The sequence below is a fragment of the Apteryx mantelli genome, chromosome 2, assembly GCF_036417845.1.
Source record: "Apteryx mantelli isolate bAptMan1 chromosome 2, bAptMan1.hap1, whole genome shotgun sequence".
NCBI classification, from domain to species: domain Eukaryota; kingdom Metazoa; phylum Chordata; class Aves; order Apterygiformes; family Apterygidae; genus Apteryx; species Apteryx mantelli.
Window position 1 is genome coordinate 78,806,783 of NC_089979.1, and position 243,793 is coordinate 79,050,575.

The 243,793-nt window shown below is 40.2% G+C and overlaps 3 protein-coding genes across 3 annotated transcripts; all 3 read left to right on the forward strand.

The window, feature by feature from the left end:
- Positions 1–80,415: 80,415 nt before the first annotated feature.
- On the forward strand, positions 80,416–100,031 carry VPS4B (vacuolar protein sorting 4 homolog B). Its single transcript, XM_067290951.1, has 11 exons — positions 80,416–80,549; positions 83,241–83,352; positions 84,727–84,877; positions 86,165–86,232; positions 89,302–89,421; positions 89,676–89,832; positions 91,321–91,469; positions 91,628–91,709; positions 93,205–93,424; positions 96,495–96,632; positions 98,508–100,031. Exons 1-11 carry the CDS (start codon positions 80,523–80,525, stop codon positions 98,607–98,609), a joined length of 1,326 nt encoding a protein of 441 aa, XP_067147052.1. The 5' UTR covers positions 80,416–80,522; the 3' UTR covers positions 98,610–100,031.
- Positions 100,032–111,370: 11,339 nt separating this feature from the next.
- KDSR (3-ketodihydrosphingosine reductase) lies at positions 111,371–135,928 on the forward strand. Its single transcript, XM_067290952.1, has 10 exons — positions 111,371–111,662; positions 118,692–118,781; positions 119,925–119,981; positions 123,887–123,952; positions 124,112–124,207; positions 125,254–125,445; positions 127,194–127,277; positions 130,147–130,230; positions 132,057–132,158; positions 132,505–135,928. The coding sequence occupies exons 1-10, from the start codon at positions 111,555–111,557 to the stop codon at positions 132,622–132,624; spliced, it is 999 nt and encodes a 332-aa protein (XP_067147053.1). The 5' UTR covers positions 111,371–111,554; the 3' UTR covers positions 132,625–135,928.
- Positions 135,929–143,361: 7,433 nt separating this feature from the next.
- On the forward strand, positions 143,362–240,487 carry BCL2 (BCL2 apoptosis regulator). Its single transcript, XM_013940814.2, is given in 4 exon segments — positions 143,362–144,702; positions 144,704–144,781; positions 144,784–145,104; positions 235,649–240,487. Coding segments are annotated over 4 exon segments (714 nt in total). The 5' UTR covers positions 143,362–144,522; the 3' UTR covers positions 235,784–240,487.
- Positions 240,488–243,793: the final 3,306 nt, after the last annotated feature.

The window sequence follows — 243,793 nt, forward strand, 5'->3', positions numbered from 1 at the left end:
CTGTTGAATGCATTCCACTCTACAGAATATAATTTAAGATTATTGGGAAGAAAGAGGAAGAACGAAAAAAACTAAGACCAATGAGCAGCATCCATTTAGAGACAGAGAGAGACTTAGGTTCTTACCTTTCTTTTGGCCTGTATATGCATTTTACATGAAACATTCACAGGTAAATGCATCAAGAACTATCAGAGTGAGGTTCACAAACTGCTCTTCCATTCAGCCAAAGAGAGCTATCTCAGGCAATAGTATCATACTACTTTTTGCTTTCATTTACTGATCTGGTGAATCTCAGATAAATTTCAGCAATAGTCTATGACCTAATAGCTGTATAGCAGTATAATAGCTGTATAGCATAATACATTTAGGCAACTTTTCTGGGAGAGGAAAGCTATTTGTTTGAATTCCAGGAAGAGAAGAAGGAATCAAAATCTGGCTTCCCCTGCCACAGAGGATGCTTTAAACTCTAAAAGTGGTTCCTACCATCATCCTTCCTCCTGCTGTGGTGAGAAGGAGGCAAATGCCCTTGTTGCTTTTAAAAGAATAGGGGTAGGTACATACCTTCAGGGGTGGATTCTGGTAAGTGAAAAAAAGTTAGACCTAAGCCCCAGGAAGAGTAGGCTGTAACAGATAAATTTTCTCAATCCTTCCTACTAGCATACCTCTCCTCTGAGTATGCTGGGTTTCTTGGACTGCCTTTCTGTGGTGTCTGAATCTTACCATGTGTCTCTAGGCACAGGCACTGGCAAAGAGTGAAACCACTTGAACCCTTCAAAACACTGAAGCAGCTTCCACTTCCCCCTGCTCCCCAAAATGACAGTGCTATTACTTTCTGCAGCAAGTGGTCTGTGAGGTGCTATGAAGCTGCAGATTCAAGCGAGTAACTACTCTCTTGACCCTTTTTTTGAAATCTGCAGCTTCATAGCAAGTTGCGCCTCAGCTAGTGAGCTGGGGTCCAAACCAAGGAGAGAGCTAGAGTACTAGCAAAGTTTCTTACTCCTCCCCCTGAGCCCACCAAAATTTCCAGCCTAATGCACTATGGCCCCCAAGTTGAGCTCCCTCCAGGGCAGCACAGTTGCTCTGCTTCAGCATTGTACAGGCGGAAGAGGGAGGACCACCACCTGGTGGGACAGCGAAGGATCTCCTCACTGCTGGAATGGAGATGCCACCCAGGTTGTGTTATCCCCACTTTCAGGAGGTTGAATGATGAATGTGCAGAGGCAGAAGCACAGGAGGGCCACTCAGAGAGGGCCAAGCCACACACAGCAGTGTGGATTGAAGCATGAGATTAGTTTTACCACAATAATACAATTGTATTGGTACCAAATAATTCAGGATTCATTTCTTATAGTGAACACTTAGAATTGCAATACTGTCATGGTACTGGTATATCAGTCATCTTTAGTGGGCACCTTAAAGTTAGGAAGATTATTCTTTTTAATGCTCAGTGTTCCAGTTTAAAAAAAGCCTTTGTTTCCAGTCCCACAGACTATAAATCTATATTTAAATTTCTTGTTGGAAGGTTATTTGGTGGCAGCTTTCTTTGAAAGCATGTCACACTTACAAGAGCTATGAGTTGCTCCTTCGTTAATGCAGCCTACTTTCAATTTATTTTTCATCGACTGATACATCCCTAAATATTTTCTTTTAATATAATGTCTCAGAATTTACACAGTGAGCTTTTGCATGCTGCATGGCTGTGAGGAAGTGCATACTGTGATGACTGCAGCTCATCCATGATGAAAAATATCTGTCATTATATGCTGCCTCCCCAGTTCTTGTGTACAATTATATAGCTACACTTCTGTGCAATCAAAATGCTTTTTATAAAGAACTTCCATATAATCAAGCAAAAAAGATATCTGCACTAAGCACTCTGCACCTAGAAGAATGGGACAATAGACAAGTACATTGCTGAGACTCCTGGGAAGTTTAGTAGGTTAAATTGTATGTGTTTATTTGGAATGCATGCTCTGTTAAAGGCCAAAGTTACAAGTGCAGAAGGGTAAAATATGCACATTTAAGCAAATGTAAAGGCAAAAAAAAAACAGAAATGAACTGAATTTTAAAACATCTGCAGAAGTCTCTACTTAATTATACTACAGACAAAAGCATTACTGAGAAAATAAAATATATATACAGCAGAAAGAGGTAACTCTGAAACCCATCACACTGAGTGGAGAAAAGGGGACCCTCTGTGTGCCTGAGCCAAGTCCCATTGAATCTGCTTGATTCTTTCTTTTGACCTCAAATTGGCTGTGGATCAACCCCCACATGCAGATTCTACTCTCCTAATGCATCCTTTTTTAAAACCATGGCTAGGACTACGTGGTATTGCAAAAAAAGTTGCAGGAGTCACAATGTTTTCTCTTGCCTCACTGAACTGCCATTTTAAATATAAATACATTCTATTGACAAATATTTAAAAAATTCTCCTTTTTTTGATTTTTTATTTAATCTGAAAATTTTCAACATGAATTTGCAAACTGAGCAACAAGAACCTGCTTTTTTTGGATGAAAAATTTTGCCAAAAGAATTCCATGCAGTTCTAATGTATATCTTGCAATTAAAACAGAAAAATAAAGGTTTTGAAACTGTACTAGAAAGAAATTTTGCGTACACACTTCTTTCTCTCTCTTTCCTCGCCCCCAGCATTCAAAGGCAGCAGGGGCACTGTGACAACGCAGACAGCTAATTGCAAGGAAATGGATGTCTGATGCCATTAACACTACCCGCTTTCCTTGGACATTTAAAATAAAAATAAAACACGCCACTGGGCACACAGTTCTCTCCCTGGGGTGGAGATGAGAGAGAGCCTGAACTACACGTGATAGATGTTAAATCAGATTGCTTAATGCACGACTGGAGGGAGCTCAGATACACCTAATGAGGATAGCGTTTGAACCTATATAGGACAGAATATTTTTATCCTGCAGATTATAAATTAAGTCTTAATTTTAAGAAACACCAATAAAGCTCCACCAGTTGAACCAATTTAAGTTTTCATTTAAGTATTTCAATTAATCATAAATAATACCATCTCTGAAGAAAAATGACAAGTAGCCTATATATCTGGCTGTACACAGGAAACTCTCAATATGAACTTGTGCACACACAGAGAAATAGAAATAAGCATTTGGGGCAAAAAAAGGTGTCAAAAATTATTTGGTCTAGACCCGAAACTAGGAAAATAAATGCCCAGATGATCACATGCTTACCATGAGTAGTAAGGGAAATGATACAAAGATTTTCCTCATTTCATTGGAGACTAAAATGCAGACTCAAGTGAAGACTAGGAAGAGAAGAAAAAAATAAAAATGATTGTAAAAATTGCTTGAAATCTCAAAAACACTTTATTCTATCTACTCATAAATGACAGGTTTAAACTATCTTATGAATTCAATGAATATTTCTGTTTTGAAAATACTCCTGCAAAATTTCATCCTGGTCCAGTTTTGAACAATCATATTCTAAACCTTCAAGAAAAGGTTGGAAATATCAACAGATTATTAATTATAGTGCCACTGTTATAATTACCTGACTAAAATCTGCAGCAATACTAGCTTTTCACTTCAAATAATACCTTTATTGTAACTTACCTTCTTGTTTAAATATAACATGCATTGTTTGTAACAGTTCTTATTTTCACACAGTGAAATACGAACTTGACGAGATTAGATCACATCACTTTTAGTGATTCATTTCCTCTTCTATTTTAGTTAAGAAAAATAGCCAGACCGTATTATTGCTAGAAGTCAGAACTTGAGTATGTAATATGTACACACAGCAGATCATATTGTTATTGAATGAATTTTCTTCCATGATAAATTATTGTACAATTCACTACATTGACTTACCTAGAGGAAAATTGAGTAGCTACTATTTACAACTTGGGCTAAAACATGAATTCACTGAAATCAGTGGGAGATTTTTCTATTAATTTTAGTAGCAGCAGGATTTGACCATTAATGTAATAAAACAGGTAGTGTAAAAAAATCCCAGCTCACATCACTACTGGATTAGCAGCCTGCAATTAATTTGTAGCACCTCAAGCTGCTGAATAAAATTAAACACCCACAAATCTAGTTATGAAACATATATAAAGTTAAAACAGATAACAGTTAAAAGTCTGACCTACCAATGTACTAAATTACTATTTGATGTATAAACAAATCTTAATAAGTAGCCATTAATTTAACAGAGTGATTATCCAGAAAAGGTAGTTAATATTTTTATAGCCAAAGTATTTTTTCAGTTTAGCTCCATACTTATGCTGTGCCTTTTGTAGCATATCTCTGAAATGATCACAGCAGTAAATTGCTTGTGCTTGTCTGTTGACTGTGATGTGAAGAGGCTGGTTGGGCGAGCAGCTGAAGGATTCTATTTATATATCTGGCTGGTTAGATTGAATGGACCTGCAGTAAGAACTAGCCCCATCAGAGCATCTTCAATGACTTCCATCTTGACCTTGAATCTGACCTTTGTTATGGTCCACTTCCATCTCCATAAAAATGAGCTAAAGGCTAGATTGTCATCTATTTGCTCTTTTATGTCTTCCTGGGCTTGATGATATATTCTAGTGCTAGAGCTGACTAAAACAGATTAATTATCACACTTTGCTGTGAATGATAGCAAAAGAGTTTGCAGTCCACAAGTGAATGGTCATATGCAGTTCCTCACAATGCTGAATTGACATTGTTATTCAAATCAGAAAATGCTGATTACTAGGGTAACAGAGGGAAAGAGGTTCCCACCACAGTATAAAATGAAAGGTCAAACAGCTTAAGGGATCAAACAAATAAAATATGCAAGATAAGCAATTTCAGTACTTGCATTGCTCTAATCTTGAATCGAGGCTCTTCCATCTGCATCCACTCTCATTGTGAAGGTAGCACATACAAAGAATGACCAATTCACTGGTTCAGTCACAGCGTATTATCCTACCGGAAGTGATAATGAGAATTTCACTACTTGTGGATGCCAGCATTTTCCAAATTTATCAAGGCAGGAGTTTGATTCACCAATAAGTGTTCCCTTTTTACTTGTCTTTGCAGCTTATTCAAGAAAATGTGCATAGAGCCTCATATCTATGTTTAAGGTAATTGTATTTTGTGTATAGGAGGAGGGAGGGTGTTTGCATTAATGAAACTTTTTACTGCCAGAAGGAGGTAAAACAAACATGATATACATGTAAAGTAAAATCAATAAAGGAAAGGTAACACATCTGCTTCATGCCTGAGCAGATTGTTTCTTGCTTACCAATGGAATTATATCAAACATTATTTTTAGAATTGTGATGCTTCCAAGTAGACACACTATACAGACACTATACACTATACAGTAGAGACAGAACTATACAGCTCACCTGCAAAACACTAGCAGGTCATCAAAAGGGCAAGGGGCCCCACACTGCTCTGCCTGGCTACCAACAAAGCCAAAACTCTCAAACTGTGTTGTCTCTTTGTAGAGGCATGGATCTACTTCTCCTTAGGGAGGAGAAGACCAAAAAGTGCAATTGGCTTCTCTATGTTTTGTATTCAGCACTTATTACTAAATTGCTATAACTTTCCTATTTCCTCAACCCACTTCTCTTTTATTGTTTGTTTCCCTTGCTCATGCATTTACACATATAATTTAGGCAAAAGCTTTTTAGCCTGGTCTTTCATGACAGCTATGAAGCACCTTCAGGCTCTAAATATAGTCTTAATATATATTATGCAAACACCTAGGGGCCTCAGCTGAGATTCAGTCCCACGTAGCCAGCCCCTTTAACTTTATGTTCTCGTGTTCTCTCTCTTGCTGGCATGAAAGTGAGTTTCAGCAAAGATCTTTGCCAAATCTGAGTTAGTAGAAACCCACCAGCTTTTTTCATGAAATCACTCCAGCTTTGAGGAAAGAAGTCTAATCTACAGGGTCTGCCTCATTTTCTATCATTCTTTGTGTTAATCGCATGAGGAAATGAGTGTCCTATATGATAGCAGTCAGTGCCTATGGTATATGGAAGGCTATCAAATTATTTGAATGTTGTATGCAGAGTTGTATGACTTCCATTTACCGTATTTAAGGGGAGGATGTAATAGCAACAACTATGTTTAAGACAGCTCAGTTGGTGCAAACAGGCTGCATCGGTACCAGACCTTTGATTCCGAACCGTATCATGCTTTTAAGGTAAAACTCCCAATCAGTCCTATTTACCATTCATTAATTTAGTTTGCAGAGCAGATCTGGTGTGTAAAAACTACTTTCCTTTTGCCTGTACATTAAAAGCAGGGCAGCTGCTTAATGAGGAGAATGCCTTTCCATGAGCTTTAAGTGTTCTATTTTGAACCATGGAGAGACCAGCACTTGAAATATTTCTGTTCTCAGTAAATGTTGTGGTCATCCTATGTCAGCTACGTTCAGTAGCTGTAAAAGTCAGTCTGGTAATTTTGGATTAGGCTTGGAAATATCAGTCTGAACTTTCTTACTATCTCCTGATCTGAATGCCAGGGAGAGCCACCTGAAGCTTTTTGATATCTCTTCCCAGGATTCAAGAAATGTGAGATTGACTGATTACCTTGAGTTTGCTAATTACTCGCAGTGGTAACAAATCACTATCATACACAACCTCAGGTTCCAAAAAAAGCTGCTAACCGGGATATATCAAATGTTCCTACTCGCTAAGATTTGGCCTAGAAACAACGTGATAACAGGATGTGTCTAAAAGAATGCACCAAAAGAATGGAGGGTAACTGAGAAAAGCTTTAACATTCTGATCACACATCACTGTGGATGACCTGGTCTTCTCAAGCATAAAAAACAGAAGAAAAGAGGATAAAGAAAAACAAAAGCAAAAACAAACAACCCCAACAAATGGCTGGCAATAAACTGGACACAAGAACAGCAGCAATGACATGGGCCATTAGCATTAGGCTACAACTGATGGCAAAGGCAATTTTAGCAACAAGTACCAAATACTGTATAATGTTTTTCAGAACGTGTCCAGGCCATTACTATGTTTAAGCTTAAATCTTACCACTAGATAGTTTAAGCTGATGCTCATGGTAATGCTCTTACAAATAGAATAGGGGGCTAGAGATAGCATTTGACTGCAATTAACATTTAGAGATTATTTATTTACTTTGCAGATCTTTCTTGCTGTTCAAGATCTCTGACTAACATAAATTTGATCTCTTGTTTCAAAAGGCAAATCTCCCTGAGTTTATTCAGTTATTTTCAGTTATTTACTGAAGTGAACATGTATGAAATGTGAATTTCACAGTCATCTGAATGAATAATTGTTGTAAACAGATGAAAATATTGATAGAGGAAGTGCTCTCATAGTCATCCAGTCAAGTACAAGAAAAAAGACTATAGTCAAGAAAAAGGACTATAGACTATATTCATAGTCAGTATTCCAACAAGTAACATGGCTTGATTTTTACATATTCTTTGCATTTGTGTGGCAACCAAATAAAAACTCATAGATTTTTGGCATTCTCATACAATTCTTGACAAGGATTAATGAGTAAGGAGAGGAAAAGGAACAAAGCAAAGGATGACAATTAAAACACCCAGTCTGTTTGGACCTAGCAGCATATTTTTAATTACCAAAACTATTCAATTACTCATTAGGACTTCAAAAAAAAAAAAAGCATTTAATTAGAGCTTCCTGGGTCAAATTAGGGTTGACTCTGCAGAAAGTATATTATTCCACTCTTTTGTTCTGCCTTCTCCTATAAATCACCTGTAGAAGGAGTTAAACAATGGTAGCACTGTGGTACAATGGCCTACTTGTCACTTGTTGTCAGGGAAAAGGTGCTCATTCCTGACTTCTGTACTGTTTGCCATTAGATAAATAGACATACAAACTTCTGGCTATTCGGACCTTGCAATCTTTTATGCCCAAGAGAAAACCATTGATCTTTTTCATCGGAACATACGTCAAAAACTAGCAGCGAAATACCCATGATTCCTGGTATTCTATTCCCTTGGGCTCTCTGTGTGAAGAGAGAGATTGATTTTTACTTTTTAGGGTGGATTTGCTCTTAAATTAGCCTTTTTTGCAGCATTTCATTCTATAAAGTTGCAGTAATGGGGGAAAAGCAAAACAAGCAATGTTAACTAGATGGAACAAATGGATTTTTTTTCCCCCCGTTGGTATTTTGAGAGGAATTTCAAACATGTGAGACTTTTTCTGGGTCTGAAAGCTACATGGCACTGGCTTTAATATCATCCTAACACTACCAAATGCCCTATACCTCTGATACTTATGCGACTTACTCCACCCACTCAAAATGCTGAATGAAATTTTGCTTTGCAGGAGGAAAAGCTGTTAAATGTATGGATGCCCTGAGAAAAAGGTGTGCAGCCATCAGATGTGGCCCAGGGGTTAGCTGAGGGCAGCCAGCACACAGACATGCCCGCATCGTGCATTCCCATTAGTCACTGGCCCATCTCCAAGAAAAGCAATCCTTGCTCAGCACAAGGCACAAGAGAACTACTATTCATATGTGTTTACAGAAACAGCTGTAAAAGGAAGACATGAGTTTACTGCAGTGTCAAATACACGTGTTGGCTGTCATACCCTAATACTACTGTTCTGTTAGTGAAAGAAAGGGAAGATGAAGAATCAGTCCTTATGCAGTTATTTTACATAGATCAGACTGAAAAAAAATGAACCTGTTAGGCAAACTTGCAAAACTATTTGGCTGATTAAAGAAGCCCTCTCTTCCAGTAACCTAAGGTGGATAAGTAAAAAAATTGTTTTCAGTTAATATCTGAACAAGTTAATATATCTATTACCATCATCTCATTCAAAGAACCTACAAAGCTTTGTGATTTTTCATTGTTCCCTGTTATAAGGAACCCTAATTTTCATTTCCATGATCTGCTCTAGGAAAAAAAAAAAAAGGTAAAATAAATAACTTGATATGGTTTCAACCTGATAATTTTTTCAACATTCTTTCAGATGTTGGAAAACTGCATTTTTGTGGACTAAAATAGCAACATTTGACACTAATCTAAAACAAAAGCTCTCTTCTTTCTAGCTAAATTAAGTTCTTAACAAAACAAAAAAAAAAACTTGAGGTACTGAGAAAACTTTTACCTTCCATTTTGTAAAATTTTTAGTCAATTCTGGAAACAAGATACTTCCAGGGTGGAAAGCAGTGTGATCTTCGACATATATCCTACCTCCCAGCTTCTTAACCAGCTTTCAGCAAAAGAAAGCCAACAAACAAGAAATAAAATATTACAAACCAAACTGCTATAGGATTGGAGGACAGAGTATGTTCACAGATTACTTTCTTTCTGTTTGAATATGTTTATTTTTGCATGTGTTTCCCAGATGTTTTATTGTAAATGTGACATAGATGATTGTGTTAGCCAAGAATTATAACTGAACTGTGAAGATATATTTTTATGGGTTTTGCAATAAATCTGGATTTTCTTTTCCTTTTTTTAAGATAGTTTTAATTTGGGGGCAGGATTTCTTTAGTATCTGTGATTTCACTATGCTTTATTGCCTGGATACGTAGTAATGCCTGCTATTACTAAAGCACAAAATGTTTTTTCAGAAGAATCAAAGAATTCAAGGTGATTTAGCAGTGACATTTAAAAAGGTATGAAATTCTAATTTGAAAGAGAAAATCAGATGTGGTAGTCTGACTGTTGCTAAGTGAAAGGTCTGATTAGCCAGGATCATTTTTTGCATCAGGGATGCATTCCCATACCCCGTATTGCTGAAACTCTCCAAAATTCATAAACAAGTCCTTTAAGTAACGGGATAACTCTAGCAGACCAATGCCAATTAGAAGTAAGAGAGGTAGAAACAACTAAAAACTGTTGCTCAAAAATAGTAATGGCTTTCCCTGCTTAAAAGTTGCTGCTACTGAACACGAACAAGCTGGAGAATAGCCCACAGAGTCCTGGCATCTCCCTCAGCTCCAGAAGAAGGCAGTGACACAGCAATGACCACAATACAGCAGCTGGCCACCACTGCTGCTGCTGCTGAGGGGGAAAACAACCCAGAAGGGGAGTCAGAGGTTCAACGAGCTGAGAAGCCAGTTGGTCAGAGAGGTGGAGAGTGCAATGGGCTTGAACTGGCACATCTCAGTATTAGGACGCTAAGGCTCAGAAAAATTTGGAGAAATGGAAGTTTTTCTTTGCCTTGCTCCAGAAAGTATTGAATTATTGGCACTAAAAGAATGGAGGGTAACTGAGAAAAGTTTTAAAATTCTGATCACACATCACTGTGGATGACCTGATCTTCTCAAGCATAAAAATCAGAAAAAAGAAGAGAAGAGAGCAGAGATAAGAGAAGCCAGAGCATACGTAACACTGAAAACAATTTGGAGGGGGATTTAAGTGCTGAACCCAAAAGTTATATTTTGGCTACCTATGTAATAAATCACTGCAGTACATTTCTGAGTTTATGTGCACATACATTGTAGATTGGTCTGAATGTTTTCAAATTCAGAATCTGACATATCCTGGTATTCAACACTTGAATATCTTGATCTGCAATATACTGAATGCTTTCTGAAAGGACAGTGACGAGGCATGCCCAAATAAGCATTACATAGATATGAATAAACTGAGGACAAGCAGCAGTGTCATTGTTACATCCTGCACAAGACCCAAGGTTTGCCTGTGAAGTCTTCCCCGGCATGGTCTTTCTAGTGTTTGTTCTAGAGCTGCAGTATCAGCGGTTTAATACTCATGAGTGTCAGTAAGAATAATATTCACATTCTTATTGAGTAAACTACAGGGCTGAGGCTCTTGGCTGTTACAGTTAATATCCTGTACTTGTCTACACTTGAGATTTGAAAGAACTCAGAATCTCAATGTGAAATTTCCATGAAAATGAATTCCATATTAAAACCATGAGAAAACTGTGGCTTGCTAATGAATTGAGGGCACTCAGTGTCAACAATTCAGTCTAAAGTTTAATTTATAATAAGAAATAGCATTTGGCATCCTATAAATACAGTTGTTGTTAAGGCAGCTGGAAAATGCTTGAAGCATATTCAAACTGTCATCTAATGTATTGTTTATGATTACCAGGATCATTTATTCTACTATAAAATTATTGGATTTGTTTTTAATCTCTAACAGCTCTGTCATTTGATTTTGTTTTACATTCCTCATATTATATGTATATTTGCTTTTTGGCATCCAGTGGTAACAACTTCCTAATAGATTGGGTTATATGGCACTGTTTCAGAGACATGCTTTAAACAATACGTTTAAGCAGTTCTGGAATTCAGCAGTATTAGAGACACAGGCAAATGCTGTCTCTAATTCCATACTATAATTTCTGTATTGAAATGCTAAACAGGCCTTCAGTCACACCATACACACTGGTAAACTCAGCTCTGAATCATTACAATTAAAATCTCACAATTTGTTATGTTAATATATACATCGTAACTAAGAGTATCGCTATATATTTCCTTATTCACAATTTGGCTGCCTGTATTAGTTCAGACTTCACAAAGAACTCTGAAAATTGAGGGAATAATTTGTTCATATATAGTTAACTTGGAGAATTGTCTGGTCATTACAGATGAATATGCACATTAAATTTATGTACATCTATGCATAGCAACACATGATCTACTTTTAGGCTACAAAGAAGGGAGATTTCTCTGTCAAAATAAACAAGAACTTTCATAGCGTGGCTTGAAGTTCACTGTGAAGTTTAACATTAACTTTTAAAAATTCCACTTGTGCCACACTAGATGCCATTATGGAAATGTGCATACTGAATTGCAGAATTTGTACTTGATACACTTTGTCTTAAAACCCATTTAGTCTAATAGAAAAATTTATTTTCCTCTTTCTCACTGCAGCCAATAGTGCATAATATTCCCTATATATAGAAACTAGGGAGTCCCCTGAAGCTGTGTGCCAGTACCTACAACATTTTACATCTTACAGGCTACAAGGTAAAGAATTCCTTAGGGTTCTCTAACTATGGCACTGATCCTTGCAGAAATACGGAGGTTAGTGCCAAAGATATGTTTCTTCTTCTCACGCTGCCTTTAAAGTGCTGGAGGAGTTTGCTTTGGTCACCTCTCCTGGTGCCCAAGCTTGGAGATGGCCCAGAGAGTACCTCTCGCCCAGCCTCTGCAGCCAAATTTCCTTTCAGATTTCCTACAGGAGTCAAAGCAGGAGGGGAGAGAGGAAGACAAGGGGGCGGGTGTTGGGACGTTCATTTTCATCAGAATCAGGGCACATCGGGGTGCATGGGGAGCAACCCAGTTACTTCCAATTCAGACACAGCCTTAGTGTCCAATAGCAGGACTCTGGCCTTTTGCCCAGTCTGGTAAACACTTTGGAAACTTCACCACAGATGAGTAAAGGTGATTCAGTAAAAATATATAATATAGCAACTGGTACACATATGTCAATTTTTTTTGCCGTTACTTTTATGCAGTTTAAACAAACCCCCAAAATAAAGCCAATACAAGGAAACTCTGCCTACACAACATGCAAAACACATGGAAATCACTGCTCCGATGCACTATTGAGACAAATAAACTTCCCTAGTTCAAAATAGGCATGACTCTGATGTGGCTAATGTTTAATATTTACACGGCTAAGCCTAAGTGGCTTTGGCTGTGACTCCACGTGGTGCAGCGAGCTAATTAAAGTGCTCATGACTGCTGAAAGGAGAGAGCCCCTCTTACCCGTACCCTTATGCACATCTGGCAAGCCTCTGTGCTCAGTGCAGCAGCGGCTCAGTTGCTCAGGTACGGCTGAACCGCGGCACCTCGCAGCCCAGCACACACAGCTGCAAACCGCGGCTGCTCTCGCGCTGTCCGGGAAACAGCTCTGCGCCAGGAGCAGGAGCCTGCGAGGGGATCGGGGCTGACAGCCCGAGGCTGGGACTGCAACGGCCACACTCACAGGCACCAGGTCCTGCGTTCAAAAGCTCCTGGAAATTCTTCAGAACCGGGGAGGGCAGATTAAGCTGGGATGTGAATTCCCAGTGCTCTAAACACTCCTCGGTTAACACCCTCCACGTGCACACTTAGCCCCCACCAGAAATGTCCTTGCGCACTGGAGCTTACTGCAGGTAGCACTGCCTAGGACGGCCGAATACAACACAATGAACCACCCAGCGTGGAGGCACTCATTAATTCTGCACACCAACATGCTGGTTTCACTATAGATCCACAACCCGCCTTGCTTCTCGTAGTTCCCCCCGCCCCATGGTGACGAGCTGTAAGATACTGAGGTGGTAAGTACTCCTGAAAGTCAACGCCATGGAAAGGCAAAGTGACTTAGGTGCTGCTGGAAATTTTTACCCAGCAAACATATCCAGTTACCCATCTGTGGTCTCATCTCTTTTCAGTTAATATTTAGCAGTGGACAATTCAAGCGAGACTCTGTTCTACTGCACAAAGGTGCATTTTGAAGAATATCGTAATATTTGACAGTATACTTGAAAGTGGCACGTATCTCTCAAAGTATATCCCTCTGTCACATCAACTATCTTGTGATCCATTTTGCCCATGTACCAAAACTTCTTATTAGTAGAAATTAGTTTTAAAGTCCTGTTAGTATGCACGAATATAAAAATTTGAATTTCAAAATGCATTTTTATCTTAAAATAGGACTCATACTGAAAATGAATAAAGCAACCCCTAAGAAATACCAATTTTTACAGAAAATCCATTAAATTTCACAGTGTTGGCTTGACATTGACTGCTTTGTGAAATGTGACTGACTTACATCCAAACATTTTGACATTTTGAGGACTTACAACTCCAGTAAAGTCTTCAGCCTAAATCACAATTATTATTACCTTTTTCATAGTATTTAATGATGTTATCACCTAAGCCGTCACAATGTCAACATCCATTCATTCAACACTATAACAAAATACTGAGTACATAGATTAATCTTTCCCATTGGATAAAAAAACTGCCATTTTTCAAAGCTGCGTAACTGTTTTAATGTTAATCTACTCTTAGGTAAGCACTGAATATTAAAATTCACAGAGCTATATTAAAAAAAAAAAAAGCTCAGAAATATCTTTTCAAGCGCCCAGCACTAACACCACGAAGTTATTGTAAAAGACGGTAGCTCTCATGCAGACATCCAACTAATGACTGTAGTCACATATCCTCAGCACCTTGCATCAGCTGTGTTGAAAAGCTAGCCACGTAGCCAAAATCTGGCAAGGCTGATAAAATAGAATTCAAGTACAGGTAAAGCACATACAAAAGAAGCAGTACCCCAAAATGACATGTGCACACTAGTGTGAATAATATGTTCTAGAAGAGTACAAGCTACCAGCTGCACAGGGTTGGTAGTACGCATACACACATCTACACACACACACATGCAGGCAACAGTTAGTGCACGGCAATCGAGAAAACAAAAAGTTTAGGGAGCAGAACTGCCATCCTGAGGGAGGCTTTTTGTACGTTCAGCCCTGGATCTCATCTCCAACAGAGGATACTTACAGGAATCATAGGGTGATCCCTCCCCCAGTTTGCCCTTGCAGTAATGACAGGTTCAGAGAGACTAGCTAGTTACCTGGTCTGTTATCGGCTTGTATTTTTGAACAGTTTCATGACAGTTATCAAAACTATTAGAGGAAATGAGTTATGTTTGCACATGCAAAAACAGTACTTCAATACTTTTGACTACTGACACTCTTAATTAAAATACTGATAACTAAAGATTTGTTATAATATTTGCAATTTCCTTAGCTTAAGGAAAGCAAAATTAACAGAAAACATGGAAAAAAACTACTTATGGAGATAGTTCTTTTCCCAACTGAACCCAAGGAATGTTGCTTTTACCACAAAATTACCCTCAGATATGCTTTTGTATACTATACCACACAATATTTATAAACTTTACACTTAATATAATGTTTTTTATCATTCAAATGGTTAGTATTATACTTAGAACATTGTCAGTCATTAACTTTGCAGGTATCTGGCAAAATGCAACCAGATATCAGTACGGAAAACTGATGATAAAACATCCTTATTGCCTAGTGTATTAATATTTTAAAACAAAAATCATACATGTGCTACAGATGTTACTTCATTAATGTGATCCTGGGGTTCTTTTTATAGAAAACTAGGCTACTATACACATAACATCCAAGAGTGAAATACTCTTCTGTTACAGAAATAGCTTGATTTTACATGGATTGTTTTGTGTTTAAGATGTGATGCACATATCATCCATTAGATTGTTTAATCTCATTTATATTTTGACCTCCAGAACATGATAATGAATTAATGCTACAATCAAATTTTGTTTTGTACAAAGTACTTTTTTTTTTTGAAATTCACCTGCTTGACCATTTATTTTAGTACTACTATTTTTTGAGAAGTACTAAAAAACTATTCATATAGACCTTTAATGTCTTCCTTCTTCCGAAAAGTCTTTACCAAGCTGAAGAGTTCCAGCCTGTTTAGTCCTCCTCACACATTAGCCTTTCTGTATCTTTTATCATCTCTGTTGTCTTTCCAGGTCTCTACTATATCCTTTTTGAATGGGTGATGTTAATGAATGCAGGAACATAATGACATTTTTGTTTTACTTCCACTCCCTTCCCAACAAATCCTAATAATTCTCTTTGCCTTTATGACTTAGGATGAGAATCAAGTTGATTTTTTCCAAGAGCTATCCACAGTGACTCTCATATCACTTCCCTTAGTGCTAAACTAGAATCCAGCGCCACATATATAACTAGCTTTATGCTTCCAAGAGCAAGTCAGGCAGGAAGCTTATTATTGGGGCATATTTTCCTTTGCACCTCAGGAACTTCCACTCTTCAGCTGATCCCTGAGAGACTAAACTAGGAAAGAAAGAAACTCTGTCAGTTCCTGGATTTCTCCTCTTCATCTAAGTATTGTACCTCAGTACCAAGTTTCCACATCTAAAGTATAGGTGATCTTATGCTCTTGTTTTTGAGGAAAATCTTACTCTATTGGTATCTGTGTTTTTGGGATGCCCATAAGCAGAGGGAAGGGATCAGGTCTGTGGAGGGCAACCTGGGAGGCAGGACTGGGATGTCAGGTTTGGAGACAGTCCATTCTGCAAGGAAGGGATCCAGCTTGTCGTTGCAAGGCCCTGGCCTTTCTGCTGTTGGAGAGTGGAGGAACCATTATTCTAATCTTTTCTTCTCTTACTGAAAAGTAGGTGGTAAAGTAGTAGGAATCATTCACATTATATAAGCAATGTATTATCCACAAACCACCTGCTCTACTGAGATTTGCAGACTAGAATATATGGGTACAGCTCTTCCATCTCAAAGGTCCTCCAGATCTGGGTGGTATAGCTGGGCACTAGACATACTTCATAACGCACTACAAAATGTAGTTACAAAGCATGGGCATTGAATGAAATGCACAGTTTTAGATTTTGTTGCAAAGAAGGGGAGTTTTATCAGGACTGTAAGGTCAGGCTGGCAAAGGAAAGAACTTTCTATGGAAGGTTTTTGTTAATAAACTTTGCATGCTTTTTTTTTTCCCCCCTCCTGAGCAGGAGGCAGGAGGGGAAAAAAAAGAGACCATTTGTATTACAGTTATTTGCAATCTAATTTGCCAGGCCAAAGGATAGTCTGAATGATCTAATTCTCAATATACTACAGGACTGAGGTGAAGTACAAATCATCTTAGAGGATCCAATAATTCTGTTTCAATTGATCAGCTTCTTAGGCAGTATCCTTCGGTTGAGACTTTTCAGATAAGTAAAGTAAATTAGGTTGAAACCAAAATGCTACTTTCTAAAATAGGGATTTCACAACGTATTTTTGGTCTGATAGGAGTGTGGTAGCTTTTCTTCTATCCGCTTGAGGCCTACTGAGGTGCATATACTGTACTCTATCAAAGCCCAGTTCTTTGCAGCTCAGTGAATAAAATACTGCAGTTTCTCCCATTGACTGACTGAAATAAAATAATCTATGATGCATGAACAAGTCTAAATGAAATAATAATATCCTTAGCAGTGAAAAACGGATTGGTAATACAGTAATTGAGCAGATTTATTGCCATCTCCTTGAGCTAGCCTGCTGAAACAGCCTGCTATTTTATTTAATCTCATATCAGAGGAATTACTGGCTGGTAATCCATTGTTAAACATCATTTAGAATGATGGATGAAAATGTCAGCTTTTCCAACATAATCAATTCATATCTCATTAGCACATATTATTTATGATCCTCATAATGGGACCTGCAGGGGTCTCCAGGGGGAAATGGAGACCTCAGCTGTTGTTGAAATGAGATGAGATATACTGTAGCTTATGAGTTAATAACTGCATATAAAAAATACTTCCCCACAGTATTGATTGTCCTTACCATTTTACAAATGAATTGAGTGCCTTGGCTTCCCCTCTTACTGTGTATGGCAGCTCTTCCTTCTACTCATTTTGTTGCTAATAATTCAGGGCAAAAAAATATTAAAAAACATATTAGAAAGACTATTTTACAAATAACTTTTGAGACACTGGGGGGAAAAAAGAGCCTTTGAACGTAAAGTAATAAGAAACACTTTACTGCTCTGTTGCTGTTTGCTAAGGACTTTGGGCACTTTTTTCCCCCTCAGTCCCTATGAAGACAAATCGACATATTTCTCCAGCTACAGCACAGTTGCATTTTAAGGATACTTTCTACCATATGCTGCCTCAAAGCCCAATGAAAAGCAAACCTTGATTCATGGACTTAATGCAGCTGATGGTGCAGCAGTAATCATGGTCACAGTGTCAACTGCTGCCTCAATTAAACTACATTTGAGAATCATTTTATGCTCCAGCTCATAAACATCAATAAAGGAAAATGAGTAATAAATGACTGTCTAGAGTACAAAGGACCAGCTCATATTTCAGATGAAAATGAAGACAAAATGTAGCTTTTATTTGCCTGTGGAATTCCCATTAACTGCATCACTGACAGGAGGGAGTTGGATCAATAGTTGGCTGGCCGCAGAAAACAGTTTCTGGCTGTTCAGCAGCCAATGCAAAAGGAAAACTGTCATATTGTGATCTTTATCAGGTAATCTTCATTACACCAGACCAATGATATATGTATATGCTGGTCAGCTAGGGGCACTTCTAATTCCTGGTTCTATTTGTGGTCTGAGCGCAGTGTGCTCACAAATTATTTGTTTACAGCCATGAAAAACCTTCAATGTTCATCTCTTTTATTCTTTTTATAGGTAATCCATAACCGGGGAACTTTCTCTCAAGACTACTTTATTCACTCAGAATTTTTAAGAAAGCACTGTATCAAAACTTATCGTTCTTCCTGCTTAAGAAGAATCTGTTAGTACCTTTTGTTGTTGCTGTTGAAGCTTGACTGAAAGATTTACTGAGTATCCTTCAGTAAGTTCTTGGAGGGTATTTGTGCCTTATTTCAAGCCTTTCTCAGCTTATTTGAACAAAGACAACTGCTAGCTGTGAAAGAAAAACAACAGTCCTCGCAGGCTGTTGGCTTTCCAGGCGGCAGCTTGTACGTACGGCAAACTATACATAAAACAAAATGATATTTTCCCCCCACCCCAAACCTGCAGAGCAGTCCTTTGCAGTGTTTTGTAATTCATATAGTTTCACCTTCGTGCATGCAAGGTAAGGATCTAAGCATACAGCAATTCTGGCTCAGTTGGTACATGGTTCTTGGAAGAACAGTTTTTGAAAGCACAGCATAGATTTTTAAAGTGTCAGTACTTACAAGTCTAAAGTAGGAGGAAAAAAAAATCACTTCCCTCTTTATGCAATGATAACATGAATTACATTATCAAAACCTCTAGCCTAACCTTAAAGTAACCGTGTTATTTTTACAATTATTCACGACCCCATTCTTATGAACTACTGTTTCTCTGTTCACTTTCCAGTTTACTCTGACCCTGTGAAATTAAAACTTTTCAGCATGAAATTTCTAATGCCAAGCATTAAAAAAAAACATAGCTCATGACTAAGATTTCCCTTAAAAACATTTAAGTTCTTACAAATAATAGATACTTTAACTATAACGTGTTCAACGATGTTTGACCTGCAAAGTATGCATCAGCATTTCAGGGTGAGAATTAAAACTGAAATGTATATGCATATAATGAAGCACATGGCTGCCTTCTAGAAGAGCCATCCCCTTCCGTTTGTTTCTCAGGTCTTGGTTTCTAGCCTTTTGCATCATTCTCCTTAGTCTGTCATATTATCCTCAATTTCATTTCCCCAGCTTTTTCCCTAGTTTCCATTCCTTTTGTTGCTCCACTCCTTCCTAGTCTCTAGTTCCTATCCTACTTCCCACCTTCCCTGCTACACATCTCCCCTCCCTTTCACTTAATAATGACAAAAATGTAGATGAGAAGATGATAATAAAAATATACATACGGTACGTAATGATGGTAACTACCTAAATAACACATTTTCCTTCAACCTCATCCTATTCCTTTTCAGTGTCCTCAGCTATCTTTTGCTCCTCTTCATCCCAAGTTCTAGCTGCATACTCCAATAAATCTCTGGTCTCATATACCATGTTTACTCCTCCCAACATGCTCATTTGCACTTTCAGTCTCTTCCTACAGAACCTTAATGTCTCCTGTCTCTTCAGACTCTTTACTCCACCTTTCCAGTTCTCTCTCCAATAGCTCTGTCCCTTCATGTTTCTATTCACTGCTTTAGCACTCTTCTGCTTTGCACATCTCCATGCACATCACAAATGCATCCTCCAGACCTTGTCACATTCTGCTCATTCCTTCATTCCCCCTTGCTTTTCACATTGCCTCCTGCTTCCTCTTCTCCCTTTTTAACTAGTTTCCCTCTGGTTCATTTAGTTTGTCCTGGATTGAGGTGGTTGAAAATGATGAAAGGTACTGCCATCTTTACAAGAGACAGGTTATTTCCAGATGGAAAGCTAGCAGTGAATGGTGGCCACCTCATTGGAGAGCAGTCTGGAGGTAGCAGCTGTTCTGAATAAATGGAAGTTTGAGTTTTGGAGCCAGAATCAGAGGTGATGCCGCATCAACCTCAGAAGACACAGTGAAATTCAAAGTTGTCAGCACTCTGATGAACCACACAAACTGGTTTTGCAGAATGAGTCTCTTTAGAAATGACAGTGTTCATTTGTTGTTCTTAACATTAAATAAAAAAAAAAAAGAGTACCTTACACAGCACCTGAAATAGTCAGATAAAAATGTGGAGATCTCTAACCATAACCTATTTAAAATTTAAAAATTGCAGAAAAAGCAGATTATTTTAATATTACCATTGTCTAAAAGGCTGGCAATTATATAAATATTTTATATATACTAGTCTTGCAGTACATTTCAAACTACTGAAGACTCAATTTTCCATAATAGACAGCAAAGATTTTTTTGAAAAATGTCTGCACATCCTAAGTTATCTGTAATAACTCTACCACAGAGAATTATATAATCTAAAGTATAGCAAAAGGACTGCTTTTCACATAGACTTACACTGGCAAAGAGATGATATTTTTAGCTCACCTCCAGATTGGAAAAAGTTCATAGATTTAATTACGCATTTGTCTGTAGTTAAAAATAACCCCAACTAAATGAATTTTTTAATATAGTTTCACTTTTAGTCCAAATCTCTGTGAACTCAGAACAGAAATGGACATTAATATTACCAAAAACAGCTGAGGTCAGGAAACAACATAGGTTTCTCTGACCACCCACCTCTACAATGTGCACATACTTCAGAAAAGGCCTGAAAACAACGTTTGGAGAATCTGACCCTCTCATTCATCCTTCTCAGGGGAGGGGAAACAGAATAAATAAAGGGATATATTTTATATTGTTGTCTCCCATGCATCTGCAATTTTCTGAATTTGTCATTCTCCTCCCTGAAAAAATCCTTTAAGATTCCCAGGATTTGCTCCAATACTTACAGCAGCAATAGGACAGCTATCGCTCTTTGCAGCCCATATAAGATGGTTGTAAAAATATCACTAGATGAGGCCCTCTTGTTTACCCAACCTTTTTTAGTATGGCTACCACTGGAGCCTATTGGCTGTTCATCTCAGTAAGAAAAATAAGGAAGAGGAGCTACAGTCTAGCTTTCCTAGCAATCAGAATATTTTTCTTCAAATACTCAGTTGTTGGGTTTTTTTTAAGAATGGTTTTCATTTCCAAGAATTTAATTTCAGTAATGCTCTAAGGACCTCTGAAGAACTTGACTCAATAAAGTTGTTGCTGGCTCTTTAGCAGAAGCGTGCTTTGCCATTAAACAAGTGACTTATAAGAAATATGCAAGTCAACTTCAAAAAATATGGAATAATTCTAGTCTGATCCTTTCAATCAGATTTCCTTTTATTAGTCTAAGCCCAGGACAAGTCAAATGGACCAACAGGGAATGGGTTCTGGAAGGTAAAAATCCGGTCAGCACTGATCACAGCAAGACAATCAAAAAAACTGAATTTCATTCTGTGACAGCAAATGACTGCAAGATCTTAAATGGCCACAAATGTAAAACATATGGCAGTCAAAAACAGTGTCTGAAAGCAGATAAATAAATTGTTAACTATCAGCCAAGATCAGTGGTCTGTTTTTATATGTTAATATTTTGCTTTTAATGAAAGTAAGTTGTAATCTGTATAGGCAACAGGAATGCACTCTTGGGGGAAGGCATCTTCTCACTGTTATGAAAGTAGGTGTAACCTCCAGACTGGGCCACCAGATTGTTTCTAGTTCTAAAAACAGTCACACGCAGAAAAAGGACCGCTCAAAATAAATAAGTAACAGCCAGAGGAGAGGTGAAGCAGGACAGAGGAACCACAATGCAAAGGTAGCAACACGTGTGTCATGAGGGTGGGGGGTCTGCCAGATGAAATAGAATAATATATTATTCCTTTGTGGGATGTTGTGTTATTGTTTGATAAAGACTTCAGGGCATTGCTATTTTTCATAATTTGCTATATGGCTTATAATTAATGCTAGGTTACTACTTTATCATTAGGCTATAGAAATAAAGGCATGTCTTTTTTCTTTTATAGTAACAGCTGATGCTTTAATTAATTTTTGAAAAAGTGAGAGGGTAAAAAAAAGAACTTGACAGTGAGCTCCGAGAATACTAAACCATTGCCCTGTATGTGTTCAGCACACAGCTAAGACACAGATGAATAGCATTTTAGGCATGGTTAATGTATACAGCTTTTTAAATATTTTCCAGTTGGAGGGAGAATTTAGTAGAATTCCACTAAGCATTTGTGTTGAAATTTTACTTTCTGTCCTAAGTTAAACAAAAAATATGGCAACAACCCTGATAATTATATTTATTAAATGCATTATCTGTATGAGCCCATGATATTTTAAGTACAATGTAGGACAAGTGTCTCTTTTCTCACTGACTTTATAAATAAATATTCTAAGTAAAAAATATTGAAATATAAATATTTACTACCCTTTACTCTCTATATAAATTAGCTTGTGACTTCCCCACTCCTTTTTGCATTTAGTGGATATGTAGTTTGTTATATTGAATGAAAGCACAGGTATGCACTGTTTTATACTAGGAGCTATCAATAGTATGTGCCTAATATTTTATATTGAATGAAAGACTTCATAAATCAGTCATACAAGGGATCATACAATGCTTTTAGCGAATTTCCAAAGAGTCATAAAAACTATAAATCAATGTATTTTTGATTAATCAACCCTCAGTGTCAGCTTTTGGGGGAGTTCTGTTGTGTCCTTCTTACTGGATGTAAACTAGGGAGAGATCATCTGTCAGAGGGAGATTTAAGCAAGAATATAGAAAAAAAATACTATTACACTATTGTCCACATCCATATGACTCCCCAAATCTGCCAAAATGAGACAGATCTTAGGGTATACAACAATTTGACCTACCATCTAGGATTTACAATGGAGATAATGGAAGTTTTGAATAGTGAAGTAAAAGAGTAAGCAAGCTCAAGGCCCTAATTCTGCAAAAGCCAAGAGTGCTAAACAGGCACTAATTATACACAGGTTAAAGTATTTATCATTTCATCATGTTCTTTAGACAAACTGAGCACTGAAGTCAACAGAATAGATCCCTTCCCTGGATCCAGCACTACTTGGAGGTAACGGGGTGGAATCTCACATTTGCCTGTGTCTCCAACCCTACGTGCCTGCCTGCAGTGAGGAAACACCACAGATTCATTTTTCCAACGAAAATGCTGTTGAAGAGTGAAATCCCATGCACATCGTAAAAGACATTTGACATCAATATTTAATTTTATTAGTTATACTACAGGTACTCTGGGGAAACTGATGGAGAGCCTTCTTGGTATTGATTGGAATCCAGCAAGCCCACTGCACACTGTTCAAGAAATTATTCAATTACAGTTAATTTTTCAATTCACAATAATTTAAAATTTATCATAAAAGTTAATAAAAGAGCATGTGATCAGAATACACTAGGATTTATAATTGAGATAAAAATGCTAACGATAAATTACTATGATTTTAATTTGCATAATCAATGTTTTTAGTTCATCCTGTTCCCCTGTACAAGACGATAGTATCGGTGGCTTTCTAACGTTCTGCGAAAACTTCAGAATTCTCTTTCATGTGCATAGTAGTGAGAGATGACTATTAGTGACACTGTGCTTTCATTTTCACACAAGAGACTTAAAAGCAACTGTAATGAGCAAATTGCTAATCAAAATGCAATGAATACATATGAGTCAATATATCCAACTTTTTTTTTGGGGGGGGGGGGGGGAGTGGTCATTCTATCAGCTTTGTCATGTTTCTTCAATTTTTGGGAGTGCCGAGTCGCAACCCGCAGGATATTAAAGCAAGAGGGTCAAAGCTCAGCGGTTTAGGATGGTAGTTAGCTGTGGACAGCAGGTTAAAAAGCAGCACATAAATGAAGAATTTAATTTTAATAAAATTTGCAGTAGGTCACAAGGAACCATTGGTTCATTTGTATATTTTATGAGTGTATTTTGAGGTTTTCAGCTGACAATTTTTTTTCTCCTTCTTGTGAGCTCTAAGAACTCATAACTAAGTGTCACTTTTACATAAAGTAACTTTTATTTCAAAATACAAAATTTTGTTGACAATATCTTAGGGGGAGAAAATGCATGTTTCAAATACTGTAAGCTCTTTTGCTTAAAATCTAATCCAAGTTAAATAAAATTACCACCAGATAATGTCAAGGATTCTATTGTTGTTTCAAGAAGGATATTCTCTAAAGTCTCATAATTAATTGGCAGCTGAAAAGTAAATGAGCAAAGGTAGGTGGGAAACATTCTTTTTTTTTAAGTCAGGGCTGGCAATTTATGTTAAAAATTGGGGAGGAGGGTTGGTTCGGGTGATATTTGAGAGCTTCAGATTTTATTTTTCTAATTCACTTAAATTGAACATTTGTGGAAATTTTTTCAAAGTAATGTTTTGGATGAAGAACTTTCATAATTTTACTAGGCAAGTAAAACCCTAGCATGTAAGTATAAATGTGGCAGAATGTTTGGAAAAGGTACTCTTGCATATCTGGATATAATACAGCATAGACAAAAGCACATATCAAATAATGCAGTGGGGCAAGGATTTCTTAGTGCTATTCTTGCTGTGCATTGGGCAGGGAGTTTTCATTTCACACATCATCATTCACAGTTTGCTGCAGTGACTCCACACAGTCAGAGCATGTCAACAACACACAAAGTGAAATATTTCATTGTGGTTTTCCTTTAGAAAATTAGGGACATGGGATTTTGATTTCAATTACCTTATGTTACAGTGTGAACAAAATAGGAAAAGGGAGAATTGCGTTTCCTGGTTTGGCAACAACCAACCATATCAGAAGCATGTTCCAAAACTGTCAGCCAGTACAAAAATAGATATTTTAAAGGCAGAAATATCTTAAACAATTAGCTATGGAGATGAGAGTTGTTGGTCAGCCTTACTCCTTTTTTGACATCCACTGATAACCTGGGTTAAAAAAAAAAAAAATCAATTTCTGACTTGACATTAATAAGCAAGCTACAGCTTGCTATTTTCTCCATGGCCAATATGTGTGTCATTTAGAGGAATGAAAAGGACGATCGTGTAACAAAGGGATAAAAATAACTTCCAGTCAGATACAATACAGTCAGCTTGAATATTCTAAGTCTCAGTTCCCTCCCTTCTCATCCCTGACCCATCTTGATGCTTAGTATTCCCAGGCGTAACAGTAGTCATTGCAATACATACAAGAAAAACATGAAATTCTGCAGGGTAAATAGCTGGCACAAGACAAAGACATTATATAAGATTGTGGCCATGAAATACAGGTGAGAGCACAGGCTTCGAATACAAAAGCTTCTGGCAGAACTCATTCTGGTGTTTCCTTTTTAACATAATTTTTAGTGAACCATTCATAGAACTTGTGGCTACAGCTGACTCCAATAACTTTGTGGCTCTTTCTAAAATCTTAAGTTAGGTTTTAGGAAGTAGATAGGAAAGTGATATCAAAAGCAACCTAGCAAGCACCATATTCACAACACCACACGTGAACCACTGCCAGATAGAAGATTACAGAAACTCAAAAAAAGCCCCAAAACAAACCCAGAACAAAAGTCTAGTTTGTTGGTTTTGATGTACATTACATAAATTCAAGAAATATTAAAGGATCTACAAGAAACCACAATGTACCAATCTCTAACTTGATTTAAACCTGGAGTCTCCGGAACCCCATATCAAGAGTAAGGAAAGGCACCAGAGAACATTAAATGATGATTTCTAAAGAGTAGCTCATGGTGGGCAGACCTTTCAAATCAGTATCCATGAAAAATCAAGGAATATTTTTCTTAACTGTGATGTGAATCTCCTTGGAAACTAACATCTATCACCCAAGCTTTTCAATCACAACATCAACAGTAATTAATATTGTAATCACTATTAAAAAGGGCTTTTAGCATTTTGATGTACAATTCCTTTTATACTATGTTTTAAAGTTAACAGTGTTTTGGTGGAAAATGTTGAGTTCCGATTAGTAGTCATACACCGGATTTTTTTCATATGGCAATGAGGTCATTCAAAGCACTTGAAATATTATTAATCTTCACCCCTGTAGGCAAATACTAAAAGCTTAAACACGATGAGGTCGTTCCTATCTAGACACACAGAAGTGGGCATAACAAACCAGAATTCAGGCTCTTCTAGTTTTCATTGATATGTTCTAGCCAATACTCTAATTTTCCATCTTTAAAATGGGAATACCAGTGTAACTGCTAACTTATTTAGGACTAGAATGGTTATTGGACATCTCCCATGATGAGTCCAAATGGAAATCCAACAAATAATCTCTTTCACCTTAAAATCCCTAATATCTATTGCTTTTTTTTTTTTAATACAGTCACTGATTATCTACAAATCTGGTATTTGTTTATGAACATTTGAAAATGAAAAGCAATACTGTGAAAGGATTACCAACAAGGAACCTCCAGCCAAACGGAGATGCTCTAATTCACACTGCCTCTGAGGAAACAACTCACCAACCAGAATATCTCAAGTGAAGGAATCCATTTATTAGTGGCTTTGGACAAAGTTTCAGTTCAGTACAACTGACAGTATTTATTAATCTCATTGAAGACAGGAAACACTATGCAATCAGTAACCAATGTTTCTTTCTCAGAGAGGTATAAGTTGATATAACTCAAGAAAGAATTGCTACAGTATTATCTTCTCCTGTCTTAACCTGTTCTTTTCTTCTCGATAAGATCCAAGATATAGCGCAATGGGGCAGATTACAATGCCATTTAAATGTGAAATAATACTTCCTTCAATATTATTACATTGCTGTGGGAAAAATTACAGAATATTTCTGTTCATTACTAATTTGGCAGGACTATTAAGGTTAACACTTGGTTTATGGTGTTGATGACAAATTTAAATGCAGTATGGCCTACCGGTTTCAAGGAAGACATTTCAAAATATATGACATGAAAATATTTTCTTTAGGCTTCACTGAAGAGGAGCTATTCTTTATATATCAATTGTCTATGAGCTTCCCAGAATATAACAATATTTGCCAATAAGCATGATATTTCCCTACAGCTGCCTCCAAGCCAAACTCTACTCTTAACTGAAAAACCAAAGAAATACTCCTAATGCAAGGATTGTAGGATTTGCTCCTTCACAGACAAACCTCAGAATTTCATGGAAAGTACATCTTTCTGCAATTCCAATAGATTTTAATTTGCATATCATTCCATGGGATAAATACAAATACTGAAAGAATTCACTTTAAAAGTGTTGTGTATTTTTAGATCATTTTCTACAGAGCTAAGGTTTTGTGTGTGTTTAAAACCATATGCATGTGATGGCACATGCTCCTGGGCTGACACCAAGGAGTCCTCTCTCTGATAACAACTTCAGATTTGGAGCTCCTTCCTCTCACCCACCAGTCAGTAAGTTTGTATTGCGTGTCCTTTTTGCTAATATCTAGGAGCAGTGGGATAAATTCATTGTTTCATTCCTTCCTTTTCCAGCAAGCTCCGGGCTGATTTTCCATTGCCCTCCCTACAAAATTATTTACAACAGTGCAGTGCAGGTATAAACATTACTGTTTTGATTTGATAGCACTTTTATAATCTCTTCAGAGAATCAAGAGCAAAACTTAGTTTGGAAAGAGAGAAGATTTTAAATCATTTACCATTTATTTTAAGCATAGCCTAAACATATAAAATGAAAAATACAGAGAGTACTTCCAGTTTATATTACTATTTACAAGAAAGCATCAAAGCTTGAATATTTAAGAAACTATTGCTTCCCAAAGGCATGTACCAAAAGTTAACAATATTGTCTGCTCATTAAAACACCTTGGAGATGTCAGAAAAGCAGAAGTCCTTAGAGATTTGAGATGCTTCTACTTGAAACACTATCCAAATAATGATTAATTACTGGTTATTTCAATAGTGAAAAAACCTACCTGTAACTTAATAAATGCCTGTTAATGAAATACATGTTCTAAAACTGATATTCTGAGTTAGTAATTCACATATACCACATGCATTTTATCTTTATTAATTTGAATCATTAGGAAAAATATTTTTTCATGAAAAAAGTAAAGCTTTGCCTTAATAGTAAGGCCAGACTCTACTCATTACATCTCAAATATTTTATTTTTCTGTATTATTTTGCACTGGATAAAATATTCAGTGTTAAATCTATTTGTGCTGTGTTTCCAGCTTCTAGGAGCTCACTTTTGACTTTTTTGGAAAAGAAAAACAGAGAATTCCATTTTTACAGTCACAAACCCTAACCACCAAGCTCTGCTCTTCTAGGTTGATACAATGCTGCCACCAAATGGTACACAGCTGGTACAACATCTGGGAAAGAGGCATTTTCCCATCCAACAGAGCTGCACACTGGCCAGATACTCTAGTCTGCAGAGACTTACTAAATACTTAATAGCTAGGTAATAATTGTATCTATAATAAATGTAATAAGATTTAGTGTTTTCTTATGGATTTCTCTGGATACATGGAACTACATGAGAACCTCAGCTTCCAGAGTTTTGAAATTTAGAACAACTCCTGTCTGTCACAATCGGCAAGAAAAGCCTGATACAGTGGAAAAAAGCACACACCCCAACTGCAGAAACCAAAAAACGGGCAAAATAATTACAAGCTTGGGGGAGGGGGGGTGGTGGCAGAGGTCATAACTTGAGGATAATTCATGACATTTTATATGCCAACTTATATTCATTTATTTGATGTTGGCAATAATGAAGGGTTAGTGAAGTCAGAGGGTTACAGACATGGTAACAGGCATGTCCCCTCAATACCAGCCACCTGTAGGGCCACACCTAAACTAGGTAAGATACATTTGATAAGATTCCCTTTAACAGACCATTTCTTGTTAATTTTTTCCTCAGCATGACCACCCATGCTTTATTTTAAGTAGTACATCATATGTTCTTTATTCATCACACAAACCAAACGAATCAAATCTTTGCAAAACAACACCAAGAACTTTAGGTGTTACTAATCCTAAATTCACAGGGCAAATTCAACTTTAAGAAAAATAAGGGTGTCCCTATTTGAAACAATCATCCCAAAATCCCTCTAAAAATCATTGGAAAGACTGCAGGCAACTACATTAGGATGAGAGAAATCATGCAGTAGAACATTCCTCCAGAAGGAAAAAGGAAGTCTAAAGAGAGTCTAGAGAATCAGCTCAGATATCATAAATAAATATTTGAAATATGAATCCCATCCCTCATCTTTGCAAATTACAAAGCTGATAAGGGAAGTGTTCTCATTTTATGGCTTTGTGTCAGATACTTGCTTGTTAAGGATGCAATCACCACAAAGGACTGCTTCTGCACTTGAAACACAAGTAAGGAAATAGTCATGCAAGGAAGAAAACTTTTGAAATGAAAGGCAAAGTTTGTTTACTGAGTTGAGACTGAAAATTCTGTATTCATTTTATTCAGAATTACCAACTGCCCGATACATTCAAATTTTGATATATGCAAATTATTTGAGCACAAATATTTTTTGTCATGTATATACTGCCCACCTACATACTGGCTACAGTCACAGCAGTCGCAAAGCAGACAGAATGGTGCAAGACTCACTCTTCAGTATTAATAATGTAAATTTATTTGTATGAGTTACATTTCTAGATGGATCATGACTATCATAGTAACTACATTGCAACAGTCCACCTGTCTAATCAAGCTAGTAAAAAGAAAGCACTAACTTTCTGGGATGAATGGAGAAATTATTTTGTATGGATAGTAAAAATAGCAACAATTAACACAAGATTAAGTGTACTTTATACAGTATGAATTTTTTTTAAACTCAGTGAAAATTGTCTGATATAAGACAGCATGTAAATACAACAGGTAATAAAATATTTCTATTATAGCTTCTATAAGCAAAATTCTTGAAATATTCTTATTTCTTGTGTGTAATTGCCACAAGAAAGTGGCAGCTACAGAAGCAGCTGTAGTATTGTCACCATATTATCGTAATTATTCAACCATTACAGCAAGTTATATGACTGTTTTCAACATCCACCAGCAATCAAAGTGTTTTTATCTTTCCAGGACATGCAGCCCTCTTTCAGTTGAAAGAACAGTTAAAGACTTGATTGAAGGAGATATTTTTCCCCCTGACCATTGTTTGCTGCAAACCATGGAAGTGCCAAGATGTTTCAAACAACTGTTAGTTATTATGAAGTCAAAAGAAAAATAATCCATTGGCTACTTGGTTATTTGCAAGGCAACAGTTAAGCTGCATTGGGAATATTGGGAAACAAGGGAATCTGAACTAAAAATCAAATGGTTTGTACTTTAACAATGCACCATCATTTGCTTGTGGTATCAATAACGTTAACTTTCAGACACATCACTCTGTCTACAAGTTAATGGAAAGCGAGAATTGCCTAGCATGTCTATTGGAAACTGCAGCAAAGTGCATTATAATTGAAGACCAAATCACGATTCTAACAAAAGATTTTACTCTTTCTCACCTATCAAAGGAATTTCAGTCTCAGAAACATGAGAATGTTGAAGCATATTCCTGATCTACAACCAGCAGCAGAAAGAATAAGATATCTGCAGATATTAGGAGTTGCTTTGTACATTAGGTGAAAGCACCCAGGTGCACTAAGTTTTTCACAAGCTGTTGTGAGGATGGAGGAGAAACACTTTCAGTGATTGACTACTGCTTCTATTTTCTTCATAAAATGCTTTAAGTTTTCATGGATACAGTCTTAACTTTTGTATAGTTTGTGCCTGCATGGGCTGCAATTTACACTATAATGCATTCATAAAGCATAAGTTGAAAAAAGGAAGGATAACATTTTCTACTGTAAATGTAACTTTCTATAAAAAGATATGATAAAGCAGAACAAATCAGCATGAATTTCATTGTTATATACATAAACTCAGAAGTTACTGTAACACTGTCTTTGCAGAAAAGAAGTTATGGAAGAGCTGAAATGAGACAGGAGTTTGGGTAGTTTTATGAGGAACGCAGTGCACTGCAAGATTCAGTAGAGAATGTGTGCGCGCATGCGCTTCAGGATTTTTGAATATGGAAGTGGCATGGTGTTCCTATTTTGTTCCCTCTATTTTTTTTTTTTAAAGCTGGATAACTTATTATGTCTATTCCTACCTGAAATGGAGCAGTGAATATAACATTTTCTCAAGTAAATAGACTGGACAGATTACAGGAATCTTGCTAAATATTGATTCTGTGAAGGCTGAAGTTCAAGTCAGAGTTGTCTGAATTGTATAAAGTAGTGACTTATACATTAATTACAGAAAGTGAAGGTGTACTGAAATATATTAAGATAATAAGCATCATATTAAATATGGATTAGAAGCATAAGATGCTGGACTGTGTTTCTGATGGTAGGAAAAACATACCTTTGAGAGGAAAAATGGATGATATGCTAGGCCAAATAGTGTTTCCCTAAAACACCTCTTACACAAGTCTTACCCTGTTAGGTAACATTAAAAAAAACACACACACACACACACACACACACAAACACACACACACACACACACACACACACAAACACACACACACACACACAAACACACACAAACACACACACACACACACAAACACACACAAACACACACAAACACACACACACACACACAAACACACACACACACACACAAACACACACACACACACACAAACACACACACACACACACAAACACACACACACACACACAAACACACACAAACACACACAAACACACACAAACACACACAAACACACACAAACACACACAAACACACACAAACACACACAAACACACACACACACACACGTATCAGCAAAGTCAAAGAGTATCATTTAAAGCAAGAACACTTCAGGCCAAGGCCTCTAGCCTCACCTATCCCTGTGATTGCATTATGTGGCCCCAGGAATCCAGCCACATTCACACTGTCCCTTACCTCAGGGCTACAGCTTGAGGTAGTATGGACCTGTATACCAAAAAGCCTATACTAGGTCCCTGCCCTGGCATGGGGAAAAAGGGGGTAAATAATTTGCTTGTCTTTCACTGACTGTTCTTCTTTTTTATCAGATAAGCCTGGCCAGCAGGTGATTGATAAGTGGCCCGGGCCCAGCTCCACTCCTTTCTTCTTACTGCAAAGAGAGATAATAGATCCATTTTATCATATTTACCCAGCCTACCCTTTAATTGCTCAGAAGTATACGGCATCTCATTCTCTCTCTCTCTCCTTCTTTCTCTCACACAGTTTGATCCAAGCCCCACCTTTTTCTTAAAACATTCACGTAAGTTGGCAGCTTCCTACAATAATGTACATTGTCATAAATGCAGTATTTTAATCCACGAAACTTTTGTTCATGATCACTGCGATTTTAGTACATTTTGAGCTATGTAATTTTGCCATGTGAGATTGTACCTTAATTTTTCTCTGCCTCTAAATGAATACTGGAAAACTCTGCTTAAATATAATGCACTCTTTTTGGAAAGAGATGTGAAAGACATCTTTACGGTTTTTTTCATTGCTATGATGGAAAGCAGATTACACAGATAAATGATTCATGATAATCTGCAGAACTATTTTAACTAGTTGTCTTTATACATGTTACCACTCATACAGTTCTGATGGAAGCCGCTCTACCTGGGTACCACAGCATTACTTACAAGAGCTGCTGTTTTCTTAAGTTTATTCTCATCTTTATTCTGTGTCTCTTTTTTCCCCCACCCCCTCCTTTTTGTAGGTTTCAGTCAAGCCATGATGTTAAGAACTGTTAAGCAAGGGGGAAGGTGGTTCTTGTATTCAATACTTGTTCCCATCACGTAAAGGCACTTCTCATGATTAAATCCAATGGTTTAGAATGACTTTCTTATGCACAAACCAAAATATTTTCTAATAGAAAGTCTCCAGTCTTTAATGACAGCATTATCCCTGCTGAACATGTCTCCCACTTCCATTTTCCCTCAAAGAGCTATTTTAGAAGAGTCAGGATATTTGTACTTGAAGTCTAAGGAAGCACCAGTATTCAAATTCTTTAACTGAGGTTATTGCTGCTAAGCAGTAGTGGTTCCTGGTGGTAGGGAAAGGCAGCCCCATTTTCACTTTGGTACACCATGACACATCCATCCTCAGAGGACTGCTTTAAATAAATCTCCTAGAAAAGCCCATCAGTTTTGTCCTTCACTAAACCAGCTTGTAAGTGCTCGTGCACCATCTCCTGTGCAACACAATGCACTAAGGGAGCACATAGACACCCCCCTCCCCTCCCCCCCCCCCCCCACAATTTGACAATTTTTCGGCAGCCTTTGTAACAACAGATTATGGAAACCAGAAAAGCCATGAGTTATACAGATGAATAGGAAGCTATGCATACTGCTGAGGAGCTCTGCAGAAAACCAGTTGCCTGCACAGAACTAAGGCAGAATGACATACGTAGCTTCTGTTCCTGAAAATATTCGGAGCTTTAGCCATGCAATAAAATTGATAATTCTTAACAGAAGCCTTGCCTTATTGGCATAAACCTAGACAAGATTTCAATCCAGGAGGTCTTCCTTACATCTAGGCATGCGCAGGAGCATAATGATATCGGCTGAATGTTGTGTTACTCTCTCTCACAATAAAGTGAAGCAAATACTTTTGTTCCAAGTCATAATCTTTAAATGTAAGAAAGTATCACAGGAATGTTATGCACTTCCAGTCCTCCACACCTTCAAAACAAGTTTTAAGTATTGCTTTCCTGTTCTTGCATTTCAGAAACCATTCTGTAATTACCAGATATTAATACACTGGTAACATAGTCTAGCTAAGTTTCACAAAATATTTAGAAAAATATTTGTATTGGTTTAAAAGCTTTGGCTGTTACTATAAGCAGCTCTCTAAGACCAAATTTGGTAACACTTTCAAAATAAATATTTCTAGCAGGCCCTGCTGTGGAGTGCATCCTCCCAATTAAATTATGCAACAATGAGACAGCCTTTTTAATTGATAGTGATTACTGAACTTTCTAAATCTGTAAAACTTCAGCAGGCTTAAGCTTCCAATAAATGCCAGCATCTATTTCTACACCATAGCTTCCATTTAACAGAAGTAAATACATCAGCCTGCAGCTGCTGATGCTGCAAACATCAAAAAAAGACTTTTGTTCTACTATCAGTGCTGTAGGAATGTCTCCCTACATTGTTTAACGATTAAGGTTCATACTTTTCCATCTGGGCTGCTCAAATTAGAAAGAAAGTTTTTTGTTTTTTTTTAAATCAGAGCACTATCTGAAGATCAACATTTCATCTCTCACTGAAATCTTGACACAACTTAGCCAAAGATAACAACCTAACCAGACAAAAAGTGAGGAAGAAAGGGAATGGATAATATACTAAACAACCATAGTAGTTCAACATTATCCTTTATGCAATTATGATCACTGCTTGTTTTCTTTTTAAGTTTCATTAAGAGCTACTTGTGTAAGGAGCAGCAACATTACCTGTTCCCTAGCACAGTTCTGGAAGTTTGAAAGCTAAATACATACAACTGATGTGATACCATTATGATCTCAACCAAAGCAGCTATTTGCTAGGCTAAATGCACAGCAATACACAGTAAAACTATAAATGGACAGCAGCAGGGCATCACCCACTACAATCACTCACTGCTTCCTCGAGGTGCTCCTGTGTGGCACAGGGTCCCTCAGCCCAGTTGCTTCACTTGAAGCCATGCCCAGCTCCTCCTCAGCTTGGAGGGCACTGAACTTCTTCATTAGCTGCAAGCCTTCAGGAGGAACAGGAGCCTTTCTGCTCATACAAGAAGTGACCAGTTTCCAGCCTTCACCCTCACTGGAGTTATGACTTACTGTTCCACATGGCACAGAGTCCACCAGCATCTCCACTGCTGTGGGGGGTTGGGACTCTTGAAGCCATAGGGTCTCTCAGAATATCCTACCTACCTCTCACTCATCTTCTTGGATGCTACACAGCCTGCTGACTTCCTCCCATAGCTCCGTTACCTCATGACACAACTCATCAACAACCGCACACCTTCTGCAGAGAAGTTGACTGTCAGCCCTCACTTCACAGAGAGGCCCCAGGCACTTCCTGCAATCTGGGGCCTGCACAGCCGCCTCCTCCATCAGCAGGTCTGCCTGGCTGGAAGCCTCCAACATGGCACACACAGTGACTCCAACACCTACTGGGGAATGCACCCTGTGGCATGCCACAACCATAGCTGAGGAAGCATACACTACTATGAATGGAGACAAGGACCCCTTCTTTGCATCCTGCTGCACAAACTGCTGCCTCTAAGAACTGCACTCTAGGCCTGGCTCCTACATATGCCTCTCCCTAGTACTGCCTAAAAGGGTGCTTGAGCCTCCCTAATGAGGGTCAGCTGGAACAGAGGCCCCAGGTGTCTCTGATCAGGGGCAAGCAACAGAGCTCGTTAGCAGCAGCTGCACCTTGCCAGAGCTTCCCAGGAGAAGCTAAGACCTCCTGTAGCTGTCCTTACCTAGCTCTCCTTGCCTGTCAGCAGCAACCCTCAGAGGGTCCCCAAAAATCCCCCACAACCTCCAACAAGGTTCTCAGAAGTTCTTAGCAGAGCCCAGACACTGCTGTGCAAACTGCTGCATCTGTTCGCTGCCTCTGTTAGCTGCGCTCAATTTTGTTTTTTTGTTGTTGGTTTTTTTGTTGTTGGTTTTTTTCCCCTACATACGTAGAGCTGATGATCAGAAGAGTTTCTATACCCAGATAATAATGCCTCCAGCTAAACTGATGGATGCCTATGCATTTCATATCTAATATGCATATTAAATTCAAATGACTTTCCCATCCTACTTGGGATTCCCAAGTGTTCCTCCAGAAATAACAGCAATGAATAACAATAAAAGCACCACACCGCAGTACCGTTTTACATGTAGTGACCACTGAGTGGATGAGTCCCTTATTGCCTGACTGAGACCCATCTTTCAAATCTTGAAGAGTTAATATCTTTAGAATAGCACCTACCCATAAGAGAAACAGCTGACTCCTCAAGAAAGTTGCAAGATTTAAAAAAAAGTATACACAAGTGTTTAAAATCTAACAAATTTCTGAGGCAATCTTTTCTTACAAAGCAGCAGAACTGAGCAGGAAGCCTTAAAATTGGCAGAGGAATATTCTGGAAATACCACATTTTCACATTAGAAATGGAAGACTGTTTGGCTGCATTCAGGCAGCATGAATAAACTATGTATATTCACAGAGCTGGATCACAGGAGATTGTCTACAAAAGGGGAAAAACTAAAAAAATGAAACTGTAGGGAAAAAAGGGGGGAAAAAAAGGTTAGGGAAGCTTAGAGAAGGAATAGGTGAGTGTCCCAGTTTAAGCCCACTAAGACTGTTGAAAGACACTTTTCTTAGACTAAAATTAGAATCAAAGAGTATGTTAAAAGTCAGAGCTAGCCTAGGCTTGAGAAGTTGTCAGGAGCTGCTACCGAGAGTGACAAGCTTAGGAGGGGGCAGTGAATGATACAGAGCAAGTGCTGTGGGATCCTTTGCTTCCCCAAGCTCTAACGGAAGCTTGCAAGGAAAGACTGAGCATTAAGAAAGGAAAATGTGTGTGCAAACGTTTATTGCTTTTACTTTTTCCTTCGCATACTATGTACCTTTGGGTGAATGAATAAGTAATGCTTTGTTTTGAAGAAGCTGGTTTTGACTGACTTTAATCAGCCACTGTCACAAGTCCCCAGAGCAAAAGGGCTTATAGGTGCCAAACAAGGCTGAGCCCATCCCGTTCACACGGTTCGGAAGCGGGAGAGCTGCTGGCCCCAAATCCAACCCAGAAGAGCTGGCCAGATGCTTCTGCTCGGGAGGGTGGACATCAGGAGGGCGGCTCACAGTGACGGGTGCTCAAACGGGAATAAAAGGAGCCCAAAGCGCAGTTCAGTCCAGGGTTCCCAAGGCGCCTCACACCAGCCAGCGCTGCTGGATTCCAGGGAGCTGTACCCAGGCTTAGCAAGCACTTGCCCTCAGGAAGGATACTGCTTGCCCTCATGCATTGCCTTCATGAAGAAATTTCTAGATGCAGGTTCAGTAATCTATGAAGAAACAGCCTTTTTCCAACTGCTAAAGGCATGCTGCACATAAGTTTTGCATTTAGAAATAAAGATAGATGTACAGCGTGTGAAATTTCCACTTGTTATTCTGAGACACAGCATTATCTGTTGAAGTCATCTAAGGAGCAAGGGAGAATTGCGATGACCCAATATCCCATCTCGCCAGGAAAATTCTACTAGCCAGTGGCATCAGCATATCACTGTTATAAAAAATGCAATATTCAAGTGAAAAAGTAACCTGAGTTTACACTGTGGGGAATATGATTCACGTTCCATAAGCTCCATATATAAAATCATTTGCTTACCTAGTACTACATGAAGAACAGCCACAGGAAGCTGTTTTTGGAAAAAGATCCAGTTGTTGGGTTAAAAATAATCTCAATAAAAGATAAAGAAAGAGTAGCAGGTTCCAAAGGAAGAAATCTGATAAAATTAAAGTGTAATAGACACTTCAAACTGTGTGATCTGACCTAATAAGTTATTAATAGGGAACCATTACTCCTCATACATTTTTTATTAGGAAGGCATTGCCTTTTTGTCAAGATTAGTGGATTATAAAATATTTGTGCTACACAATATAAATGACCCCACCTATTAATAAGTCTCTAGAAAGATATGCTTAAATTGAATTACATTAAGAAGAAAAGTGCCAACAGAAAATTAGGCATAATTAATGGGAACACATAAATAAACCAGAGAGAGAGGAAAAAGGACATTCTCTCCATTGATCATTTTGAGGATTAATTGGTGATATGCTCTAATGACATACCAACTATTACTGTTTTTATAAGGACCATTTCACAGAGGATGAAATCTGTGTAACTATGAATATGTATTGCAATTTATTGCCAGAAGATAATTACACTGATCACATACCTCTAATTAGTCAGTATAATTTTGAAGGCTAAAAGATACAGCTTAAAACGTAATATACAACAAAGGCTCATTAAACTCTTTCAGTAAAGAAAATTTTTTTTTTAATCTGATATTTAAAATACTCAACTTTCCCTGTGAGTTTGCAATACAATGTCCCAGGGAAAGCCACACTGAAAGTAAGGATGTGGGCAATATCACTTTATTGTTTTCCATGGGTTAGAGCCAGAGATCCACTCAGAACAGTGATACCTTGGAGATAGAGGAAATTATTTTTCACATCTCATTCACATAATGGACAATGTGAATTGAGTTACACAGTGAACAAGCACCCTGGTCTTCTCCGTTAGCCAGCATATATAAGGTTTCCTCAGATATCACAGCACTACATCCAATGTGTGCAGTTGCATTGTGTGTTTCACAGACTTACAGAAACTTTCAAAGACATTCAGTAATAACTGGCAATGTAACTATGAAGCTTTATTGCTGAATCTTTTAAACTGTATATCCAAAATAGCACATAAAAATGATTTTCTTCACAAAGTAAATAAATTCCTATAAGTAAAAACAAAAATAAGTAAAATAAGCCCTTGTACCCCCTTTGCTATACAGAAGAAAAGAAAGAGGACCCATTCATTAGAAATAATCCACCTGAAACAAAACACCTTACACTAATCCCCTAAAAACCTTATCTACTCTTTGACACTGTTGTAACAAACACTTCCCAAGTACTGTGCCAACATTGCTCATGTGTTCAGTGGATTTTAATTAGAGCTCTGAAAGCTTGGGAAAACTGGCTGAGCGAGCAAGCTTGCTCTTTTCAAACAGCACCACAACTGTCCTTTTACCCACCTCCCAGTCATAGGATATGTTTAATTAAAAGCAGTGCAAATGATGGAGACAGAAGAGAAAAATCTCCTTCCCACAAATTAGTGAGAAAAACGTGATTAAGGAGGTATACAGCAAGATGAAGAAAGCAATACGTGTTGTATCTTAGTCGCGCTCTGAGCTTGCCAGTGGATAGGTCTTTGGGAACCTTTCCACTTGAATTCCATAATACCATTGTATTAGCTGCCTTAAATGCTTTAGAGAGAAGAGAGATATTTAAGGAAGATTAACATAACAATAGCTACAGCAGATTATAGGGGCACAGGAAGAGACAGGGAGAAACAGTTTTCTGATTCGTTCTGCTGTTGGATTAGCAATTGCCCAAAATATTTGTCAGATAGCTTTGTTTTTTCTAATTCACTGTCACAGAGAGGGATGTGGCACTACTGGAGCAAGTCCAGCGAAGGGCTACAAAGATGATGAGGGGACTGGAGCATCTCTCTTATGAGGAAAGGCTGAGAGAGCTGGGCCTGTTCAGCTTGGAGAAGAGAAGGCTGAGAGGAGATCTTATCAACATGTACAAGTATCTGAAGGGAGGGTGTCGAGAGGATGGGACCAGACTCTTTTCAGTGGTGCCCAGCGACAGGACGCGAGGCAACGGGCACAAACTGAAACACAGACACTTCCATCTGAACATGAGGAAAAACTTCTTCACTGTGAGGGTGACAGAGCACTGGAACAGGTTGCCCAGAGAGGTTGTGGAGTCTCCTTCTCTGGAGATATTCAAAACGCACCTGGATGCAATCCTGTGCAACGTGCTCTAGGTGATCCTGCTTGAGCAGGGGGATTGGACTAGATGATCTCCAGAGGTCCCTTCCAACCTCAGCGATTCTGTGATTCTGTAAGTGTCCACCCACCAACCGCCTTTACTAAAGCAAAGCAGTTCTCCAATCCACCTCACCAAGTGGGCGAGGACTACAGCTCAGGAGCCAAGCAGACAAATGCTCCAGGGAAACAGAAGTGTTTTGCTGCCTTGTGACACCACCTACTTCTGCCACGGTATCAGCCTCCCCATCTAGCAAAAGCTCCATCTTTGCTCTGCTCTTGGGTCTACCCGATGTGTGAGAGCAAAACCCACCACAATTAGGGGAGGCAAGAGAGGGTCCATCCGTAAGAAAATGTTATAAGAGCCAAGGAAGAAAAATCTTGGGCCTGCAATGATGGCTTCAGCCAGCAAATTCAAGATCAATATTCAAAAGGAAGAAGAAAAGAAGATTAACTGGAGCATGGCCCAGAAGACACACCAGTGAGTGGAAAGAACATGAGAGAAGAATGAAGATCAAAAGCAAAGGAAAAAAAGGTGCACATATGAAAGAAAGAATTATGAAATACAAAAGGGGATGAAGAGGAGGATAACCGCCACTAGCATAATCACAAATCAGCCACATCCTATAGTTCATTCTGATGCCTAGTTGTCAAAGTAATTTTGAAGATGGAAAATATCAGTTAAAAAAATATGACCTCTTGCCATAGAATTCCTTCTGCAACTGAAAAATTAAGGACAAGTTGATGTTTCAGGGATATGGCCCATGTTCATTTTTGATAGGTGTAATGATTTATATAATTACAAAATAAGTGTTATAGAGAAAAAGGATAAATATCAAAATAAATTTTAAAAGTCCTAGATAGTACATGAAATATTTCTAGGGGATCTTTAACTCATATTCCCAGATGGTTACTCTTACTAACTCAGACTACAAACAATATGTACCTGTAAACAGCTAGGGGTCAGGAGGGTCATTGAACTTTGTGAATGGTGAAAGAGCTCAACAGATGCTGAAAAGCAGTGCTAAATATTAAATAACTGTGACAAATTACTGTTCAAATGAAGAGAAAATTCAACAGTGATCATAATTTCTTTTTCTGCCTGCTGAAAAGGGGTGGTGAGGTCTCTCACTGAGTTGGAAAAGGGGTGGTGAGGTCTCTCACTGAGTTGCAGAATAAAATAATAAGGCTAGAGGTCCAGGAGTTCGTACAATGCTATTTTTAAACTGATTGCAAGGTACATCTGGACTTGTCTATTTATATAGTTGTGGTTCTTTGCTCTCTGAATTATGTTTAGCAGACAGAAAAGAGAGCAAAATAGAATTTGAGAGATGATGTTGATACACAGTAGCAATTATTAAAATGCACAGTTTTGTGGGAAAAAAAATGTCTGGAGTCCCCTCTCCTGACCTTAGGAAGCAGTGTATTGTAATGCAGATTTTCTGCAGAATCTCAAGATTTCTCTTTTCCACAGGCTCCACTGTAATTATAAAAAACAAAGGGGAGTGCTTTAAAGCTTGAGAGGAAAGCTGTCACCTGCAGTTTGCATGCCTACAAGAGAATAAAGTAGCCACCTGGGTAGCGAGCAAAGGTTTCGTCATCAGGTCATTGGTTATATTAGCTGGTGAAAGATTCTTTTAGAGTGTTTGAAGTGTTCAAAGTCGTATTTTCCAGTGCTGTATTTGGTGAGCTGCAGAATCCTTACATGTAATCACTGGGTAAGCAGAACTCAAAAACTATTTGCTAATCAATTGCTGAACATCAGTTGCAATTTTTGCACTTATTTTGCAGGCTTCTCATGGAAGCAGGGCTGTCACATGGAGCCAGTAGCCAGTACACACCTCACAATCCAAGTAAAGCTTCTGAAAACCTATTCATGTCCCTAAGAGCGATTACTCTTGAGTTGGGGACAACTTCACTTTCAAAGTCAAACTCGGTCACCTTTAAATGTAGTTCAGTGTGTATCCAAAATGTATTACCTCCTTTTCAGTTTGTGAGAAGATAACAAACTTGTGTTCCATACAGGACATCTGAAGTTCATCAAGAAAAAAAACTTTATAGATATTACTCCAGCTCTGCCTTACTGCTTTAGCTTGCAATAAGCATAACAGAAAACCATACAAAAGGGTTGCATTTTTTCCTGAAGAATACCATGCCCAAACTGATATTTCTAATGTCCTTTGCCCTCTAGTGGCTAGGATAAGAAAAAAAACATGAAGCTGTGTGATGCTTCACAAAATGATTGCTTATATTCGAAGCATTACTGCACCTGAGATACCTGTTTGAAGAAACTATCTAGCCGAATCGTGATCTGCACATGAATGTGGCTACAATCAGTGCAGAAGCTATTAATTAATAAAAGAAAGAGAAAGAAAGAGAAAGAGAAAAATAAACAGGCAGGCATAGTAATCAAATAAGGATAATGCTTCCATTTAACTTCGCTTAGTACAAAAGATATGATGTGACAGCAAAACTCAAATTCAAATTCCAATTTTGTACATTGCACAAGCCAGAGTAGTTTGTCTCTCACAGGTTAACTGCCTTAGTCAGTTTCACATGGATCTGGACTTTGGATCAGGGGATAGTAAAAGAGTTTCCAAAAGTCAGTAGTTCCAAGTTTGAATCATGAGTTGTCCCTGGTTTCATGAGGGATTGACTGTTGACTATCTTTCAGATCCATTTCTGTTTAAAGCTGTGCACTTCAAGCACAAATGAGAAGTTCAATTTTAGAAATTCCTACAAAAACTAGCAATTGCAGAAAAAAACACATTTTAAAAGAAACATTGTAAGATACCCAATTTGGTTATCTTATAACTCCGTTTACTCTCTGCTTCTGCTTCTCTGATTTGTAAAAGCCACTCTCCCCTACAACTCCTGCTCCAAACTATTAACAAGCCTTGATATACACATATCCACTCTAAATAATTTTCCCTCCTTTTTCTACCTATTCAGAAATAATTACCAATGTTAAGAGACTGGATTGTTTATCATACAGGCTTTATAAACCCATCTCATTATCATCCCATATTGTTCTACATCTCTCAAGTCCTAAATTGCACTAGTACTCAGTGATTATAAATCCTAGTGTCTGTCACAAGCAGCTCTGTTGAAGAAGAGGAGACACAAAAAGATTCAGAAAGACTTAGAAGGGAAATACAGATAGACAACCTAATGTGGTTAATAATGACTAGAAAATTATTACCTGATTTATATCTGGCACCAAGCACATGCCTAGCAGGAAAGTGGAATATCATGAAACTCGTCATTTCCATTATCACTAATGAACAATGCTATCGACACATTTAAACACAGTAAGCACCCGCTGGATATTAATTCCAGCTACTCTCCAAACCACAGATCCTTTGCCTGGGTTAAACCTGAGCTACTACTCCATGCCACAAAATCTGCTATGCTGACTCCTAACTTTTCACAAGTGTCAGTTTGGTTACTTACAAAAGTAGACAATTTATGCAGCTGGGAGGGCTTGGGTGTTTTTTGTTTTTTTTTTTAAGTGTTTGTTTATATATACCAACATCTACAGCATCTGTGCTTTGTATGGCAGTTTTGCAGAAACATTAATTTGGATTTCTGATGTAATATTAATATGCCTACATACTTTCTACATGTAAGTCCACATTATTTGTGCACTTTGACATAAGCCAGTTTTGTTTTTTCATATTATTACTAGTTTAAAGCACCTGCCCAGCATTCTACAATTTCTGTACTTCTTACTGCTGTCAAGGGCTCTTGTCCTTATAATGCTATTGGTTTCCAGCTTCTATAACCTCAGACTCAACAGCATTCAGAACAAATAAAACCCCAGAGCTTTAAGTGCTGTCTTCTAGAAGAAATGAAATAAAGGAGGAGGATCGCTCTAGAATATGTTGTCCTCCTAAACCACATGATGCATTCAGAGAATTAAATTTTCAACAAGTCATTTACTGATAGCCACTCTGTGAGTGCTACTCCACCAGCTTAAGTTTCTTGTGGTTCCACAGACATTTATAGGACAGGGCTTTGTTATGGAAAGATGCCACATGGAAGCAATTCTGTTTGTCTTTCTCTGCCAACATTTGTTCTTACCGAACAAGGTCAGAGTTAACAAAAAAAGAAAGAAAAACAGTTTAATAACTGTGCCCCCTCCCTTTTTTTTTAACTGTGGCAATTATGGAATAGCAACAGCCCTCATCAAAGGAGATGATTAGCTGAAGTGCATTCACTATTGATGGGCAGCCAGTGTAAATGAAACTGCAGCAGCTCAGGGCTGCAGGATTTCAGAACACTTTTGTCCCTCACCAGGTTTGTTGAGATCGTTATCATTTCTCCAAAGTGAATACTCTTCGGTGGAACATTTCTCAGAATGGAATATGTTTACCAGGCAAGTATAACAAGGTAGTATAAGTTCCACCAGGAGGTAATATCATTATCATTTTCCTTTCCGGACATATCAAGTTTTCCTTTCCCCTTCCTTTCTTTTTTTTTTCTGGGGGGGGGGGGGAAGGGGGGAGGGAGAAGGGAGGAGAGAGTAGTAAATAGTCACAGAAAGATCCCAGTTAAATGAAGGTTTTAGATCACTGCAATTTTAGCTCCATGTGCACACCCAGATATAGCTAAAATATTTCTTTCAGTGTAATTCCCTGTATCTAGTATTTGATACAACTAAATTTTCCTCTGTCTTTATTCTAGCAGGTATTTTCACCTGTCCCCTCTTTTCTACTGTAACCATTCATTTAATATATAAGATATAATTAATATATATATGCATGTACACAGTTTTTGTTCTTAACCTTCCCAATTCGTCAAGCTTTTTCTTGAAGTGGATTAATTACTACTTTGTGAAACTTGGTACTGAGTCTCAGAGTTCTAGTAATATGAACCAAGGTAATCATCTTTCTTGTTTACAACTAATCATTCTAAATTTTCTTTCCATTCCTGAGACCCCAGGCAAAAGCAGCATAAATCCAATAGTACTGGCTCTGTGACAGGAGGCCATTTACCTAAGTCTTGATGAAGAATTTGGGGGAGGTTTTGTCTGCCTCATTAAACATATTAAAGATCATCTTCTCACTCTTGATTTTTTTTTTACTCTTTCCGTGTGTTTTTCCTACTTCATTCTGCAGCTGTAGATTAACACAGGACCTGTGTGTCTGGTGTAGAAAAGCCCTTGATGTTATATCCAAAACTGTCGGGGGAGTTTAAGTAGCTTCTTTTGCAGAAGCCTGCTCCAGACAACATCAGACAACATCTTTTTCTTTTATTTGTTTGGGAACCTCAATAACTGGATGAATCAGATAGATAAGTTAGCAGGGGTTTAGACAAATCTGTGGAAATTACCAGGCAGACTGGGATTGACATGTTGTATAAGGAGACTTTGGGGAAGGGAAGAAAAAAAAGAAAGCAAAAGAAGACTTCATTTGTAATACAGGATGCAATTAAAAGCAAGAAGATTAAATCACTGCATAACACCTGCTGAGTATAAGAATCTCCTAAGTATTATTAAAAAAAAAAGTTACTTAGCACAGAGATCTATGGAATAAACTTGTGAAGTTCATGAAATAAACCACAAGAAAGGTTGACCAAGTGCTACAAAGAATTGCTGTACAGAATCACCCTGAAGTAGGACAGCAATTTGCACTGCTAATTTCCATAATTCCAAAATGAAATGGAGGTGGAATTTTGTTTTCTTTTCAACGGGGAGGGGTAATTGAAAATATGGTCTTTACTTCTTGTCATATAAATATCCACTGCTTCATACAGTGCAAGCTGTGACAGCACCCTTCACATCAGTGGAATTTATATCAAATAAAAGTTTGGCTGACTGAACTATTCTCATCCTGTCTCATCTTGTGAGTAAATGGATGAACTGGGTGATATTAGTCGCATTACTTCAGACATCATCAGAATGTGCTCAGATGACAATACAAGAAACTGAATAGAGTAGAAAAGAATAGAGTAACTCTCTCTGTGCTGGAAGGAGAAGGCGAGTAGCATACAAATTACAGGACAGTAATACTTGGAAAAAGTACACTAACAAGATATACAAGACTTGGTGTCATTGAGTTTCTTCAACCCTTTCCTGTTATCTCAAATGGTTCTTCTTTATGGCTGAATACCATGCCAAGTGACAATTACATCCTGAATTGCTCCCTTCTGAAGTGAAAACCGAACAGGCTTTATGCTGTCTATAAAATATCCTATGCAGTACACTTTATGAAATGGCTCCTGCTTACGCAAGGTCAGGTGCAAGAGGTGCTGTTTGATTGAACTGGTCCTGCTGTGTAAGATATCTGCCAAGGGATGGAGAAAATACAGGATTGTGATTTTACCAATTATTAAGCATTAATAGAAAATCCACTTGATTAGAAGTAAAACTCTTCCATTATACATGACCATTACAGTTTATGGAGGGTCTTTTAGTTCCTTCAACTCGATTTTTCTGACAATATAATACAAATGAGTACTCGGACTGCTCCATGACAGTTACCTTCTTCCCCAATCATCTCCCTGGCCTGACCTTGACCTATAGATAGACTTTGGCATCTAGTGATAATGTGGTTTGTGGTAGCAGTAACCGCAAAACAGGATCTTCCCAGTGGCTTCAAGCCAGAGTGTTACTCACTAGCTAATGGTTAGAATGGAATGATAATAGATATGACTTGAAAAATCTGAGATTTTGCACTTGTGTTAGGTTTTTTATACCAGAAGTATCTTTGATTTTGCAAAGTGTCTTTGATTCTGCAAAGCATGCCTTAGCAAAATAATAGTGAAAATGTATTCAATTGTTTTTGTCTACATATCTAACATCCATTACTTTCTTAGTTGTGTAAAAATGGAAAACATTCTATCTAGAAAGAAAAAAAATCAAAGTTTTTGCTTTCTTTTTCCCAACATCACTTTGCTAAAACAAACTCTTCATGTAAAATGGGGAGTCTAGTTTTGCCATAGGTACAACCTATTGAAGTAAATAGAGTTGTAAAAGAAAAATCAAGGACAGACTTTGAGCTGTCTGTATGACAGCTTTTTTTCTAGCAAGCCAGTAAAGCAAAATATATTGTCAGTTGTGGCCAAAAACACCTTTCACTCTGCATGATACCTTGCATAATTTCCCAGGTAGGAAAATTCACAGGGCTCTGCTACACTTGATCATTTTGACCATGAAAGTTTCCACTGATTGTTGATATGCTGGTGCAATCTGATACCTTTGGTAAGCTTGTGGTGCATGAATGTACTAATCTCACTTTCCACACTGAAATTTATGATCTGCTCATCATTACCCAATAAAAATATTCTCATCAACACATAGATACAGATTATTCCAGACCTAGGTCTCAATCAGTCAAACTACATTCATCACTTTTTCAATACACGAAAATCATTGACAACAAAACTGCCATGATACAACATGAGTCTGCCTGGATGAGTTGGAGAAGATCATTTGCCTGTTCTCAGTCATTACATTACTACTGCATGGCTATCCTAGAGAATCAAATCCAGTGATCAGTCTCTATGATTAACATTTGAGAATCTGACATTGAAATAAAACTTAGAAATCAGAAGCTTGCAGTTATTTAAGAAATGACTTTACTTACCCATCAGAATGTCATGCTTTCCACTCAGACATTCACATGAAATGTAAAGTACATTGTGGATCCCCACTTCATCAATATCATTTTGATTTATTATCTTTTATGCTTGCAAATCACTATCTGCTGGATCTTCCCTTTGTTAAAAGAATTTAAAATGCTGGTAGTTCTGCACTCACTTTTCAGAAATACAGCTTAGTTACTGTATGTCTCTGTTTACCTTCGTCTTTTCCTGCTCTTTACAAGAGGCAGACGCAACAACCTTCAAATTTATAGAACTCATTTAGGCAATTTCGTTCACTAAATACAATATTAGACTATTGCTTATCATAATCCTCTCTATTCTTATAGACCTGCAAAGTCTACTATTCTTAAACTACTGTTGTCCTTTGTAATAAAAACCAAAATGCTCAGTCCAGCATGAGATGGTATCTTTCTTTCACAGATGATGTGCCCAGTCTGAAGCTGCCAACTTTATGACTGGAATACTAGCTCAAAACAAGATTAATTCCCCATAGTGATATATACCTACATTAATTTTTAACTGTAAAATATTTTGAATTGATTCTCTAAGTATTGACATAATGATAAAAAGTTAAATTACCTCCAGGACAGGAAAAAGACTTTGATTAAATATTTTTGAAGGATTTTCATATGCTATAAAAGTTGTTCTTAGGCATTTTCTTTACCCATTATGCAAATATGTCAACTCATTAATAATTCAAAATAGGCAATACATTAATAATTAGGATCCCCCATTACAAATCTGACCTTTAATTGAATTCTATAGAAGGAGACTGTGAAAAATGAGCCTCTTGATTTATGCTAAGAATAAAGGTTAAAAAGCGTTTTCCTAGTAATCTAATTTTTATCATTATTGTCTGAGCAGAAACATTGAGATAAGAAACTTTTTTCCCCAGTTCTAACTGTGTTTTGGAAAGGCTGTTTCTAGGGAAAAAAAAAGTTCACTTACGCGTAGTTTAGTTGTACAACAAATGAAATATGTCACTGATCAAATGATATAGCAACAGTAGATATTTCAGAGGTTTCAAAAAAGTCAACTTCTTGTCTTCATTTCTATTTGCCAAATGACCCATGGGCTTCATGTTTACATAATTCTTCACACTTACCTAATTCTTCTTCCTAATTCTTCTTAACTTCATCATAATGTTTAAGGTAAAAACATTACCTGATTATATAAAAGAATGATTGCTTTATTTCCAGTGGTAGAAAAACCTGGCAATTAAACTGCTGGAGAATGTACCAATGCTGGCAGTATACTACTGCAGTGATTATTTGGCCTTATGTTCTTAGCCCTTCCTGCATTTGTGATGCATTTTTAACTTAGCAGACAGATTTGTTTCTTGTAAATCTCAAGTAAAAAGATAAAGAGCTAGATAGATTAGAACACTCCTAAAGAAATGGAAGAGGAGGGAGGAGAATGCCTAGGAACAGAGTGGAGAATGAGTGCATTTGTTTTCCCCAGAAGGGTTAGAATAATGTTTTCTGGATTTAAAACAGTACTGCTAAGTTTGGAAAAAAATCTGTTTTATGTCCTTGTTGGAGATACAGTATATCAAACCTAAATGCACGCAGAGGGCTCTTACCTGAAAGACAGCATACCATAATAAAAGTTTGGGGTTTTTTTCATTTCATTTCGTACTGATCTGAATCCAACAAACCCTTGGTGTCCAAGCAGCAAAGGTTACACTTTGGCTGGTGAATCAAAAGAGCTATTTGGCACCGTAGTGCACAGCAGAATCAATTATTGCTATACATGCTAACAAATCAGTGCAATGCCCTTTAAAAAGTGCAAACACTGAGAAACTATAAATGCATAAAGTGAATAGATACTATCCATTCGAACAATTAAAGCAACTTTGTCCCAGACATACATTTTGAATATGATTAAAAGATCACATGCCCTATATTCCTGAAAAGGACAAGAATAACCCCATTTCACTCAACTCCCACTTAGAGTACGCACATCCAGAATTTGAAACCTCACAAACCACAATCAGCTTTTAGCTAACTATGAACACCTGTGAATACTGATATTCTTAATAACTTTTCCAAGTCATCATTCTGGCTATGCTTCAAACTACCCCAGCCCTGATCATGTGAACAACCCTTTTGTCATTCCACCCTTCCACTCGCACACAAATATCTAAGGGTTTTCATAATACACACTCAAAATCAACTTCAGCAACAGTCATCGACTTAACTCAGAAGTATTTACATGCCACAATGACATTAATACTGCTCTAATTTATCAGCTCCCAGAAAGCACATAAAAAAAAAGAAGCTTTGTGTCAAAATGGGTTGGCACTTCTGAGGTCTGTTGGAGCAAAACGCTGTTGCGAGGGCTAATGTTCTGCTTGCCCAAAGGTCCCCTAATTTTATTCGTGCAGTAAAATACACATTATACAGACTTAAATTGTCCACTGTCTGAAAGCCACTACAGCCAGAAGAGTTTCAATTATGGTGAAGCTGAACAACAACTAATGTTATGAAAGGGACCGACAGCTCCCTCATTAATGGGCACAGCATGAAACTTCCTACGGAGAATTTAACAGTAGCGAGCCCCAACTGTACCAAAGGAACTGATAAGCGACTTGGGAACACAATGGTCCAGCTGCTCACAGGCCTAGCACATACTGTCCCTTGGTCCTGTTTTTGGTGTATCGCAGTCTTTGTATGATTGTGGAATGATAATGACTAACCGCTCTTAAAATCAATTGCACTTGTGCAACCTTCTTAATAATGAAAAAAAAAAAGTTTTATTTCCAGCTAAAGGCAACACAGCAAAATAATGTCAATTATAGGGTGTTTTCCACCTTCACCTTCTTCCTTTTATTAACAAAAACTATCTGCATTAGCCTAGGATAAAGTTTAGAGAGTAGGCTGGTCCATAATTCAGCCTGAAGCTTTCCAGTGAAAATGAAAGCTAGAACTCCTGAATGCCAACATTTGCAGTCCTCTTCCCTCCTAAAGCAAAGTTCTTCCACAACTGACTCAAATCATTGGCAAAGAAGAGCACCTCAGCACACACTGGGGCATTTTCTTAGTGCTATGTGTTATTTTTCACCATCACTAACATTAAAAACATGATTTTACATATTTTTTCAAATAACTTGCAATCAGATTTTGTTCCATCCATGAAACTGATCTGTGAGTGTCCTAAAGTATACTGCCACTTAGCAGAAGGGCAGTGTTACTAAAGCTTTATCTCTGTTACCTGGGGCACACACAGTTACATGCACATAATATTTTGGAGTATAACCTCTTGAAATTATAACCTAACTTGGAACATAACTTTGCATTCTGAGACAACTGCCCAAAATCTTCTATCCTGTAACAAAAAATACCCTAACTCACATTTCTGTCACCTGTTAACTTACAGCAAAACTACAATGAAGACTGCTCCCTATAAATGCCACAAATTCTTCATGTTCTTTATGATTTCAAAGGAAAGACAGCATTAGAGTAATTGATTTTTTTCATGGTTTGGAAGAGTTTTTTCAATATATTTTGATTTTTCTCAAGCAATTCCACCTTTCCATTTGATTGTACCTGTACTAGATACAAGTGGCAGACATCACTTAAAAGGAAAACAAATAGGGGGAACCCTATAATTGTCATTATTCTGTTGTGTTGCCATCTGTTCCACTTACGGAAGAAAAGAGAAAATTTCATTCTGAAAAAGGCTGCAGAAGTGCAATTGATTTTGCTAAGAAGCAAAGATTCATTATCATTCCTAAGACTGGAGTTGTGCTCATTCCCTTGGACTTCCTAAGTAACAAAGAAATAAAATTTAACCCAACAATTCCTCCACCAGCAAAATTACTTGTAACTAAAGAACTCCATCCTTTAGAAAGACTTTAAACTGCATTAAAGTCCTTAACCAATGAAGAATTTACTACAACCCCTGGAAACTTGCTCCATTATTGTTTAAAATGATCGTTTTATTACTGGATTCAGAAGTATTTGCACATGCAGTTCTTCACAGAGATAAGTAAGACATAAGTATTACATACCTCAAGTATTTATCCTTATTTTTCAAATAAGAACTGGAAAGTGAAATATACCATCAAAATTACATTAACAATGTGGAAAAATGAAGTAACAAAGCAAGACCTCAGACTAAATTAATCTGTACTGAATACTGCCATAAAAACCATGAGCATAGTAGGATTATCTATTCAGTTATTCACACATTAATACCCCCTTAAGGAAAAGTGATTCTGTGCAAATACTTGCACTTCAAGGACAGGAATATTTAAATATTTTGTATTAAAATGATGACGGGTTGATAAAAGGTCTAAAATAGTTTCTCTGGGCCCTCAGCTCCCCCAGGATATTTGGGCAAGTAAGACAGTAAGTCTTTGGCCCACAGGGAAGATGAAAATCAAGTCTACAAAGAAACACTAATAATATAGCTACCACAAGAGATGAATATATTTTCTTCCATTTCTTATCTTTCACAAGCTACAAGGCAGAAGCAAGAGCGTATAATAAGATGGACAAGATTTTCCTGAAGTCGTTACATAAAGTTGCCCTCCTTTGTCCATGTCCAAGGAACTGCAGAACTGACCAAGGTCCATTAATGAGTAAAGGAAAACAATACTGCATCCTTTAAAATGAGGTGGTGTATTTACATGTCTAAAAGCCAAGGTGATATTTTTCTGGCAAATACAGCTTTGCCTTTTATATTAATTTTAGAATAGAATGGTTCAATGCCAAAATTTGTTTCTCTGCCTTGAACTGAATAGCACTTGCTAACAAAAGTAGTTCAAAGTCATTTAGTGATGCTGAGTAAGTGACTGAACTTCACAAAAAGTGTTTCTTATTCTCCTGTTAAAAAGTACAAATCCCAAGCATGCACAGAGTTTTGCAAAACAGAAGACACATCAAAGAATTTATGCCTGTGAGTAAAGTAGTTCACCGTAGTTCTGAAGCCACTTATATGCTTACGAAAATTTCCAGATAGTGAGAAGATGATTCTAAACTATTTAATATGTGAATAATTCAGTAACAGTCTACTCGGGCATGCTGCTTTTACTTTGCACAAACAAGATCTGATAGAACAGATATATGAGCAGCATCATAGCCTGCTCTTAGCATCTTTTTCAACTTGTATACATAGCAAATACGAAGTGCATCCACTCCAGAAAGCTGATGAAAGAACTGAAGTAAAGATCTTACACCCGCATAGCCTGTCTGTATGGCTCCCACATCACATGCTTTGGAAGGGGTATTATCCCTCAAAAGGGGAGTTTTGATCCTGAAACGAGCAAACCAAACCCCTCATGCTTATTCGACAACGAAGCGTTTACCCGGAAGAGCTACACCAGCACCCTTGTTCCAGCACTGACAATTTGCTACAGCTTTGTTGGTCTCTTTCCCATATAGGGAAGCTTTAGGTCACTTCTGATGGACTGGTACCTATCTCACATCCTTTACTATGAGAAATATTTCTTCTGATTTCAGAGGTAATTCTCCCCTGAATAAAGTCATGAAGATTAGGCCAATAAAGTCTAGGAGATACAAAACAACACTGAGAGGCCCTTATGAGGTCACAGGATAGCACAGTATCTAGCATTAATTAGTAAACCTGTGTAAAGTCTAGCCTAACCAAAAATCAAAACAAAGTGGGGGAGTTAATTTCAATCAGTTCTCGGGGGGGGGGGTTCCCTTTGGAGCAAGGAAAGTAGGTCAGCTAATATATGTTATTCAGCTCAATATGAAAAGTTTTGTTTGGTTTTGGCTTATTCACTTTGTCTATTTTAGTAACAAAGATATACAGTGTACTGCAAAAAAGCTACAGTTAGAAGTCAAAATATTTGGACATTGTTTTCTATTTCAGCCTAAAATATTTCCAGTTTAGGAGAAATTTGTCAACAGTTTTCCATTTCCTCAAAAGTCTTTTCTTCCAGTAAATAAGTTGTTTGTCCACAAACTTCTACCAAATCTAACTTGTACTATCAACCCAAGTAACAAAGATGCAGGTAATTGTATTCTTAGAATATTAATGAATCAAAATTGTAAGAAACATGATCAGAAAATAAAAGTGCTATTTGAAACAAAAAATTACACTCAATGCAGTGTTTTATTTTAAGGATTTTAAAGCCAGAATATTGTGCAGATTTTCCAAAATTTACCTTGACTTTGTAAATGCACTGTCATATCTCAATAGGATAATCTAGTGAAAGAATTCATGCAAAACATAAGAGCAATTTTTGTGACACATTTTGCAGTGCTACTATCTGTTGCTTATTTTCAGCAAATTGGCTGTTCAGAACTATTACACTGCAGACTTGACATTTTGTAAAACTGTTTCATGATTTTGTTAAATAGGAACAAGCAGAAGCCAAGAAAATTAACTGGCCAATTTACAACTGGTGGCTGAGATGACAAAAATGGAGCAAAAATGAAAATGAAATGTACCTAAAGCAATTTTCAGTACTTCACCAACACAGAGAGAGAAAAAACTTTTGTTACCACATGGCAAATAAATTACAGAAATAACTTTATCTTAAGCCAGCAAGTGTAATTGACCTCAAAAACACATATTAATGGAATTTTGTCTAGGCATAAAAGAGTCTGCTTCAAGAACCAAGCCCAGAAAACTAGTATGTGATGCAATAGAAAAGGGTCTTTCAGAAAATAATTTAAAATATTCTCAGCTTTCTGAATCTGTGATGCTGCAGTTCTGGAAGGAGGAAAACACAACACAGTCATTAGCTGCAGTTGTGACATGTTCAGAGGTGGCTTGGACCCACAATCCCCCGCGCCAAAAGATTCCCGACAAATACCCTTCAACCTCTCCAAAGCCTTTCAGAAAAGGAGCCAGATGTCACTGAAGGAACAAGGCAATTGTCACCAATTTTTCCCTGGACCTTCTGAGAGACATACTGTTGGTATAAAAATTATAGAGTAGGATGAAGCTGACAGAATTATTCCATCTCCAACATAAAGTTATGGGCAGCTAACTGAAAATATATTTATACCACTCTAATTATTGTAAATGTTCTCCCATAAAAATAGTTTGAGCCTATGTACTAACCTGACTAAGGTTAGTACATAATACAAACAAAACATTTAATTCTTCACAACCATGTCAAAATAGTGTGTCATTCTCACTACTTCTCCTCCCTAGCCAGGGTTTTATGGTCACTTTGAAACATCTGAAACATCCATGAAAGATTTTGGTACTAGAAACAATTTCATTTTGATAATACAAACTTTGTTCTAAAATGTAAAGAACAGGCAGAAGTTGTTATTAAGAAACATCAAAGAACCTGGAGGATATGAGGAAAAAACAAAGATACTAGAGACCACACTAAGGTCATGGCTGGTGTGTGATTAATTACTAGCAGAGGCTGAAAAGACAGCAGTGGATGAAGACTGCAACAGAGACAGAAGAAGCTAAAATACTCAGACCTGGCAGATAACCTAATAACCCAATTCTGTATGAAGTTTACTCATGTCTCATTGTTCTCAGTGCTTAATTCCAGCACTTCTGGGTCTTTTTTTAATGTTGTTGTTTTTTCCTCATTCTAATTATAACAAATAAGGTAATAATTAATGTTTCAAAGCAATGATTGAGTTTCAGTGTTAACAGAACATCAGCATGTGAATCTAAATTTGTAAATGAAGCACATGGTGAGATACAAGTGATTGAACAGACTGAAATAACAAGAATATATTAAAATGTGATTCAAAACTAAAATCTGTGATTCTACACAGATTTATCATACTGTGCTTGTGAATATTACCTTCTCATGGCTCATCACTATTCCACAGTAGGTTCCAGGATCTACATTTCATAGCGAGGATTTCATAGGATGTTAGTAAGTAACAGTTCAGGAACTATTACTCTGTTTGGGGTAACACCACCCATATGTTTATAAAGTTTATTTAAGGTCAGACTTTTTAGACCAGCTTTGGTGCCTGTGCCCCAAAGGATGAATGCCCCACCACCAAAATTCTTATTTATTTTACTAAAACCTTTGTGATTCTTCAAAATAATTTTATCTTTCATCCCAAAATTTACACAGACTTCTTCCCATTTCTTCCAGGATCAATTCCTATTGCTCACCCACCTGGCCATTCTACTGCTTTTTCTTTTCAGGATTATTGTGAGGCATTTTCCTGGATGCTAATGAGCCTCTCCATTCTCTTTTGTTCTTAACTCAGTAGAGCTGATCCTTGAATAAAAACTACTTTCAGGATGTGTAATTCTATTCCAATTTTATACTCACTCAACACTGGTTGCTGCTTTTTCCTGAAATTCCTGAATCACAGGGCTGTTTTTATCTTGTTTCATTCAGATCTAGACTCAAAGCTGTTTAATCTGTTTAGCAGAAGTCTCACCCTAAGATAACCTTGATATTGTCTAAGTACCTGTTGCAGATAGTTATGGACCGTAAAGGTGTATGTTAGGAAAGTTAATGAAACTATACATAATGGTATGAAAGTCCAATTCCAGCAAATCCCTGTAAAATCTTGCATTTTTGTTGGAATCTCAGCAAAATTCAACAGCTCACTGAAATCTTAAAAAGACCCCCCACAGCTAGATAACTATATAGCTCTTCACTACCTTAAAAAAAAATCCCTGTACCATGCCTATTGAAAAAAACTGAAGTCCTTCCTTTGTCTCTAAGTGTCACTAGACCGGACACAAACTGAAAAAATCATATAGCTCAGTATTACACATCTTTTCATCCTTCCTCATGAGAAAGGTTCGTTAGAGGGCTCTCGTTACAACACTACTGTTTATCTCAGTTTACCCACAAAAGGCTTTTCACAGAAGACGATCACTTCTTAAGGCTAACATGCCAATGAATTGTCAGAAAAAACAATAACTAGGGTATAAGCTCAACTATGAATTCGGGTCAAAGTATTTCAGAAGGGGCTTTGCAAATATATCATATGCTGAAAGAACTCCCTCAGACACAAGAGAGAAACAAGTGGTGACTCCTTCTCAAAGATCAGTGAGCATTCTGGAAATGTTTCTTCAGCGCAGTCACTTTGTTCTTTTAGTCACCTATCCCATTTATTTTAGTGCCTTTAATCATGCTGTGAAATGCAGTCTCTCTCATGTCATATTAGCTCTCAGAAAATCTAATAGCACTAAACATAACACTAAAAAGGCCTGCAGTCTATTTTAAACTGTAACTCTTCCTTCCATCCTGGCTTTCCTTACTCTTCAAATTAGGCTCTTTGAACATCCTGTAGGGTCCCAGGGTAGGGTCCCAGCCCTTACTAACAGCATTGCAGAAAAAACCTGTTTTAAAATACTGTTCTGCCTCTGGTTCCATGGTAAACTTCAATTTCTCAAGTTATACCTTCCAAGTACTAGTACACATCATAGCTGTAACTCTGGTATTCTTAACATCATCAACATTTAAAAGTGCACTTTCAGTAATAAAGCAATGTGCAAGGAGCAGGCATCATTTCAGTGACTTCTGACCAGAGAGTCAGGAACTGTTTTCAGCCCTAGGAAAAACAAAATGAATATTTATCCTCCCTTCCACCCCACTGGCTTCCATCACACGTCCCTCCCTTTCCCATCCTGCACCCTACCCCTTCCAGTTACCCTTTCCAGAAGCGACTCCCGCAACGAGATACCTGCTCCAAGCAGACTCCCTGAGTCACCGACTTTTGCTGAGCTCCAGGAAAATTGTCCCAGCTGCTGTGCCTGGAGCAGGCCCTACAGATAACCAGCTTTAGCTGACTATGAATATTTATCCATTTCTAGTGGCTGGGATAGCTGTATTCATACAGGACATTCTGGCAAATTTTAATTAACCAAAAGGCAAGTTAACACAGCACCAAACACGAGCTAATAGTGCCTACATTTCCTCAGCAAGAACAAACAGAAGGAAAAGTGGCCATGTAACACCCAAGTAAGGAATTATCGTGGGAGTTCATGTATCTGTGTACAGGGAGAGCCATATAACCACTGCACAGATATAACCAAAATGTTGCTTACAAAATGATCAGTCTGATATCTATGCAGTCTGGATTTTTACAAGTCTCCCAGAAGGGGATAGCTTCACAGAGCCCTGCTTCTGCAGCACTTACTGTAACAGAAAATTCCTCTGCAGTCCTTAAAGGCCTAATAAGTGCATAATTAAACATGTTTCATAATTGCAGAGTTCTGACCTACCTCGTGGCTGCTTTTCAGGAGCAGGTTGTTTGTGATTACATGAATTTGCACTGGCGATCTTTTAGTGCTATACATGATTCTAGGTCTTCTTCAAGAAAATATTATCAGTTTGTTAACTGAGAACAAGAAGAAATTTTGTGGGAGGAGGACATCTAGTGATCTGATATATATTTACATGCCTTAGTTGTCTGTTCTTGTACAGCTGAGCTAGACAGCTAGTAAGTTAAAGAATTTTTTGAAGAGGAGCAAAGAAGGGGACAGGTATGCAGCTCACTTTGCTGTAAAGTACTCAGGGTTTTGATAAGACAACATCCAAAACAACAGCATCGATTTAACCACTTAGTTCTCAAAGCAACCTTTTTGCAGTTAAATGTTGCAAAGACTTAGTGACTACTGAGACCCTTTTCATCTACAGTTATGGTATCTCCAAATTTGTATTATACTGGCACTAATCACCACCTATAAAATTCATGCACAATAGTCACTAAAATCATGATAAGCTAAGCATCAAAAGCTTCCCATTGAACTACACAGTTGTTCAGCATAGCAGCAACTCTGAAATAAAGTGATAGCTCTTTTTTTAAATTCTCCTGAAAGCAAGATTTATTACGTTTCAGACTGATGAAAATTAGAGTAGTTACTCTGCATTGTAACTTCCCAGAACAAAGGTTTATCAGTGAAATATTGGAAACTTGCAACTCTAAAAACTCAGATAAATACAGTAACAATCACGGACGCACAATAGTCATTGTTAGTATGTGCTCTTGAACTGCATATTATCTGGCAAAAAAATGCCAGGTATCACTAAGATAAAATAAATATCAGTAACAGAAAGTCATGTGAAAGCATTAACATCTCCATTTATACCATTTTCAAATTAATATCAAAATATTCTTTTCATATTTTTAAAAGTAAAACAAAGTTATATAAAACAGATGGTAAAATATTAAAATAATTAAGGAAAACAAGAAAAAGAAAGATGAAAAAAAATATTATCAAAAATGTTAGTTAAATACATTCATAGCCATAAAGAAAATCTACAAAAGCACACATTTGCTTCCATACACTTGTTTGTTGTTTTGTAATTTAGGGGCTAAAATCAGCTGAACTGGTAAATCTATAGCTGCATATTAAACACACTTTTTTTTTTAATCTACTGTACTAGCCGTGTGAATAGCACATCCCATAAAATCTCCTTGCTTCACTGGTACAGAGAGATTAACTGGGTGCTAGTTTAGATCTTTGTGGACTATTTCTTCAGCCAAAGTCTGCTGCTGATGTAAAACAGAGGGACTATTGAAAAGCATCTGCCATGGTTTAGTGCTATTTAAGTAGTTGTGTTGTCTACTATTAAACAAGTTGCACTCTCAGTCTTCAATTTCAAACCTCTAATCAACTTTTCATAGTTGTATATACTTACAACCAATTAAAATTCCACATCTGAATTTAACCAAACTTGAGGAAAGTTTGAATTCATACCAAAAATTTCCCTGTTGAAATTCATCTTCAGATCCAATGAAGAGCTCAAAAAGTACTTGTGCGAATAACTGTATTTAGCAGCTTAGAGTTTACACAAGCAACCTAAAACAGCAACAGCAAAAGCAAATGCCGTAACAGTTCTGCATTTGGGGGTTTGGCTTTTAAGTATATTGCCTATTTGACTAATGATAAATGGCACAGTGATTAAGTGGGTGACTAGACATAAAGGAAAAAAAGAAAAGGAACAGGGAAGGCAGTAGGGGAAGAAGAAATCAGAAGTCAGAGAAAAGAGAAGGTGGCAGTAGAAAGCTATTCAGGCACCCAGAGATCCAGCTGGTCCCAGAACAAGTAGTTTTAACTATCAGTGACAGTTAAAGCTGTAATAAAGGAAAGTTTACTTGCCATTTTGAGACCTAGTCCTGAAATGAACTCTTGCAACATTGCTGCAAGTCCTCTGATCCTATGTTATGCCTGATTTTGGCATAACTGGTAACTTCATGCCTAAATCTACAACAGACAAAGTCAGCTATAACGATATATAATTCACACATGTCCTATTACAAGATCTGCAACATCATAAAATCCAAGCTTCTCATAAAGGGGGATTCTGTTGCTTGCTGCTTGTATCTTACCAGTACAATATCACCAAAAATGTACTTGCAGCGTGGAGGAAATAAAAGCTGAACAATGAGGCAGTTCTCTTCAGTAAGTATAACAGAGCACACCCACAGAACAGGTAGCTTTTGATTTTAGTGTTTCTATGCAGTGTGCATGGGAGAAAACCTCCATAGGTCATTTTATTAGTATTACAAAAAATCACAAGAAAAAAATAATCAAAATAACACAGTATTTAGGAAGCAACTTCTGGAAGTGCCAGAGCATAGCAGAAATACCAGAACATCAGATGAGCTGTGCTGCACTGCATGGTGTTACTAGCAAACATCTCTGCTAGCCTGAGGTTTGCTGTCTCATACTTCGTTTTGTAGTTATATTCTCAGGGTCTTGCCCAAATTCACTCAGGAAGCTCATGACTGAGTGGGAAATAATATCTGGTAACCAGTGAGAATGGCCAGCCCCTTTACAATACACTTTACAATATACAACTCCAGTTTGAAAAAATCCTGCTAACAATGTAGTTTTTCATGAATGTGTTTGCACTGAACTGAGAACTGACTGTTTGGGTTGAAGTTATGTATGTATTTTACAGGCAAATAACCAATGTAAGCAACTCTCAAAGTGACAAGGCACATCCAGGGATTGACAAATCCAATACAATATGGAAATTATAAATCTAGATATTCCTGGATGTATCAGAAGTAATATAACTCATATCAAGCCAAGAAATGAACTGTTGTAATTTGTTTCAATGGTTAACTAATGATAGCTATAGCTACAAACTCACACTTGGGCAGACAGTTCTCAACGCTTCAATGCCAACATAACACTTCTGGGATGCAGGACATACCAGTTTGTATAGTATCATTTACCAGGACAATAAGGTAAAATAGTTTTTCAATGAGAAGATACGGAAAAGTGAAAAATCTTTGGAGGTTCAGGTAGTGAAGCGAATAAATACAAATTAGCTTGCTTTTCAAAATGTTATTTATCCAAAGCTTTTGCTCCTTTTAATGACTCTCTTCATATTCAGACTTTTTCCACTAACAGCAAAAATTTAACTGGAACAGAAATATTTGGTTTTATTTTTTTCAAGTTACACACTTATAAAGAATTAGGGAAAGGCCATCTTTGAAGGTAATGTTATATCTTCAGTGGAAATAAAGTAAGATAAAAAGGAAACCCTTATTTTATCTCATTGCAGAGCCCAAAACAAATGATTTTTTTAATTTGTGCTGCTGGAATTCATTAGCCTTGAGCCTGTCTGAAGACATTCTTAAGAAAATCAATTGAAGTCTGTATTATTGCCTATTGTAGCACTTCCTCAATAATTAATACTAGTGTACAAAGCATATGACCATCTTATATAGAGAGAAAATTACTTAATCTTCTTTCATTTTAGCCAATATAGTCCACTGAGGTTGACAGCAACAAGAATACTGAATAATTTTTTAAGGAAAAGTAATACTGAGTGCCTTTCAGCCTTATTACCATAAGTTACCCTTAAAGTCCATTGATTATTGAAATAAAAATTCCATTTCCCTTACACTAACAATTTCTTTGAGGGAGAGGGAAAGTTTCTTTGTCATGCAGAAAATTTTCATTCCAAAGTTTGCTAAACAAAATTGGCGTGGACATTGCTGTGATTATTACAGTCAAGCTTCTGATTTTTAATATTTTCAACCTGACAGATTTATTTCTTCTCAAATCAAAAAAATTCCTTCTTAGAATAAAAATATATAGCTTCCTTGTATTTCCCGATTCTGAAAATTACCAGGTGCCAAGCTGTGAACATAAGGAAATTGAAGACCCTTGAGGGTGACCTTAAGAACCACAAAGGTGGGGAATTGTGATATAGTGGTTTAGGCAATTTCATTGCAGCTGCTTGGCGCTAGAAAAATGAGAAATGGGTTTTCTATTACTAAATATAATGAATTCCCTTTCTGTCCTGTCACAAATTGTCAAACTTCATTAATAAGAAGAACAATGTGGTGCGTCCATATATAAAGGGTATTGTGAATATACATATTTAAAGTGGAGAAATGCTGCATATTGCTACAGAAGACTTCTTTCTCTGCATTAGATATTATATGATTCTTTCTAAATAGGATATTCCAAAATTAGCACACATGCTGATGTAACACAACTTCTATAACTTCAAAGCAATTTGATTTTATTTGCAAAAATGGCTACATGCTTTTCAGGTGCACAGACACAGCTCAGTGGCTTCATTTCAGAATATTTAAACCCCATTTAACTTTAAATCTGTGAGCATCCAATGGAAATAGACAACTACTTTTAGTTAGGATTAGTTTTAAATGCCTTGCTGAATCAGGGCATAAAATACTGCATCATTAAGTAATAACATGACTTATACTTTAACTGTCTTGGTAATTATATTAAATTCAGTGTGGCTCAGTTTGATTTTGAGGACAGTAATGTCTTCCATTTACTGAATTATGCAATATATGAGTACTATCAGGAAGAAATGCATAAATTTCTTTTTATAATCATTTATAAAGTACTCAAATATAATTTATTTTGGAGTTATGCCAATAACAAAACTGAAAGAAACCACTACATACAAAATTAGATTTATCCCCAGCTTTTAGCCTAGAGTTTTGCTAGCTAGACTAATCTGGGGATAAAGTAGAGATTACTGGAGTCATCCAGAAGCCTAAATGTGGATATTCCATAGAGCTCTTTTACTCAGCATATATTCTGAGGGGCAAGATGAGCTTATGTATGTCTAACTCTTGAGATGAGTCCCCCTGAGGCCCAAAAGCCTTCCTGGCACAAGACCCAATTTATATTTCCCAATCTATTGAGAAGAAATTATACCTGAGCTTTGCAGAATGTAGAAGTAGTATTTAGACATTTAGTGACAGAAAGACTTCTGCAACTGTAAAAATTAAGCATATGTCAAACTTTCCAACAGTTCTTTTTGGCAACTATAACCTGATGGATGTACAAAACTGAAGCGATGCTGGAAGTCATTTTGAGTAACTTGAATACATCTATTATCACAGTAGAAAAAAGTGCTTTGCAACCAAAGATGCTAATTCAAAATACCTTACTAATGCTAAGTCAAAATACCTTACTCATATGAAACCTGAAACTGCAAGCTCTGAAACAGAGGTAGCAGAGAAGTTTAGCCATTTGGAAAAGTTTTCCTTTATTCTTCACTGGGGTAGAGCAATGCAGCTCATTTACAGTATGTGCTCAGAAACCCTTCAGCCCCAGGTCTTGTATCACTATATTCCAGTCACGTTCTCCCCTCCCATAGACCTTCTCACAAAGCACCTGCTCTTGAGGTTCACTGAAAGTACTTGTTTCTTTTCAAGCTGCTCCATAATCACAGACTCCACAGGAGGTTGTGTCCCTGTACCTAACCTCTTTACTCACTACCCAAATCCTCTATATTATTAATCAGAGTGATGCTGTACTAGAAAGGATTTTCTTTTTCTTCTCTTCTCTGCCGTTGGCCTTGGGCCTCTGAAGTGTCAAAAGCTACATCAAACCTGATCACTGAATGTGCTCCATGATATCCCTTAGGGCTCCCAGGTCCCTCCTTCTCAGCCTGCACACCCAGCCTTTCTTCCAGCAGAAACCTAGGCAGCAGAGCAATGGTAGCAGGTAGTTCATAGGCGCCCAGGTCCTAGCCACATGTTAAATGAGCACAGCAGTCTTCTGGCTTAGACATAGCCAAACGGTTTTTGCAAATGACTTATTCCTCAGAAAATTTGCTTTGGTGCTTTTTCCTCTGCAACATGTTTAGAGCATTTCGCTGTCCCACCTACGCAGGACATGCTCGTCTCTGTTGCTCATTTGGCAAGGCTGGATTTGAGAGACAGGCTAGAGCAATTGGCAAAGTGCCATCTCTGACAGTGTGCTCCTTCCCCCCTCCCCTGATGTGCTCTTCCCCCACACACACCTGACCTCTCCATAAACAGCACATAGACAGGGGCTAATTGAGCATGCACCAACTAAAATCTATCTAGTATGCAAATATGACTATGAGTCAATCATCTTCCCCCCCATAAACAGGGGGCAGCCCAGAGCCCCTTGAGCTCTCCTGCACGGCAGTGGGCTGCACTGCAGAACCTCCTCTTGAGCAGGGACGCCTCTCAAGCTTACTCCTCGAGGCTGAGAGATTCCTTACCCACGACAGATCCTCGGTAAGCGACTAATAGCTTGCTGAAACGTTGCAAAACTTCGTGAAACTTTGCTAAATTGCATCTCTGATTGATTGTGCACATAATCCTTTAGACATAAACCATTGACCAAGTCTGGGACTAAGATTGGATCCAACTGCCCCCAGACTCCTCTGAGAAGGAGTTTGGAAAGCAAGGGGGTCCATTCTGAACCTTGTGACTCAACGGGAGGGTCTTCTTTGCAAACTTTGCTAAGTTACATCTCTGATTGTGCACATAACCCTTTAGACACAAACCGTTGACCAAGTCTGGGACTATGACTGGATCCAGCCGCTCCCAGACTCCTCTGAGGAGGAGTCTGGAAAGCCAGGGAGCCCATTCTGAACCCATGACTCAATGGGAGGGTCTCCTTGACACTTTCATTTTACCCTGTCCTCCACATAGTAAATAACTGAGTGAATCTTGCCATCAACCCTCGTTAAATCACTGTCTCATTTATGATTGAACTCTGTTAAATCACTATCTTACCTCAATAAAACATATTGTTGCTTCTCTCTTATGAGTGAAGTGCATCACTCCTCACTCATCCACCACACCATCTAAGTTCTGGAACTTAAAATGGGAACAGAATATTTGCATACAATAATAAATTGGAAATCTAAATTTTAGTTCTGCATAGAAAGATCATTCTATCTTCCTGAGGTATGCAGGTACACAATGCTGCTCAGGCCCACATTCCATGTTATAAAAATGCTCTTTTAAGCAGAGCAGGCTTAGGTGTATAAATAAATGTGTATGAAGTCAGAGAGTGTATGTCAGGTATTTGTCATACACAGCTAGCCATTTTGGAGACGTCATGCAAACAAATGCAGTTGTACAAGTCCAACAAAGGGAGGACCCCCAGTAAGTCCAATTCAGCTCACCAGTAACTCCACAACTATTAACAGAATTAAAAAGTAGTGAAATCAGGATCTCACTTGGGTCTTAGAGTGACATGTTTTTTGGAAAACAAAGATATCTCACTTCTAATTTTTTAGGACTGGCTGTTGTTTGCTCCTTCCAGCTTTCCTATAGCCTTATTTATGGAATTGGAATTAGTCCCTTTACCTGAAGATATCAGGTGAGATTCTCACCTGGTGCAATATCACAAAAGCAATCACTCAAACGTTAATGTGTTCATCTGGAGTGCAAACATTCTTGCTTAAAAATACTATGGAAATTGGATCTACTTGTAATACAACTATAAAGTGGTAGCACAGCCACTGTTTTGGACACAGTTGTGCACATACAAACAGAACAGCAACACCGACCGTCTCCGGGAAAGTTGGTTTCTGAGGTTTCTGTGCTATCTGGAGAGACCTCTAGTGGAGAAGGAGCGGTAAAATTTGAATTTCTTAGGTAACCATGAAATTGGATACACATAATTTTTTTAACTGATCTGGTAATCCATAGGAGCTTTGAACAGATCATGTCTTTTTAGCATATTGTGTTCAAAAGAGTAATGTAGGAAAAACAATAGGTAGTCTAGTGGAAGTTAGTAGTTTGCACTGAGGAGTAAAAAGCAAAACACTTGCAAGGCCACATTAAGCACAGAACAAAGTTGCTGTTTCCTGGAGAACTGATAGTTTGCCATGTGCTTTCATTCTGCACATGAATATTTTGAAACCAGTTGTTATTTCAGGGCCTGATTATACATTTGCATTTTCATTCTATTCATAGCATAATGTCTCATTAAAGTTTTTTTAAAACTATCAAAATAGATAATGTCAGAATTGTCTTCACACTTTTTCAGAAAGTATGTCAAAAATTTCTGTACTAAAGTTAAATAAAAGGTTGTGTTGAATTTGTTAAAAATAAAAACGAACTTGAGTTAAAACATACTGCATTTTCTATACAGACTATTCTGCTTGCTTCAAAATACCTCATTCTAAAACTCATCTGATATGCAAGTCAGGAAAAAAAAATTAAATCCATTTTCTCCACCATTTTGTTTTTTTCTTTCAAGAAAGTAAACCAATAGTAGGAATTGTTTCCAGAACACTGTCTGCAATATTTAGTGGGAGAAAACCTTGCAACACTCCCTGAAGCTCATTCTTCAGGGAATGTTGCAGGGTCTTCCCACTAAATTGATTATAATGCAGCTCACCCAGGGCTACATGATATGCATTCCACCCCACGTTCCACAAGAGCAGCTCAGGCTCCATCAGCCCAACTATCCCTGCTGAGTACAGCTGCTTCTGTGCAGCAAAGAAAGAGAGGAGCTGAGCACTAGCAGACGACTGAAGGGTGTGATTCCTGACGATTTGCTGCTTCTGGGCTACTTCTATCTGAGGGCAAATACAGTAAGTTTTTACATGAATTGGCATTCCAGTTCCAGTATCTTTTACCAATTATACAAAACTGAATACAAGAAAGACCATACACATCTCTGCACTATCCTTATATCAAAACGTGTATCTCAGTATTTTTAGAGAGCTTTCTAGGAATAGGTACATTTTTACACATACTTGTCTTACACATTGTACTCCTAGGAACAGCTCAATGGTCATATGTAAATGATCTTATAGACTGTACTTCTTCCACTTAGAAGCAAAAACACACTGAGAAATAACCTTACTTTACTATAATGAAGAGAGAAGATGTCAAGAGAGCCTGAATCAATAAACTCCTCTCCTCCCATAAATAGCAACAATGCCAATGTAAATAATAACTGTTGAAAACATTAATATTAGAATGTATAGAACAGTTTTGCATAAGATATAGAGGTAACAAATCAATAAATAATTCACTCTGCTATACTTATTTAAAGTATATTTCATGTTTCCTAGGGACACAAAATAACTTGGGTAACACTTACTGATAGATGAGAGAGTGTCTCCATAAAGTTATGGAAAATATGTTCTGCAAAATACTACTGACTATTAGCAAAATTAGTGCCTGATGTAAAAAACTGAAGGACAATTTTTTTTAATCAAGGTTCTCATGTTAAACCAACCCTGTCCGCCATAGTTAAAAATGCAGCAAGTAGTATAGATGCAGTATGATAAATATTAAACAAAATTTCAATTGATTAGTATGTCCAAAAGACAAGCACAAAGTATATATTTTGTTTTCTGTAGATTATCATGGTAATAAATAAATTTATGCTCTTTCAGCAAGTATGACATAACCTTGGGATATCACAGAAACCTTACTTAACACTACCAGGTTGTAGCTCATTTTGATTGTTATGATTAAGTGAAGAAACATACTAGGATTTTGAACAGAATGGGATCTAATTAGCAGTTAAATGTTGCACAGATCCCGACCCAGATTTTTTTATTGCTATTACATGGTGGTGTATTTCACTGGTCAATTATCATAAACTCACCCCCAGATAATTATAAGAACCTGTGACAGCTTTCCTCTGCTGTCTCACCAAGTGTGGGGGACTTCTTAAGGACATGGGGTTGTTATTGCTGACCCAACAGGTAGGTGCTCTTGGCTGTGCCAAGAATATAAAATTATCTTTTATGACTCAGAGACAATGAGTGCACAGAAGTAGAATAGTTTCTTATAGAAATAGCCAACCTCAGGAGGAACAAGATTGGTAGCTGGTATTAGCAGTAAAGATAAACCCAAGGTAGGGTGCCAAGTATTATACAGCTTGCTTGACATACATTTGGTGGCCCTGTCCCAAAGGCCACCTAAGATCTCATATATCTTGCTGTGCTGTGGGTAGACAGCTGCAATTTTTTTCCTGCCACAAATACCCAGTGGGTAGAGTTTGCGAATAGATAATATTTTGTTGTCGTTTGCCTTCATTGTCCTGTAAAAAGCCCAGGAGGCAATCATAATTTCTGGTTGGGAGAGAGCCAACCTGAAAAGGACAAAGAATGGGGGGAAACCAGTAAAACAAGTGAAAACATCCCAAGTTTATCTATGCCACAGGCGAATATTTAAGAGAGTAGGCAGAAGTATTGCATACCTTCAAAACCATGCACCAATATCAACAACTTAATCCAGTAGATGCCCTAGGGAGTGCGAAGGAGTCACACTGTCTATTTTTAAAAGGAGTGATACACTACTCAGGAAAAATTAAGAATCCTAACTGTATTTATTTTCTACATCCCTAAAGCGCAACCTACCCCTGGGAAGCTTGGTGCTCTACAATTTCTTTTACTTGTCTCCTGATAATGAATTATGCTCATTTGATGAGACAGCAAACAATTCTTTGCTGTCAGCCATAACAAAACTGGCCATAGCTTATATACTGAGTATTGAACTCACATGGCAAACCTTTCTGTTCACAAGTAATCTACAGGATAAACAAGCACACAGAACAAACTGTAAATTAAAAAAAAAGAGTCAAATTCTCACTGCTTGAAGTCATTCCCAAAGCAGAAAAAGTATGAAATATGCAATAAAGTCACTGCAAAATGGATCACATGCTCATATATTTACTTATGTTTTGCTGCATTTATGAAATGATATATTAATCTAGTTTTTAGAAGTCAAATAGGTAAATGGTGAGGAACTGCAATATGGTACATACAATAAATCATTAGAAAATGAGCCAGCCCTCAACAATTTCTGCTTACTCTGTATCTCAAAACCTAAACTTCTTCTGCCATTGCAAATAAATGTACTTCATAAACGTAACATAGACATGTCATTGTTTCATGTCCCAGAAGATGGCAGCATTCCCACAGTATCTCATGGCTTTGGAGAAGCTGTTTCCTCTTAAGAAAGGTTTTTTTGTTTCGATTTTTTTAAAGCTAACTTTCTATATTTTACCATTAAAGAAAATTTCATTACCATTACTTTGCTCTAACATACAGTTTGTACCTGGAAATTATTAATGCCTACTTACACTTTTTTATTATTTTAAATGAAATTAAAATGAAATGAAAAAAATTGTTATTAAAATTCCTTATTAATGGCCTTCTAAAAGGACATGTTTGTTGCTATAGATTTACTACCTGACACTAGTGAGATATTAAAATCTGTTCTGTCTCAGACTGGAGACCAGAAATTTGTGCTGCCAGTTCAAGCTTAAGCTAAGACAGTTTTAAGACAATGATAGTTAAAGCTAGTTTAATTGCAGCCCAGAGCAATGAAGCTACTAAACCCTTTGAGCAAATGCATTTGTGTCTTCAGCCATGTAATATGGAGGAAAACTTTTCTATTTTCTTGTTTGTGTTGCTAATTCTCCATTTTATTAGAAATTTTATATTCGACATTTTCTTAGTTCTCAGAAAATAAAATCATAACACAGTAAAGACTTTAGTTTCTCTTTTTGAAAAAAAATCATACCACAGTTGCAGAGAAAATTGAAGATATGAATCTTTAGGACTCAAAAACTGGGTGACAACTGAAAGATCATATCTGTAGGCAGCAGCATGATATTTTGGAGTGAGCCGATTTGGCTAGAGGTTTAGCATGATCATAAGTCCTGCACAAGAGAGAACACCAACACGGATGAACTCTTTCCAGCAGACCCTGCCTGCTATACTTACATTTTTTAGTTTACTTTAGAAGTTTCTCATTTGCATATATATTACTAAGTTCAAAATATCATATCTGATCTGTCAAAACCTCAACTACAGCTCTCTGGATGTGTTTTACTCAGAACATGCTCTGTCTTTTTGTGTGCATCTTCTCAGTACTTTACTCAAGAAGGGCCTGAGTTTGATTGGGACTTTTGACTTCCACTTGATTAAAAGTAATACATTATTTTAATAACATCCTAACTATTTCTGAAGGTCAGATTCTCCCTGAGTGTCCTTCAGAGTCTATGGGTCCTCCTTTTTTAATCTATGAGCCAGCAATTCATTGCATTGTAATTAACCTATTTTTTCCCCTACTAGCTATGTGAATTGTATAGTACATTAGACATATTTTGAGGACAAGAGATGAACTGTAAAGCAGCATTTGTGAAATTGCCATGTTGAAATCCTAACAAATTCTTCCTTGACTGCTTCTCCTCCTCCTTCTCTATTCTCTGAACTCAGTCTATCTTCTGTCATGATGACTTAAGACTACTTTAAGGATAAGTAAAGAACAATTTAAAAAACAATAATTTCTCTTGACCTTATTTCAGACAGGTGAAAGAAAAATATATTCTGAATAATTCCAAATCCTTCTTCTGCACTTCAGCTTCCAGGAGTTGAATACATTTTCATTACCTTTGGAAAAATGACTGAAAGGCCCAGTTTCCCCCCCAGATCCCCTTGAATGTCTACAACAACACTGAACCACAGTGAGGAGGGTACAGAGCATTAGGGACTTGTGCAAAATCATTAGAGGCCTCGTATGCACCCCTTTCGAGAACCCAGTTTCATTGATTTAAAAGCTTCATGCCCATTAACAATGGGGAGAGAATGGCCTGGTAGAAGAGGAGTTTGTGCCCTGCGCCTATAACAATCTGCAAGTAGCTTCACTGTTCACCAGTTTTAAAGTAAGCCCAAGCTTAAGCAGCTCAGGGTCTGAAGATGACTGATTTAACTGGGAGTTGAAACCACCTAAAATGTAACTGAATTTGGCCCTGTATCTCTAGCATGAAAGCAGCTGCTGCATGTATAAGATGGCAGGTTAGATCGCAGTAAGATCAGTTCCTCCTATTACAAAACTGCTTAAGAAATGAAGAAGCATAGCATGATTGCAGCATGGGAAAAGAAATTAAGTGTTCAACAACATATAGAGAAGGATTAACAAGGGCTCCATAGTAACACAACACGAATGATATACTCATTTTCTTATAGTGCTGTCCTACAGCAGAAGAGAGCGCTGAAGTTCAGATTCACACCTATGAGGCCATTTTAAGGCAGAGCAAAGTTAAGTTCCAACAGAGCTGAAAGCAGGTAGGAACAAATGGAGTCAACTGCAATATCCACAAATGCAGAGTTAGAGCGTTAAGCCCTCGTTCCCAGAGGGGAACACACATACACAGCCATACTTTGGTCACAGTCTGGAAGCAAATAAGTGAACACTAACACTTTTATACAAAGACCCACTGGCAGCCAGTTACTAGTGGCATCCCTCAGGGGTTAATACCACCACCAGTACTGCAAACACCTTTATTAAGAACCTGAACAACAGGATGGAGTGCACTCTCAGCACAGTTACGGACACCAAATTACAGGCAGCAGTTGATATGCAGGAGAGCAAGACTGCCATATACAGGGACCTAGGCAGGCTGGAGAACTGGGTTAACAGAAGCCTCATGAGAAACCTCAAAAACTAACACAATATCCTGCACCTGGGATGGAATAATCCCATGCAGCATTACAGGCTGGGGGCAGCTAGCTGGAAAGCAATTTCACAGAAAAGGTCCTGGCTGACAGCAAGTTGAATATGAGCCAGCAGCGTGCCCTTGCAGCAAAGACCAACTGCTCCCTGGGCTGCATTGGCAAGAGTGCAGCCAGCATTTTGAGCAAAGTGATTCTTTCCCTCTGTTTGGCATTTGAGACCACATCTGGGGCCCTGCATCCAGTTCAGGCTCCTCTGGCCAAGACAGACGTTGACATACTGGAATGAGTCCAGTAGGTAGGTGCATCTAATTTAAGACTTTAAAAGACTTCAGAAGACTTTAAGACTTTAGAAAGACTTCAGTTTTATCTGTGTAGCAGATAAACGAAGCAAGTGTAAATGAAGCAAGGAAGTGTAGCAGAGCTCACTCAAATCCTGTGGGATTTAACAGTCAATACCTACCTTTGAATCAAGTTCTCTAACAAGGGAAGAATTCTGTTACAGCTATTTTTAACCATCCTGTAACACTGTAACACAAGCAGCTGCTTGCAACCCATAGTCAAAGCCTGTATCACTGTTTGAAGAGTAATTCAATGGCACAATCATAACTAAAAGTGTTTGCAGTACACACTTGGGAAGAAATTACAGATATTTACAGTGATGGATATTTTAAAATACTTCAGTACATATCAAATCAAATTTCCCAAGTTTGCCTACAACAAGCCAGTGTTGTGTTTTGTAAATGTGGCAGTTTTGTTAAATGATTCCGCCTGTACTGCCTTGATACATGAAGCTGATGGAGTGCCATAGACTTTCTGAAACTCCCATGGGTGAAATAATCTTTTCAGTCATATCTTAATGCTGTTTGGTCTCTTAAGCAATACGCTTAAGTATTCCTTTTCTCCAGCTCTTCCATGGAGGTTAACAAAAGCCTAAGAGAACCATGAATATCTAGTAAAGAAAACATTTTCTCAGATTTGGAGTGAAAGATCATGCACCTTGTTTAAACCAATTTTTTCTTCTTGAAAGAGGAATAGTTCAGATTAATACTCAATATATAGAGAAGAAATTACGCTTTTTTTTATCATGAAAACAAGAAGAGAATTTTCATACTATATGCAACCTGTAACTAATTATGACAACCAGAGCCCTAATATTTCATCAGTGCTTTCGTCAAGGAAAGTACAAGCTCTGCCTATAAAATCTGGTATGTCATGAAATGCCTAGGTAATACACATAACTCACAGCATTCTGATATTCAGTCCAGACTGACAACAGAAACTGATGAAGCCCAAGACGGTATATGAATTTAGTGTTAGACTGGAGCTACAACTCCTAATTTTATATTCTTACATTAATTCTAGGATCACATCTAGGATCTCTTCTAAAAATCTGTTCCTTCATTTCATTAGGAGCTTTGAACACATCTTGAAATGCTCTGGATACAAACTCTAGACTGAGGACTCCCAGTGCATTGCAAAAATTACCTGTAAGAAGCGGAAAAAAACTAAAAAAGTGAAGACAAAGGTGGAAATAGACAACATACGTACTCAAAAATTCAGTCCTTACTGACAACAAGCTATGGAGAAGGCAGATAGCAATGGTTGCCATTCTTAGCGTGTAAAAACTCATTCTCACAGTGTTGTATTCTTGTAAGCCAAATATTTTGGAGGAATGGACTTAGAATTTGACTTGTTAAGGATTTTTTGTTTATTTAAGGAAGGTTTTGGTCAAGATAAGTGCAAAGAAAGGTTTGAAAAATGTGTGCCAAATAAAGGTTAAAAAAACACACACACACACGGCGCAACCTCTGCCATCTTCTGACACCTCAGAATTTTTAGGCAACTTGTTATATTGGGGGTCTGATTAGCAATTCTGAAAGCTTGAACTTAACAACACTGAATGAAGCAATCTGAATTCATGTCTTGGACTGAAACCAGGACTTTGGATTTCAATCTGATGACATTTATTTTAGTTTTATTTGAACCTGTTTCATTTACAGAACTTGAAATGAGTTAGAACAACTGATCAAAATCTAACAAGTTTTAATGTACTTGTTTTCAGCTTCTTCCTTCATTTCACAACTTGCCAAAATACCCCCTATTGATCCTTTCAGAGCATGACTCTTATAATCTATACTAGATATGAGGCATGCTAAAAATCAGTGTTACTTCCTCCCTAGCACTCTATTCTTTCCCTTAAAAAACTGGTATCAGTGATAAATGACAAAATTTATTGCCCTTAAAATACATTTATACATACAATAATGCTACAGACAAAAAGTTGCCTTTCCCCTTTCACTTTTAACAATCTGTATTTAATTTAGAGGTGAAAAAGCCCAATTATAAAAAGAATCCCATCTTGCCTTGAATGCTCTCTTTGACCTTGCACAGTAGCCTTCATAAAGCAGTTAATTATCATAACGTGCTAATAAGAGTTGAACTCACACTTATTTTCAGGTATAAGCATGTGTAGCTTTTTTTTTTTTTTTTTTTACAATTCATATATACTGGAGTTAACAAATAGAATATGTGTTTTTCATAAACAAGAAATTGTCAAGGGAATGATTCTTTCATACTTCACCTCACATCCCATATGAAATACATATTTACAGCAATGAAAGAAAAATTACGTTGGAAACTATGTCAGATGTAGAAATCAGATTGAATTAAGTGACAAATCTAAACTGATTGAAGGTTTGTGCTTGACAGCTACACTAAACCACACATTTGCCCACTTGATGCCTAGGTGTTTGTACTGGAAGAAATTTTTTATTATGGAAAATATATGGAAGTGGATCTGAAACTCATTGACACGTCCTTCAAAACCATTCCCATTTTCCTTTTCTGAAATCAGTTTTCACAGTACATGCTAAATTGCTGCAAATAGATATTTCTCTCAGCCACTTCACTTTTGGCTTTGCTTTTATTCTGTTCAAGAAAATAAGGCAAGGCTGACTCATATCATCTATACTCTCCCAAGCAAAGAATTTGTTCTCCATATTTGGCTACCTAATTAAAGCAACAAAACAGGTTTAAAGGCGAGGAAAAAGGACAGTTATCTGGGGCTTCAGAGGAGGAGAGTTATCAAATAGCAGCTAGGTCACAGGAAAGGATATTTAATAACTTTGATTCAGCCTTTCTTCTTTTGCCAGCTTAATACCACCTGTGGCTTTAGATTTTCTTAGTACTGCGGATGTGATGCAAGGCAAGCACAGTATAGGACTGGATCTGATAATCATAACCTTGCAAGTTAATTATTTTGTGACACTGATATCAAGGAAGATTGATGTCTTCACAAATTCAAGAGGTTATACTAGCTGTATAATATATGCCCAAAGCAAAAGATGCAAGTATTAAGAGTCAGCTCATAGTTGGAATTTGTCAAAGCAAGAAACAAAATCCTCCTAAATAATACATTATATGCTCCTAAATAGTACATCATAAAGTGCCCCAAAATGCAAATCTTTTGCCATAAGGTGTAGTTGTGAAAGTAATGCAAGCAAGTTCACTGCACAGGATCTCAGACTTGAATTGTCATCTCATTCTAATTCTAATCTGACAGTATGACTTTTCATAAACCATTTCACAGTGTTTGACTCATCATAAATTACTTCATTTCTGTATCTCCCACTTTGTCTACATTATCCACATAGGTTGTAATTTTCTTTTTTCCTTTTTTTTTAAGTGAAAGAACCAATTAGAAAGATGTGCTTTTTCTGTAAATATTTATAGAGAGACAGGTAGCTGATGAAGCGTTCACCACTGACAGGAATTAACTACTTGATGATGATGGACAACAGGTAGGATGGAATGAGAGCAGATCCTAGAGAAGACCTGAAAGGGATGATAAGCAGCTTATTTGATGTGATGCCTTTGATTTGATGAGACTGCTTACAAGCTTCTAAATCACCATACACTTGTGTGAATTATGGAAATGACACTCCACTCATGTGAAATCAGTTATTGAGCAGTGTTGATCAATAGGTAAGTGATGGTAGCTAGATTCTCTAGGAGTCTTGCATCCATTAAGGCTAACAGCAGTCCTTTTTGCTCATCATCAGCTCCACTCCTTCTGAGTATTTTTTTAGCTTGTAAATTATGCAAATGAGAATTCTCAGCATGTAACTTGAATTCTTAGAAATATTCATTTTTATTACCTCTCTCATTTTCATTAATTTTTTTCATTATTTTCTATTAAGCAATAAATCCTCTCATTTTACCTGCATTTACAACTATGGAAACAGATTTTTCAGTAATTTCTCTGGATTTGGGGTTTTCAACTGTAGAATGCTAATATTCTCCCATGAACTGACCCAAATTAAGTCTTTAAAGAGACTGCTTTTAAAGTATAAAATACTGCAAGCTCTTGGTGCAACAGATTTAAAACAAGTCTGACAAATAAACAGTTTTTTGTTTAAATGAATGTACCCCTATGAACATAGGTTTGTTGATGAAGCTGGGACAAAGAAGGACCTTCTAATGCCTTATTCCACAGCCCACAAACTTTGGCAGAAGTAAACCAAGGCAATCCCACAGTCCAGAGTGCTGGTCAGCAGGCTGACTAAACCTGTATGGGATATTTCCTTGCTGCTGATGCCATAGGTGCACGCTAAAGTAACTGAAACCTGACTCCTTTCAAGTAAGATTGAAATACTATAGAATATGATGGGTACACTAATGGTTATAGGCACATTCTCCCAAGGGAATGCAAAGATGTGTTAAAGAGGGGACCCCAGATTTCCGTCCTGTGTCTTGTATTCTTCAGCATCTTCACCGATGACTTGGATAACAAAACAGAGGTCACTTATACAGTTGGAAAGCAATACCAACCTCAAAAAAAAAAAAAAAAAAAAAAAGAGAATTGGAATTGAAAGCAATCCTGACTAACTTGAGCTGAAATAAAATTAAATGCAGTCAACAAAATTACAAAGAACTATCCTTAGATAGGATAAATAAATTAAAATGTGTGTAAACTGTGTTGTATGTAAAAAAAAACATACTAAGGTTGCAACCTTAAGTTACAAGCCTAAAGTATGAAGAATTACCATTAAGTCTGATGATTTTGTATTTCCATCTATTTCATTTCTATCTGTCTAGTCACTTGCATTCTTTCATACACTGCAACAGCAATAAGGTGGTAATACTTTATTAAGGATCCGGACATATTAACTTAGCTTTCAGGATGTAAAGCTAATCACTGTCTTCCGAGACATTTAGGGTGCAGGTTCTTAAGGCAGCTCTGCCTGGGGCCTGACTTGGTTGTCTCCTCAGTACAACAGTGCCAGCTTTTTGAGGAACAGCATTTACAGGCACATCCAGGTGCATGACAGATGCAGGTATCTACATGTAAACATACATAGTACACTACCATTGTTTATTTAAAGTAGCTTTTAGTCAAAAGTAAATAGGACGTATTCCAAATAAGTGAAAAAGACATCAAGTGATTATAATTGCTATGACAACTGAGCAACCCTTTGTATGTTAGCTACTGTTGCAGGAATATTCTAAAGCTTCAAAAACAATCTGTTAAACCCTACTTTTAGTCCTATTGACTTTGAAGCTTGAGAATTCCTGGAGCTGTACCTGGAAGTGTACTCAGTTGTCATATCGAGTGTTACTCAGTTGTCACTGTCTGGATATCCACAGATGTCTTTCCTTAGACATACATCTTGCAATCGATACTCAGGGAGGCATCTCAATATTGGGAACAGTGAACTTTGATAGTCGTCGGTGCATACCAAGAGCCAAATTGGTGTGAGAACAAAAGCTCTAGATGCCAGTCAAGATTGAGAGTTATCAAGGGCTATCAGTAGGGATTTGTGTAGAGAGTTACCCATCACTGTCAATACTCATTTATATCAATCCCTATGAATAGGTATGGAAATGGATAGGAATCACTGCTTGTTGAGATCAAGAGGTATCAGTCTTTATCGACAGGGCTGGATATCTATCAATGTCATTCCCTATACAGAGGTCTGGAATATGACCCTCATCAAGGCCTCTCGATAGTAAGAATGGTCAATGTTGACAGCTGTTGGTGCCTACAGAGGGCAAAACTTGTCCAAGAGGAAAAGCTATAGATGCCAGTCGAGATCAAGAGCTATCAATCACTATGGACAGGTAAGAAAATAGAGAGGCATCGATCGGGATTGATGTCAATAGTGGTCAATGCCTACTGAGAGCAAACTCGGCCCGCAAGCAAAAGCTGAGGTGCTTGTGGAGATCAAGATTGATGCCTATCGATAGGGCTGGATATCTATTGATGTTGTTGCTAGCAATACAGCTGGTAATTGATTCTCAGCCAGGCCTCTCCACATTGTGACTGGTCAACTTTGATAGGTGTCAGTGCGTACTGAGAGCAGAATCAGGGTGAGAATGAATGCTTTTAGATGCCAATAGAGATCAAGAGTTCTTGATGGTCTGAGAGGAAAAGCTATAGCTTTCTGTGCAGATCGAGAGGTATAGATGCCTATCAATAGGTATAGAAGCCTATCAATAGGTATAGAAATGGAGAGGCATCGACAGAGATGCCAAGGTGGCAATAAGGACATTCAAGCAAGGAAAGAGTAGGGTGTGACATAAGGAGAACTGATAAACCACGATGTTATAGCCACATCAGGTATAATAAAGCCGGAGGTTCAACCCCGACGTCCTTTTTCGGTTCTCATGTTTCTGGCAAAAGGAGAGTACTTATGTAACGAGGAAATTTTTCCAAAACTGAGCAGGATTCTTAGCATATGTTTCAAGACTTGCAAGGACTATAGAAGAATGACCCAGATGTACACCCTCTATCCTGTAACTACAGCAGTTATAACCATAACTACTATTGTTTCTATCAATAGAAATGGTAACACAGCCTCATGTTTGGGATGGAAGTATATATTCCAAGACTCTTATTTTGATTCTGTTTCTGATTTTAAGCTTTAAGAGATCGCAGCTGAATACCTAAATCATACAAAACAACAAACTGGCATTAGAGAAGTGCATACCAGGGGCCCAACTTTTGCATGAAGCTTTCCTGCTCTGGGTCAGTGATATCTTTTCAGGTGCAAAATAGATGTGTAAATGAAAGGCAAATGACACATATAACTACAGAGTCCCATTTGGATGCACTGTGCATGACTGCCCTCAGCAAGTTTAGGTTCCTCTGAAAAGATGGTCACTAAATATTGCTTATAGCACTGCCTCAAAGCCACGTCTCCCTCCTCAGCAAGTGGACTATGTCCGTAGGCTCTCCCTAAAGTGCTGGGTGTGTCCTAGAAAATCTCTGCCTCTGCCACCCACTGCTCTTACTGCCACAGCCAGACAGGATGGCAACAAATTCAAAGGTGGAAGGCTCTTGCTTTCAAAACAGGGTCCTCTTTTCTTCTGGTTGCTGCTACTGCTGCTGCTGCAGAAAGGGGTCAACAACCAAGGACATGGAGAGAATGATCCCCACTCCATACTGGACCGACGTTAACACCCTAGGCCGTAGCATGAGATGCAGCAGACTTTGGGTACGCCTTCTGGATACAGAGTCTGATGACCGCCTGCTCCTCAAAACACAGTGCTTCAACTCTTGTCCTGAAGCTCATTGGTGCCTCTAGGGTTATAGAAGCAATGTGGCTTTTTTTTTTTTTCCATTTGAGTCTTTCTGGAACTGAATATAGCCTTGGCCTTTTCTTCTTCCTCAACTCCATAGCTGTACATCACCCTGTCTCTCTTCAGCCAGAGTCCTGACTGCATTAGAAAGAAGGGACCCTAGCACACAGCCCTTCTCCATGATGGTGGACTGATTTCAGTGCTATTGCAAGTGGCTACAGACAGAGGCTATGCATCTGAGAACACCATATCAGCTGCACTCACAAAAGCACTACGTTGCAGGCAGACATATCCATGAGGACAACTGGTGGCTTGGGTCTCTTGGCAGAGCAGTGCTAGTGCTTTTTGGCTCATCAGAACACATCCTGCTTCCCAGGGCAAAGCAGAAGGCTCATGGGCTGCATGGCCAGACTGACAATACATTCAGCACAGATGAACTGCACATGCATTGGAGGTCCAGCGCAAGCATGGGCTCATCGTGAGTGAGCTGAACAGGATCAAGGTACTCTACAATGGCATTTGGATAACAAGCATTGTAACTGCTAGTTTTGTTACTGACAGCTTCCTTTACCCAGGTCAGATTCAGCTTTCTGCATCATTTTGTCAGCTAGAAAAACAAAGGCTATGTTTTCCTACCTTTCTTCTCTGCCCTGTCTGTCTGCACTGCAAGTTCTCCTTGGCAGTAATCTTCCTTGAGAGCCATGCAGTTATGTCATCTCATACCAAAGTCTCACTCTGACACTACCATTAGTCACCTGCAGCCACTTTTCAACTACCAGTCGAGGAGAATCACTGATATGAGGCCTGGCTGTGCTGGAGACAAGCATTATTAGTATTTAGGTAGTCAAACTTGCATTGTAGTTAGTTGTAGGTTGCTGGAAGAATGTGGCTTATGAAGCTAGTGAAGTTTCTAAAACGTTCCTTGTGACCCTAAAGCAATTGCAGTAACACTAGGGGGAAGGAGAAAAATGGGGCACTAATTGAGCAGAAGTTCATAAATCTAAGACCTGTATAGCAAGTTAACTTTACAAGACTGGTTTATAATTTGCCATATGTTAGGAGTCACTTTCTCCTTCATAGGCTGTAGAGAAGGCACATTACTGGGTTGTGTTACTGAAACACCGTGAGCAACACCTGACTGCTCCTGACTGGCAGAGTTCATTAAGAGCTGGTCCTGTGAATGAAAGTATTCAGCAATCACATCAGATTATGCACACAAAAAGGGCTACTGAAAGCAAGTCAATCTTGGCAGAGGGCAGAACAGAAGGGAAAGAACATTTCTTCAAGTCTATAGTGCAATACATGCAGAAAATATGAATTGCATCCCAAAGCCTAGCAATGACCACAGAACCTTTTACAGAAGCGCTATAAAAATCCAGTCACAGTCCTGGCCTTTTATTGAGTTGTGGCAAAGGTGCACATTCTGCCAACACCAATGAGCTTTGCCAGAGCAAAATTCAGCAAAACTGTGGAAGCGCAGACCTCAAGCCTGCACAGCTGCAAACCCTTTCCATCCTCCTACCCCTGTGTTGTTGCAATGATCCCATGCATTAGCCAAACCACTGTGCGCATTCCCCAATTTCCAGGAAAAGCATGGTGGAGCCCACTGCATCCTTGCCCAGGCCACATTGCCATATCACCACCACGACTCCAGAGGGGATGCACTGGTTTGGGCAGGCTGAGGCGTTTTATCGTCAGGCCCCGCAAAGCTCCACGGTCCAGCACGGCGATCCCCCGCCCCCAGAGCCGTCATTCCCGGCCGAGCTCCTCGCGGCGGAGCGACAGAGCGACGGCTCCCCCCACCACCGCCCCTCGCGCCCGCGAGAGAGGCTGCCGGACTGCACCCGCGGCCCTTGGAGCCTGAGTAACGGCCGCTGCGCCGCGCCCCAGGGGCGCCCCTGACTGAAACGCGCCTCGGCCACGCCCCCGACCTCGGCCACGCAGCCACGCCCCCTGTCACGCGGCCTCGGCCCGCGGCGCGCCCGGCCTCTGATGTCCCTGACGTGCGCGAGGTGCGGCGCCGGAAGCGGAAGCCGAAGAGGTTCCTGTGGTGGTTGGGTGCGGAAGCGCATCGCGGAGGTGGCGGTTTCGGTTCTGCGGCCGGCGGCGGGGGGAGGGAAGGGCAGAGGAGGGGAGCTCCGACCGGCGGCAGCCGCGGTCCCCCCGCGCTCCGCCATGGCGGGCGCCACCGGCAACCTCCAGGTAGAGCGGCGCGGGCCCGGCGGGGAGGGGCGAGGCAGCGGGGGTGGCCGGGGGGCGCCGGCGCGCCTGGCGGGCGAGAGGGGTCTGGCGGCGGTCGGGGCCGGAGCCGGGGCAGGGAGGCTACGGCCACCTCTGACGGGGCTGGAGCGGGCGAGCCGCGAGACGGCGCAGCCGCGGCGCCGCGTCGGAGCGACGCTGGTTCGGGCTCCGAGGCCGCGGCGGCCCCTGCCAAGCGCGGGCCTGTGCTGGGGCTCCCGGCGAAGGGACGCGGTCCCGCCGGGCTGGCGGTGCTGAGGGCGGTGGATCGTATCCGCCAACGACACTCGGGGCAGCGGGACCCGGTGTCCCGTGGTAAGCGTTGTTGTGTCTTGTGGTCTGAAGGTGCAGCTTGGTATAGGTTTGTCTGGGAGTACTGGCTGCAGGAAGTCCTTGTATGCTCTGGTTTTGCATTCCTTGCGTTAACCCTCAGTTGTGTCGGTATAATTGGTTCTGCGGCTGCTTGGCAAAACAGGTCCAGAAATCGTCCGTGTTAAAAAGTTATTTTCTTTTCAGCTGTTTTGAACCACGATCTGCAAGCTTGCAGCCAGGCAATGCTTGTACTGGCATAGCTGAGGTAGCTATCACAGGGTCTCAAATAAGCAAGAGGAGAATGAAAGCTGTTTAGGCTATTGTTGCTTATGAAGGTTGGTGTTCATCAGACTGTAGTCTGATACATGCATTTTGTGCCTCGTGGGTACTTAGAGCTGGCCATCTATGGCCTGGTTTATACAACTTTCTAGTAAATTATTTCCTTTTTGATAGCAGAGCTTTTAATCACAGTTACAAGCTAAGGTGCCTGCTGATGCGCTAAAGCTGAGAATCTAATACTCAAATAATAGTTTCCTCTGTATTTATAAAGAGGAGTATAAAAAAACAGTCAATACATGGTATAGATATTTTTCTATTTGAAAGGAGCAAAGTTACAAGATGCCCTGTTTTCAGAGAGTTATGTTTTGCAGGTGGTCTTTACCATTCATTCTTTGGATATAGTGTCACATGTATAGCCATCACTGCCCTAATCCTAGCTCTCCAATACCATTGTTTTTGTTGCCCTGGATTCAGGGCTTATTGAACTGCCTGTGCAGTAATTTAAGTCACTAAAATAGCAGAAAACAACTTCTTTCTGGGCTAGTTTTCTACTGCACTGCTGAGTTTAAATGGTTCGTGAAGGGATCTGACAGAGCCAGCACAAGGTGAGCAGCAAGGAGGGGACTGGAACTGCCCATTTAGAAGTGGTAAACTGTTATGCCAGCTTATGGCTTCTCCTAAAAGGAAAGACTAAATTCTCTTTCAAGGGAACAGATGCTTGCAGTGTTTCCAACACTTGTCACACAAGAACTGCAGCGTCTGCTTTGCTGGGGTCACTGTTTTTAAATAAATTACTCTTAATCTCAGATAGGTCTGATGAAAAGACCTTTGCTTCCAAGCCAGCAAGTCCAAACTGTACCATGAGAGATATTGCCGTTTCTTCTGTGATGGCTACTGCTTATCAGCTTTGTTTTGCCTGAGACATATGAGAATATCTGCATACCAGCAAGAATTTGTATGCAGGAAGGCCTAATGAAAACCTGTTGAAGCTTTTAGCCTTGCTCCCTGTCATTACAAATCATGGTGAACATACTAGAAATGTTTAGCAAGACAAAATTAACTGAATGTGGGAGAATATCAGAGGGGCTATATGTGATTTAGGTATTGTTGGTGAACTCTGGCTAACCAACTAGCTTTCTTAAACTTACTGTGAGCTAGTCATTCAAACTGTCATTTTTAATTGTCCTGAAGTGATATAAGCAGTCCAAGCAGCAAAATGTAATCAAGGGTAGCAAGCACTGAAGAACGAAGGAGTAACAGTCATATCATCAGATTCACAGGCCAGCATATACAGTCCTGATGGCTCAAATCATGGCCGGTTTTATCTGAAATTAGTTCAAGAAGCAAATTGAAAATTCCATCCCAGAATTCTCCTCCATAGACCTTTTTCTTGATGCTTAAGTTCCTTGTTGATATTCGTGTGCTTTCTGCCTGGTGGGTTTTTTTCCCCTTTCCCTGGAATGGTGACTAGAACTTGTTACTTGGATGTCAGGAAGCTGAATCCCTGAGAAGCTAAACAGATAATCAGTCTTTGAAGCTGTCTCCCTGCATAGTGTTGGAAGACTGATAGAACTAGTTTCAGTGCTCTGTAATCATGTACTTCCTGTACTGACTCTGCCTTCAATAGGATTTAGTGATCTCATCACTCGCAGTTGAAACTGTCTAGGTCTGTGATGAAAAAACGTGCATTTATTGCAAACTCTTTTGGAAATCTGTTGTAGGAGGAAGGAAAACTACATGGACAAACTAGCAGTAGTTAAAATTTACCATGCATAAATACTTGTTCTTGTCATTTACTGCTTTTCTTGTATACTAGTAAATGTTAGCAGTTTTGCTAATTGCTGTTCATAAAAGAATGGAGAAATAGTGTCCTGTACAAAGCACCATCTAAGACTGGCAATCAAATGCCTTTAACTTTTTGGGGCTTGGGTTCAAGAGCAGAAAAGCTAGCCATCAAAACCAGTCAGAGCAACAGCTTAAAATGTCTCTTTGATCCTGCAATGTTGTCGTTCAGTAGTTAATGTCATTTTAATCATCCGCTTGAATCATCTGCTTGCATTACAGAAAGCAATAGACCTTGCTAGCAAGGCAGCACAAGAAGATAAAGCAGGAAACTATGAGGAAGCATTCCACTTGTACCAACATGCTGTGCAGTATTTTCTTCATGTTGTCAGATGTAAGTGTAATGTTGTAAATGATTACATAGACTTTTTAAAATCAAATTGCATAGAATGATCTCTTGTGTTGACATCAGTATTTAAATTCTGACTTTCATCATCAACTGACCCTTGCTAGGTGTAGTTTGACTGGTGTTGTGTTTTATGCTGCTTTTTCTTTCACTGTATTGTATGCTTGCTCCATTCTTGTAAGAAGTTGAATTTTTTTTTTTTTTTACTTGTTTGGAGGGCTATTTGGGACCGGGGGCTGGGGGGTTTTGCTGTCTATACACTGGACTTGTGTAGGAATGTCTTAGGCTGGTTACTGTACATGAGGAATTGTGACAAAGAGTACAGGGATTCATGTACTTCTGTTGTGCAGAAAACCATGTGGTAGACAAAAAGTCTTTGTAGTACCCATGGATAGTTTTTTGCTCATTAGCTTATGCCACTTGCCTTTCAAAAGTCTTTCTGCTGGCATTTTTTGCTACTTAATGTCATAGTCAAAGCACTTATTAACACCTTGGCCAACAAAATATATGAGGTTGATTTGTATGTTCTCATTTTTATTCAGTTTCCATATTCTCATAATTATTTTCATGCTCTTTTCACATTTCTGTGTGCCTTTGTCCTCATGTTCAATGTTTGTATGAAAGGAGCAGCCTTTTTAATGTAGCTAAACTCCTAGGTTGCTAGCCTGACTTAAGAGCTCTTACAGATCTTAGTGACTTAAAAAGCTCTCTTCCTCATAGCCATTTACAATAATTTGTGTTTATCAGTTTCTATCCATTTATAGCACATAGACTACCAGAACATGAATTTCTGTGATTTTAACAATGTTGGTATACTTTTGGAAACTAACACATAAACCTACCACATTAAATTTTGATCACTGGTTCAAAATATTGTAATAGTGGCTAACAGAACAGTTGAGCCAGACCTAAGTTTTTTCAGATGTTTATGGCTTTTTTTTTTTTTCTTTATGGTATGAACATCCTTTAAAATAAGTGGGCTTAGTATGTTTCTAAATAAAAATTGCTCAGCACAAGCAGCTTCTTGATAAGCTAGGTTAGAAAAGGAGTTGTTCAGACATTGTACAGTAGTTTGAGAGGCTGACAGAAAAAGCCTTCATTCAGCACCACTGTCCTTAATCCTTGTCAGTCAAGTTTTAAGCCAAAGCAGCGTTCAGGGTTGTACTTGATTTTTGTTAGGTGGTTTCTGCCTTCCTGTTACTATGGTATAGGGGAAAAACAAATAGTTGAACTGTTTGGTTATCTAGTCCCTGAGAGAGAGATATTGATAAGACACAAAGATGACAGAATTAAGTCTTGTTTTCTGATTAACATGCATGTGTTTCATTGTTAACAAAGTGTTATTTCTCTTCAAATTTTTAGATGAAGCACAGGGTGATAAAGCAAAACAGAGTATTAGAACGAAATGTACAGAATACCTGGACAGAGCAGAAAAGCTGAAAGAATATCTGAAAAAGAGAGAAAAAACTGCACCAAAACCAGTTAAAGAGTCTGGTCCTGCTGATGGAAAAGGGTATGTTTTTGGAGAAGGTAAAGCAAAATACTTTGTGAACTCAGCTTATCCTAAAGTTCATCTTTTCAAAGATCATTTGAACTGTAGTGTTTTTGAAATGTTTCAGATGACTACTAATGCTGAAGTGCAGTGGGCTAATAAAAGAAAAATAACATGCATTAGTAGCACAAGCTTTTCTTTGCTTGTTTACTCAGATGTTTGAACATTTGCATAGCATATTCACTGAAGAGTGAAAGCTGTTGCAGATTAACTCATGCTTATCAAACTTAACAACAGGCCCAGTGACACTTATTCTTCTATATGTGAATACTGACCAACTAGAAAATCAATTAAGACTGATGATTACTCTGGTCCAGATTTGATCTGTCTCACATTTGATTAGAGAAGCAAAGCTCCATCTTAGGGTGAAGTTCCACAAGATGGGCTGAATGACTCTAAGGCCTCGCTGCAGTCTTATCTCTCCTGCTGCTTTCCTTTTATTAGATCTGTTTATCATTTTGTGGATTGGAAAGCTGAATCAGACAATCTGAACAAGTAGAGATGCTTTTGCACTTGCTGCTGTCTTAATGGAGGTAGGAGGGAGGAAGGACTGCACGACAGTATCTGCTGGTGGGATTGCCACTTCTAGCAGTCATGAACAGCTAGATCTGCCCTGTTGTCTCCTGAAACAACTTCTGTTTTCTGTCTCCTTCAATGTCTACTCATCTCATCCATCAGTTTTCTCTTTTTGAGAGCTGCACTGTGTTCTGACAATTTTGGGAGGAATGGGTAATATCACTCAGGCTACCTGTATTTCCATGACCTCTATTCCAATTGTTCGTCAAGCAGTCTTGTCTTCCTTCTGTAACTTCCAGTTTTCTTTCCTCTGACGGGGGGCGGGGGGGTAGAGTTTCATAGTACTAGGTACAGTTGACCAAGTCCATTTGGAATTCCAGGTAAAGCATAAATGCCCACATTTAAGAATAAACTGTTTTGGTGCCTCCATGGTGCTCAATAAAAGGGCTTGTATTTCCTATCGATTGGCTCAAAGCACATATGAGAAGTGTACTGAGGAAGGGCTAGGTCACATAAGAGGAAGTTGAAATGGGGAAGAGGGAGAATTAAAAAGAATTAGGAGGGAGAAATAGTGATACTGTGATGTAAACTTGCAGAGTTGTGAAATACGTTTATTGGAAAAAAGGTTTCTATCATTCCTCAGAGTGGTGTTTCTGCTTGTTACGTTTTGATTTTTAGTCTGACAGCTGTCTCATTTGTACTTCAACAATTTATTTCTTGTGTCCAAATCAGGAATGACAGTGATGGGGAAGGAGAGTCAGAGGATCCTGAAAAAAAGAAGCTACAGAATCAACTTCAAGGTAGCTTTGAAGCTTCTCTTTCTTTAAATAGAGGCAACTTGATCAAGTGACTTGCTAAATTTGGCCATCTGAATGTTATAGATTGGCTTTATCGTTGTCTTTATTTTGAGTGGCTTAACTACTATACATTTTACACATACAGAAGCATAATCTTTATGGAAATACAGGTTTGTGTGCTGTGAAATTGTGGGAAATATTTTGAACTTTATCTGCTGTCCCCTGTGCTTCATGTTTATTTATCAAGAAAGTATTTCCCAAAGGGAAAGGTTGCGAGATCCCAGGTAGCTGTTGGCTAAACTGTATCAATATTTTTACTCTTAGGTGCATTATAAATTGCATAGAGGCTAAGGTAACAGCATCTTACAAGTACTTAGTCTATGCAGGGCCATTTTCACAAAAAAGCTTGCCCTCAAAATCAGAAGTGGAGTAGATGGGTTCTTACCTTTTTATAGTAACAGGTGGCATTTCCTCACATATCAAGGATGATGTTATCTCAATTGATTAATATAATTCTTTGGCTTTTTGAGCTCAAGTGCTGAATATAGTCGGTGATGCAACATAGAGCAGCTAGCAGTAGTTTTGTACACAGTAAAGGAGAAATTTCACTTGATTTTTGTTACTCTTTAATGGTGAAGAATTGTTTAGAGCTTCCCTGCCAGAAAGAAGGTGGTTATGGATCCAAAGAAATTTTCATGGTTCTCCCCCTGTTTTTCAGTGTAAAAAAGGACGAATGCCTTTACCAGATCTCTCTGCCTGTGTAATTTCAGAAGCTGTTATATTGCGTTTGGAAACTTTGCCATGCTTTTTCAACTTCTCTGCATACACAGTTGTATGGGACAAAGTTTCCTATATTTCAAAATGACAGAAAATTGATGAGGACTTTGAGAATTCATTGGACTCTTAGCCCCGTCTTTGACTATAAACAGTTTGTTTCATCCAATGAGAATCTGACCTTCAGTTCTTACTTTGAGAAATAGTTTCTTGCACCACCACTTATTTGAGACTATCTATAAATGGCAAGATTCTTTCTTACATGTTTTACTGCTTTGAAAATCTGAGGCATGAGTTCCTTGGTACCTTTAAATCTAACACAGGAGTCTGTTGCTCAAGATAATATAGGCTCTGGGCAGCCGTCAAATTACTCATCTTCCTTTTGCTTGCCACAACAGCCACAGAAATTTCCTGTAGTTAATTTTACTGCCTTTTTACTCCTAGCTGACCGTGCCTTTTGGAACTTTCCCAATTTTATGGATATTTTTCAAGATTTTAATTATAATAGTAATTTGACTTACTGTGGGAGAAATGGCCAGTAACAATCAGACTGGCTGATAGTAGTGGGTCTGTTTTCCTGTACTCTCATTTATAATTTTAGAGGCCTCTTGCGCTCTGTTGCTTAACCTTCCAGCTATTCACTTCCACCTTCAAAACTAGGGAGCTGACGATGTCCAGTTCCAGTTGCGTCCTGGCATAGGTAGTCTCTTACAGTGCAGTAATTTCAGTTACCGCAATATGTCTGGTACAGATAACTTCCTGTGATATTTCAGCTTTAAAATAATCTTTTTCCTATCTGAGCTGTTACCTGTTCTGATGATTATTTTAGTGATGGACCCAATCATTCTATTTACTGTCTTTATGAAAAACTGTGTTGTAATCAACCTAGCAGAAGGGTTTAATGCACTGAAAGTGGACAGTGGAATTAATTCCAATATATAGATTATAAGCTAACACAGCTTGCAAATACCTTTCCCTATAATGTTTTTTAACAACTTCCACGTTATGATGTTGCTCTTGGGCCCTAAATAAGATCTGTTAACAGAAGTTGTTGCTTTCAATCTGATGAAAAAGGAACGAAGCAAAAAAAATCTCAAAGGAGATATGCTTATGAATTTTTTTTTTTTTAAGGGTATTTGCTTTATTTGTTAGCTGGTGGTAACAGTAAATGTTCAATCTTAAATGTGTTTTGGGGAGGGAGAAAAAAAAAAAAAGGCTGTAGACAAATTACTTCTCAGTTCTCCAAAGGCATGAGGTGAACGTGGCAGTGAAATAGCTGGTAAAAGCTGATCGTAAAATTATAGCATACCCCTTGAGGAAAAATAGGACAACTGAAACTTTCAGTGTGTTAGAGTACTTAAAGATAAGCATTGGGTTGGATGGCATTTGTTCGGATGAGAAAATTTGGCTTATGTTTGAGTTTTGCCTTGGCTTGCATTTCAAGCTCTAATCTTCAGTTACTAGCTCAGATCCAAGTTGTGCCACTTAAAACTAGTCAAGGCAAAACAATTTTTTGGCATATCAGACTAATCAACCTAAAGTCTGAAGGGAAGGCTAAATTAAAACTCAGTTGGCTAAAATCATAAAATCAAGCTAAATATGTTGATTGAGAGAGATGAGTTAGTGATAAACTTTGACTGGAAGAACATGGCTAGAGAAAGATGATGTTTTTTCTGCAGCCGAGCAAGCTCAGTATCACCCTTCTGAAGCTTTTCATTGCTAGCTCTCAAAATGCTTTACCAGGGGACATTCATATTATTTCTATTGCACTTCTGGAGATATCTAACAAGTTGCTTCATCTGCTATAGAGTCGCCACTACAAGAAGAGGGATTAGTGATGAAGTTTTATGAATACCGGACTACTGTGACTGTGTTGCTTCCCTTGTTTAAAATGAAATTCTGAATTTTTCAGAAAGTATAATGATGGAATTCAGTGAGCAGATGGTGCATGGATACCTATTAGAGAAGCTACTCATCTGTGACTACTAAATTCATTCTTGCTGCCCAGTTATGGGCTGTTTGACCATAGCAGGACTTCTACTAACTCTTAAGCATTGTGATTATCCATGTTTTATTGTGATTAAACATACAAAGGGACATATTTCTGTAGAAGTAACTTCCATTTGACTAGCAGTATTCAGTGTTTAAATCTCCTTAGAAATTACATGTTTTTATTTAGTATGAACATGGGCATAGGTTTTTTCTTTTTTTTCTTTTTTTTTTTTTTCCCCCTGAATGGGAGTTCTTTAAGCTCTGAAAGGATGTGTGTGTCACTATTTGTTCAATCTTATGTTATAGGTGCAGTTGTTATGGAGAGACCAAATGTAAAATGGAGTGATGTTGCTGGCCTTGAAGATGCCAAAGAAGCGCTTAAAGAAGCAGTGATATTGCCCATTAAATTTCCTCATCTGTTTACAGGTCAGAAGTACAATTTTTATTTCAAATCCTAAATGCTAATGTCGAAGTTAGGACTGTCACTGGGGTCTGAGAAGAGTTGTTTGCTGATGGATCAGAAACTCAGACTGGGCTCTTGCTAAAATGGTTATCATCCATCTGACAGAAGTTTCGGAGGTAGATATGGAAAATCTCTGAGTAAATTAGAGAGGCATCATTAGAAAAGTAGGCTCTATCTTGCTACCGTGTTCTGATGGCTGCTGGTTTCTCTCTTCCAGGAAAGAGAACACCTTGGAGAGGGATTCTTCTGTTTGGACCACCGGGAACAGGAAAGTCTTATTTAGCAAAAGCTGTGGCAACAGAAGCAAACAATTCTACCTTCTTCTCAGTATCTTCCTCTGACCTAGTCTCAAAGTGGTTAGGAGAGAGTGAAAAGTAAGTCTGAGTTGCCAGAGGTCCAAGAAAACATTTGCAAGAAGTTAGTATTAAAGAGGTAGATAAGATGTTCTTGAGAAACTAGAGTTTGACATAAAGGTCACGTGTCTGTGAAAACGCACTTGAGATGTTTCTGTGCAGTGCACTGCAGTGTCGTATAAAGATACCCTCATGTGCTGCATTTTGTGCTGCTGCAGCTGGATGGCTCTTCAGTGCTCTGGAGGGTTTTTACAGATAGCTCAGAAAGGTATCAGAAGCAATATGGTGCCCTTCCTTCTTTTGAACCAAGCTGTGATTCCCACCATGTCACTCTGAAGTGTTGCCATGCTCTGTTTTTCTATTCCCTCCCACCCCCATGTTAAACCTGACTCTGCCGTAGCAGCTGTACAGTTAAAATAAGACATCCTTTATCTGTCCCCTTTTTGTGAGATGTCTTATTTGTTATCCTGTTTTGAAACAAAATATGGAAGACTTGAGAGACCTGCAAACATATATTGGAGGGGAGGGGTAGCCATGAAAGAAAATGTTAATTGTTTGTTTGTTAGTACATGGTGTGTGAACAAGGCCAGAAAGTCTGAAGTGACAAATCTGTTGCAATCTAGAAGTGCAGGTCTTTGCCTGTCCAGTCTTCCCCTGAAGACTTTATGAACTAAGAAGCCCCCTGAGCTTGTTGCACAAAAAGATGTTCATCTGATGGTTAAAATGCTCCTCAAAACCATATTCTAGTAGTTCCAAGTGTGTCCCAGCTGAGCAACGCTCTTTCATGTTAATAGGATGAGGAAAATAGGCTATTTGATCAAAGAGTTTTAATTGGATTTTTTGTTTCTAAAAAGCTGGAAAGCTTAAGCTACTCTTCTTTTGCTGCAAAGGGAATACAGAACTACAGTGCAAAGAGACATTTTTGCTATTTGACTTCAACAGCAGGCTGAGTATTAACTAATGTTATTAATGTCGGTGATACAAAGAATTTCCCAGCATGTTCCAATTTATTTTCTTTTTAAACTCATTAAATATGTTGATAAGATTCAGCTAGGCATTTTTAGACAAACCAGCTATAAGTACTTTCTTGTCATATAAAAAGTACTTAATGAAGTTGTGTAAGAATAAATTTTCATATTATTTCTTCTGAAAATCTCTGGAATTAAGCCGTTAAAAATCTTAAGAGAAAGCTATGTTCTTCTTGGTTGTGTTGAGTGGTGGTTTTGCACAATTCAGCCTGCCTTTGTAGAAAAGTAAATTTAAACAGCGTTTTTGCAATGCTTAGTACACTCTATTTAAGATGCTTCACCTTCCTTTATACTGTGTGATCTCACCTGTAATGATGCAGAGCTCTTGGAGCTGGAAGAGTATTGTATCTTTGAGAAGCTTTGTTCACATTAATTCTTTTTTTATTATTATTTTCTCTAAGGGAAGTGACTATATCATAATCCTAAGTTTTGCTTGTGTTTTAAGATAACTAAAGCTATTTTTTTTGTTTGTTTTTCAAAGATTAGTGAAAAATTTGTTTCAGCTTGCCAGAGAAAACAAACCTTCTATTATCTTCATTGACGAGATAGATTCCCTATGTGGGTCAAGAAGTGAAAATGAAAGTGAGGCTGCTAGACGGATTAAAACAGAGTTTCTAGTCCAGATGCAAGGTAAACTTACTGGTTATCAGGATCAGTCAAAGGAATGATATGTATTTTAAGCATAGCTTGCATGAGATCTGCCATTTCACCACATAAAATTTTGAAGATGTTTTAAAACACTGTCTGGTTATCTTCGAAACAATTAAATGTTTTCTGCTTGGATGTAGGGGTTGGTGTTGACAATGAAGGAATCTTGGTCTTGGGAGCAACAAACATACCCTGGGTTTTGGATTCTGCTATCAGGAGGAGGTATGATGCTTTTATTATTATTATTATTATTTTGTATGAAATACTCAGTTGTGGTGAGGGTTCAGTCCAAGACTATTTGAAATAGTAATCCAGCTTGTGTATGCAGACATGGCTAATGTTCTCGGGCTCAGTTCCATGAGATGGACTGAGCCAATCTAATAGTCCCTTGCCACTTGAGAGGTGAATTTTTCCTTCTCATGTTGGTCCTGTAGTTTATTTGATCTCTTGGTTAGTTGATTCTGCTTGAGCAAGCAAAAAGCTGTTGTTTCCTTGCTGATTGGTTTTCTAATGGAAGCAAGGGACAAGATACAAAGTATGCACCTAGGAAGGGCAAGAGGGGGCAGAGTTATCCTCAGCAGCAGCAAACTGAATAACTTGAATAGCCTGAGGTATTTCATGACATTACACCTTGAAGTTATGCAGAAGAACCATGTTTTTCTACTGGTGATCTATCAGTGTGTATTTTGACTGCTCTTCTATAAAGGGCTTCTGTAGCTTTGTTTGACGAGTTGGACCTTCCTTTCAGCTGCTGAGCAGCAGAGCACAAATACAACTATGTGACAAATATGATTGTATTGTGATGAGGACACAACTTGGATCATGGTCATTTTTATAGGCATAGCAGTTGCTCAAGAAACTTTTTTTTTTTTTTGTATGGATGTGATTAACTGTTTTGCTTATATACCTAATTCTAGCCAGCTGTACTTTGAGCAGGGGATTAGACCAGATGACCTGCAGGAGTCCCTTCCAACCTGTATGACGTTATAGTTCTATGTGAGATAAATTTAGTGGTGAATTTGTATTACTTAAAATTTTAAGTAGCTCTCTAGCTCTTGTTCCTAGAACTTCAAGGGGTAATTTTTAGTAATGCAGTAATGGAATTAATTTCTGTATGGTTTTGGCCCACTTCATCATGTATATCAAGTTAATTGCATTCTACAAAATTTGGAGTTGCTCTTATTTTGTTGGTGGGAGGTAATCCTCACTGTGAGAACAGATACTGCTTCAAAAGAAGAACTGCAGTTATCCAAGTTTTCTACTGACAGCCATGTTGAGTATGACTTCAGATTTGCTTCGGACTTTAGCTGTTCTCTTAATTTAGTTGGAAACTATAGAAAGTGGTTGTGTCAGCTGGTTATCAGGCAATTCTGTCCTCAAGTGTGAAAACTGTTTCAGTATACTTCAACACTAAAGGGATTTTTCCCCTCAAAATTTTCTATTAAAACAAAAGACTCTGTAGGAGAGGATCTAGAAAAACTTCAGTCTGAAGGGAAAATATCATGAAAAGGAAATCATTATATTCTGCATGTTAACTTATGCTAGCTGCAGAATTATTTGAGAACAGGTAGTTGAATATTTGCCTTAGATTTTTAAAGGTTTATAATACTGAAACTGCTTCTTTCTAATATTGTTAGGAACAAACTATATACTGATTTGCGTAAACTTTTTTTGTGCACCTGCATAAGCCTGTGTCTGTGGAATTTTTTTTAAACAGGTTTGAGAAGCGTATTTATATTCCTTTACCTGAAGACCATGCCAGGGCTGCAATGTTTAGACTTCACCTTGGGTCAACTCCAAATCTCCTAACAGAATCAGATTATCGAGAGCTTGGAAAGAGAACCAATGGCTATTCTGGTGCAGATATAAACATCATTGTACGTGATGCACTGATGCAGCCTGTTAGAAAAGTGCAATCAGCGACTCATTTTAAGAAAGTAAGTAGGGATCAAAGATTTTTTCTAGTTATTTCAGCTCCAGAAACTTAAATTGAAAATTTCTGTGAATCAACTTGTTTTGGGGTAGCACTGTATGTTTTTAAATGTGTGGGCACTGTCCTGTTTATCTACCAAGGGAGTATTTGGGTGTCTTTCTTTTTTTTTTTTTTTTTCCTTAGGTCCTGCTGTAAATCTGATGCAGCTAGTTCCTTGGTATTCATGCTGTGTAATCTGAGCTCTGATGACTTTCTTCATGTCTTTAGCTAGTATTAAAAGCATATAAAATCTGACTTAAAATGTTATGTTAAAGTTGTGCTCTCTTCTGTGCCAAGTTAGGTGGTTCTTCATATTTTTTTAGGTTATTTAAATAAATTTGTTCTTCATCCATATGGGAACAGGTGGATTATGATTATGCACATTCTGCTTATGTAGCCTATTTTTTTCAAACAAAAATAAAGGTTCTCATCATTCTGATAAAAACACTGAATCACTTAATGTTACTTGTGATGATAGTGAAGCTACAAGGTATCTGTTCAAAGTCTATGTGTCATTGGGCAGCATGCAACATCTTACTGATGCTGCTATAATGTAAAGACTAGTTTGCACTTATCTAGCTGCACTTTAAAGAGATTGTTGAAACTATATTGTGTGGCTTATTTTGCAGTCACCTCTGTATACAGTATACTGACTTAAGAAATTTTTCTTCTAAATTTTTGGATCTCCAAAGCTTTATATGACTAAAGCAGCTAGAGTTCCTTAGGACAAACAAATTTAAATCCGTTTCATCTGCTTTTTTCCCCCAAGAATTTTAACATATGTTCTTGTGTTCAATCAAATTAATATGAAACATCTTTATGCAGAAGATTACTCTCTAAACTGTTTTGCTTTTGAGTGCAAAAAGTGTTATCTTAATGTTATCAGTGGTTGTAAACAGAACTCAGAATACATACAAGATGTGTATCAGTTAAATACTGTACAGGAAAAATAGCATCACTTTTTTTTCAGAGTAGACCCAAACTAAAAGAATTGTTTTCATTTTTACTGCAAATTTTGGTTTTATAGATATTCATGTATTTCAGGTGAAGATAGGTCAAGATACTCTGCACAGAGTTTTTTCCTTCTATACAGGGAAGCTTTCATTTGATGTTGGGCCTTAAAGAGTGGGTTTCAGGATTTCTTCTTCAAGGGGGGAAGTATTTCAGATCCTGAGCTATGAAGAGATGAATACCATATAACTTCTGTTGGCAGCTGTCTTGGTTGTAAGCTCTCTGAGTTATAAGTTTTCTACCAGTAACTCAGTCTGACATAAAGTAAAGATTGTCCACCTGCCACTCTTTAAAGTAATATTCTAAATCAAATCATAAAATAACTTGCCATATGAGAATTAATTTGTTTAATTTTTTTTTTTGTTGGGCCTTAATTAAACAGCCACAGTTGCTTTGACTTACAGCTAGACATTTTTTTTTTTTTTCTTTTTTTTTTAAACATAGTTTTCATCCAAGGAACACATTCAGCTTAACACTGGAAGGTAAAGGAACAGTTAAATCCAGTATGGTCCTGAATATAGGAGGACTATGTATGTTTCCAGAGTTTGCTTTGAGGAAGCTTTATCAACTTTGTGCTTGTTAAAATAAACTTGCAGCCTGTAATTATGGTGGAAAAAATATTATAATGAGTTTTTGAGGAGCTTTTCCCTGTTTAAAAACAAAAGGATTTTTTGAAAGACAAGTTTGACAAGTCTCTTTGTGGGGCCAATCAGCAGTAACATTGCAATATAAACGGTATTTCTTAAATAAGTATTTGTTTTGGTATAGCTGTGATTTTCTAAATGCTACCATCCTTTATGCAGTGATGTGTGAAGTAGTTATCCATTGTTGACTTTAAATGACATTTTTGCCCAAAGAGTTGTTATATTTTAGCCTTTCATTCAAATTTGCAAGAATTTAACGCATGTCTCAGACTACCCCAGAACAATGAAATAACTTTAGTTGTCACAGTTTGCATGGCAGCTGAAAGGCAGCACTTACATCTTGTCCCCTTTTGCCAAAAATACAAACAAATAAAAAAAGCAGAAAAAAATGTAGTACTTTGAGGGCACTGCCAAAAGCCAAGTTTATTCCACTTGTGTTGTTAGTGTTTTAATTTCCTATTTTTATATGTAAAATCTTGGTTTTATTAATGACTTGCATCATGACGGACAACTTGCCCCAGTTACACAGAGCTTTGCTCAGTTATGAATTCCATGTACTTACTTGCAGTAAGTATTACGATGTTGATACAGGTTTGTCAAAGTATATTTTCAATGTTATAATTATGCTCTTCAGTATTGTGCTTTAAAAACTGTTGGAGTAGCAAATCCAGTTCCCTGCCATTATAAATGGTCACTTAATAGATTGTCTTTTGATCTTTGCCTAACTTCTGAGTTCCTATGGATGTGGGTCCTTCAGGTAAGGATGAAGGAAAATAGAACTGTGTGTCCCAGCTGTGCGTTGTCGAAAGGCAGGAGGAGCCTAGTCCATCTCCTTTGGGTCTGTCCGTGGCGGCCGAGGGTGAAAGGATAGTTTCTCTTCTTCCGCTAGATGGCCCTATTTTCTATTAAGTGTTGCTGAGATGGTGTCAGAAAAGGTGCTTAGAACTTTTCAGTGCAGTAAGTAAATGCCACCTCTGGCTTTCTGACTTGAGCAGCACTGTAGTGTAATTACTGAGAAATTTTTAGAAGCTGTTAGCCAGTGTGGAATGTGCTTCCAAAGTGAGCAGGGACTAGGTAGGATGATCTTCTCCAACAAGATTTTGTGGCACGTTAGCTTTCTACAGAAAGTCATACCTTAAGAGGAAGCAGCTCATTGGTTTTAACCTGATGTTAATTTAAGTATCTGGCTACAACTGCATGTCTTCCAAGTGACTGATGCCAATACAGCTGTACAATTTCTCTTTCACAGGACAAGATTTTTTTGATGGGTGTAGCATCTGTATAAAGTGAAAGAATGTTTTTTGCTCTAAAGATGATATTCAGCTTCTAGTTGTGTCTGGAAAAATTTTAACTCCTATAAACTGTTTCCCTTATTTCTAGGTAAAAGGACCATCACTGTCTAATCCAAATACCATGGTAGATTTGTTCACCCCTTGCTCTCCAGGGGATCCTGAAGCCATAGAAATGACATGGATGGAGGTCCCAGGTGATAAATTACTGGAGCCTCAGGTTTCCATGGTAGGTATTTTTTGTGAAGTTCTTTCTTCTTTTGCAGAACTCTAAAAAGACTGTGAGGTGACTTTTTTTTTCCCAAACAAATACACCAGGCATTTGGATGAGCTGTTTGGTTTCAGAAATGCTGAACTTACCAGATAAGATTCAAATCCCAACATACAGCACGACAGTACAGCATGCCTATAAAGAAGCCAGATCTCTACCTCATACCCTGATAAGCATTTCTTTTGTTGTTATTGTCTGCTGGTATGCAGCTGCCATTCTCTCAATCATGGGTAGCATCTGGCTCCTCCACTGTTCTTTCACTTGTCTTTATTTACTTAAAAACTTCAGAATCCCTGTGCTATGCTGTCTTCCCATCATACTATAGCCTGAACACAGATATTGGGAAATGGAAAACTACATTCAGTGTAAATTGGGAATGTTGTAGGTAAATATTGCCCATGAAGTAAATGCAAGCATAACCAATAACATATAAAAAGCTGGTGGTTTTAATGGTAGTTCTTGTTAAATTTAATCACAGGTGATATAGCTAGCTTTCATATCTCTGTCAGCTGTTCTCTTTGTGAGTGCTAAAATACCTTTAGTCTATGGAACAAAATATGGTCTGTATCATTTAAGACAAATTGAAATTTTAGTTTAGTATGAAAAATGTGGCTTGACACTTGTGCTGTATTTTTTCCCAAGAGCAACAAAAGAAAATTCTGAAATTAAGTTTGTTGCTTGATGGAAGGAACTGATATCAAATTTGTGCTGCTGCCAGTTCTTGTGCGGAAATGTTCCTGTGATGAATGAAAGCAGTGTATTTCATGAGGATCACAAACCTCTAAAACACTAGGCTCTGCTTTGTAATACAACTGTTGTTGTGCTTAAGGAAAGAATTATCTATGGTTATTTGCACACTAAGAAAGCACAAAGGGATGTATGCAAGTGCAGGCCTGCCCTAATATTTCTGCCTGCATGGTGTAAGTGGATTTTTAATCTGTCTCTTTTGGAAATAAACAACAATTTCTTGAGGAAAACTAATGATATCGAGGCTCTGATGTGCTACAGCTACATAGGGGGTTGTTTCAGTGTCTAAAATCAGGTCTTGTCAGGTCAGATCAGGCTTTAATTCTTTCTAAGCAGAAAATCTGTAGTCTGGCCATAAGAATCTCAGGTCTACAGAACTATAATGTTAATTGTTGTCTTTGTCCATGGTTTTATAATAATATGATGTGTAAAACATCTACTCTTTTCAGTTAACCCTTGGCTAGGACTTGATTAGGGTTTTCTTACCCTTTTGTATTAGTAGGGTTTTTTAACTGCTGTTTTTGACTTCATAGACCTGCAATTTTCCTGAACTTCTGCATTTTCTAGGATCCAAAGTATTTATAGTGGGAATTGGCTGAAATGAAGATGCAGAAGCTACTGGTCATGAACAGCGAAATTTTGTTAGAGATAAATTATAAAATACTGGTCTGTATTGTTGGACTATGACATGTACAGAGGAACATCTGATTATTTTCCCCTTTAAACTACCATAGTTGAAGTTGGGATGAAAACAGTAACTGACGGGGGGGGGGGAGAAAAGGAAGTTCATTTCTTTCTGGTAAGCAGTGATGAATAAAAGTTTTAGAATAGATGAGTGGCTGAAACCTAAACCTGAGACTTGTGGTTTCATTTTTAGAAAACCCACTGTTACCATCTGTCTTCACGGGTTTAAAATGTGGCCTGTATGCAGAAATGTTTTGGCTTACTTAGTTTTGTGTGAATAGTAGTTCTCATGGTCATCTTGCTTTAATAGGCTTTTTAATGTGACTTTATATGGGCAATAAGATTGTTAAATGTGATACTATTATTGTTTCTGAAAACAGTTGTTTTCTTTTTCTCTAACAGGATGATATGCTCAGGTCACTAGCTAGCACAAAACCAACAGTTAATGAACAGGACCTGGAAAAGTTAAAGAAGTTTACAGAAGACTTTGGTCAGGAAGGTTAAACCAAAGATACGTGTGAAGCACTAGAACTTTTTTGTTTTGTTTTGTTTTCTTAAGTATTCTTGTCTTTATTGATGGCACTTCAAATAAATGCCAATAAAATCACTCCTTTCTTACTTTGCAGAAGGAATAGAAGATCTCTTTGCAAAGACCCTTGAGCTTTTGTATTGTATTGTTTTCCTCAGATGTCTATTAAATGTCTTCTATTGAAAAATAATGCTAAAAGTATAATTTTAGGGTGAGACAGCAAAGTGATGTGGTAACTTGTATTAAATATTAGCAAACTTTAAATGATTAGTTCAATTTTACTAAATGTTCAATTTTAGGTATTATATTAGACCTGGCTACAAGTGAGTTTTGAACTCCCAGTAGGCTCAAAAAACCCTTTTTTGGGGGGTGGAAGAGAACCTATTTGTCAGGTGTTTTCAATATCAGTCAATCAGCCTGCATATTAATTGCTCTCATTTCACTTAGAAAAATGCAACAAATTTGCTAATAAAGCATATTGCAAGTGTGGGTTCACTATTAACATAAGAAAGAAAACACTGTGAGGATAAGATTATATGGGCCAGTACTTTGTTTAAATACTGATGGACCTGGTACTTGGCTTTTTCTGCTATGCTGTGTTAAAATTTTGCCTTAAACAGCACGCTTTTGTTTTAACTCTTTACCAGCTGATGCACACGTGTCACTATGCAATTTAGCAAAGGTTTGTTAAATGCAAGTATCTTGGAAGGTTTTTTGCCTTTTTTTTTTTTTTTTAAATCTGGATATACTTTCTGCAGGAGTTTAACTAAAGTTAGAAAAAAGCGTGAATAATATCCTGTAAGATTCTATATGTCAAGGCCTGCAAGGTATAGGTGTCTTTGGACTAAGGGAGGTATTTGGGGAAAGAGCGTACTTTCATACCTGAAAAAAGGACAACAGATGATCTAGCAGCAGACTTTCCAGTGATAGATTAACTCGGAACCCTACTGATATCTATCGGATATAGACTACATCAATTTAGTGCTTAAATTTTGAGAAAAGGCTGGCACTTTAGTACAAAAGCAGCACTTCATTGATCTTTCTGAAGAAGTATAGATTGAGATGTGCCTGAATGTAACTTGCAACACTACAGTGTCAGCACTGAGTTTGTGCCTTTTAAGTTTGCACTGGCTGTAGATACGAAACATCATAAGGATACCTAGAACGCTGTATGTTCCCTTAGCATTGTACAACTCTATCCTGCATATGCTTTGTTTAACTTGCATTAAAAAAATTTGCACATTTTGTGTGTATATAACCTGTACATACACACATTTATGATCATCTTTTGATGGGTTTTGGTTTCCTTTATGTACAAATTTTGTGTACTTTATAAATCATAGGACTGGTGAAATTTGCTGTACTTAAATGAAGTAAAATGTTATAGTACAACCTCAGCAACGTTCTTTGTGTATTTCTTCAATATTCTTTTCAAGAATTTACCACTTGATTTTTAGATTTTGGATTTCTATGTATAACAGCTACACAGAATATCTAGTTAAAAATTCTCTTTAACGTGCAAGGTGCTGAGCTTTCTCTTACTAACATGATGAAACGTCCTTTCCAAAATCATTCAGTAATGCACACCTTCACCTTTGTCTTATGTTGGAACATGCATAAATCTGAATCAGTGGACTGCAAGTTTTTTTTGTGGACCTCTAAGGAAAAAAAATTTTCCAGTGTAGATGCAGGCAACTGTAATGGTAAATGTAATCTTAGTTGCAACAGAATTGCTGCTTCTTAATTGGCCTTTTGTGAAAGGTTCACCCTTCAGAAGTTAACCACAGACTGGCAGGGTTCTCACTTAGAGATTTGAAGCTAGTGTCCAAAGTACTTGTCTTGACCTTTTTAAAACAAGTGTCTTTACTTAAAATTGTCAGGATTTTTTTTTTTTTTTTTTTTTTTGGTAGGCTCATTTGCCCTATAGGTTTCCATAAACTTAACTGTGTAATCCATTAGTCTTTAATGTGGAAGTATGTTGTATGTTTTAAGTTTATATCTTGCTTGCTCCATTTTGGGATGACATCTGTAACAGAAGCATTAATGTTCAATATTTAAAGTTGCTTTTAGAAATAGACTGAAAAAAATTGCTGCTTGGAATTGCAGCTACAAGGATCATTTTGTTTTGCTGTTTTTGTAAATTGGGAAGAAAATTATATGTATCATAGAGCTTCCTAACTAGGTTAAGCTGGAATAGATGATAGCTAAATGGGGGGAAAAATCAGTTTTTAATTTTCAATGTTAATCTAAAATACTCTAATTTACAAAATTTAACTCAGAATTCTTAGTTAGTGAAAGGTTATATTTGCTTTACATAATCACTTCTATAAATACTGGAGAAGTTAGTTGTATATTTTTCATAAGATCTGATGTATAACTTGTCTTTGGCTACTTAGCTTACAAAACTTTTTTTTTTTTTACTAACTTCTGGTGTTTCTGATAGCTCTGACAGTAATATGAAAAATTGTCATTTTCTTTTCTTTCTGTGGGTAGAATAGTTCTTAAATCAGTTATATGTGTGCTTGTTTTGTTCTTCACAAATGTCAAATTGACATTAAATTTTGTATTTCCTGCCACTTGTGGTATACATTTCAATACATGTACTCATAGGGTTAGAAAAACACAGTAAATTAACTTATTGTATTTTTCCCCACATTGTCTGACTGACCTTACATTATTAGTGTCTTGGGGTTTTTTCTCTTACTTAGTTATCAGGTTTTTTTGTCCTTCTCTAGCACACTGAAACCTTACCAATGTCCTTTAAGTTTAAAAAAATAATAATTTTATATATATATATATATATATATATATCTCACATCACTACTGGTCTTAGTTGCTTTGATTGCTTTTGTTTTGATCAGTGGAGTATAATATGTGTAGTTTATGTAAATATTCTTGAATCTGCTTTTGTTCATGCTCCTGTCTGATAGGTGACCAATCATAGCCCTTGTTGTCAACTGAAGCAAAGACGTAGCGGCATAGTCTCTGTTCAGCCATTGTCTGATCTACTTTTTGTTTATTAGTCTTCCACCTAATGAGAATATAGTTTTCCCCTCCCTGCCTGCCATGTGATTTCTAAGGATTATCTTGACAGGAAACTTGCTAATAATCCTGAATTTGTTGAAATATGCAAGAACATCTTTATTTTGCTTCTTGCTCTTTCCTTTGTCCAGAATGGCAAGCTCATTTCATGATTGACTTTGCATGTTTTTTGTCTTAACCAGATTCATCCTAGTAATCACAGCTGACTTACAGAGCCATTCCCATAACTTACACAAACTATTGTAAGAACTTGATGGACTGTTTGTTTCCTGCTGTGCTGCTTTTCCAACAGATACTTGATTCTTGTTATCAGAACATTGGGGTTTTTTTGTTTTTTTGTTTTTCGATGAGGTAGTCTATATTGTAGCTTTTGTAGCATAGCTTCTGTGCTTTCTCATTCAGTTTCTCTTACTTACGTCCTTTTTCAACAATATTTTATTCCGTGATTTTATTCCACAGTCCCCTGTCGTCATAATTAGCTGTGTAAAAACTGTAATTGTTCCAATGCATCCTGTGTAATAGCAGCCCAGGTATTAGATAATTTTGTCCTGTTATTTGTCTGTTGGTCCCTGTGAGCTAATTACAATTCTTCCTCTCCCTCCCTCCCTATACATACGTGCGCACGCCCTTCTGATAGTAGCTTTTTGATTGGGTCACTGTTTTGTGGCGCTTTCTGTTTACTCACCTATGTGTTCTTTAACCCATCTAAAAGGCTGAGCTCTGGGATACTTGCTGCCTTCATCAGAGCAACCCCACCACATCAGCTCAATGTTGAGGAAGGCTGGAGTCCATCTGTCAGTACCACCTGTGCCCGGTGCCTGCCACGTGTACAATCTGCTACATTCTTGTGCAGAAATACCTAACATTTTTAGACTAATTTCTGCAGCGTTCTCAACCATTAGTCATGAAAACAAAACGTGTTATGCTACCTGCGTCATAGCAGGGGCTAACTTCTCTTCCAAGAGTCCAAAAAGGCTTTGGTTGTGTTTTGAGAAGTCTTCAGGAAATAAATTGCTGACACTTGAACATAGGCCCAATGTTGATAATGAAGCCAGGGTTTTCTTTCCTGCTTGGTGACCTATTATCAGGCACCATGCCATGAATTGGCAAGACTTGCTTTTGCTTGCCCTCCCTCCTCCTCTGCTGCCTCAGCTAATTTAAATCTGAGCTATTCAAGGCAGAGACTTTACCAGTTCAGTGTCACATGTATTCTGTAAATTACAAACAGTAATTTCCTCTGACTCATACTGTTGTAGGTAGGTGACTGTCTACAGGTAATGGTTACAAAAATCTAGGCTGCAGTAGTAGCCTTCTACTAATGTTCTGTCAATGTGTCTGCAAGAACGGTAGTAATAGTCTGCTAAGCAAGGGACTGAGAAAGTCACTATAAATATCACCATTTCATACAGGAAATATAAATAGCAAATGAAGACTGTTATTTAGGGCTGTGACTTGGGCTCCAGAAGAGTGAGGTGAACAGTTTGCCTAATAGAATGCTAGCAAAAAATGAAAATTCAAACTATATAAATTCAAGTTATCATTTTTCCTTCCTCTCTCCCCACTAGGAGGCTGGAGCATAGGCTGTAGCCTGGGGATTCCTACCTGTCCAAACCTTTTCTTAGGTGAGATCATAAACATTACAAAATCTGGAAAAACTGGCTGGCCACAGTTTTCAAATGTGGCTTTTGACAGGCATTTTAAAGTTCCTCATAAGCTTATCTGGACTGAGGTTGCTTGAAGTTGTGATGTTCTAATGAATTAAAACCATGAATTGCTCCATACACAACAGATAAACAATTAGTGCTTTTTTCCCCTTTACAGCTACTGTTGTTTTGGTGTCTTTGTTCTCTGTCTCTCTAATTCAGAAATGATTTGTCGTCTTTATCTGCCTTAACATCACACATCCATACTGTCAGTATGGAAACAAGCAGGTGGTTTACCTGCCTGACAGCAAAACTTGTGTAATTGCAGAAGAGTACTGGAGCCACAGGGCCCACTGACAGCACTCACTGAAGCTAATTTATAGGGCCTTAATTTTCTTCCTGTCTTGTATCTTTAATGCACCTTTACCAGCTTCAGAAGGATGGAGAAGGGATGCTTGATAGGTCTGATTCCTTTTATAAATTTATAAATCCTATTTCAAAGCAGCAAGGGGGTTTCTTTATGTTTCTGTATTTCCCCAACTTTTCTATCAAAGCAAGCTTATGTGCAGAAGAGCAAAATATGGCAGAGTCTCTCTGATTTCTCTTTTTTCCTTTCACAGCTGCAAGGCATTTTTGTACATGCTGTCTTTTCATGGATTTACAGCAGGGCAGCAATAATCTCTGCTGTTGGAGGAGGGAGACAAACTTGGAGAAGTGCAAGCAACTCCTGTGTACTTGATAGCAATGCAGCAGGGAAAACAGCTGAAAGTGGAGGTTCCTTTGTTTTCAGCTAGCTGTTTTGTACCAATTTCTTGGGTTGAAGGAGGAGATCTGAGTACAAGAGATCTTCTAAATTTCCATTGCATAAGAGCATCTTCTCTGCAGTGCATGCCAAAAGTAACGTATCAGGGACTGATAATGAAGGCACATGTTGTGTAATTGTATCCAAGAAATAAACACCAGTCTCTTGCCAGCACTCTACATATTGCATGTATTACCTGGAACTGGAAATAGACTTAGTTCATGTTAAAAGATTGAGCAAACAAAGTTCTCTGAATTGCTTTGAAAGAGAACCTGTCATGAACTTGAAGGAAGTAATTTCAGTGCTGTCAGTATTTTTAAGAGTGCAGCTGCAAAGCAAAGAAAAATGGGAGAGTATGAAGTTTTACCACGCAGTGATATGGGGTAGGCCAAGCAGCACTAGAAAGGTATAACAGATGCAAAGAAAATCTCAGGAGCAATACAGTAGTTTTACAAACACAGAAACTACTTATGATTATCACCTAGAAAAGGTAAGTTTATGAGAAACCAGAGGGCTGCTGAGACTACAAATCATTAACTTGATCTTTTGTAATAAGATTAAGTCATGTGAATATGCACATGATAGAAACTGAATGACTTAGGGTAGTGTAACTGGTAGCTTAATCTTGAAGCAAACTCAAGAAAGTTTAGGACCTGTCAGTCTTTGAAGAAGATTATCCTGAGGCACATGTTTCCAAAGCCATGATGTAAAGCACAAAATTCTGCCCACCTTGGAAAAACAGTAGCAGCAGTTTTGATGGGAGCAGTTTCACAACAAAATTGCTGAGTGGAAGTCAGGTAAAATGAAAGAAATAGGCTGTAAATTGCTGGAAGTAAAATTACAGAAGCATTCCCTATCAGGCTAAAAAGTGAAAGTATTCCTGTAATATATATCCAGTAAGTTAATAATGACAAAAATAGGTGAAACACCATCTCTAAGTAAAGGCCATCTATGATACAAATATCAATCATTTCTGAAGCCATATGATAACTCCAGTGGTAATCCCTGAATGTCTTAGTTCAAAACATATAGGAAAAGTTCCCTTCCCTGGCTGTAGACCTAGAATTACTATCTGAAAACCTAAAAGCATGTAGTGACTCTAAGGATCTAATTTCTCCATAGATGAAATTCTGCATTAAGGCTCTCTTGTCCCAGTATTACAGCATGAGCTTAGAGATGGTAAGCACAAGTCACAGCAGCTGTGGATTTTCTAGATAGGTAGGGAGCAATGACAGGTGAAACCATGGTAATTTTTCACACTACTATTTGGGGGGGGGCAGGGGGAGGCATTAAGGTACCCATATACCTAGCAATATTGTTAAACAAGGGATTAGTGGTGTTTCTTAGGTCTGCGAGTCTCTTCCCCCTCCTCTCACGATCCAGTTTCCTAGCTAATCTGATTTCATCCAAAGAGGATGTACATGCCATCCCCCAGTAAGTGTGGCATCGGCATCTCCTCTTCCATCCCCAAAAGCATGAGATTCCCTGCTGAAGCACAGCTTCCTCCCTCCTTCTGAGGACAGCAGATGCCTTATGCACTCAGCAGTTCTGCTCTTCCCCAAGACGCTAGGGAAAGGGGGCAGCTGCCACCAGTCAGGCAGCTAGGAGATAGGATAGGACTTATGCCATCTGATTTTACTGGCAAAGGAGGAAAGGTTCTGCTGCAGCTCTGAGAAGTGGAGGGCTGTAGGGGGAACATATGGCAAACCAGAAGAAAACTGAAGGGTGTCACATGTTGAAGTACTGTTATTGTAAGAAAGGCTCTACAGCCCAATTTTAGGATGAAGACCTTCAAAATAAAAGGAATAAGCTTTCTGTATTAAAGATCATGTCTTCTATTAAAAAAAATTTTTTTTATTAGGAATTAAAGCATACTTTTAACCAGCATTCAAGACAGAATAAGCAGTGGAGAAAATCATACTTACTGCACCTTAGAGGTAGGGAGATTCAGATTTTGGTGGAACCACATTTCCAAATTCACAAGTGTATCACTTCTGTTTCTCTAATGCATTTTCCTATATATGTTCAATTTCTTTGGCCCTGTAGTAGGTTCCCAGAGGCTGGAAACAATATGGTTAGATAGGTAGCAGGGCAATGAATGTGGTATACAGCATTTCATGGCTTTTGGGTTAGGCAAATGAACCCTTCATGTCTCTGTGGTCTGCATCTGCTCAAAATAAGAGAAATGTTGTTAAGGATAGTGCCACGTATGTTATCTTGTAATATGAGCTTCCATTGTAATGCTCTGCTTAAATATATATTCTTGAGGAGACAAGAAAGATTTAGTATGGGTGCTCTAACATCAAGAGAGAAAAAGCATGTCACTGTGCAAAAACCCTGCACTAATTTCTTACAGATGTCTAGTAGTTTGGGCATTGATCCCTTCAATGTAAGGGAAATGAATAGCCTGTTCCCTCCTTCCCATTTCTGCCTGTTTTCAGCAGTCCTTGATTCTGTGCATTTTCCATGCTACCTGATGGGAGGGAAGCCACTCAGCCTTCCACTGCAACCCATGAGCCACAGCATGCCTGGAAATATTTAGGATAGTGTCTTCTTATGCCCTAGTGTGAACAGCAAACTGTTCCAGTGTGAGGTCTGAAACAAGCAGGTGTGCCAAATGAAAAGAAACACAGATACTAAATGAAATTCCAGATGATCTTTGTCCCAATTTTAATGTATGCTATTTAAATTAGATGGTAAAGATTTCCTCTTACTTACTGAATTGTCATTCCTTTTATTTCAACAAATCTATGTGTGTTTTTATATGAAATATCAGTACAGTTATCTTTGCACTATAAAATTAATGTCAATGAACTATCACAGGTAATGGTCCACCACTTATGAGTGGTTTATTTTAGATGTTGTTTTAAATTTGTTTTCTAACAACTATAGCAAATATATTAACAGTTAAATAAGCTTGAAGAATAGTGTGAAGGCCAAGCAAAAATCTGATTAATTACAGTGCTTTCAGCAGACTTCTTGTTTCCAACTTGTTCATCCCAACACATTTGCAGAAGCCGTCAGAAACTAGACCCGTGACTGGGCTATGTGTACACACCAGCTGCTTTTTTACCACTGGATCAACCAGCTAGTACCTCCTCTGTTCCAAGCAGGCAGCCTCGGTTCGACCCCAGCTCGGGCTGCCTATAACCTCCACCTGCCCTCGTGCTGCCAGCCTCGGGGAGTGATTCTGGGAAAGCCTGAGGGCATCACAGCACAGGCATCTGGGATAGCCCGAGGGAGTGTGGGACTGGTCCCCGTTGCAAGCAAGCGCTTCCTGGGCATTATGCTGAGTATGGGAGCTCTGGAAACCTCCTTCTAGGATTACCCACATGATCACCTCTGACAACTCTCCAGCAGACTGAGCAGGGAGACAAGATGTTTTGACCTCAATAGTATTTTGTCCTTGATAGCGCCCTGGGAGCCATTTCACACTGCGATGCAGGGACAGCTCTAGTGGTTTGTGGGCTCTGCCTGACACAGTGACCAATACAGAAGCTATTTTCCATCTACAGAGGGTTTTTCTGTTTGGGGAAGCAAAGCAAAGCAGATAACAGGGTGTGAAATATATTTCAGTTACTCTACTTTAGTCACCACTATATATGTATATAGAGAGAGAGTCGTGACTATATATATATATATATATATAGTCACCACCATACCATCATTTCTATCCTCTCTCCTGAGTATCCTCTACTGACAATGCTTAGGGACAAACTATATGTTAGATGGACCCCTCTCTGATCCAGTACAGCAGTTTGTATGTTCTTACGGTCAGTTATTCTTCCCCAGGAGACAAGGGATCAAGAAAGTTAGTTGACAGGAACCACTCATCCATGCTGCCCTTCTTCTAAAGCCTGGAGCTTTGCAGGAATCCCGGAGTTTGTAACACAGCTCTAATCTCTTGTGACCATTAATGCTCATTTCTTGCTAGGTCTATTGTATGCCATACCTGTACATGCTACAAAAAAGGGAGATGGTTGGAGCTAATTTGGAAGGATAGAAGGAAAAAGGTGTTCTGTTTGGCCAGGCAAGTTACAGTTTTGCCATTTGTTTTTCTAAATGCAATAGGATTGACCAGATGGAAATCACATCAAGAAGTTTTCAGTTCTATCACAATGTAGCCTATAGACCCTAGTGCACACCCCACCTCGTTTCAGATGACACCCAGCAAATCCAGCAGGGGAATAGCGAGGCACAACAGCAGGGTTTCTAGCGACTGCAAGGTTGCTACCTGCTCTCATAAAAATTTTCCTCTTCTCTTGATGGCATCTAAAGCAGACCATATTTCTTGTACATGTATCTGATACACTTTGGGAGCCTTCATCTTCTGAGAAGAAGACCCAAAGGGCACTTCTGAGGTCAGCCACTTGGGTTGTAGTGTTACCAATTAACAGCTTTGTTTCTATGTCTAAATCATTATTTTGATTCTTTAGTCGGCACATCTTTTGCTCATACTGAATACCCACAACACTTTTATTGCAAAAGTCTGTTGAAAGATTTAAATTAACAAAACTAAGGAAGTATAAAACCACAGCTGCAACAGCTCCTGTAGTCTGGTTGCTTTCATTTACTTGTATTGCATTCAGTTTCTTTCTTTAAACACATCACTGTTGTATTGAAGTTTCTTCTAAAGATTAATTAGCAAAGCAATTAGTTCGCTGTATCCATTCTTTTTTCCTCCCCATCCCCAGGGTATACACATACATTTGACAGTTTTCTTTTTAAAATTATATACTTTGTGATGCTACTTATGAAGGCCTGGTTAATGAAATATTTCTTTATGCACAACTGAAGTTTGGACTGGAGATCATTGATGTTTATGTTAGTGCTCAATTTCCAGTTCCACGGTCATTGAGAAAATTGTTCTGTAGTAAACAATTTCCTCTTGCCAGGAAGATTGGCATGCCGGAAAGATAGGCCTTGGTTAATGAGGTCACATGAGACGAATCCAAACCAGATAGCTCAGGGAGGGCAACCTTCAGCTTCTCCTGGCTTACCGTAAAACTTGGGAGGGACATACCTATTGCTAGGGAGATCATTTGGTGAATTATATGCACTTCATAAAGTCTTCACCTATGAAGATATTTTTCAAACAAAAATACATAACACTTCAATAATCCAGAGGGAAAAAAAAAGTAAAAAGAGTAGACATTGTCCAAGCTGGCCTCTCAGCCTAAAGGAGAAAGCAGTAGAGATTTCTCTACAAAATCTACTGTGAGGGAAGGCCACATTAGTCTAGAAAGGCTTCTAAAATGTGGTTAGCAGGATAAAAACATAACTGTGACTGCTCAGGATCATGTCATGTGTTCAAGACTTTTAAAGGCCCCCCACCAATATGCTTAGCCTTCATTTTACTAGAAATTTAGTGTGGATGATTTGTTTCACCCATGTCCTCACCTTACCTTGATGCTGAGAGCAATATTATATTGTGAAAGACGGATTTGTGCTTTATCTCCATACCACTGACATCTGAACTTTTAAAGTCACACCATCTTCTGTGGTGGAAGTCTATAAATAGCCTATACTCGTTATCTTAACAATCTCCTGTTCTATCTTAAATTAATCAAATACTGTTGTTGGCAAGATAACGCACATAGACTGTCCTATTTATGAAGAAGGAACCAAACATATTTCGTCACTGCTTTTTCAAGCCCACATCTTATTTTGACTTGGAATTAAATGGAATGGAATTAAACAATGGAATTAAAATATTGTCTTTCTTAGATGGCTTGGTAATCAACTCTTTCCCTTCCATTGTTGTCACTGTGGCAGCTATCATCTTATTAAGCACAATTTCTTCCTCGCGTTTCCTCATACCTCCACCTCTGCAGCATTGTACTCAAAATGACACCAAAGACATTCCAGGCCAATCTCATCTCAGAACTGATTTCTGGTTTCCCCTTTTTTACTGCATCAAATTCAGGCTCCCTTGAAATCTTCTTAATCCCTGCCTACATCTCTGTTCCCATTTCCGCCTACTCACTACTTCCAATCTCCTCTCCAATAATATTCTCACACCCTTCCACACGCCCTCTTGCCTAGTGATTTTTTTTTTCTGGTGTGATTGCAATCTCTGGGGCTGCAACTTTGCTCTGTGTACTGTGTGAAGACAGTGCAGAATACTTAATAGCAAAAATAGTTTGAGGGGGATTCTTTTCGGTTACAAATTAATAATTACACCCTAAGTCCAAAACAGTCAGAAATGTAGACAATATCTAAGTCAAATATATGGGATTATGTTATTTGGACAGCCCTGGAAGGGTTCTCTATTTGTTTTAATCTTTGTTCTGCTATTATGCCCTAAAGCTGAAAAAACACGCTTTTATCTTTTTTCATATGAATAACATGCAAAACCTGTAGGTTCACCCAGTAGGGAACAGCATGCTGAAAAGAGTAAGTTAGATTTTCAGACCAGCGGAGCGGCGTTAACTCCAGCCGCAGTCAGCAGAAGCCGGTGGGGCTCAACCGCTCTGAAAACCGGCTCTCGCCGAATTCACATCCGCTTTTATTGGAGGCAAAGATGTAAAACCGGCTTTGAAACGTCCCATAACAAAAATCACCTCATCATCCTCCACAAAACATTGATGTTATGTCCCGGCTGCTGTACTAGTTATGCTTTCCCATACCGTTCCCCTTTTTCCCCTGAGCGCCCGCAGCAGGAGCAGCTTGGCACATCTCCGCCACCTGAGTCACCGCGGCCGGTAATCGCCGGCAGAGCGTTAAAAACGTTGGCGCACAAATAGGCACCTGATATTCACGGTATCTTGACTTCCTCGCGTGCTTACAAAAATAAATAAAAATAAATGCTCGGGGCTGCCATGCTTTGTCGACATCACGTTACTTTATTTTAATCCCAAACTGGCATTTACCACAAACGCCAAAAAGCAGCAGCCACCTCCCGCGACTCCTCTCCCCCGCCCCTGCTTTCGGCGGGAAGCCACCGCCCGCCGGCACGTGACGGCCCCGCCCCACCCCGTCCCGCCGCGCGGGGGGCGGCAGGCGCAGGACTCCCGCCCCTCCCTTAGGGGGCGGTCGCCCGCTGGCCGCCTGGGCGGGAGGGGCTCTCTCTTCCCCGCCGCCCCTTGCCTCCGACGATGACCCCGAAAACACCCTCAGGCTCCAATCTGCGAGCCCCGTCCCGCCCCCCGGCCAATCCGAGAGTGCCTTCCACCCTCGCTGGCCAATCCCTGCGCCCCGACCCGCGCCCGCCTCGGCAACCAATGAGGGCGCGGAGTGGCGGCCGGGCTCCCTTCTCCTCTCCTCCGCTCCGCGAGCCCCGCGGTGGCGCCTGCCCCCTCCCGCCAGGAGCTGCGGCGCAGGCTGGCACTGGCGGCTGCCGCGGCGGGCTGCGCTCGGCGCCCCCCTCCCGCAGCGGCCTGACGGGCTTTGCCGCTGCTCGCCGCCCCCTTCCCGCGAGCCCGGCTCGAGCCATGCTGCTCCTGGCGGTCGCCTTCATCGTGGCCTTCGTCCTCCTGCTCTACATGGTGTCGCCGCTCATCAGCCCCAAGCCCCTCAAGCTGCCCGGCGCTCACGTCGTGGTGAGTGAGGCACCCGCCGGGGCGGGGGCGCACTGCCGCCGCTTGGGGGAGGCGAGCGAGGAGGGGGCGCCCCCTTTCCCCCCCCCCAGTTACCCTCCCCTCCCCGCCCGGGTGAGGGAGGGCTCCGCTGGCGGGCGGCGCCTCGCGGCCTGCGCGCCCTCCTGCCCGCGGCGCCAGGCGGCGGCGGCCGTTTTGTCCGTTGGGCCGCCCCCCCCCCCACCTCCGCGCGCGGGGGGCGGGGGAGGGCGGTGCTAGTGCTGGGGGCCGGGCTGCCGGCGCCGCCCCCGGGGGGCCCCGGTGCCGGCTCCCCGTTGCGGCTACCGCGGCTGCGGTGAAGTAGCGCCTTCCCGCAACCTTGCGCGAAGCGGCGCGCCGCGGGGGGTTGAGGGCAGGCGCCGCGCTGAGAAACTTCAGTATTCGGCGGGGGGGGGCTGGTGGCGGCAAGGAATTTTGGCAGCTCGCTGTGGCTCCCTCAGCTACCACAGTATAAGCGCCTCAATTCCGAGTGATAAGGAAATGACCTGCATAGATGACTCGGACAACCGCTGCGTATCTCCGCTGGCTTAAGACAATCTTCTGAGTCACCAGAAATGCATGCCACCTCCAGTCTTAAGGTTGACTTTTTGGAACATTCCTTTTGTGTTCCTGACGTTGCTGGCTACCCTGTGCTTTATTTTCTCCTTGCGTCTCCCAGGATATTTAAGCAGTGTGCGCGCCTATAAACAGAAGGCAGTGTCTCTGGCTTTCTTGCTCTAAAAGACGAGTCAGACTGAGGAAATGGGAAGACTAACAGACTAACACAAAGGAAGCTGTCAGATGACACTCATGTACCTTTTCATCTTTACATCGATATCCATGTCTGTAGGCAGTGTTTTGTCTGTATATAGTCGGGGTGGTAAAAGTAAGTCTTTAGAAATAAACTTTCAGAAGAATATACTGTTGAAACAATTCATGACTAGCACACCACTAAAGGTTGTTTATGGGTGTATAGCTTGGGGAGGGGAAGGAAGGAAAGTGATACCCAGGTGCTTGCAGATGGAGCAAAAAGTTGTGAGTTTGGTCACGCAGATGAGTTAAGCAGTTGAAAGAATTGGGGCCCTAAAAACAGCTCTTTTGACTTAGCTTTAGATCCCTAAGATATGCAGAGAAGCTGTAGTTTACAGTTTGTTAAAATTTGCTTTCAAGGGGTGAGTAGCATTTGCAGATGCCCTGTATTTCAGTGGGAGTCTGGGATAATCCTCAAGAAGTTAAGGCTTTTAGATAGAAGTGAATTTGCAGCTACTGTAAATTAAACTTTTTTAGTTCTGGGTGATGCCTTTTCTTTTTTTCTTTAATTTATTGTTAGAGCTCCTTTTTGGAGGATGGAGCTGTCCCAGAATAATTTACACCTGTCCAAGTTGCAACAGTATTCCTAAATTGCTTTATGCAATACTGTATTACTTGGTACTGTAACTGGCTTTACAGCATCATACACAGTGTGACATATGTTAGAACTTGCATTAAGGCTTTCTAGTTATGGGTGACTCTTTCCACAGTAGTAATGCTAGTTAAGCAGGAGCTTTTAGAAATCCTTCAGTACTGAAAAAGAGCAAAGGTGAAGCAGATTTATGAGGGTCTTCTGTGATTTTTATGCAGAAATGGCAACAGTAAAAAGTTTAATGGACTTTTCTTTCATATTGAAAATGATGAAAATACTCTTGTTAGAGAATACCTCCCTTCTTTCCCCCATAACCACTACTGCTATTTGCATTAGCAGTTTAAGGTGAATTTGGCACAAGTGGAGGTCTCAAAGGAAAAGAAATATTTGTGCAATTTTTATAAAACTGAGAATCCAGCTAGAATCCAGCTAGAGAAGTAATTATATTAAAATACTGACAGAGGAAAAGGCTGCAGATATATTTCAATTTCATGACACAAGTCTGCAGGAAACTAATTTTATTAGTGCCACTGCTGACAGAGCTACTTGTTTTACTTTGGTTTTGGTTATACTCCTAAAATATTTAGGAAAGCTAATGTAATAGAGAGCAATTCTTCCCAAGTTCATTAAATCTTAGATTTGTAGGTTCCGTTAATAATAACCCTGTACACTTGGCCCATTTGGATTTCAAATTTTCTAGTGTAACACATGAGGGAAAATATTGGATAATGGTACTGTAAACTAGAAATTTTGTTTAGGGAGAATTTTCATGCTGCACGTCCAAAGTGAGTTCCTATGTCATATACTGAGAGTGTTTTCTGCTACTGACATGACAAAAAGACTTCCTGAAATTATTTAAGGACCATTGCATTATTTAAGGACTTCTTCTGAAGTCTTATGAGGTCCAGTATCTATTCATGTAATCTTCATGTATAGTTTCTTTTCAGTATATGACTGGATTCTGATAAGACTATAGCTCAACATTTAGTAAGCTTTGTCAGGCCTCAGTTAAACCCAGTCTATAAATTTACTGCTCTGGAAAATGCTACGATATTTTAATACATCTTTAATATCAGTTAGTTAAATTATGTATTAACATTTAAATGTGTTTACCTTTTTATTCCTTTTACTCTTTTCTTGTATTGAAAAGGAAAAGAACTGTAAATTGCATGTTCAGCTGGATAATTCTTCTTGTAGGGGCAAATGATTACTCACAGTAAATATAGTTTTTCAAGATATACTTCAATAAATACTTCTTATGCTTCAGACAAGATCTTATTTAGAAATTTCTTTCTGGTGACTTGTTGAAAATATAAAAATGTATCTATGTTTCTGAAGGAAGGATATTGTACAACTTCAGATACTCTTTCAGGTGTTATTATGTACTGGTTCTTTCTTTAATTTTCAATTTAAATCAGAATTTCTTCACTCTCTAACTAAGCCTTCATAAAAATTACCCCTCTACACTCCTAATTGTTATGTTAGTATATTTATATGTTTGAGTTGAAGTTAAGTAACTGGTTCTGGCAGTCTTCTGGGGATAAAAAGTTGAAGCAGAGAGTGTGTGTGTGTGTGTGTGTGTGGTTTTTGTTTTCCTCTCTGTCCTCTGCCAGAGTCAGTTGTGTGATGGAGATGCTCACTGTGTTATGCCAGGCATGTTTTCTGGAGGAATCAAGGTTGTAGTAGTCTCTTTTGCTTTGAAGAGAATAGGACTGCTATTTGTAGTGGAAGTCTGCAGATCTCTAAATTACTAATGGCCTAATCTTTTGGGATTTTTTTTCTCTTCTTTATCAGCTGTGTATTTTGGTGATCCCAGTGGGCACCATTAAATAAAAATGACTTCTCTGCTATCAAGTTGGCTCAAGCATCAGGTTTAGCTTATTTAAAACAAATTTCTTTTAGATGTATAATATTCTTTGCTTTATTTCCAGCATAAAATGTAAAGTCTTCTAAAATTAAGTATATAAAAGGTATTTCTGTGCACTAGAGCTGCTTCTCCTCATACTGAATTTCTCCTTGATTTTTGTGGGGGCTTTTTTGTTTTTTTCTTCTCTCCTCCCTCCTCTTCTCCAAAATCTGGAAGACTATTTTTATACATCTTTTATTTTGCCATTGGCTTTAATTTTCTCCTCAGGTAACAGGCTACATGCTAGCACACATCACCTGAGAATAAACAGTTATTTGGATAGCTGGCTGTAGTAGTCAACAGGAAATTGAGGACAGATAGGATAAGGCAGTCATCCATGCTCCACGTGCATCATGCTCGATTGCATCAATCTAACTGCCCTTTGTGAGGGATGTTACACCTTCCCTACACACCTCTCTCCTTTTTCTTTCTGTTCCTCTACAAAGCTGCTTTGCTTGACTAAGTGGAATGTGACACCAACTTAAGGGCTTGCAGCAAAAACAGCCTTCCATAAGTTTTATGAATAATGTTTAAAACTGTCCCTGCTAAAATACCATCATTTGCCTCCTCCTGCCCTCTCCCCTTTTTCTTTTCAACATTAACCTTTCTGAAACCATGTTGCAATTTCTGCAATACAAACTGAGTTTGCAGTGATCTGAATGCCCTTTATCAAAGTTTGTGGCCTAATTATGGCAGGAATATAAAGATGTTGTCTGTTTGTAACTATCTCCCCATTCAGATTGGACATGTCTAAATACATGTATAAGGGTCATCTCTGGTCTGGAAATAGTTTGGCTGTTTCTGTGCAGAGCCGGACCTGATAACTGCTGTGGACTTGGGTCAGCTTTAAGAAGAGCCAGTCTTGGTGTCTCAGCATTGTAGCTCTGGTATTGGGAGTGGTGTGATCTGTGGTTTGGATGTATTTGAGTGGTTCAGCAAGAGGTCATTTTGAATCTACTCAGGCATACTAACCACTTGGAGCAGATTAGTTCCCCTGAAACAGAACCCTTCTGTAAATACCTTATGTTAAAGCACTGTCTAAAAGCATGAAGCCAGTTTGCATTCAGTGCTGCTAGGTGAAAGATAATAAGCTCTGTAATTTATCTAACAGATTTCACAGGTTCAGTTAGCCTAACTTCATTATGGTGCAAAGTTAAGATTTTACAAGTGTTAGGAATGTTTCCTTGATTGTTACATTAGCATTCATGGTGAATGCTGCTGAAAGATGTGCATATTACTAACAACATCCCGCGTATTAGTAACAACGTCCCACCTAACCAGCAGAGCTCCCAGCTAATTGATACTGCCTTCTGTCACTGACATGTCTGACATGAGACCTATTCAGTGTGCTTGGGTGTGACTGAATAGAAAACTTATTTTCCCCTTTCTGCATGACTTCAGAGTGTGAATGTTAGCATTGTCTGAAAGGTCAAAGCTGTGATGCCAGTAGCTTCACCTTCAAAGAATTTCTCAATCTCTGGTATACTCAACCTGTTTCTGATACTCAGCAATTTGTGCAGGCAACAATTGGATGTCTCTCAACTTAACGCTATGGCAAAAAATGGTATCAGAACAGTCTCCTGTGTGCATTCATTAGCTACTGTGATGGTGTACCTGCAGCCATTGAAAATCTGTAAAAGCAGCTCATGAATGCTGTGGAACTGAGGTCTGCCTGAACATATCAAATTGAGTCTTTTAATCCTTCCAGCAATGTACTGAAATCTTGCAAGCTCTTTTGGGAATAAGCTGAAAGTCTTAACTTCTCTCCATCATGAAGCATTTAATTCTGGGATTGTGCTGAAGTCCCAAATCGTTAATGCGCACCCACCTATACATGCACCCATCCACACATGCGTGCACACACCCCCAAAATTGCAGACTTCATTTATTCTAAAAGCAGTTGTTCTTCATTCAGAATACTAAAGACCAGGTCTCACGTTTCCAGAAGTGGTGATGTGTCTAAGAGTCATCCTTGGAGGTTAGTGTAGTGAAGCTAATCTTGCAGAGAGAGTCAATTAGAAGCTAATATGAATCAACTATCCCTAATAATAGAGGAAGCCTGAAGAGATTAGGCTAAACTTTGTGAATATTACTCCTATTCTTCTCACCCTGTTTGTGACTGCAGACAAACCAGTCAAAAGCTGCAGACCATGCTGTAAATATTTGTTTGCTGGGATTATTTTACTTATACTAAGCCATTTTTTGAAGGTTAGTGATAAAATACTCATGTGAAAGAAGAGCATTTGGTGACTCATGGGAGTGTACTTCTGGGATTCTGACTCTTAATATTCTTTCCTGCCTCCAGGAATGGAAAGAATGTTTTAAGGATAACGTGTCTGTGAAAACAAAACTGTTTGGCATCTGCAGGTGAGGAGACAGCATGAGGCTTTTGATAGGCGTGTGCTTAGAGAAAGGGGATCTTGGCTCTTCCACTGATTAGCTTAGTGCTTCCATTTTCTTTTACTTAAAATGAAGATGATAGTTAACTTTCTCTGAAGTTTTTTGAAAGGTTTTGATGAAGAACAAAAAAACCCGACTTCTTACAGAGGAATCTGAATCACTTTTTCCAATTATTAGGAAAGCTGTATTCCAGAATTCACTTCAGTAACTGATTTTCTTTACAGTATCAGTTCTAGCCATTTTGTTGCAATATTTTTTCATTTAAATCTGAATATGCTATTAGGGGACAAGTCAAGCAATTTGGGTATATAAAGAAGGTATTTGTGTGTTTTGTTTAAGGGCTGAAGGCACACCTGACTGAGACTGCATTTAAGGGAATTTGCAACATATCATCTGAAAGGCAATATCAGACAGGCAGATGTTTTTACTTTTAGTCAAAAAGAGGTCAGGATTGTCATCTACTTCTTGTTCTGCATGGAATTCAGGTGTCGATTTATTGAGGGAAGCAAGAAAGGTGTTAAGGTGGCTTTAACCTGTCCATTAGTGTAACTTGGCATAGCATGTACTTCTGCAACATATGGTGCAGTCCTGTAGCCATCGCTCTGTATTTGTCTCTAGACAAACTGTTATTTCCTGTTTGCATACAAGACACTTCCTCTAAACCATAATTCTGAATAAGAAAATGTAATAGAGGCTTGGGTACTGGGATCTGCACACAACTGAAATTGAGTGGTGGTGGAGACAGCCCAAGGACCAGACTAGGGAACTGATTAGAGATATACTCTAGAGAAGACCAAGTGTTAAATTAATGATTTTTTTTTTTAAGAAGGTACTTCTTAAAAATCCTGTTTATGCTTACATGATCTATAGTTTTTCTTTTTACAGCTAATTTCTACTGTGACCAACTGTGGAGGGACAGTATGTAATTGAGTTCTTATGGCTAACTTTAGTAATTATTTCAAACTTCTAACTACTTCTGTTTTTATATAAATAACATACAGAACTTGGTCAAAAGCATATGAGAGAGTCTGCATGGGAGTGGGTCTAAGTGTGCCTGGGATAAGAAATGAGCAAAAAATACCACTGAGGTATAACTTTGGTTTGGGGATAGAAGCAGAGGTTCATCATTATATTCAGATTTTATTTTTAGTTCATAATATGTAAACTAGCGTTGTGTGTTCAGACTTCATTGGATGAAACTTTAATCTCAGTGCATTTTTGGAATTTTCATTTCATTTGACTTTTATGATATGGGAGAAGGGATGAGAATACTAGACTAATGCTGCCATTTTTAAATAACTTTTAGGTAACTGGAGGCTCCAGTGGAATTGGAAAATGTATTGCTATTGAATGTTATAAGCAAGGTGCTTTCATAACACTGATTGCAAGAGATGAGGTAAACTTATGTGTGTTTTTACTGGCTAAAGAATGTTCACTAATCTCTATTGTTGGGCAATAATTTTTGAATTGATAACTATTTATACTTTTTTTCCCCAATGTACTTTTAAGGGATCCTAATTATTTCAAATTAATACATTGGGAGGGAGGCTACCTTTATCTTACAGAGTGTAGTCCAACATGGAATTTGTGATAAGCTTGCCTTAAAACTCTGCCAGTAATATCACTTCTTTTAATGGCATTCATTATTTTACTGTCTAGATCTGTGGCAGAGGACAAGAGCAGGAAGAGTCCTATATTCTTTAAAAATGTAAAATTTCCCTACTGTAAATAACAACTGGGGAATTAAGAACAATGCTTAAAATCCACAGAATATTCTGGAGCCAGATAATCATTTCATCATACCTTGTACAAGTCAAAAGCTACTCATCAACACAGCTTTAGAGACAGAGGTTGCTTCCTGTGGGGTGTTTTTGTTTCTTTATTTGTTTGTTTGTTTAAAGCTAAGAGGTACTCAGTAAAATTTAGTTGGAATTACTAAGTTTTAACAATGGGATATTTGTTTGGGAAAAAAAATTAATTCTTCAGGAAATAAAAGCATTTAAATTGCACCTCCCCTCCCTCCTCAGTCTCAGCTGTGCTTGGTAGTTTACTTAAAATTGAGAACTTTCTTTGCATAACCTTGAATACAGCTACAGTTATTTTTCTGGAAAAGAGTATGACAATTGGAGCTTACTGAATTTTCATTTAACTTCTGTGGTAATTTTGTGACAGTTATTATTCTTCAGAATAGTTTATGTAATATTATATAAATATAAAATTGAAATATATTTAAAAAAAAGGTAACACCTATAGTTTTAGGTGCTCTGTGCAGTTATATGAAACAGAAGCATTAAATCTATTATAGAAATCCTTTCTGATTTTAGTAGATAAAGTAAAAAACAGATAAATGAGTTCAGATAGCTTAATGAAGCTGATGTTTTGATCACATTCATAAATCTGTAAGATGTCAATAGTGTTATATATATTTGAGGATAACCTTTTTATTTTTTTAGAGAATATTTCAACCCATTATTGAACTATTGAAGACTAATATGCTGTCATAACTGCAATGCTTTAGCTGTTCTTATATGCATTTCAGAACAAGCTGTTGCAGACAAAGAAGGAAATAGAAAAGTATTCTGTTAATGATAAGCAGGTAAGATCACTGCTACAAATAGCTATTGTGTGTTGTGTCTGTAAGATAGTCACTACAACATATGTTCAATAATCCTGTTTATAAAACATAAGAGTGTGATTAAAAATAAGTGAGGACTCAGTATAGTGTATCTGAATTCAAAAAATACCTCTCTGCCTAAAAGCAGTATTCTGAACTCTGCTACATTTGATGTCACTCAGCAAGTACAGCAGTCTGCTTTTCTCAGAGGAAAAGATTGATGTCTTCAACTGTAGGTGTAATAGACATTTTTGGATAGCTGTCATTTACTATTAGTAGATAAGCATTTGTAGTTTTCAAGATCAAGTGGAAGACACCTCCACCTTCCCCCTCTTCCCCCCCCCCCCAATCTCTCACTCTTTACAAGTCATAAATACAGCTGTTGGCTTGTGAAAGAAGCTTTGATGCTTCTTTTCGAGGTTTAATTCACTACCCCATGCTTATTCTTCTCACTGACAAAGCACCCTAGCAGATAAATTTAAGTTTGTGAAGTTCTGAGACTTGTAAGTGCTAAAGGTTCAGCACATGTTGAATTCAGAGCTTTGGTGAATAAACAGTATGCTCAGCCTTAAAAGCACTGTTTTAGAGCTCTTTGAGATACTACATTAAAGGAGGGAAGTTTGTTTTGTTAAAAAAGTATAACTTCAAGATGAATTGCTAAAAAAAATTTTTTTTCCCACAATATTACTAATCAAGGAGGGAGTGGAAACAGTGAGATTGTTGTGTTCCAGAACTTTGTTACTTCCGTGATTACAGATTCTGTGTCTGTTGGCTTTAGTCAATATGTAACTTTAGTTTGGTGAAATGATAAATTTTATAGTCTGTTGAAAAGAAGCACTGAAAAAAGCCCAATGTTTGGAGGCAAGAATGTTAGTACTAGCCGATACTAAATTTTCTCAATACCACCATTTATAAGTTCCTGTCTTCACTTGCTAATAACTGTCAAATTGGCTAAAGATGGGGAGGTTTTTTTGTTTTTCCCCCGTCCATGCTGCCTTACTCAGATCAACTTTGTTTTGAAAATTTAGGCCATTTGAGGTGAGGAGAGACTATACTTTACCCATTCTTTAAAAAAAAACAAAAAAAACCCACTTCTTTTAGCTGTCCTAGTAGTTTCCCAGGCTTTCCAAGGAAGATAATCCCTTGTCAAACACTGTGTCAGGATGTTCTTGTTAAAATCTGTCTGAGCTTGACAGACTTGGATATTTTTTTATGCGTGCTCACTGAGTATCAATTAAAAATCTCAGAAAGTACCTTCAACACCAAGCAAACTCCAATGTGGACTAAACAGGACTCCTTCTGCAGTAGCACCTATAGACTTCCATAGCTACTAGGACTGATAGAGGTATCCTGGGTCTTCTGTACTCATTGCTGGGTTGTAGGCAATGTCACAGGGGAGCCTGCCTGACCTAAATGCAAAGAACAGAACTGGAAAAGGCAGGGGGTCTGGAGCAGAGCTTGCACTGCAACATCAGATGAGAAATTGGGTGGTAAGGATAGCTGGATTGAGAGAAGTTGTACAAAAAGATTGCTGAATGAGTGGAGGGAAAGATGATGTCTGGCAAGGCCACAGACTGATTGCTCCATTTACCTGATGAGAAACTAGGAGGCAAAGACCCTCAGGAAAAATTACTTTTTAGATTATTATATAATGTCAAAATTCATCTCTTGGTACATTCATGGAACCAGGTTGCACAGACAACAGGTATTCTGGCACCTATGTACATTTTAGTGTTTGACTTGGCAAATGTTCTTTTAAAAAAACTTGCATGTGTTTTATTTAGAATGCTGGTGGTGCAGCCTTTATGGTTAAAGCTGTGCAATGCAACAAAATATTTGCCCTTAGTTTTTTGCAATTTCTTTAGTCCATTTCCTGATACGAAATCTTCCCAGTTACTTCAGTGGGAGTTGAATTTAGCCTTTATTGTGAAAGGAACTCCATTAATATCAAAAGCAATGTGTCATTTGGAACAAAAGGTGAGGAACAGGGTTGGAGACATTAGACTGTTTCTGACAGTATATTCTATTTCCCAGGAGTGGAGCCACAATGCATGCTCTGGGAAGTGAGGGTAATGAATATATTTTAACAGAAGATAAAATGTATAGTGTTAGAAGCAAAGAGGTACATTATAAAATGTGGCAGTAGTCAATAAAAGCTGTGGTAGCTCTTGAGTATGTTGTTCATAGTATGAATGACAGATCTATGCAGTCTGGAACATTAACCAGTTGCTCTGGTACAGAACTGTAATTTTAATAGTAGAAACCTCTTCACTGATCTTGCAAAGACATCCAGATAGATATATCTGCCTTCTTCACTCAACTATTATTCTGTTCCCAAATTTCTATAAAAGATAAATATTTCCAAAATATAATAAATGCCCCAAGGGGAGATGCATGGAGACCCACCAATAACTTGCGCCACAAGTTTACTTTGATGTCCAAATTCATACAATGCTGGGAGGCAGGAATAGCCAACCTGCTGCACAGGAATGGCAAGCAGATTCTGTTTATACAGATAAGAAGTGTTGCAGCCTGACCAGAGGCAGAAATGACAAATGACTAGCTGCCACAGCAGTTAGTTACACTGCGGTAAGTTCCCGCCCCCCTCCCCCCCCCCCCCATACTTCATGACAAATGGTCATGAGGATACTGATGACAAACTGGTGACAACTTTATTTCACCTCAGACTGCTTCTAAGTGAATTGACCAACATAAAGGAAGGGATTGAAATCAGAACAAGGATATAGGAGGCTCTCCTCTTATTGTGATTGCTACTTCTTTCAAGTTGATGAACTGCCCTGAAGCTCTGCCGATTGTTTAGCAGAGGAGGTAGCTTGCCTGTAAATACCTGGCCAAGCTGGAGTTTGCAGTGATCTTATAAGTGATACCCCAAAGGCAGTACTTCCTTTGACCAGAAGTCAATTTGAAGGAGCTCCAAGTGAGATTCTGAGACTGTCGTACTAAAAGTGATCTGTAACTTTCAAGAAAACCAGTGCCTAACTTCTGTCTGCAACAAGACTTAGATATTACTCTTACCCATCCCCCCCCCCCCCCTTCCCTGGCCCAGTGTTCATTTTCATGTGTCTGTATCTTTCAGACTAAAACCTGTAGTCTCTGGTTCCCATATATGTGTGGCTTCACTTCTTAGATATTTGTGACATTGTGCCACCAGTCAGTTTCTCAGAGAAATTTTTTTTAACTCTATCCCTGACATGTCCCAATTAAGTAGTATGCAGCTAAAGTTAATTTGTTCTTCAAAAAAAAAAAAAGAAAAGAAAAAAGTGGGTAGTGTGCATCAGTGGTATTAAAGTTATCAGCTTTTTTTTTTAACACTTGTCCTTTGTAAGTTTCAGGAAATGCCTTTTGCAGTGTTGATTCTGCAGTTTCAGAGCAAGATTCTGCAATCATGGTCTTCTGTGATTTGCAAAAGTTGTTGGTTGTTTTTTTGGTTTTTTTTTCTTTCCTTAAAAATAAGGCTAGGCCACACGGGTGTTTTGACTTGTGTTTAGTACTAATGAAAGTTAAATTGGGGGATTTTGACTGCCTTACCTAGAATATTTATTACTAAACTTTAGGTAAGTAACTTAAGCCATAGTGTGTCTTAATACAGTAAATTAGAAATTATATTTTGCACATGAGTAGCTGCTTTGAGGATCATGAAGTGCTTATTCATACATTAACAAAACCTTTATCTTACTAGAATAAAGGGAGTGGGGATATTGCTTTCTTCAGTGTGGGAGGAATACTAACTGTTATGTCCAAAATTACTTTTTGGTTTGCTGGAAAAGATAAATTGTTGGGTTCTGTTTCATTTTTTTTAAAGGGTTGGAGTCCACAGTTATTTGGCTTAGTATGTTGTAAAATAATCTTTCATCTTCATTTTTTAGGTTGTGCTGTGTATTTCTGTTGATGTATCTAAGGACTACGAACTGGTGGAGAATGTTCTAAAACAGGTAAGGAAGTAACTGATTTATCTGGGTTTCTTAAGAAGCTTAACTGTGTGCAATGTATTTCTGATGGAAATAATGTCTTATAATGATACTTGTAGCTATGATTTTTGTGCTATAGGAAGATTCTTGCTAATGAATATCTTAACCTGTTCCCTGTTCCAGGCTCAAGAGAAGCTGGGGCCAGTTGACCTGCTTGTAAACTGTGCAGGAACATCAGTTACAGGAAAATTTGAGGACATTGAAGTGAATTCTTTTGAAGTAAGTGAACATACTTTATTGTATGAATGATTTTTTTATTCAACTGTTCCAACAATTAGACCACATTCATGTGCCTTTACAGACTTTGTATGAATAGTTATACCCTTGATTTGTGATAGGTTCTAGTTCAGAAATCTATCTTTAAATTTGCAAGGGTTGTAATTGTTTTTTCACATAACTATTGGTCCACTGATAAGTTAGAATAGTGAATTCTCCATTTGGTACAGGGTGAGTCCTCAAGATGGCAAAAGAGCCTGACATGTTTTTTTGTAACCTAATACACTGTGGAAGGCACTGAATTTCAGTCTTGTTTTTTTCCCTCTGTTGAACATGTTTTTTTCATACTTTTTACCTGTTTCAGAAAAATCTGACTGTTGTCAGTGTTCAACTCTGAGGTGCCCAAAATGTTTGTAGTTTGAAGCACCTTGAGAAGTTGTTGCTGTGATGGAGTGACAGAGACACCCCCCCCCCCCCCAAAAAAAAAAGTTTTAGTTACCTTATTGATTTTTTTCCCCCACACACACACATGGATGGTACAACCTACTGGTTGTGTTTTAGACCTTCTAGAGAATGAAATTAAAGACTTCCCTTTATCCTGTCAAAGATTAAAATCTCTAAAATGTGTAAATACATAGGTGTTTTTTTTGTTTCCTGTTTTAGAAAGGTTTTTAAACTTTCATTTCAGTATTTTCATAAATCATGCATAAATGGATTGCTTCCTGGACACCATTTAAGCCAGATTCTTCCTAAAATATGTTTCTTTTTTCCATGAAGGCCATTGTTTCACAGTATTATCAGTATCCTAAATGCTATTAAGACTTGTTTGAGTGGATTTTTTTTGGCTTGAGGTGAGATTCTTAGCTATAAACAGTTTGTGAAGCCATAGATTAGAAAGCAATTGTTCTTCTTTGCTAGCTGATGGAACTACAAACCTGGTTAAGCTTATTATTAAAGCAGACTGAAATGTTCTTTGAGAAATGATACCAAACATCTGAAGGCTTCTGAATCTGTATAGCTCAAATACCATATTAATATCATTTGTACAGAGATTAATGGGAGTCAATTATCTGGGTAGTGTTTACCCAAGTCGTGCGGTAATTGCTACCATGAAGGAACGACGGATGGGAAGGATTGTGTTTGTATCATCTCAGGCTGGGCAATTGGGCCTATTTGGTTATACGGCTTATTCTCCAACAAAGTTTGCTCTTCGAGGACTGGCTGAAGCCCTGCAAATGGAGGTATGTGTGCAATGATATAAGCGTTTTTCCTTTTAAACAAAATATTGCTCCGGATGGGGTTGCAGAAAGTAAGCTGATTTCAGTTGCATAAGAAATAGGTTCAGTTTGTTCTTAAAACTAAAGATCACCATGTGTGCAAACTTTTCTTTTTTTAAAAACTAAAAGGACTTAGATTTTAAGTCTCCTGAGTGAAAAGTCTATCTCAAAGTTCTATTATGAGAGCAGAATGGTATTTGAAGGCTCCATGAATGTATGAGCAGGCACTACTAAAGTCAGTGATTCCTAAGCTGTTTGAGGCCATGGTAAATGCTTTGTGAAGCTTATGAAACAGTAAACTTTTCAAACTTAAACTTAATGATCGTCCACAAAAAAAATCGGTTGACAGTGGTTCTTTTTTTTTTTTTTTAAGTTTGGTAGATGTGAACTTTTTATTTTTCAATGATCTAAGCCTATGTTCAGCTCATGACCAAAGAAAAACAACCTTTTTTTTTTTTCCCCACTGTTCGATGGAGCAAGATTGGTAAGTACATCATTGTAGTAAGACAGGTAAAATTGATATGAAAGACTTCAGCTCTTGTTCTTCTGTTAAGTGCATGTATTTTGGCTGTCCAGAGTGTATTTATTAAGTGTTCTTGTTTGATTCTACACGCTTGCACAGTCGTCATTTTTACTGGTTTCTGTTCAGTGTAGTTTTACGCCTTGATCAGGATAAGAATGTGGGGTAAAGCTGCCTCTAAACTGCTCTGGGCTGCTAAATAGAACCATGTGACTGAAGGGTCTTTCTTCAGACACCTTGAATATAAAGCTGGTGACAGGTATTTTTTGTGAAGATTGAATTCTTCAAAATTAAAAATAGGGAGTTCATGGGCCTATGGTGGTGTGGCATTTCTGTAAGTATTTTCCTATAGAATGTTTTGTAATATAAGTAAAAAATGTTTAGGGCTTTATAACACTTTGATTTATCTTAACTCTTTGAATACCTTCATTAAAAGCTTGTTTACTTGCACTGCAGTACAAATTTGTATTGTAGTTTTTCTGTAGTAGTTCCATGAGTGGTGCACTTCTATGACAAATATGTACAAATACATAACTAAATGCAATCCTTACCTGGAGACTTTCCCTTTTCTCACATTTTTTACTGACTTTTTTTTTGTTTACTGAGATTTTGACCACTTCCAAGTTTATTTCATGGGTTCAAAAGCCTAGTGACTTCAGTATACCTCTTAAAGATACCAGACTTGAGTTTTATATTTTTGTCATTTTTTTCATATTTGTCCAGCAGTGAAAATATATTGGCACAAGCAACAACAAAAATGCATGCTAATCAGCCTCAGTGAAACCCTTGTTGGCCTTGACTTTATGAAAGTTGGGTTCTGGTGTTCAGCAATGGTTTGGTTTTTGTTTAAAACTGAAATCTCTAAAATTATAGAGCTAAACTCTTTTTATATTCCTCCTAAATGTCTTAAAAAGCATTTGAAATTATCAAATAATTTATGTCAAATACAAAGCTTTTACAGAGATTTTATTAAACAAAAAAACACAGCTGGCTCTGTAATTCTTTGCTGTTTTGCTTCCTCATTAGACGTAACTCCAGTCTTTCAAGTGCTGAATGTAAGGGTGACTTAAAGCTACAAGCAGTTAAACTCATGCTTGCTATATTTCATCAATACAAGGGAAATTAACAAACTTATGTTGACAATGCTTACAGGTCCCTTATTGAGATAACGTTTACTTCTGTAAAAATACAGGTAAAACCATATAATATCTACGTAACAGTGGCCTATCCTCCAGATACTGACACACCTGGCTTTGCAGAAGAAAGTAAAACAAAGGTAAATTAACTCTTAAATGATACTGTAATGTTTCTAGAGCTTTGCTTCATAGTAAGCAATGCATTTCAGATTTCATTCATTTCTGTACTACTTCTGAAGTTAGTGCACATCAAGATTTTAAGAAATACTTGAATTGTATCAACTTGACTATTCAGAATTAAATAGCTTGTGAGATAATTTTGTGTAGTTTATTGTTATGGCTTTAAATGGAATAATTGCTTACCTTTACTTGAAATGCATTGTAAAGTCTCTGTACGCTGTCTAAATATTGCTATGGAATAGTAAACTTTAAAAACACTACAATTTGTTTTGGTATAAAAGCTTAATAAGCCAAAATTATCCTTGTCTTACCTCTTAATAAAATACTGTTGTTTTGATAGTTGTGACAGATCAAAATGAACCTCAGTTCCTTCAGCAAACTGCAAACCAACCCTTCTGTGTAAATATACCCAATGACAATGGCGAGTATTAAATTGTGTCCAGTATTAAAGTAGGATGGAAACTCTCTTGCATTGTGTTTGTAGTGCAGATGACAGTATGGCTTTTCAGAAAGGTGTGTTGGCAGTAGGCCTTTTTCTTGTGACTCGACTTAAAAATTAATGCTTTGACCTTTAAAATTTATTTGCCTCTTATGTGACATGTCCAAACACAAAGTGTAAATCAAAAAAGGGTGGGGGAGGTGCATACTCGGGCACCCTGTTCAAAATGAAGTCTCATTTAACAAGAGAAAATGTATCTACTCTTTGCATACTGTGAGCTATAAATCTCATATCTAAGTAGATCAACCTTTTATAGATGACCTCTCTAACATTGTATGTTATAGGAAGTTCAGTTTGCGGTTCAATTCCATTTTCTTTCACCCTTTGTATAGGAACAGCAGGGACTGTATAACACAATTCTTACTTCATTTCTTTCAGATAATTATTCTATATTAAATATATCCTCCCACACACCCACATAAAGTGCCAGAATTAGATATCTGCAGATATTTGTATAGTTTGCACCTTCTTCAGGATTTATGTTCTCTTCATAATAGTCTATTTCATGGAAATAGTCACCAGCAAAATGCACTGTTAATCTAAGATTACTCTTTTTTTAAAAGAACAGATCCAATAAGATTTTGCTTATCTGTTTTTTTGGTTTGTTTTTTTAAAAAAAAGCTTTTAAGTATAGCTTTAGGCTTTGTTTTAGCACACATGAAGTCTTCAGGTGATTTGTTCCTAGCTTGATAGTTGACTAGTGCACCTCAAATCTCTGCATTATTGTGTTGCTCTAACATTATTGTTACGTATACTCAATGCTACTTAGTTTAGAATGTCCGTTATTGTGATTTGCATCTCTTTAGGATTGACTGTTTTCTCTGTACCCATTGCTTACGTTCAGTTTAAGACCTGGAAGAGACAGGGATTTTCTGGTGGGTTCCCCCCCCCCCCATTGTTCTTCAGATAGATCTGTTCCTTAATACTAAAATTGGAGTGTGTATGTTGGGTGTGGGGGGAAAATGTCAGGTACCAGGGTACATCTTTCTCATGTTTGTTACACCTTTCTCTTCAAGATAATTGCTAGACAAACAGTGCTTTGGCTAGCTGACTAGCCCCATCACGTGTTTAATGGATGAGTTTTGCTTGCTTTGTCCTCAACATGTCGTTAACTTTAGTCTGTCTCTCCTGAACACCTGCTGATTTTCATAAACCTTATAGTATAACTGCCTTTGAAATCTCTATACCTCTTTCAGATTTGGTTGATATTGGCAGGTGGGATCAAAAGTACTTAGGGGTAATGAGATGCAGTTCTGATGTCATAAGCCATATCTCTGGAGGAAAACATAAAAGGTGTTTGTGATTTCCTCTGACAAAGTCGCTGATTTTTTTTTTTTTTTTGCTTAAAACACAAATATTAAAAAAGAACAATTTTTCAGTTAGCTTTGTCAGTGTCAGTTTTTAAGAAAAGGATTGATCTCCTCAGAGCTGTTCATGAATGTTAAACTACTCCCATTGTTTGACTAGGCTTGAATGTTCAAGTTAAACTTTTATCAAATTTAACTGAATTAGCCATTACAACATGTTGACTTGCTCTTTTTTAATTTAGTATTTTGCTCTATCAACAGAACCATCTATCTTAATATATTAAACAGTTAAACAGGTTGCCATGCATTTAGTTCCATCATCATTTAATTTCTTAAAAAGAACATGAATGACAAACTTGCTTCTAAAATACTTTAAAACATATTTTTGTGTTTGTTCTTGTACCAGACCAGACTTTTGTTTTTGTAAAAGGTATTATGGTTGCTAAAATGACTGCCATAATTGCTTTCTGCTAATGAGGTAAAATGGCATAAATACTATAAAACACGAAGTAGTAAAATACAAAGAGGGATTGTGGTGGATGCTGGCATATGGAATTTGAGAAATAAAAAAACAAACAAAAAAAAACCTATGTATGACTTTGTTTTGTAGGAGCTTAAAATGTTTTAGGCCTATCTTGTTCTTCCTTTCTAGCACAAATCACAAATGAACACACCTCCTCATGTGTTGAAGACATAGTTTAAACATTTTGATAGTTTATGTTGAAAATAAAATACTTGTGGGGGGGAAAAAAAAAGCTTTTTAATATTTTATTAGTAATAAACTATAAGAAAAAAATACTACTACTCAAACCAAAGTTGGCAGTTCCCTTCATGAAATTAAACTATTTATGAAGATGCTTTCACCTTTTTTTTAAAAGTAGATTTTTTTTTTAGCTGGCAGTATGATACCACTTGCTAACACCAATGATGGTGTCATCCATGACAAAAGATACAAAACAAAATTTGATCTCAATATTTTTTCCTGTGTTGTTTGTCAAACTTATACTCTTTTTTCTACTAAAGCCCTTAGAGACGAAGCTAATTTCTGAAACCTCATCTGTTTGCCAAGCAGAACAAGTGGCCAGAGTTATAGTCAAAGATGCCATAGTAAGTAAATTATCTTTTTAAAGTAAGACCTTTGTAGGAGAGACTAGGATTACACATAATGCCTGTTTAAAAATATAAGAGAATGACTTAAGCTAAATACAAAATCACTTATCTTACCTGAAACAGTGTTCTTTGTTGGTTAGTTTGGAAGGGAAGTATTTTCTTTGTTCTCTTCTTGCCACCATGCCCACAAATGATTTTATACAATTTCTTGGAACTAAAAAGTGTCTGAAGTTGTGCATTAGACAAAACAAGGTGATGCAGCAGTATGATGTCATGTCTCAAAGACAAGTTAGACTTTCTTTAAAGCATTAAACTCTATTGACTTTTTAATGCCTCAAATGGCATTTGTCTAACCTCAGAGCTTCCTTAACTTTCTTATTTATCTTGAACCTGAGTTAATTTTGAAATAATTTTACAATAAATGAAGGCAATATAGCCTTTTTTGGCTTTTAGCATCTGATTTTTGAGTGATTAAAATACATAAAATCCTGCCCTTAATAGTTAAGGGAATGTTGCCTTTCTGAGTTTTCCTTATGATTTGTGCTATGGAAAGCTTGCATTTTTTAAGAAAATGAGAAGAAATGGGCACCAAGGACACTGTTTTGTTTGGTTATAGGCAACTCAGAATTGAAACATATGAAATCTCATTTCCTTAAAAGCCTAGAAGTTGAATCCTAAAAACTGTAATTATTTTTACACTTCAACGTGACCTACCTCTGCAGCAGGTGTTTGTGTGCTGTATTTGTAAAAAGTATTACAAAAACTTCACAATGTCTTTTTTGGGGTGGTGAGTTTTAATATCCAGTACAGCCTCACACAGCATTCTGTGTTGGTGTTTACGGGAAACCAATCTCATCCCTCCAGCACTGGTGGCAGGTATGGTTTCCCTGCACTCAAGCCATCAGTTGAGATACTAAAAGACAAGTTAAATGTAGCTCTGTGCTGTGGGAACTCACAGTCCTTTCAGGTGTGCTTGGGGAAATAACCAAATTTCATATCCTCTGCTATGCATAGATTCATTCCAAACCCTGATTCAGGAACATCATCTTCTCCTTTCACTTCTCCATTCCATGGATCTAGTCCCACGTGTTCCAGAAAGTCTTCTCCTTGCATGAGGTCTGCTAGAAACAAATGGAAGAAGTCTGAGAGTTGGAGCTATAGAGCTGCCATTTCCTTATGATCAGTCCAAAAAAAAAAAATTGCTTTTTTTTTTTTTGGTGTCTTCCTCTCCTTTTTCTCCTGCCAGCTGAATTGCTTAGCAAGCTATGTGTGTTTTGCAGTTTTGAGGAGAGCAAATTAAAATCATTGGCATAGATGAAAGCATACCTAGCATTTCAAATAACCAAAAGAGGAAAAAAAAAACCCTCCTCCTGTATTGGCAAACTAATCCTAAACAAAAGGCAAGCAGCATTTTATTCTTCAGTTACAGTAGTAATGAGTGCTCTGACAGGATATAATCCATCTCTGCACTTTGTTCTCCCTGTTTGTAAATATATTTTTCTCCACCTGTAAGCATGTTTCAAGAAGGAATTTAGTCTTTTCTCTATCTCAAAGAAATCTGCAGTAGTTTAGCACACTTCTCTAAAGAGAAGTCCATTTTTTAATTGAATTTCTTTTGGTATCGGTGTTGCTGCATAGCACAGAATATTTTTTAATTTTCTGATTTTAATTGTATTAATATTTTTTTTTTACATATAAATATTTCTTCTTACTGACTTAAGTCAACTAAGATCAGTGAGAGTAATGTTAAAATAAGCCACATTGTGATTTGCCCCAACTGAGTAAATAACTTTTTTCTTAATTACTGTTTTTCTCCTATCCAGCAAGGGAACTTTAATAGCTCAGTTGGATCAGATGGTTACATGCTATCAATATTGACCAGTGGAATGTCACCAGTCACTTCTATTACTGAAGGTCTTCAGCAGGTAATTTTGGGAAGGCCATATAATCACAGTTTTATAATCTAAAACACTTGAAAATGTAAAATGTTATGCAACATTGATTATTTTTCCATCAAATGGTTCTTGATAGGGTGGAGATGGGTTTAGGAGACTGAACTAATATTTTCAAGCTGAAGCAGCAAGTTGGCAGGAAAGCTAAGACTAGTACCTGCTACTCAGTCCCGAACTGTTAAACAGTGGTTTGATGGTTTTCATGAGTTTGTTCTTTCTGAGGTTAAATTGCATACCTACCTGAAACTTATTTTTTATTTCATGGGTAAATAATATGCTACAATCACAGGATGTTAAATGAATTTCTCTCTGTTTCCAGGTTGTTTGCATGGGCATTTTTCGCATCATTGGCCTATTTTACCTAGGAAGTTTTGACAGCATAGTTCGTCGCTGCATGATGCAAAGGGAAAAGTCTGAAAGTGCAGATAAAACTGAATAATCTTTATTGTTAAATGCAAAGAAGAATGTTAAACAGTCCTGGACAGCCTGCTGCTGAAGTGGGACTCTCCTGAAGGCTTTAGATTGAAAGTATTTGGATATATGACAGATGAGTCCCCTCAAAAGCAAAGAATGAAAATGAAAGTACAATTCCAGAAAATGCCAAACTATGCAAAAGTGTGAGTGAGGATTAGCTTTTTTTGTGATTTTGAGTTGGAGAAAATTTTGGGAACTTCTTTTAAATGATCTGCAGAGGAGAGTTTCAGAATGGACTATGTGTGGTAATTCTGGACAAATGCTTAAGTTTTCTTACATTGGTGCTTACAGACAAAATAAGTAACATGATTTTCTGGGCTGAAGTAGATTGAAGTCCCTTCAACAAGTTGGTACTTGTTGCTAACATCTTGGGACTGTTTTTAATTTAGAATGTTAACTTTTTCTTTGGCAAATCTACAGATTCTTCTGTCCATGACGACTTTCCTTATTCTATTCAACATGCAAGTATGGAAACCTTAAGATGGCAGATATATTTGTATGATCTAAGCCTTCTCAGTCTGGGAGTAATTAAGAAGTATGCATTAATGTATACATACTTTCTAAAGGGAGATGAAGAACCCATTCCCACAGAGAAATGCTAGGAGATGTGACTGAGTCTGTAGCTCTTCTGGCCTTTGAAGTATATTGTGAACAGAAAAATCAAACCAGTATCACAAGTGTTTTATGACTTTCAACGTTTTAAGCCATTGAAATTAGTGTATAACTTTTTCAGATACTTACTATTTTCTTACCTGCCAATTTTTGTTCTGGAAAGGAAAGTAGCATTACGCTACTGTTCTGGATGTTATTTTTAAAAACTGCAAATGATGAGCCAAACTAGTTGATGATGAAATCACTTGTAATTAAAATGCTGGGCTTTTCCAGTAGCAGGAATGTAGCTTTTGGGGTAGGTAGGGAGGGGGGTGTCAGAATGGCATTCCATACTTACTTTTATCACTTCACAAAAAACTTTCAGGTGGCAGGAATTGGTTTAAATTACTCTCTTCTCTCTTAATTTTTCACTTACATTGTATGAATCAAGGCTGCTGCATAACTGTGCCGGAATACACAGAACCCAATGGTTGTTCCTAATAAATCTAAGTTTCTAACTGAAAAAGCTTGATGCATAACACTGATGTTTTGAGGGTGCACTGTATATACTGTTCATTTAACGGACCACTATAGCAAGTGCCTTGTGAGCCTTTTTTTTTTCTCTCAAAAGCTGCAACTTTATATTTAACTCTGCTGTGTTTTTAAATGTCATATTTTCAGTCCGTATTCTGAATCCATAATTGCTGGTAAAACTTGGCACTTTCACTTCCTCAAAAGTAGAATTTACAACCAAATAGGCAAAATTGATTATTTTTATGAAGATACTCTCTACACCCATTTAAGGAGGAGTACTCAATTAAACTAAGATGAAAGACCATAGGTTATTAACTGGAAGAACTTTAAAATGTAACTTACTGAGGCTGTTTATTTTCCCTTTCTCAATTCAGTTGATCGCTTGTTTTTGTTCGCGTGGACTAAACTTGCTTCAATATCTGGTTTACAAACAATAGTTGGGTGGCTGTCACATTGGCAGTCTCATTTAATTTGGTTAGACTTGCATTAGATTGCAAATGTTGAGACATTGTGGAATTCTTCACAAAGCCTACACTTTAGGACTTGCCTCCTGGTTTTTTTAGATATGTGAAGTTGTGCATGCCTATATTAATTTTGAGAATAGCATGTATTCCTGTATTTTTAAACAACTGAGTGTTAGTGCAAAGAAATCTAGTCCGCATAAGCATTTTCTGTGCTGCTTAATGTGAATGGCATATAATGGAGCATTTATCATGCATCCATTGTCAGTGTTGCTATGTTTCTTAAAGTGACGTACCAATGCTTTTGGGACCCTATTATCCATGTTAGTTTTTATCTTTTATCAGATGTTGATGTAAATCAAATACTTTTTTGAACATCTGCAAGAGGATACCAGAATGGGTGAATCGGTTGTTTTGTAGTTTGAAAGAAATGCTAATGAAAATGACTTTACATCAACACAAGCATGAAGGTCAGGACTTAAAACCAATAAGACTTTGGTAGATACTTGAATTTTTGGATCTTCAACTTGGGCTCTTAAAGAGTTTGCATTCAAGAAACGGTAATAATAATCCAGAAAGTCATAGCGCACACACACTGTGAAAACTGGGCCTCTTAAGATATTTCATGTGGGACATCTTAAATCACCAGTCACTTTTTATGAAAGTCTTGACTGAACACTTCTCCAAATAATGATTGATATAATTCAGTACAAGTATTTTTAAAGAGGGAAGAATAATACTGGGTGGAAGTTGTGGCCCTGGTCTGGTAGAGACTTACTAAGTTGACACCTAATTTTGCACAGTGCAAGCAGCTGTATTGACTGTAAAACTGTATATTAAACCCCTCAGCAATTCTGGAAGTTTGAACCAGGCCAGTGAGGTTTTTTTGTTTTTGTGGGTGTTGTGTTTTCTTTTTTTTTTTTTTAAGAGTAAAAATAAACCTTAAGTGTTCTCATTTTTATTGTTGCAAATTACTGCAGTTCACTTTAACTGATAAACTTTGCATCTGTCTTGTTGTCAAAACAGAGTAATTTGTAACTACATCAACATAATACAATTTTGGCATTTTGTTTTCTTATGCCCATTCTTGATCTACCAACATGATCATTTTAAGGTCCAATATTAAGTGAAGGAGATGCCTTGTAGTCTTGTGGAAAAATGATTAACAGCCTGCAAATTTTGCCAGTCTAAATGTAGTAAAACCCTTGCATCTAAAGATTTTAGCAGTGTATTAGATCTGTGAAGAACTTACAGGCTTTATCACTTTTTGTCAAATTGTCGGTAATTTAATCCATACCTGTGTCATATCTGTCAATGTGTTGTCCCCCCCCCCCCCCCCCGTCAATCTTTAAGATTCAATTTAGGCTTTGATAGTTGAACCAAATCTCTTCCATTTGATGTAGTTTCTAATGACTGTTTGCTTTAAATACAGATTTTATTGTAACTTTACATATAGTTTACTTCACCAAGGTGTTCATGTGCAATTTGAATAAATATATTATTTTACTAAGAAAAAGGATATAGGTAAATAAAGTTATTTGCTGTGAAAAACTACAGGCACTTTTAAATCTTAAAAATGTATAGCGTTTTTTGTAAAAAGAATCTTTGTGCTTATTGCTTCATCATTTTTGTGCCAGAACTGTAAACTAGGTTTCATATTTTGTATTTCTCAAAATAAATGGAGAATCAACAAAGCTTCTGACTTTGAAGTTCTTGGTGACTGTGTTGGTGGAAAGAGCAAAGCATAAGTTCATCTGCAGGTCTTTGGTGTTTTTAAATCCAGGACTAGTTCAGCATGATCCTCTTAACTTCTTAGTTGAGGGGAGGCACCATTTTGGCAACTTAGAGTTTCACAGCAGATGATGAAGGATGTAAAGAACTTCAGTGAATATTGTCCCCAAAGACCCAGTGTTATCAAACCATAGTGAAAGTGGTATTAAATTGGCAAAATCTGCCTTTATTGTAGCAGGAGATGCCAGTATGCAACTAGTGTTTGTCTCTCTGAGTGATGGTGAACTCTGATGAGCAAAGAGATGCTCATTCTTCCTGGTTGAAAGCAATAGAAATAATAGTTATGATAGCTGTCTTTCTGTACCATCACTAAACATGCAGCTATATATAAAATTAGTGCATTAGGTAACTGCTCTGTGGCACGACTGCTTGAGTGGATAGCTCCAAGGTAATAGTAAGGGAGAAGTGACCTGAAAACAGTTACTTAGTAAATTTAGAATCAAAAAGTTCATTCTCTAGAAAGCCATTCTTATTAAATCATCAGAGACCCAAAATCAAAAATGGATTGAGGAAAATATATACTCTCTAAAATGTGTTTTGAAGTTAAGAGGGGCTGATATTAATCTTAGGATGTTGGCTAATTAGAAGTTTTGTCATGGAAGAAGGCCACATCACAACTGTAGTTTACTACTTTTATTGAAGAGCAAAATCATTGCTCTTCGGTCAAAATAGCAAGCCAAAATAGATTACTCTTCCCTCTTCTTTGTAATCGGATTTAAACTGCAAGGCTAAATTGTCTGGTTATTCCATTATATTTGTCCAGTAGGTACCAAGCACACACAAGAGTAGGTGCATGTTTGACTGCCTTTCGAAGGTGGTAGTAAAATCTTATGAAGCAACTTGCTTTCCTCTGCTACTGGGTGAAGACTCTCATGAGAGCCAGAGAACTTTAAATGGTGTGTATCTTTTGCCACACCTTCCATCCTCTTCTCTTTTTTGGAGGGAAGGGAAAGGAACAGAGACTGAGAGGCTGAGGTTTTTTTCCTTGCTTTCACTTCAGATGCACTGAATTGTGAAAAGAAAGACCACGTTATTCTTCTGTTGCTGCTTTTTAATGGGGGGTGGGAGGGCTGCTGCTAAGCTTGTAAACAGAAACTTACCCTGAAGGAAGTGGAAAGTGCAAATGCTTTTTCCAGAAATGCATATCACATTTGAGAGTAATGCATTCCAGAAAGTTAACGATCAGGAAGGCTTTATTTTGGTGAAACCTTAAACGAAGGACCATAATACCAAGCCTTCACTATGGTAGAGTGTCACCAAGGCAGTCTGAAGTTACATTTTTCTAGGTTGAAAACAAGTTTGTTTTCAACCTGGAGGGAAATCCCCATGTTAATTTTAAAACTTTCGAGTTCTAACTATGAAGTTCATTCTGTAGAAGTGCTGTTAGAGCAATGTAAATAAACACAAGGAGGTAAAGCAAAACTTAAGACTAACACTAAATCATGCTACAGGTGCTGAGGATAAATTCCACTGAGGATAAATTTACAGCTGTAAATAAAATATACATGTGTGTGTATATATATACACAGACATATAAAAAACCCAAATCCAACAAGAATTTGAATGCTCCAGATAACTTGTGACATAGGGAAACATCCTTTTCAAAGCTAACAGGTGATTCAAAAAGTAATTAAATCAAGTATGTTGGTCTTCAGTTCAAGGCATTTACTTGGAAATGCTTTCCTCCCTTTTACTTTGAGAAAATTTAAAGGGGGAATTAAGTTTGTGGATCAGAGATGAAAGTTCATGTTTGCCCATACTCTTGCCATTTCCTTTTCTTCCATGCTACATTTTTACTGAAACTGTTTCCTTTGTTCTTACTCTGCTGCTTATACTGGGAATTGGGTCTTTAATTCCTTTTTTCTGTAGCAGAAAGAAGAGCATATGCAGCATTGCCCAAACCACAGGAGTACATAAAATACAATAGCTTGAGAAAGGTGGTGAAACAGCTGAGGTACCATAAAGAGAAGACTCTATTGCCATGTAGTGAAGTAGTAGCAAGAGAAGGCCTTAGAGAGGAGCCTGTAGTGCCCGTTAGCTCCAGCTGGATGCAGTCATTTTGCCTCCTCCAGTAAGAACTGTGGGGCCTTTGTATCCTAACAAGAGGTGGGCATGTTTAAGGGATGAGTGCAATAAAAGGGGTCTGAAAGTCAGGAATTGTTTGCTATGTTGGACCCTAAGGATATGATCTAAGTGTCTTGTGCTGCTGCCTTTCCTGACAAGCACAAATAAGGCCCTGTGGAATAAACCATAACTGTAGGTTAGGTGTGCCTTAAGCTTTTTACAGTAGCATTCTGTGTCATGCAAGTGCTTCCAGACAGAGAGTATCCTCTCTACACCTGTAGTGTCTGCAACACTGTCAGAATGAAAGGCAATCTCGTGGTTCGGGAATGCACTCTGAAGAAGTGTTTGTATGTTCAGGTTAACCTGCCACAGTTGTGGTCAAAAATGAGGAAAATAGGCATCCAAATGTCGTGGATGCTTGTTTTCTTCATACGTTTTACATGCAGAAAACCTTCCTTTAAAAGCATTTCATACCATAGACCCCACCTGCTGCTTAGAGAGCAATGTTAGGCAACACTTTCAGCAAAATAGATGATACTTAACAATGAATGGGTTTGTGCAATTGACAGCAGAGGGTTGTATGCTTACATGCAAGTTTGTAAAACAGAGTGTTGCTTTCAATGCATTTCTTGCAGCACAGCAAAGATACTGTAGGTCCATGGGTATCATTGTGTCATCAAGAGAAACAAATGTGCAAGATCATGCAATCAATGGCTACTTTAAAGTCAGGGCAATGTTAGAACGATTGAACAGAAAGCTCTTGTGGGCACAAAGGCATGCATAGCAAATACATGAATACAGCTGGCATAGAAAGGAGAGGCACTGAATGCGTTTAGCAGAAGAAAAGCAGATGAAGCACGGCTGTGGGTGGAACAGAAATTTGCATTACTGGGCTTATCACCAACAGACATTTATAGTGCCAATGGCAGTATGAGGAGCAGCCTGGCCATCTTCATATACACAAGTTCCCTGTCTGTGGGCACAATCTTAGTAGGCTCTTTCAAGAAAAATAGTATTTAAAATGTGTTAGAACATTGTAATGCAAAGGACTACTTTGGTTGGCACAATCATATTTACCCATACCACTCTAACTACTACTTTGGGGTTACTCAGATTTAGTTTTTGGGGGGATTCATTTTCTTTTTTCTTCTCCTTTTTTTTTTGGGGGGGGGGGGGGGATTTGTCCCAGAATAGAAAGTCTCACTCTCGGCTCTGCAGTTTTATAGCAAAAAATGCTGCAAAGTCTTTGCTCACCTTGAGCCCTGTCACACAATTCAAACATGCTCCCCACTTGTTTTATGCCTGCTCAGGCAGTACTTTAAACAATTGCTTGTTTCTATCCAGCTTGCCTACTCACGAGCCATGGAAATAACGGGTGGGCAGGTCACCAGGAACCAGGATTGTTGTTGAAATCCTATTGGTGTTAGTATAAAGATACAAGGAAAAGGTGTCAACTTTCAGATTGTCATTAAGAACTTTTCTAGAGCATTTGTTAATAATGCATCGTGAATCTGAGAAGCTACCACAGAAATAGCAGGCATTGAGAATCCCTGCATGTTCTGCCAATTGCCCACACACAGATTAAAAAGCCATCTCACTCAAATAATCTATGTTCTTTACGCTGCCAGAGCTGGCTAGTATCTGTTCTCGATGCTCCTTCCTCTGTAATTGTCATGTAAGCTTTTGTCATGTGAGCTTCTCATGTATTCCTAATTTCATTCCAATCCTTTATCCAGCTAGTTCTTATTTTACCAGTCTAAATAACTTTAGTGGGACAACTCACATAAAGATAAATGTGTGCAGAAGGATTTGCAGGATCAGATCTTTAGTAGTAGACTTTATTATACTGCTATCTAAAAGCACTGCAGCAATTTCTTGACGGACTTTATGCATTCAGCCAATGTTCCTTGATAAATCCTGACCCTCTCTTGCTGGTTTGTTTTATATTCCCCCCAAAAGCATATTGCCTTTGTTTTGGATATCTTTTTAACTTCCATTTTATCCCATTGAGCTTAAACAAACAAACAAGATAGACAGAAAACAGTACTGTGATGCAAATCTGCGAAACTTTAATACATGCTCATCACCCACTCAGGTAGCATTATAATTAGTTTTAAGATGCCACTCCCTTAAATTATCATAAATCTAGGTCAGATGCAATGCATCTGACATTGAGTTAAGAACAAAAAAGATTGTATAAATGCACATAATTTTGTTTTGGGGTTTTTTAGATAGTTGAATTTGTCATTCTTCAAGGCATCGTTTTTGTTTTCTATGATTCATCCTTAATACCCTTGCTCAAAGCAAACAGTTGCTAGGATTTTCTTTTGTATTTTTCATCTTTCTTTTGGTACAGTCTCAGCTGTGTTTGGTATTAACATGCTTTCTTGTGAAGCATGAACACTATTTTCCTATTAAACTTTTAAAAAATGTATTGGCTGGGATCTATCAATGCTATAATACATAGCAAGGTTCTGAATATAGAGCTGGTGGGAAAAAAGCATCATTAATAAATACATTCCAAAAAGAATATCTCATAAAGTTTTACTGTATCTATTTCTATCAGAAATCAGTTAGGCACTCTAATATTTTATTGTACTGTTTATATGCCCTCAGTACACTCTGTTCTCTTAGATGGGCTTACTCCCATTTCCTCACACAAGATAGACTGAAATACCTTAAGCAAATTCACTGGTGTTTTAAATTTCCCTTTATAAAAGCACATCAATTTTACATGTATCTTTGTTTTCTGCATCAGCCCTGCAGTGATTTGTCCTCTGGGCTATAAAACTGAGCCTGCTCTGACACTGCTGTGCAGCTTACCCAGACAGCTTTTTGTGTTACTTAACATCTGTGAGCATGGTATTTGTCTGCTGTATTTTCAGTTGCAGGATTAGATTCAGTCATGAGTACAGTGAGAGACTTAATCAGCAGTCCAGTTGGTTATGGCTATTCTGATTTTCTGTATCACTGGTTTCTTTAAAACCTCAGTGTATTACATGGCTACTTTCTGTATGCAGAGCAGAATTTTCTCTTTTGGTGCAAGGAGGTAAAGCTGGTAACTTTTCTTGGTTGGCTGGTCTCCTCGGGCTGTGCTAATGAAGCTGCATGTCTGCCATCAGAGGCAATACCTCAGCTCATCACAAAAGCCTTACTCTCTGGAGGGCTTTATACAGACAGAGATCAGGTGCATTTGCACTCCAGCATTTAAATAGCCTGGGAGTTACACGTAGTACATGTGGACATACACGGGTGGGGTATAATTGTAAGTCAATGGCTGTATAAAAGACCATTCATCTTCTTTTGACTTCATTTCCCTTGCTGTCCTGCAATCTCTGTCCTCTTAATCCCTTAAAACAAAAGCGACCGCAGTGTATATCAGCAGACATGAGTGAAAAGGAGACAGAAGCGGGACATTGCCTTATATTCCTAATTTTCCCAGCAGGTTTCCTGTGTGTGCGAGATGGTGAATCCTTCACTCCTTCCCGGGTGAAGGAAGAAAAAGGGGAAGAGAGGAAGAGAAGGAAGAAGGCAGGCAGGGAAGGAGGCAGGCAGGCAGAGAAGGAGGCAGGCAGGGAAGGAGGCAGGCAGGGAGGCAGGCAGGCAGGGAGGGAGGCAGGCAGGGAGGGAGGCAGGCGGGCAGGCGCCGCCGGGAGCGCGCAGCGGCCGCTGGGGGGCGGCCCCGCGCCGCCGGGCCGAGGCCGCTGCCGCCACCTGCGCTGCGCGGCTGCTGACTGCTGCGCGGCGCCTCGGGCAGCGGCGGGCGCGGGCGCGCCGGGCTGCGCCTCTGGCAGAGGGAAGCGCGTCCGCGGTGCGGCCCCCAGTCCCGCCCGCCGCACGGCGGAGCCCCGCGCGGGCGGTGCCGGCGCCCTCCCGCAGCGCAGCGCGGCTCGGGCAGGGCCGCGGCGTGTGGGGCCGACGTGCGCTCGCCCCGAAAACGGAGGCTTTCCGAGGGAGCGCGCGTTCCCTACATCCCCTGGACAAGAATGGTCTCCCATTCGCACCTTCATTTCTGCACTGTTTTCCTTCAGGTACAGCAGAGTTCACTCATCGCGTTATCATCTCAAGTCACCCTCGTGCAGATGTTGGACACAAATTGACAGAATTTACCAAACTTCTCCGATTTCTTTTGCTAATGTTCAGCACGGCAAAGTACTGAGTATCGCCTACTGCCGTTTGACTTGGGTTGAGTCTGGGATTTCTCCCCATTTCAGGCAGTGCGGCCGCAGCATCAGTGTCCGCTGGCCTGCTGCAGGCTGCCGGGGCAGCGGCGCTGCGCCTTAACCCGCTCTGAAGCCGGACTCTGCTTCTCTGGTCCAACTCCAGCTTAACCTAAGCGCCCAGCAGCTCCTTTCCCGCCTCCTCCAGCTACAAATCCGGGCCGAGGGACACGCCGAAGCCCCCCGCCTGCCGCCCCGCGCACGGCCGCGCCGTGCCGCGGCGGCGGGCAGGTGCGCGGCTCCCCACGACGGCGCTCGGCGGCGCCGGGGGCCGCGCCGCGCCGCGCCGGGGCCGCCCCCGCCCGGCAGCCTCCGCCGCGGGGGGCAGCGCGGAGGCGGCCCCGGCCTCGCTCCGCGAGCCGCGCCGAAGCCCCCGAGCCCTTTGTAAATTTTTTTAAAGTTTTTTTTCCATCCCCCCCATTTTTTTATTATTATTATTTTTTTAATAAATCCGTGCAGCTGCAGCAGCCTCCCCGGCCCCGCGAGCCACCCGCGGCGCTGCCTCCCTCCTTCCCTCCCTCCCTCATCGAGGGACGCGGCGGCGCTGGCAGCGCCCCCCGCGGCCCGAGCGCCGGCCCCGCCGCCGCCTGGGGCAGGTCCCCGCCGCCCCCTCCCGTGCCCATTTCCTACCCCCCGCCCCAGTCTCCCCCTTTTCGTGAATGAAGCGCGAGGCGGGGCTCTAGGCGGCCGCCGCGCCGCCCGCGCCGAGGCCTCCCCTGGGCTCCGCCCCGCCGCCCCCGCCCCGCCCCGCCCCGCCCCGCCCCGGCCCCGGCCCGCTCCCCTCGCCGCCGCCGCCGCTGGCAGCGCTCCCCGCCCGCCACCGCCGCCGCCGCCGCCGCCGCCCGGAGCCGCCGCCGCCCGGAGCCGCCGCCGCCCGGAGCCGCTGGCAGCAGCGCGGAGCGCCCGGAGGAGCCGCCCGGAGCCGGCGGGGCTGCGCGGCGCGGCGCGGCGCGGCGCGGGCGGGCGGGCGGGCAGCGGCGCCGCGGCCGCGGTAACCCCATCGGCACCGGACGCCGCGCACACGCGCCCCCTCCGCGCCCCTCCGCGGCGCTGTCAGCCGCTCTGCTCCTTTGATACAAAAGCTGCTCGGGAAATGGCATTGCTGCCCGGAGCCGCACGCAAACGCAATTTTCTTTTTTCTTTTTGTTTTTTTCCTTTTGCTTCCTCTCTTTTTCGTCAAAAAAATTAATTGCTTTTTTCTTTTTTTTTCCTCTTTTTTTGCGTGCGCACGCGTGTGTGTGGAAGCATTGGGTTCCTGCGATCAGTGTCTGAATGAAACTACGTAAATGCATATGTCTGTACGTTGCACTGGAGGGAAAAACGGAGCACTTCTACGAGAGCTTGGATTCAAATGCGTGTTTCATCTGGTCTTCAGGATTTTTGGTCTCTCTGGGGTTGTTCGCCTTCCTGGGCTCCGAGGCGGGATTTTCTGAGCATGGACACATCTTTGGAAATGTCTGTTAAACAGGAGTCTGGGAAAAAACATTTGAAATAGTAGTGATATTTTTTTGTCCCTTTCCTGTCCCCTTGGTGACTTGAAGCATCAGAGTGGCCAGAACTTAACGTTTCTGAAGACTGGTGATGTTTGGGTTTTGTTGTTGCTATTTTTTTTTTAGAGGAAACTTGACAGAGGAACATATTTATAGTCCAAGTAAGTACTTTACAGAGGAAATTTACTTTGTGTAACTTAAAAAGCAGTGTTGAGATTTCTACCTTAAAGTGCATTGGATTAACGTTCATCCAAGGCTGTTTAGCAAATCGTATTGAATTGCAGTTTTTACGGTGTATGTTCATCCGCTCCTTCATGTACGTGGTAGTTCAGCACCTAGGGGAAAATGCACCTGATTTTGCCTAAGTATGATATTTTTTAACGTGTATTTCAACACCAAGGAGGAAATGTTTCTAAAATAAAAATATAGTAAGTAATAAATGTGCATCTGGAAGTAAAATATTTACAACATTTTAATCCCTATTTATACCGTGCATCTCAAACCAAGGAGGAAACACTGAGAAGATGAAAGTACCTCCGAGACCCTGAGAACTCCCCCACATCACCATGAATGAAACCATGCCTGATACAATAACTGGATTATAATTTTTGGTGTTATTAATTTTATTATCATTGGCTGCTTTACTTTTTTGGGTTCATCCTGCTCCTCTTCTTCCTCTCTCCCTTCCTCTTGCTGCTTCCTCCTGGAAATTATGGCTCATCCGGGGAGAAGAGGCTACGATAACCGGGAGATAGTGCTGAAGTACATCCATTATAAACTCTCGCAGAGGGGATACGACTGGGCTGCCAGCGGCGACCGGGCGCCAGCGTCTCCGGGGCTCTCTCCTCCTGCTGCTGCTGCTCTTGCTGCTGCTGGGACTTCCTCTGATCACACTGGGCTGGTGTCTCCGCACCCCGAGCCCCCCGGCTCGGCTGCTGCTAGTAACGCGGCCCCGGGTGACGGGCTGCGCCCGGCGCCACCGGTGGTCCACCTCGCCCTGCGCCAAGCCGGGGATGAGTTCTCCCGCCGCTACCAGAGGGACTTCGCCCAAATGTCTGGCCAGCTGCACCTGACACCCTTCACGGCCAGAGGCCGCTTTGTGGCCGTGGTGGAGGAGCTCTTCCGAGACGGGGTCAACTGGGGGAGAATCGTGGCCTTCTTCGAGTTTGGCAGCGTCATGTGCGTGGAGAGCGTCAACCGGGAGATGTCCCCCCTGGTGGACAGCATTGCCACCTGGATGACCGAGTACCTGAACCGGCACCTGCATACTTGGATCCAGGACAACGGCGGCTGGGTATGTGCCTACGACTTCCTTCCCTTGCGGAGGGCTGGGCCCAGGGGCGGCGCGCGGCGGGGGTGCCCATGCGGAGAAGGACGGAGGCGCTCGAGTTGGGGGACCGAAAGGCTGGTGCCTACGAGAGCAGCGTAGGCCTGTCGCCGGCTCCTCTGCCGTTGAGCGTCACCCCGCCACAGGGTTGCAGCGAAGCGGTTTTGGAGTGAGAGCAGCTACAGCTCCCTCCTGCTTTGCTGCAAGGATGAGCAAGCCGCCCCCTCCGGCCGAGCCCTCCGCTCTCCTTCCCCCTCCGGGTCCCCCTGGCAGGGGCTGCCGCAGCCGTGGCTCTCGCTGCCCACCCGCCAGGGCTTCGGGCTCGGGCAGGGGACCGGAGCAGCCTGGGACGGACAGGAGGCAGCATCGCCCGCCGGGAGGCGATGCCACGGGCAGGCGTGTTGGAGGCGGCAGGGTGGCAGGGGTGATGGCCGTGTGCCTGGCTGGGGTTGGGGGGACGCGCTTAACAAGCGAGAGGCCACGGCGTTAGCGGTAGTCAAAGGAAACAGCGGCCGGATGATCCTCAGTCCCAGTGTTTGTAGCTGCGGTGGCAGTCAGAGCGGGATTTCGCAGCGTGTCTGGTGTGAAAGTCCCGTCTTTGTCTCGGCGCCGCACAAAGGTGCCAGGAGATGGGCAGGGGAATGGTGTGGGGCATTGTTCCGGAGCAATTGCTACTTGTAGTGATCTGGCACATTTCAGAGTCAAACGCTCTTGTATTTCCAGAGTAGAAATCGCTTCTGGCTGGGGTTAGTTTTAGCATTATCCAGAAAGGGAGGATTTCCACTTGTGGAAAACAAACAGCTTTTATACTTTTGGTCAATCAGGTCTTTTTCTGTCCATCTCTCTCCAAAATAAATAACCAAGTTTCATTGGAAGGGGTTTTCATTCCTTTTTCCTGTATTAATTGATGCACTGTAACAAAATGTGGTTCCTCAAACCAAAGGTGGTGTTTGCATAAGGCTTACAATATTACTGTGCTGGAAGCAACAAACAGCAAAAGTTATTCTGAAGAAGAAACTTTATGTAGGGGCTGAGACCTACTGTAAGTCACTCGAAAATGGAGTTATGGTAGGTTGGAGATTGGTAACTTCAAGTTCTGTGTCCTATGAAATACAGTCAGTGAGTTAAATCAATTAAATAGCATGCCTTTAAGAGGTGCATGTAAAGGAATGTAAAATACTGTACATGTTTCCCATTTAACATGACTGGTAAGCCCTGTGTCTGTGAAGGGTCATCGCATTAAATTTTCAGCACTCTTCCTTAGTGTTGTATTCAATAATGTACCACCTTCACTGGCTTTCTCTGTTTAAAAAAATGAAGACATTGCCTTCCCTCCGCTGAACCCAGTGGACTAAAGGGTACCAGCATCCAGGGATCTAGATGCCATCTATGTGCTGCCATAATGGAGAGAGTAAGACTTTGGGGCCCTCTTCTCAGCAGAAATCGACGTTGCACATCTCCCAGAAGAGTGCTGCAGATCTCTGGCTACAAGTTGCTTTAGGGGCAGGATCATTCTCCTTTTTTCCTCTGCTTCCACAAAGAAGAAAAAAATTAGAGATTCCTGGGGCCAGAAAGAGGAGCAAAAAATGTGTGTGTATGTGTGTATTTTTTATATATATATTATATATATATATTTTTTTTAATATAGATAGATATGTATAGATCTACGTAGATATATATAGAGATATTTCATGGCTCTGGAGCTAGTGGTTGGGACCACACTTGGGAGAGGGAGACCTATGTTTGGATCCTTCCTGCACAGACCACTGCTGAGGGTTTATTGTTTTTTTTCATGAAGCAGATACTGGAAAAAAAATCTGTAAACAATCCAGGCTTCTGGAGAGCTTCACTGGTTAAAACGTGAGCAGCTAAAGGGTTAGGGATTTAAGACTGTGCTTCTGGACTGGGATGCCTAACTCGTGCATAAGTCCCACTTCAGGCTTGAAGCCCGCTTGCGGAGTGGGGGCCCACGGTTTGCTCCAGAACCAGTGAAGTCATTCTGTTGCCTCCAGTGCACTTTGGATCCAATCTGTAAGCATGCTGGAGATGTATTGTCCTGTGGGTGTATTGTATAAAGAAAAACATAAATAATGAATAAAAACGAGAATGTGAGAAGGCAGGTGTTACCAGAAATGATTGGCCAGATGAGGCAAATGCTGGAGCAGTTTCTCCGTACTTAGAAATAAAAGTAACTTAGACTATAAACACTGACTGCCTTTAAAAGGAGAAGATGCTTCTTATCGACAGTCATTTGGTTGTTTATTGAGGTTTCCTATAAACAAAAGCTCCTGATTTTGGATGCATGTGATGCCATTTACTGCCATGTGTTATTTGTAATGTACATATGGAAGATGTGCAAAATATTACCCCGCAGCGGCTTTTACGTGTCTGTGTGCTGAACCAGTTGTACATTTTGAGTCGTATGATTATTAAGCACACAGGCAAAACCTTCTAGGCTGTTACAAAAACTTAAAGACTAAATTGAAATTTCAAATGGAGCTTTGGGGATCCTCTCTTCAGGTGGAAGAAATCCAGGATGGCACAGGGCACTGGATTTTTTTTTTTTTTCTTTCCTAGTTTTCAGGATATGTCAGTGGAAAAGCATGCTTTAATATAATTTAGTGAAGCACTCAGTCTGCAGCTTGGCACTTTCACCATCCCCACCATACAAACCTTATTACAGTGTCATAAATGGCTCTTCCTAAGCAGCCGATCAGCTGCCATTTATTCACACTTTGTATGGCCTGAGCACAATTGTGTGCAGGATCTGCATCACACGGATTCCCCAAAACCAGCATCGTCAGTCTTTGTAGCCTTCTCCTCCTTCACCCTGTAATTCCCCAGTATGTTGTAGAATGATAGGTTATTAGAGGATGTGTAGTAAAGGTATATGGTTTATGAAGGTAGCATCACAGTTAGTCCCATGCATATGTCACATAGCAAGTAAGTTGGACAGCGTGCACTTTTAGACTATTGTATGGGTCTAGGTCTTATCATTAGGTCTGAAATTTGGTTGAAATATCTTTGTTATTTATGTGTTTTGAATCAGCTCTATATATTGGCAATGTTTTTTCAGAAGAACATAAATTCTTTATTTTATAAGGAAGACAAGGAAGAAGCATAGCAAAGTGCAAGTTGGAAGGGGATATAACTGGTGGAGTTCAAATTTGAGCAATCACTAGATGTTCACTGTTAACGGTGTCTGGAGATCATTAATACCTGAACAATGCACAGCCTAATGGTTTTGTTCATGTTCAAAACTTAGAAAAAGCAACAGAATGAAACTGCCTGTATGAAGGCTGTATTATTAGCTTGTGGTTCTGGTGGCAAATAAATGCAGCTTTCAAAGATTTTTGCATAGGTCAGGATACCACAATATTGTACTTTGGCCTGATAACATCTTAATTGCATTACAAAAGAAATGAGAGGAGAACCAGCTCATCTCTGCAATTTCGTGGTGCTTAGTATAGTATATGCTTTCTGATTGACAACTCACTGGCTTCATTTTGTTTTTTAAGTGCCTGCTGTTTTAGCTGCAGAACGACTGGGTGCCTTGGCAGTGGACTAGCATGCCTTGTGACTTTTGTATTTGACGTAGGGAGCATTAAATGTGAGGTACCTGGGGGAGAAATAACCCTGTTTGGTAATAACGGGTTCCCTCCTTGGGCGCTCAACCTAAGGTACAGGTTAGCCTTGCTCAGTTCTGGGGTCTTGCAGTCCAGCATGTGGCTTCCTCCTTGAGCTTTTCAAGAAAAACTGAACTTAAAAACACAAGGACTATAGCAGGAGGCATAGGCACCGTCATATACATGTAGACAAATATATTTTTGATGTTAACGTAAAGAAGTTCAGGTGAGAGAAAAGGTGTGATGTTGAAAATTTAGCTAAAACCCATCATTTTAAATGATGGTATTTCAATTAGGGCCATGAAGGTGATAGGTGTATGTTTTTGTCTGATTCCGTTAATTTGTTGTGGTTCTTTATTCTGTTCAACAGTTAAGGCCAGATAAACAGAAGGATTTCGATGTCTGAAGTGGCGCTTAGGTGGAACATAGGCCCTACGTCCCCTCAGTGCCTGCTGCACCGCTAGGGTAGCCAAAGTCCCTGGGCCCCTGCAGTTCTCCGCCTAAGCAAGTCAGGAACTGCGCCCGGCAGCAGCTCGGCCCAGGGCCACAGGAGCGCTGTCCCCGCGCCCCTTCGTGCCCAAGCCCCACGGGCACCCTTGGGGCCGGGCTAGCCTGCACGCCCTACTCGTGCACAAGCGCAGCTGGGGGGAAGCCCCCTTTCTTGCCTTGCGGGTCCTTGGTTAAAGCCCTCTCCCAAAGTAAGGGAAGGTTTTCCTTCTTGAGCCCGAGGGATTTTGCACCCATTTTTCACCTGCCAGGCGGCAGCTGGTTTTGCGGCGCTGTCCTTCCTTTTTGACGCAGGGCTGCGATCTCTGCAGGGTGGAGATTTTGTCTGGTGGAGGAGGAAGAGCCTGGGTTTCTGACTCCCGTTGTCCGATGCATGTTCTCAGGTGACTCTCTACAGTGTAATGCATAAACGCTGCTTGGACCAGCAGCTAGAGCCCAGCTTTCCTGTCTCCTGGGTTGACCGCCCTAATCACTGAGCTTCCTCTATTTTTTTGCCTGGTAAATCATTAATTCTGCTTTGCAAGGTGGCGCGCCTTTAAAAGGAAGTGTGGAGAACAGCTATGACAGTCCGTAGCCCTGTCATTAAGACGAGGCACGGCCGGCGCGTCCATCTGCAGAGCAAAGTTACAGGTGGTGAATATTGGCGTGCTGGGGGTGGGGGGGCATCACTTGTTGGTGAGTGGAGTACCCAAATCTCACCGGGCGCTCCACACGGGAGCGGTGGCATTTTGAAGCTGTGCCGGCGACGTGCTGCCTTGTACCAGCTAAATCCCCTGTGGGGCTAACCCCAAGTCACTGTTTGACTGTTAAAAGGGAACTGTCTGAAATCCACTCAGTTGAGTAAATGAATTGGCAGTTTCAAGTGTTACACCTTCTAGGTCCTTCGCCAGTTTTTGTGGCTTTGTGGGTTTATAATCAAATTCTCAAAATATTATCAAAATATTTTTCTTTTTACTATTACTGAGGAGAGAGAGAAATGCATTCTATGGAGAATCTGTGCGGTAGCAGAGAGTGAAAGAACTAGGATAAAAAGAGAAAATAATTATTGTTTTCTAATCTCTTACATTTCTTATAGCTTTATATGTAACTTGCAGTTATGTTAGGTAGTGTATTTTCTCAGAAGTCTTGTCTTTTTTTTTCTTTTTTCTTTTTTTAAATAGGTATTGACCGTGACCTTTAAAATTTCAGAACCACTGGTCTCACTTATGGAGATGATGTCATTTACCTTGATCTTGCAAAGACCCGTAAAGTTCAAACAGCAATCCTATTAAAAACTTTTACTTTACTTTCAATGTTGAGAAAGAAGTTAGATCTGTGCCTGTGCTAACACAGGCCTCTCCTGAGCTAGTGTGTCAGCTCTGCTGAAGAGTAAGTAGCCTGGCTTTTCTAGGACGTCACTTTAAATTAGGAGTCGGTAATCCACAAACAAAATCGGGCTGCACATGTCTGCCCAGGTGCTGCATCGCCGGCGAGACGAGGTGCTGCGGTGGACTGGAGCGCCTTGCCAAAAGGGACGTCCATCACCGCTCCGAGGGCTGGGGCAGTGGGAATGGGGGCGTAGTGGGGGAGCCCGCCTCGGCTGTCGCTCTGAAGCCTCTGCCACGGGTTCGGTGCCTTGGAATGTGGCCGCCGGCGCACCGGCGGGCCAGCCTGGCGCTGCCCTGTCGTGGCAGGGGCACAGCAGGAGCAAGGTGGGGGGCAACGCTGTTGCATGCTACGGGCACGGTGGCTTGGTGGGGCCAACGCCAAAGCAGCGGCTCGCAGGGGTGCTGCTCCCTAACATGAGCTGTGTTCAGTTCCCTGCTTTCCCTTCACGACTGCCTCATCTGGCTGGCGTGGAGCTCTTCAGTGCTGTGTAACTGCGCGGTGCGCGGCGCAGGTGCTGCATGGCGGCAGTGGCGGCACCATCCCCTGCTGCTCCTGCCACCACTGCTAAGCGCGGGGGATATTGCAGTCCCTGGGGTCTGGGCAGCCGTACGCTGGGTCAGCACGCCTGGTGGGAAAGCAGTCATAAGTGAAAAAAAAAGGTGTGATAAATCTGATTAAATAACAAATCTCCTATTGCAAGGTGAGTTTTTTCCAGCTTTTCAACTACTGTATTTTCCTCCCCTTTAATAATTGAGGTTTTAGAAAATGATGCCCCGCTCCACATGCCCACGTGCGCAGTGCCTGCGGCCCCGCTCCTGAGCAGGTCAGTCATCCCATCGCAGCTGTCCGGCAGCGCCGGAGTGTCCCGGCAACGGAGAGCAGAGCTGGCTCGGCACCATGTGCTGCAACAGTGCTTTGGGGCGCAGTGGCAGCGGGGACCCCCGTGTGCTCCGGATCGCCTCCGACCTGACCTCCCCCTGCCCCATTTCCCGTCGCGCCGTTGGGCAGGTGGAGCACATCCCTGGGGTTTTTAGAGTTATTTAGGAACACCTCGTGGCTGCTAGTGCCTGGTGATTTAATAATAATAATAGCACTTGTTACTCAGTGGCAACAAAATTCAGATTATTTCTGAGGGCCGTACCGGGCCGTTTTTTTTTTCCATTTCGCATATAATAATAGGATGGATGAAGGTGTGCTGAGCCGTAAATCTTATGTTCCACAGCAGGATAACATCCAGGCCTTCTTGGCAAATGCAAATACCGATGACAGATTTGAGGGATTTTTATTTTACTCTGGCTTTCAGTTTCATTAACAATCTGATTTTTTTTTTTTTTTTCTGGCTCCTGAAAGAGCATGAAACTTGATAACTTTTCCAAAGGCATCTAAAAGTCTGGAATTTATTTTCTGTTATTTTATACTAATCTTTGTTTGCTATTACAATTATCATGTATCAATAGGCTTTGGTAAATTCTCCTCACTGGAAAGTTCCTTGCAGGTTTCTGGATTTTAGTTATTGAGCAAGGAAACAAATCTGATTTTAGAAAGTGTTGCCATAGACTTCAATAGGAACAGGAAAAGACACTGAATTGTACTTATGTTTACTCTGTATATGCTGCAAGAAAAATATGATCATATGGAAAATCCACAGGTTTTAAACTAACAGAAGAAAACAGTCTTTTCTGCAGCATCTAATTAACCTTTGGTAGCTGTTGTCATGGGAGAGCTTTGAGTTCAGGTAGTAAGTCCGGAAAGGGGTAGGTATTTATAAGGGTAATGAGAACATCCATACTTATGTTAGAATAAAATTGCTAGGGCAATCATACATCTTGATGAAGCAGGGGATAAATTTAACATTAGCTTCTGAAATTAGATCACTAAGTGCTGTGGTGAGACCTTTCTCTAGAGTGTGTTATTTCATAGCTCTCTCTTACATGGTTTCTCCCACAGAGCACCTGGTGCTGGCCAGTATCGGGGAATGCTTGGATAGATGTACTGCTGGACTTGTCTGGCCTGGGAAAATGTACACTTTTGGAATGTATTTTAGAAAAGTAATAATGTGTTTAAGGTGTGAGTCCTCGCTGCAGGATGGGACTGTTGCACCTATATGGAGAGGTACAAATGGCTCATCCAGCTCTTCTGAGGAGGGCTGTGTTTCTGGGCAGCAAGGAGATTTACTTTTTACTTGCTATTGTAAGATGATTTTATTAAAAGGTAATTGTAAATACACTTGTTATGTCTCTAAGAGTACTCACATCACTAAATTTACTCCTGTAGTGACTTACTAAAGACCTGTTATGCAATTCTCTTCTTTAAGCTTAATTAAAAGAACTAGTGAGCATCTTTCAGTGCATCCATCATTTTACTGTTATTTTATTATATTTTATTGGAACAAGATAAAGAATGATCCCTAACTGGCTAACTGAAAAGCCAACTCAGTGGGTTTCAGGGTACTTCAGTGAGTAAGTTATGTACAGGTACCAGATATAATCAGGAAGAAGAGGCCCCATTTTTCCCACATAGTGATGCTAAGAGGCTGTTGCCAAGTTATTAGAGAAGGCAACTGAGAGTCAAAACTTAACTTCCTCTTCTTGACTCTGCTACTGGATATGCTATATGATTTTGGGCAAATCATGAATATCTCTCTTTTTCAGTTAACCCAGCTATGAAATGGATGTGATTGCTAGCTGCACATTAACCCCAGGGCTGGGAAATGTATATTATGTTTCTCAACATGCGTAAGTTAGGCTGATGTTTTTTAATCAGAAAAAAAGTTCTGCAAGGTACAACATTAAACAAAATGTCTGTCACGGTAATTTTAGGCTTAGAATAATATTCAAATCTGTAGCATTAAGTTTTGGCATTGCTGGAGCTGGCCAGACTGGGAAAGACCATAAAGTGAGTCAGATGATTGTGAAATGAGCTGGTGGTGAGACTTGATTGGAGAAATGAGGTAGAAGAAAGAAAACCATTTAAATGTAAGTTAGCTTTAAACTTTTTCAGATCTACTGTTTTGATGCATTTAGCAACACTGGTAAAGGGAAAAGATTAAAAAGATCAATTTTAGGTGTTGGTTTGTAGGGTTTTTTTAGGAAAATGGTGAAGAGTGTGAGGAATTGCAGCTTACAGCTTCATTTTTTTCCTTTATGTATCAGCACAGTTAGGCATTTAATGAAGGAAATTTTCCTTCCTTTTCCATTCCCACTGAAAAAGCTGACTGCAGCATTTTAGTGAAATGAACACTAAGTCACATTCCATGCACAAATGTGGAGTGTCTTCGTGCACACGTACGCTTTTGCATCCATTCACAAACTCTATTGAGTGCTCAGATATAGGCAGACAAAAGTAATCTAAAAGCATTTCATTAAAAAAAAAGAGACAAAATTCCTGTTGAATGCTTTGGGGAGACTTGCTTGGGTCATCGGAAAATCAGGATAGGTCCTAGCACTGTTGTCCAACGAAGTGTCTCCTTCTGCTGTATGTAGAAGTCCTGTATTGTGTCATTGTGATGGAATAACTTCTGTCAACTTTGTCTTTAAAGGAAAGAACTCCTTTTCTTAGGAAAACGCATCCAGTATTTGGAGCTTGGAGTATAAAATGTAGGAGAGGGCTTTATTTCTAATCTTTTTTTCTAAATAAAAAGGAGTAAAAATAATTCAAAGAGTTCATATGCAGTAGTAAATGAGTTGGCATTTCAAATAGCAGAATCAGATGATGAATGTTACAGGTTTGTAAAATTTGTTAAACTTCTCAAGAATGTATGCATAGCTCTGGTCAAAAAATAGCACTGAAAAAAATGAAGAAAAAACTCCCTTGTTCATAATAAAAATAAATCTCATATTGTGCTCCAAGTGTCTGCAAATAGAGGTATCCAAAGATCCTTTACTGAAATCATCTGGCAAACCACAATAAATTATACTGTCTAAATATCTAATCCCCCCTCCGCTGATTGATGCAGAAGGTCCTGAATATACGTCAGAATGAGGCCTAATGTGTGTATTATTTTCAAGTTCTAGCTTGACTTGTTCCTTTTCTTCATTGCCCAGATCTACTAATGTGCAGCAGTAAATAGTAACTCTTCTGTTCTGAAGTCTGAAAGAGGGAAATAGTTTCCCTGTTACTGGGCTGGAAGGCAATAGCAGGGTACCCAGTGAAGGGAGGAAATAAAATCAGTCATTTGACATGTCAGATGGCAATCAGGCTGCGGATAGACAACCCACTCTGGCGTTCGGTTGGGCTTCTGCAGTAGCTCACAGCTGCCTTCAAAAAAATCCTTTGGTAGGAGACTCACATTTGACTCTAGACACAAGTATGAAGTCCTTGCCTGCTTGGAGTCAACCAAAGATGGTCGGGGTCCTCCACAGCAGTTTGCTAGCTATTGGGCCTATTTAGTTTAGTCTGGTAATGCCGTTTTTTGGGCGCACGCCTGAGCAGACCAGCCTCCCCGGGGCTTCATGGCCAGGTGCGAGGGAGCTCCCGCTCTGCTCTCCTGCCTGGGCTGCACTGATGGTGGGGAGACCTGTGTCAAGACATCTCCTTCTGCCTTCCTTCTTATCTGCTAAAGACAACTCTTCCACTGGAGAACAGTGTGTTTATTTTGCAAGTAATGGGATTTTTTTGCTTGTTTTTCCAACCAGGAGAGAAGGACACTGGGGTATGTTAAAACACCCCACAGGTTGGGGCTTTCCTAATGGGGTAATTGGCTGAGTGAAGACGCAATGTTGGCATGTTGTTACGCTGTGTGTAGGGGCTCACTGTTTGCTTTAGAAAACTTGCTCTTTTTTCCTCCCCACTCCCTCCTCTCCCGCCTGCAGACAGAAATACATCGTTCTCACAAAAGAAACTGTTTAATTTTAATAACCGGCCTAGAGCTAAAGCTGACAGTGGGAGAGGAGCTGTTTGGTTTCCCGTGCCTGACAGCTGGAATAAACTACCTGTTCTCTCGGACGGGACGGACAGCCAGCCTGTGTGTTTTTAAGGACATTTTGATCCCTACAGAAACACCTCGCAACATAAAATGTCTGAAACTGTGGCCACTTGTTGGTACTGACTGCTGTTTTAAAAAGGCTCGGAGAACGATGGAGGAATGTTGTATGTGGAGCTCCCTTTCCTCTGTCCCTTTGGTTCGGATCCTGCACTTGAGGGGAGCTCCTCACCATGAAATGCCAGTGTCGCCAGGGCCTTGGGAGAGACCCGAGGTCCCACTCAAATAAGCTTCCTGCAGCGAAGTTCACTACCAGATGGGTCTAACGAGAGCTCCTCTGTGTAACCAAATGGCCCGGGTTCACCAAACATGGGGTTAAAGCAACAAAGGGTGAATGATTAGTCAAATACTAAATAATTTCACAGTGACTGACTTCACCTCTGATTCCGTAAGAAAATTAGCCTTCTTATTTTGCCAGATTTCAGAAAAAAAATGGCAGCGCTCCCATTTCCTCTTCTCCTCCCTCAAGGCCTGCCACCCTTTTTATTATGTTTTTCTCTTCCAGTGCTATTAGCCAAGAGGCAAATTACTGTTAACAGGGCCAAAGAGCAATACAGTGTTCCCGGGGGGCAGTCGGGGTGTAAGCCAGCGTGTGCCAGCCCTCGGGATGACACTGATGCCAGACGCGTCTGCCACGGGAGGTGGTGCGAGGCTGAAGGCTGCTCCCCGGCCCTGCGGCGCGGTGGGCCCTCCTCTGCCCGTCGCACGGCGCGAGCCGCCTGGCCATGGTCCTCCCTGTTAAATGCTGCCTTTTGCTAAGGGGCAGGCAGCGCTTTGCCAGCGCTGTGGGCGCAAAGCCCGGCTGGGCCGAGCCACCAGCGGCCGTTCCCGCGCTCCCGCCCAGGCAGTCCGTGGTGCCCATGCAGGAGCTCACCACGCAGGGGGCCGGTGTTTCGGGTCTGGGTGCACGAGTGGCTGCAGCTGGCGGGGGACGGGGGACGCAGGCACCCCGGCGCCTCTCTTGCACCCTGGGGGTCCCGTCACCATGGGAGCTGTCAGCCTTGAGTATTTTCACATTAGATGTATTAACTACATGCATTGCATGCCACAGTTCGGTGGGAGGGAGAGGGTGACTGCCTTCTGGCCTTGGCCTTGGGCTGAAAGTCTGTGTCTCATTACTTGTTTTAAAATCACGGGGTTTTGTGAGTGAGGTGGTCAGTGGTGGTGGCGGGGTAGGATTAGAGCCTTTGGAGTGCTCTTTTTGCAGCTCTTTTTGCAGGTGGATGACTGTAATTGTATTTAAAAGTGACTAGAATATAATGGCAGAAAAAGAAACATATCTCAGACTTCACTGACTAAAGTAAAACTTAAGTAAAGTAAATGCCTCTGTCAAGACTTGAGTTCCAAGTTCCCTGTTTCTCCCAAAATCCGTGTTGACAGGCAGTTACCCTGCAGCAGGGCAGCAGCTGAAATCCGTGTGCTGGTTTCACTTTTGGAAATGTCAGGTCCCTGAAGTCATATCTTCACCCCAGGTTTTGGTGGATGGATAAAATGAAAAAGGAACGCTTTGTATTTTATAAAGTACTTGAAGTGATGTTTGGGGTCTTTTTTTTTTTTTTTTTTTTGACCTTGCCAGGAACACTCTTAGATCCCCAGCGTTGCAAACACAGATATGATTACCTTTAAAACATACAAGTAGCCCCACTGAAGTCATTGACTTCCAGGGGAGCAGGATCAGAGGACTGAACCAGAAAGTGAAACTGTCTGAAAACAAAAATGCAGCACAGAAGCCTTCTTTCATTTTCCAAGCTGAGCATGATACAAAAAGTAAACAGTTGGCACAAATGACTAATGCAGGTTTGCCAGACTGTTGATCCAAAACATGCTGAATTCAAGAGTGGTTTTTTGCACAAAGTTTGATGGGGTTTGCATCAGACCTGTAGCAAGATAGACATGAGTATTTTTTTAAGAAAAATGTCATTTAAAAAAATGTGGAAAATTCTCCTGTTCTACCTCCTACATGTTTCTATTGTCAAACAGTCACTGGTCTTATTTTAGACATGACCTTAGTGTTCTTTCCACAGTACGCAGGCTGAATGACATGTTATTCAAGTTCTCAGACAATATTATGATGTATCTGCTTTTATATTTAGCTGTAACTTTTATTCTCCTTATAAACAAACCCACCTAATACAACCACCACCTATCCAGGGAAAGTATTTCCATTCCCCTCGGTTTAATTTGGACAAATTTGGCATGAAAACATTCAGTAGTTCCATAATAACCTTTGCAACAGGATGCCTGCTGTGCTGACATGCAGGTCTAGAGTGAGTTGTACCATGTGCCAGGAAATTGCATTCTTAAGAAAAATCTAGGCATAAATTTTGAACAATCAACACTTAAATTTTGAAAAGTCTGGCAGCAAGCTGTTATCTGCCTCATGGGTTTTGGCTTTAATAGCTTTTTGCTTTCTGAGCTTTTTACTGTTCTGTCCTTTGTACAGGCTGGACCTCTGTGGTCCAGCTGAGCTGCACTCTGTCAGGTGGAGGGAAGGGACAATTAGCGGTTACTTTTCTGTTGTTGTTTTACCCTTGAGTGCTCCAGCACTACACCTTGAAACACTTGGGAAGTGGTTTCTTCCCAGAATAAAGTAGAGGCGAGTTTGAAGTTGCGCAGACTGGTGTTTAGCTCTGGGTGAGCATTCGCACAACAAGAGGTTGCTGGATTTCAGAGAGGTCCAGCCTTGCCTCCCCAGCCTGGAGATCCAGAAAGGGGATGGGAAGAGATGACGTACCGCTGGACCTGACTCTCTCAGGTCAGCTACCAGTGTCCTTTGCCCTGGGACATGCCAGTTTGCTGAAGCACAGAGGGACCAGAAGAGTGGACTAACTCCAAGGTGGGAAATACTTTCTCCTTCCTGGAGATCTCTGAGTGCTTCCCTCTTGTTGCTCATGTCACTGGAAGCAGAGCGAGAAAACATTCAGCAGCTTGTGGACGTGCATCTTTCAGAATTACTGCTTGTTTAGCAGGAAGCCTGGTTGACTTCTACTGAGTGCAAACTTTTTTGAAACCTGCATTGCTCCTAATTAAGGGACCAACAGCATAACTGGAAGAGTGACCCTCAGCCAAGACCCTTTTGAAGTGTGTCAAATGTTGCATCGGTCAGAAAAGGGTAGTTAGTTGCACAAGATTGCAACAGCATCCATGAGTTTCGTCGCTAGGATATCGTAAGAAAAACTGACTGAACTCACCCAGCTCCTTGGGAAAGAAAAGCCGCACTGTTTTTTGTGATGAGTTCAGTAAAGCACCCAGCCAATTTAATCAGTAAAACATTAAATGGGACTCTAGGAGGGGGCGGGCATAGAGAGGGGATGTTCCACGAATATGAACTCAAGGCAAAATGAAGGATTATGAAACCGTGTGAACTGAACCTCATCAGGGGAAGCTCACTGAAGCTTGAGCCAGGAAAAATTATAGAGCTCTATAAATAGCTAAATTGAATGCATTTGTGTGAATGTGGATGTGATGCACACATGTATCTATGAGGTCATGTGTATAAAAGAAATACAGTAGTACTTAATGTGGTGGTGGTTTTTTTTAGTAGTGGAAAATGTTTTAATGATTTTTTTTTTCCTAGAGACAGTACATTATGTTCTGTCCTTAGGGCCAAAAACACAAACTGCCTATTTTCATGAGGAATCCTACAGAAGGAGGAAGGGGAAGTATTAGGCAGTGTAGCAAGGGTATAGTAGCCATTCCACAGTGATTACACATCCAAGCAGAGGCTGCGCTAGAAAACTCAGAAATATATTAGAAGCGGAAAACAAGATGTGTGAAGTGTTTCCTATTCCCTCCCCACACTTAGACAACCAAACAAACAGAGAGGCTGTCATGGAGTTTAGATGTAAACCCCTGTATTTGTTACTAAGATTGTGCTTCAGTGGCAGGTGACAAACGTGTTATGTACACATGCACAGTAGTGAGAGGACTTTCTGCGCTTATTAATTTTGTTCCCTCAAAACTTTCAGTTGATTTGCAGTGTGTTAGAGCAGTCCAGTCATACACAAACCAGAAGTGACTGGAAGGACTAAATCATGCAGTAGACCTTCAGGAGTTAACGCAGCCAAATTGAATCGCAGCCTGAATGGCACCTTAATTACAGTACAAAACTGCTTTTAATTTTATACCCGTAGTTTGTGATCCAATGTCTAACTCTCCATTACTTTTTAGTACCTGTCATTCAGCCTGTGGTGGTCAAATGATGAGTGAAATCAAACGTCTGGAAAAAAAGAGTCTTTTTAATTTGGAATTTAAATAAATAAAAGAATCTGTACAGTTGTTCAGCTTGATTTAAGAGCAAGATGCAGTCTGGGGTGTAATGCTCTCATACCACAAGGGAATCAAATTTGTATTCAAGTCTCCTTTGCCAGCTTGTTTAAGCATTTATGATAACATCAGTAGCTTGGTAAATGATGTAATGGGAGTTAAATCAGGATGACCAACATAAACATCTGTCAGTGCATGTGAACATTTGATGTATGACCCTAGGGCCCAGCACAGCAGTCAGTTTTTTGGCAGTCTTTGGATGTCAGAGTCACTAGAGGTTGCAGGATCACACTGTGGAGAAGATATATGCCGTATACTCTATGCCATTAGCAAGTAATTGAGTACGTGATCTGGTTGGTTCATATCTGGTACAGTGCTTGGAAACATGTCCCTTGCAGTAACTCATCGTGAGCAGAACTCATTCCTGTGCTGAAATTAAGTGCAAGGCATCAGCATCACTGTGGTTCTCCGAATAAATCTGAGGTAGCATTTAAGTGATGCATAGGCCTGTGCTGGTCCTCTGCTGAAGACTGTTTTACAGAGAGAACTGGTAATGTTCTGGGTAGCCACTTAAAGTGAGATTCATGGACTGATTCATACCCAAACTTTACCCAGACTTACCCAGACTTTAGTGTTTCTGTGACATTAACGTCAGAGGAGTCATTTCTTACGCTCCGATTATGCTGGTTTTATTTTCATTCAAAATCATCTTGTCATCATGTTCTTGCCTGGATTTGTAATTTTCTGAAAGTAAGCCAGCTGGTATGTCCCTGTTCCTCATTAATCTCCCTTTTTTTTCTTTTTTTTTTAATGAGATTCATATGGGAAGTTAGTATTATCTTGTAGAGATCAATGTGTAAGTTACTGAATGTATATGCCCTCCACAGAAATGGACGGGAAGGATATGAAAAAAACACGTTGCAGAGGAAACACAGAGCCACCTTAACTCTGCCTGGCTCAAGAGCTATGTTTTGGATTAAATTGTGGTTTGAAGGTGAAGCCTTTGGCACAAAGATAACACCTAGGAGAAACACCTGAGTGAGTGGTGGGGCAAGGTGGATAGAGCTGGTTCTCCTGTTGCTGACAGGAGCCTCGATGTGTATCATGGCTCAGTGTATCTCATGGAACATGATATATGTATACATGATCCATGTATATCGTGACTGAACATAAAGACCGTGGCTGGGTCCCAGATTTTGCTCAGCGATGGAGGAAAGAAGACTCCTGTCTTCTCCTCCAGTGTGATCTTGCAGGCACATGATGCCAGCCCAACTTATATCCTTCCCTCCTCTCTCCTCACTTTGGATATTTTAATGACTCTCCTAATCGCAGTGGTAACATCTGGGATTGCATGCCTGGATTTCCCATGCGTTTCTGCCGGTGGCTGACCTAGAAAGGAGAGAAAAGTCTCCTCCTGGTGAGAACAAACAGCCGTTCTCCAGGGTCTGGGTCATCGCTTGGCAGGCGCTGTCATGGAGAGGACCAGCATGGGGGCTTGAACCTGCCTAAAGACCCATCTGCCTCAAGAAAGATTTTGTTTTAATATGTTGAGTTACATGAATACTATTCCCATTCACATTATATCCTTCCTGTCATAAACATGATTGTTTCCACAAAAAATAGGCATTTTCAAATATTTTATTCCTTTTTAATTACTTTAAGGGCCTGAATATTTATAATTTGCTTCAAAAGAAGTCTTTTATTTGTCCTGAGTAAGTACATGAAATAGCAAAATTATACACCTCATTTCCATGACTTTTGAAAAGAGAGCTGACAGTGTCCCTTGTTTTTATTATGAATATAATCTAGATTCTGTTTACAACAAGAAGAAATAGCAGTTAGATATTATTCCAGAATTGTTAGGATTTTTTAGAGATGAAATGCAAACCTTTCAAGAATGTAACTTAAGCGCCATTACTTTTCTATAAATTTATAAAAATAAATACAAATATAAGCTAAAATAAACACATTTTAGCTCTTTAAAGAGGCACTGTCAACTTAAAAAAAAACACAATTAGCTTGGTATGTTTGAATTACAAGTGCCAGATCAGCACATGATTATTCTAAATGAGAAAGAAGACTGAAGAAAAAAAACACCCTGCTTCTCATAGACAGATGTGTGCACATGCATCACACACACATAATGTGATTTTTACAAAGTATACTGTCAGGTCCCCTGTTTAATCAGTTTTCTCTTTTATTTGTGCACTGTTTTATATAAAAGGAAAACTGCTTGTAAAGTCAAGCTTTTTAATAATTCATTCAAAAATGATTAGAGTTCAAGGGGAAAGTTGTTCCTTTAAATGTCTGAGCCAAATGGGAAAAATATACATGTATCAGAGAATGAAAGCCACTTCTGCAGAGAGCAAGCATAATGCCTGCATTATGTATTGTATATTTAAATTCCCCATCAGGACCTCAAAATTAGGCTGAAAATGGAATGTCAATAGTTACTCTCTTCATTTGGCTACTCATCCCATTGGTAGATTTTGTTTGTTTTGAAACTCAAAAAATCCTTTCTTATGCAATAATGTTATTTCTTCTGTTTTCAGGAAAGTTCACAAAGACAGATTGCCTCCCCCCCATTCTTAACTTTATACATGAATTTACGAAAAATACAAGTACTTTGATAAGAAGTGTGATTTTTGCCCTTACACATATTGTGTCTTCCCGAAACAGGGTTGAAAAATTACATTTGGGACTCATTAATGTTCTTCTTGCCAGTGATGATTTTAACTTTTTGTCCAGGCTATTCTCTACTTAATATCCCAGCAGCATCCCTGAGAAATTGCCTTTATTTTCAGCTCCGTGTTGGGCTGGGCTAGGCTCTGCTGACAGGGGTGATGCCAGGCGCTGCAGGGTGTTTGGTCTGCGGTCCGATGCAGCAGAGATGCTAACCAGGGCCCACGCAATTGTAATTAAAACAAATGAAATGGTGCTGACCGCTTTGGCAGCATGGCATTTCAAGGCTGAGTGAGGAATCGTGTGAGGGAGCCAATGGGCGGGCACAGTGCTGTACGAGCAGCAGCTCCCAGTGGACAGCATGAGGGGAGGCTTTGAGCCTTTGGTATGGTTGTGCCTGTGCCCTGGGAAAGTGCTTGCAGGGGCTTTCTTATTTCATGTTTTCCCTCCTTTCTCTTGTGCAACAAAACAGCTACCAAGGGCCTAGATTCAACAATGTGTTTAGACGTGAAACTTCCCTTTGAAATCCCTCTCAACACTTTCCTCACATTCAGCTGAAACAGTGGAATCAATAGGACTTGAGGAGTCTGAAGCAGAGATTGGAGCCTGCGTACTGTACTGAATCCAGTCTCCAGACCTGTCCACCTGGCCCCAGAAAGCCTTACTGTTAATGAGAACATTTCCTTCACCTCCTTTGCTTTCCAGAAGCAATGTAACAAGCTACAAACTGAATTTCCAGTATTTTCTGGTTTCTGGCTTTGCAAGTGCTACTCAGAGCTTGTGTGGTGAGAAACACCTTTCACGTTTCAGTGAGGCTTGGCTGGGACGGTCTGCACTTCCCCTATACAAAGCGAGTATATTTGCATATGATTAGCATGCTGACTATCCTTAGGGACATTGCTGTGCCTTGTGGTTTGTCACTTGTTCTCCCGAAGCCACTCTTGAAAGAGTGGAGTGTCATCATCAAACTTGCTAGAGTGTGAGGATGCCGCTGACAGGGGATTGAAGCCCAAAAGGTGATGGAGACATGAAGAGGAAGAAAGATAGCACTCATCAAATACCACTTGGGGCAGCAGATCCAAGGATACTGAAAGGTCAATACTTGCAGGTGTGGTCAAAAATGCCTTGGTTATGGGAAGATGTAATTTCATTTCGTGAGCTGGAAAATCCTTAATGCAAACCCCTGATGTCGTATGAGCTGGTTCAAGTATAAGCTCTAGGCATATCAGGATGGAAGGGAGTTTGGCAAGTCCCGAAAGTGTCATTGGGGTATATCCACCGTGACGGAAAGGCAGTTGATAGTGACAGAAGGAACATGGACCTGGTGGCATCCTTGGTTTTCTCAGTGTGATGGGTAAGTAAGGGGCAGCTGGCCATGGTCTGCAAGAGATTCAGTTTGATGCTAGGTATGGTGCCAGTAGATGGTGCTGAAGAATGGATAGCATAGTTCCTGGGTTTTGCAAGGACCCATTAAAACTTCTTGTTTGGGGGCATTTTAACAGCTCCTTACATGCTGGTCTATGTATGGAGGTCATAGCAACAGCTGAGAGCAGTCTGGGCTCTAAGGCTTGGGCCAGACATGTTGAGTAAATCTCAATTTCAGTGTCTCCTGTTAAATTGAAGATGTTTCATGTCTCAAAATTATTAGTGTTGCTAATGTAACATTCCTGTACTAAGCATGCTCTAAAACTGCTTTCTCACTGGCAATAAACAGTGTCATTTTAATGGCTTATCATAACACCCAACAGCTGCTCATTTTCAGAGAAAGGCCAATATTTATTGCCTTGTACTATTGCTGTTGTGCTCTTCTGTCATGTACTGCCTTTGTCTCAGAAGGTTCGCAGATCTTGTGGGCATGATCTCAGTTCCAGAAGACTCTCACTTGACTTTGGTACAATTTGCATTTTGTCCTAAGCCACACTTTTCCACCTTGTATTGTGTCCTGATTGCTACAGATCAGAAGTTTTAGAGTTCATAACTGAGTAGGTCATTACTATAGTGTTTTCCAGTTGAGGTAGGAAAGCATCTATACTAGAAAAAAATAGTGTAATTTGATTTTTTTTAATAGAGTCTATATTTTATAAGTTCAACTATGAGTGATTTTCCATTTTTAGCTTTATATGCTTTTAATGTTCAGTCTAAATTGGGCCGCAGGAAAAAGATGGTCTATCTTCAAAGAAACAATTAGGCTGATTTTGTTCTTCAGATTCGTGGAAAACAGTTGTGGGCGTAGAAGTAGCTATCAAACTTTCTTCCATGCTAGCATACAACATGTGGGTGCATGTTGGATACTTCTGTTGTGTGGGAGTTTGGAGGTGAAGAGCAGCTCTAGAACTGTGTTGTTAATTCTAGAGGTGCATGTTTACTACACACTGATAAACCTTTGTGGGATGTTTAGAAGGCAAAAACATGGTTAATGCCACTGAATTAGGAAAGATCTTTGAAGAGATGAGGGTAGGAAAAGAAAGTATGTTAAAATATATGGACTGTACTTAACTGTTCAGTATGTCTTCTTACTGTTCCTTATGCAATGTACTTTTACAATTAAATTTAGAAAACATGACAGTAATTTTCATATACTTGTTTGCATGATAACTTCTGTACGTGAAGACAGAATTTATATGCAAAAAGAACTTGCTTATTTTCTGAGTAAGAATACCATTTTATGTGTGAATAGGCACGTTCATGACTGATCACGTGTGTGTGTGGAGTGATAGGACATGAAAATGGCAAGTGATTTGGTTCTATCCAAGCTGGAATGTGGTACCCTTGAAAATCCTGGGTAAACTGCTGGCAGAACTCCATGGGAATCTTTTGGGAATCCACAGTGGTTCTGCTAGCAGAGACTCCACTCTTTGATCCTTAAGGTTGTGCAGGGAACGTTCTTTGGATTTACTAGCAGTGTTTCATACAGCTGATCCAAGCCAGTCAGCTACCATCTGCTGTCTGTATTTGGTCCTCAACAACCTGCACTGAGGTTGCTAACATATCTCGCTAGTCCATAGTTTCACATTCTTGGTAACAAAGATTTCCCAGGCTTTGTCTGCTCACGCGGTATTCAGAACCAGGTATGGAGGAGCAGCTATTCAGCTTATTCAGTGTCCTGAATAATCCGTGACCCAGTGCTCTTCTTCGGGAATGAGGCCGTGTTGCTCCTGAGCTTTAGTGTATTGCAGAGTTGGCTTTGGCCAGACGGGAAAAAAACAGAGGTATTCAGAAATAGCTGCTCTTCAGGAATCCACCATAAGGACAAGCCCTGTTTTTCCAGTCAACACAGTGGATGTGCTACACGGCTTGGTTTGGGGCTAAATGGTGTTTTGTTTAGATTGATAGTCAGCTGATGCTTTGATTATTTTTTCTGAAGACCTTTCTTCACCGTTTATGTTACTTAGTGGTTGTGTGAATGGCGACTTCAGAAACATTTAGTTTGGCAGGCAAACTGAACAACCTTTGTTTAAATAACCAAACAGGTACAGAAAGCTATTTGATGTTTTAAATTGTCAACAAATGATGTTGCCTATATATTTTTAACAAAATCTTTGCAAGTTTCTTGCTGCTTCAAAGTACAAATTCGGAGATCAGAGTTGGTTTGAGAGTATTAAATGTACTGGGGTACAAGTGCTCATATGAGAACGCTACAGTTTGCTTTGGGCAGGCATTGACTGGCTTGCCAATGGCAGCGGGACCAATAGTTTGGCCTTGCAGAAACATGTTTCTCTCTTCTTCTGAGCTGCTGATAGCTCCAACCCTTTCAATGAGTACAAGAAACTAGCAAAGATCGGCTTTGCTGTGGTGTGATGGATTTCATCAGCACCTAGAAGAGAAAAGCAATCAGTTTAAAAGCTCTCCAGTCCCTCTTCCAGCACAGGCCAATTTCTGAAAGATACTCTTTCTGCGTGTTTCTGGACAGTTCCTATAATGTATCTTCTGTTTTAACATTGAAAAATACAAGAAGTCATCCTGAGTAATATTCATTAAACCTAGTATTCATTGTACCTTCCTCCTGGCCAGACTGTGATACCTTTGCATGTGCAGAGGAGCTAGTAGTTTCACAGGACTGCACGGGCTACGGGAGAGGAGCTGCTGAGTAGAGGCGAAGCTGCTGGACTCCAGCCCCACACTGCAACAACAGTCAGATCCCGCAGGCTGTACCTATGCCCAAAAGACCTATAGTATTTATATGACTTTTTGCAGCGAATGCAGGTGTTTTAGTATGGTTACTTTGCAGCAGCCTCATTGCTTTTTGGCTCTTTGGGTTTGCAAGTTACGGAGGCTTAGGAAGCCTTCTTGTTTATTGTTCCCTCTCTCACTTTCACATGACTTTTTATTGAAGGCCTGGGCGCTTCTGAAGCAGAGTGTTAGATTCAACATTCTTTTTAAATTAAATGTACTGGGGTGACCTAATCAGATGCTAGCTGGTTGACCACAGGAATGGGAACCATGATATTCTGTAATCTAGTTTAACATTAATTCACTCATTGACCTTAGGCAAGCTGCTTAGTTTCTGCAGAATGGGGATAATAATTTCTTTGAAATGTTGACAGTGAAGTGAATAAATAAGCAAGTTTTGCTCCCTGTGGATCGGGCGTTTTAATTTTAAAAGGAACTTTGGAGCTTCCATTCTGTCAAGTGACTTGGGAGTCATGGGATGTAGTACAGGCTTCTGGATCGCTGAGGAGTTTACGTGCTTTTGAATACAAAGCCCTGTCTCTCTGCTCTCTGTTACGTGTGAGGGTTTTTTGGGGGTGGGGTCAGGGGTTCATCGCTTGCCTCCAATGGCTGTGCCATTTACTGTGTTAGGCCTTGTGGCATGTAGACACTAGACAGATGGAACTCTCATTCCCCCGTCACAGAGAAATGCGGTACTTAATTCCAATGGTGTTTTAAGTTTAGAAATATTACATCTTTACACTAAATAATGATATTAATGAACTCAACTCCTTAGGGTTAAGTGCAGCAGTTGCTTCATTTGCTGCCGGTGAATTTGCCTCTTACGCTTTGCCCGAAACTTCCAGTGGAGTCAGAAGTGGTCAACCTGCTGTTTAACATCGCAGTGACAAAACACCTGGTGACAGCAGAGCAACCTTTTGAGTTTTTCATTTTTCAGTTGTGTTTTTTAAACTTTGAAGTGCCATTTATTTTTTATGTATATTGACACCTGGTATTTTTCAAGACACCTTTTTATTTGGTGGGGATAGCATTAGCATGTATTAAAGGCAGAAAAGCCTGAGGAAACAGTTAGAAGTTATTCCCCAAATGTAAATAATTCCCTAAATTTTGAGCTCTGAAAGTCTGATGTATTTTAAATTGCTTTCCAGAGTGCAAAATGAAACTCAGCGTGGCATTTAACCAACAGTTTACAGAGGTGCTAGTTATTCCACTTGGCTATATTTAGGAGGCCAGGAAACAACAATGACAAAAAAAAAAATAGCTAAACATTCTTGCAAAAATTAAAGGAACAGTTTCAGCTATAAAACTGATGTCTACAGCAAAAAACCACAGCTGCTAAGTGTTACCAAATCATAATAACTGTGACAGAATTACATCCCAATCTTTCTTTAAGACATCTTCACCCATGTGAAGGCCTCTTGATTTAAGCAGGACGCTGCAGGAGCACAGGGGTTTATATTAGAGAGTCCTGGTAAAACCGGTCTGCTAGTGTAAATCAAGACTCATTTTTGCATTCCAAAGGGCAAAAAAGGTCATATGAGGGGATGTATAAACAGAAATGAGATGTAAGATGGGAGAAGTAACCATTATACTGAGACTCCACACCAGTAAAGTCTCAGCTGGAAGACTATGTCCAGTTTTGAACAAAAAAAGAGGTTGACCAATCTGAGAGGGAGTCCAAGGGACAGCAGTGAGAATGGCCTGAGGCCTGGAGAACATAACCCATGAGGAAAATCAGAGCAGACTCTGCTTGTTTTGTGTGTAAGAGAGTGCAGAAGGCTGAAGGACAACAGGATGAGTCTTCAAATAGGCAAGAAGCAGCCGCAGAGCAGAAAAGGAACGGGCCAAGAGCAGTGGTGCAGGCACAGTGGATGGACCACCTCCAGCTGGTTGTAGGGGCAGGGCAGAAGCCCTACATAATTTCCTGAGGTCATTTCTATGTCTTTTTTTTGGAGATACCTGCTTAAGGAAACTTAGGCAGATACTTAGCAAAGATGAGACAGTAGAATTAATGTAAGTAATTGGACATAACTTGTCCCTCCTTTCTAGCAAATAAAGTAGGTAAAGTAACTTAAGCTAATATTTTGTACTCTGCCTGTGAACTGACGTAACTTTTACCAACCTTTAAAATACTGATTGTGAGTGAGTCAGTATTTCTCAAGGGCTTTGGTCAGTTGTTCCAGTTTACTGGTCTGGAATCTCACTTTTACCAGCCAGTCTCCCTGAACTTCCCCTCATTTGTTTAAAACCTACTTTACCATCATTATACTGAGATACTGTCATAATAGCAAGGTTGGAAAACTGCTGTAACAGATGCTACGTAAATATCTGGGGGGACAGAGTACCTGCTTTTGTAGGTCTGTGGGAAAATCGTCTGCCTAACAGTAAAGTTCATTAAGGCTGTGATTCCTTGTTGGGGCACATTTATAGCTGCAAATGCCCTAGCATAAACACAGTTTTATCATCAGAAGGGTGTTTTTTCTGCAAGAAAGTGCTAGCGACTGTATTGACGCAAGCTTCCTTCCCTGATCCCCACCCTCCCCCAGGATAACCAGGGTTTGTGCTATGCGAGCTTGCCCATGCAACTAAACCGATGCAGTTACGGCGGGCAGCTCCTCGCAGGGCAGACCTGGCTTCAGCCTCGGCTGCTGTGAACACAGGCTGCATGACAGATGAGAGGGCGCCCAGTCGAATAGTGGCATCCACGTGGCCGGGCTGACGCAGGCGCTCATTGCACAGCAGGGGAGGGCAACGCGCGGCGCTCGTCTCCGCATCCTCTGGCGCTGCCAGGAGCAGAGCCTGGGAATGACTGTGTTAAAGGGTGAGCTGACATTTAGCTCTCGGCTTCCTCATTGAGCAGTCCTTACCACCCAACAGGAATTAACCAACACACAAAAACGCCCCCTTCTCTCCCCTCCTCGGGCAGGTAGCGAATGGTTTTATAACGCGGCCACCCTCCTCTGCCCGTCCTCTCGCCCACCCCCAGCCCCTCGCCGTAAGCAGGTCAACAGAAGTGGTAAGCCACCTCTAATTAGGTCCCTAGCCGCTTGCTGTACTGATTTGGTTGTAGTTTTTAATAATAGGAGGTTATTTTGTTAGCAGCTTTACTTTCCAAGTCTCTTCCCCTTCCAGCACCCCTAGGTACAGCTCTACTGGATCAGTTACCATCTGCTCCAGTGTTTGCATTTAGCCTGCAGGGCCTGTGATCTCAGAAATATTTCCTGTAAATGGAATCTCTCATGCCAGGCCTGTCACACAATAGATATATAATTGGATAAAACCTAAACTGAAAACAACAAACAAAAAGAAGAAAACTGCATGTTGTGCCATACACAGCGCGTGAGGCTGTCCAAAATGGGCTACGCTCATTGTTTATGTCTGAAGCTGCTCAAGTATATCTTTTTTACTCCCCTTTTCTGTTTAACAAAATAAAAAATTAATGTAATAACTAAATTCCACGGTGCTTTTTTTCCCCGCTTAATATCTGACTCGAGCAGTTTGCAGAGCATTAGCAGGGCAGCATACAGCCACAACAAACTCATTTGCTTCATTTTAAGTCTGGATCCCGGGCTTGGGTAGTAGGTAGAGCCTGCATGGCATTTGCAGCTCTTGCTCCCTCTCCTCGTGCTGACCATGCGCCGTGTTTCTCATCTGATGGCAGGCAGGACGATATAGTATCCGGGGAGCACAGCTGGGCTCCAGAGGAAATAGCCGGGTAGCCACGGGCAGCCCTTCCCCAGTCAGCAAAAGCAAGGGCAGGTGTGGTGAGTGGTGTGTCACTGATTCATACGAAGGAAAAAGAAACATGAAATGACCTTAAATCCTTTAAATGCAGGCTGAAGGCCTCTGCAGGCTCTCCCTGGCTGTTTGCAGTGGCCTGGCCGGTGGTGATTTGGGGATTTGGGGGATTTGGGGACAGGAGGTGGCCCAGAGCTGGGATGAGGCTTCTTGCCCGGCAGGCGCAATACAGGTTTGTGTAAGAAGCCGTCCTGCATTCACGCCAAGTGCAGCCCTCGGTGACGGCCAGTGCTTTCCACCTCTGTGAAGTGCCTGCCTTTTTGCAAGGAAATGGAGGTGATGCAAAACATCCAATGTGATGAATCCAAGCCTAAACTGTAGCAAATATCTGATTAAGTAAATCAGCAATTGATCACTGTGATTTTCCCTTTGCTCATACTGGGAATTTTCTTGATCATCACTGCAAGAATGAACTGCGCGAGTGGCAACCCTGTCGTTATTCCAGTAGTAATGAGCTTACAAATATATTTTCTGTTTTGTTGGAGGGACTGCAAATGCTGCACACTAGTCATAGCATGCAAAAGCTATTCAGAAATGCACTGCAGAACATCAAAAAAGGAATTGAATTCAGCTTCAGTCAAGACCGGTAATTGGTTTTTATACTTAAAAAAAAAAATCCCCAACCAAAAGCTGCTCATCTGTCTCTGGAAGATAAAAAAAAGCCCAGAGTTTGGATTTGAGTGCCCTCCCTTAAAGTAATAACAGTAATCCTAATAAAGGGACTGGTTTATAAATTTTTCCCAACAGACTGTGCCACGACGTTATACAAACTTAGACTTATTTATGACAAATGTAGTCTAAAGCACCAGCTATACAACCCTTGAATCCTTTTTAATTCCAACATAAAAGGATTACATTTTATCAGCATAGCTTATCTCCTAGCACTCTGCCTTTTTTCTTGCATCATTTTTTGAACCTTCAAAACATCCTTTATCTTTTTTTTTTTTTTTTTTTTTTTACTACAGCCAGCAATTTCTAAATTAAGAATAAAATCCTAGTGCCGTTGCAGTCAATGGGATATTTGATTGATTTCCCCAATGCCAGCCTTTCATCCATAATGCTTACACTTAGGCCCATAAATTCACCTTCGTAAAAAAGTGGCCTGACGTTTCACAGCAGCTTCCATTTGCCTTTGACTTAACTGTAGATCTCGTTCTTCAGAAAAAAAAAAATCAGGTTCGATGTGGCTTAAAGAAACAAACAAACTAAGCCAGAAGCAACCGAAAATACATGCCAGTTCCTAAAAAGGGAGCCTTAGTCTCTTTGTCTGGAAGATTAACACTTCCTCAGGAGTGCTGTAATGGGATTGATCATTCCCGGTGGTACTTCAAAGACATGCACTCCTCAAGATTTTTGCTGTGTAACTTGCAGTATCATTGGAAGCTTTGCTTTTGCTGTCCTTCTGGTTTCTTTTAAACCTGTAATGAAGAACTGAGTGGAGTATCATGTTGCTCCTCCTCCTTATTTTTAGCCCCCAGCTGCCTTCTCTCTTTGTATAAAAATTTTTATCCTTAAAGGAAAAAAATGCAAGTTGCATAAAATTTGGAGATCTTTTTATGTCACTACTTCAGCACTTTCGTGTACTATAGTAGTGCATTTCATGCTGCATAGTAAAATGCATAAAATATTTTTTAAATCAAGGAGACCCACAACATATATTTTTGTTGAGCTGAAGAGCTGTCGTTCTTTCTAGAGCAGGATGCATTATAAACTTCTGAGTCCCCAGGCTCTTTGTGCGTAGTAATGAATGTAGCTCTCAGTGTTCGTGTGCAGTCATGTAAGGTGTTATTGCCTTTTTCCATACACTCATTCTCCCGTCTGGCTACTCTGTGCTACGCCAGCAGCAGAGCCCATGCGGGTGCCCACAGGGGACTGCCCCTTCTGCACACCGGGGCTTGCTCGCATCCTCGACCCCCGGAGGATGCTGACTCTCAGGACTATGTACAGCGAAGGACTGAGGTGCCTATGCCCCAGGGTCTGCAGTTCAGGTGCCTTGCACCCAGTGTTGAGCCTGCGCTTGGAAGTAGGTAGCGTTTGGAGGGAGACACTGGGCTTAGGAAGAGGAATTTTTATAAAATTGCCTATTGATTAAGGTGCCCTTCCTCAAATTTAGTGACTTACTCATTTATCTGGGACCCGATCCCTGCCACCAGCACTGGGCATGCTTTTGTACCTCCAGCTGATCTTGGATTAAAAACCAAAGTGATATAATGCTGGAAGGGAGGCCTGAGCTCAGTGTCCTACCTAACCACTAACCTACCAGTGTGGTGCTCTGTGCATCTCGAGGCAGCTTGGGCATGAAGGGCAGTGGGCTGTCCCCGCTGCTGAGGAGAGCGGCCCGTGGGCAGGCGGTTACGCCACTTTCCTTGGCAGCGGAAACCTTGACACCCTTCAGACCGAAGACTCAAAAAGCTGCTCCCTGGTAAGTGCTAACTGCTCACCTGGAGACCACCGCTGCTATGCGCTTAGAAAAATAAAGTATCTACATTACATGGGAGAAGCTGATCCTGCCTGTGGATGGACTGGGCACACCGGGCTGGTTTGTCTCCATGGGTAGTAGGTGCTTCCCTGCTCGCGTCGGGGCGGCTTTGAAAAGTAAAAAAGGGGTGACCTAGCAAGTCCTCATGCCTCCAGGGTGACACAGGGCTGAGCTGGGTCCTCTGGGTCCCTCTGCGGGCCTTACGGAGACCTGTCATGCCAGCGTCCTGCTTAAATGCCTGCAATAGCTTGTTTGGATCTGGCCATCAGATGATTTGCTCAGAGTCATGCGGGAGTAGGTGGCAGAGCTGAGAATCAAACCCAGATGCATGCAGTCTTGGCCAGTTGGCTGAACTGTGGGATGAAGTCTACCTTCATGTTCCCCCAGCAGACCTCAAGAAAAAAAAACAGAAAGTCTCAAAGCACCGTGTTCATTTAGTTCTTGTTCTTTCTATGACAAATTTTGCTCTCATACTGATTAAAGTGAATAGGATTAAACAGGGCATACCAATTATGATTTAATTTTTCACTATGAATTTACTGTCAACCCTGGTAATTCTTTTGCCAGGATTTCTCATATAGCATCTTGGTATGTTAGTTAATACATTTAAATCTACATAAAAAGACTCTCGAGAGAGAGAGTGAATGGAGTCCTGCTTAACATTCCTTATTAGCTTGCTTAGGGGGGAAAAAACGGTTGTCCTTGACATATTGGCTTACAAAGGGAGTTGCATTCTTACTCCATGTACTTTACTAATTTGTAATCTTTCACTCTAACTAGCTTGTTTCCATGTTCTTGTGATTTGGTCATTTTAGTATCTGCTTTGACTAATAATGCGGTGTAGCAATGCAATTTCGATGACCACAAAAGAGCAAGCAAAAGTTGCAGATTGCTCTGGGTAGTTGGACGTACCCAAACAGAAATTTCCAGTCTGCGAGACATCGTTTTCACCTAACCTGCAAATAATCAGCAAACTCTGCAGAGTCTCCAGACCCATCTGTAACGTGTGTATCAGACGCGATTACCAGTAAACATTAAATAAGTTATGGAAAGTACCCATTGCTAGTACTTCTCACATTACTAAGCAGCACACAACTGTTCCAGCTCCCGGTGAATAATCCAGAAGTTTCCCAGCGCTGCACTGAGGCAGGAGGACTTGGCGCTGGGAGCACATCTGGGGCTTTTTGCCGCAGCAGGGTGGAATGGGACCGGCCTGGCTGATGGCCACCACCGAGGCTGGGCAGCCCGGCGGGTCCCAGCAGCAGGCGAGTGGTGGGGCTTGGGGGGACCCCTGGGCCTCCCCGAGCCCCTGATGCCATGCGGAACGCCAGACACGCCGACGCACTGTGGGAGGCGTTGCCCAATGCCCCTGGAAAAGGGGAAGGGGGCTGCAACTTGCCACAAATAGCTGCCCTTTGCTGGCACCCTGCAGGAAGGGGCAGGCTGGGTGCCTGCACGGCCTCGTGTGCTGGTGTCGCCAGCAACTCATGATGTTGTCCAGGTGTGACTGCACGCAGAGCTGTTGCCTGCTGGGATCGAGGGGGAACGCATGGCGTGTCGTTGACTTCTCTCCTGTCAGGATTGTGCTCCTGGCTTATTGCAGTGCTTTGAATTCTGCCTTTGCTCACTATAAATTAACCACCATATTAAGTGCAAAGTCCAGAAATAAAAGGACATAAATACTTTCATTTGAAAGCAGTATCATCGTCTGTAGTTGTTTAAGTGGAGATTTTATCCTTTAGATTAGAAATACCACTTATCTCATCCTTCTGGTTATTTTCACTACCCTTCTAACTTGAAGATAAATATTCCTTAATGGTTTTTTTATGTGTTTTATTTCTTTTTCCATGATGACCAGATCAGTGCTGACTGAAAATGAAGCCAATTATCAAGAACAATAAATAAAAAAGAAGTGCTCATTGCTTCTTCTGCACTGGAAGAAAGAACAGTAAGTTGAGACAAAACAAATTTGGTTGCCAAGTCTAAGTACCAAAGGCAGCAAGGAGAACTCAGGCCCCATCCTAATTAAAGAGATCTAAACACAATGGAAACATATTGTACTGATGTCATATGCTAAAATATTTATAATTGCACAAAAAGAATTGCAGCCTATTGGAAATATTTACAGAGCTCACCATTCCTGTGAGCTAAGGAGAAGTATGACCGAGGAAAGGGCTGATTTTGCTCAAACATAAGCCTATTGGAAGTTTTACTGTTACAGTTTCTTCTGTGAGGTCCAGTATTACCTTTCCACTTCATCTTATCACTTCCTAGATAAACTGAGAGCACTACTGCCATTATACCTGAAGGCAGGAGATAGTATCTGTCAAGAATTGCTGTTCCCCCCCGGGCGTTGCTTTGCAGTCTCCCACGCTGGAACTGTTTCAGTTGTTGGGAAGCCATTTGCAACCCGAGGGCCCTTCTCATTGATCCAGCATGCCGCATCGCCTACGGGAGGGAAGGGGGCTCCTAAAAGGAAAGGGGATGGCAAAGGAGAGCAAGGACGGCAGTTTCCTCCAAAATGTTTGCCAGAAGCAAGATTCAGTTAGCTAAGAAGAAATACTCTTGCCTGCACGCTGCAGGGAAATAGTGGGGGGAAAAAACAACGTGTTGGAAATCACAGTTCCACTCAATAGAGAGGAAACAGAGAGATCCACAACTGTGTGAACAGGGATTTTGAAAATGCAGCAAGTCGGATTGAACCGAGTTTTCAAAGCTGTGTATAACAGGGAAGCAGGACAGAATGCATGCTTGTCTCAATGCCTCGGAGCCTGCTGTCTAAACATGAATTTACCTATGCACATTTGGTAAACAAGATCCCCGGTATATACTTCCACAGAAGCTTACTGCTGATGTGCTCACTTAAATACTTTCTGCAGTATAAAAATAGGTTTTTGGCTGCACATCATGTACTCATTGGAGTGGGAACTTTTCAAATGTGCCTCAATTTAATATCTTCCTTGTCTGTGTTTATATTTCTTGTTATTGATTTTCATGTTTTTCTTCCTCAAATGCTGGTGAGATCCTTTTGTAAGTAAATAAAACTAGTACAAGCACCTTTTAAAGTTTCTCTAGTATTAAAGAGCTCTATGGCAACATGTGAACATATGAGGTATCATATTAACATATTTAAGAAGAGCATTTATTAGTTACTGTTACTATTATGAATTTGTGCGGCACCAGAGAAGTGATTGGGACTTGAAACATCTAATGCGTCATTTTAGGGACAGCTTAGCTAGTTATTGTCTACTTACAACATTTAGTATGAAATGACAAACCAGTTTCTAAATCATATGATGGGGAAAAAATGGGGTTACCTCTTTGAGATTATTAATGAGCCAAGAAACCATATTCCCTTTCTGTATGTCTTTGCTATAACTGGAAAAATTGGGACATCTTTATCAGGAAGAGATTGATAAACCTGAAGGGTTTCAGGAAAGAATGAAAAGATGTCAGTGGAGGTAAGTAGGGGGAGTGCTAAAAAGACATTTAGGAGAAAAAAAAAGTGTCTTGTTTTTCCATGCGGCTGCAGCTCACAGTGGATGGATGCAGACAGTCCTGCCTTCATCCTGCTTAACCGCCAAGGCAGCCTGAAGGCTAAGCAAATTCCAGTCCAAAAGTTATGTAAATGCGTCAGTGTGAAGCTGTTCCCAAGATAATATACTCGCTAAGAGCCTGGAGATACTGAGTATGGTGCTAAAACAGCTACACAACTTCCTGGCAGCGACCGGGCAGCTCAGCTCATGGGTGGCACGAGCCCCACTGCTGAGTCTCGGCAGGCACGACCTGCGTAATGAGGGCTGCTGACGCAGGCGTAGGATGCCATTGAAAAAGCCAAGATTTAGCCTGCAGTCCAAAGAAATCTTTATCCTATAGGTTAAGGGCTTCTAGGGTGCGCAGTTGTCTCCTGAGGGAAGTGGACGATGCCACAATGTTTGCAGAACATGAAACTGCATTGCACTTGTAAAGCCAGATTGCACTTCTGAAGGTAGGTAAAGATAATACAGAAGTCAGAAACCTTCAGAGGCAGGAGAGGGATGGATGACTACTCTGACCTCTGAAACATCGCCCCTCTCCACACCTTCCATCAATGGTTTCCAGTGCGTGGCACATACATAGGAAGGGCTGTTCAAAATAGCCTATGGCCCACAGGTAGTCAGAAGCAGCCACCAGAAATGGTGATACCTGCTGTTTATTGCCTTTTTCTCTTGATACCGCTACCAGCAATGATACACTGCCGGAGCCCTGCAATGGGTTGTTTATCAGCGGCTTCCGATCCCCCTTTTCTAGCCGTGGTCCCAGTAGGATGGTTGTGGCATTTGTTTTCCAAGGAGGCAGCACCCTGCCAGCACTGGCAGTCGGGGGAGCCCTCCCCAGGCAGAGTGGTGGCTGCTGGGCGCACCTATCCAGGCAGAAGCTACGTTGCCCTTCAGCTGTAAGAGCCTCCCGTGCTGTTCTGTATTTACTCCTACAACAGCTCAATTAGTTTGATGGAAATTAGATGTCAAAATGCCTCAGGCTCCAGTGACTTACCCAAAGTCACTCGAAAAGCTTTGGCAGAGTACTCACTCCTGCAATCTTCTGCATGCCCTCTAGCAATGGGCTATTTTTCCTCTTTACCTTCAGTGACATTTAGGGTGAGTGAAAGTCTGAGGGATCACAAGGACAGTTAAAAAAATTGCTTGTTTATTTAACTTTCTAACAATTTAATCAACATCCTATTATTCTTAGGAAGTTTATACTGGGCTCTCTTTTTTTTTTTTTTCTTTTCCTTAATTCAGCTTGACATATGCACTCCTGGGGTCAGTCCTTTTACACAAAACTTCAGATGAATCTAGTTGAACAACAAAGAAACATATTTATATGATTTGTTTAATATAGTATGGACATATTCCTACAATTCAATGTTTAGCAATTGAAGCTTACCATGAACATAATTTAACTACTGGGGAAAAAACTCACTTATCTTTAAATATTTTGTATGAGGCCTGCCTAGCTGACAGATTACAGAGCAGGTTTTAAAGTGGACATGAAAAGAATGCCAAATTTAGCTTTCCTGGCAATAATTGCAGTGGAAAGAAGCTGAATTAGAGCAGTTGGAATAAAAAGTCAGGCACTAAAAGAAAAATGCTAATTACTGGTTTCTCTAATCGTGCAAAATGAATGTTTTATGACATTTTAATATGATACTTTTAGCCTTTCCCACTTTGTCAATGCCAGCACCCTCTGAGCAGCTCAGGGATGCTGTAATTGTATGCTGTAACCCACTGGCTACAGCCTGACTTACCTGACGGCTTCAAGCTGAGCAGGAGTTGGGTTCAGTGTTGTGCAACCACCGCTCTTTGGGACGCAGAAATGGGGAGGCCGAAAGAGAAACCCCTAGCAGTTACTGTAAGCTTTTGGAAGGGGATTCCTTATGGGCACCTGGGATCTAGAGACGAGCTTTGCCTCTGAAGTATCTCAAAGCAGTAGGGTATCCAGATGCAGGCTCTTGATGTGGCTTATTATAAAGATATGGGCTTGCCATAATGTCTGGACCTAAATGTAGACCTCTGCAAAGTTTAGGAGCATTTGGATCTCAGATTTGGGCCTACCTTTGTTCCTTCATTGTCTTGAAAACCATTTACATATTTATTAAATTAAATTTGCCTGCCCTCAGCTGCTAACCTTTCTCATTTTTGAGAGGGCTGATTATAGGTTTATGTTTGAAAGAGGAGCACTCATCTAGCTGTTTCTTTTTTAAAGGAATCAAATTTCCCTAGAGGTCAATTTTAATTCTCTACTCATGCCTAATTTAAATGGTCAAATTGGCTTATTTACAGGCTAACTTGGGTGCACTACTATTGTAAGTAAATCTGCAGTTTAATTGCTCTTTTAATCTGTTTCTCCATCAGAGAAAATCATTATTTCTTGGTAATGCTCTGTAAAAGGAACAAACTGCAGTTTGTATTTCAGTGTTTCACCTCATTGTTTTACTGCAAGATTTGGACTTTATGCATCTTTTAAAGTTGCTATTTCCTTTATTTATTCTTGGTATATGACTGTTAAATAGTATGGGAAAACAAGGGGAAAATACTCTCATTTCACATGGATGGTGCAGACCATCTACAACTCTGTTTTGCACCCTACCCCCATCAGAGGAGCCAGGACGTGAAACAGCTGGTGTGCCTCTCCAGAGAATCACGCGCTGACTCTAGCTACATTTTGCGTTCATAAACCTCAGGCATTACTCTATAAGTGCGCTCCAGGAATTAAATTAATTTACAAGCTGAGGAATATGCCATTTCTCCTTACTTACAGGTCTCAGATAGGACTGCTACTGTGTAGTCAGGCCAACAGGATGAAAACGTGCTTCCTCTCATCAAGAATAACGAATGTCTTTGCAGGGCAGTCAGCACGTTGGCCAGGGCAAAGGCAGCACTACAGCCTGCACCTTCATCTTCTCCCATCCGTTTCCACCAGACTGCCCCACATCATTTCAGATGCCAGTAGTTTGGTAGTCAATAGTATTAAGAGATAATTCAGACAAGTTATGCCTCCTCTTGACTTAATCTTTATCCCTGCCATGTACATGTTTCTTGATGTACCAGTTTGGTCCTTCTAGTTCATGTCAATCCATACTCAAGAAAGAAAGAGTCATTTAAAACTGTCTCCCTTGAAACCTACTGCTAATGAGACCTTGCCATTTTTTCCTGCACCGGAAACGTGGCCTGTGCCTGTCTCTGAATCAGTTCAAATGCCAACCCCAGGTATGCCCTAGCTGACCTCATCAGCTAGTCTGAGAAATCAAGAATAGACCCTATTTTTATGTTCATCTCGGTAAAAGCTGTGCCACTTGTAGCCGCTGCCATATCTCCGTGGTTGCTCCTTCTGTTTCCAGCCCTTTGTGCTAGGCTGCTTTAAGAAATCTCCCCTTTTCCCTTGGTCTCATCTTCCAGGATATACGCTTAGGTGTGTAGCTGCAGTGCTTCATCTGTGATGGCCCCTGGCATCATCGTCAGCCTTCCTGTGTTGAGGTTTGTCAGCATATATGTTTAGTGCCCACAGCTGTTAGCTCTGAAATCAAGCAGACCTTCAGCGTTGCCTTCAGCTGGAGCAGGATCAGTATCTACAGCGCAGCCGTGATAAGATCTGTTCTTGAAGGCATTGCAGACCGTCTGCACATACGAACAATTTGGAAGAAAGGGGGTATCTCACATCACACTGTAGCAACTGGTAAAGCTTATTCTACTAAAACAAGCTTGTGACACGATTGGGACCTTATGTTTCCATGTGCCGGGTACCTTTAATCCCGCTGACATCCATCGGTGGACTCAGTCCCGTTCAGCACTGTCCTCTGACTGCTTTCAGTCACACCACCTGCTAAACAGCTTATGTAATATGCTGTACCCACTACGTCCAAAGTTTGTTTTTCTGTTTCTGCATTTGTTGCTAGGGAACTACGCTATACCTTGTGCTATGTCTGCTCGTGTGCAGTGCAGCTCGCTGACCGGTTGTGTGCTATGCGCCACGGCGGTGCACCTCCGGGGGCGAAAAGGAGGGCCTGCCCACCGCGCCGCAGCACCAGCCCTGCCGAGCCCGGAGTTGGGAAACTGGCAATCAAGCAGCAGCACCCACGTCAGGAAAGAATGGCAGGGGGGCAAGTTCCCAACAACTTCAAAGCGTAATTCCTGCCGAATGTCATGGTGCTGGAATGCCGAAGGCTTTTGATCTTCATCATCGCGTACCTAAAGGTGAAGGGCTTTTTTTTTTTTTGTAGTTTCTTAAATCCCCCAAGAAAAGGTAACTGTAACAATAAGAGAGCAGATGTGTGGGAGTAAATGCAACTGTAACTGAATCCAGACGCTCTTCTGTACGTAGGGACACGAAGGGAATGTTCCAATAAAATTCACGTAATAAAAATCTGAGCCCCCTTTTTTTTTTCTTGATTAAACTTAGATTCACATGTGTAGAATTCCTGTAGACTTTGATGTGGATTGACATTAGCACCATACAAAACTGGATCGGGAGAAAGATTTTTAACAGGCTTGGGGTACGGGAAGGTAAATGATCTATGGAGACTTGCAAATTTAAACAGAAGAGCACTTGTCCAATTAAGACTTTCGCACACCACGTATCTGAGTGATGCAGTCACCCTGATAGTATAAACCAGAAGGTCTAGTCAAGTGTTTCTCAGACTTTCAGAAAGTAGGGACCCCCATTTGGCTCACCTGCTCCTGTGCCGCCCCAAAAGTCTGCAGCAGCTCAGTTCCCAGAGGAGAGGTGAGCAAGGACGAGCCGCACTCGCTGGCTGGAGGGGCTCCCTGTGCTCCCCGGAGCTGCTGCCCGCAGGTGCGGTGGTGCTCAGTGCCCTGCCAAAGGTAAATGCTCCCAGTTGGTAGCTACTGTCTATTCTCTCGCTGCTGCTGCTCTGGAAAAAAAAAAGAGTTTTCTTGCTGCCCTCTGACACTTTCTGTCCCCTCATCTTCCTTTCAGCTGTCTGGGTTCATGACCAACAATTTGGGTAGTTCTCTTCTGGGTGAAAGAAAAGAATAGAGTCGAAGTCTGGACAATCCCCTTCTCATTGTTTTACTGTAGTTCAGCTATCTCTGTACTAAATTAATTTTCTAGCAGGCAAATTAAGTTATACAGTAGTATATTTTGTTCTTGCCCCATGCACACTTCAGAACGCAGGCAGCACTGGACATTTCAGAGCAGCCAAAATTGCCTCCCATCTGCCATGCAGCAGCTGAGTTCCTCTTTGTATACAAAAGCAATTTCATTGAAGGCATACAAACTGCATTCGCATTTGCGCTGTGTTTCTCTTTGCCGGGATATATCGGGAACACTGCGGCATAGTCCCAACGGGCCATCTGTAGTGCTTTGCTCGTCCCTCCACGTTGTGTTCGTCCCTATTCGTTCGCCTCTGCACCCCTTCTCACTCGCACACAGTATGAGGACAACAATGTTTTGCCACAGAGCATTGCTGGCTGTTCCTAATCAGTGTGATTGTTATTTGCTAAGCGTTTAGGGGGTGCTGGGCTCATTGTGGCAACAGTGATCACAAATTGCCTGAAAGCCGCAGCATTGGTTGTGGATGCACGATGTTGGCTATTTGCTGAGACACCCGGTGCCCATATAAAGCTCTTCTATGAGCCCGTCTCTGACATAAGACTATTTAATTACTCCAAACTCCATCAAGCATCATTTTGCATAACAATTTACCAGCAAAGTGCTTGGTGATTTGTATAGACAACTAGAGAGAATGGTGAGCCCTTTAAAACACTGGCCCTGCCTTTTCACAGATTTTTCAAAGGTGGCATATGTATTTCCACTCTGTTTATTAATTATTACATTGAGTTTTTAAGTACTAATTTTGCATTTACTCAGGCCCTATTTTACAGCTGTCCTCAATGGGGAATATAGGGAACTGAGAGAACTATGGTTGTTATTAACTTGTTTGTTACTGTTTGGTCTTCTCATCATTTCAGTGTTTAATTGTTATGCTCCTTGCAGAGGAGCATTCTAGTTCTTGTCCAAATATTTTTTGGAAGTATGTGTATATAGGTTATCTTCCTGGCCTCATAACTGTAAATATATAGCTATAAGTGTCTTGCTGTAGCTGGAAAAAAACTGGGAGAGATGTATTCCTGGTGGAAAGAAGACACAGCACAGACTGTTTTCGGAAGAGCCGGTACTTTCAAAAGTGTCCATTTGCCTGGCACGTCTCCCTCGAGCACCTCCACAGCAATGTCCTGCAGTGCCCAGCACCCTGGGCACTTGTGCATCATGGTGCTTAGTGACCCCTTTATTTAGGCGCGGGGTGTCTCAGCCTGGGCACTCAGTGTTCAATGATGCTCTGGAAAAGTTTTGCCCTCGGTGCCCTTCACCCAGGCGGGGAAATTCAAGTCTTCTTGTTGTGTGTTTTGATTAGAGGCTTTCTTGCTTTTAGGAAATGTGAACTTGTTTATTTTAAAAGACACAGCCAGAATATGCTATTGAAAATTTACTCAGTGTGTTTTCTTAAAATGTAGATGCTTCATTAGGCAGACAGTGCAGGATCTTATCTGGCTGGGGCTGGCACATGTCCACAGAGGGACTCCATTTCCCCTGCAAACAGCATACAAAAGCGCCAGTTCAGCAGGCATCTTAAGCACATGTCCATCTTTTATGCATATGGGTAGGCCCGGCAACTTGAAACAATTCAAGTCCCACGGTTAAATGTCTGGCTGACAAGGAGTTAAGTTGTTTTACATGCACTTTGCACAGATGGAAATGAGTATGGAAGTGGTAAGAGAGCGCCAAGGAGGAATCAATGCATGAAGTACGTCTGTCTCCCTTCTTTTAATTTTATCTTACAGATGTTAGCAGAGCTATGGCTTTACACAGCGGGGAAAGTGAATGGGGATGTTAAAACCTGCTTTAAAAGTATAGGGCTGAGTTTCAAGATCCTCTCCACCCCCAAATCCCGGTAAGGTCCAAGTTATCTGAGATGCCGCCTGTCGGGCTCTGGCTGCAGGAACCACCGCGTGTGGGAGGGCAGCTGCATGGCCCTTCACGCCGGCCGGTGCTGCTTTCGGACCTGGCCATTTCAGAGGCCCAGGGCATCTCAGCGTTGATCAGGGCGGGCAGCGCAGTGCCACTGTGGGAGCTTGGGTGGTCTGGAGATGCAAGAGAAACGAGGGTGCCCAGAGGTGAGCTGCCCATGTCCTCGTGCTCTCCGTACGCTGTAGAGAAAAGGAAGTGTGTTTTAAAATGGGACAAAAGGGGAAGGTTACGCTATTGAAATCTAATCTGTGCACAAATTATTTAGCAATAATGATATCATTCATTATGTTTTTATAGCCGTATTAAGTAATGAAGGATGACAGGAAAGCATCACCATTGCAGCAGGATTTCCTCACTGCTGACCTTTCTCCACCTGAGATGGAAAGCAATGAAATGGTGAGGAGGAGAGACAGAGTAAAAGAGAAAAGGAAAAAGAGGAAAAAAGTAGAAAGTAAATGGAAGACTAAGCATGAGATAAAGAAACTGAGAAGGAGACAAGATTAGTACCATGGTCTGTACCAACCAAAGTAGAGCAGTATTTCAGCAACTCTGTGTTTCAGCAGTATAAAGCCAGACAGTTTAGTTTTTTGGTTTAGTGTTTGTACCCACAAAAATGTGTGTTATTTCCTTCTTACCCACAGTGTACTGAGAATAATCCATCCAGTACAGAAGTTAATCCCAAATAATCTTGTCGCCCAGAATAGAGAAAGTGCCTTCAGTTTTACCAGTCTTTATTCACTTTGTACTTTCACACGTATTTTAATAGAATTTGCATTATAGTATTTTGGAGTTTAGAACCCAATCCTTGCTGGTTTTTTTATACAAAGTCTCTTCTTTAGCAGTAATTTCTGTTTCGTATCCCTATTCTTTTCTCTAACTATTACAGTATAGTTCTCAAACCTGGCATTGAAACGGACAAGCTAAAAAAGAATTAGTTCATCAGAAAGTAAAACAGTTTCTTTCTGTGTAATATAATCTGTTTCCTAGATTTCAGTATTTAAATAGAGAAAGATTCAAGGGCCTCAGGTTTTGGTCAGTTATTTATATAGAGAAGATATAGAATAAGGTTAGAGGTTGGCTGAAAAACATACAGCTATATTCTAGCTCACACATAGTCACTGGCTCTGCCCTTGTACCTGGGGAATTGGTTGTTGCATTAATATTATCAGCAATGAAATAATTTGATGCTGTAATCATTTAAGTTGTGCTCTAATGGTAACAATTTATAACATCTATGGAGATGAACAGGAGCAGTTCTCAACACTTTGATCTTTCTCAGCCTGTGTACTGGTAGACTCAGGAATATTAGTGTCACATCAGGTCACATACAGAAGCTTTTCTTTGTAATTAAACAGTTCAAGAGCTGACTGACTAAAGCAGGGAAACTACACTTTCGGTCTAGGAGAGAAGTCCTTCTGTGGTCTCTGCACACGCACTAAGTTAATTCTGCTGAGAGGTTACAAAATATTTCTTTTTAGAGAAACAGATTTAAGAAAAAAAAAGCCTTTGGTTCCTTCTGCTTATGAAATCAAAGAACTAATGGTGCAGCAGTGAGACAATGTTAAATGCCTGCAACTTCTGGCAAGGGGCTCATCATTTACCAGCTATTAACCCTAAAAACCTGCAGTTTTCTATGGCAACGCAATAACATATGGCCTAGAATGCCTGTGCTTTCACTTTTAGTCAGTGTGATATTCAACACGTAGGCTTTGAAATACTTGAAGAAAACCCCCCCAAGCTATGCAGAACCTCCCTGAAACCTGTTGGTAGCAGTTTGGCATGAAACAGGGAGAACATTTTACCCTGGGGATTACCCAAAAGAGAAAAATCAGTCATGAAATAGAGACTCATCAGTTTGAATTTGATACAGTCCGTCTGTTGACTTGCTGTTGAAAGTGTCTTTGGTACAGCTAAGGCACCTGTCACTGTGGGATCTGAGACACATCTTGTCTGTCCCTAATTGTGCTCGGATGGCCTCTTGGGTTTCAGAGCCTTTCCAGGCTGCCATTGGCACTGGTAGTATTGCCAAGTCTTACAGTGCTGATTATCACTCTGATTTTCTTTCTGTTTTTCTCTTTTTTCTCCTGGAATGATGGGGCAGTGCAAGAACCTCACCTTAAATAAAATCCTTCATAACTTGGTTGCAAAGAAGGTCTCTGAAAACTCAACCCAAATGCAACCGTAAAGGGTCAAAAAGAGATACTACACGAACCCCCCCCCCCCCCCCGGAATTACATTTTTTCTAAAGGCCAACTTGTTATTTTTAAGGTGATGGTTTGGAATTGGTTTGACTCTCTCATGGGAATTCACTAGGGAGTTGTCCAGAGAGGGGAAACTCTCTGTCATCTCTGTCATCCCAGAGCAATTAATTCCTACTGCTGCAGTAGATCTGTACTGGGCTCTACTGTCTTCTTTGGGACTGGACACCAAAGATAAAGTGAGGAAAATGTACAGGTTTATATGGACAATAGAGATATATATCCAGCTGCAGCATCAAGGTGTAGTTGACCCAGGAACTCTCTTGTATAGTTTCAGGCAGAATAAGGTCTCATGACAGCACCTATTTAAGAAAGAACCCATCTAGCAGGTGACTGCAGAGAAAATACATATGTAATTTCAGCCTCTCATAAAAAATGAAAGAAGAAACATATGTAAAAAACTAGAGCTACAGAAGGCGGCAAGTTTCTGTAAAGTTTGATTTTGTGTTTGTTCTCCCTTCCTTGCCACCATGATTGAGAGATTTCATTTCAATTGTGTAGTGTGCCTGACATCATAGTAATTTTTTCTCAAAGCATTTTCTCTTGAAATATAGTGACTTTTTGGTTTGTTTTCTATCATGAGATATAGTTGAGATTATTAAAATTAAAGCCTCCATATTTTTGTAATCACAGTCAAAGGATACTAGATCAGACACTACAATATTAGCTTTAGCTAGATGTATTATGGCCTTTTTTTTTACCTATTTGGTAGCTAGACATAATTGTGCTTCTCTACACAGGATGGATTTGTGCTATCTAAAAATTAGGCATCTAGCAGACAGACACTTTCAGAAGGTGATTCATCTCATCCTAAAATAGGTGGGGTGAAGCCAGATGATTCATCCAGGGAAGAAACCTAGGTGATTAGTTTAGTCTAGACTCGTAGTTTTAAGACGACTGAAGTTAGGTGAAATAAATCCCACCCTACATTTCATGACTTTTCTGCATGGCCTAATAGTCAGAGCAAGGAACTGCGGTGAAAGCTCAGCCAGTGATTATGCTCTGTGACTGACACTGAGGTGCTTATTTCCACCTGCAAAACGGGCCTAATGCTATTTACAGACCCGACAGATGATGAGTGACAGAATTCACAAGCATTTGAAAAAATGTCTATAGATCCTTGGGCAAAATAGATGATCTAAAAAGCCAAGAAAGATTACCATGACCCAGAAGACTACCCATCTATCTAAAGGCAATAAAAATTATAATGATGGCATTTTTCATCTCTTTCTCCACTGTGGGAGAAAAAGGCAGTAAGATTTTCCTATTTCTCATTCCACTGCTATATTTAAGAATAATTAAAGCCATTCTGGCTAAGGGTGATATAGTGCATATATTGAGAAGTAGGCTTTCAGTTTAATTTTTCCAGCTGGTGGGCCTCTTAGCCCATTTATTTGACTAATCTTCACACGTTGACTGAAATAGGTAATTGCTCGGTTCCCCCTGAGATTTTGCTTCCATTTTTTTTCAGGCATGAAAAACATTAGGCTGTGTATATTTTAAATTCAAATACACTGTAGGATAGATTTATGTCCTTAAATACTATGCAGATTTAGCTATAATTCATTTCATATAGAACTGGAAAACGGATTAAAACAAGAGTGCTAGACAAGAAAATCCAGAGTCTTATCTGATGAGACACGAGTCCTTTAATCCTCACTTCTTGAAGTGACAGCAGTATCTCCCTTCATTTTGTGGTGCTTTCACATTTTTTTGTCTTAACGGGAATTCGAGTTTGTTTGTTTGCTTTAAAATTTTGGTGTTTCTTTAATACATTAATATGGGACTGTGGCCTAGCTACTCAATGGGTGTAAATCAATATAGTGCTGTTGAGTCTGGTGGAGTTATATGAGAGTGCACAAGTCCAGAATCTGGCCTTGCAGAGTCAGTTGTGCTGACTTTTCTAGTGCCTTAACTCCAAATGAGCAGGCACTGAATATTTTCAATAGTCAAAGACTTTGGACTTGCTATATTCAGAGTTGGACCTGTGCCAGAAAAACATTGCTAGGGAAGCAGTGAGAGTTTTAAGGTCCAATAGCTCATAAATCACCAGGGATAGAAACACATGCCATATCCCATGGGAACGCTGAGATTATGCTGTTGCAACAGGATCCAAACAATGTTCTAGCTCTATAATATCTTAGGATACTAAACTTATATAAATAAAAGTCTTTATTTATGTTTATATAGATAATATTTGTCATCTTAATTCAAATTTCAACATTTTTTTTCTGTCCATTGTGTCAAGAACTATTAGATATAACAACCCATTCTTCATACAATCCAAAAACCTAGCATTCACATGGCACAAAACAATGATTGCTTGGTCCAGTGAACATTTCGCCAGTGGACTGCTAAAATCATTTTGGATTTAAACAGTGGATGGGAGATGGAAGGATAGGATTCAAGGTGTTATTTAATAGCATACATGACTAAAATACACTGTTTTTCCGATGAAACTCATGCTTCCAAAACCAGTTATGTTTCCTGAAATAAAGCAAGGGAATTTCTGAATCAATATACAGACCTTTTTCTAAGTTTTTTTGGTTTTCAACAGCTGTTCTTAGATTCCTAGTGTAATATTTTTCAGGTGCTAAGAAAAGGGAATGGCAGTTTCAAGTAGGAGGAAATCTTTATCCCCAGGTACTGCGTAGTATATATATTTTTTTCCCCGAGACAAGTTTTATGTCTTTTTGGGTTTTGACATGCTGCAAAATTCATGAATTCTCTCTCAGTTTATTCTGGTGGATCATAGCTTTCTGGGTAATAAAATAGGGTTGCACTTATTTAAAGCCCCCTATTACAGAATATTTATCATTAACTTTGGAAATGATTAAACTAAACCCAAGTCTACTTGGTCCCTTTAAATATGTGGGTGTTGCTGAGAAACCTATTTCTTATTAATATTGTTTGGGTAATTTTGCTCCAATTATTACTAAAAATGTAATCCCAAAGGACTGTATGCCATTGAATATTACAGTTTTCTTTCAAATGTGCTCTAGGATGTATTTTAATTTTTCTTGATAGTTTTTAGCTTTTTGAGGAGCTGGGCTAGAGTTTTCTTATGTATTTGCGGCTGCAGAAGCAGCACTTTGACTTTTTGTTATTTCCAAAAAACATTCCAATATGCCATTCTCTGAAAAGCATGAAGTGCCTGGCTCTGGCCTGGAACCCATCGATTTCATAGCGATCTCGTCCTCGGAATATTTTTCTCATAAACATTAAGTTGCATCGTACTTTCCGTGCTTCCCTCCTCTGCATCCCCCTCCCTTCTCACCCCAACACTTGTAACTGGGGAATAGAAAGCAAAAATTAATTAAACCCCCATACCCCACATACATACACTGTTTTGGTTACAGAGTTTGATTGGAGTATTTTCTTAAAAGATTAAGGCCACTATGGTCATTAATAATGAGTGGATAAAATAGATATGAGAAATTATGGTGTACATCTTTTCCGATGCACTTAATAGTATAGGTTTGTCTTAATCCTGTACTCTTCTGAGGTAAGATGTTGGAACTAATACCAAGAGAAATAATAATCCACAATTTAATATGGCTATTATCTGGTTTTATCTGTCTGTGAAGAAGATTAAATTCCAGATGGTAGAAGTTATAATCCAAGCCTGTTACGATCACCAAAATGAACCAAAGAACTGAATGGAAAATAGTCTAACCAGAATTATTTGTTCAGAAGCTTATCTAACGTAGCTGTCATGAGAAATGCTAAATAACAGAGTATATCTGAAAGCATTTGGACAACGGTGCCCTTAGGAAGTCTCCTCAGAAAACCAGGGAGAGTTGCTGGTAGGCAATATACTGCGCTGTGACGAAAGCCCTTCTCCTAGGTCGTAATTTCAAACTGGCTTTTCAGTCACCTTGTTATTCTCGGTGAGCTGAGCATCCCCCTCTCATGTGCACCAGCCTTTTGAGAGGGCAAAGGAGGGAAGGAGAGGGGGAAGAGCAGCTCGGGAGAGGATGGGAAATAAGAGGCTGTGAAAAAGGACACGGGGTGAAGCTTGCCCGGCTGTAGCGGGGCACGCTGCGCCGGGCATTGCCGGACCCTACGGCAGGCACCGCTGGACGCACCGGGAGCAGCGCAAGCTCCAGCCGCTGACCCTGGCTGCATACAGTACTTGTCTGGTTGTATCTCCCTGAGGCCGGGGCAGGGATAATCAAAATGCTGTCCAAATCCATAGAAAGAAGACCCCAAAGACCTAGCACTCTACTACAGATTTGGCAGGTGTACTTTCAACTTTTGCTAAGATTTAAGGCTTAACGAAGCTACCATCTAATCAGTGGTTCGTGCACTTTTTTCCCCTAGAAAATTAGGCTGTGACATCCCTCAGGAATGGCATACATCAACAATAAAACTCACAGAACGGAGCAGCTAATATTTTAATAGGGCACCACCAACGGAGTTCATACTGATTTTATTTATTTGGTAACAGCATATAAAATGGGAAACAGAACATAATTCTTTGGAATCACTTAGGAAAAGATTTCATTTAATAACGCTCAGAAACTACATTTCAGAAAGCCATTAAAAACAATGCAATATAAAAACTCGTGTATATGTCAAATACATGGTGATTCATCCTGCTAACAGTGGCTTCCCTGCGTAGAAAAAAAAAAAAAATCACATGTCTGCATGTAGATAAGCAGTCTTATTTCCATTTTTATAGAGGAAGGAATTGAGTCGCACAGTGGCAAAGTGACTTATCTAAGGTCACATTTAATGGGAACTGGAGGGAGCATAAAAACAGGTTCCCCTATTCCCAGCTTATCTCCTAGATGTACCAGTTTCTCCAGTCATTCCAAAACATTGACTCCCAGTCAGCTGCAGAGATTTACCAGTAAACAAAGTTACTTCATATAGTCACATACAGGATCTCAGAAGGGTTTATTTTTTAAAGGATATGATTTATAATAGTCATTTTTCAAGGACTAGCAGTGCTTAGGTGAGGTTAAACCAGTGATTATTCTAAAGTTCTGTTTTCAGTGCAGTCTCTCTGGATGGTTGCTGATTTTGTTCCATTTAAAGCATTTTGTGGCATGAACTCACTTTGTTTCTGCCCACATCACTGCATTCCTGGGATGTTTTTCACAGGCCTTAGCAAGATCATCTGACAGCAACCAGTGAGGTCAATGAACTTTATACACAATTAAACACTTGAAGCTAGGAGAATTAATTATTATTTTTTCCCCTGCAAAGTTAGGAAAGGATACACGGTATGTTATAGTCTGTAACAGAGTCAATGTTATGTGTGGTAATCAAGCTAGTTTCACATGATTTAATGCTGAACAGAGTAAGAAAATGATTGCATCCTTTACATGGGCCTCACAGAGCAGTCACCACCCACACTGTTTATTCAGACTCGGAGCTCTGCCATTCACTGTTTAAGCCAGAGGAGAAAAAAAAAAAAAATCCCTTCGTGAACACTCTTGAAACCATGTATTCTCAGTGCAAAGTGGAGTTGGGGGGAGGAATCCAAACAAGGTACTTGCAATTGCAGCAGTTTCAAGGAGATGCAGTTTTCTTTGAACATCCAGCAACGCAGTTAAGGAAGGCTGATTTGGGGACGGGGGTGTGAGGTGGAATCAAAGCAAGCTTTTGCTGATGCCACTAAAATTCCCGGAGATGTCTGGCTAGCTCTTCTCCTCACAGTTTTCCCATCTGTTGGTACCTGAACAAAGAGGTAAAACTACCATCTCCACTCTGTGAAAAAAAACAGTACAATTTACTGAGAAGTTGTATGGTGTTGCAGATTATGTTAAACTCGACTCTTTCAAGAAAAAAAAATTTTGTTTTTCTGCTGCCTTATGCCCTGATTTCTTTGGTAGCAGAAGTATTTGGAACCAATTCTCTGCTCTTTTATGGCTACCAATCTATTAAAAAAAACCCTCTAACTAGAAAAGGTGGGGACACAGGGTGCAAGATCATCTATCACAGTCTATATATGCATCTGGCAATAATGTTTTTACTCCCTCTATAGTTAAACAGATCTTCTCAGGAAGATTTTTGTTATAATTCCATTGATATTTTCCCTATTAAACTTCTTCAGCTTTCTTCTTTCTTTCTAAAGCTGAGCAATTCCTCACTTTCCTATGCACTTATATTTTAAAGTTTTTGCAGATTTAAACCACCCTCCATTTTTATTTATATAAAGTAGACATATTTAGCTTAGTTGGTACCGTTTAAATTTGTATCTGGAAGCTTTTGAGGTTATAGTAATGCCAAGAGTATATAATCAGCTACTCCAGAGACTTTAGCTAACCCCCCCCCCTTAATTTGATGCAGTGATCAAACTTTTCATCCTGCTTGCCAGATAATCAGAGTGGCAAGCACTAACTGGTTAGTCAGCAGGCAGCCCCGCTCCCGGGGCTATTCAACAGACAATTTTGGGTCCAGGAGTGGGAGATTTTGTTCTGCCTATCCTCACTTCTTAACTGTCAGTCTGTTTGGTGGGTTTTTTTCTTCTAAATTGCTTTGAATAAATAGGACATGTGGATTCCCCTGTTCCATACACTCTCAGAAAAGATAGGTATTTTCCATCTTATAATAATAACTTTGTAATATATATGGATGTAGTGTTAGAGTAGTACCTTCATGTCATGGTAATGCCTTGATGCATTTCAGGACCCAGTCTGTGTAAGCTCTTGACTGGAATAGTTTTATTCCAGGCTCAGGTATCTCTCATCTGTTTTTCCATTTAAAAACTAATCATGAAATGCGCAATAGGTAAATCCACTTGCTTTTGTTCTCCTTCTCCCCAGACTCTTGCTTCATAAATTAGAGTTGAGCCACTGTAAACCCAGAGATTAATGTGTCCTCCAAATTGCCTTTTAAAAATACGTAGCACATTTTCCAGTCACCAAATTACTAAAAGTATGGATTTGTCTCATGCTGATTACAATTAAATATCACGGGTGAAAGTCTTCCCTGGGAAGCATTAATGGGGCATTTGTCCCAAATGTCCCATGTTAGGAGATTGTAGGGCACATGAGCTTACAGAGCACAATGGCTATTTCAGTCATTGTTTTCCTTGTTATTCAAAGCACTTACATAAGTCAGTGCTTGGGGGGAAAGAAAGTTAATTTTCCCCAAACAGAAACCCCTTTAAATGCAGTAAAGGTTATTTATGCAGTATTTGTATTTCCAGCACAATGTTGCTTTCCCATTTTCCATACACGTGTGACAGAAATGTTCCTCTCCTCCCGCCAGTTAATGCGTTGCTAATACAGAATTCATTGCTACCAGAATTATATTTTGATTTCCACATCGGGTCATCTGAGTACTTTTAACCCACGTTCCCCTCTTTTCCCAGCAGTCTGGAGTTGCAGTACGTAGCATTTTGTCTGGTTCAGCCACGGTCTAGCAACCAATTCGAGCTTCAGCCTAGACCCACTTGTTTTGACTTTGCCTGATAACAGGTGCCCCATTGAATCAGCTGGAGGAAAATCGTTGTTTGCTTTCTGAACTGAGTGAACTTGATATAGGAGTCACTGTGAGATTAAATATCTTTTCAGATACAAAATAATCACCTTTGATATGGAAAAGTGAGTCACTCCATGGTTTCGTTTTTTCCTCGGCGGTGCTGGAGGCTGTTGGAAGTGCCATCCTTCCACTTCTGCCTCGGAGCTGTTGTCAGCCCTATGGGGTTGGGGGGAACGTAATAATTAGTAACTGGTTGGTTCAGTGGGGCCCTGAGTCTTCTTTAGATTGTGACACAGATGACAGCAGGGCTCCTCAGCGCTGTGTGCTGAGCCACTGGGCCTGTGGGCCACACACGGGGGCAGCCCACCTCAGCAGGCGCCGGGAGGCTGCTCTGCCACGTCCCGCTCTCCTGCAGCCTCTGTCCTGCCTGAAGCTGCCTTTTAATTCCTGTCCCCTGTGACCATGGCTCTGTTAACACAGGGAGTCGTGAAAATGATTTTCCTATTATTCACTGTTTCATGGCCCTGCTCCACTGATTTTTATATACCCTGCATTACTCTGGACCAGTTCTCATTTTACAGCAAATATTGCCCCAAATTGCAAATACATGAAGGGAAAATATCAGCAGTCATTTTGAGGAATTGGGACAACCAGTGGCCACCCTACCCTGTGAAGAGCATCTTGGGTTTTGCTGTTAAGGTGTTGGGACAACTTTCTGTTCTGCTGGACTTTTTGCTGAGTCCTGTGGGTGGTATGCAGGACTTTGGGCCACCAGGTTTCGCTGCCCTGAGGACCATCTGTGTCTCTGGAGCTCAGATCCGCTTTGTGCTGTGCCTAATGAAGATCACAGCAGGACTGCTAATGTCTGTGTCCTCTCACCTGTCCGAAATAGAGCCGACTGAGCCTGTGAAGGTGATATTACAGTGAATTTGTTGCATTAGGCACAGGACCACATCCCCACGGGGCGTTTTGTCGTCCCATTCCACTCGCCTGCCCTCCGCTCCTCCCAAGGCAAAGCCACTTGATCAAATACTTCATCTAAACACTAAAGGGACCCAACTCCAGACATCAGCACGCTGTAAAGGCTCTTCATGTTTCTCCACTGAAAAAAATGAGCAAGCCCAAGGTGGCCTCACCAGCAGCACAGGCAGAGGCAGTGTGGTAGCACCTTGCCCAGGCAAGTGCTTGGGGAGATCACTGGACCCACAGGTCCCTGCTGAGGGTTACGTATGGGGATTTCTTATGTGTATTTTAGAATTGGGATGCTTTCTTGTTTTGGAGACCATTTATTTCCCCCTGTATGTGCTTAGGATCATAGCACTTGCTTCTCCTGACTCCTGGTGTCTCTCAGCTGGTAGCTCCTTGAGGTAGGGACTCTTACTTTGCCATGAAGTTGGTACAGTAGGGCTTCTCGGCACAACTGTAACCCAAAAGATCAATAATAATAAGTGGTGGAGACATTTCAGATGCCTTAAATTAAACAGGCATATGGAAAAAGATTTTGTATCCCAGATGGCTGTAACGTCGAGGCCCAATAGGGTGGGTCAGGAGATTGTGTTGGAGTCAAAATGCTAGACTTGCATCTGAAAATCCTTCCTTTTGGATGGCAGCGGCTGGGGGTGGCAGTGGAGGTGGGATTTAAGACCCTTAATTCTATATGAATGTAGCTTTGTGGTTTAATGTGCACAGCAGTAGCTCTGTGGTTTATCATTTACTGAGAACTATGCTTTTCTAAGAAAATGCTCTCTTCCTGGTGCATATCTAAGCCAAGGCCTCTGCTGTCATTTGGTTAACTGTAGGGATAACTATTTAAAATAACTGTTTGGTGGTAATAAGGCCAAACAATTGCTCAATTCACACTGCAGGTGAGTTTAACAGAAGTCATGTTGACTAAAGCTACACGGAGCAAGACATCAGCATTGCATTTGAGTATTTGCCAGGAAAAACCTGAAAGTTCCTAAAACTGGCTACAAGGATAAGGGATTAGTCTGTGCTTCTGAGTCTGTAAATAAGGTCCTCAGACACGTTTTTCCACTTGGGAGCATGAACACAGCCTGTTTATGTTTTTCTGTTTTTTAAGGAAAAAGTCCCATGATTTTGTAGAGTGCAAAGAGTCAGCTTTTCACTTGCTCAGCTACCCGTATATGGGTCATTTGATGTTCTTTTCTAATCAGGAATGTGTTGTGAAACTGCTGTTCCTTGCAGTGAAAGGTCACAGGATTTTTAATTTCTTTCACTGTTTGTATTTTTCTAATAAATCACACCCTCTGATAAACTGAATGACTGAAACCACAGAGCAAATGAAACCTCAGAACAAAACCCTTCCTTTGACCCATGTATGGAACATACCATTTTCCTGAAAGACACTTAGGCATGTTGAATTTCCAAACAAGGTACCTTTTTTTAAGGAAATAGTTGGTTAATAGAAGCCAGGCTAGTTTTAGAAAATAAAGGGTGCACACTATGTATTGCTGTGTGAGTCTGGGTTGCCAGAATATTTTGATTTGTTTGTAAGCATGGGTATTTAGTTTCAGAATTAGTATAGGAGCTGAGTAGTTGACAACCCAAGCTATTACCACTACATTCACAATGAAGAGATATATATGAGTGCAAGCTCTAAATAATATACTTTGATACATGTAATGTTAATAAAAAACATATTCCGCTGTATCTGTTCAGTAAGGATCACAAACATTGCTTTGTTGCTGTGTTTTATGCAGTCCGATTCCAGTGAAATGCCTCCATATAATGGAGTATCAGTAGTAAGTCCTTTATTCCCTTCTGTTTCCTCTTTCCCTTTCTCAAAAAGAAAAAATCCGACTTTTATACCTCAGTGCTTGCTTGTTTTCAAATAATGGAGCTGAACTGGTGTGAAACTGGAACAACATGATACTGAATCAGACTCTGAGCTTGATTTTTTTTCCACTGGGACCAAGCAGAGCTTGGGTGCGGGAGGGGCTGCAGCCAGGCTATAGCTCACTGGCTCAGAGCTGTTTGGCTTAGCCTCTCCCTGTCACTCCCATGCCGCTGGAGAAAATATTTCCATTTGTTCTCTCCAGGTACTTTATGGCAGTGCAAAGTGGCCACAATAGACCAGAGAATCTCATCCTCCTCAAAACAGGCAGAACATCTGTCCTGTATTTAAATTGCCCACTTCTCCTTAAGTCAAACAGGCAATCTCAGTTCTGGCATCACTTGTCTTTTGCGTACTCGCCTTCACAAATTTAGTGCTCTTTTGATTGGAGAGGGTTTTGGATGTCCTATTGCTGTAACTCGCTGAAACTTTTTTTCCCATTACGAAAAGAAGAGGAAAAGAAGTCATACGCCTTGTTTTGCAGAGTCAAATGAGGCATAAAGGGTGCTTTGTTCTAGTCTTCCCTGCACCCTGGCAAACTTTTTTGGTTGGCAAGGACCTGGACCCCGGAAGTCCTGAATGTCTCTGGTTTCCCATGCAAGAAATCAGGCCAGCGCAAAGTCTGGGCACCACTTGCAGCCACATAAGGCAGGATGAGCAGGGGCTGCTAGCCTGCGGGTTCAGGCGTTTACCAGCACGGCAGGGGACGTGTCCCAGGACCGGGCCTCCACACTTTGAACGCTGCTGTCGATTAGGCATTCGGTAGAGCTGCTCCATAGTAAATATTTGAGGCTCTGTAAATGCTATTCCTGGGCACCTGACTTTCCCTGTGGTACCCTGTGTACTTATAGCATTAGATTCAGCGCTGCAAAAGTCCTTAACCACACCACCTTCTAGCCCACAGGCTGTCAGGAAGGTGCAAAGCCCTGATTTAATGCAGGACTCCACACACATTTTGCAAGACAGTTTGGAGCCTCAGACTGGAAATCGGCAGCACAGAGCTGCCTCAGCGAGCCAGAGGGAAAGCCCGTGGGAGCATTTGCTCAGGGACCACGGCCTCAGTGCTTGCTCAGGGCTAGGAAATCCAACAGCTAAGCATGGTCATGCTCAGGGTAGGGAGGTCTGAGCTCCTTGGTGACACTGACCCTCAGCTTCCAGCAGACCCGTCTCTGCGACTTACACACTAGTTCCTTGGGCAAGTCATCTGACCCTTCTGTATCTGTTTTCCCATCTGTAAAATGGAGACTTTGAAACAGTCCTTCTTTCTAAAATGTGCTCTGAGACCTGAGATAGGAGGATTGGACCAAGGTGACCCAAATTAAAACATATGCAGCCAAAATGGTTCACTGAAACAAGAGCTGTCCTTTAAAACAGGACAGTAGTGAGCACACAAATACATTATTTCAGTTCAAATGGAGCCTCTTATATCTGATAGGCAAGAGAGATTTCTGACTCTGATGAGCTTGCACAAAGAAAGAGCCCAGTGCTCACTTGGAGATTGCTTCTTCACTGGGGAAGAGTAGGTTTGAGCTGCTGCCTTGCTCTTCATGTATTCTTCACAGTTTCAAAGGGAAGAAGACCCTTCCGCAGAGACTTGCAGGGGAGCTGAGTAGCATTTAACTTTGTATGTGAATTCAGGTATTATGAAAGAAGAGCAAAGGATACACTTCCTCTGATGAGGTGTGCAGTGTTTTTCTATATTGTGTGTTTGGTCTGAGGAACAACTTGCTTTTTCATTTTCAGTGGAACTCTTTTACCGTGAAGTGCTTACTTGCTTCCTTTCTTTCTCATGTGTACACACACGCATGCTCCAGGATTAGGACTTTCACTGTATTTGAGAGGCTGTCACAGGTTTACCCTGGGGCTTCTCCTCTCTCTGCTTTCTGGGGACACGTGAGGCACGTTCTGACCTCCGGGAGGGCATTGCTGCTTTTGTGTCCCATGGGAAATGCCTGCTGGAACAGTGTCGTTGGCTCCACTCTCTCCCGCAAGCGGCTGCAGTGAGGTCAGGAGCCGGGGAGGCCTCTGTACTCCTCAGCTCCCAAGATACCTGCAATTTCTAGTTGTTCCCTCTTACCTCCTAGCCACAGGTAGGATGATGCTTACTTTATTACGTAGCCCACTGAAACACTTCTGGTCTTCTTTTACTCCATCTGAGCAGAAGGCAGAGTCTGAACATAACTGACTATTGTCAGTGAGATGTGCAGGGCCGCTGAGACTGTGATGATGACCAGTGTGGAGATAGCTGTAGGTCTGTCTGATTCATTCGGTTTCCTGTCTCTCTCTAAGAAAAGGACGTAAATAGCAGAAAGTTAGGGATTCCAATAAAAAGAAAAAGTGGGTTCCATTGTGCTATATTTGCTCGGCGAGGCTGCAGAGCCCCGACTCTAAGAATACCGGTAGTGGTGTGTATCTATATTCTCAGAATTCAGGGAGGTGAGGTTTGTACAGAATTAAATCATTCTGTCACATCTAAGAGGCTTCCTGCAGAAAAAGGAAAGCATAAAAGGAAAACGTCTGAAGCAGCAATGATCTCACCCTTTTCACAGCACCTCTGCTGCCCAAATGTGTCTGATAGCACAAGTGGGTCACCGCGACACGGATCCGGGACCCTTTCGTCACTGCGCGTAGGATCAGCACTCTCATACAGAAACCCATCAGAAGCAGAAGCGATGTGCGGGGAGAGACAGAGATGCGCAATGGTATTTCACACCCATACGCAGGATTATTGGCACGGTAAAGAAAGCGTGCCGGGTTGATTGATTGCAGAAACGACCTTCCCGGCCTGCAGCAGCTCGCCACCCCCATGCAGCCCCAATGTGAGGGATGACATGAGCAGCTGCTCCCACCTAGCCCTGACTCATTCGCCGAGGGTCATTTCTTCCCCTTCTCTTTTCTTGGTGGCCGTGGCCACAGCTCTGCGCCCCACTTCCACACATGCATTAGAGGAGGGCCACGTGTGCCAGGCTAGCCTCTCGTCACCAGTGTCATCCACATCCTCATCACAACAACAAATTACAAGGGTGATACAGAGCCTGGGACACAACTGTCCAGCTACTGCAGGAAGGCTGATGCTACTTCTGGCCTCCCCCTCTCTCAAAGTATAGGCTGGGTGGGCTCGTAAAATCGGTGGAGCAGGATGCTGGTTGTGGTGGAGACATCTGGCAACGAGGTGGCGAGCCACCTGCACCAAGCTCATCTCACGCGTCGCCTCTGCAGTGGGCTGCTGGTTAAAAACACACAGCCAGTGCTGCCTGCATTGAGCTGTGTCCGAGGCTTCAGGCTCTTGCTGTTTCCACACCTTCAGAAGGAGCGCGCTGAAGCGGCGGCGCAAACAACAATGGCATAAATGATGGTTTTGTAGCACGGGCAAGCGCCTGCGTGTAACTGGGATAACACTTCAAGGGCAATGAAGGGCATTCGGTACCAACTGCCCATGGTCAGTCAACAGATGCGGACGTTCACCCACCTTGCTTACCTGTGATGGTAGGCTCTCTGTATAAATCTAATACCTCAATATATTTTTGCTGGGGAAACAGGGAGGACAGCTCCCAGAATTTTATGGTGGACTCCAGCTCCACGGTCCAGTGGCAGGAAAGCATCACCTGTGCCTTGCATGTGTGCAGTAATTGGCTTTAAGATTATTACATACATTTAAAAAATACAAGAGTTGCAGGACAGAACTGGGGCCCAAGATATTAATCTGGTGCACAGTAACATAATTTGTGATACATTTGGAACCAGAATATAAAACCGTTCACTTGGGACTGATTTATCTGAGGTCAACACAACTCTGCTTATTTAGAAATAGCTGCACAGTTAAGTGAAACTCAAAGAACTCACTAGTTTTGTATTTTCTATACTAAAGGTCTAAAAATTTACTTCATTGATGGCAAAGTTGCAGGCAGCAGAAGGTGGGAGATGTAATGATTTTTACAAGGAGCAGTAACCTAATACAAAATACATTCATGGTCCAAAAGAAACAGATGCTGCTAAGGATTAGTTAATGGTTTCTTCTAAGAAAGGGCTTAGGGATGCTTCCAGGTTACAGATAAAGCCATTCACCCATAAACAAATTCTCAATCCAATACACACTAGCAAAATCAAAATTTTACATACAGACTGAGATCTTGTTGCATCTGAAAAGCACAAAGTTTAATATTTAGGCATACATATGATTGAAGAGGATGAATTTAATCTACCAGGTATCACTTTGGAAGAGACTAGTATCACTGTTACTGACTTTAATGGAAAAGTGATCTGTGATCTGCTTTCCTCCCCCATGTTCTCTACACTTCCCTGCTAATGCACCCTTTTCTCTTTCAGGCTACTCAAAATGGTTTCTGCTCTTTTCCCGTAAGAAATTTAAGCTCTACCTGTGTTTAATTAGATATTGGATAACCTGAGTTGTTTTATTACAAACATCTAGGGAAAGAGTCAAGAGAAACTAATCAGTCTTAAGTCAAAGTGCAAATAGTTCCAATTTCAAGCCAAGTGAAGCGATAGGAAGTATAGTTCACGAGATCTAACAAATCCAGAACCCCTTTTTTTCCCCCAAAAAACAACCTTTTTCTCATATCTATTGGCTCATAACATATTTGTGATTGGATGTAAAAAACAAGTAAAATGATTTGTCTCAAAGACACATTAAAACTACTGATTTTTACATCATGTTTTCATACCCTTCAGTTCCTTTACATTCCTCTCTTACCTTGCAGCTGTAGGAATCAGGGCTTGTATTTGTTCTACAGGAAGTTTTAGATACACAAGTTAATTCCTATTTGTAAAAGCAAAGGATTAAAAAAAAAAAGACTTTCCTTTAAATGTTCATGGCCTCTTTCAAAGAAAGGAAGGAAAGCCCAGCGTGCACCCCTCTCAAGGAACTGCTCCAGTGATAATACAGCATTTCTACAGCCTAAGGGACTATGCAGACAGTGCAGAGACCTGGAGTTTGCTACCTACTCCAGTGAATGTTAACGCTAAAGGGAGGCTGGGTTTGCAAGGAGACATAGTACCTGTTGTTAATGGTCCTGTTCTAGCGGGTGGTGGCGGGGAACAGATGCGCTTTTGGGCACACGGCCCTTCTTCACACTGTGCACTTCGGATCTTGGGATTCTTCCTGGGTGAGTGCATCTGTTGCTAGATCATGGGGCTTGTTTCTCTCTCTGCCTCAATAAATTAGCCGTGAGCTGTGGAAACCCTGCAGCAGGAGGAGTTTGCCACATTTTCACCTCAGAATAACCCATAATGTTGTGTTTGAAGCAAAGGGAGGTAGTGGGCTGCAATCCCTTCAGGCCAAGAGGGGAATGATCCCAGCTCTTCCCATATCACTGCGGAATGGGGAAAGTCCAGGTCCCCTGGATCAAATCAGGAGAGTAGTTTTGGAAGGAAAATGAATGTGCATGCCTCTCTACTTTTTATTATTATTATTATTATTATTATTATTTGAAGGAAAGCAAGTGCTTCCAAATGTAGGAGTCTAAATTCCACGAGGATGGAGATACTGCTCTGCAATGCTGAGTTAACGCACTTTGGCCTTGGAGCGAGGGCGCTGTTCGTCTTTCACATTTTCCCTGGGCTAGCTCAAATGGCTCTTTGTTCAGCCGCTGATTTTCGCTAGTCCTTTCTTAGATGTTTAAATCTCCCTCTGTTCTGAATAGGGAAACCCAAGCGCCAAATGTGGCTTGGCCAGACTCTGCCCTAAGGGCTAGGGGTTGCAAGGCTTGGGCTTGTCATGGCTAAACCCTCTTGCGGGCTAGGTGGGTAGGCATGAGTACTACAGTGCCCGAGGCTGATAAGAAAGCAGCTTTGGCACTCTCAATTTGGATATGTGAAAGAAGATTAACTTAGTTATAAGGAATCTTTCTCAGGATCTTCAGGCCACAGTATTTCATTTTTCTAGTGGCAGGCCCAGAGCAACCCATGCAATTTCTACAGCTGATGAAACTTCAGGTTCATTACAAAACCCTTCGGCCTTCAGATGCTAACATGTATGATACTTGCCTCTAAACCCCAAAAGATCTGCTCAGCCCAGCAGCTGTACCCTTCCTCCTACAACATCTACCAGGCTCTTCCTGTTCACAGAAATTCCACTTTTGCCTGTTAATTGCCAAACTCTGGTGGCCTCGCTGGGCTTTTATTTTTTTCCCATTGGTGAAAAGGGTCTCAGCTCTACTGATAGAAACTCTGATAATAATAAACATCCTCATGTCCTCTCCTAAGAGCTCCCTTGCCACGCATACACTTCTCCTTAAGAGCACATGGTTTCCTTTCCCTGCAGAGGGCTTTATGAGTCAGTTGAGTGTTTTATGAGTCTGTTGGAGTGCTCACATACCTTCACACATGGCTTTGTAAATACCATACTTTGTTTTTTGCAAAACAGCCAAGTAAAACTTATCTGTTTATGATATGATACCTTTAGATGTCCCTAAATACCTTCCAACCCTCATTAGTTAGGACTTTGGTGAGGTTGGTGCAGTTCCTCTGCCACCAGACTGACCACAGTGCGGCTTTCCATGCCTTCTGCCTCGAGAAGAAGAACAGGTCTTTCATTGCCACCTACCAACTGGCCAGGATAGAGTTAGCTGGACTGTACTTAACAGTGTTTCTGATCTGTGAGAAAGAGTGAGAGTCTCCTTAGGTTCATAGAGGTTAGGGTCTCAGCAACTATTAACTCATCTAGCTTGCTTGCCTGTGCATCATGCTCAAGTTTCACCCACGTGTTCCTTTGCTAAGCCCACAAGATTTTATACTGCTGTGTTTCAGGCCACGAAGAAAAGGGAAATGCAATTGCCACCAATACCAGTGAGCCCAGAAATATAGGTCAGATGATCACAGTAGGTGGATCCCAGTGGTAGGCTTGTTTTCCATCCCCAGATCATTTTTGTGATTTTCCCTTGAACTCTAGTGCTGTTTTCTCTTGTCTCTCTGAGCGGTGGAGCCTTTCCAAGCAGAGGACATGATGTGCTGGTACTGCACAGGGCAGCGATGCACAGGCTCCGGGCTAGCTGTGGATCCAGGAAAAGGAGAGCAAGTCAGTACAGAAACAAACTAGTTTAGCAAGAGTGTCACTGCACCCGGTCCCAGAGCAAGGCACCCTCAGCAGCACCATGCTGCACCATGCCACATTGCCCTGAACAGTCTCATGCGTGGTGCCCAGATGTGTCACTTCCCCTTTGAATAATCTCAAATTCCCTTCACTGGACTGGGACCACAGAAGCAGGCCTTTGGCTTTTCATACCAGGCACCTATGTTGATTTTTTAAATTCTTTACTAACAGAATTTGTCTCTTTTTTTTTTAACCATCATTTACACTTGTAGGTTTTATTACTCTTTCTGTTATCTCTTTTTTTAAGTAGAAATATCCCTTTATCTAGACTGAGAGCTTCAAGGGGTTTTTTTTGTTGTTTGAATTTACCAGTGGAATTGTGGATATCCTATATAATACTCTATTTCTGTTAACCCTTTCTATTGCTAATTTATACTGCTGGTCAGATATGCTAATGCCATAAGTTTGGGGAAATTGACACATTTAAGTTTCTACGTTTCCCTGGGTGATGTTTTATTCTGTTTGATCCTAATAGGGCCATCTTTGTGCACAGCCACCTGCTAATTCTTAAATCTGTGAACTCTTTTTTTTTTTTTTTTTTTGGCCCATCTGAGTGAGTGCAATACTGATCTAAGTTATGCTGGGTGCACGGCCTCCTAAGATATTTTTTTGAATGACCACATGAGATATCCAGCAAATATCTCTGAGGCTGAAGTAACACCAGCAATGTTAATTCCTCATTCTACATGTTACAAACAGATGGTTAAGGAGATGTTCCATTCACTGGTAAAATTTGTTCTGTAACAGATGTCTGCCAGCTGCCATTCCCTGCCCTGCTGCGTGATTTTATAGAGCTAACAAGATTAAGAAACTGTTGAAATTGATTTTTGCTTCTAAATACAGCAGATCTGATTCTGAAAATGCTCAGCAGGTTCTATCTCAGGTGGTGCAAACTGGCACAACTCCAGTGAAAAATCAGTGGAGCTGAACCACTTTACATGAGCTAAGACTCTAACTTAAAGAGCAGCTCTCTCAAATGAAAATGTCGTCATTAAGAGTTCGACAACAGAAGAAGTTTCCCAAGTGGAACAGCAACGCGAAAGCTGGCAGAGCAGAGTTCGGGACGCTTTAAAAACTACCCTTCACTCCTACCAGCAGTTCAAAACTGTTGGTATTTCTTGAAAAACGGCTTTCATTGGAAACTCCAGTACATCAAGTAGCTTATTGCTCAGCCTCGGTGCTAGGGCAGAAGGTTGTTTTGCAGCCTTTTAACTTGCTTGCTAATGAATCAACACTTCCCACCTGTAGCCACCAGGGTTTAAAAATACAAAACATCCCAGACTGAAATCCTTCTGCCGATAAAAATCAAAAATGAACTCAGCGTGTAACTGTGGAAGAATGCAGATGTATATTTTGAGAATCCATGGTTGGGCTTTGAACAATCAGATGAGTATTAAGAGAAAAAAAATGCAGTAGTTTAAAAATAACAGATCTACTGCATGGCAGCCATAAAAGGAAATTTTAAGGAAAGGAACAGAAAATCATGCCAGACTAATGCATTAGGAACAGCAGTTGATACAGCATATACAAATGACAACATACATATCCCCTTCCACTCCAAAATACATGCAAGAACCGTATGGAAACAGCCTGAGCATAATGTTGAAGCTATTAGCACAGTATTTGCTACATCTTTTTATCACTACAAGCTTTTGCTGAATGCTACTGCTGTTGCTTATGTCTCCAGTCCAAATCTAAACTCAGGTCAAAGCTTCAGCAGTGCTTGATAGGACAAATCAACCTAAAGCCCTTACAGGCAGCTCAAAAGCATCTGCGATCTGACAGATTTGAATAGTGAAAAAGGTGACGTTCAGCATGACCTTTCCTTCCACACTGCTCGCATAGCTCTTTTTTTGTGACTAGATGTTTGAGTCTCCGGTGTCTTCCAGGTCTCGGTGCCTATTGCCCTGCGTTTGCTGCAGCTCTCCCACCAGGCTAGTTTTAGAGTCATTTACTCTCTCCCCTCTGTTTTGTAACCAGACTGAAAGACAGCGCTGAGTGTCTGCAGCAGCCCCCAGCTATCCGAATGCGCTCACAGGCTTCCAAAATGCCCTGTTCCCGAGGGAGCATGACTCTGAAATCTGTGGTGGTTTGACCTAATTGGCAAACGGTTCAGGCCTGCCACAGAAGTCCCCCACCATCACCACTGCTCAGCCCCAGCCCATCTTAAATCACTGTTTGTCGGCTGCCTAGATCAAAAGTCCTTTGTGAAGAGCACAGTTACTCCTCTATAACTGATCTACATGGATCAGGTCATCAGCTGCTCATGAGTGGTTCTTTTTTGTTTTTCTTTTTTTTCTCTAAAAAAAGAAAGTGATGTGAATTCATGTAAGAAATAAGTATTTTTATACTTCTAGCTTAGTTATCTGAAGAGAAGCCTTATTAGACTACGTGTAATCTCTAATGACAGCTCTTCATCTGGGAGGATGAGCTTGCCTACTGGAGAGTAGGTATCTCTGTAGGTTAGAGCCATCAGATTAAGCAAAAAATCAAAACACTTCCTTCTCCATAACTCCAAAGTATGATCTCTGAATCACTTAGCCTTTCCGCAAGGTGGCTTTGAATGCCATCTCCCGTGCCCCAGCAATGATGTCTCTGTGCGTGGCATATAGCTGTGACAGTCTCCGGAGAGTTTTGTCCAAGCCAAGAAATGAAGAGCCCTGCCTAATGGGGTCACAGGCTGCTAATGAAGTTGCACGTTCATAAACTACAGCTACAGCCCTCAAGGGAGACTGCCCCTTCATCCCTGCTTTGGGAGTCAGGGTTGGTCTGTGTCAGAGCAGCTCACAGGACCTACACGAGTTGCTGGAGGCAATCTGCCTTGGGCTTTCCTCCTCCCACCCCAGATGAGGTTCTTCCTTCATTTCCAAATCGAATTGAGCACAATTTTAATTTTGGTGCCTATGTTAATTTGTCAGCTGTAGCCAAATAAGACAGGAGTTATTCAGGCTTTTTTTCCTCCTGTGGAGGATCAAACAACAAATCTGTTTAAGGAATCCCGTCTGGAGAAGCCTAAAAGGAAAATTATGAATTTTCAAAGCAGGGGCCTTGTAAACCAGGCATCTCTGCAGAATTTATGGAGCAAGAGCTCATTAGGAATAATCATGTAAAACCTGACTGAAATCTCTGTAGCTTTTCTGTCTTACACCAGATGAAGATCTGATCCGTTCACCTAGTTTTAAATCCAGACACACGCTCTTTGCGGTGTAGACATAATTTCCTCCGCATGCCATAACCATTGCTTTGCACTGTGACAAGCAAATGTTTATTGGGCTTTGTATGGCTCAGCATGAGCTTGTAAAGCTTTTCTTTATGGCATTTATTTTGCTATAAATTATGTATATTTTGGTGTTTTTGCTAGTACTTTATTCAAAGCTCTAGATCACTCATTTCTGAGGCATGAGTGCGACATCTTGGGAAAAATAACTTCCACTTACTCAGTACTAATCTATCATGTTGACTTTATTTCCTTCAAAGCATACTGAGAGCAAACTATTTCCTACTACTTCGTGCTTTTCAGCTAAATGGCTTTTCCAAAAGGCTAGCAAAATGCTTGTGTCATGGAAAAAACAAAATCCAGGTACACAGAAAATAAAGCAAAGAGATGCAATGGATCAGACTTAATTGAATACTTAACAGGTTCAGACTAGCCTGAGCTTATGTTAACTGAACCACTGAACCCATCCATGCTGAACAAATGTAGAGTGTTTTGGATACGTGGTTAAATACACTTTAGCATAGTGTTTTTTCACCTGTAAGTATTAACACATGAATACTTGGGCTGCCTCACTGAAGATTACTCCACAACATGGGCAGGAGTGAGGTGCTGCCGAGGCGATCTGCACCCAGGCAAGGCAAAATGCTTTCAGGTTTTCTGAATAGGAAAACGCTCCTTTGACTCTGCAGATGCAGTTAAGGATGCTCCCAGGCTCTTGTTCTTCTTTTATCAAGTATTTGTCCTGAGAAACAGGTGCTTGGGGTATTCTCAGGATTTCGGGTGACTCAGAAGCAGAGGCACTAGCAGATGACTTCGCCATCTCCGCAAGGACTCTGCTCTTTCGTGCCTCTGATGTCACGCTCACGTGATGCTACTTTTGCTTTCTAATGAGCCAGTGTTTCAAACAGCATGGGGATGGCCCCAGAAATCTCAACCTCACTGAAAACTGTGCTTCTAAACTGAGAGTACTGTCTTTGCTAACAGTGTGTACGGTGTAGCTAGCACCCCTATAACAGCTGTTGGTCATGTACAGGACATTATGCTAGAGAATAGTTTCTCTTTTTGACCTGGGGAAAAAAAAAAAAAAAAAAAAAAGCACACTAGTATGCTCTGACAGTTGATAATGTGGCTATCCTAGGTGATCACAAGACAATTCATATCTTTATTGTGTCTAGAATTAATCTAGGATTCTTTAAGGCAGTTCACAGCAAAAAAAATTTAAAAGTGCATGGTTACAATTTAAGCTCATGGTTATTATAGTATCCCTGGCTCTGGCAAGCAAATCAGCAACACTGTAGTTCAGCATTTTCTGGATTGTAGGGATCTATCTGCTGGCTTAGGCTTTGCTAAAACGTAAGTGGTATTTACAATTGCACTTGGCCATGAGCTGCTGCTTTTTGATGAAGTCCAAATGTTAGGGTTGTAATTACTGTGAATATTGCGTCCTGCAGTCTGGAAGCCCAATCTCAACATGCACTGGGTTGGTCTTCAAAAAGAAAGTGCTGAGTGCCGCGGTGGTTGTCTTTGAGGAGTCTTCCCACTGCCCCAAGTTATGCAGTGAGCCTCCATCTCCGCTATGTCCTCTTGAGGCTGTTTCATTTGGCCTGCAAGAACCATATGAGACATGACTGGAGACTGATCTGTAGCCCGATATTGCCTTAGGCATAAGATGTGGTATTCACCCTCTTCCAGTGACTAATCTAAATATTTAATACAAAATGGAAAAGCTTTGATAGGAGAGAGACCCACTTATAAAGAGATACCCACCTATAGAGCTAGTGAGAACAGTCTTGTAGGACAGTGGGCAAGGGGGAATGGACCTTATTTTGCCCCATGTTCCCTTGAGTTGTTCTGGTTAACTGTGCAAAGGGAGAGTAGTAACACTAGGACAATAAAAGTTGTCATTTTGCAAGGCCTGATCCTGATGGTGATCTGTGTGAGCATATACTAAATCAAGCCAGAGCAAATCAGGATAAGCAGCCAGCACCTAGAGTCCTAGGAAAATATTATGGGTACAAAATTAGGACTTCAATGCTAGGCAGTGACTGAGAGTGGGTCCCTAAATTCAGGACTGAGATGCCTAAAATGACAGCTAAATGTGTGACTTGCTCTTCAGCAGTAATTTCAAGGGTTCAGCCTTGCCTGCTTAAGGCCCTCAGCTGCCAGTTGGTAAGCCTTCCTCAGAGTTGGATGATTAACACGTCTCAGGTCAAAACAACACTTGAAATCTATTGGACTCAGTAGATGAAAACTGAAGATAAAACCACAGCTGAAAGTTTGGGCCAGACTATTAGGAAATTAGCTAATAAAATACCTAAGTAAACTGAGGCGAAATTATTTTTGAACGAAACCGAGTAGACCGAGACACCTCTATAAACATAGCTTGGACTTTGGGGTTTGGATGCAAATTGTTGGGGCTTTTTTCTTCTGGGTAATACAGTGTGTGCTCACAACAAATGTATTTGGACAAACATGGAAGCTACATGATGTTGTTTTTTTTCCCCCATAAGCAATTTGATAAGATTTTCTGTAAAACTTGATTAGCAACAGCCCTTCTATAATGGGTATTTTGTGAATTTCCTATGCTAAACATACTGTCTTACAAACATGTATGAAGAAAGAAGTGTAACAGATTCTTATAGCACTCACAGGTAAGTTTATTTATGAGAAAAAAATCCCCTGAAAACTAAACAGGTCTTAAAATACTCTTTTCTAGATTTTGTTTTTGCACTGTATTCTGAATTTGACACAGTAAAAAATTTTCAGCTAAAGATAGAGGGGATTTTATATAGACCTGCCTGCTCTTTTTCTCCTGAGTGTGCCAGCATATGTATTCATATATATAGTTGAGAGAAGAAAAAGATGAAACGCCTTTTTTAGCTTCAGAATAAGCCGAAACTTAAGTGAAGTCAAAGACGACTTTGGCTGCGTGTTCTGCATGTGCAGGTAGAGTCCCATTTCCAGTTTGTTCTATAAACAGACTCCTTTCTTCCACTATTTAAAATTGCTCAGCTGCTTCTCTGAAAGAAAACAGCAAAGGCAATTGAATACAGCTTTGGTCATGTAACTGGCTCTGCTCTCAAAAGCTAGTTCATATTTGATGCTGTCCTAGTTTTTTCTCTTCTCAATCCTATAAATATCTTTTTCAGAGTTAAAGAAATTCCATTTAATGAGCATTGGAATCAGTGTGTGGGCAAAAAAGTGTGGTATATAGTGCACTATTATAAAATTCTGTGTAAATATTTACATACCCTTTAATGTCACCTCATGTTCACTTAAGCTGTTGGGGCTTTTTGCTGCTTTTTTTCTAATCTTCATTTGGCCATTTCAAGCATGACTAACACATTTTGAATTATTTTTAAACTTCCAAAATCTTCTCTGTAAAACCAGTGTACATGAAGGTGCAGGTGGCTGATCTGACTTCAAAGGATTAATGTGCTGAGGAGGCCTTGGACTTTCCAGCTGTACTTCTGTGTTTGAGGTTCTTAAAATGCCACTGAGTTATCCTGAACTTAGACTAATGCCATGGCTGCAGCGGCGTTGATTAACTGTAGTGTAAAAGAGAAGAATTCAGACTAAAGTATCTAATACAGGGATTTTTATTTTCCTCTCCTGTAATCTTTACTCTGCCAGGCACCAGCAAAGATATAGGTTGCTACGTATTCTTGTTACACCTTATCTAAGCATACTGATCAGTTCCTCCAAACTCCTATCTGTTTGCTCAGCAATGACTCTTTTTCATTCACGTGGTGATTGTCAGGAGCTGAATGGATACTGCAGTATGAAATGTATCAATGGGCTATTTAAAACTGAGTGACACCATGACCGACTTCTCCTTTGTTTTCTCTAAGAGGGTGAAAGGCTAGGTGTTTGACATCCACAAACCTTTCTCTTCATGAAGGTGGCGCTAGGAATAGAAGGCAGAAAGTGTAATTCAGGCAGTAGGGCCACCTGGTCTACAAATACAATAAATATCAGCTATTACAACTCTTTCATCACCGCATGCGTCACTGAAGTGCAAACTGGAAAATGTATGATGGTGAATGGGAATGTTAAATCAATGTGAAGATGCTATCAGTTTCCAGAGTCAGACTGGCTTCTCTTGCCCCCAACCTTTTTACTGCCAATAAAGAACACCTTCAAAGGTGAAGTCCCCCTAGTATCAGAGGTATTATTTTGTGTCATATTATTTTTTCCATGCAGAACACATCTCGTCCCACCAGCTTTTACGCTAGATTGGAGTGGGTGCTACACTGTGTGAGGGTCAGGGCTGCCAGCCCCAGCCACCACGGGCAGTGTCCCCAGCCCCACAGCATTACCCTGGTGCATGCGGTTGGCCCCACAGTTTCTGTGCCATCCCCACACCACGTGTGGGGCACCCGGGATGTGGGGGGAGGCAGGAGAAGGGCTCTCCTGCATAGCTGTTAGCCTCTGTGCAGATGGGGGGCAAGTTCAGCACACACGGGCTCCGGCACCAGCCGATTTTAAATGCCACCTCTGCATGAAACTCTCCCAGCCTGCGCCTATGTGCGCCCCAGTTGAGCGCTGCCGCTCGTGACGGCAGTGGTGGGACCTGAGGCAGAGGCATGGCTTGAGCTCGCGTCGCAACCGGGCCAGTCTCAGTCAGGGATGCATCATTTCTGCGTAGGATTTGATAATATTCACTTACAAATGCAGCTCTGGACTAAACACGGATAGGTGAATGTTGCACTTATGACATGTGGCAGCAGCCTGGCTTTGTCCAAGCCGTGCAATGCCTTTTGCAGGCTTTACATAGTGAAGTGGTTAAAGCACTCTTTTGTACTGAAGGGCTGGATTCAATAAAATGTTTCTGGGGCAAGTTACCATAGCCTGCCATAGCGCAATACGTCAGGCAGACCCTTTTTTTCCTTTTTCTTTTCTTTTTTCTTTCCCTTTTAATTTTAAATTAAGTGCAGCTGACTGCATTTAATGCTGTTAACAATGGCACTTCTTCCCTTGTGACAATGTAACGTTTAAAACAGATAAAGTCCATGTGGGGCTAATAAAAGTTTGCCCCGTCCCCATTCCTGTAGGGCAAGTTTCACCATAGTGAACATTTAAGTAGCAGGCAGCTATGAATATGAATGTCATTGAGTTTTGCATGTTGTCACTCATCAGCAGGTAACTCCAAGCAGGCATCACCGGAGGGACGTGCTGGATCTCAGACAGACTTTGCGCAGCCCAGCGTGGCGGAGCTTGCCTCACCGAGACGTTGGAGTAGCCACAAACCAACAAAACTAGGGAAAAAGGGAAGGATCCGCAGATGGTATTCAGTGTCATGCCCCAGAAGGACTCCTGTGTACTCCTTTTGGCGGCTAATGGAGAGATGGAGCAAGTCAGCAGGTTTCAGTTCCAAATTTGCCCTCTGAATTGCTCACGCAGCTTAGGTTAGGGACCTAAATGCAATTCTCTGAGCATCAGTCTTTCCATCCATATCAAGGAGAAGGAATATGACTTGCATGTCTTCATGGATGGAGAGTATTTAATCCGTGCAACAATATTATTATTAACAGGGTGCTATGAAACTACTATTTTTTACAGAAACAAGTCCATTTTGACTTTTCTCTTGTGCAGTTTCTTCAAGATATATATGCTTTTACACAATTCAGTCTGAGTTCTTAATTGGGCAGCAAACCAATTAGTTTTAAGATCGTGTGTCTGCATGGGGGTGTTATTTTAACTAATCGCCATGCTGGGCTCAATCCAGAACGTGCTCAGCTGGAAGCTTCCTTGGACTTCAGTAGCCTTTGGAGCAGATGCCATGTTGCTTTCCATGTATGTGCATCCGTGTGAGATTTTTTTTTCACTCAAAATGTTTTCAAAGCCTGTACCAGTACTATGATACGAAGGCGCATCTGTTCCTTTGCTCCATGTCCTCTCCGTTTCCCTGTTGCTGGACAGCTCTTGGTTTCCCCCCGCCACGGGCTGGTGTGTGCTAACCTGTGTTCCCAGCCTTTTGCGCCGAAAACTTAATAACAGCGCTGACGAGTCAGTGCCATAAGGGCTGTTTTTATTTACAAATGTAGAAATACAATTGCGCTCCATCGATGTTTACCAACTATGTATTCCAGCTGAAGCACGAATGAGTCATTTTTACATTGCTCATAGAAAATAAAAAAAAGCTTAAATACCCACAAAATTTGCTTACTCTTCAGGTGTAGCCCCCGGAAGGGTGAGGGCAGCTTCCGCCATATTCTGGTTGGAAATATCACTCACATGATAATTGGAAAGTCGAGCAGTCCTATTAGTGGAAATATGCAAAAAATAGGGAAAAGGACATGAGGTCAAATCCAGTTAAAAAAATGCCGGAGTGCAAATAGTTTACTGGAATTTGGTAAGGCCTTTTTATGATGTGTAGCATGATGCCAAGTGGTGTTTGCAGAATTAAGCAGAAAGGACAGTAGTTTTTTATCCACACAAATATTAAGTTATATTAACATCTTGTCATGCACTAGTGATTATCTGCGAGTTGATAGAGACAATCGTTTTGTTCAGAACAGGCACACACCCCCCACCAAGTATCCAAGATGTGAATCTCAAAATACCCACATAGCCTCAGTCTGCCGCTCCCTCTCTTCCCACTAATGCAACATGACTCACATGCTTTAAACAACAAAAATTTATCAAAGGAACGAAGAGTGATTTATTGGTGCAGGATAGGATAAGATGTCGTTTTAGAGCAACAAACAGTAACGGCGCTTAGAAGTTAAGTATTACCAAGGGAGCCCAAGGCGGTGCTGGCTTACTAAATTGGGTAAAATGCAGGGATTTCACCAAATGCAAATGACAATGAACAATATGTATGACTCAATATATCCGCTATGCTTTCAATGTGCAGTCAGAGGGTGGTATAGCTGACCTTTTTAAGTGATGCTTTTCAAACCGCATTGTTATGGTTATCAAAGCGTTCATTTTAGAATACAATATTTGGACCCAATCCTGTTAATATTCTTGTGTATTGTTTGAAGGCTCTTTTCCCCACTGTTTGTAATAAAGCATTTCCAGTCAGCCCCTCCAGTGTCATACTTCTAAGTATAAACAGAGTAAAATTTGCCGTCAGTTCTCCCAGGCTTGGTGCACAACTCTGGAATAGTCAAGTCACATAAGAAATTAACTAAAATAGGTGCGATCATGATTTTGTGAGGCCTTCCTGTGTGCCAGAAATAGTCTCCAAGAACAATGCAATAAGAGAAATACTCTGTGCTCTTTAACCTCAGTTTCCTTCTATCTAAGAGCTGTCAGTGGCATCAGTGTCGATTCGGAGCAACTCCCAACTCCCACTGGAGTTACTCTATTCTAGCAGCACTGTAAGAGAGAAAAAAAAATCCAGCATCAGATCTGTATACAAAAAGCAAGAAAAAAAAAGACCGGAGCAACCTCATATTATTGTGCCTCTAACTGTATGGCAGCAGTAATTCCTCTCCAGCTCAGCCCAGCACTGCCATGTGTCAGCCCAAGGCCAGGCCAGTGACTGGAGCAAGGCCCCCGCAAGTGCCAGAGGCGGGTGTCCTAGGGATGGGTTTCCTCCCCGTCCTCCCTGAGCTAAGCCAGAAAGCAAAACAGGAAAAAAAAATTTTAAAGGCAGCTGTGCAGAGCAATTGGGCCGCACAGACGTTCTCGTTAACTGAACTGGGGCAAGGGAAGGGGCCAGCGCGGCCCTGGCCCCAGCCCCATGGGACCGGGTGCCCGGAGCTGAACACAGCCCGCTGCCGCCAGCTCCCGGAGCACTAGCACCCGCGGTCCCCAGCACCAGGGGGGAGAGCGGAGGGCCAAAAAAGAGAATAGTCCTTTCTCGGGTGGAGGATGCCTTATTTTGATCGTGGGGGTCAGACACAGACGTGGGAATTCCCCGAGTTGGTTTATTTGCAGATTTGTTCAGACAGTTTCTTTTTCTTTCTTTCTTTCTTTCTTTCTTTCTTTCTTTCTTTTTTTGACAAATCAGCCTTTTTTTAATAATCTCATCTTGAAACTTGAGAGGAAGGGAATGTATGGGTGAGCAGCTAATACCAGTGAGTTTTGGAAACTCCCTTTTTATGATCTCTTTCGTTTAGCAGCTGTAATTTTTGATGCTTTCATTGCATTAAAAAGTTATTTGACAATACTGTCAATAAAGTAACTTAATCTATTCCAGTAAACTTAGCTTTGACTCACAGTAAGCTTGAAAAAGTTGCTACTAAATAATATTAGTATTTGTGACTTACCCATTACAGAAAACAGAGCTTTGATCTAATACGTCATAAAGAAGAGAAACATCAGATGAATTAGTATTGGAGAAGACAAAGCTATTTTTCCTTTTCTTTACTGATGATATTCCTGGTTTAAATATTATTTTAAGAGCTTATATGTAGCATTCAGTGACAGGTAGATGTAGACAACTTACTGTAAAAAATGGTTTAAAATTAGTTTCAAAATATCTCTTTATACAAAGCAATATATTTACTGATTTAAATCATACCCATCTGGACATGTTTATCAAAATGAGTCCTTGTCTACTGTAAGCCATTTGCTGCCATTGCCACCCACTGGCCAGGGACAAATAACCATTCTGTTACTGACCCAGATCAACACATATCCTGATTAGACAGACACATCTTGCTACATATCCAGTTGCTTCCTATACAACATCTTGGCTTTAATGCAAAATCTGGCAAGCTTTGTGTAAAATGTATTTACTGATTTTATCTCAAAAAGAGAAGTCATAGTCCAGGAGAGAGATGGAGGGAGAGGGAACATGTTTTACAGACCACAAACTGTGATCTGATATTTTCATTCTTTTGTCGTCTCTTTATAATGTACTTTTTTAAAAAAAGAAAAATGTCTTCCTTTTATGTTTCAGTAATACACGGTGCAGTTTTAGCAATGTATAATTAAATAATGAAACTGAATTACAGACTGTAGAGAGCCATTTTTCTTGCACAGGGGTCACCAGAGATGGTAACATTTTGGATTAAATATGAAATTACTACAGGACCATAATAACCATAACCTTATTAATTTCTCCTCATTTTCTTAAATGTATCAGATAAAGAAAGATTACAGCAATTGCAGCTTGATAGTGCCAGGGAAGCAGCATAGTCTCCATTTTTCAAGTGGGAATCCATTTCTATTTTAACTACAGCAGTTTGTGTATTGGTATGTTCTTTTGCATTTTAGCAATCACATTATCAAGTATTATTTTGCTGTTGTTGCTGGTTTACCATCTTCCTTCACAAAGGATTTTATCCCAGTATTCTGGGAACTTGAACAGATTAAAAAAACTGATAGAAAATGATTCTCCTTAGAGGAATTGCTCTTCAGTTATGTACCCATAAAAAAAAGGCAAACCAGGCCATTAGATTTTTCTTTCCCATGTCTTTCTGTCCCACCAGGTGCGTACCATAAATGCTGAGATAGCCTTCTCTGCAAATGGTTAATCAGAGCCATGGAAAGGCAACAATGTTTTGTTCGCTGCATTAGTAAGGGGGAAGGAGGAGAAGGCCTGAGCAGAACAAATGCATCTTTTGTTTTAAGTTCTTTGGAACAATTCTGCCAGGGAGCTCTTTTTCCCTCTGTTTCATTTTTCTTTGTTATTTTCCTATCTAATTAAAATTCTGCAATGCTGTCATCAAATTGTTGTCCGTTTAAGATCACAAACAGCTTCTGTCCTAATGAAATATGAATTGCATTAGTTAATTGAATTGTGCACTTATTGTGTGTTGTGAATGGACTGAGCACACTTATATTCTTAATATATACGGAGCATTTTATCAGTCTAGAGAATGTGTGGACACATAAAATGCTGCTATCATTCTTTGCGCCACAATAGGGAGATTTAATTGACAATAGATGGTTTTAAGAATTATTGGCCAAAGGCAAGAATTGTAAGAAAAATCTCACACAGGCAACTTCTAGCTGCGATGGGATCGGCTCTTTAGTGGTCTGGGGTCAAGTCATGGTCCCAAGCGGAAAGCTCAAATAAATCCATATTATGCATGCTGCCGCTGTGATGTTTGCAAAGAAAGGACGGCTCGAGGAAGAGCAGGGAAGTGGCGGTGGCTCTCTGCAGCAGGCTGCACAGGTTTTTTTGGTTACGTGGCCGTTGTGACCGAAGTCCTCAGCCCACGTTGCAGACCCTGCTCTCCCAGAGCCACGCTGGGGAGCCCACTCTGCCCGGTCTCTCCGCCAGCGCTGCCCTCATGCTCCCGGTAACAAAACAAGCTTAGCACCGCAGTGCTTCGCACAGATGAGAGGTGTGTTTTTTTTCTCTGAACTGTGGAAAGATTCAATTATTTAGCATGCTGAGGACCTGGCCAAAGTCAAAGGAAAACAGGGAAACTCCTTCTGCTGACCTCAAAGCTGTGGATGAAAAGGGTACTTGCGAAAAGTGCAGACTCCAGCACTCAGCCTCCGTAACGTCCAAGATGGATGTATTGCATCTGTAGCCACTGGATGGTGGACTCTCCTAATGAACCAGGCCATTTCAGAGGCTGCTCATTAGCTGGGAGATCAGCAACTGGGACTTAATGCCATTACACAGGTCTTGATTTTTCACTTTGTAGTTCACTCTGTTAGCAATATACATACTTACATGTATATATAAAATACAATGCTTAGTCTTTAGATTTATTTACAGAACAAAGTATGTTTGGATTCTGCATAATACTTATGTAATATAATAGATCTGAATATAGTACCTTCCAGTTACTCTGCAACTTGACAGATGTTGATAGATATCTATTGTTTGTGTTGATAGATATCTATTGTTCTGCCAAACAATGCCTCCCCTAGCTTGAAAAGATATTCCATTCAGCAGTAGGCTGAAAGAAAAGATGAGCAATGTTCAGGTTGAAGAACAGTTGAGAAATTTCTTCTCATTATTTCACAATTGAATATTAGGAGATATGCAAACGCAAATGGAGGTTTTTATTTTACTACAGCAGGAATATAGAACCAGCTAAGATAAACTGAGCTAAAAATGATATGCTGTGATACATAATTTGCAAAGGAAAATACCATGACCCTTTTCACTAGCATAGAGGAGAGAGGAACATATATCACTGGTCTGAGTAGGCAGGGACAACCTCTTTGTATGGGACTTCCCAGCTCTTGGGCGCAGGAAGAGAAATTAGTAATTCCTAGTGTGGGAAATCCTCCGCAGCTGCAGTAACACTCACCTGCCAGGAACACTCCTCCACATGTCCCCAGCGACGCATTTTATCATCAACATCAACAGATGATGAGCTCAGATACAGAAATTAAGTGAGACATTCGCACTTGGGTATGTCAGCAAGAAGTTTCCCTATACAGTCAATAGAGGGAGAGAGAGGTTTCTCCAGAGGGCAACTTGGGATACCCCGGTTAAGCCGCTTCTTCTCTGAATCAGCTTCTGGAAGAGTTTTTCTCTCTCCATTATTACTATATATAGAAATTAGTATATATAGTGAACTTAAGAGGACCAGCCTCTGGGTGTAGGTGCTGAATGAGTGCTTAGAAGTAAGTGAATTTCATGCACTCCCCAAGCCCTTTGAGATAAAAATACCTGCCACATCTTCTGACTAAGGACTTTCCCACCTGATGCCCTCTGTACCTTTGAATTTTCTGGGTTTACTACAGTGCCAGCAGCTCAAGCTGAGCAACTGTTTAATATCCCTGCCTGCATGAGCGAGCACATGAGGTGAGTAAGCAGGGGTGGGCGTCTGCACGGCTCCAGTGAGCCGCAGCAGTGGGCTGCAGCAACTGAGAGTGAAAGCAGTGGGATGGAGTGTGAAAGGTGACTGGCAGTGGTTGGTTAGTGGTCTGAAGAGAGATGAGTGAAAGTGCTTGAACGGGTGGGGAGGGGATTTGGGGAGGCCCGACCGGTCATGAGAAAGACACTACCCGGGGTGCCTTACAGGCATATGTTCTGTGCACCGTTTTCTCTTCCATGAATGCAGTTTTAAACACTTTACATCATTAAAAATGTAAGTGTGCATATATCTAAAAATACATAATATAGCGATGTATAATTAAAGAGGGGAGGAAACGAAGGAGAGATTCAAGGAAGGTTGAGGAGTCACAGTGAGGAGTTCTCCCGGGAGAGACGAGCACGAGACTAACGCATCCTTGCAGACTTCAATGTGCCTTTGGTATCTGTTGTAGCACCAGCGGGTGCAGTGTGACAGCCTGAGGCGCTGATCCCATGGGTGGCTCTCCATGAGGACACACGTGCCCGGCCAAGAGCTTGGTGGAGTCCTACTTGCCCCAGTGCCACCAGCTGGTGCCACCAGCAGGGCTGTCCCAGGGGCTTGCGTTGCCAGGGGCCCTTATCGTTGTGGCCTTCCCACCACCAGCGGCCTTCGCCAGCCCCATGCAGCACGCGGAGGCCTCTCCAGGTGGCAAAGAACATCTGTCGGGCCAGCATCTGGGAGCCTGCTCGCCCCACTGTAATGAATTCAATTAAAAAAAAAAAAAATCACAGTCATATATATTTGGACAAAAGAGCAAAGGCAGCCGTATGTGAACAGTAGTACTTCATACTCTGGCACAGATTTGGATTAGGTATTGTTAGCAGGGTGTTTTGGTTTTTTTTGTCTTAGTTTTGATTAAGTAAGGAACATGGCTATCTTTTTTTAATACACCCTCATTTTTTTATGTTGCTGTCATTACATGTTTAATTACTATTATTTCCTCCATTTGGACAAAGCACATGGACAAAAACAAAAGGTTCTTCTGTTTACTTTTTGGTTTTCAGTAGATATTTTATGAAAATGTTTCCTTTTAAAATTGAAGAACTTGTCCATGAAAATCTTTTTAAAAATCTTGCTTGTACTTCTCTTTTCAACTTTTTATTACAACTAACATTTAACTTCTCCCAATTTTTGAATTCTAAAGGGTAACACTATTTTTTCAGATAAAAATAAAACATACTATTTTTTAAGTTAAAGGTACTATATGTTGCTTATTTTTTAAATTTCTGTACAAATCTTAGTTTAGGATTCCGAAGTTATTGTCTCAATCATAGCCATTTTAGTTAAACAAACACTAAAAGGTTTAAACAATTTTCTCAAACACCTAAAGGACACAAAACTCCCCTGCTCAACTAATACAAAATTATTAGAAATTGCTCTTCTTCACTAAAATCACAGTCCATCCTGTCCAGACTGTGCCTGTGCCTGTGCTCAGCACCGCCTGCTTCAGGTGAAGGTAAAGAAATGCCTCAAGAGGCAGATGCAGGATAATCTCTTCTCCCCCAACCCTCCCTCCTGTCCTGCATACTCCCCATGAAGACCTCACCCTAATCCCAAGAAGTCGGAGACTGACTTAATCTTTCAAGCAGAAGGCTTCCAATTGTTGTTGTTGTTATTATTATTATTATTTTTGGATTAACTGTTACAGCTTTTGTTTTCCACTGAAATATTCAATTCTTCTTTGAAGCTTGCTAAACGCATTGTCTCAGCATCCTGTAGCAAAGAACCTGATGGTCTAATTGTGGATCCCATGCAAAAGTACTTCCTGTTATCAGCTTTGAATTTCCTGTCTTTTCCCACATAATTGAACTCCTTCTCCTTCTTGCATGAGGACCGTGAGCGCAGAATCTCTACAGTCTCTCTCCCTGTCACTCAGTACTTTTTATTCAGTTATTTGGTTCCTTACTATTGTGGATCATCCCTGTGACCTCTTTCTCCCTCCTCAAGAGGTTTTATTTTCTTTTATAGTCTCTTTGCTCCTGTCTGAACCTTGACAAATAAATAGTGCAGAAAATTCAAACGCAATTTTCAGAAAAGATTTGAAACATCCCAACAAATTTGAACTAACTGATTATCAGTGACTATTAAAGTGCAACATCAGCATTTTAGAAATGGGATCATGAATTTCACTCCCTCTCTCCTCATTCAGACTGTAGTTTTGTAATGTATTACTTGGCCCAAGACTCTCAAAGCCTGGCATATATCTATCTTCAGACATCCAAAAAAGAGGTCCCACCTGTGAAAATCAGTCTGTTTATTTAGGTGCCTACTCATGTGTCTAGAAATCTACCTTAAAGACTTATTTTTTGAAGATTTAGGAAAATGGGATACATTACAGTGAGAATGAGAAAGAAATTTCTTGGGCGATACAGCACTGATAGTTATATGTCCAAACAAAAGCTCACTATTTTATTAAAACCAAAAGAGAGTGATAAAAAGATAGTAACTCTTATTTTGACTAGGGAACAGGTTAAATTATTTTACCTGCTGTTAAGAACCCTTGATCTTTTAATGCTTCTGCTTCCATACTTTCAAATGTGCTGAAATCCCATGAATGCCTACGAGAAAGTGAGGAAGCCCGGAAGCTGAAAGGTCATATGGGAGGGGAAGGGCAGCTCTTAGATATAACTTGGCCAATCTTTTGTTCAAAGAAGCCAGTCTCCTGATAGAAGAGAAGCCAAGCTACAGTCCTGAGGGTCAGATCACCTCGGTGAGCCACCCTTCTCTGACAAAAACTGCCATCCTTCTCCACCGAAGACGATCGTTGCACAGGGCAGGACGGTAGAGGTGAGACAAACTCCCCCTCCAGTGCCACGGGGAGTGCAGTCATGAGGAGCACAGACTTAGCGCACTTTTTAATTTCAGCCAAAACCATGGAAATCATAAGACACTGGATGAGCTTTCCGTATCAGTAAGTAAGAGAGACTTTCTGGGAACTAATTTGATTTGGCTAGATGGAAAACTGTGGTATCCAAGACAAAGCTAATAGCTTTCTCTCAGCTGTTACCTGTTTCCTAGGCAAGGCTGAGGGAGCAGTGAGAACTGCACAGCTCTGAGTGCTGCCAGACAAGCCTCTGCAAGAAGGTGCTGTAGTTTAGCAGATAGTGAGGAAACCTTCTGGGGAAAGGAGAGCCTAGAAAACAGAGAGGATCAAAACCGAAGTAGATGCTAGTGAATAAGCCAGAAATTATGAGGACCTGGGGAACACATCAGTCAGATGTGTCTATTAAAGAGATTTGTATATATGGCAGCATCTCACAAATCCAGAGAACATAATGCCGACTACAACCATAAGAGAGAAAAGATAAACGCACAAAAGAGAATTCAGTAAAACCCGGAAGGTATCAGATAAAGGAGTTTAACAGTAAGTATCCAGACAAATGTAACAAGCTTAAAAAAGCAATCAGAATATTTTGCCATGGAGGATGATTTCAATAATAATAGGCAATAGGGAAACGTTGTGGAACAACATTATATCTACCCACAATCTGTTCAGGAAAGAAAGGCTGGTCCATAGAGGCAGAGGAGATACTGCTGTATAGAAGAACAGCATAAATGCTTTTTAGATTAACTTTAAGTGGGAGGGGCCATGCAATTGAATCTCCAAAGACAATTAAATAAATGCTAAACTAGAAATTCCAAAGAATTTTAACAACTTTTGGAAAATAAAGATATTAGTAGGACTTGGTTGCTAATATCCTGCCTAAGAAAAGGAAATTGAATAAGCAATGCTGAACTGAAAAGAGCTGCTAACAAAATGGTAGTTACAGGGACTTAGGCTTCTCCATATACTTGGCCAAACAGATCAGGAGGGACACAGATTAGAAGAGAGATTTCCTGACACCTTAGGCGACAGCATCTTGGGAAAGTGACACACAAAAGGAAGAAACTAGGCTTAACTCGGGTATTAATCACAAACTGATAGTCGCTAACTCATTAGTCTTAACATCTAGATGGACCACAAGTTTAATTCAGTACAGTAGCTTCTGTATTCATGGATCAGAAATTTCATCTCTTTGAGGTGATACTCTTTTATTTTCTTTAAAAACTGTGACATAAACATGTACTTTAGTATCTAAGAAAGTCAGCAAGGAGCAATTTCATCTTTCTCCTTCTAAATCTACCCTTAAGAATTGGCCAGGCAAACAGAGGAGAGTACTAAACACAGCTTTATGAGCTGCTGCTCCTCCTGGAAGCCTGAAAGCCTTCAGAGGACTTCTCATGTGGCTCAGCTGCTATCAGCTTCTCGATAAAACATACTGACGCTCTGCACCGGCCACAAATTTAGGATTCACTGAGCAGGGCTGAACTGCAGCTATAGAGCATCCTGATAATCCTGCCTTCCCAGCACAGTTTTATGCTGGCTTCACAGCAAGCCAGGTACAACTGGTGTTTGCACCAAGCCTTGTTTGAAATGCTCCTACCCAACTCTGCTCACTGCTGTAGGAACACTGCCTCAGCTTAGTTTTATTCTAGACACAAAATGTGTCTTACTGTCTCACAGAGTAGTAAGCAGGGCTCGTCTTCACTGCAAGTTACCACTGTATCACAGCACAGCGTTGAGGAGTCCCACTGGCACAACGCCCACAGTGACTTTGCAATTATGTTCACCTAAGTTACAGTCAGCGGTGTGGCAGCCAGCTGCAGTTTAAACCTGCTGGGACCACAGCTTAAGCACGATTAGCTGGCACAGCGACAATCATGTATTTGTGTACACTGACTTCAACTCTATAGGCAGGAGCAGGCAGTGTACCAGCAAGAAAAGGCATACCTTGTGTATGCATTCGGGGTTTGCAGAAACTACGCAAGGTAGCACTGGATGCAGGAAAGTGAAAAGTAAAAACAGATATAATGAATAAGCGAATGTTTTATAACCATAGAAAGAAAGTATCATACAAAGAATAGCTGAAAAAAGACAAAGAAAAGGAAAGCAAGTATGTGAACAAAGAATGCAAAAGAAAAAAAGAAGAAACGTGAGAAAGGGGTGCAAGTTAAGAGGTACAATTTTGGAGTGGACAAAGATGACAAAATCAGAATTAAAAAAATGTACAGAGTCAGGCAGGTATGACAGCAGGCCCATTAAACACCCCATGGTTTTGTTCCATACAAAGGATGCCCCTTTGGATGGGACAGAAAATGTTAGGCAAAAGGGATATGAAGCAGCAATATGTTTTTTCCAGCCAAGTGCCATCTGTAGCCTATGCTGAAAATTTCTTTCTTCTGTACTTGAAGCTTATTAACAGTTTAATATATGATAGTATCACTGGTGACACTGAGGACACTGGGCTTTAATGAATCAATAGATTTATTCCATCTTTAACTAATTTGAATCTCTAATCCTCTTGTTTGTGCAAACTCTTCTTCCTTTAGGTCAAAGTATTAAACAGGCTCAAGAAGTAAATGAGGAAAACATACCAGAAACCCTGTGGGGAATGTTTAAATTAAAGTTTTCTAATAGGCAAATCAACTTAGTGTTGTGATCACAGCCTCAGTTCAGTTTCTTCCCCTCCCCCTCCACCAACAACGCTGTGAGTAAAGCTGTGGGAATAAATAGCCAAAAAAAGGAAGGGGTTTTGGTTTTCTTTTAGTTTCTTGGTGCTTGTGTTGCTTTAGACTGGTTTTTATTTTAACTGCTCTCGTTATAGACATGCAAGAGATTTTAAAGCACAAATTTGTAAAAATCAAACACACAACCCAAAATGTCAGCCTGCAGCTCTTTCCCCATCTTTCATGGCTGGTTTGCCATGTGTACTGCTGTATACTTGTGTTGGTTAGGCATCTGACTTTTTTTAGCGATGCAAATTTTACTGGAGCAAACCCTTATGTAGACAAAAATCTTGCTGATATACATGTCTTCCACCAGCATAACATATTTCAGTTAATGAGTCAGAATACACTTTGATATCGGTATAAAAGGTTCCTCCTGGGGGGAGGATTGCTTCTTTACTGATAGAATGTAGATAAGTGCTGAACTTTTCTCTTCCCTTGCTTAGTCTTCAATAAATCAAACCTATATCTAGTACTGCTCATCTAGAAATAATACAGCTTCTTGTCATCACCTTTTTGACTGTTGGTCCATTTCACCATTCTTAGTTTGATTGTATGCTCACCAGAAAAGGGTATATTTAAAATCTTCTTGAAAGCAAAAGTTTTATTTCAGTTGACAGTATGAACAGGATCAAATGCCACTGATCATAAAAGGAAAAGAAAGAAAACTGACTCAAAAGTTTGAAGCTAGCACATGGTTTATAGCTGCCCGAGACACTTGTATTTAATATTGAGGAAGCACTGACTTTCTGGCCTCCAGTGGTGAACCTCCTAGATAGACAGACACAAAAGGAATCAAGTTCAAAATGAAGTCTTAATGCCGTGAGCTTCTTGCGAATACTACAATAACATTCTGGCAGACTGGGCTCCCTTGGCTCTCATACTTGCAGCAATTTGACTGTCTCTTTTGGTTTAGCATGATGCTTGGCAAGTTTCCTAATCTTACATTATCTGGGAAAGGAAGACAAGAGAAGCTGGTAAGTTCAGGGAGCTTTTGAATATGCTTCTTCACCAGTTTGTTCACAGCAAAACAGTTGGCTGTGCATAGAAGTGTCAGGACTCCAGCTCAGACTGCTAGCTTGCAAAGGGTTCAACTGAACTGCATCCAGGCACCAGGATGCTCAGCCACCACAGCATGTGTGTGGTGTAAGAACCTAGATGGAAGAAGATTAGATAGCAAATCAGACAGAATTTTGCATGTGATTTCCTGGGTTTGTCTAAACTTATAGCAACAACAGTTAATTATAGAAGGTTCTGAAGGCAGCTCCTGGATGGGTTGTGTCACTTAAACGTTAGAGTCCAGCCATGAATTGCCAGCTGAGCATTACCGTTTGTGGCAGGAAGCCGCTATGGATGCCAAGCTCACAGAAACAGTTCTTGTGCCTTCCCCCTCAGGGGTGGGAGTGACAGACACCAGAGATGGAAGACTTGGGGGAGAATAAGCAGCAGGATGACAGCAATAGCAGTACTCTGGTGCAGAGAGAATCAGGGTGGGCACCGGTCATCACCTGCGGAGAGGCAGCCACAGAAGGTGGCTGCACACAGAAGTTATTTGTGGTCATCCCTCTAGATGTACTTACTGCTGTACTTACTTCCAGACCGAGTGCCTCTCTTTCTACCACACATGAATCCCCCTGTTCTGAGAATCACTTTCTCTGGTTCTTAAGTAAGGGCAGATTAATATTTTAATAAAATTCTTGAGGCTACTTTGAAGTGAAGGGGCAAGGCAGACTGGCCTTTCGATAGCAACTGCTGGTGCAGGAATCACTGCGCAAGTTGCTATGCAGCGAAGACAGCACCCTAAGACTCCTTGTGTGCAACAAAATCCATCATTTGTGCTCTGGTAGTACCTCAGAGCATGTCTGCATAGCCCAGTGGCTGCACAGAGATACCTGGGCTTCCTCTAGACAGTAGTTGCACTAGTTTCGCAGCAGTGCAAGCTCAGTGCAAGCTCAGATCTCTCTCTCCATATCACTTCATTCTGCCATATAGATTCACCTGCATGTAGAATTTTTAAAAGTAAATGACCAAGTTTAAGCTACCTGTTTAACTTATATGAGTTTTGATCTGCAGTTTCAGAGCTGTTAAGTCTTATTTATTTTAGACTGCGGGAGAGCTTTTAAGCACCGATTTCACAGGTACTGCATTTATTTTTTCTTGGCTGATATTACTGATTTCATTTTTTTATTCTTTCTTCTGGGAATCTGAAATCTTGCATGAGTGAGTTTCTGCTCACTTGTAACACCAACACATCAAGTAATTAACAGTCTTTCCTGCTGAAGTTAATGGCCTTCTCCTTCCTAGCAACCTTAGTTCAAGGTCACAATGATGGATTTAAATACTTCATGAATTTGCATCTCATTTTCTGCCCACAGACACTGCTCATTAAAAGATCCAATTTCCAGTGACATTCTCCCTTTCAAAGGACATCTACAGGAAATATAAATGCTCAGCCCTTTGTGAGCAATCTGCAAGGACATGCAGGCTTATAAAAAAAAAGGGGGGCAGTTAACCAAATCCTTTAGTTTCTGTTTTGAGTGATTGGCCAGGGGAATGCAAGCTATGCTGTATTTCAGCTGTTCCCAAGGATGTGTGTGCATAACTTGTTGATAGTGGTACTTGAGGCTCCGGTGATAGCTGTGTGACTGTACTCGAATTGTCATCGTCCGGGAGCAGAACCAGCCCCTGCCTCCTCTCAGGAACAGCGGGCACTAAACAAAACAAAGCAGGAGCCATCGGTTCAAAGAACTGGCACTCATAACACCTGCTTTTTGCCAAAAAAGAGAGATTCTAGGTCACCTCAGCTCTCTCCCTAAGCTCCCAGTAACTGTTGGGTTGTAAGGAACTGCATGACTTGCTGCAGCAATTGGTGCCAATATCTGATACACAGGAGAGCGGAGACTTTTGTCTTACAGGATCTGATTGACAGGAGTAAAACTCCGTACCCAGAACACCAGCACACCTCATTGGGAATACAGATCACTGCCAAAATAGGAAAGAAAAACTCACCACTACCTTAAAGTATTAGCATTATGTTTTTAAAAACTTACTGGTGGCCAAGGTATATCTATTTCACAGTAAAAATTACTCAGAGTGCACTGTAAATGCACAGACACAGATTAGTGCTGAACATCTGGTTAAAATAAATTACAGTCTTATTTTGCAAATAAAAGTTCCTAGGGTCTACATGACAAAGTCTGGCCAGCATAACTATCTCATGGGGAAAAAAATCACATCCCTAGTCTACAAAGATAACTATTTTGGCATGATTCCCCTCCCCACTATACAGACTTACGTAGACTTACACCAAATGGAAGAGTCCTTTTGCCAGTATAATGCACATTGTTTGGGAGGTACTTCAGCCACGCTGGCAGAAGTCCGTCAACTGGTATAAGCCATGTCTCCATTAGGGGATCTGGCCAGAACAGTGATACCAGCAAAGCCTCTGTGCCATAGAATAACCCTTTTTCCCCTGCTACTAGTCTCTAACATATTTCAGGTCTAAAGCATCCTTCTGATAGGAACCGCACAGAATTCATGCCCTTTCTCATATCAGCAATACATTATTTCTTTACGCAGAGGAATTAAAATACACATATGGGTAGAGGTGTGTTTCTTTCAAACATCCCAGTGGTACTTGCTCTTCTCATGCAGGTTGCCTGTTGTTTGTTCGGGTGTTGGTTTGGGGGGTGGAGGGGCAGAGATTATTTGCATTTTATTAAGTCTTCATATTTTGCTTTTGCATGGCAGCATTTGAATAAATCTAACAGTCAGAGTTAATGGATTACAATTGCCTATGCAAATGAATTTAAGAGATTATTTGAGTAACAAACCAAAGTCCTTCAGACTGTTTTTGAGTCATATTTTTACACCTTGACTTTTCCTTGTTTTTTCATATGGTCCCTTTTGGCTCTTACCTGATAACATTTGCCAAAGGACTTTCTGGATGAACACAAAAATTGAAGATTTACCAGCCAAACCTAACCTATGAGTCCCCATGGAGCAAGGCAACTCATAAAGGTATCTTGGATTAAGAGCAGGAGTCCGTTCATTGTGGCAACAGGCAGTTTTCACCTGTGCTATTTAGACAGTTGATTTTATCTAGATTTCCAAGTGCCTCAGTCTACACAGACTCTCCTGATTCCTTTACCAGCTCTTTCACCTTTCATTTGTCTCTCACGTCTTGTGGTTTTGTGAGAGCTGTGCACAGAACAGAAAGGACAAGGAGGAGGAGTGGAGGAGAGGAACCCAGACCAAAAAAAACCTCTTTTCCGAGCAGATGCAATCCAGGAACTTCTCCTTATTTTAATTTCCCATTATCACTTTACTGTGAAAAGATGAAAACATGGAGCAAGCCACCTAGAGGCCTTCAAGAACATTACTAAGTGGAATAGACCCTGAAAGCAATTCAGAAGAGTGAGTACACTGATGCCAGCAACCTTCCTGCTCTTGGGTGTGGAGTGGTAGAGGGGGAACTTGCCACTCCATCAGGCTACCTCCCTGCAAGGACACACCTGCCTCCTCTCTAGCTGACAGTGACACACAGTGCTCCGTGGAGTACAGCACACAAGGGCTGATTTAGGAAACAACAAGCAAAAGAAATGACCAAAAAATGCTACCACTTCTCTTCCTCAAATAAAGCTATTACAAGTGAGCAAAAATGGCTTGGGTTGCTAATGAAGTGGAAGCTACCGGAGCAAATGCATGCACATATTTTCCAGCTGGCCTCTGGTAGAAGTATAACTGTCCATTAACATCTACAGCATTTTTTTTTATTTGGCTCAAGCTTTTTTTGTGCTTATTCATTAAATTGCAGATACTTTATCATAAGGTTAGAGTTGTTGTTTCATTCCCCTTGTAAGTCAGTTGATTGTCACAAGATTTAAAAAAGCTGAAAGCCTGCTTCAAGAAGTCATGTGAGGAATGTGTGGCATTTCTGAAGAAGGTACCAGTGGCATTGCATAAACTTTTAACAGAGCTTGCTGCAAAAACACAGAATTGGCTTGTGCTGGCCCAGAACATGAAGCCGACAATTCCAGTTTGCTATTGCTGTTGTTCCTATTGCTCAAGGCCGAGTGCAGGTCAGTCAAACCAAAGGCATTTGGATCAGGACTTAATGTCTAGACAACAAACAAGAGAGGGATCAAGCATTTCTCTGAGAGATGTTAAAACAAGAAGAAGCAAAAAAAAAAAAAAAAAACAACAGCGTGACCGGTCCCTCATGGTTCAGCTGATGGTACAACCTGATCAGACTAGCTCAATTTCACCCCACTCATTCACATGCTCTGCCTTTTCTGGCAGAGGCCACTCTAAGCAAACCCTTCTTTAGCAAACTGATATGTTTTCTGCCTTTCTTGTCCCTCCTTACCTCAGGTAATAACCTGCGTCTCAAGCCCTCTCTTAGCACAGTTGAATACATTTATTAAATAAAAGCCCCCGCTGCAGAAGCGATGTGTTGATGACAAAAGTGATGCCAAAGTACTTTGGACATTTCTACAAGTGGCTGCTTTCAGTTCCCATTTCTCAGACTGTTACATGATTTAACTCTTTTGCAGTAGCCCGCGAGTGACAGACGCTGGCAGCTGGAACATGCAGGGAACATAGTGCTGCATGTGTTCATATTTTCTTGTATTACTAAAATACCAGCTGCAGCCAAATTTTTAAATTTGGGCTTTTAAATTAGGTGGCCTATTTGCAGTGTAGGGGCATTCAAATTGAAGGTAAATTACTAGCAAGACTGAGAATTCAGGTGCAAGGTTTGGAAAAAAAAAATCACACCTGTGTCCTCTTTCAGATCCATTTTGTCATTATTTTCATTTTAAAGTCATTCTAAAGATTTTGACAGTAGTCCTAATACCTCTAGCTTCTTTTCAAATGATGAAATTATAAGAGCAACGTTGCAGTATAAGATTTTACTTCATTTATTGCAACATAGGAGTTCAGTTAGCAATACTTGTTCTCTCTTCCAAAGTGATCCAAAAATCTCTATGACTATTTGCTAAGTTTACCCATGTATGTCAATGTAAATTCTTTAGAATCGATTTGATAAACTTGACCAGAAGAAGAAGAAGGTGGCCAAAAGCTGAATGGTTCTTGGTGGAACTGAGATTCTTGAAAATACACAATGGTGCTACATTTGTTTCCACATACAAATTATATACAGCTTCTCGCATTCTATCCAAGTAGGATAATGTGGGAAGTTCAGACTAAGATTCCTAAGTATCGATGTAAATAAATAGCAAATTAGTTGAATAGGATTATCAACCTGCAAAAGCAAGCTGCTCCGAAAATCCATGAAAAGAAAATTGTGAAGGATTGAATAGAGCAGCTTTGACTGTATTGTTTGAACACTGAGGATTTTGTCCAGAAGGCCTTCCTGCCCTCTTTCTCTTATTAATTATAATATTGCTCCCTAAGAAGTGGCACCCATTAAATATCACCAATGAGTTGCTGCAGTGACATTACAGCTGTTACACTGACACCAGAAAAACCTCATTTTAGTGTGGGCCTTTCCAGGAACAAGAAAACAAGGCAGCCTCCACTAGGTCTGGGCTTTTGCATATTGCAGAGCCACATCTAACTGAATTAACTAGAGATGCCAAGACTAAATTGCTGAAACATTTCTCATGCTGACTTGGTTTAACAAGAATGCAGCCTAGTCTGAAGACTGTATGGATTTCCAAGCAAGATGAATGATCAATACCTTACTAATCATGTGTTTAAGGAGACCACTTGATCATTCTCCACAGACTAGGTTTATTCTTCATGTCCCTCCGAACTCTGGAGGAGATCTGTCTGCCAACAGATTCAGTCTCCAGGAGAGTGAACAGAAATAATCGTGCTTGTTACTACAGCCACAGAGATTTATATGTTTCTAAGCATGTGCATCAGTTTTCATGAATAAATCTAACCACGATTAGTCCCTACTCTTTAGACATCTCCATCTGAGTGCCATGGTTAGTTAGCCTCAGGCAGACAATATTTCTATTGATTTCACTTCACACAGATTTTAATGAGAGCCTGGCCAGAATAGGACCTGCAAGATATGCTCCCAAGATCACAGGCTCACAAGTGCAAGTATTTAAACAAATTTAGAGCAAAGACAAGGAAAAAAGAAGTTAGGTGAGACCACTAAGACAAGAAGCAATTTTGTCCAAAGTCAGAAACCTTAGATTTCACTGGAGAAACAAACAGGTGTGCAGCCAGTAGTTAATGTAGCAGCTACAGACCCGAGATTAACGCATTGTGAAAATGCAGAATTCAGAATAGATCCATGGCTGCCACAGGCAAAGACGAGGACAAAAAACCCTCTGACTTGATGCTCCGGCATGTTGGACGGAGCTTTGCCCAGGAGCACCCCAAGGTGAAGCCACTGGGCAGGCGGGCTCCCCAGCAGTGGGCAGCAGAGCTTGCATGGTGGTGACACGTTCTCTTCCTTCACATGAAAATTTGATAAATTGCACCTGGCTCCATTGCCGGCACGTCAGCACTCCCAGGCGTAAAAAGATATCGGCCTCTCTAAAGATACCGGCTTCGTGAAACACCACACCTCGGCGCAACGCAGTCAGGGTCTGAGCTGCCCTTATTTGCATATACTTAGGTTTGCATAAAGGACCCATAAACCTTTCAGGGAAAGAACAGCTACAGACTTGTCTATTTTTTATGTTCCAAGAACTTTTCTCCTTAGCTGCAAGATGACATTTTAACGAGGTTTCACGGCATAGAAAACATGGGACGATTTAACCAGCTCTCTGCCTCCCCAAACTGTCTCTGAAATGAGTTACTACTCAGGAAAGAAAGCTTTTATGAGAATTTATGTCGCTCATATTGAGGCAGGGGTGAGTGAAAAGTCATTCAGCTGCAAAATCTTGGCATTGGCGCTGATGTCATTTCCCCCCCCCGTAGCAGATGGGGAGGCTGTGTCACTGGGACCAGTGCGAGTTTCTTCAAAAGCCTCGCGCGGGTGTTTGCTTGTTTGTTTTGGAGTCACGGAGAGGGCAGCATAAAATTGCCACGAGGCGATTCCCGTTCAGCAAAATGGAAGTCACGCAGGCTCTTCATTCAATACAATGTGGCTCAAGAGGATATCCTGTCAAACCAATGATAACGAGGGAAATAAAGTCACTTCCTCACCAGCTGTTTGATTCAGGTAGAAAAAGGAAGTCTTTACTTCCTCATGTTTGCTCTGCCCACCACCCCCGCAGTAATAAATGCAGAATACCATGCTGAAGCTGGTTTTTCCCTTTGCATTTGCAATAAGGAGCATTCGTATCATGAACGCATCACTAGGCTCAGCATATGGGAAGCATTTAGTTCGCCACAGCCTGGAAGTTATGCCCTGCCTCTCAAGCGGGGATGAAGCCTGAGCTGCAAAAGTACCGAGACTAAATAAGCTTGGCTCAATCCTTAAGTAACACATGTTCACGTAATTAAAGATGGCATTTTTTTGTCAGATCAGAGCTGCCAAATCTGGGCCCTCAGAGCAGCAGGATAGGGCGATCTGGATGCTTTGTTTGCAAAACGCCCTGGCTCGGTGCATTATTATACCTCCTAATCCTCACACAGAGACAAACTCCCCTTTTGCCCTGGGATCCTTGGAAAGCCAAGTAACACCAGTCAGTAATACTATATGCCTTCGCTGAATATAGTTCAACAGGCAAGAGGAGTAGCTCGGGATGCCCTCCAGGCAATCTTCCCAGCCTGCCAAGCAAGCCCACATAGGCAATGCAGGCAACTTTGGTACTTTGGTGCTAAGAGGAGCTTAGGCAGAGCATCTTTCCCTTCACTGCTGCCATCTTTCTCGCTTTACACAAACATTCAATATAAATTTAGATAGTAAACCAACAACGGACTGATTTGACTTAATATAAGTGTCTATAGAAATTAGTTTAAAAAAAATGGAAAAACTAAATTATTAAAAAATTACTAAAAAAAAAACAACTCTGGAGCTGAATGAAGAGTTCTTTCCCATATAATTTCTAATTGTCCTGATATAGTTTTACATCCAGGATGTAACTTTGCATTAAATTTTCAATAGGTCAGTCTTAAAATAGAAGCCTATAACCATTTTCTTTCCAACTGTGTAACACTTCCAGAAGGGGTGACCATGCCAGAACTTGTCTCAACCTATTTGCCAGGGCCATGCTGTGGGGACCCTTGCTTTCGTTACAAAAGATACTTTTCTGAGGACATCAAATGTTTCAAGTAGTTTTGCTGATCTTATTTGTTTTAGCCTGGATTCTCTTATTTTAAACAGACCGCTTTCAGTGACAGAAATCCAGTGATAAACACATGGTTCACAGAAGGAGACAAACCTTATGGAACAGTTATGATTCTGTTTAGGGCTCTCTTTGTGCTAAAATAGTTTTCAGTAATGGGTCATACCTCCCTCCCCCCTCTCCTTGTTTTAGTACATAAAATGGACATGTGTTTATTTAAAACAGGTTTGAAACTTAAACAAATAGTGACAGGCTGTTCAAACAAGCTTTGGAAATAGGCCTAATCAGGATGTTTGAGAAGGGGAGGGGAAAGGACCATAAAGAGCTACTTGTAATATATAGCGCAGATACCATTAGGTTGGGTTCATGTTATTGTTGTAATAATCTCAGATGAAAAAGTACTGCATGCTACAGATTTTCTGCTAACATTCCTCTTCTGAGCCATAGCTTGTGCCCTACTTTTGTCCTGCACTCAAGTGTTATTGTATCCCTCAGCCCAGCTTCATACCAGACACCGGGAGCCCTGCTGAATTGTTAGAAACTCTCTTCCTAGCAAACTGGGCTGAACGCTCCTAAATTGGGATAGAAGGGAGGCAGAAAGCATGTTCTCTTTGCTCTCTATCCTCTGTCTGCATCTGCTGTCACAAATATACAGAAGTGAGACCCAACCCACAGAAAGAAACCCTTAAAATCTAGCATTAAAATGCTTTCACATGACTTGCATTTCCATGGTGCTTTTTTTTCACTTCCTCCCTTTTCCACCCCTAATAATATCAATAAGTGTTAAACTTTACCCGTGTTGTATTTTTATAAGGCCTGATCTTGAACTCCCCATACGGTCGAAACTCCCATCGAAGTCGGTGAGTCTGCACTGGCGACAACAGGATTTAGCCCAGTCTGTAACATTTTAGGATATTGTGTTACTTCGTAGCCTTAAGGAGTAATAAAAGCAGCTTTCCAAAGAGCTGTACAGCAAACTGCGTATGCTTTTCAGCTCTCTAACAGCACAGCAGAATATTAAGGCCAGAGTTTGCAAATGTCTATTTCAAAAACCAGGCAGCTAAGCAAAAGTTGCCAAATTTTCTCAGAAATGAACAGTTTGCATTAAGATACTTACCAAAAAGTTAAGCTGCTTTCACTTAAGAGTACACCTTTGGAAACCCAAGTTTGAAAAAGATTGCCTGGAGGAATAAGCGTTAAGAAGTAATAGATATTAGAAGGAAGATGTATTTTCATGGTCAGTCGTTTGGCCAAATCCTACAGCTATTCTCCTGTTGACACACTCACTTTTACCTGCCAAATGCACCGATAGTATTTAAAGACATATTTTGGAAGTAAACACATTTTATTTATTTGAGTCTTGCTCAGTGTCTAGCGAACAGGAGTCAGAACAGCAAAATACAAAAAACCTTACACCGCCCTCTCGTGGTAAAACCGCAAATGCTCTTATTCTTATGAGAACACTCTTATTCAATAAGAGCTATTTTGTGGATTTACCTCACTAGTTTGGGAGCAGAGCTCAGTTAGTTGCAACAGAAAAACGTTGTCCTGGCCATGCTATCAGTGTTGTCACATTTTGGAAGCTTCCCTATTTATCGCTGTCACACCACACAGCTCAATGCATGTGTCCCTCAGGACTGCTTTGCGGCTTCATGTTCATAAGGAATTCCAGGCTGCTTCACAGAAACGCCTGTGGCACAGAGTGTTACCCATCTGATCGCTATAAATTGCCATTGGATTTATGAGTCACAGAAACCGTATCTTTACTTAAACGGTCTTTCCATTCGGCGCCTGCATGCATCTCCAGACTTTCTCTCTCAGATGCGCTTTATAGAGCAGCTCTCCATCCACGGGAGAAGAACCGGGTGAGGATTCCCGTTACCCCTCATGCCGGCTGACTTGCGGGCAGTTGCCAGGAGTGGCAGTCCCTCCAATGGTACGCGTCTTCCCTCCTCTGCCTCGAGCTGTGTGTCGTGGCTGTAGGCCCCAGGGGAGTCAGATTGACAAGGTGATCACAAGGAAAAATAGTCCTTTTTCGGGGCTGGTTTCCTCTTCTGTTTGATCAGCAGGTTGGCCCAACTTGCCCTAGAGCCAGACCACTGCTACACCCAAGACAACAGTTATCAGGAGCACAGGACCAAGGTGTCACCCATTTTGGTGACAGCGGTCATATACCTGCAGAGGTGCAACACAGAACTGCACCCTACCAGCCTTAATTGATATGGAAGAAACATCTCAGTGGTACATTTAGGCATCTGAATCCATCCCTAGGAAACTAAATAAATACTGCCTTGTTTTCAGGACCACTGATCCGCAATATGGACTCCTGAGTCCAACAGAAACCAAAGGTTTGGAGAATGAAGTTCTATTTAGCTCCTTTTGTTTATGTATGTTTGTATATATACATTCAGGAACCAAAATGTAGGCACTTATATTTAAAAATGCTGTGCCTGTATTTTCTATTAGGCTGGGCATACCAAAAGCACTGCACAAAAGCATCGCTTCCGAGTCACTGTTTTAATGGTTTTGTTGTTTTTTGCTTTTTGTTTTTTTTCTGCTGGAGTGTTGGTGGATGACCGCTGTGCACGAAGCAAGTCCCTCTCTTAAAAGTCACTTGATGATTTTTTAGGTTCTGCAAATACTGTCTGTCGCTATCCATGTACTACAGTGCAAACCCTGTTCTGTGGCCTCCTGTATATCATTACTGTTGCAATTCTGATATTCCCTCATTTCCCTTTCTAGGATGCCTTCGTGGAGTTGTACGGCAACAGTATGCGGCCTTTGTTCGATTTCTCCTGGATCTCTCTGAAGACTATCCTAAGTCTGGTTCTGGTGGGAGCTTGCATCACTCTTGGCGCTTATCTCGGACATAAGTAGAGTCACCCAGTTTATCATGGATTATGAAAGTCTTTCAAAACAACAAAATAATATTTTTTTTTCTGTAGCACAACGGTATTTTATGAGCAGAACAACTTCCTGGCTAAAGATTAAATCAGCTATTACTGCCAAAGGAAATATCATTTATTTTTACATCGCAGGAAAATTATTTATTAAAAGATATTTACAATTTAACCTGCTATTTTGAGAAACTCTGCAACTTGTATCTGTCATCACATCATGTTGTTATTAACTTTAATGAACCCCAAAGTCTTTTAGATTCTTTTTTTTTAATTAATTAATGCAACTGACTGGATTATTTTGTCTCTGAAGAGCAAATATACTGACAAAGACTTACCTGCTTACACTTATGAAGGCAGTTATTTGAGCTGCTAAAGGCTATGTAACTTGTGTTGGTTTTCCTTGCATTTTTTGGATGTCTTGGAGGGATCTGTAAAAAAAAAAGTCAGCGTGAACAAAGTTTGAACCCTATCCTGCTGGCAAAAACTGACAAGAGTAAATGATTCAACATGGTACATATGTTGAGTCAAAATGGCAACTTCTCGAAGGCCAGTTGGCTATTCCAACAGGATAACAACTTGAAATACGATTGCCTATGCCTTGCAAACATGTGTTTTCAAGTTAGCAGCTGTGCCATCACGTCATATTCATAATAGCATCATCCAGTACCCTAATACATGGCAATGCAAATGCTTTTTTTTTTTTTTAAATAGAAGTGTGAAGTTAAATCTGTTGGGCTTGCGGTAAATTGCCCTTCCAGTGATTTTCTCAGCAGTAAAATGTTTTTGCAGCTACTGACACAGAAAGATCAGGAGACCTTAAGTGCCTGCTTCCACAGAGCAGAGCTGGAGTCTGGTGTCCTGACCTGTGTCCTGCTCCGGCGGGCTCCCATCTGCAGTGAAGCCTGCATACTTGCTGAGCCCCTCCGGCAGGGTGAGCCCGATTCCATGTGGTCTCGAACCCCTGAAAGCTGAAAAAGATGCTCGTTTTATCTGGCAAGAAGCAGACCTCAGCTGAGTTACGGATTAGCTCTGACTATCCTTGTTAATCAAACTGGACACCAAAATCAAGTTCATTTTCATAACAAAAAAAAAAAAAAGAAAAAAAAGAAAGTGAGCTTTATCCTCCTGCCCCTCACCCTCGAAATTGTTTCAGCTAATAATTTCCTCAGACTGTCTACGGAATAAAAGATAATAAAGAAACCCTCTGGACCCTCTCCCTGGACAGAGACTCTCTGACACCTCGATTGTGCAGGTGCTGGCTGTCGTTTCAAGTGAAAATGGGGTGGAGGAAAAGGGGGGGTGAAGTCATCGGCTTGCATTATAAATGCAACTCAAATTAAATGAATGCAGAATACTCGCTATACAGTTTTATAAACAGACATGTGTTCTGCAGCTCGCTGCCGTGGTGTATTTTGCAGCGGGCCTGTCCATGCGCTCAGAGGGGGCCAGACCTCCAAACGACATGGGTGGGATGGGCTGCTCCGACAAATGGAAATTGCTGTCTTCAAATGTTTAAGCCAAGCACTCCTATTTTTTCTATGAAACTTTTGAAATCTGGGATTTGTGGTTAAATGGATGGCCAGAGGTAAAAAACCAAAAGGTTATAAAAGCTCTGGATAAAACGTCCAGTACAATAAAGAAATGCTAGAAAGGTGAAAAAAATATAGTGAATAAACTGTAGATGCAACCTCAAGATTTCAGTTGGATAACTTTGTGGCATTATATGCAAAATATCTCCATTAACTTGGGAATGTAAGATGTTCAATGTTAAGGCTGTAGTTGATGTTGTGTCTTCAAAGCTGCTTTTTTGTTTGTTTGTTTGTTTTAAGAGTTGTACATCTCAGCATTTGTACTGCTATTTAGTTGTGGCACCTACACTTTGTATGAGCAAAGATGGAGCGAGCTTTACATTTCAAATTTGAAACTATTTTAAAGAAACTTGTAAGGGAAATGTTTTGAAGAACACAAAAATGTGATCTAAACTTTGCTTGCTAAAAAAAGAAAAGAAAAGAAAAATCATCATGAAACCAAAAGCACCTGCAATGTGTTTAGAGAGCTTCAGTCAAAAGTGGGCACGCTCATGCAGGATACCTATGAAAAATATTTGAAATGGGAGGAACCGAATATTGTGGAGTGAGTGTGGGCTTTGTTTTTTCAGCTACGAAGCTGAATTTGTCTGAAACCAATTTCAAAACCGGAATTGGCTGGTATCGAGCTAATATTTCATTTCACAATCTAGTCTTTGTTTCAATTTGTGCCCGTGCGCCCATTAAAGTTCATGAACTATTAGACCTCAAATTGTTTCAATATCATTTATTTTATTAAAGGTTTACATTGTCAAAAATATTAAAAGAGTAACTATCAATTCCTGTGCTGCTATGCTACCAGGATAATTTGAATGGGGTTTATTTTTAATACCTTCCAATGGCAAAAGATTTTTAAAGCTGCTTTAGAAATAATATGAAGAAGACACATGATACGCATTTAAATATATATTGACAAATTTGTGTTCTGTTGTGTCTACTCACTGGACTTCCCAGTGTATTAGTTAATACCAGGCAAAAAGAAGAGTCATGATGACTGTTGCTGATTTTATTTTATTAAAGAGCTAACAGACTTTTCCCATCCTGACTGCAGAATTGTTACAGTATTGTGGCTGCATTAGCTATAATGATAGTTGATAAAACATTTATTAAGAAACATATTAGAAACATTGAATGTATATAAAAGCTTGGACTTCTTTAATAAAATCCTCTCCTTTCACTCCTTCATTTCTTTTGCAATAATTCCTGTCTCTCCTATTCTTCATTATACTTTCACAAAGAATTTTTTTTCCACAAAATGCCTTGTAGACTTTCATGCTCTTAAGACTATGCTTCAGCAAAAATCCATTCTCTGTCACTACCTGTACGCACCTAACTGTCCACTCCCAGCATATTGAAGCTGTAAAAGCAAAAACTAACACGAGAGACACGTCTGAAGTTGATTAGGTGTGGAAGATCAGAGGACCACAAAGGAGAAGGTCAAGAAGCGGAGGGAACAAAGAGATCACTGAAACATCTCCCATGTCAAAGGTGACGGATACATGGGGTATCCCTCATCCTTTCCCCAGAAGAAGGATGATAGGAGCACAGAGTAAAAGATTACAAAGACCCCCCCACACACAAACACAGTTATTCTTTACTATAAAATGTTGCTAATTCTAAAAGCAGTAATTCTTCTGAAAATTCTTATGAATTTAAGAAAAATACTTGATCTTGCTGTATTCAATGTATTTGTCATTGATTCTTTTCACTTCTTTTATTAAGAAAACAACGAAGGAACGTATTTTGCTTCTGAAAGAAAAACCTGTAAGGTCACCTCATATTGTTATAGATAATAGCCTAAGAGTAAATGGAAAAAATGAAAAACAAATTGTTCAAGATGAATATTCTGAAATCAGAGCTGACACAGAGGACATTTCTTAATCGAACAGGTATTGGATCCAACAGTGGAGTAATGGGGCCGTTGGGGTAACAGAGAACACATAGATAAGGCAGGGGGCTGGAAGATATGGAGAATGACACTGGTATGTAAGAAAATCTCAAGTTTCATAAGATGCAGGAGTTCACCCAAGATGGTCTGAAAACAATGTCTAACTATAACCAGCTGCAAATTTGTGCGTTATTACATGACTCCAGTTATTCAAAAATTTCAATTATAAATGGTTTTAAAAAGTATTATAAGATTATCCAATCAATCAGTATAAAAGTTCATCGGTTTCCTGTTGTGATTTGGGATTTCACAGCCTCATTAGAGTTGCACTGATAGAGAACCATTAGGAAAAAAAATGCGTCTTTGAACACAGAAGAGCAAAAGAAAACTTGGGGTACTACAGTTCAGAGAATACAGGCCCAATATGCCCAGTCCTTGCACACACACGGTCTCCCCAGCTGAGCAGTGTGAGTCAGATACATGTAAGGACTGCATGCTTTGACTCTGAAGCATGACGCTGTGCTTAGCTGTGCATCTGCACTCAGTTTCACAAACCTAAAAATCCTGTTGATTAAAAATACTGAAGTAGCACGCTTAAAGCTTGTCTTTAATTTTTTCTCTCTCTTTCTCTCTTTAAACAAGCTAGCAAAATGTTTCATTTGTATTACAAGTTAATGGCTCAGTACTATATGAAAAATTAAACATCTTTTGATTTATGAGTATAAAAATTCTTTCTCATCGCAAAAAAACAGCTTTGTTTCTCACTTCTATCTATCTCTTTCAAACAAGGCTAAATAAAAGGAAGCCAAAAGAGCCAATTTAATCTGCATTTGTTTTAAAACGCACTCCTGTACCAAGTGTTAATGTAGCTTCATTCCATAATAAAATCCTTTTCACCAACTTATACAGCATTAAGAATTCCACATGAAAAACTGTATATTTTTATAATTTAAATAGCATATTTTTTTCTTTTTCTTCTGAATATTTGAATTTTAATTATCACCAGCATAAATGTACATAAGCAGATATCGTTTATCCAGTACCTTTGGATGATGTATGTATGGTAATGTAGTTTGTCAGTTTATCATCCTTTAATATGATTATGTTGTTCTTTGTCTTTAAAATGTTATAAGAACATGCTGCCATTAAACTCTCCATGTCTGTCTAGTTAATATTGTGAAGAAATAATAAAGCACACTGTGAGCTACTTGTTTTGCATTTGAATTGTTCAGGGTTCCTTGATAAAAATCTACTCAAGCATCTATGAATGCAATCCCGTAAACGAAACATATTCGTTCCTTCCTGATCGTGCTATTGACATGTTCTGCTCTGTATTAACATTTTCAAGCTACAGTGACTCTGTAGAAGTACTGCTGGCCCACCCGATTCTTTTCTGTGAATCAAAATATATTATGATGTTTGTAAAGCCATAGACCCTAGAACTATGGGAATATAACCAAGTCTGAGATTTCCTAAAAAAGAAAAAAACCCCACCTTTCTAATCTTCTTGGTAGCAGAGATGCTTAAAAAAAAAACAAAAAAACCTTACACCTTTAAGGTTTATGCAACAGAAACACATAAAATTTTAAATGTTTGATTTTTTTAAGCTGTGATATTTTTCAAGCTAATATAAAAAATTTTAAAAGGTGTGATATATGTCATAAGATAGTAAGTGGAGACTTGCACTCATACCAGGTTCCTGTTAAACCTAAGGGGCTCTGAGCAGGAATGTAATTATAACATTCACCTTTGGGGACCTAACCTTTACCAACTAGTCTCCACAGGCTACCCATAAAGTCCGTGGAGGGGCAGGTCTTTGAGGGGGCGAGATTAAGAGTAGCTAGAGCTGGTTCTTGGTCTCTCTGGACCATCAAGATAGAAGTTGGAAGAGCTGTATCCTTGCTTCGACAGCTAGGAGACTGGTTAAAAACAGGTCCTCAAGGTTTCATAGAGTAACTACCCCTCCCAGCACCCTGTCACACTTACTACAACATTCAGGGTGGTGTGTTTGCAAGCCACCACCTCAGGTGAGATTATTTAAAGAACATGGTTTGGTTTAAGCTTCTCTTTTATGATAGCTCAGGCTCCCAGGAATCTCAGATTTAGTCAGTCAGTCAACTCACATCTCACTTTTTCCAGGTCGGTTTGCCAAGTATTGTGGGTTCCAAATGAGACACTGGGAAAAATCACATCTAAATGGAACTTACTACATGCAATACCTGGAAGAAGACCAATAAGAACTTTCTATAAATATAATGTAAGTTGTGTACTAACTCTGTGCAGAAAAAGCACCTATGCTGTTGGCAGCAAAAGGACAGCACTTAGCTTCCGTTCAAACACTTTAGTTCTGCTACAGTATTTCTTTTTTGTCTGGAGCCCCCAAAAGGCGAGTCAACATGATGGCTATGGACACGACACAGAAGAACTGTATTCTATACTGATTCTGTAAAGTGAAAACCTTCAGAAAAAATCACAATCAAAGAGCTATAGCATTCTCCAGTGTTCCTCAGAGGCCTCTATGCATCAAGATACAATAACCCAGGTTTGATAAGCTGCTGCTGTGTGACATACAGCAGAGAGGTGTAACATACACTTCAGGACCTGACAACAGTGAAGCATCTCATCTTAGAGCTTAGCTTATTGCACCTCATGGAACTCGAGTGCAAGTACTGAAGACATTCAGAATGGCTCTCTAAAAACTCAAAAGGATAAAAATGCAAATCAGTAAAAACCATCAGCATCCAATTTCTTCAGGACTTCTCAACATTCAGGTATACTCCTTGTCATCCTGATATATACTGAAAAGTGCTTCTAGCCAAGTTGGACCACCTGAAAATGCAATGTCTTGATTTGAGTCAGAAACTTTGAAATCACCTAACTCAGACAAGGTCATGGTCATGCAAACAAAAACATGCAGCTGAAGCAGTACTGGTGCAAAGCTTTATAAAAGCCACAGGTGACAGAAATGAAAGTTAGTCAATCTAATTATTTGGAGATTCAACTGAAAAGTTGTTACCACCCCAGTGGTAACAACTTTCCCTTTCTTTGTCCACCCGATAAGCCACAGACAGTTACCTGCCTACGTGGTCAGAGATGCTCCTCAATGCCTTACTCGGGCACTTTCTTGAGGTTTAAACCTCTCTCCACCTGCACAGTCCCACCATAAAAAGATTACTGATCCTCAATTTATCCAGTTAGTGATTTCAAAATTTTCCCCTTTCCCACCTGTGCCCCCCAGAATATTAATTGTTCTCACCTCTCCGGGAACACTAATGTCCCTTCAGTGGATGAGGTGAAATATGCTGGTGACACTACTATCAGATTATTAAGACAGGCCAATGTGCACATCTCAGGCCATGCTATTGTGATCATAAGCCCTGGATCTCTGCATTACTAGACCACCCAGCTGTACTCATTTCATCCATATCATGCAGAGACACCTGATCCCATTTCTGTCACAGCAGCACATGGTACGGTGTTTACCTTGGTGGCAGGAGGAGATATGGCCCCTGACCCAGCATCATCTGTTTAGAATGGCACAAACAGGCTTCAGCCCATTCACCCTAAAACCTTATGGCAGAGGGTTAACTCACCAGAAAAAAAAAAAAAAGGTCAGTTTGGCTCAGCAAGGATTACACTGGCGCAGCCCTTTGTGTCATGCATTTATTTAACTGCATGTCATGCAGCTACTTCATATTACTTCAAAAAGCGCACTTTTGATCAGCTATCATGAGCCCCCAAATGGGATTTAAATTGTATCACTGAAACTCAGCAAGAAACCTTTCCATGCACAGAGCTTCATGTCATATACACATGAACTGACAAGCATATGTGATGCAAACATACGAATGATTAATATGTGCAGTCTATTACTGATCACTGATTGAGGCCACAGAAAAAGTTATTCATCACACTGAGGTGGTAACAACTTTGATGGACCCTTAATCTTTGTCTTTGTCAGGACAATTATATTAGATATTGCAAGGGAAGAAAATGGTGCCTTCAACACTAAAATGAGGGGAAAAAACACACTCTACATTACTGCTGCAGCAGAAATAATCATCCATTATATATCAAAAGTTTACACAAAAAAACTGAGACAAACTCATTTGCCAAAAGGCCTCTTGCTCTCTCCTAGGGTTCAGCCTTACAAGATAGGTGTGTGATATACCTCTAGCTGCCTGAAGAACACGCACCACACAAACTGAGCAGCACTCTCTGCAGAGTTTGGTACCAGTCTTGTGTTATCTTAAATTAACATCTTAGCAGCATTTCAGAATTATCAGGCAGGCAAGAGGGATTAAAAAAAGGACATTGTGGCACCTGGATAGTTTGGAAAAAAAACTGCAAGACTGGAGAGTGAACCAAAGTCCACAGGAGGCACTCCGAAATTTTACAGGGCAGTTTGGAAATACGTTTCCTTCAAGACAGTATCACTCAATGAGGCTGAGATGTATGAAACCTCCATGCCTGTTACTGTGTGATCCCACATAGGCAAACCGAAATGTTTTTA

Bases quoted from the DNA above. Each gene is read 5' to 3' on its own strand.
- VPS4B (XM_067290951.1), top strand. From the start codon at position 80,523: ATGGCGGGCGCCACCGGCAACCTCCAG. The intron at 84,878-86,164 runs GTATGTTTTTGG...TGTCCAAATCAG, and splicing joins GGTCCTGCTGATGGAAAAGG to GAATGACAGTGATGGGGAAG. The intron at 96,633-98,507 runs GTAGGTATTTTT...TTTCTCTAACAG, and splicing joins TGGAGCCTCAGGTTTCCATG to GATGATATGCTCAGGTCACT.
- KDSR (XM_067290952.1), top strand. From the start codon at position 111,555: ATGCTGCTCCTGGCGGTCGCCTTCATCGTGGCCTTCGTCCTCCTGCTC. The intron at 123,953-124,111 runs GTAAGGAAGTAA...TCCCTGTTCCAG, and splicing joins TGGAGAATGTTCTAAAACAG to GCTCAAGAGAAGCTGGGGCC. The intron at 125,446-127,193 runs GTATGTGTGCAA...GTAAAAATACAG, and splicing joins CTGAAGCCCTGCAAATGGAG to GTAAAACCATATAATATCTA.